Source organism: Heteronotia binoei, chromosome 1, assembly GCF_032191835.1.
Source record: "Heteronotia binoei isolate CCM8104 ecotype False Entrance Well chromosome 1, APGP_CSIRO_Hbin_v1, whole genome shotgun sequence".
In the NCBI taxonomy this organism is placed as follows: domain Eukaryota; kingdom Metazoa; phylum Chordata; class Lepidosauria; order Squamata; family Gekkonidae; genus Heteronotia; species Heteronotia binoei.
In genome coordinates, this window is record NC_083223.1 from 269,876,779 (window position 1) to 270,162,929 (window position 286,151).

The 286,151-nt window shown below is 47.0% G+C and overlaps 5 protein-coding genes, 1 long non-coding RNA gene and 1 pseudogene across 10 annotated transcripts in view; 5 read left to right on the top strand and 2 right to left on the bottom strand.

Moving 5' to 3' along the window:
- The first annotated feature begins 4,511 nt into the window (after positions 1–4,511).
- LOC132588437 (protein S100-A5-like) lies at positions 4,512–19,471 on the top strand. Of its 3 annotated transcripts, none has more exons than XM_060260830.1 (3): positions 4,512–4,829; positions 14,303–14,474; positions 19,200–19,471. In XM_060260830.1, exons 1-3 carry the CDS (start codon positions 4,792–4,794, stop codon positions 19,362–19,364), a joined length of 375 nt encoding a protein of 124 aa, XP_060116813.1. In that variant the 5' UTR covers positions 4,512–4,791; the 3' UTR covers positions 19,365–19,471. The 3 variants fall into 3 exon arrangements, with proteins under 3 accessions (XP_060116813.1, XP_060116820.1, XP_060116828.1); XM_060260837.1 differs by lacking the exon at positions 4,512–4,829 and adding an exon at positions 7,138–7,230; XM_060260845.1 differs by lacking the exon at positions 4,512–4,829 and adding an exon at positions 7,165–7,226.
- Positions 19,472–29,183: 9,712 nt separating this feature from the next.
- On the top strand, positions 29,184–194,646 carry LOC132584084 (uncharacterized). Its single transcript, XM_060255881.1, is given in 15 exon segments — positions 29,184–29,264; positions 29,897–30,023; positions 31,600–31,683; positions 33,184–34,911; positions 41,308–41,314; positions 49,610–50,482; positions 50,558–50,715; positions 57,130–57,480; positions 57,483–57,885; positions 57,887–58,042; positions 133,859–135,117; positions 149,525–150,664; positions 162,015–163,023; positions 177,439–178,649; positions 193,628–194,646. Coding segments are annotated over 15 exon segments (9,588 nt in total). The 5' UTR covers positions 29,184–29,201.
- Positions 63,602–113,141, bottom strand: LOC132584104 (zinc finger protein 93-like). 3 transcript variants are annotated; one of them, XM_060255919.1, is made up of 5 exons: positions 72,759–72,940; positions 70,375–70,460; positions 69,823–69,949; positions 67,857–67,940; positions 63,602–66,118 (listed from the first exon to the last, which is right to left on the bottom strand). In XM_060255919.1, exons 2-5 carry the CDS (start codon positions 70,387–70,389, stop codon positions 64,242–64,244), a joined length of 2,103 nt encoding a protein of 700 aa, XP_060111902.1. In that variant the 5' UTR covers positions 70,390–70,460; positions 72,759–72,940; the 3' UTR covers positions 63,602–64,241. The 3 variants fall into 3 exon arrangements, with proteins under 3 accessions (XP_060111902.1, XP_060111894.1, XP_060111885.1); XM_060255911.1 differs by lacking the exons at positions 69,823–69,949; positions 70,375–70,460; positions 72,759–72,940 and adding exons at positions 112,485–112,611; positions 113,083–113,141; XM_060255902.1 differs by lacking the exon at positions 72,759–72,940 and having other exon boundaries at positions 70,375–70,476.
- LOC132585297 (zinc finger protein 665-like) lies at positions 88,046–90,726 on the bottom strand. The gene is made up of 3 exons (XM_060257110.1): positions 89,445–90,726; positions 89,331–89,367; positions 88,046–88,211 (listed from the first exon to the last, which is right to left on the bottom strand). The coding sequence occupies exons 1-3, from the start codon at positions 90,679–90,681 to the stop codon at positions 88,046–88,048; spliced, it is 1,440 nt and encodes a 479-aa protein (XP_060113093.1). The 5' UTR covers positions 90,682–90,726.
- Positions 189,650–191,567, top strand: LOC132584173 (uncharacterized). The gene is made up of 3 exons (XR_009556239.1): positions 189,650–189,722; positions 190,223–190,349; positions 191,495–191,567. It is a non-coding gene; the product is annotated as an uncharacterized LOC132584173 (long non-coding RNA).
- A 19,020-nt stretch (positions 194,647–213,666) lies between the features above and the next one.
- On the top strand, positions 213,667–245,755 carry LOC132582582 (zinc finger protein 420-like; annotated as a pseudogene).
- Positions 245,756–280,628: 34,873 nt separating this feature from the next.
- The window catches only part of LOC132584094 (zinc finger protein 91-like), a 22,653-nt gene continuing 17,130 nt past the window's right edge, over positions 280,629–286,151 (top strand). The window contains 2 exon segments of the mRNA XM_060255891.1: positions 280,629–281,732; positions 281,734–281,981. Coding sequence (XP_060111874.1) covers positions 280,630–281,732; positions 281,734–281,981 — 1,351 coding nt within the window. The 5' untranslated portion in view covers position 280,629.

Here is a 286,151-nt window from a genome sequence, read left to right on the forward strand (position 1 = left end):
TGGCCCCGGAAGGTAGGACCAGAACCAATGGATTGAAATTAAATCAGAAGAGTTTCCAGCTCCACATTAGGAAGAACTTCCTGACTGTTAGAGTGCTTCCTCAGTGGAACAGGCTTCTTCGGGAGGTGGTGGGCTCTCCTTCCTTGGAGGTTTTGAAACAGAGGCCTAGATGGCCATCTGACAGCCATGAAGAGCCTGTGAATTTAGGGTAGGTATTTGTGGGTTTCCTACACTGTGCAGGGGGTTGGACAAGATGACCCTGGAGGTCCAACTCTATGATTCTAGGCGGGGCCTGGAGATCTCTTGGAATCACAGTTCATTTCCAGACTACAGAGATCAGCTCCCCCGAAGAAAACAGCTGTGAGCCAGTTTGGTGTAGTGGTTAAGTGCGTGGACTCTTACCTGGGAGAACCGGGTTTGATTCCCCACTCCTCCACTTGCAGATACTGGAATGGCCTTGGGTCAGCCATAGCTCTGGCAGAGGTTGTCCTTGAAAGGGCAGCTGCTGTAAGAGCCCTCTCAGCCCCACCCACATCACAGGGTGTTTGTTGTGAGGGAGGAAGGTAAAGGAGATTGTGAGCCGCTCTGAGACTCTGAGATTCGGAGTAGAGGGTGGGATATAAATCCAATATCTTCTTCTTTGGAGGCTGCGCTCTCCAGCATTATTCCCCACTGAGGTCCCTCTCTTCCCCAAATCCTGCCCTCTCTAGGCTCCAGCCTCAAAATCTCCAGTAATTTCCCAGCGCAGACTTGGCACCCATAGCTGTGTCCCTGATCTTCAAAACTTCTACCTCACAGGGTGTGCCTGTTGTGGAGGAAGAGGATACAGGAGATTGTAAGCTGCTCTGAGACTTTGATTCAGAGAGAAGGGCGGGGTATAAATCTGCAGTCTTCTTCTCATTTGCCTACTCCCCCCTCCCCAGTTTCTCTGCTCCTTTTCAAGTCTTCCCAGTTTGTTCTGCCACCCGACATGACTCAATTGAAACGCCTTATGTGCAGGGCTTTTTTTGTCACAGGAATTCCCCTGGTGTAGCCAATCCTCCAAGAGCTTACAGGGCTCTTTGTACAGGGCCTACTGTAAGCTCCAGGAGGATTGGCTACATCAGGGGTGTGTGGCCTAATATGCAAAGGAGCTCCTTCTAGAATTCCACCCCTGTAGCCAATCCTTCAAGAGCTCACAGGGCTCTTAGTACAGGGCCTACTGTAAGCTCCAGGAGGACTGGCTGCATCAGGGGTGTGTGGCTTAATATGCAAAGGAGCTCCTTCTAGAATGCCACCTCTGTAGCCAATCCCCCAGGAGCTTACAGGGCTCTTTGTGCAGGGCCTACTGTAAGCTCCAGGAGGATTGGCTACGTCAGGGGGTGTGGCCTAATATGCAAAGGAGCTCCTTCTAGAATTCCACCCCTGTAGCCAATCCTCCCAGAGCTTACAGGGCTCTTAGTACAGGGCCTACTGTAAACTCCAGGAGGATTGGCTACATCAGGGGTGTGTGACCTAATAGGCAAAGGAATTCCTGCAACAAAAAAAGCCCTGTGATAGGCCCAACTGTTTGTATTTGTTTTGTCTGGACCAAGGGTATAACAGAGGTATAATGGAGAGTTGATCCATGGGTATCTGGGGCTCTGGGGGGAGCTGTTTATTGAGGTAGAGGCACCAAATTTTCAGCATAGCATCTGATGCCTCTCCCCAAAACACTCTCCAAGTTTCAAGGGAGTTCTGGCCATTTCATTTAAAGGGACCGCGCACCTTTTGAATGCCTCCCCTCCACTGGAAATAACGAAGGAAAGGAGCACCTTCTTTGGGGGCTCATAGAATTGGACCCCCTCGTCCAATCTTTTTGAAACTTGGAGGGTCTTTTGGGGAGAGGAGCAGATGCTATGCCGCTGTGCTTAAAACGATGGGTTTCAGGGACGACAAGACCGGATAACAATGAAGCGAAAATATGTCATACCATTGGCAAGGCAATTAAACCGAATTACAAAATGAAAGCACAGCTCAATCAACATAGCATCAGGCGCACAATGAAGATTGCTTTTAATTCCACAGATATTAATTACTGCCTTATTGCCTTTACGCCCTCCTGAATAATTCGGTTTTATTCATTATGCAGAAGGATAAAAGTGTGGGAGTCTTCTTAAACTTGTTAGGCGGGATTTTCCAGCATACGGGAGCCACAACAGAGGATGCTTAGGTAGAGGCAGATGTTGATAAGAACGTAAGAGAAGCCATGTTGGATCAGGCCAATGGCCCATCTAGTCCAACATTCTGTGTCACACATAAGAACATAAGAGAAGCCATGTTGGATCAGGCCAGTGTCCCATCCAGTCCAACATTCTGTGTCACACGGTGGCCAAAAAGAAACCAGGTGCCATAAGGAGGTCCACCAGTGAGGCCAGGACACTAGAAGCCCTCCCACTGCTGCTCCCCCCAAGCACCAAGACTACAGAGCATCACTTGCCCCCAGACAGAGAGTTTCAACAATATGCTGTAGCTAATAGCCACTGATGGACCTCTGCTCCATATTTTTATCCAATCCCCCCTTGAAGCTGGCTATGCTGGCAGCCGCCGCCACCTCCTGTGGCAGTGAATTCCACATGTGAATCACCCTTTGGGTGAAGAAGGGCTTCCTTTTATCCGTTCTAACCCGACTGCTCAGCAATTTCTTTGAATGTCCACAAGTTCTTGTATTGTTAGAAAGGGAGAAAAGTACTTCTTTCTCTACCTTCTCTATCCCCTCAGTCGCCCCTCAGTCCACGTTTCTCCAAGCTAAAGAGCCCCAAGCGTTTTAACCTTTCTTCATAGGGAAAGCGTTCCAACTCTTTAATCATTCTAGTGGCCCTTTTCTGCACTTCACCCCCAACCCAGCAAAATCCAGCCATTTGTAGTGTTGCCAACCTCCAGGTGGGCTCTGGAGGTCTCCTGGAATTACAACTGGTCTCCGGACTACAGACATCAGGACCCCCTTGTAATGGCAGCTTCAGAGGGTGGTCTCTCATCATATCCTGTCGAGGTCCTTCCCCAAACTCCACCCTCCCCAGACTCCATCCCCAAATCTCCAGGATCTTCCCAATCCTACCCAGTTGCAGAGTGGTGCCTTTAGAAGACTTTGCTCCAATGAGTGGACTTGCTGAATCAGGGCCTATTGGGAGAAACAGTCTGATATCCAAACTGGGCTTCTGGGGGTGATGAATTGGACACTCTCCATGGGACTCAGTGATGTTATCAGTACTGGGGGGCACCAGACGTTAGCCCTGCGTATACATCTCAGGTCCATAACATGCAAAAGGGCTTACTCTGTTTACCTGCCACAACTTTTGTTAGTCTTTAAGTTGCTACTGGATTTTTCCTTGTTTAACACAACTCCCCGTACTGATCTGTCCGCCAGTAGTAACTGAGCTGCAGCTTTCTCTACTATCTGGAGTTTCAGAATTGTTTCCAAGGGCAGACCTATGTAGAGTGTGCTACACTAGTCTAGCAACATGGTTACCAGCAGGAGACTCACTATGAGGGTGGGAACTTCTCCAGTGAGGTAAAGATGTTAATGGAAGGAGGAGGAGGAGGAGAAGAAGAAGAAGTTGGATTTATACCCCGCCCTTAACTCCGAATTTCAGAGTCTCAGAGTGGCTAACAATCTCCTTTACCTTCCTCCCCCAGGTAGGTGGGGCTGAGAGAACTCTCCCAGAAGCTGCCCTTTTGAGGGCAACTCCTGCAAGAGCTATGGATGACCCAAGGCCATTCCAGCAGCTGCAAGTGGAGGAGTGGGGAATCAAACCCAGTTCTCCCAGAGAAAGGTCCGTGCACTTAACCACTACACCAAACTGGTGACATGCTGATGTCACTTCCAGTTGCACTAGAAGTGATGTCAACAGTGTAGGATTGCCAAGTCCAATTCAAGAAATATCTGGGGACTTTGGGGGTGGAGCCAGGAGACATTAGGGGTGGAGCCAAGATCAAAGCTGTGACAAGCATAATTGGCCATCACATTTAAAGGGACGGCACACCTTTTCAATTCCTTCCTTCTTTTGGGGCCCATAGAATTGGACCCCCTTGTCTAATCTTTTTGAAACTTGGGGGGTATTTTGGGGAGAGTTCAATTCTCCTCACGCTTTCCCTTCTCTGCATGGTTCCTATAAAATTCACTGGCTAGCTCTGTTGCATTGGCAGCAACATTTGTGTTGGAAAGAAACTGCCTTGAACAAAAACCAGTTTCTTCCCTTAAAATCTTCTTCCATCCTAATTCTAAGGGCTGCAAAACACCCACAGAGAAGTCACTGTGCTGCTTTCCGTAACCCCCCCCCCCCTTCAAATTTTCCATATCTGCCTCCATTGGTTTCCTCCGCATCCTGTTTTTTGCCTCTGATTCAGTCAACAAGGCAGTCAGTTTTCTCAGTTCCACCTGCAAGGGGCCCAATCTGTTTTCCCAGGCATTTAAAACCAATTAAGAGCAGGTTTTACTTCTTTCTCCTGTAAGTTCTAATATACTTGTTAGGGAGTCAATGCCAGTAAACTACAATGGGATTTACTTCTGAGTTCATGCGTTCAGGAGAAGGCGATACAAGGAAGGAGCTGGAGGGAAGGGAGAAGGATATAATTTTCTCTGTCAAATAAAACCTTCTCCCCTCTCCTTCTTCCTGGCACCCCCCATAGCCTCACCTTTCCCTACTTTCTTCTCTAGTTCCCTCCCACCAGCCAACCTATATTTATCTGCCCCCCTCCCATCTTCTGCTATATTTATTATTTTCCTCATTTATACCCTACTATTTTCCCCAAGGGAAACAGAAAACACCTTGGATGGTTCTTTTCTGCTACATTTTATCTTCACCTGTTAGGTAAGTGAAGCTGAGATTGCATGACAGACCCAAAGCCACCCAGTTAGCTCCCATGGCAGAGTTAGGATTTGAACACGGCTCTCACAGGTCCTAATCTGAAACTCCAAGTACCACAACACATTGGCTATTAAGGGGTGGCTGCTTTTGAATAGCAATTAGCAGGGGTGGAATTCTAGCAGGAGCTCCTTTGTGTATTAGGCCACACCCCCTGATGTAGCCAATCCTCCGAGAGCTTACAAAAAAGAGCCTTGTAAGCTCTTGGAGGATTGGCTACATCAGGGGTGTGTGGCCTAATATGCAAAGGAGCTCCTGCTAGAATTCCACTCTTGGTAATTAGAGGTAGGGGATCCCCTAGTTTTTCAGGCTCCTGCCAGCTGCTGACCAGTTGGCCGGTGGGGGGAAATCCCATCCCCAAACGTGATGTGCTGAAGTCACACAGAAGTGACATCATAACGTCGCCGATGTCACATGATGACTTTTTTTTTTAGACAAAACTCTATGGTTTGAGAGTGATTTTACCACAGAATTTTGCCCCCAAAGCAGAGCGTTGCCATGCAACGTTGCTGACACGATGACATCACTTCCGCACGATGTCAGCACGTTGTGGTGCCCCACACCCGCTCCTGGAAAGTCTCGCCACCTCCCTCACTGGTACAGTCATCAGACCTGGCAAGGCTAATAGTAACAAGCAGCCAGGCCTGGGTGAGTCATTCAAACTTGTTGGTAACCAGTTACCTAGTAGTTGCTCTCAGACCTGGCTCTTATGAGTCCTCCCTCAAAAGCTAAAACAGTGTTGGGAGAAAAACCCCTATCGCTTTCACTGCCTTTTACTGGAGAAAACCCCCCAAATCTACAACAGGTAGTACTGTTGTAATTGGCCCTATGATGGCCACAGAAGGTGTTTGTTTCTTAAAATACAGGTGCTTGCTTCTATTATTTGGGTTTTTTAAAACCCCAGTGGCTTTAAAAAAAAAACACAGCGATTTTTCTGCAAAACTGAGGCTTTTCTCAGACTTGTAGACAGATCTGTGTTATCTCTTTATGACTCAGGGTTGCCAACCTCCAGGTGGGGCCTGGAGATCTCCCTCTTTTACCACTGATCTCCAGCTGGCAGAGATCAGCTCCTCTGGAGAAAATGGCTGTTTGGAAGGGTGGGCTTTATCGTATTGAAGAAGAAGAAGAAGAAGAAGAAGAAGAAGAAGAAGAAGAAGAAGAAGAAGAAGAAGAAGAAGAAGAAGAAGAATTGCAGATTTATATCCCGCCCTTCTCCCTGAATCAGAGACTCAGAGCGGCTTACAATCTCCTATGTCTTCTCCCCTCACAACAGACACCCTGTGAGGTGGGTGGGGCTGAGAGGGCTCTCACAGCAGCTGCCCTTTCAAGGACAAACTCTGCCAGAGCTATGGCTGACCCAAGGCCATTCCAGCAGGTGCAAGTGGAGGAGTGGGGTATCAAACCTGGTTCTCCCAGATAAGAGTCCGCACACTTAACCACTACACCAAACTGGCTCTCATGCTGAGGCCCCTCCCCAAACCCCGCCCTCTCCTCCATCCCCAGAATCTCCAGGTATTTTCTGACCCAGACTTGGCAACCCTAGTTTAATGTTCCTTCCATGCTGCAGAGTCTTGTGAGCAAAAATTCTGCTTTGTGAGCTACTGGTATCAAAGTTGTGAGCTGCTGGCATTAAAGTTGTGAGCTACTGCATAAATGATTGTGCTCCGGGGCCATTTTTCCTGAGCTAAGACAAAAATGTGTGAGCTGGAGGCTAAAAATCTGTGAACTAGCTCACGCTAACTCAGCTTAGAGGGAACATTGGTTTGAACCTGTGCCACAGTCCAGTTCTAGGGTTTCCAGCCTCTATGTCGGGCCTGGAGTCCTTCCGCTTTCACAACTGTTCTCCAGCTGGCAGAGATCAGCTTGGAGAAAATGGGTGCTTGGAAGGGTGGATTCTACGCGCAGGAATACCATGGGCTCCTTTGCTGAATGCCTGAGTCTTAAATTTTGCTCTGGATCATCCAGATTATTTTTTATAAACAACAGACTTGCATTTCAGAACGCACCTCATGCGCAGACCATTTGCTGTCAAATGGGACACCAGACGGGGAAAAGACGAAACACCAGCTGTGAGGTTTTGCGGGTGGCGATGTCCTGCTCTTGAAGCACCTGAGGGTGTGTATTGGCATCAGATGTGATGCAACCGATGGGTGGATAGTTCCCAAGGCCTGTCTGCCTTATGAATTAACGTGCGGGCTTGTCCTAGTTAGAATGTTCCGGCAGCAGCTGTAGAAGGAAATCTAGTACAGGTCGGTAGGCGTTGGGGAAGCTGGAAAAATACAATCTTCCTCCTTCCCAACCTGTTTGCTTGGCTCCTACAGAACATTATCGCTGGATGTTTTGGTTGGTATATTTATATTTTTCCTTTGGGGAGGGGGGTCACAACAGTACTTTTCCAGGTGCTTAGGCTGGGAGCTTGTTGTTACTTTGGAATTGTGTCAAATAATGTCTTGGCTGGAGGGAGTGGTGGCTGGATTGAATGGGATGAGCGTATAAAGTTCCATTTCTTGGCACATCAGGACTGCTTCCGGAATACTGTGTGCTGTGTGGAATACTATGGGGGAGGGATGGTGGCTCAGTGGTAGAGCATCTGCTTGGTCAGCAGAAGGTCCCAGGTTCAATCCCCGGCATCTCCAACTAAAAAGGGTCCAGGCAAACAGGCGTGAAAAACCTCAGCTTGGGACCCTGGAGAGCTGCTGCCAGTCTAAGCATACAATACTGACTTTGAGGACTCAGGGTCTGATTCAGTATAAGGCAGTTTCATATGTTCATGAGGGACGGTGGGTCAGTGGTAGAGCATCTGCTTGGTAAGCAGAAGGTCCCAGGTTCAGTCTCCAGCTTCTCCAACTAAAAAGGGGTCCAGGCAAGCAGGCATGAAAAACCTCAGCTTGAGACCCTGGAGAGCCGCTGCCAGTCTGAGTACACGATACTGACTTTGATGGACCCAGGGTCCGATTCAGTAGAAGGCAGCTGCATATGTTCTGGAGGCCCCGCTTCAAAAAAAAATGTGGACAAAATCAAGCGGGTGCAGAAGAGAACAACGAGGATGATCCAGGGCCTGGAGGAAGAACTCTCGGAGGAAAGACTGAGGGCCTCGGGAATGTTCAGTCTGGAGAAGAGGAGACTGAGGGGGGAGGGCATGAGTGCTCTCTTTAAATCTTTGAAAGGCCGTCATTTAGAGGAGGTCAAGGAGCTGTTTCACTTGGCAGCCAAGGATAGGACCCGAAGCAATGGGCTCAAATTACAAGCAGAAAGGTACCAGTTGGATATTAGCAGGCCTTGAATTCAGCAGCAGCTCACAGGAGCAGAGCTCCTGAACCTTTCTAATGGTTCCCCCTCCTCCTCCTCCCCCCTACCTTGTCCATTGAATAGTAGATGCAGCTGCATAACAATCCCTGGATTGGGAGAGCAACCAGCCAGCCAACCACCAGGTCCACACCCCCAGCAGCCCTCATTAACCCCTGGAGAAGCCCATGCCACACTTTCTCCACTTCTTATGTGATTTTGGGTGGCGGGTGGCTTGCTGGCCTTTTGAATGGGGGGGGGGAGCCCAGGAGAGCCCCAGGCGAGCGAGGCCTCATTTGCTCGGGGCTCTCCTTTCTTGCGTCGGTTTGCTTTTGGCTGATGGAGGGGGTGGCATATGTTAATGTTACGCTAATGAGCTTAGGCTTCCCAGTCTCCAGGTTTTACAGGCTTTTCCCTGCCCCCAGCCAGCTGGCCAGCAGGGGGAGCCCCGCCCCCACAGTCACCATGTACTTCTAGAGCTCCGGCAGGTTTAGAAACCTGCAAACAGGTCCGTTTTTAAAATGTGTGCTTTTATAAAGTTGAGCAGGAAACCGGAAGCGGTTCATGGGGAAGGGTCAACAGCAGTTTCGTCAGAGCACAGATCCTCCGGTTTTTTTGCTTTCGTTTTCAGAGCAAGTAAAGTTGTGGAGGAACCAGACCCAGTAAGTGTGTGTGTGTGTGTGAGAGAGAGAGAGAGGGCAGGGAATTCCCCAGTTTGGAGGCTCTCCCTCACTTTAGAAAGCAGAGGGGGGAAGGGAAATGTCTACTGGGCACTCTATTATTCCCTATGGAGAATGATTCCCATAGGGAATAATGGGGAATTGATCCGCGAGTATCTGGGGCTCTGGGGGGGATGTTCGTTGAGGTAGAGGCACCAAATTTGCAGCATAGCATCTGTTGCCTTTTTTCAAAACACCCCCCAAGTTCCGAAAGGATTGGACCAGATGGGCCAATTCTATGAGCGCCCAAAGAAGGTGCCCCTATCCTTCTTTACTTCTAATGGGGGGAAGGCATTAAAAAGGTGTGCAGTCCCTTTCAATGTGATGGCCAGAACTCCCTTTGGAGTTCAATTGTACTTGTTCCAACCTTGCTCATGACTCCACCCCCAATGTCTCCTGGCCCCACCCCCAAAGTCTCCGGGCCCCACCCTCAAAGTCCCCAGATATTTCTTGAATTGGACTTGGCAACCCTAAATTAGCTCCACCACCTATTGAACATATGAACATATGAAGCTGCCTTATACTGAATCAGACCTTTGGTCCATCAAAGTCAGTATTGTCTTCTCAGACTGGCAGCGGCTCTTCAGGGTCTCAAGCTGAGGTTTTTCACACCAATTTGCCTGGACCCTTTCTTGGAGATGCCGGGGATTGAACCTGGGACCTTCTGCTTCCCAAGCAGATGCTCTACCACTGAGCCACCGTCCCTCCCCTATTATTCTTCAAAATGACCCCTTCACTGGCAGTCTTCAAAACACAACTGGATGATTATTTGTCGGAGATGCTTTAGGCTGATCCTGCCTGGAGCGGGGAGTTGGACTAGATGGTCTGTCTGGCCCCTTCCAACTGTAGGATTCTATGATTCTAAGAAAGTGCATTTGCAAGAGCTTGGGTTCCCAAGTCCAATTCAAGAAATCTTTGGGGGTAGAGCCAGGAGACTTTAGGAGTGCAGCCAGGAGATGTTGGAGGGTGAAGCCAGAAGCGAGGTTGTGACAAGCATAACTCCAAAGGGAGTTCTGGCCACCACATTGAAAGCGACCATTGCACACCTTTAAAATGCCTTCCCTCCATTGGAAATAATGAAAAATAGGGGCACCTTTTTGGGGGCTCATAGAATTGGACCCCCTGGTCCAAACTTTTTGAAGCTTGGAGGGTATTTTGGGGAGAGGCACTGGATGCAATGCTGAAAATTTGGTGCTTCTATCTCAAAACATATCCCCTCCAGAGCCCCAAATACCCGCAGATCAATTCTTCATTATACCCTATGGGAATTGGTCTGCATAGGGAACAATGGAGTGCCCGGCAGATATTTCCCTCCCCCCCTGTCCCCCCCCCCCCCCGCTTTCTGATGATCCTGAAGTGGGGGGGCAGCCTCCAAACCTGGGGATCTCCTGCCCCCTCCTGGGGATTTAGCAACACAACAGAGAAATGCAGATATGTGGAGCAGGGCAAAGGTACAAAAACCTCCGCGAAAACCAGCTTCAACAGTAAAGAAGTTTAAGTGTCATTTACAAAATACTTATAACACAACTAAACATATCAAAAGTGAAGTCAATCACAATTTAAAGTGACAGAACACTGACCACACCCGTATCCATAGTACTTAAGTCTTTAAGCATGGAATTTCTATTCGGGTTGTGGTGAAAAAAGGTCAATATTCAAACGGAGTGCAACGCTCCAATCTTTTTGGTGAACCGATGAGTAGAATGATGTAATGCAGCGAGGCATCAGAATGCGACAGAGTTCCGCTAATCTCTCTGTTTCACGTAGTGCTTCAACGAGAAACCTTCAAGAGTACATTACTAAAATTCTTTCCTAGGAGAGCAACGCTTCAATATCCTTAGAGATGTAATTGACCAATGTAATCGAAGAATATTGAAGCGTTGCTCTCCTAGGAAAGAATTTTAGTAACGTACCCTTGAAGGGTTCTCGTTGAAGCACTACGTGAAACAGAGAGAACAGCGCAACTCTGTCGTGTTCTGATGCCTTGCGGCGTTACATCATTCTGCTCATCTGTTCACCAAAAAGACTGGAGAGTTGCACTCCGTTTGAATATTGACCTTTTTTTCATCACAGCCTGGATTTTCAGTTCAAGAAATTTCAGGCTTAAAGACTTAAGTACTATGGATACGGGTGTGGTCAGTGTTCTGTCACTTTAAATTGTGATTGACTTCACTTTTGATATGTTTAGTTGTGTTATAAGTATTTTGTAAATTACACTTAAACTTCTTTACTGTTGAAGCTGGTTTTCGCGGAGGTTTTTGTACCTTTGCCCTGCTCCACATATCCGCGTTTCTCTGTTGTGTTGCTAAATCCCCAGGAGGGGGCAGGAGATCCCCTGGTTTGAAGGCTGTCCCCCCACTTCAGGATAATCAGAAAGCGGGGGGGGGGGGGGGGGAGTTGTGTTATAAGTATTTTGTAAATGACACTTAAACTTCTTTAGTGTTGAAGCTGGTTTTCGCGGAGGTTTTTGAACTAGGGTTGCCAAGTCCAACTCAAGAAATATCTGGGGACTTTGGGGGTGGAGCCAGGAGACTTTGGGGGTGGAGCCAGAAGCAAGGGCATGACAAGCATGACTGAGCTCCAAAAGGAGTTCTGGCCATCATATTTAAAGGGATCGTGCTCTTTTAAATGCCTTCCTTCGATAGGAAATAATGGATGGCAGGGGCACCTTCTTTGGAGGCTCATAGAATGGGACCCCCTGGTCCAATCTTTTTGAAACTTGGGAACTGTTTTGAGGAGAGCCACTGGATGCTATGCTGAAAATTTGGTGCCCCTACCTCAAAAAACAGCTCCCCTGGAGCCCCAGATACCCACAGATCAATTCTCAATTATACCCGAATCGATCTCCATAGGGAATCATGGCCTGCCCAGCAGACATTTCCCTCCCCCCTCCCGCTTTCTGATGACCCTGAAGCGGGGGGGGGAGGGCCTCCAAACCGGGGGATCCCCTGCCCCCACCTGGGGATTGGCAACCCTAGGAAGAGCTCTGCTGCATCAGTTCATGGGTGTGCGTTCCAATGCTGAGTCAGCCAGATGCCTCTGGGAAACACATCGGTTGGAACATGCCCTAATGCTTATCTCAGGCATCTGGAGATCAGTATGCCTTTCGAGGTTAGAAAGGCCTTGGTGAAACATGCCGTTTGTGGCTGACGTCGGATGGCATCTCTGTTGTCTAGAAAAATGAGGTGAGAGTGGATATGGAGTGAAAACTGGAGGGGGGGGGAGCTCCAGGAGGTGCACCAATCCTTTCTGCGCACCCAAAAACCAAGCTGGCACAGCCTTGAAGAGAAAGGGTGTGAATCTTCAGTTCAGACTAGGGTTGCCAAGTCCAATTCAAGAAATATCTGGGGACTTTGGGGGGTGGAGCCAGGAGACATTGGGGGTGGAGCCAGGAGCAAGGTGGTGACAAGCAGAATTGAACTCCAAAGGGAGTTCCGGCCATCACATTTAAAGGGACAGCACACCTTTTGAATGCCTTCCCTCCACTGGAAATAATGAAGGATAGGGGCACCTTCTTTTGGCGCTCATAGAATTGGACCTCTGGTCCAACCCTTTTGAAACTTGGAGGGTGTTTTGAGGAGGGGCACCAAATGCTGTGCTGAAAATTTGGTGCTTCTACCTAAAAAAAAAAAACAGCACCCCACCAGAGCCCCAGATACCCATAGTTCAATTCTCCATTATAACCTATGGCTGGGGTGGCCAACGGTAGCTCTCCAGATGTTTTTTGCCTACAACTCCCATCAGCCCCAGCCATTGGCCATGCTGGCTGGGGCTGATGGGAGTTGTAGGCAAAAAAACATCTGGAGAGCTACCATTGGCCACCTCAGCCCTATGGAAATCAGTCTCCATGGGGAATAATGGAGTGACCAGCAGACATTCCCCCCCTAGCTTTCTCATGACCCTGAATTGAGGAGAGGGCCTTCAAACCAGGGGATCCCCTGCCCCCACCTGGGGATTAATACAACACAACCGAAGTTATAGTAACTGAATAACTAGGAATATATAAAAAAGATATCATCATACAAAAAATACATCATCATGCACACAAATCAATAGGAGTAAAACGACATTTCCCAATAGTACACAGTAACGTCAGTGGAGTCCCAATGAACAGGAAGTTGACCCGGTTACTTCTGCTTCGAATCCTTCTTCGTCGTCCCCCGCTTCAAATCCTGCTCCAGAATAAATCTCAATCGAAGGCAAAAAGCTCAGAAAAAATATTTACAATGCGTTTCCCAATGGCAAGCTACTACAAAACGCCACAAAAATATCTTTTCAGCTCGTCAAGAGACTGCACACAGCATTTCCAGCGATCCAATGGGACTCAAAGTCTCCAACAGTTTCAGATTGGCACTACACTCCAAAACGGCACAATGCCACAGAATCCAGCAGCCATTTTCTCCAGGGGACAGATCAAAGCTACCAAGTAATACACCATCTTACAGTTTGCAAAAATATATTACAAGGATTGTGTACAACACATAACGAACAATACAATATTGATAGAGGCCAGCGGTGCTAAGGCCTTTTAAAGTAACAGAAACCCCAAGGGGACCAAACCACCACCACCACCACCCCCGTTCGCAAATAAATAAATATAAGTCCAAACTTGGAAATAGTCCAACTGAAAATCACAAGGTGGGTGCTCCTAAAGAACGTAGCTTCAATGCAGCCGCTTTCTTAAAAAGACGTCCCTCTAGATTTTGATGACGTTTCAATTCCTTCTTCAGTTTTAACAGCTCAGTTGTTTAGGAACCCTGTTCTACATTCTCTAATCACAGCATTAAGCTTCTCATTTTCAGTGTGAACATTGGGCTCTTTGGAAAGAGACAAAAGCTCAGGGTGTCTGTTGTGGGGGAGGAAGGTAAAGGAGATTGTGAGCCGCTCTGAGACTCTTCGGAGTGGAGGGCGGGATATAAATCCAATATCTTCATTACCTCACAGGGTGTCTGTTGTGGGGGAGGAAGGTAAAGGAGATTGTGAGCCGCTCTGAGACTCTTCGGAGTGGAGGGAGGGATATAAATCCAATATCTTCATTACCTCACAGGGTGTCTGTTGTGGGGGAGGAAGGGGAAGGAGATTGTGAGCTGCTCTGAGACTCTTCAGAGTGGGGGGTGGGATATAAATCCAATTTCTTCTTCTTTGGTGGTCTCCCATTCTAGTACTGACCAACCCTGGTTGTCTTCTGTGTTCCGACAAGCTTGGATTAGTCCGGGCTAGGGTGCCCAGGTCCCTCCTGACAACCTGTGGGAAATGGGGCGGTGGGGGGGAGAGACTTATTGGGAGCAGCGGTTAAAAAAAGCGAAGTAGTTCCCCAATTGCAGGTCCATTCAACGGGTATGTGCATTCCGTTCTGTCTCCAAGCTGGATCTCAGCTTTACTAATCCAACTTTCTCTTTCCTCCTTGCCTTGCAGAGCGGGTGGCATATGCTCTACGATGGAGGGGATGTATAATAACCTAGAGCAAGCCCTTGGCGTGGTGGTTTGCATCTTCCAGCGCTACTGCCGGAAGGAAGGCAACAGACAGAAGCTCAGCAGAAGGGAGCTGCTGGATCTACTGAAAACAGAACTCCCCAGTCTCAAAACAGTAAGTATTGCATACCTAGGGTTGCCAATCCCCAGGTGGGGGAGGGGGATCCCCCGGTTTGGAGGCCCTCCCCCCGCTTCAGGGTCAGCAGAAAGCAGGGAGGGGGAGGGAAATGTCTGCTGGGAACTCCAGTATTCCCTATGGAGACTTATTCCCATAGGAAATAATGAATTGATCCGCAGATATCTGGGGCTCGGGGGGGGGGGCGTTTTTTGAGGTAGAGGTAGGGTTGCCAATCCCCAGGTGGGGGCAGGGGATCCCCCGGTTTGGAGCCCCCCCCCCCGCTTCAGGTTCATCAGAAAGTGGGGGAGGGGAGGGAAATGTCTGCTGGGTACTCATAATTCCCTATGGAGATTTATTCCCATAGAAAATAATGGAGAATTGATCCACGGGTATCTGGGGCTCTGGGGGCCCTGTTTTTTGAGGTAGAGGCACCAAATTTTCAGTATAGTATCCAGTGGCTCGACCCAAAATACTCCCTAAGTTTCAAAAAGATTGGACTAGGGGGTCCAATTCTATGAGCCCCCAAAAAGGTGCCCCTATCCTTCATTATTTCCTGTGGAAAGAAGGCACTTAAAAGATGTGCAGTCCCTTGAAATGTGATAGCCAAAACTCCCTTTGGAGTTCAATTCTGCTTGTCACACCCTTGCTCCTGGCTCCACCCCAATGTCTCCCGGCTCCACCCCCAAAGTCCCCAGATATTTCTTGAATTGGACTTGGCAACCCTAGGTAGAGGCACCAAATTTACAGCATAGCATCCAGTGCCTCTCCCCAAAATACCACCCCCCCAAGTTTCAAAATGATTGGACTAGGGGGTCCAATTCTATGGGCCCCAAAAGAAGGTGCCCCTATCCTTTATTATTTCCCATGTAAGGAAGGCATTTAAAAGGTGTGCAGTCCCTTTTATATGTGATGGCCAGAACTCCCTTTGGAGTTCAATTATGCTTGTCACACTCTGACTTCTGACTCCACCCCCAAAGTCCCCAGATATTTCTTGAATTGGACTTGGCAACCCTATGCACACCCTTTCCCAGTGTCCCAGGGCTGGGCTGAGGTTAGAGAAGATGGAATTGCTGGAAAGTGAGGCTTTTTGGGTAGCAGGAACTCCTTTGCATATTAGGCCACACTTCCCCGATGTAGCCAATCCTCCAAGAGCTTACAGGGCTCTTAGTAGAGAGCCTACTGTAAGCTCTTGGAGGATTGGCTTCATCAGGGGGTGTGGCCTAATATGCAAAGGAGCTCCTGCTACAAAAAAAGCCCGGCTGGAAAGAATTGTACATTAAACTAAAATTGCAGGAATTGACAGATTGGATGGAGGCATCAGACACAGAGGTAGGAAAAGATCACAGCTAGGCTGCTAGGCTGGCAGGAGGGTCAGGCATACATGGTGGGGCATGACATTGTATGCATCACTATGGTATTTCTAGAGGGAAACCTGAAAAAGACTTAGGGTAGCTCTAGGAAACACTGGAAACTCTATGGTTTTATCATAGATTGCTGGTGATTCCTAGAGCTATCCCATGTTACTTTGAGGTTTTACTATAGATTTTTCTGGTAATTCCCAGAGCTCCCATAAGCTACTTCTGGGGAAACTGCAGATAGCAACAGAGATGGTGTTGCTGGTTTTAATTTTTTTGTGTGTGCCCGGCACCTCTTGGAGGAATAGCAAGCAACTAGGCCGGCCGGTAGGAGGCCTCACAGCCCTAGACTAGAGTAACACAAAGACATGGCTGAAAGCCAACTTAGACATGGCTGAAAGCCAACTTACAGGGCAGGAACGCGACTCCCTCCACATCTCTGTGGTTTAGTGTCTGATTGCCACTTCACTCCCCTCTACGTCAACAGCACTGAACTAGGAAATATAACAGGACGAGGGTTGCCAAGTCCAATTCAAGAAATATCTGGGGACTTTAGGGGTGGAGCCAGGAGACTTTGGGGGTGGAGCCAGGAACAAGGGTGTGACAAGCATAATTGAACTCCAAGGGAGTTCTGGCCATCACATTTAAAGGGACAGCATACTTTTTAAAATGTCTTCCTTCCATAGGAAATAATGAAGGATAGGGGCACCTTCTTTTGGGGCTCATAGAATTGGACCCTCTGGTCCAACCGTTTTGGAACTTGGGGGGTACTTTGGGGAGAGGCACTAGATACTTTACTGAAAATTTGGTGCCTCTACCTCAAAGAACAGCTCCCCCAGAGCCCCCGAAATCTCCTGATCAATTCCCCATTGTACCATATGAGAATCGATCTCCACATAGGGAATAATGAAGTGCACAGCAGATGTTTCCTTCCTGCCCCCCTCCCCCACCCCCGTTTCTAGCAACTCTGAAGTAAGGGAGTGGTCTCTCTACTCATGAGTTGCAGCCAACTTCTTCCAAGTAACACAGACACCCCATCCCAAGAGGAAGCCTTTCCAATCAGAGCCTGGGGCCTCTGGAGGGGGAAAGTCACATGGTGACTTTGGGGGCGGGGCTTCCCCCCACCGTCCAGTTGACTGGGGGCGGGAAGGAGCCTGGGAAAATGGAAGAACCCCCGCTGGGACCTGGGATTGGCAAGCCTAAACAGGACTGAAATTAAATCCAACTAATACAGAGGTCCTGTACCTGAATCGAGGAGGAGTGGGTTCGTGCATCCAGCTCCCAGCCCCGGGCGATGGTACTGGCCCAGCAAGTGAAGAGTCTGGCAGTGATTCTGGATGCCTCCTTCTCCATGGAGGTCCAGGTCACAACAGCTGCACGGTCTGCCTTCTTCCATCTATGGCAGATCAGGCAGCTAGCACCATGCCTATCCTCCCAAGATCTGGCTACAGTGATCCATCCAATGGTCACTTCTAGGCTGGACTACTGTAACTCGCTCTACGCTAGCTTGCCCCTGAAACTGATCCGGAAACTTCAGCGGGTGCAGAATGCGGCAGCTCGCCTGCTGTCTGCATCACCTATACGGGTGAGCATACGGCTGGCACTCCGCGACCTGCACTGGCTTCCTATAGAGTACCGGATCCGTTTCAAGATGTTAGTTTTGATTTTTAAAGCCTTACGCGGCCTGGGACCAACATACCTACGGTACCGTCTCCTTCCATATACGCCCCAGAGGTCGCTTCGTTCGGCCTCCCAAGATCTTCTGATATTTCCCGGCCCAAGGGATGCCCGTCTTGCCTCTACCAGGGCCGGGGCTTTTTCGGTCCTGGCCCCGACCTGGTGAAATCAGCTCCCTACGGAGATCCGGGCCCTACCTGGCTTGCTGGCCTTTCGTAGGGCCTGTAAAACAGAGCTGTTCCGCCAAGTTTGGATGAGGCAGCGGTCATCTATCCACCTATTAGATCGGTAGGCCTCCCCCTATGCCCAAATGGCCCACTGCAACACTGTGTTGCGGCGCTATACTATCTTGCTTCATATCATCATGCTGAACTAATCTATTGCACTTTACTAATTGCTGAAGTTGATTTTATTATGATCTTAATTTAAACTGTTGTACTTCGCTTTGAGCCCCCCAAAAAGGGGAAGGGGCGGAATTGAAATAAACTAATAATAATAATCAATAATAACAGAATACTGTTTCTAATTTTCTTTCCTTTATGTCAAATAACCCCATGACCCCAACAGTACTTGGGCAATGATTCTTACTTCATGGGATTCTGTATGAGTCTTCTCATCTGTTGGACTGGCTCCTTGGATGAGTGGATTGAGGGTAAGGTTACCTGGTCCCCTCGCCCAATTGGCAGGGGGATTTGGGGGCATTCTGGGGGTGGTGCAATGCCCCTGATGTGATGATGTCACACAGAATTGATGTCATCGCATTCGGGACGTCGTGAGGGGATGCTCTGGTATTGGGGCAAAACTGTACGTGGGGTTTTTTGCCCTCAAAACCATAGAGTTTGCCCAACTACCAGAGCATCCCCCATGTGATGTCCCCATTTGGGGGATCGAAGACCCCAAAAGCAGGGAACCCCCTGCTGGGACCTGGCAGCCAGCAACTGAGCCGCTCTTTGCCTGGCTTGCCTGGTGCCGTTGCTGCCGGCGTTGTCGCCAAGTTTGCCTCTCTCTGTCTCCCACAGCTTAATAAAAAGGGGCTTTTAAGAAGGTGCCCGCAGGCTGCAGTGGTGGCCGTGGACAGTGGAGTGGGTGCTCATACTGTAAGATAATTTGTGGGGGGCCCCCCAAGATTTTGACTTCCTAGGGTCCTCCACAGGGTTTAATCCAGCACTGTGTATTGCTACATTGGGAGGCAACGTCAGGGACTGTAGTTGGGTTGCCAAGTCCCCACCATTCTGCGGCGAAGGACTTTCCAATGCGCTTCACACGCGCAATGCAATTACGTCACCTGGAAATGATGTCATCGCGTCAGCGACACTCATGACCGCTCTAGGCATTTCTGGGAAAACTCTATGGTTTTCCCAGAAGCTTTAGCAGCCATTTGGGAGGGAAAAACTCTATGGTGCCTATTGTACCATAGAGTTTTCCCTCCCAAATGGCTAGAGCAGCCAGGAAAACCATAGAGTTTTTCCTGGAAATGCCTAGAGAGGCCGCTGCGTGTGGGCTGGTGGGTTGGGAACCTCTGGGGGATTGGCAGCCATAGACTGTAGGCCCTGTCGCAGAGCTCAAGCTTCCAAAGGTCTTGTGAAAGGGAAATCATGACAGTTCATCCAAGATAAGCCTGATAATTCCAGAAGGGCAACAATAATTCCTTCATCCTTCTTCCCACTCCACATTCCCCCCCCCTTTCCAGTTAAAATTAAAAGAGGGAGCCTTTGAGGAGTTCATGTCACTGCTTGATACGAACAGCGACGATGAAGTGGACTTCGAGGAGTACATCCGATTCGTGTCGGTGGCTTGCACCTACTTCCACGACTTCTTCGAGGATTCTCCCGTGGCCCATCCGCGAGTTCAATAAAAATGTCCAAACAAGACTTTTGAATTTAGGGGGAAAGGACTCCTTATAGTGATGTCGAGCTGTTGTTCAAATGACCAGATGAAGTCAATGGCTTATTCAGGGTTAAATGGCTCTTCACTGTCAGGTATACCATATGAGTATTCCCAGAGTTCTCTTTTCCCACAATTCCTTGCAGTGGTTTAAAGGTAGTCCCCTGTGCAAGCACCAGTCGTTTTCGACTCTGGGGTGATGTTGCTTTCACAACATTTTCACGGCAGACTTTTTACGGGGTGGTTTGCCATTGCCTTCCCCAGTCATCTACACTTTCCCCCCAGCAAGCTGGAGACTCATTTTACCGACCTCGGAAGGATGGAAGGCTGAGTCAACCTCGAGCCGACTACCTGAACCAGTTTCGCTGGGATCAAACTCAGGTTGTGAGCAGAGGGCTCCGACTGCAGTACTGTAGCTTTACCACTCTGCGCTACGGGGCTCTTTGCAGTGGTTTACCCTGTCCCAATCACTGTGAAGTAAACTACCACTGCCAGATCCGCCTTTTTTCATTTTAGGCGGGTGAGACAGTTTGGTTCCCTTCTTCGAGTGCGGCGACTTGGCAACGGTGATCCATGCTACGGTCACCTCGAGGCTGGACTACTGTAATGCCCTCTACATGGGGCTGCCCTTGTCACGAATCTGGAGGCTACAGCTGGTGCAGAACGCGGCAGCCAGGCTGTTATTGGGGCTCTCCATGAGGGAGCACATACAGCCGGAGCTGCGGGAACTGCGCTGGCTGCCAATAGTGTACCGGATTCGCTACAAAGCGCTGGTTATTACCTATAACGCCCTATATGGCCGAGGACCTGCCTACCTTAGGGACTGTCTCTCCCCACATGTTCCCCAGAGAGTACTTCTATCTGGGACGCAGAACTTATTGTTGATCCCTGGACCGAGGGAGCCAAGACTAAAAATCAGGGAGAGAGCCTTCTTAGTCGCTGCCCCCTATTGGTGGAACCAACTACCAGAGGAGGTTAGAGCCTTACGGGACCTCACCCAGTTCTGCAAGCCGTGCAAGACAGTATTATTCCGGCTAGCCTTCAACTGAATTTCTGTCACTGTAATACAAAGGACACCTAAGAGCACTGAACGCCATCGGAAATGAATAATCATAGCACCAAACTGTTTTTAACTGCTATATTATTGGATAGTGTATTATTTTTAAATGCATAATTAATGTTTGTTGTGATTTTACTCTTTGTGAGCCACCCTTAGCCTGGAAGCAGCTTAAGAAAGAGAATGGATTTGGTGGGAATATATAGGAACTTGGAATATTCCACACTTTTTTCAAGGCTTATAATAAACCAGAATTGCAACATAGGAGTGTTGAAGTTGACATTATTGAAGGATATATCGATTATAGAATATATCAATTATGGAGAGCCAGTTTATGGAGATAGGATATATCGATTATGGAGAGCCAGTTTGGTGTAGTGGTTAAGTGTGCGGGCTCTTATCTGGGAGATCCAGGTTTGATTCCCCACTCCTCCACTTGCAGCTGCTGGAATGGCCTTGGGTCAGCCAGAGCTCTGGCAGAGGTTGTCCTTGAAAGGGCAGCTGCTGTGAGAGCCCTCTCCAGCCCCACCCACCTCACTGAGTTTCTGTGGTGGGGGAGGAAGGTAAAGGAGAATGTGAGCTGCTCTGAGACTCTTCGGAGTGGAGAGCGGGATATAAATCCAATATCTTCATCTACCTCACAGGGTGTCTGTTGTGGGGGAGGAAGGTAAAGGAGATTGTGAGGCGCTATGAGACTCTTCAGAGTGGAGGGTGGGATATAAATCCAATATCATCTTCTTCTTGAAAGTGTGTAAGCTGATTATACACGGAGGCTGTTCGGCTTTTTTTCTCCATTGCACCTGGGGATTGGCAACCCTACCTACGATTTCCACAACAGCTGTCGTCAAGAGGTTCTCTTAAAAAAAACAACCCTTACCCTTTTGCAGGTGTTCATATGTATAATGATGAACGATCCCTCAGGGTTCCTTTGACTGGATTATCAAAGCAGAGTGCTCATCCAGTGGCTGGATGCGTTTTGTCACTGCCTCAGTCTCCCTCATTTCATCCCAGACATCTGCTCCTCTGGCTGGTTTCATCATTTCCCCACACAGCTTACCTCGGAGTGATGTCCCTCTTCACCGCGCAGCGTCTGCTCGGATTTCCCACCATCTGCTCCGGAGAAGCAGGAAGAGTCGCGGCTTTTGCGTAAATAACGTAAACTGGATTTTAGCGATTTACATTTGCGACGCAGAAGCCCCGGCACTTCCTGCTCCTCCGGAGCAGATGGTGGGAAATCCGAGCAGACGCTGCACGGTGAAGAGGGACGTCACTCCGAGGTAAGCTGTGTGGGAAAACGGTTGTCATCTACATTTGAAATCTTGCCATTGTTCCTGATGTGAGGGGTGACATCCAGTCAGCTAGGGTGGTTAGGCAGAGGAAGCTGCTAACCTCTACAAGGGGATTGGAGGTCTCCTGAGGCTGCCCCTCTGGTGGACCTCCTGATGGCCCTTGGTTTTGGCCACTGTGTGACAGAGTATTGGACTTCAAGAGGGGATTGGATAAACGTATGGAGCAGAGATCCATCAGCGGCTATCAGGCACAAGGTATTGATGGAAGTTTCTATCCGGGGCAGTGATGCTCTGTATTCTTGGTGCCTGGAGGGGCAACAGTGGGAGGGCTTCTAGTGTCCTGGCCCCACTGGTGGACCTCCTGATGGCACTTGAGTGTTGGACTGGATCCAACATGGCTTCTCTGATGTTCTTATGACTGGATGGACCATAGGCCTGATCCAACATGGCCCTTCAGATGTTCTTAACTGGTCTCCGAGTAACAGAGATCAGTTCACCTGGAGAAAATAAGAACAAGAGAGAAGCCACGTTGGATCAGTCCAATGGCCCATCCAGTCCAACACTCTGTGTCACACAGTGGCCAAAAAAGACCATGTGCCATCAAAAGGTCCACCAGTGGGGCTAGAAGCCCTTCCACTGTGCCCCCCCCCAAGCACAAGAATACAGAGCATCACTGCCCCAGACAGAGAGTTCCAACAATAAGCTGTGGCTAATAGCCACTGATGGAGCTCTGCTCCATATTTTTATCCAATCCCCTCTTGAAGCTGGCTGTGCTTGTAGCTGCGGCCACCTCCTGTGGCAGTGAATTCCACATGTGAATCACCCTTTGAGTGAAGTACTTCCTTTTATCAGTTCTAACCCAAAAATGGCTGCTTTGGAAGGTGGACTCTATGACATTATATCCCATTGAATTCCCTTCCCTTTCATCCCTGAACTCTGCCTTCCTCAGGTTTGTTTGTTTGGTTATTTATTTATTTGATTTGATTTGATTTTTAGCCCGCCCTTCCTGTAGAACAGCCTCAGGGCCGGCTACATCATAAAAAGAGTGAAAAAACCCCTATTTAAAATATATAAAATCTAAAATTACAGAGAACAATAGGTACTAAAATTCTGCCTCACAAACATGGGCTATTGTCCAGGTTCAACACATCTTATAGCACTGGGATGGAATGAAGGGGGGAGGCTGATAACAAGGTTTCACTCTTCCCATCTCCAAATATTTCCCAACTCAGAGCTGGCTAACCTGCAGAGGACAGGTGGACTACTTTGGCCAACCGCATTAATGAGGAAAAGAAATATTTTGCCCGCATCTGAAATCTTCCCTTTCGTGCCTCACCATGGCTGTTAACAGACGGGCAGTTTAAGGCGACCCAGAGAGGCCTTAGAAACCAACTAGAAAAACCCGTCCAAACAAGGATATCTGCCTCCCATCACTGTTCTGTACTCACCCTGTCCTCTGGCATCCTAGACGGCTCAAAAAACTACCCTTTTTGAAGTGGTAGCAAATATCTAAGCCGCATGCCAGTCGCCTCTTCGACGTCTGAACGCAAAAGCACTGTGAACTTGCCAATCCACTCTAGGTGCTCACCGGTATTCTTTTTTTAAAAAAAACCTGCTTGGAGCGCATGAGCATGACCACTAAAAATTTATGGGGGGAAAAAACCCCAAACTGCATCAATGGGAATGGGTATGCTACAGCCGTCTGATGGTGCCAAGGCGCCTCACAGACAGAATAGGGGCATCTTGTGCTGGAATGTGTGGACGGTCTGAGACACTTCTTTTTGAGCCTGCCCGATTTGGGATGCCTCCCATGCGCCCCAAACCGCCTCTCTATTAGCAGCCAACGAGTCAGGATGTTAGTTCAACCAGTTTGGTGTTGTCCCTTCTGACCAACTGGCATGGTAGGGACCCAGGTAGAGAAATCCCCTCCCCCTTCCCGATACCTGATATCTTTTGAAGTGATTCTTCCGCTTGCATTATAACTCACTGATCTCTGTAATCTAGAGATGAAGTCATTTCAGGAGTTCCCCGAGCCCACCTGGAGGCTGGCATTTTTACAGCAACTCCCCCCCCCCCAATTATTAGAGGGTGGTGTTTTTAAAAAAAAAAACAAAATATTCATCCCTTTGAAATAGGGCTGCGGCCCTTTACTGAAGGAGATCAGAATTTATTTCACTGATTTGCCCTTTCCTCTGACTCCCTGCTTGCATTTGCCCTCCAGGCTCCCTTGAAGGGCTGAAATGCTCTCCAAGCAGGGATTGTTGGGGGGGCTTTTTTTGGAAGGGGGGGTGGAGTAGGGTTGCCAATCTCCAGCTGGGTGGCAGAGATACAAAGCAACACTTCCGTGTATAAATTAGTCTCAACTGTGCTTCTGAAAGCTAACACAAATAATGTTACTCTAACACAAAAATATAACTGGCCTTATCAAAATACATTTATAGCAAACGAAACATCAGCAGCAGAAGAGCCAAACACCTAATGATGTCTACATATATATTTTTAAAAGTCCACAGAGGCAATTTCCGTTTTCTTAAGTTAATATCATAGAAGGTGCTGGTTACGGTTGCCAAGTCCAATTTAATAAATATCTGGGGACTTTGGGGGTGGAGCCAGGAGACTTTGGGGATGGAGCCAGGAGACATTGGGGCAGAGCCAAGAGCAAGGGTGTGTCAAGCATAATTGAACTTTAAGGGAGTTCTGGCCATCACATTTAAAGGGACTGCACATCTTTTTTAAATGCCTTCCTTCCATAGGAAATAATGAAGGATAGGGGCACCTTCTTTTGGGACTCATAGAATTGGACCCCCTGGTCCAATCTTTTTGAAACTTTGGAGGTATTTTGGGAGAGGCACTAGATGCTATACTGAAAATTTGGTGCCTCTATCTCAAAAAACAGCCCCCTCAGCGCCCCCGATATCCGCGGCTCAATTCCCCATCATTCCCTATGGGAATCGTTCATGGAGGTGCATGATGGCTGTGGGGGTGGGGCTTCTTCTGCCAGCCAGCTGGCTGGGGGAGGGGGAAAGCCTGTAAAACCGGGGGATCCCCCTCTGGGACCTGGGGATTGGGAAGCCTAGTGCCGGTTCAGTCTCCCCTGAAGCAAAGACAACGGAATGGGCAAACGTCGGCTGTGCATAACATTTATATTTTTATCAAAGATTTCAGGTTTTCACGGGTTTGTAGAATCTTTTGGGATCTCAATGCACAGCAGCCAAGAAGGTCTGAGCGCCTGCTCCGGCTGCAACGCCACTGAGGATGTTCTCCGCAGCTGAGAACGAAACGTCTGGAAGGAAAACTTTCTCCAGTAGAACACGGCACTTGATCCCGAAAGATTCTACAAACCCTAATTTATATTTTTACTGCATAAGAGCTATCACTTTGGTTGCTTAATCCTGAAGTGGTGAAGAACATATGCAGCTGCCTTATACTGAATCAGACACTTGGTCCATCAAAGTCAGTATTGTCTTCTCAGACTGGCAGCGGCTCTCCAGGGTCTCAAGCTGAGGTTTTTCACACCTATTTGCCTGGACCCTTTTTTTGGAGATGCCGGGGATTGAACCTGGGACCTTCTGCTTCCCAAGCAGATGCTCTACCACTGAGCCATCGTCCCTCCCCATCGTCCCTGGTGGCAGGGGATCCCCCAGATAGGAGGCCCTCCCCCACTTCAGGGTCATCAGAAAGCAGGGCAAGGGGAGGGAAATGTCTGCTGGGCACTCCATTATTCCCTATGAAGACCGATTCCCATAGGGTAGTATGAAGAATTGATCTGCGGGTATTTGGGGCTGGGGGAGGGCCTGGTTTTTTTTAGGTAGAGGCACCAAATTTGCAGCATAGCATCCGGTGCCTCTTCTCAAAACACCCTCCAAGTTTCAGAAACATTGAACCAGGGGGTCCAATTCTATGAGCCTCCAAAGAAGGTGCCCCTATCCTTCATTATTTCCAATGTTATTTCTAGGGTGTTGCGGGGGGGGGGGGGGAGGGAAGGTAAAGGAGATTGTGAGCCGCTCTGAGACTCTTCGGAGTGGAGGGAGGGATATAAATCCAATATCTTCTTCTTCAATGGAGGGAAGGCTTTTAAAAGGTGTGCAGTCTCTTCAAATGTGATGGCCAGAACTCCCTTTGGAGTTCAGTTATGCTTGTCACAGCCTTGTTCCTGGCTCCGCCCCCAATGTCTCCTGGCTCCACCCCCCAAAGTCCCCAGAGAAATTTCTTGAATTGGACTTGGCAGGATTCACCAGTGTGGGGTGCCAGCTTCTTTTTTTTGGGGGGGGGGGGAGGGAGGCGGGGCAATCAGTGCCACTTTTTACATGAACAAAGCAGGAGTCAAGTCCACCTTTAAGACCAACCGATTTTTATTTAGAACGTAAGCTTTCGTGGGCTCTTAAGCGCACTTCACCAGACGAGGAATCCAGCACAGTGAGCAAAGCCATACAGAGCTGAGCAGAGCCATACACAGCTGGTAGGCGACTTGACTCCTGCTTTGTTCAACTGCTTCAGACCAACACGGCTGCCCACTTGGAACTTTTCACACGAGTACCTTGCCTTTCCTTTTTTCCTTTCCCAAAATGAGCCCCGCCTCCAAGGGTTAAAGGAAGAGATCCGCCGTCCTAGAGAGGCACACTGTAGAGGCTGCACCAGAGGGGGGCGAGGGGGGGGAACGAGCCATTTCTTCTTCCGCCTCTTGCAAAAAGCGCCTTTGAATCTCAGGTGGGCTCCTGCTGGAACAGCTGGAGGGTGGCACAATTCACCAATGTGGGGTGTCAGCTTCTTTTTGGGGGTGGGGGGGTGGGGGTGGGAATCCCAATTCCTGTCTCAGTGGGAGGGGGACTGGGGGAAATCAGTGCCACTTGATATGTTTTTAAGTAATTCAAAATATTAATTAACCATACGTGTAAAATATATATTCTCCAAATATTGAGTCATGCAATACAATCCTAAAATCAATGCCAACAGATTTTGAAGCTCAAATTACAACTGAGGTTATTAATATTAACCATGCGCCGCTTTATACATGGGTCCCTTACCTTGCCTTTCCTTTTTTTTACTTTTCCAAAAGGAGCCCCGCCTCCAAGGGTTAAAGAAAGAGAGCTCCGCTTTCCTAGAGAGGCACACGGTGGAGGCTGCATTTCTTCTTCCGCCTCTTGCCAAAAGCGTCTAGAATCACAGGTGGGCTTCTGCTGGAAGAACTGGACGGGAACCAAGTGAGCTCCGCGAGGCTTTGGAGGGGGACATTGTGGGTTGGGGGCTGCAATGCAAGACCCAGAGCAGAGAGAAAGGAGGGGAGGGGATGGAGCAGGGGGAGGGAAAGAGAGCAGCCGCCCCCCAAGTTCTCCCTTGCCCCCCTGGGGAGAGCCCCCCCTACTCCTGCCCCAGGGAGAGCAGCTGCTCTCCTCTCTGCAGAGCCAGGTGGCTCCTAATAAAAGTGCACAGGAGAGCAGGATGATCCAAGGTTGCCAGCCTCCAGGGAGTGCCTGGAGATCTGCTTCCCCTCTAAGCTGTGGAGTCTTGTGTTTGTTGTGAGCGACTGCATAAATCAGTCTGCTCTGCGTCCCTTTTTCCCCAGCGGAGACAAAAACTTGTGTGCTGGAAGCTAAAAATGAGCTGGAGGCTCACGCGAACTCAGCTTAGAGGGAACATTGTTCCCAACTGATCTGCAGCTGGCAGAGATCAGATCTCCGGGAGAAAATGGCCCCTGCCCTCCCCAAGCCCTGCTCTCTCCTGGCTTTAAGTCTCCAGGTGTTTTCCAGCACAGACCTGTCAATGAAGGGGGACCCCTGAATAATTACCCCTATAATAATGAATAAAAGCATGCTTATGCCTTCCAAAAGAGAATGTCTGATGCAATGTTCGTTAGAAGCAGACAGCCTTCAGTGGGTGTGGATTCAAGTGTGTAAAGTATTTAACAAAGACGCCTCCGTGAAGCTTCTGGCTGGAGCTGATAAGGCGTGGAGACAGGAGGGTGCGGGATGGTGAGTGAGATAAGCCTGTGTGCCTGCGCCTGTATGAATAAAAACGGTCTGTATGAAAATAACTTTAGCTTAGGCATTTTAGAGGCTTAGGGAGATAAAGCAGATTGTGAGCCGCTCTGAGACTCTTGAATGGAGGGCGGAATATAAATCCAATGTTGTCTTCTTCTTCTTCTTCTGTTTTCCCTACCAGTGTCTTGTCTAAACGTTTGGTGCCATGGGGAACTTAAAAGCCAGAATTCTGGGAAATGTCAGAGAATGGTGGTTCCACATGGGCAGGCAAGGCTCCTTTGTCCCTAAACCTCCCCTTCAAGAAAAATCTAACTTTTAGATTTGAATGTCTCTTGGCTTTGTAATGTAACAAACCTGGCTTTGTAATGTAACAAAGACCTCTCTCCCCTTAATAAAATAAGAGACCGAAAAGCAATGATTTGTATTAAATTTAGATGAGGCCAGTTCTCAAGGACTGGAGATCTCCTGGAATCGCAGCACAGAGTTCCAAGCTGCAGACTTAGTTTTCTCTGCAGGGTAATGGAAGTTTGGTGTGAGTGAGAGCTCACACAGCCTGGTTCCCTTGGGATCTCATCTTTCTTTAGACTTCCGTTTTAGATCTTTAGCAATCTGTCCTGTCTGGATATGGCAACCACATTCAGGAAATAAAACTAACTGCAGAGAATGTGGCTTTGCCCAAAAGATCAGGTCTCTGTAAGTGTGAAGTCTGCCACCTTTCTGGCCGAGGTGCTATATCAGCCAGTATCATAATGCCCCTGTATAAATCGATGGTGCGGTCTCATTTGGAGTACTGTGTGCAATTCTGGTCACTGTACCTCAGAAAGGATATTATTGCATTGGAAAAAGTGCAAAAAAGGGCAACTATAATGATTCAAGGGTTGGAACACTTTCCCTATGAAGAAAGGTTAAAACGCTTGGGGCTCTTTAGCTTGGAGAAATGTCGACTGCGGGGTGACATGATAGAGGTTTACAAGATAATGCATGGGAAGGAGAAAGTAGAGAAATAAGTCCTTTTCTCCCTTTCTCACAATAGAAGAACACGTGGGCATTCGATGAAATTGCTGAGCAGTCAGGTTAAAACGGATAAAAGGAAGTACTTCTTCACCCAAAGGGTGATTAACATGTGGAATTCACTGCCACAGGAGGTGGTGGCTGCAAGCATAGCCAGCTTCAAGAGGGGGTTAGATAAAAATATGGAGCAGAGGTCCATCAGTGACTGTTAGCCACAGTGTGTGTATATATATAACTTTTTTGGCCACTGTGACAGAGTGTTGGACTGGATGGGCCGTTGGCCTGATCCAACATGGCTTCTCTTATGTTCTTATAAGGCTCCAGAGTGATCCTAGTATCATGCATTGTGCCCCGAATTCACTGCGGAGAGAGAGAAATTCACTCCAGGGACTGGCACTGACAATGTACGTGGAGCAAAAAAATGATTCCCAACTTTTCTCTCCCTCCCAGGCAACAGTGGGAAGACACCTTGGATGCCTTCTCGGCCATCTCCTCTGTGTGCTGAAGGGAAAAGAGCCGCCATGCAGCCAGCTCAGGTATTGGGTGGAATCACTGGGGAGATATGGGGCTGGCAATAAGGAAGCTTTCTTCTCTGTTGGACTGCTCAGAGGATCGGGCTCCGTCCCATGGATTCTAGTCAGGGGTAGAATTCCAGCAGGAGCTCCTTTGCATATTAGGCCACCCCCCCGCGATGTAGCCAATCCTCCAAGAGCTTACAAAAAAGAGCCTTGTAAGGTCTTAGAGGATTGGCTACATCAGGGGTGTATGGCCTAATATGCAAAGGAGCTCCTGTTAGAATTCCACCCCTGATTCTAGCGTTTTTCACTGGGAAGGCAGAAAAACGGTCACTGCCTGACTAGGATTGTTTCTACAGAGAAGCAGGAGAACTGGAACATGAGTTTGATTTGGCCCAACTCCAAAAGTCTCCATAACTACACTGAGATTCTCCTGAAAATCTGTTTGGTCCTTTATCACATGTCCATCTTTGGCCTCTTCCCCTCAAGGCTGCTAGCCCGCTGTGAGTTCTTCCCAGGAGGGCTGAGGGTGGGGAGAGATGTCTTCTTGTCACCTCCTTCTGCCGCTCTTCCACTATGAATTGTTTTTGGCTTCCCCGCTCCGGACCAGCTTTCCAGTGATGCAAACCAATGCTTCCTTCTCCTTCTTGCAGGCGGGGGTGTCCTTCGAAGAGGTGGCCGTGATCTTCACCCCGGGGGAGTGGAGCCTGCTGCGCCCGGCCCAGAGAGCTCTGTACAAGGAAGTCATGCTGGAGAATTTTGGGAACGTGGCCTCTCTGAGTGAGGATCTTTTTCTCTTTATTGCTGTGAGGAGTGACTGTGAGGTGTTCCTTAGGGAGGAAGGACGTGGTCAGGCTGTCTGCCGTGGTCCCTACTGCTGGTCTCTGATGATGATATTTGATGATGATACTGGATTTATATTCCGCCCTCAACTCTGAGTCTCAGAGTGGTCACAATCTCCTTTACCACACCTCCCCCCTCCCAAACAGACACCCTGTGAGGTAGGTGGGGCTGAGAGAGCGCTCACAGCAGCTGCCCTTTCAAGGACAACTCCTACGAGAGCTATGGCTGACCCAAGGCCATTCCAGCAGCTGCTAGTGGAGGAGTGGGGACTCAAACCGGGTTCTCCCAGATAAGATTCTGCACACTTAACCACTACACCAAACTGGCTCTGTGCCACCCTCCACAATCCTCCCTCTGATGCGCGGAGGGTTCTGTGCTCTCCTGTTAGAGAGGAAGCCCCTGCCTGGCAGTTGTGAGCTGGAACCATCTGAGAGGGCATCAGAAGAGGTGCCATGGGAGGCCTGGTGTGGAGATGGTGGGGCTGTCTAAACAGGGGCTTCTCTCCAGTCCGGTCCTGGCCTTACCTGGTCTGGGAGGTGGCTATGAAAGGAACTGTTTTCTCTGCTGTCGTTTTAGTTCTCAGGTGGCATTTCCATCTCAACATGGTGTAGTGCTACAGTTTGGTGTGGTGGTTAAGTGTGTGGACTCTTCTCTGGAAGAACCGGGTTTGATTCCCCACTCCTCCACTTGCACCTGCTGGCATGGCCTTGGGCCAACCACAGCTCTCGCAGGAGTTGTCCTTGAAGAGGCAGCTGCTATAAGAGCTCTCTCAGCCCCACCCACCTCACAGGGTGTCTGTTGTGGGGGGTGAGGGAAGGCAAAGGAGATTGTGAGCCACTCTGAGTTTCAGAGTATAGGGTGGGGTATAAATCCAATATCATCATCTTCTACTTTTGCTTGCATGTTGTGTGTTTCTGGAGGCACGGACAGTCTGGCTTGGAATTAGATCAAAAAGGGTAGCAGTGTAGCAGAAGAAAATAGCAAGAGCCTAGTTGCACTTCAGAGACTAACAACATTTGTGGCAGGGTATGACCATCAAGCCAGGAGCCCGGTGGCGCAGAGTGGTAAAGCTTCAGTACTGCAGTCCGAGCTCTCTGCTCACGACCTGAGTTCGATCCTGGTGGAAGCTGGGTTAAGGTAGCCAGCTGAAGGTTGACTCAGCCTTCCATCCTTCTGAGGTTGGGAAAGAGAGTCCCCAACTTGCTGAGGGGGAAAGTGTAGATGACTGGGGAAGGCAATGGCAAACCACCCCGTAAAAAGTCTGCGAAGAAAGCGTCCTGATGTGACGTCATCTCAGGGGTGGGTAACAACGCGGTGCTTGCACAGGAGACCACCTTTACCTTTTTACCTATGACCTGTGAGCAGAAGACGTGAGCGGCGGGTCACAAAGGCTCATCCCCTGCCATGGTTTTTGTTATTCATCAACGTGCTCTATTTCTAGTGGTTTGGAATGGTTGTGTTGATGGGCAGGCAGAAGAGGTCTAATTTTGTGGGGCTTTTCCCTGATAACCAGGTCCTCTGATCTGCAAACCTGACCTCATATCCTGGCTGGAAGAAGACAAAGAGCTGTTTCTCCTGGGCTGTGATGGATTGACAGGTAGGGGGGCTTCAGAAGTCTGTCTTGGGACTGGGTGTGACCTGCGCTTCCTTCCAAGGGCTGGAGAATTTCTTTGGCTTTGTTTAGTCTCACATTTTGCCCTGCAAAGGGCTTGAGGGAATTGTGGATGCTGAAACAGTGGTTATAGATCTTCAGCCCAGGACAAGAGGCGGTTTCCTTCTGCCTCCTTTTATGGCCCTTATGCCATTTGCTTTCTGAACATCTACTTGACACTTATAATATTTGTTTTAAGTGAGAGCAGAGACTTAATGACACCCATTCCAGCAATTTGAACTTTTTATTATATAACGTATAACATAGAGTAAATCTCAAACTAAACAACCACGACTGAACATTATGAGACTAAAATTTCTGAGCATAGGATAAGGAAGTGTGCAAAAACACATCTAATCTCCACACATTTAACTTACCTCTGTGGCATTGAATGAGAGAGGTTAATTTGACTTACTGGATCCAAGCTTGTTATTCAGATTAAAGACCACTCCTGTCACTTTCTTCATGTGGCCGGTTATATCTCATCTGGTCAAGTGCTACTATATTTGTGTTTCCATTGATGGTTGCCAGTTTGGTGTAGTGGTTAAGTGTTGGGGACTTTTATCTGGGAAAACCGGGTTTGATTCCCCACTCCTCCACTTACAGCTGCTGGAATGGCCTTGGGTTAGCCATAACTCTTGCAGGAGTTGTCCTTGAAAGGGCAGCTTCTGTGGGAGCCCTCTCAGCCCCACCCACCTCACAGGGTGTCTGTTGTGGGGGGAGAAAATATATCGGAGATTGCAAGCCACTGAGATTGTAGGCTGCTCTGAGTTTCTGATTCAAAGAGAAGGGTGAGGGATAAATCTGCAGTCGTCTTCTTGCTTCCCACTTCCTTCTCAAAACATGAGAACCCTGGAAGTCCCCTCAGCTAGCCCAAAGACAGGCTGCCCTGCCTTTTTAATATCAAGGTGTCTCCTTCCTATAAATCCCAGGGGAGGAAACTCCTAAGATTTCACCGTTTCTGAAGCAATTAGATCAGACTGTCATTTCTCCTTTGCCTCTCAGGCAATCACTGTCCCAGTGGAATCCTGTTCTCCATCTCATTGTCATGAGCTACAGGTTGGTTAATGCCACCTAGTCTGTAAGGTAGCCAGGAGATCCTATGACTGGTTGCCTGCAAGCAGTTCTAGCTAAGACCTAACCACACCATCCGCACCATCTCCGGTACATTCACTCGTGATCGCCCAAGGCTGTATATGGCAGCAAGGGCCTTCCACCCTGTTTGTCAGACAAACAGGCCAGTCCCCACACAAAAGAACAAATGGATCTAAGCCTTTGTTCTAATCGAGCGACTGACAATGTGCATGGTACTTCTGCATCCTGATGGTGATATAAAGACAGAGATCTCCATTTGGAAATAAATATGAGGAAGGGATCCTTGAGTCTTACAACTGGACTGAAAATTAGTGTCATATATTCACACCGGGTATCCTTTTCTTTCTTCAGAAGACGTGTGGCAGTCAGCGAATGAAGCAGAAGAACACCCATGGATGGAAAAGGAGGATACACCTTCAGATATGAAAGAGAAGTTTGGATATTTGGATGCACCAAGGAAGGAGAAGAGGAACAAATCCAGTCTTTTACAGGGAGATGACTCTTTACAGCGAAATATATGTCAAGGAGACAATAGGAATGAATGCCGTGCAAGCAGGGAAAATTCCACTAAAATATCAGTAAGTAATTTTCAACAAAGGATGTGGAACAGGAAGAAAATACATACATGCTTGGAGTGTGGAAAAAGCTTCGGTAAGCATTCCAGACTTACTTATCATCAAAGAATTCACACAGGAGAGAAACCATATAAGTGCCTGGAGTGTGGGAAAAGCTTCACTGACAGTTCCAATCTTGCTCGTCACCAAACAATTCACACAGGGGAGAAACCCTATAAATGCCTGGAGTGTGGGAAAAGCTTTGGTCAAGCTTCCCATCTTACTTCCCATCGAAGAATTCACACAGAGGAAAAACCATACAGATGCCTGGAGTGTGGGAAAAGTTTTTGTCAAGTTTCCCAACTTACTTCCCATCAAAGAATTCACACAGAGAAAAAACCATATAGATGCCTGGAGTGTGGGAAAAGCTTTGGTCAAGCTTCCCAGCTTACTTCCCATCAAAGAATGCACACAGAGGAAAAACCATATAAATGTTCCAAGCGTGGAAAAAGCTTCACTGACAGTTCCAGTCTTACATCCCATAGAAGAATTCATATACGGGAGGAACCATATAAATGCCCGGAGTGTGGGAAAAGCTTCACTTGCAGTTCCAGTCTTGCTCGCCACCAAACAATTCACACAGGCGAGAAACCCTATAAATGCCTGGAGTGTGGGAAAAGCTTTAGTCAGAGTGGCCATCTTAGTTCCCATGAAAGAATTCACACAGGAGAGAAACCATATAAATGCCTGGAGTGTGGGAAGAGCTTTGGTCGAGCTTCCCTTCTTACTTTCCATCAAAGAATTCACACAGGGGAAAAACCATATACATGCCTGGAGTGTGGGAAAAGCTTCACTGTCAGTTCCAGTCTTACTTCCCATAGAAGAATTCATACAGGAGAGAAACCATATAAATGCCCGGTTTGTGGGAAAAGCTTCAATAAGCGTTCCAAGCTCACTGACCATCAACGAATTCACACAGGAGAGAAACCATATAATTGCCTAGAGTGTGGGAAAAGTTTCAGTTGGAGTGAAAGTCTTACTTATCATCAAAGAATTCACACAGGGGAGAAACCCTATAAATGCCCGGAGTGTGGGAAAAGCTTCTCTAACAGTTCCAGTCTTGCTTGCCATCGAAGAATTCACACAGGGGAGAAACCCTGTAAATGCCTGGAGTGTGGGAAAAGCTTCACTGACAGTCCCACTCTTGCTTGCCACCGAAGAATTCATACAGGGGAGAAACCCTATAAATGTCTGGAGTGTGGTAAAAGCTTCACTGACAGTTCCGCTCTTGCTTCCCATCAAAGAATTCACACAGGGGAGAAACCATATAAATGCTTTGAGTGTGGGAAAAGCTTCACTCAGAGTTGCAGTCTTCGTTCCCATGAAAGAATTCACACAGGGGAGAAACCATACAAGTGTATGGAATGTGGGAAAAGCTTCAGTCATAGTTCTACTCTTCGTTCCCATGAAAGAATTCACACAGGGGAGAAACCATACAAGTGTATGGAATGTGGGAAAAGCTTCAGTGATAGTTCTAGTCTTCGTTCCCATGAAAAAATTCACAGGCGGAGAAATCAAACAGATGTCTAGAGTGTGAGAAAACCTTCATTCTAAGTTCCCATGTTAATTACCATGGGGAGAAACTACAAATGTATGGAGTGTGGGAAAAGCTTCACTGACAGTTCCAGTCTTTTTTCCCATTAAAAATTCACATGGGGGAGAAACCATATTTATGCCTGTAATGTGGGAAAAACTTCAGGCAGAACTCAAGCCTGACTTCCCACCAACATATACATATGAGAGATACCATATAAATGCCTGGCATGTGGAAAAAGCTTCATTTAAAATTCTACTGTTAATGTTAATCAAAAAATTCACAGATGTCATAAGTAATCTGTCTTCTAAGCTGTGGAGTATTTTGAGCAGAAATTCTGCCTCATGAGGTGAAAGATCTGGCCTTAAGGCTGTGAGTGAGCTTTTATTTCCATTTCCATACCTACAAAGCATATATGCAAATTACTATCATATGTAGGGTACAGCTTCCCTCTGAAGACCAGGTCTACCCACCCCAGTCAGCTATTGGATTGACCTGGTCTATGGAGAACAGGTCTATCCGTCACCAGCTTCCATGGTGGTAGACCTGCTCTCCAGAGATTCCATGCCCTGAGGGCAGCAATCTGTACACTGAGGGCAAAGAAGTTGAGTCTGATTCAGTATGGCAGCTTTATGTGTTCAGAAATGTTCATAAGTACTGGAATTGCAATCAAGACAACAATCGATTTAAGAGGAGGGATGGTGGCTCAGGGGTAGAGCATCTGCTTGGTAAGCAGAAGGTCCCAAGTTCAATCTCCAGCATCTCCAACTAAAAAGGGTCCAGGCAAGTAGGCGTGAAAAACCTCAGCTGGAGACCCTGGAGAGCCGCTGCCAGTCTGAGTAGACAAGACTGACCGTGGGTCTGATTCATATAAGGCAGCTTCATATGTTCCTAACTGCTGCTTAACCGTGACAGTTCATTAAGATAACTGAAGAAATAGAAGATTACTGCTTGTGAATTCCAAAACAACTGCTCTCTTTAATCTTTTAACCTTGTTTTCAGAATTTAATGGCAGTTATGAAGACGTATTCAAGTCTACCTAGTATAGTCACTCATTTGCACAATCCCTTTCAGATCAAACTGTTTTATTTGGAGGACAATCACATGTTCAATTTCAAAAGTTGTCTCTCTCTTTCTCTGTCACCTCTATCAAAAGTGTCATATTAAGGGTCTCATCGGGGTTTCTACTGTTGGCTTCCAATCAGAATAGATCTTATACTGGGTGAGCATCTCCCATGGGTCGGGCTTCACATTGTGTAGCAGACCCCCAGAATGAAAGCATGAATAATCTATAATCAATATATGAGCAGAAATGCAAGTTTGACAAGGCAGACACAAAAGGCTTTTATTAGCAATAACATGCAGAGCTTTGAGAAAAGAGGAACTACCCCTCTATGTACCAGCTACAGTGAGTACACTTGCATAAACTAACCGCAAGCTTAAGCAAGTAACATCTAGAGTATAGTTGTTTACCATAAGGGAAGTAAGATTCATGCTTACCACTGTGGAAGGTCCCTGCTGGGAAATGAGAAACTAGAATGTAACTTTGAACTATTGATATAACTATTGATGTAATTGTAAGCTGATGTGATCATAATAGTGCTCATGATAGAGGTTGTAAAGCAAAGAAAGGTGATTAATACAAAAGAATCATCGACAGATAGATGCACGTCCTAGAATGGAAAACCCCATTAAGGACTGATCAGCATAAATATGGGTTGCAATATGAGGGGTAAAAGAGGAAGTTAAAGCGCCTACACTAGAGCATGAAATGTTTACTGAAATGTTTGTAAGATGGGCATAAGGAAGTGAGCCTGTATACCACCCCCACGAAGCAAGTATAAAAGGCATCGAGGGTGAAGAAATGTATAAAAGCTGAGAGCTCCCTATGAGTGGTGCTCAGTCTCTCTTAGGAGTCTGAGACCCTACACGTGTTTGTAATAAACCAGAAGCTGTTTTCCTGACGACACCTCGTCGCCTCTCTTATTGGTCCGCCGAAATTGGTAACGAATAGCTCTCCCGCTACAATTGTACATCGCTTTCTGACTATCAGCTTAAAACTGACTTGCCTAAATCTTAGACAATTGTAATGCTTATGTATTTTGCTGAGTTTGAGAAATGTTAGCAGACGTAGACCTGGTTTTTATTGTGTGCTTTTTTCTGTACGTTTATAATTAACCGTCACCGTTCAGCAAGTTCTTGCCTAATACAGAGAGGATGCTTTCTTTTAAATAAAATCATTTAAATGTGAGGAAGGATCTACTCTACTTGAGCTTCTCCAGGCGGAAAAACATTATAGCCAATGGGATTATTTAATTGAAAAGAAAATGAAATGCCTTGGAATAACAAATTATATGATTAAGAATACAGAAACGAAAGGCATTATAAGACAAATTAAAGAGTGTGTAAGGCTGGGGTGTCAAACATGCAGCCCAGGGGCCGAATCAGTCCCCCAGAGGGCTCCTATCAGGCCCCCAAGGAACTGGCTGTCTTCTGCTTCCTTCTCCTCCCTTGCTCCCTTTTGCATATCAGCTTGCTTTGCAAGGCTTGCTCAATCGCACAGGAACTACAGAGGAAAGCCTCTATCTTCTCCATTGGCTGGGGAGGAAGGAGGGGAGGCAGAGCTTGCTTTGTCAGGCTCTCTCAATCGCACAGCAGAGCTACTGAGCCAGGCCTCTCCCTTCTATTGGCTGAGGTTCCTGGTCCTCTGGGGAGGGAGGAAAAGAGCCAGAGCTTTCTTTGCCCAGTTCCCTGGATCCCACGGAAATACAAAGAAAGAATCTTTAAGAACAATGCTAGTGTTTTAAGCATGTTTTATTTTAATGTTTTTTTTAAAGTTGTGTTTGTGTCCTTTATAAAGTTTATATTTCTGCTACCTAATCTTAAATAGGTACACACTTGGGTTGCCAATCCCCAGGTGGGGGCAGGGGATCCCCTGGTTTGGAGACCCTCCCCCAGCTTCAGGGTCATCAGAAAGCAGGGGGAGGGGAGGGAAATGTCTGCTGGGAACTCTGTGATTCTCTATAGAAATTTATTCCCATAGAAAATCACGGAGAATTGATCTGCGGGTATCTGGGGCTCGGGGGGGGGCTGTTTTTTGGGGTAGAGGCACCAAATTTTCAGTATAGCATCTAGTGCCTCTCCCCAAAATACCCCCCAAGTTTCAAAAAGATTGGACCAGAGGGTCCAATTCTGTGAGCCCCAAAAGAAGGTGCCCTTATCCTTCATTATTTCCTATGGAAGGAAGGAATTGCAGAGGTGTGCGGTCCCTTTAAATGTGATGGCCAGAACTCCCTTTGGAGTTCAATTATGCTTGTCACAGCCTTGATCTTGGCTCCACCCCTAATGTCTCCTGGCTATACCCCCAAAGTCTCCCGGCTCCACCCCCAAAGTCCCCAGATATTTCTTGAATTGGACTTGGCAACCCTAGTACACACATAGCCCAGCCAGATCTCATTTATGGCAGATCTGGCCCTTGTAACAAATGAGTTTGACACCCCTGGTGCAAGGAAGTAAGATGCTACAAGTAAGTTTATTAGGGTGCGCAGGGTACGTTCAACACTCCATTGGAGGATTGCCCTCCTGATGCAACTGCCAAAACATTTTTGTTGATTGACAGCCCCAACGCTAAGAAGAGATTTTACTTTGGCAAGAAGGAATGCTTATATCTGGAAGGCAGATATAATAAAGTATCATACCCTAATAGAACATGCACCTGTTTGTATGATAAAATAGAAACAATCAAAAATATGATTATGGAGTTTCCTGTATTTAACAAATTGAGGGATATTCCTATGGAGGCCGATACCCATAGGATGTCATGGATAATTGATCTGTGGGTATCTGGGGCTCGGGGGGGGGGGTCTATTCTTTGAGGTAGAAGCACCAAAATTGCAGCATAGCATCCGGTGCCTCTCCTCAAAACGCCCTCGGAGTTTCCAAAGGTTTAGACACCTTGGTCCAATCCTATGAGCCTCAAAAGACGGTGCCCCTATCTTTCATTATTTCCAATGGAGGGGAGGTATTTAAATGGTGTGCGGTCCCTTTAAATGTGATGGCCAGAACTCTCTTTAGAGCTCAATTCTGCTTGTCACAACCTTGCTCTTGGCTCCACCCCCAAAGTCCATAGATATTTCTTGAATGGGACTTGGCAACCCAAGGGGAGAGGGGTGGCACAATTCACCAATGTGGGGTGTCAGCTTCTTTTGGGGGGGTTGGGAATCCCAATTCCTGACTCGGTGGGAGGGGGACTGGGGGAAATCACTGCCACTTGATAAGTTTTTTAAGTAATTCAAAATATTAATTAACCATACATGTAAAATATATATATTCTCCAAATATTGAGTCATTCAAAACAATCCTAAAATCAATGCCAACAGATTTTGAAGCTCAAATTACAACCGAGGTTATTAATATTAACCATGCGCCGCTTTATTCATGGGTCCCTTTCCTTTCCTTTTTGTTACTTTTCCAAAAGGAGCCCCGCCTCCAAGGGTTAAAGAAAGAGAGATCCGCTTTTCTAGAGAGGCACACGGTGGAGGCTGCATTTCTTCTTCCGCCTCTTGCCAAAAGCGTCTAGAATCTCAGGTGCGCTTCTGCTGGAAGAACTGGACGGGAACCAGGTGAGCTCCGCGAGGCGTTGGAGCGGGACATTGTGGGTTGGGGGCTGCAATGCAAGACCCAGAGCAGAGAGAAAGGGGGGGGGGGATGGAGCAGGGGGAGGGAAAGAGAGCACCCGCCCCCCAAGTTCTCCCTTGCCCCCCTGGGGAGAGCCCCCCCTACTCCTGCCCCAGGGAGAGCAGCTGCTCTCCTCTCTGCAGAGCCAGGTGGTTCCTAATAAAAGTGCACAGGAGAGCAGGATGATCCAAGGTTGCCAGCCTCCAGGGAGTGCCTGGAGATCTCCTGCTTCCCCTCTAAGCTGTGGAGTCTTGTGTTTGTTGTGAGCGACTGCATAAATCAGTCTGCTCTGCGTCCCTTTTTCCCCAGCGGAGACAAAAACTTGTGTGCTGGAGGCTAAAAATGTGAGAGCTGGACTCAGCTTAGAGGGAACATTGTTCCCAACTGATCTGCAGCTGGCAGAGATCAGATCCCCGGGAGAAAATGGCCCCTGCCGTCCCCAAACCCTGCTCTCTCCTGGCTTCAAGTCTCCAGGTGTTTTCCAACACAGACCTGTCAATGAAGGGGGACCCCTGAATAATTACCCCTATCATAATGAATAAAAGCATGCTTATGCCTTCCAAAAGAGAATGTCTGATGCAATGTTCGTTAGAAGCAGACAGCCTTCAGTGGGTGTGGATTCAAGTGTGTAAAGTATTTAACAAAGACGCCTCCGCGAAGCTTCTGGCTGGAGCTGATAAGGCATGGAGACAGGAGGGTGCGGGATGGTGCGTGAGATAAGCCTGTGTGCTTGAGCCTGTATGAATAAAAACGGTCTGTATGAAAATAACTTTAACTTAGGCATTTTAGAGGCTTAGGGAGATTTTTTTTAATTAAAATTTTATTGTTATATATTCCAACACCACTCCACCTCTGTGAGAGTCCCAGGCCATAGATACATTATAATATTCCATATATTTATAACTATTAACATTTCATCCAAATACAGCTCCATCACTCTATTTAAACATCTTATCCATTCATTTTCTTATTAACCAACCAATCGTCTTAAATTGTTTAAACTTTTCCAAATACCTCACCATCTTTCTAAACCAACCCTCCTCCTGATCCCTAACCTTTAATCCGTTCATTCTTCGTATCTTCATTGTTAAATACTCCAATATTATTATATTATTCATTTTATCCCTCCAATGATTAATTGTCAGTTCCTCAGCTTCTTTCCAATTCCTTGCTATCACTTGTCTTGCTGCTACTAACATCAAATTAATCCATTTACTATCCTCTTTTGGTCTTAATCCCACACCATCCAAATTAATAATTGCCATTGCTTTAGATAGAGGTTTAGGGAGATAAAGGAGATTGTGAGCCGCTCTGAGACTCTTGAGTGGAGGGCGGAATATAAATCCAATGTTGTCTTTTTCTTCTTCTGTTTTCCCTAGAAGTGCCTTGTCTAAACGTTTGGTGCCATGGGGAACTTAAAAGCCAGAATTCTGGGAAATGTCAGAGAGTGGTGGTTCTGTGGCAGCAGGCTTAAGATAAATAATAGGGGGTCGCTCAGAAGGCTATATCTATACCAATATTCTATATCAATAAGGCATAAGTGCTTCTACATGAATCATCAGTAGTTGTAAAAGAGGAACTAAGAATGGCTTGCAACATTATTGTAACCAAGATAGAAACAGCCTCCTGACCAAAGTGTTTACTGCATAGGAAATAGGTTAGCAACCTCCCCCCCCCCCTGAAATCATCAGTGTAGTTAACCGCAGGGGAAACTGTATTGCATCCATATCCTGTGTCATGTAGGAAAGTCCCAAACTGTCCAGTACTGCTATTTGGAAACTGATCAGTGCTGCCATTTAGAGCTGTTTTATTCTGTAATTTAGTATTAAGATCACGAATCAGTTGCTCAAGTGATCCATGTATTGTAACCATGTGATGTTTGCTGAGATGCGACTTCTGGATGATATAAAAGTTTGTGGTTTTTCTGTATCTGGCGCTCAGACTCTCACCTCGTGGCAGGAGCCATGGGAGTCTAGCCCGCAGGTGCGTATGCTAATAAACGAAAGCTGTTTTCCTGATTACGCCTCAGGCCTCCTCTGTCATTGAACCAGCTTTAATTGTTTATGCGGGGGTCTTCCTGCTACAGTTCCACATGGGCAGACAAGGCTCCTTTGTCCCTAAACCTCCCTTTCAAGAAAAATCCAACTTTTAGATTTGAATGTCTCTTAGAATAGAGAAACCTGGCTTTGTAATGTAACAAAGACCCTCTCTCCCCTTAATAAAATAAGAGACAGAAAAGCGATGATTTGGATTAAATTTAGATGAGGCCAGTTCTCCAGGGTGAGGACTGGAGATCTTTTGGAATCGCAGCACAGAGTTCCAAGCTGCAGACTTAGTTTTCTCTGCAGGGTAATGGAAGTTTGGAGTGAGTGAGAGCTCAGAGCCTGGTTCCCTTGGGATCTCATCTTTCTTTAGACTTCCGTTTTAGATCTCTAGCAATCCGTCCTGTCTGGATATGGCAACCCCATTCAGGAAATAAAACTAACTGCAGAGAATGTGGCCTTGCCCAAAAGATCAGGTCTCTTTTAGTGTGATGAAGTCTGCCACCTTTCTGACCGAGTTGGGTCAGCAGACTTGCCAACTGATAGTCCAACACAGGTCCAAAGTCTGGTATTTCCCCCAGAAACACCAGGAAGGTAGGTTGCCACCAGACTGGAGAAATCTTTTAGCACAGAGGCCCTAGTCAAGCCTCTGCCTGTTGGGAAAACTCTAGAGAAAACCAAGCCACACCACTGCAGCGAGGGGTTCCCCAAGTCAGTTTTCACAAATTGATAGTAGGTACTTCCAACGGCTAGTGGGTAAGTTTGGCTCAGATTGTGGTAGCCCTGAAAGCAAATAACCATACAAATAAACTTAAAGAAAGTTTATTTTACAAAATAGGCATGAAAGCATTGGTTTTAGTGAGTTGTTCAATATAACTAGCTAACTGGGTATAAATTCAGAGAGCTAGATGTTCTCACACAGAGTTCATATGTCCAGATGGAATCCAAGGGTTTCCCCGAATGGAATTACGTCAGGAGGCTGTTCAGCATAATAGACTCTAGTCTAGGTTAGGCTAGGCAAAGAAATGTACTCATGTTATTTTTATGCCTCCCAGACCCTCGTGGTGTAGCCAATTAAGGCTATTCAGCTATCTCACCACTAAAATTTAGTTGGTGCATGGCTACTGCATTACAGTTAGCCCCAAAGAACTTAGGTTTAGCTCTTTTAAAATGCAGCCAGGATGCAAATTAAACAAATGCAATTTATTGCCGTGATTGAGAGAGAGATTCAGAGAGTTGTACCTTTATTTTCACTTTTAAAATGCCAGAACCAAATGCCTCTGAGAAAGAGAGATTAAACTAGTTTTGTTAAATATTTACTGCTTCAGTTCTATAAATCTCAGGCTCAAGGAAAGGCCTCTGAGCATGTACAGAGAGTGCCTAAATTAGTCTCAAATTGGAGCCTGGCCCAGGGAAGTTAAAGATTGCAAATTTGCAGTACTCCTGCCCTTCCCCCCCCCCCCACAAGAACAAGTTCGATCCCCAGGTAGTCAGCTCCAGGTTGACTCAGCCTTCCATCCTTCTGAGGTCGGTAAAATGAGTACCCAGCTTGCTGGGAGGAAAGTGTAGATGACTGGGGAAGGCAATGGCAAACCACCCCGTAAAAAAAGTCTGCTGTGAAAACGTGAAGTTGTGAAAGCAACGTCACCCCAGAGTCGAAAACGACTGGTGCTTGCACAGAGGACCATTCCATTCCTGTCCTTCCCCCATTGGGGAAGGAATGTTAATCCTCTTCTCTTTACTCCATCTGGAATCTTTAACAAAACCAGAAAAGGGCAAAAGGAATAATAACTTTTAGAATGCAGTGCCCTGAGACATTAAGAAGGAAATTTTCACCTCAAGTCTCTCCTCTTGAAGCACAAGCAACCAGGTGCCTTTAGAGAAAGAGGCCCGTCTTCTTTTATAAATCAGACCCATAACTAAGACATGGAAGAAGAAATTTAGTCTTAATTGTAGAAATAAGTGTAAAATCTGAAAACCCCCCCCGCCACCAGGCAGATATCTCATCACCTTCCCCATCTTGTGTTAATATATATAAAGCTCGAGAGTCATGGAGTAAAAGGACAGGTCCTCTTGTGGATCAAAAACTAGCTAATTAATAGGAAGCAGAGAGTGAGTATAAATGGGCAGTCTTCGCAGTGGAGGACGGTAAGAAGTGGGGTGCCGCAGGGCTCAGTACTGGGTCCCATGCTCTTTAACTTGTTCATAAATGATTTGGAGTTGGGAGTGAGCAGTGAAGTGGCCAAGTCTGTAGATGACACTAAATTGTTCAGGGTGGTGAGAACCAGAAAGGATTGTGAGGCACTCCAAAGGGATCTGTTGAGGCTGGGTGAGTGGACGTCAACGTGGCAGATGAGGTTCAATGTGGCCAAGTGCAAAGTAAGGCACATTGGGGCCAAGAATCCCTGCTACAAATACAAGTTGATGGGGTGTGAACTGGCAGAGACTGACCAAGAGAGAGATCTTGGGGTCGTGGTAGATAACTCACTGAAAATGTCAAGACAGTGTGCGATTGCAATAAAAAAGGCCAATGCCATGCTGGGAAATATTAGGAAGGGAATTGAAAACAAATCAGCCAGTATCATAATGCCCCTGTAAAAATCGATGGTGCAGTCTCATTTGAAATACTGTGTGCAATTCTGGTCACTGTACCTCAGAAAGGATGTTATAGTATTGGAAAAAGTCGAAAAGGTCAACTATAATGATTAAAGGGTTGGAACACTTTCCCTATGAAGAAAGGTTAAAACGCTTGGGGCTCTTTAGCTTGGAGAAACGTCGACTGCGGGGTGACATGATAGAGGTTTACAAGATAATGCACGGGATGGAGAAAGTAGAGAAAGAAGTCCTTTTCTCCCTTTCTCACAATAGAAGAACTCATGGGCATTCGATGAAATTGCTGAGCAGTCAGGTTAAAACGGATAAAAGGAAGTCCTTCTTCACCCAAAGGGTGATTAAGATGTGGAATTCACTGCCACAGGAGGTGGTGGCGGCTACAAGCATAGCCAGCTTCAAGAGGGGGTTAGATAAAAATATGGAGCAGAGGTCCATCAGTGACGGTTAGCCACAGTGTGTATATATATGTGTGTGTTATATATATAATTTTTTTGGCCACTGTGACAGAGTGTTGGACTGGATGGGCCGTTGGCCTGATCCAACATGGCTTCTCTTACGTTCTTATAAGGCTCCAGAGTGATCCAAGTATCATGCATTGTGCCCTGAATTCGCTGCGGAGAGAGAGAAATTCACTCCAGGGACTGGCACATAAAATGTGCGTGGAGCAAAAAAATGATTCCCAACTTTTCTCTCCCTCTCAGGCAACAGCGGAAAGACACCCTGGATGCCTTCTCGGCCATCTCCTCTGTGTGCTGAAGGGAAAAGAGCTGCCATGCAGCCAGCTCAGGTATTGGGTGGAATCACTGGGGAGATATGGGGCTGGCAATAAGGAAGCTTTCTTCTCTGTTGGACTGCTCAGAGGATCGGGCTCCGTCCCATTGATTCTAGTCAAGGGTGGAATTCCAGCAGGAGCTCCTTTGCATATTAGGCCACCCGCCCTCCCGATGTAGCCAATCCTCCAAGAGCTTACAACAAAGAGCCTTGTAAGGTCTTAGAGGATTGGCTACATCAGGGGTGTGTGGTCTAATATGCAAAGGAGCTCCTGCTATAATTCCACCCGTGATTCTTGTGTTTTTCACTGGGAAGGCAGAAAAACGGTCACCGCCTGACTAGGATTGTTTCTACAGAGAAGCAGGAGAATTGGACCATGAGTTTTGATTTGGCCCAACTCCAAAAGTCTCCATAACTACACTGAGTTTCTCCTGGAAATCTATTTGGTCCTTTATCACATGTCCATCTTTGGCCTCTTCCCCTCAAGGCTGCTGGCCCGCTGTGAGTTCTTCCCAGGGGGGCTGAGGGTGGGGAGAGATGTCCCCATGGGGCTCTTCTTGTCACCTCCTTGTACCGCTCTTCCACTATGAATTGTTTTTGTCTTCCCCCCTCCGGACCAGCTTTCCAGTGATGCAAACCAATGCTTCCTTCTCCTTCTTGCAGGCGGGGGTGTCCTTTGAAGAGGTGGCCGTGATCTTCACCCCGGGGGAGTGGAGCCTGCTGCGCCCGGCCCAGAGAGCTCTGTACAAGGAAGTCATGCTGGAGAATTTTGGGAACGTGGCCTCTCTGGGTGAGGATCCTTTTCTCTTTATTGCTGTGAGGAGTGACTGTGAGGTATTCCTTAGGGAGGAAGGACGTGGTCAGGTTTTCTGCCCTGGTCCCTACAGCTGGTCTCTGATGATGATATTTGATGATGATACTGGATTTTATTATTATTATTATTAAATTTTATTTGTATCCCGCCCTCCCCGCCTAGGCAGGCTCAGGGTGGCTAACAACATTCAATAAGACATTATACAGAATACAATGGTTAAAACAGCATTAAAATTATAAAACAACATTAAATTATACATAGTTAATACATATCTTGAGACTAATCCGACATATATAATCTATAACTTAACAGCAGCAGAGATGTTCTGGGCGCTGTTTATCCATTTATATTCCGCCCTCTACTCTGAGTCTCAGAGTGGTCACAATCTCTTTTACCACACCCCCCCCCCCCAAACAGACACCCTGTGAGGTAGGTGGAGCTGAGAGAGCACTCACAGCAGCTGCCCTTTCAAGGACAACCTCTGCCAGAGCTATGGCTGACTCAAGGCCATTCCAGCAGCTGCAAGTGGAGGAGTGGGGAATCAAACCCGGTTCTCCCAGATAAGATTCCGCACACTTAACCACTATGCCAAATTGGCTCTCTCCCCGCCTCCGCTCTCCTCCCTCTGATGTGCGGAGGGTTCTGTGCTCTCCTGTTAGAGAGGAAGCAACCTGCCTGGCAGTTGTGAGCTGGAACCATCTGAGAGGGCATCAGAAGAGGTGCCATGGGAGGCCTGGTGTGGAGATGGTGGGGCTCTCTAAACAGGGGCTTCTCTCCATTCCAGGGCTGGCCTTACCTGGGCTGGGAGGTGGCTATGAAAGGAACTGTTTTCTCTGCTGTCATTTTAGTTCTCAGGTGGCATTTCCATCTCAATATGGTGTAGTGCTGCAGTTTGGTGTGGTGGTTAAGTGTGTGGACTCTTCTCTGGGAGAACCGGGTTTGATTCCCCACTCCTCCACTTGCACCTGCTGGCATGGCCTTGGGTCAACCACAGCTCTCGCAGGAGTTGTCCTTGAAGGGGCAGCTGCTGTAAGAGCTCTCTCAGCCCCACCCACCTCACAGGGTGTCTGTTGTGGGGGGTGGGGGAAGGCAAAGGAGATTGTGAGCCACTCTGAGATTCAGAGTATAGGGTGGGGTATAAATCCAATATTATCTTCTTCTACTTTTGCTTGCCTGTTGCATGTTTCTGGAGGGACGGTCAGTCTGGCTTGGAATTAGATCAAAAAGGGTAGCAGTGTAGCAGAAGAAAATAGCAAGAGCCTAGTTGCACTTCAGAGACTAACAACATTTGTGGCAGGGTATGACCATCAAGCCAGGAGCCCGGTGGCGCAGAGTGGTAAAGCTTCAGTACTGCAGTCCGAGCTCTCTGCTCACGACCTCAGTTCGATCCCGGCAGAAGCTGGGTTAAGGTAGCCGGCTCAAGGTTGACTCAGCCTTCCATCCTTCCGAGGTCGGGAAAATGAGTCCTCCGCTTGCTGGGGGGAAAGTGTAGATGACTGGGGAAGGCAATGGCAAACCACCCCGTAAAAAGTCTGCCAAGAAAACGTCCTGATGTGACATCATCTCAGGGGTCAGTAACAACGCGGTGCTTGCACAGGAGACCACCTTTACCTTTTTACCTATGACCTGTGAGCAGAAGACGTGAGCGGCGGGTCACAAAGGCTCATCCCCTGCCATGGTTTTTGTTATTCATCAAGGTGCTCTATTTCTAGTGGTTTGGAATGGTTGTGTTGATGGGCACGCAGAAGAGGTCTAATTTTGTGGGGCTTTTCCCTGATAACCAGGTCCTCTGATCTGCAAACCTGACCTCATATCCTGGCTGGAAGAAGACAAAGAACCATTTCTCCTGGGCTGTGATGGATTGACAGGTAGGGGGGCTTCAGAAGTCTGTCTTGGGACTGGGTGTGGCCTGCGCTTCCTTCCAAGGGCTGGAGAATTTCTTTGGCCTTGTTTAGTCTCACATTTTGCCCTGCAAAGGGCTTGGGGGAATTGTGGATGCTGAAACAGTGGCTATAGATCTTCAACGCAGGACAAGAGGCGGTTTCCTTCTGCCTCCTTTTACGGCCCTTATGCCATTTGCTTTCTGAACGTCTACTTGACCCTTTGTTTTAAGTGAGAGCAGAGACTTAATGACACCCATTCCAGCAATTTGAACTGTTTATTATATAACGTATAACATAGAGTAAATCACAAACTGAACAACCACGACTGAACATTATGAGACTAAAATTTCTGAGCATAGTATAAGGAAGTGTGCAAAAACACATCTAATCTCCGCACATTTAACTTACCCCTGTGGCATTGAATGAGAGAGGTTAATTTGACTTACTGGATCCAAGTTTATTATTCAGATTAAAAATCACTCCTGTCACTTTCTTCATGTAGCCGGTTATATCTCATCTGGTCAAGTGCTACTATATTTGTGTTTCCATTGATGATTGCCAGTTTGGTGCAGTGGTTAAGTGTTGCGGACTTTTATCTGGGAAAACCGGGTTTGATTCCCCACTCCTCCACTTACAGCTGCTGGAATGGCCTTGGGTTAGCCATAGCTCTTGCAGCCCTCTCAGCCCCACCCACCTCACAGGGTGTCTGTTGTGGGGGGAGAAAATATATAGGAGATTGCAAGCCACTGAGATTGTAGGCTGCTCTGAGTTTCTGATTCAAAGAGAAGGGTGAGGGATAAATCTGCAGTCATCTTCTTCTTGCTTCCCACTTCCTTCTCAAAACATGAGAACCCTGGAAGTCCCCTCAGCTAGCCCAAAGACAGGCTGCCCTGCCTTTTTAATATCAAGGTGTCTCTTTCCTATAAATCCCAGGGGAGGAAACGCCTAAGATTTCACGGTTTCTGAAGCAATTAGTTCAGACTGTCATTTCTCCTTTGACTCTCAGGCAATCACTGTCCCAGTGGAATCCTGTTCTCCATCTCATTGTCATGAGCTACAGGTCGGTTAATGCCATCTAGTCTGTAAGGTAGCCAGGAGATCCTATGACTGGTTGCCTGCAAGCAGTTCTAGCTAAGACCTAACCACACCAGCCGTACCATCTCCGGTACATTCACTCGTGATCTCCCAAGGCTGTATATGGCAGCAAGGGCCTTCCACCTTGTTTGTCAGACAAACAGGCCAATCCCCACACAAAAGAACAAAGGGATCTAAGCCTTTGTTCTAATTGAGCTAATTACAATGGGCATGGTACTTCTGCATCCTGATGGTGATATAAAGATCTCCATTCTGAAATAAATATGAGGAAGAGATTCTTGAGTCTTGCAACTGGACTGAAAATTAGTGTCATATCACACCGGGTATCCCTTTCTTTCTTCAGGAGACGTGTGGCAGTCAGCGAATGAAGCAGAAGAACACTCATGGATGGAAAAGGAGGATACACCTTCAGATATGAAAGAGAAGTTTGGATATTTGGATGCACCAAGGAAGGAGAAGAGGAACAAATCCAGTCTTTTACAGGGAGATTACTCTTTACGGCGAAATATATGTCAAGGAGACAATTGGAATGAGTGCCGTGCAAGCAGGGAAAATTCCACTGAAATATCAGTAGGTAGTTTTCAACAAAGGATGTGGAACAGGAAGAAAATACATACATGCTTGGAGTGTGGAAAAAGCTTCGGTCAGCATTCCGGACTTACTTATCATCAAAGAATTCACACAGGAGAGAAACCATATAAGTGCCTAGAGTGTGGGAAAAGCTTCACTGACAGTTCCACTCTTTCTCACCACCAAAGAATTCACACAGGGGAGAAACCCTATAAATGCCTGCAGTGTGGGAAAAGCTTTGGTCAAGCTTCCCATCTTACTTCCCATCAAAGAATTCACACAGGGGAAAAACCATATACATGCCCGGAGTGTGGGAAAAGCTTCAATAAGCGTTCCAAGCTCACTGACCATCAACGAATTCACACAGGAGAGAAACCATATAATTGCCTAAAGTGTGGGAAAAGTTTCAGTTGGAGTGAAAGTCTTACTTACCATCAAAGAATTCACACAGGGGAGAAACCCTATAACTGCCCGCAGTGTGGGAAAAGCTTCACTAACAGTTCCAGTCTTGCTTGCCATCGAAGAATTCACACAGGGGAGAAACCCTGTAAATGCCTGGAGTGTGGGAAAAGCTTCACTGACAGTGCCACTCTTGCTTGCCACCGAAGAATTCATACAGGGGAGAAACCCTATAAATGTCTGGAGTGTGGGAAAAGCTTCACTGACAGTTCCGCTCTTGCTTCCCATCAAAGAATTCACACAGGGGAGAAACCATATAAATGCTTTGAGTGTGGGAAAAGCTTCACTGTCAGTTCCGCTCTTGCTTCCCATCAAAGAATTCACACAGGGGAGAAACCATATAAATGCTTTGAGTGTGGGAAAAGCTTCACTCAGAGTTGCAGTCTTCGTTCCCATGAAAGAATTCACACAGGGGAGAAACCATACAAGTGTATGGAATGTGGGGAAAGCTTCCGTTATAGGTCTACTCTTCGTTCCCATGAAAGAATTCACACAGGGGAGAAACCATGCAAGTGTATGGAATGTGGGAAAAGCTTCAGTGATAGTTCTAGTCTTCATTCCCATGAAAAAATTCACAGGTGGAGAAATCAAACAGATGTCTAGAGTATGGGAAAACCTTCATTCTAAGTTCCCATGTTAATTACCATGGGGAGAAACTACAAATGTATGGAGTGTGGGAAAAGCTTCACTGACAGTTCCAGTCTTTTTTCCCATTAAAAAATTCACATGGGGGAGAAACCATATTTATGCCTGTAGTGTGGGAAAAACTTCAGGCAGAACTCAAGCCTGACCTCCCACCAACATATACATATGAGAGATACCATATAAATGCCTGGCATGTGGAAAAAGCTTCACTTAAAATCCCACGGTAAATGTTCATCAAAAAACTCACAGATGTGATAAGCAATCTGTCTTCTAAGCTGTGGAGTATTTTGAGCAGAAATTCTGCCTCATGAGGTGAAAGATCTGGCCTTAAGGCTGTGAGTGAGCTTTTATTTCCATTTCCTTACCTACAAAACATATATACAAATTACTATCGTATGTAGGGTAGAGCTTCCCTCTGAAGACCAGGTCTACCCACCCCAGTCAGCTATTGGATTGACCTGGTCTATGGAGAACAGGTCTATCCGTCACCAGCTTCCATGGTGGTAAACCTGCTCTCCAGAGATTCCATGCCCTGAGGGCAGCAATCAGTACACTGAGGGCAAAGAAGTTGAGTGCTGGTGTCCCCTTGTCCAAACGAGCAGGAATGCTGGTGAGAAGCTGGGGTGTGGAAGAAACTTCCATGAGAAAAAAAGGACTTCCCATCAAAGAATTCACGCAGGGGAGAAACCATACAAATGCTTGTAGTGTGTAAACATGCCATCAGAGTGCACATCTTACTTCCCACCAAAGGACTCACACAAGGGAGAGGAAATATATGACACTGTTATATTTATGAATGTTTATGCATTATGCATACATTATTTCATAACCTCTGTAAGGTTAAATTCCTGCACAGAAAAAAAATATTAACAATTGAGAAGGAGGAACGGTGGCTCAGTGGTAGAGCATCTGCTTGGTAAGCAGAAGGTCCAAGATTCAATCGCCGGCATCTCCAACTAAAAAGAGACCAGGCAAATAGGCGTGAAAAACCTCAGCTGGAGAGCCTGGAGAGCTGCTGCCAGTCTGAGTAGACAAGACTGACTTTGATGGACCCAGGGTCTGATTCAGTATAAGGCAGCTTTCTATGTTGAGAAATGTTCATAAGTACTGGAATTGCAATCAAGACAGCAATCAATTTAAGAGGAGGGATGGTGGCTCAGGGGTAGAGCATCTGCTTGGTAAGCAGAAGGTCCTAAGTTCAATCTCCAGCATCTCCAACTAAAAAGGGTCCAGGCAAGTAGGCGTGAAAAACCTCAGCTGGAGACCCTGGAGAGCCACTGCCAGTCTGAGTAGACAAGACTGACCGTGGGTCTGATTCATATAAGGCAGCTTCATATGTTCCTAACTGCTGCTTAACCTTGACAGTTCATTAAGATAACTGAAGAAATAGAAGATTACTGCCTGTGAATTCCAAAACAACTGCTCTCTTTAATCTTGTAACCTTGTTTTCAGAATTTAATGGCAGTTATGAAGACGTATTCAAGTCTACCTAGTATAGTTACTCATTTGCACAATCCCTTTCAGATCAAACTGTTTTATTTGGAGGACAATCACATGTTCAATTTCAAAAGTTGTATTTCTCTTTCTCTGTCACCTCTATCAAAAATGTCATATTAAGGGTCATATTAAGGAGAGCCAGTTTGGTGTAGTGGTTAAGTGTGCGGACTCTTATCTGGGAGAACCAGGTTTTATTCCCCACTCCTCCACTTGCACTTGCTGAGATGGCCTTGGGTCAGCCATAGCTCTGGCAGAGGTTGTCCTTGAAAGGGCAGCTGCTGTGAGAGCCCTCTCCAGCCCCACCCACCTCACAGGGTGTCTGTTGTGGGGGAGGAAGGTAAAGGAGATTGTGAGCCGCTCTGAGACTCTTCGGAGTGGAGGGCGGGATATAAATCCAATATCTTCATCTACCTCACAGGGTGTCTGTTGTGGGGGAGGAAGGGAAAGGAGATTGTGAGCCGCTCTGAGACTCTTTGGAGTGGAGGGAGGGATATAAATCCAATATCTTCATCTACCTCACAGGGTGTCTGTTGTGGGGGAGGAAGGTAAAGGAGATTGTGAGCCGCTCTGAGACTCTTTGGAGTGGAGGGCAGGATATAAATCCAATATCATCATTATCATCAGGGTTTCTACTGTTGGCTTCCAATCAGAATAGATCTTATACTCGGTGAGCATCTCCCAAGGGTCGGGCTTCACATTGTACATCGCTTTCTGACTATCAGCTTAAAACTGACTTGCCTAAATCTTAGACAATTGTAATGCTTATGTATTTTGCTGAGTTTGAGAAATGTTAGCAGACGTAGACCTGGTTTTTATTGTGTGCTTTTTTCTGTACGTGTATAATTAACCATCACCGTTCAGCAAATTCTTGCCTAATACAAAGAGGATGCTTTCATTTAAATAAAATCATTTAAATGTGAGGAAGGATCTACTCTACTTGAGCTTATCCAGGCGGAAAAACATTATAGCCAATGGGATTATTTAATGGAAAAGAAAATGAAATACCTTGGAATAACAAATGATATGATTAAGAATACAGAAACGAAAGGCATTATAAGACAAATTAAAAAGTGTGTAAGGCTGGGGTGTCAAACATGCAGCCCAGGGGCCGAATCAGTCCCCTAGAGGGCTCCTATCAGGCTCCCAAGGAACTGGCTGTCTTCTGCTTCCTTCTCCTTCTCCGTTGCTCCCTTTTGCATAACAGCTTGCTTTGCAAGGCTTGCTCAATTGCCTCGATCTTCTCCATTGGCTGGGGAGGAAGGCGGGGAGGCAGAGCTTGCTTTGTCGGGCTCTCTCAATCGCACAGCAGAGCTACTGAGCCAAACTTCTCTTCCTTCTATTGGTTGAGGTTCCTGGTCCTCTGGGGAGGGAGGAAAAGAGCTGAGAAAGCGTAACAAGCCCCAAGTCACCCAGCAACTTTACAGCAATGTGACGATTTGAATCTGGGTCTCTTCGATTCTAGCCTGACGCTTAGGGTTGTCAGCTTCCGGTGAGGCTCAGAGATCTTCTGGGACGACAGCTGATCTCCAGACCATAGAAATCCATTTCCATGGAGAAATCCATTTCCATGGAGAAAATGGGCTCCAGTCATTCAGTACAAGAAGAAGTGGCTCTCTGCAGATGCTCAGGTTCCTAATGGTTAAAGAGAAGGGCCTTTTTCTGTGCCTGGCAAACCTCTGTGCCTTTTGCTAGGATGAGCAGACTCAACGTTCCCTCTAAGCTAGGGGTGTCAAACTCATTTGTTATGAGGATCTGACCTAAATGAGACCTTTTCCGTCTAGGCCGGGCCATGTGTGTACCTCTTTAAGATTAGGTAGCAGAGACAAACACGACTAAAGATTTTTTTTTTTAAAAAAAAAACTTAAAACATTAGCACTTGTTGGTCTTAAAGGTGTTTTCTTTGTATTTTTCCCTTGGGATCCAGGGAACTGGGCAAAGGAAGCTCTGGCTCTTTCCCTCCCTTCCCAGGGGACCGGGGGGGGTGACAGGGGAGGAGCCTCAGCCAATGGAGAAAATCAAGGTTTTGCTCTGTAGCTCCTGCACGATTGAGCAATCCTGGCAAAGCAAGCCGAGATGCAGAAGGAAGCAGACAAGAGCCAGTTTCTTGGGGCCCTGATAGGAGCTCTTTGGGCGGCTGATTTGGCCCCCCTGTTTGACGCCCTGTTCTAAGCTATGGAGTCTTGTGAACAAAAATTCTACTTCATGAGCTGTTGGCATTAATGTCGCGATTAAAGGTGGGAGCTACTGCATAAATTCGTTTGCTCTGGAGCCATTTTTCCTGAGCTAAGACTATGTGAGCTGGAGGCTGAAAAACGGGTCAGCTGGCTCACACTAAATCAGCTTAGAGGGAACACCGAGCAGAATGAGTGAAAACTTTTCATCTCCAGGTTTGCCCGGAGAAAAAAGCCACTATACTCTCCCTTGCCCTGATCTGGGAATTAGAGGAATGGCTATCAAGTCAGAGAGCACAGTAGGATCCCACCAACTCTCGTTCCCAACCAATGAAGCTCCTTTTCTTCCAGAAAGGTGCCTGAATTTGTCTGCTCCAGCAAAACCAAAAGCCACCAGAAACCCCACCTTCTCCCGGCTCCACCCCCAAAGTCTCCAGGTCTTTTCCAACACAGACCTGGTGGGAACCCTCCTACTCCCTCCCTCTTTGTGGGGACTGTCCGCTGCCTCAGGGCAGCTGACCAACGTGGGTGTTGGCTTCCAACTGCCAAAATCAGCCTGGGAGCTCTCGAAAGACGAAAGAAGAAGAAAACCACTGCAGATTTATACCCTGCGCTTCTCTCTGAATCAGAGACTCAGTGGCTTGCAATCTCCTATATATTTTCTCCCCCCCCCCTCACAACAGACACCCAGTGAGGTGGGTGGGGCTAAGAGAGCTCTCCCAAAAGCTGCCCTTTCAAGGACAACCTCTGCCAGAGCGATGGCTGACCTAAGGCCATTCCAGCAGCTGCAAGTGGAGGAGTGGGGAATCAAACCCCGTCCTCCCAGATAAGAGTCTGCACACTTAACCACGACACCAAACTCTCACCAAAAGCTCAAATGCTGGGCCTTATCCCTGCCTCTGGTTGCCAACTCCAGGTTGGGATCTCCAGCTGGGTTGCCAGATACAATTCAAGAAATATCTGGGGACTTTGGGGGCGGAGCCAGGAGACATTGGTGGTGGAGCCAGAAGCAAGGTTGTGACAAGCATAATTGAACGCCAAAGAGAGTTCTGGCCATCACATTTAAAGGGACCACCGCACACCTTTTAAGTGCCTTCCCTCCATTGGAAATAATGAAGGATAGGGGCACCTTTTGGGGGCTCATAGAATTGGACCCCCTAGTCCAATCTTTTTGAAACTTAGAGGATCTTTTGGAGAGGCATCAGATGCCATGCTGAAAATTTGGTGCCTCTATCTCAAAAAACAGTTCCCCAGAGCCCCAGATACCCATGGATCGGTTCTCCATTATACCCTATGGGAATCAGTCTCCATAGGGAATAATGGAGTGCTCAGCAGACATTTCTCTCCCAGTGTTCCCTCTAAGCTGAGTTACTGTAAGCTAGCTCACGGGGTTTTAGCCTCTGGCTCACACATTTTTGTTTTGGCTCAGGAAAGATGATTCCAGAGAAAGCTTATTTTTTGCAGTAGCTCACAGCTTTAATGCCAGTAGCTCACAAAGTAGAATTTTTGCTCACGAGACTCCACAGCTTAGAGGGAACATTGTCCCCCCCCCCCCCCCCGCCACTTCCTGATGACCCTGAAGCTAGGGTTGCCAAGTCCAATTCAACAAATTGCTGGGGACTTTGGGGGTGGAGCCAGGAGACATTGGGGGTGGAGCCAGGAGCAAGGTTGTGACAAGCAGCATTGAAATCCAAAGAGAGTTCTGTCCATCACATTTAAAGGGACAGCACACCTTTTGAATGCCTTCCCTCCATTAAAAATAATGAAGGATAGGGGCACATTCTTTTGGGAATCATAGAATTGGACTCCCTGGTCCTTGAAACTTGGGGGGTGTTTTGAGGAGAGGCATCAGATGCTATGCTGAAAATTTGGTGCCTCTACCTGAAAAAAACCCAGCCCCCTTCCCAACCTCAGATACCTATGGATCAATTTTCCATTATTCCTTATGGGAATCGGTCTCCATAGGGAATAATGGAGTGCCCAGCAGACATTTCCCTTCCACCCTCCGCTTTCTGATGACCCTGAAGTGGGGGGAGGGCTTCCAAACCAAGGGATCTCCTGTCCCCACCTGGGGATTGGCAACTCTACCTGAAGCAGGGGGATGGCCTCCAAACCGGGGGATCCCCTGCCCCCACGTGGGAATTCAAGAAACAACTACAGTGATGTGTTGGCTAACAATGTTTAATAAAATCATTTAAAAACCTTTGTAAATATCTTTTTATACTTCATATTATCACAGAGATCCATTCTCGCATTTCGATATTACAAGAAAAGTCCAAGGAGCGCCTGGATGTAAGCTCATTTCGTCAATGGACTTCCTCAGGCGTAATCCTTCCTAGAATTCTTCCAGGGTCACCAGCCTTTTGTCGCAATCCAATGCAAATGCTCTTCCGCAGCATCTCCTGTGTGAAGTTCTTTCATCCTGGAATAAACCAAAATACTAACAAGAAGGCGTAGCACAAAGCCGAATGGAGACAGATAATTAAGATTTTATATTGTTGTAGAAAACTTGCCATTCAACGACACTTAAGCGCATATACTTGTCTTTGGCAACCCTAATCTCCAGCTTTCCCTCCCGAGAAGTTGGCTACCTGATCCCTCTTCTCTTTCGTTCTGTCATGATCTGAGGCCTAGGCCAGGGGCGGCCAACGGTCGCTCTCCAGATATTTTTTTTTTGCCTACAACTCCCATCAGCCCCAGCCATCGGCCATGCTGGCTGGGGCTGATGGGAGTTGTAGGCAAAAAACATCTGGAGAGCTACCGTTGGCCACCCCTGGCCTAGTGCATCCTTGAAGGCAGGGAGATTCTGCCTAGGAGTTGCTAGGGGGCCTATATCCCCCTGGATCACTTCTGCCTCTCTGATTGGGTGAAAGCAGTTTTGGAGGGAAAACTGGTCCAGAGGTGGGTGGGACCTAGGGAGAAACCGTATAAGTGCCTGGAGTGTGGGAAAAGCTTCAGTCGACGTTCCAGTCTTGCTTCCCATCAAAGAATTCACACAGGAGAGAAACCATATAAATGCCTGGAGTGTGAAAAAAGTTTCAGGCAAAACTCGAGCTTGACTTACCACCAAAGGATGCACACAGGTGAGAAACCATATACATGTCTGGAGTGTGGGAAAATGTTCCATCAAAGTTCACACCTTAGTAGCCATCAGAAAATTCACACAGGGGAGAAAAAATACAAATGTAAGGAGTGTGGGAAAAGCTTCAGTCGGAATAACAGGTTTACTTCTCATCAAAGAATTCACACAGGGGAGAGACCATATAATGCCTGGAGTGAGGGAGAAGCTTCACTGACAGTTCCACTCTTGCTTTCCATGAAAGAATTCACACAGGGGAGAAACCATATAAATGCCTGGAGTGTGGAAAGAGCTTCAGGCAAAACTCAAGCTTGACTTACCACCAAAGGATGCACACAGGTGAGAAACCATATACATGCCTGGAGTGTGGGAAAAGCTTTAGTCGCAGTTCCACTCTTTCTTCCCATCAAAGAATTCATACAGGGAAGAAAAGCTTCATTGGCAGTTCACATCTTACTTTTCATCAAAGAGTCCACACAGGGGAAAAACACTACAAATGTATGAAGTTTGGGAGAAGCTTCACTGACAGTTCCACTCTTGCTTCCCATCAAAGAATTCACAAGGGGGAGAAACCATATAAATGCCTGGAGTGGGAAAAGCTTCAGGCAGAACTCAAGCCTGACTTCCCACCAAAGGATACACACAGGGGAGAAACCATATAAATGCCTGGAGTGTAGGGAAAGTTTTCGTCACAGTTCCACTCTTTCTTCCCATCAAAGAGTCCACACGGGAGAAACACTACAAATGTGTGGAGTGTGGGAAAAGCTTCACTCAAAGTTCCACTCTTAGCTCTCATCAAAGAATTCACACAGGGGAGAGACCATATAAATGCCTGGAGTGAGGGAGAAGCTTCACTGACAGTCCCACTGTTTAAACAGAGGCTAGATGGCCATGTGACAGCAATGAAGATCCTGTGAATTTAGGGGGAAGTGTTTGTGAGTTTCCTGCATTGTGCAGGGAGTTGGACTAGAGGTCCCTTCCAACTCTATGATTCTATGAGTCTAAGATATGCTTCACGGATAACACCCAGTGTGCAAGACGACACACTTAAGATCATAGCACCTGAAATGTCAATTTCTATAAGAACATAAGAGAAGCCATGTTGGATCATGCCAATGGCCCATTCAGTCCAACACTCTGCGTCACACAGTGGCAAAAAAAAAGGATGTTCACAAGTGGGGCTAGAAGCCCTTCCACTTTGCCTTCCCCCAAGAACCAAGAACACAGAGCATCACTGCCCCAGACAGTTCCAATAATATGCTGAGGCTAATAGCCACTGATGGACCCCTGCTCCATATATTTATCCAAACCCCTCTTGAAGCTGGCTATGCTTGTAGCCGCCACCACCTCCTGTGGCAGTGAATTCCACATGTTAATCACCCTTTGGGTGAAGAAGCACTTCCTGTTCTCCGTTCTAACCCGACTGCTCAGCGATTCCATCGAATGCCCATGAGTTCTCGGGTTGCGAGAAAGGGAAAAAAGGACTTCTTTCTCTGCTTTCTCCATCCCGTGCATCATCTTGTAAGCCTCTATCCTGTCACCCCGCAGTCGACATTTCTCCAAGTTTAAAGTTGTTTTTACTGTTTTATTGTATGTTTATAGTCATGCATATGCATGAACATGTGGGCCGCCCTGAGCCTGCCTCGCCGAGGAGAGCGGGATAGAAATTGAATAAAATAAAGAAATGTGCATCCTATGTTGTGCGCAAGCCTGGGAAACAGCCTGCCCTAGAAGGTCAGGAAAGGTTGCCGTTTACCTGGATTTCTGCAAATTATGCAATGAAATGCTTTCAGGAAGAGGTTTTGGTAAAGAGAGGGAGACTGGTCTGTACATAAGAACATAAGAGAAGCCATGTTGGATCAGGCCAACGGCCCATCAAGTCCAACACTCTGTGTCACACAGTGGCAAAAAAAATTATATACACACATACACTGTGGCTAATAGCCACTGATGGACCTGTGCTCCATATTTTTATCTAAACCCCTCTTGAAGGTGGCTATACTTGTGGCCGCCACCACCTCCTGTGGCAGTGAATTCCACATGTTGATCACCCTTTGGGTGAAGAAGTACTTCCTTTTATCCGTTTTAACCTTTCTGCTCAGCAATTTCATCGAATGCCCACGAGTTCTTGTATTGTGAGAAAGGGAGAAAAGTACTTCTTTCTCTACTTTCTCCATCCCATGCATTATCTTGTAAACCTCTATCATGTCACCCCGCAGTCGACGTTTCTCCAAGTACTATGGCAGCCAGCATGTACTTCCACAAGCATAATCCTTCGTTAACGCCTAATATGATCAAACATGGCACGTAGAAGCTGATGCTTGGTTTAGAGCAGGGGTGGCCAACGGTAGCTCTCCAGATGTTTTTTTTGCCTACAACTCCCATCAGCCCCAGCCAGCATGGCCAATGGCTGGGCTGATGGGGATTGTAGGCAAAAAACATCTGGAGAGCTACAGTTGGCCACCCCTGGTTTAGAGCATCCTCAATAGGTGTTTGTCCAGCTGCTGCTTCAAGGCCGCTGGTGAGGGGGAACTCCCCACCTCCCTCGGGAGCTGACTCCACTGTTGAATAACTCTCACTGTAAAAGTTTTGCCTAATATCCAGCTGGTACCTTCCCGCCCTTAAACTAGACCCATTATTAGGAGTCCCGCCCTCTGCTGCCAACAGGAAAAGCCTCTGTATGTTTAAGGGGAGCAATCCTGTCCCTCCCACCTCAGCTTGACCAATGCAGTGTACACTGGGTCTAGGACATCTTGCGATTTGGATGTCATGCCTCTCTTGATACCCTGCAAGATTGTATTAGCCTTTTTTGTCGCTGCATCACACTGGCTGCTCATAGTGAACTTATGGTCCACCCATACCCCAAGAACTCGCTTACATCTGCTGCTACCCGGAAATGTTTCCCCATCTGATATGCACGTTCCTTTTTATTTTTCAATTTATATTTCAAGAGCCCCGTGGCACAGAGTGTTAAAGCTGTAGTACTGCAGTCCTAAGCTCTGCTCACGACCTGAGTTCGATCCCCGGTGGAAGCTGGGCTTTCAGGTAGCCAGCTCGAGGTTGATTCAGCCTTCCGTTCCATCCTTCCGAGGTTGGCAAAATGAGTACCCATATTAAAAATGCAAATTTCTCATATACCGGAATGATATTTATTAAATGTAGGCAGAATGTCGATGTCGATGTCCAAAGCTGTGAAAAAGTTACTGCTTCACAGTAGCGAGAATAATGTGTGCTAAATACTGGAAGTCGTCTCAAATACCAGATAGGGAGGAATTTATGTTGAAACTGATGGAAGCAGCAGAAATGGATTTGTTAACCAATAGATTGAGAGGAGGGAATGTAGAGGAATGTAAGGAAACCTGGAATCCGTTGTATGAATGGGCAAAGAAATTGGGTTTTGAATTGATGATAATATATATATTTTAGGATTAGTCCTTTTGCTCCATTTGATGTTATGTTTAGAATAAGAAATTTGTATGTTTATTTTCTTTTTGTTTGTTTTGTTTGTTGTGTGCTATGTATGCTTTTTCTTTTTTATCAATTAAAAAAAATGAGTACCCAGTTTGCTGGGGGGAAAGCGTAGATGACTGGGGAAGGCAATGGCAAACCACCCCGTAAAAAATCTGCCGTGACAACATTGTGAAAGCAGTGTCACCCCAGAGTCGGAAACGACTGGTGCTTGCCCAGGGGACCTTTCCTTTCCTTTTATTTTTTCTCAGATGTAGAACTTGGCACTTCTCCTTGTTAAACGGCATCTTGTTCACAATACTGACCTTGATGGACCTATGGTCTGATCGAAGAGAACGCAGCAATGTTCCCTCTAAGCTGTGGAGTCTTGTGAGCAAAAATTCTACTTCGTGAGCTACTGGCATTAGTGTGGAGAGCTACTGCATAAATTAGTTTGCTCTGGGGCCATTTTTTCCTGAGCTGAGATGAAAATGTGTGAGATGGAGGCTAAAAAATTGTGAGCTAGCTCACACTAACTCAGCTTAGAGGGAACACTGGAAGGCAGTGAGTTTCGGTTTGAAAATGTGGGATGTCCCTCGTCTAGCTGTTTTTAATTACAGATCCTTCAGTTGTCCCTCCCCCACCCTCCTCCCGAGTCCCCACACACACACCAGGATGATCTCCAGATCTTCTTCAAAAGGTTGCACTGTAGACCTTGTCTTTAATAACGTGGGAGGGCTTCTAGTGCAGATGGAGGCTCAGATAGCAGCCACTGCCAAGTCCGCATTTTTTCATCTTAGGCGGGCAAGGCAGTTGGCCCCCTTCCTGGAGCGCGACGATCTAGCAACAGTGATCCATGCCACGGTCACCTCGAGTTTGGACTACTGCAATGCTCTCTACATGAGGCTGACTTTGTGTCGAACTCGGAAGTTGCAGCTAGTGCAGAATGCTGCGGCCCAGCTGCTGCTAGGGCTCCCAAGAAGGGAGCACATCCGGCCGGGGCTCCAGGATCTGCACTGGCTGCCAATAACTTACCAAGTCCGGTACAAGGTGCTGGTTATTACCTTTAAAGCCCTATATGGCCTAGGACCTGCCTACCTGAAGGACCGTCTCTCCCCACATGTTCCCCAGAGAGTACTGAGATCGGGAACTCAAAACCTCCTTGTTATCCCCGGGCCAAAAGAAGCCCGTTTAAAATCTACCAGGGACCGGGCCTTTTCTGTTATGGCCCCTTCCTGGTGGAACCAGCTGCTGGAGGAGGTGAGGGCCCTGCGGGACCTTGCTCAGTTCCGCAGGGCCTGTAAGACAACCTTCTTCCGGCTGGCCTATAACTAACCGGCACAAGAAACTAAGTGTGGTTCTATTAGACTTCTGCTGCTCTAAATGTTTTAAATGTTTTAATTATTTTAACTGTTTAAATGTTTAAACCTTATTTATGTGGGATTCTATGTTGTAAGCCGCCCTGAGCCACTTGGTGGGAAGGGCGGGATATAAATCATAAAATAAATAAAAAAATAAAAAAATAAATAGTGTCCTGGCCCAGCTGGTGGACCTCCTGATGGTATCTGGGTCTTTTGGCCACTGTGTGACACAGAGTGTTGGACTGGATGGGCCATTAGCCTGATCCAACATGGCTTCTCTTGTGTTCTTATGTCTGGGGCAGTGATGCTGTGTATTCTTGGTGCTTGGGAGGGGCAACAGTTTGAGGACTTCTAATGACCTGGCCCCATTGATGGAACTCCTGATGCCATCTGGGCTTTTTTGGCCACTGTATGACACAGAGTGTTGGACTGGATGGGCCATTGGCCGGATCCAAAATGGCTTCTCTTATGTTCTTATGTCTGGGGCAGTGATGCTCTGTATTCTTGGTGCTTGGGAGGGGCAACAGTGTGAGGACTTCTAGTGTCCTGGCCCCACTGGTGGACCTCCTGATGGCACTTAGTTTTTTTGGCCACTGTATGACACAGTGTTGGACTGGATGGGCCATTGGCCTGATCCAACATGGCTTCTCTGATGTTCTTGTTAATCTCCAGGGGCCTTTCAATAGAAAGACAGGGCCAATGTTCAAAAAGGACAGAAGAAACAAAACCAGGAAAAAAACTGAGTCCTGTCCTTTTGTTAGAGTGACTGGCAAGACCGCTCACAGGCCCCAGAAATAGAGCTGCCCTCCTAGAGAGGGATGGGGGTTAGTAATGCCAGATCCAGTTTGGGAAACTCCTGGAGATTTGGGGATGGAGCCTGGGAAGGACTGTGACCCCCAAGGGGTGCAATGCCATAAAACCCACCCTCCAAAGCAGCCACTCCCCTCCCAGAGGAACTGATCTCTTTAGTCTAGAGAGGAACTGTAATTCCAGGAGATCCCCAGGGCTCACCTGGAGGCTGGCATCCCTGTCAGACCATCCTCTCCCCCATTATCAGAGATTTTTTTTAATATTCATCCCTTTGAAATAGGCCTGACCCAATTTCATTTCACTTATTTGCCCTTTTCTCAGAGGCTGTTCTTGAATTTTCCCTGTGGGTTCCCTTGAAGAGCTGAAATCCTCTCTAAGCAGGGATTCTTTGGGGGGCGTTTTTGTGTGGCATTATTCATCACTGTAGTACACTAGTTCCTTTTTTGGGGGGGGGGGTCCAATTCCTGACTCAGTGAAGGGGGGAACTGGGGGGAAACAGTGCCACATAGGGTTGCCAAGTCCAATTCAAGAAACATCTGGGGACTTTGAGGGTGGAGCCAGGAGACATTGGGGGTGGAGCCATTCAGATTTTATGGAGCAAACTTTCTAAGAGTCTTATCTCTTCCAGTGCAATGAAATATTCAAGGTCAGACTTCACGCTTTATGTCAGTAGAACAAACAGGGAACTTCTTAGAGATCATGGTTTTATTTAAAATAAAACATCCTCTTTACTGGCACCATTTCGATGAACAGGTGAAAGCTAAATCACACAAGGACAGAAAAAGGGCACACAATAAAAATTGGATCAACTAACATTTCTCAAACTTAGCGAAATAGATAAGCATTACAATTCCTTAAGATTTTGGCAAGTCAGTTTTGAAGTTGATAGGCAGAAAGTGAGGTACAGTGGGAAGCCCGGCCCATGGGATATGCTCACCCAATAGAAGGTCTTTTCCAACTGGAAGCCACCAGTAGAAAGCCTGATTAGACCCTTAATGTGACACTTTTGATAGAGAAGACAGAGGAAAAAAATAAAACTTTTGAACTTGAACATGCAATTGTCCTCCAAACAGAAACACTTGGTCGTGAAAGTGATTGTGCAAATGAATAACGGAATACAATGCGTCTTGGTAACTGCCATTAAATTTTTAAAACAACTTTAAAAGAAATCAGTCAGCTGTTGATTGTAATTCACAAGAAATAAACCTCCTGTTCCTTCAGCACTAATCAACTGTCAAGGCAGCTTTGATCTTTTAGTACTTTTCCTGATCAAGAATTGAACTTTATAGAAATTATGAAAATACACAATGCATAATTATTCATAAAATTATGAATATGCTATATTTCCTCTCACGTGCACTTGCATTTGGTGGGAAGTACGCTGTCCACTCTGCCTGAAGCTTTTCCCACACTCCAGGCATTTATATGGTTTCTCCCCTGTGTGAATTCTTTGATGGGAAGAAAGAGTGGCACGATGACTAAAGCTTTTCCCACATTCCGGGCATTTATATGGTTTCTTCCCTGTGTGCATCCTTTGGTGGGAAATCAGGCCTGAGTTCTGCCTGAAACTTTTCCCACACTCCAGGCATTTATATGGTTTCTCCCCTGTATGCATACTTTGGTGTGAAGTCAGTTTTGCGTTCTGCCTGAAGCTTTTCCCACACTCCATACATTTATATGGTTTCTCCCCTGTATGAATTCTTTGATGGGAAGAAAGAGTGGCACTGTGACTAAAGCTTTTCCCACACTCCAGGCATTTATATGGTTTCTCCCCTGTGTGCATCCTTTGGTGGGAAGTCAGGCCTGAGTTCTGTCTAAAACTTTTCCCACACTCCAAGCATTTATATGGTTTCTCCCCTGTATGCATGCTTTGGTGTGCAGTCAGTTTTGTGTTCTGCCTGAAGCTTTTCCCACACTCCAGGCATTTATATGGTTTCTCTCCTGTGTGAATTAGTCTATGGGAAGTAAGAGTGGAACTGTCAGTGAAGCTTTTCCCACACTCCTTACATTTGTATGGTTTCTCTCCTGTGTGAATTCTTTGATGGGAAGCAAGACCAGAACTGTAACTGAAGCTTTTCCCACACTCCAGGCATGTATACGGTTTCTCACCTGTGTGAATTCTTTGGTGGGAAGCAAGTTTGGAACTCTCAATGAAGCTTTTCCCACACACCAGGCATTTATATGGTTTCTCCCCTGTGTGAATTCTAGAATGGACACTGAGGTGTGAATTCTGACTGAAGCTTTTCCCACACATCAGGCATTTATATGGTTTCTCCCCTGTGTGAATTCTTTGGTGGGAACTAAGACTGCCGCTTCGACGGAAGCTTTTCCCACACTCCTTACATTTGTATTGTTTATCTCCTGTGTGAATTTTCCGATGGATACTAAGGTGTGAACTCTGACTGAAGCTTTTCCCACACACCAGGCATGTATATGGTTTCTCCCCTGTGTGAATTCTTTGGTGGGAACGAAGACTGAAACTCAGACTAAAGCTTTTCCCACACGCCTCACATTTGTATTGTTTCTCTCCTGTGTGAATTTTCTGATGGGTAGTAAGGTTTGAACTGGAAATGAAGCTTTTCCCACACTCCAGGCATTTATATGGTTTCTCCCCGGTGTGAATTCTTTTGTGGGTAGCAAGAGCGGATCTGTCATTGAAGCTTTTCCCACACTCCAGGCATTTATATGGTTTCTCCCCGGTGTGAATTCTTTGATGGACACTAAGGTTTGAACTGTGACGGAAGCTTTTCCCGCACACTAGGCATTTATATGGTTTCTCCCCTGTGTGAATTCTTTGGTGAGAAATAAGACTGCAATTCTGACTGAAGCTTTCCCCACATATGAGGCATTTATATGATTTTTCTCCTCTCTGAATTCTTTGATGGGAAGTAAGGGCTGCACTCTGGCTAAAGGTTTTCTTTCTGTTGCACATCCTTTCTTGAACAGGAATGACTGATATTTCAGTGAAATTTTCTCCTCTTGCAGTGCACTCATTCCTGCTTTCTAGTTGACATCTCTTTTGCTGTAGAGACTCATCCCTCTCTAAAAGACTGGAATTATTCCTCCCTTTGGGTGGGTGTTTTCTCTCCTCCTTCCTTGGTGCATCCAGATAGTCAAACTTCTCTTTCACATCTGAATACGTATCCTCTTTTGCCATCAGTAGGTGTTCTTCTGCTTCATTTGCTGTCTGCCATACGTCTCCTGCTGAAAGAAAGAAATACCTGGTGTGATGATATGACACTTACCACAAATACCTCACTTTGTGTCCAGAAGCACCTAAAGACTAACAAGGTTTTCCAGGTATAATCTTTTGGAGTCAAGACTCCCTTCCCCATACTTATATCAGAATGGAGATCTCTCCGTCTTTATATCTCCATCAGTGAGTGGGAGAAGTATTATATAAAAGGAACTCTGGATGCAAAAGTACCCTGGCACGTGATTAGCTAGATTAGAACAAAGTAGAAATAATTAGGGGCCGAGAATTTGGATCTGTGAGATAAGAATCCTATGTCCCTGTTCAGTCCTGGGGGGGTCCACCATTCTGAATTTGTGAATGAATTTAACTTCAGCAATTGTGCATTTTAATTTCTCTTTGAAGCTTCTCTGTTTAAAAGGGCTACCACTCTTAGGTCCATTTGTTCTCTTCTGTAGGGAATGACCTATTTGTCTGATGAACAGAGCGGAAGGCTATTGCTGCCATTTGCTGGCATATACTGCCTTGGAAGATCACAAGTGAATGTACCAGAGATGGTACAGCTGGTGTGGTTAGGTCTTGGGATGGTGGTGTCCGAGTGAACTTGGGGACAGAGTTGGTAGCAGGCTCTGGACTCAGGTTCTGTGTCCAGGTGAGGAAAGGCTTTGTTCTGGGTTAGTGGTTGTTTACAGAAAAGAGGGAAGAACTGGTTTGCCTTCCAACGCCTGTGAGAGACTCAGCATGGTTTGTTAATGATCCACTGGCTTCCAGGGTTCTCATGTTTTGAGAAGGCAGTCGGAAGCAACCATCCAGGGTAACGAAGATAAACCAGCCCTTGACCAGATGAGACATGGCCCCACTTGTGAAGAAGGTAACTAGGAGCATTTTTAATCTGAATAACAAACTTGGATCCAATCAGTACAATTCACCTCTCTCTTTACACATCACAGAGGGAAGTCAAATTTGGGGAGAGGAGAGGTGTGCAAATGCAGATCCAGAGGTGAGTGGGCAGCATCCAGATCGGCACTGAGCCAGCCTGCCTGCTCCTCCAATAAGACCTGTCATTGCTAGGTCCCTCGTCCCTTCCCCCATCCCTGGGAGGGTGGGATCTGTTGTGTAGAAACTCCCTGCACATTTATTGGGAAACAGAAACAGCTCCCTGGTGGGCAGATCCAGACGACATGCAGTTGGCTATTATTCGGAAGAGACAAATTCCGACTAGGGTTTAAATATCCTCTGGAATAGTGAGGATTTCCTCTGGAACAGGCTGGATTTTATACAGGCATACTGGATGCACCAGGACTTTCACAATCACATGCAACACTGCTCCATGCCAGGCATGTGTGTGTGTGTGTGTGTGGTACATAATATAGGGTCCCATGACAGCAGTCTGGGTTTGCTCTACCGTAAAGCACCTATTTTCTGCTTTGTAGGCATCAGGACCTGGAATCTCTAGATCAAGGGATTGCAGGCAAAAGAGGGCTGGCCAACACCCTGCTCTGGAAAACTCTCCCTCCAGAGTGGACAACACTGAGCTGGATTTGGCAAAAGGGCCATCAGAGGAGGCAGAAGGAAACCGCCTCTTGTCCTGGGTTGAAGATCTACAGGCACCATTTCAGCATCCGCTATTCCCCCAAGCCCTTTGCAGGGCAAACTGCAAGAACAAGCAAAGCCACAGAAATTCTCCAGCCCTTGGAAGGAAGCGCAGGCCACACCCAGTCCCAAGACAGACTTCTGAAGCCCCCCTACCTGCCAATCCATCACAGCCCAGGAGAAACGGCTCTTTGTCTTCTTCCAGCCAGGATATGAGGTCAGGTTTGGCGATCGGCGGACCTGTTTATCAAGGGGGGGGAAACCCACAAAATTAGACCCCTTCTGTGTGCCTATCAATCCAACCATTCCAAACCAGGAGAAAAGAGTCCTGCAGCACTTAACGACTAATCAGATTCATCAACTCCCCCCCCCCCCAGTAAAACCAGGTTCACAGCAGCGTACAATACAATCGTATAAAATATCAAAACAGATTAAAACCAGCTAAAACAATTAAAACCCACAACAAAAAGAAAGAACTCTCCGTGTAAAATGCAATTTTGACTTGTTGTGAATAATAAGTATCAAAATACAAGTATCGGTACATATCACCAAGTTAACCTCATAAGTTACTCAGTGCTCCTACTGTCCTTATGTGGCTGAAAGCCACTAAATTCCATTCAGTCCAGTATTAAAAATAGGTGGTCCAACAGAGAACCGGTCCGCTTTGCAAGCCGTTTCGGATCTCAAATCCTTCTTCTAGGGATAGTATTTACCACGGCGTTCCCGCTATTATGAGCACTAATTAGAGAAAGCTAGGAATTCATTTGGCCCTACTGGACTTGGAAAACTGTACAATATTCATAAGAATGGTCCCTAGAAGAAGGATCTGAGATTCTAAACAGCTTGCAAAGTGGACCGGTTCTCCATTGGAGAGCAGCAGGAGCATTGAGTAACTTATGAGGTTTTAACTTGGTGATATGTACTGGTAATATCCGTTTTGTATTTTGATGCTTATTATTCACAACAAGTTAAAATCGCATTTTAAGAGAGTTCTAAAAGGCAGAAGCCAGGGCAGAAAAAGCAAGGCTGGAGGGGCTTCAAGCGAACCCCTTTTCTATCTTAAGAACATAAGAGAAGCCATGTTGGATCAGGCCAGTGGCCCATCCAGTCCAACACTTTGTGTCACACAGTGGCCCAAAAAACCCCAAATGCCATCAGTAGGTCCACCAGTGGGGCTAGAAGTCCTCCCACTGTGCCCCCCCTTCCAAGCACCAAGAATACAGAGCATCACTGCCCCAGACAAAAAGTTCCAACAATACGCTATGGCTAATAGCCAATGATGGACCTCTGCTCCATATGCTTATCCAATCCCCTCTTGAAGCTGTCTATGCTTGTAGCCACCGCCACCTCCTGTGAGGTGGCAATGAATTCCACATGTTAATCACCCTTTGGGTGAAGAAGTACTTTCTTTTATCAGTTCTCACCTGACTGCTCAGCAATTTCATTGAATGCCCACGAGTTCTCGTATTGGGAGAAAGGGAGAAAAGGACTTCTTTCTCTACCTCCTCTATCCCATGCATAATCTTGTAAACCTCTATCATGTCACCCTGCAGTCGACATTTCTCCAAGCTAAAGAGCCCCAAGCGTTTTAACCTTTCTTCATAGGGAAAGTGTTCCAACCCTTTAATACTTCTAATTGCCCTTTTCTGCACTTTTTCCAATGCTATATCTTTTTAGTGACCAGAATTGTACACAGTACAATTACCTTCTGGGGCAGACTGAGGCCCTAGACAACGAAAGGGGTGCTGGCGTAACACTGGCAGTTCTGGGTCTCTTTTATGCCAAGCTGAGATGGAAAGGCCAGCTGAGAACTGAAATGACAGCAGAGACAGCCAAGTTCCTTCCACAGCCACATCTCAGCCCAGACTGGAGGGAAGCCCCTGCTTAAATCGCCCCACCATCTCCAGACCAGGCCTCCCTTGGCACCTCTTCCGATGCCCTCTCAGGGGGTTCATGCCCAGAACTGCCAGGCAGGGGCTCCCTCTCTGCAAGGAGAGCACAGAGCCCTCCCCACACCAGAGGGAGGAGAGCGGAGGGGGGCAGACACCAGCCACTGGGACCAGGGCAAACAAGAATACCTTACAGTAACCCCTCACAGCCAGAAGAAGAAAAGTCTCCTCACCCAGAGAGGCCACGTTCCCATAATTCTCCAGCATGACTTCCTTGTACAGAGCTCTCTGGGCTGGGCGCAGCAGGCTCCACTCCTCCAGGGTGAAGATCACGGCCACCTCTTCAAAGGACACCCCCGCCTGCAAGGAGGAGAAGGAAACATTGCTTGACATCCCTTGAAAGCTGGTCTGGAGGGGGAAAGTCAAAAACAGAGAGAGTCGATTCACAGTTGAAGGGCAGCACAAAGAGGTGGCGAGAAGAGCCCCTTGGTAGCATTAGGGAACCAGAGTGGCCGTCCTCAACCACAGTAGCCTGGTGGGGAAGAGACCGCAGGTGGCCGTATGATAAAGGGCCAGATCGATTTCCATGGGAAATTCAGTATAGTTATGGAGACATTGGGCCAAATCAAAAGTGAGCAGTCAGGGGGTGGGGGATGGTTTTCCTGCCTTCCCAGTGGAGAACACCAGAATCAGTGGGAAGGAGCCCGATCCTCTGAGCGTTACAGCACAGAAGGAAGAATCTCTACTCTCTGCAGTATATGTCCCCCAGCTGTCCCCCACAATACCTGAGCTGGCTGCATGGCGGCTCTTTTCCCTTCAGCACACAGAGGAGATGGTGGAGGAGGCCTCAAGGGTGTCTTTCCACTCCTGCCTGGGAGGGGGAGAAAGAAAGAGGGTGGGGAACCTTTTTTACGAAACACACGTTATCTGTGCCAGTCCCTACAGCAGGGGTGTCAAACATGCAGTTTAGGGGCCAAATCAGGCCCCTGGAAGGCTGCTATCTGGCCCCCGAGCAACTGGCTGTCATCTGCTTCCTTCTCCCTATATTTTGCTTCTTTCTGCAGAACAGCTTGCTTTGCAAGGCTTGCTCAATTGCACAGGAGCTACAGAGCAAAACCTCTGTTTTCTCCATTGACTGAGGCTCCTCCCTTGGGGAGGAAGGGGGGAGGAATAGCTTGCTTGGCCAGGCTCTCTCCACTGCATAGCAGAGCTTGTGAGCCAAGCCTCCCTTCCTTCTATTGGCTGAGGCTCCTTCCCTCCCAGTCCCCTGGGGAAGGAAGGCAAGAGCCTGAGCTTTTTTGCCCAGTTCCCTGGATCCCATGGGAGAAATACAAATAAAGCTTCTTTAAGACCAATGAGTGCTAACATTTTACACATGTTTTAAGTTTTAAAAGTATATTTGTGTTTGTCTGTGTCCTTTATACAATTTATATCTCTGCTACCTAATCTTTAATAGGTACATACATGGCCTGGCCCAACATGACTTGGCCCAACAAGGTCTTATTTATGTCAGATCCAGCCCTCATAACAAGAGTTCGACACCCCTAGGGTGAGAGTGAGAGCCTAGAGTGAGCCTCTCTCCAGAATGGATTCGGGCCACGATTCAAGACACCAGATTGGATAGGAACCTTTGGCCCCCGCATCTCTCAGCCGTCCATTCTATGGGGGGGTGGTCCTGCCTTCCTTGTTGATCCATCCCCCTCCCCGCTTGGAAAGACTTCTTCAAAAATTCTGCTCTTTCCGGGCAGGGCCAACCCTAGACTGCCTGGCACCCTAGACAAGGCTAACTTCTGGCACTCCCCCCCCCCCCCAACCGCACTGATAACATCACTGAGTCACATGGGGGGCTCTCAAAGCACGCACAAAAGGCCAGCGCCCTAGCCAATCACCTAGTTTCCTAGTGGCAGGTCTGAAGCCACACCCCTCCCTCAGTCCCTCTGAGGGAGACCAATACCCTCCTGCCTGACACCCACCCCCCATATTTTAGGGGAATGTGGGGGGAATGAGGTGGGAGAGCTCTAACAGGATGGGACGGAGTGCCTGACTTGAGGCAGGCAAGTGAGAGGCTCCAGCTCAGAAACGAATTCCACCCCCTCCCCCCCGCACACAGAAAACTAGCTCTGCAGGGGGGAAAGTTTTCGCACTCTCTGCCTGGGCTCCCATGATGCTTTTCTGCAGCGGGGAGGTTTTTAACAGCGGGGAACCTCCCATAAAAATATTCCTCCACCTGCAGTCCTAAGGGAAGCTGCCTTGAATCCTTGCCTGGAAAAAGCAGGAGACAAGGACGCAAATGAGACCTGCAAATTAATCCTGTTTGCTCCATCGGCTTATGTCTCCACCCTGTGGGGACAGGTTTCCCTGCATTCGCCCTGCCCCAAGCTCCCTGCCCCTCCAAACAATTACCGCATGGGCTGTTCCTGTTAGGGTTGCCAATCCCCAGGTGGGGGCAGGGGATCCCCCCGTTTGGAGGCCCTCCTCCTGCTTCAGGGTCATCAGAAAGCGGGGGGAGGGGAGGGAAATGTCTGCTGGAAACTCTATTATTCCCTATGGAGATTTATTCCCATAGAAAATCATGGAGAATTGATCCGCGGGTATCTGGGGCTCTGGGGGGGGGGCTGTTTTTTGAGGTAGAGGCACCAAATTTTCAGTATAGCATCTAGAACCTCTTCCCAAAATACCCCCCCAAGTTTCAAAAAGATTGGACCAGGGGGTCCAATTCTATGAGCCCCAAAAGAAGGTGCCCCTATCCTTCATTATTTCCTGCGGAAAGAAGGCATTGAGAAGGTGTGCGGTCCCTTGACATGCGATGGCCAGAACTCCCTTTGGAGTTCAATGATCCTTGCCACAGCCTTGATTTTGGCTCCACCCCTAATGTCTCCTGGCTCCACCCCCAAAGTCCCCAGATATTTCTTAAATTGGACTTGGCAACCCTAGTTCCCCTGTCCAAGGAAGCAATGAAAAAAATGGCGGCGGGGGGAGGGGGAGCTCGCTTTCACTTTACACTGCATGCCCTCCCCTCCTTCCTCTTTGCATTAGGTCTTGCATTGCAGCCCCCAGCCCACATTTCCCCCCCTCCACCCAAAGCCTCTTGGAGCTCACCGGAGTCCCTCCCAGCCATTCAGACCTTAGAAGCCCTGGAGATTCAGAGCTGCTTTCTTGGCAAGCTTACGTTCCGAATAAAACTTTGTTGGTCTGAAAGATGCACTTGACTCCTGCTTTGTTCTACTGCTTCAACCCGACGCGGCTCCCCACCTGGATCTTTCTCGGCAAGGGGCAGACAAAGAAATGGCTCTTCCGCCTTCCCCAACGCCGCCCGCACAGTGTGCCTCTCTAGGACTGCGGAGGTCTCTCTCTCTCTCTCTTTAACCCTTGGATAGATCCCCGTAGGCAGCCCTGTTCGTCTGAAGCAGTAGAACAAAGCGGTAGACAAGCGCACCTTTAAGACCAACTAAGTTTTATCCAGAATGTAAGCTTTCTTAAAGCAGACTTCATCAGACAAAATGAGAATGGAAGCAGCAATTCTTAATATAAGTGGGCAGTGTAGAATCATGGGGATGTTTTTTGGCAGATTAAAAGGATCACAAACAGTGTTTGCTAGTGTTAGGACAAAGCAGGGCTGAAACGACACTGGAGGGTGATAAAAAAAAGCAGACTGCGGTTGTAGGTGCGAAGTGCCGTAAATCCATTCCCGTTTTGCCTGATGAAGTCTGCTTAAGAGCATACGAAAGCTTACATTCTGAATAAAACTTAGTTGGTCTTAAAGGTGCGCTTGTCTACCGCTTTGTTCTTTAACCCTTGGAGACAGGGAACGTTTTGGGAAAGAAAAAAGGAATGGGGGTGGCAGGGAGGTAGGGCTGCCAATCTCCAGGTGGGGACAGGGGATCCCCTGGTTTGAGGCCCTCCCCCTGCTTCAGGGTCATCAGAAAGCGGGGGGGGGGGGAATGTCTGCAGGGCACTCTCATTATTCCCTATGCAGACCAATTCCCACAGGGAATAATGAAGAATTGATCCTCACGTATCTGGGGCTCTGGGGGAGCTGCTTTTTGAGGTAGAGGGACCAAATTTGCAGCACAGCATCCAATGCCTCTCCTCAAAACACCCTCCAAGTTTCCAAAAGATTGGACTAGGGGGTCCAATTCAATGAGCCCCTAAAGAGGGGGCCCCTATCCTTCATTATTTCGAATGGAGGGAAGGCATTTTAAAAGTGTGCAGTCCCTTTAAATGTGATGTGCCAGAACTCCCTTTGGAGTTCAGTTGTGCTTGTCACAACCTTGCTCCTGGCTCCACCCCAAATAGGGTTGCCAATCCCCAGGTGGGGGCAGGGGATCCCCTGGTTTGGAGGCCCTCCCCCCGCTTCAGGGTTGTCAGAAAGTGGAGGGAGGGGAGGGAAATGTCTGCTGAGAACTCTGTTATTCCCTATGGAGATTTATTCCCATAGAAAATCATGGAAAATCGATCTGTGGGTATCTGGGGCTCTGGGGGGGCTGTTTTTTGGGGTAGAGGCACCAAATTTTCAGTATAGCATCTAGTGCCTCTCCCCAAAATACCCCCCAAGTTTCAAAAAGATTGGACCTGGGGGTCCATTTCTATGAGCCCCAAAAGAAGGTGCCCCTATCCTTCATTATTTCGTATGGAAGGAAGGAATTGAAAAGTTATGCCGTCCCTTTAAATGTGGCCAGAACTCCCTTTGGAGTTCAATTATGCTTATCCACCCCTAATGTCTCCTGGCTCCACCCCCAAAGTCTCCAGATATTTCTCGAATTGGACTTGGCAACCCTACCTGAGGGAGGGAATCAGGGATAAAGTGGCACTGGTTTCTTCCCAATCTCTCCCCGCCCCCACTGTGTCAGGAAATGGGACACACAGACATACAAAGCTGATACACCACACTGGTGCCAGAAAAAAGACCCCTTTAACCTCTGCTTAAAGAGGATTTCGGCCCTTCAAGGGATGAATATTTAAAAAAAACCCTCTGATAGCCTGCTCTCCTCATATCTCGGGAGCTAAGCGGGGTCGACTCCGGCAAGTTCTTGGGTGGGAGACCTCCTTGGAATACCAGAAGTCAGGAGGGCAGGAGCAGGCTTTATTCAGTCACCTCTCTGAATATCCTCCAACCCCTTGTAGGGGTTAGTCACCAGAGGTCACCCTGACTTCCAGGTGTAGACAGACACAATTTTTAAAAAACACAACAACAAAAAAAACCTGTGATACTCATGGGGGGGCGGAGTTTCTCAGTAGGGATGCCAGCGATGCTCTTCCTCCCAGGGATGCTCTCTGGGAGGAAGATAAAGGAGATTGTGAGCCGCTCTGAGACTCTGAGATTCAGAGTATAGGGCAGGATATCCAATATCTTCTTCTACTGAATCAGACAGAGATTATTAGTATCTAACAGCATATACAATGTTGAAAATGAACAGGTGAGCAAACATATCTTGGTATGTCCAGTGACTGATTTATCTTGGTTTTGGGGATCTGAGGTTTCAACTGCCAAAGCTTGTCTGTTCAGTCAGAATTTGAATGGGAATCTTTGTTATATCCATATAAAAGGATACAAGGACTGTTTGAAAGAAAGAAGTCAGAATGCAAAGTTGCCATGTGCTTTCAGTTGTGCTTGTGAATGACTTCAAATTCAGGAAACTCAGCTTGGCATAAGGAACGGAAGCATTTCTGAAGTGTGTTAATCCTCATTTAGCAATGAAATGTACTATTTGAGGAAATCTGTTTCAATGTTTGCGAAGAAATGTGTACATGCTGATAGACTGAGATGGGCCTGAGATGACTTTCGTTCGACTTGGGGGTTCTGCAGGAATGACCCTGGTTTCATTCTCACATCCCTGTTACCTGTTGCATTTATGTGCTAATTTGCTGCCATTCATTGATCTTACAGGCCTATTTCAGCTCAATGCATCTTAGCATGATGCTTCAAAGAGCCGCAGTAGATCTAGATGAGGACGATGGTGTCTACATCCGCTATCGCACCGATGGCAGCCTGTTCAACCTGAGGCGACTAAAGGCACACTCCAAGACAATGGAAAAACTCATCCGAGAGCTACTGTTTGCTGATGATGCTGCACTTGTCTCCCACTCGGTATCAGCTCTGCAGCATATGACGTCCTGCTTTGCAGAGGCTGCCAAGCTATTCGGCCTAGAAGTTAGTCTGAAGAAGACAGAAGTTCTCCACCAGCCTGCACCCCAGGAAGATTATCACCCTCCATGCATCACTGTGGGTGAATCAGTTCTGAAGACAGTCCAGCAGTTCAGCTACCTGGGGTGCATCATCTCCTCAGATGCCAAGATCGACAAGGAGATTGACAACAGGCTGGCAAAGGCAAACCGTGCATTTGGCCGACTGCACAAAAGAGTGTGGAGCAACAAGCATCTGAAAAAAGGCACAAAGATCAATGTTTACAAAGCGGTTGTGATGACAACCCTCATCTATGGCTCCGAATCGTGGGTTTTATACCGTCATCACCTGCGACTCCTTGAGCGCTTTCATCAGCGCTGCCTTCGCACCATCCTCAACATCCACTGGAGTGACTTTGTGACCAACACTGAAGTCCTCAAGCAGGCAGAGGTTGCCAGCATCGAGGCACTGCTGTTGAAGACGCAGCTGCGTTGGGCAGGGCATATTTCTAGGATGGAAAACCACCGCCTTCCCAAGATTGCCCTGTATGGCGAACTCTCCACCGGCCATCGAAATAGAGGGGCACCAAAGAAGAGGTACAAGGACTCCTTGAAGAAATCCCTTAGCACCTGTCACATCAACCATCACCAGTGGTCTGACCTAGCCTCAGATCGCAAAGCATGGAGGCACACCATCCACCAGGCTGTCTCTACCTTTGAGAACACACGCATAGCTGGTCTTGAGGACAAAAGGAGATTGAGGAAGAATCGCACTGCTACAGGACCAACCCTAAATCAGACTTTTCCCTGCAGCCGCTGTGGCCGGACCTGCCTGTCCCACATTGGTCTTGTCAGCCACCAGCGAGCCTGCAGCAAACGTGGACTATTGCACCCTTCTTAAATCTTCGTTCGCGAAGCCAAGCCGAGAGAGAGATCTTAGCTCTGCATGGCCGTTCAGTAACAGCTGCCCCAGCCTCTCTTTTCTTTATAAGCAGGACTTGAAGATATTATATTTGATTGTTTGTATCTGAGGAAGTCTGTTTGCACACAAAAGTTTCTACTTTGAATAATACTTTGTTGTTCTTAAACGTATCAGGGCATAGTGATGTTCTGTGTCTGCCTGTGTGATTGTCCTGGGGGCACTTGGTTTTTGAGCAACAGGCATCGAGAACTGTTCTTTGAGCAAGGATCCAGCACATGCTCCCTAGAAGGAGAGAATCCCTTGAATGTGGGGGCATACGATACATCAGGGATGGCCAACATAAGAGACTAATTAATTTACAGATATTGAAGATGAAGAAGATGATATTGGATTTATATCCCGCCCTCCACTCTGAAGAGTCTCAGAGCGGCTCACAATCTCCTTTACCTTCCTCCCCCACAACAGACACCCTGTGAGGTGGGTGGGGCTGGAGAGGGCTCCCACAGCAGCTGCCCTTTCAAGGACAACCTCTGCCAGAGCTATGGCTGACCCAAGGCCATTCCAGCAGGTGCAAGTGAAGGAGTGGGGAATCAAACCCGGTTCTCCCAGGTAAGAGTCTGCACACTTAACCACTACACCACACTGGCTCTCCACACCACACTGGCTCTCCACAGTCTCTGCTCACATCTTCAGAGACAAAAGCTCCCGCCCTGCCGCAAATTTTGCCAGTCTTTAAGAGGCAACTGGACTCTTGCTCTTTTCTACTGCTACAGGGAGACAAACAATGCCTCCATCTTTATCTATCTCCATGCAATTTTGTGGTTTGTCTTTTTCACTGAGACTAAGGGGATTACACAGCATTGGGCAATTTGCATCAATAGGAATGGGACATCCGGGAAACAATAGAACAGAAGTTGGGATTACAAAGAAAAAATAAGAAAATGAGCATAACATTTCAGGGGGGGGGGGAGAGCTGAAACCAAGCATAGGCTTCTACATGTCACGTTGGATGGTACAGGAGTTACATAGAGGGATTGTGCTTATGGCCGTACATACCGGACGTCATAGTACAGATCAGTCTCCGGCCCTTTACCGAAATATCTTCCTGAAAACATTTCATTGCATCACTTGCAGAAATCCAAGTGAACGGCAGCTTTTGTGAGCTCCTCTAGCAGGCCGTTCCCCCAGGCTTTGGGCACAACATAGACGGCACAAGAACAGGCAGTTGCCGAGTTTGCCCAGTTGCAGGAATGCAACTGCAGGAGTCCCTGCTCAGAGGAGCCCACCTGTCTTGGAGGAGCAGTGGGGAAAAGGCAGTCCTGCAGGTAACAGGCTTCCTCCTCGGAAGGTGGTGGGCTCTCCTTCCTTGAAGGTTTTCAAACAGAGGCTAGATGGCCATTTGACAGTAATGAAGATCCTCTGAATTTAGGGGGAGGTATTTGTGTGTATCCTGCATTGTGAAGGGGTTGGACTAGATGACCCTGGAGGTCCCTTTTAACTCTATGATTCTAAGAGGGACCCAGGCTGTGACGGGCTTTGCATGCGATGGCCAATCCCTTCAATCCAGCCTGCTAGGAACACCAATTCAAGCAGAATCACCTCAGGAGGGTTTAACTGAGTACATTTTCTCAGAGACTGATCTCTGCCTGTGCAATGAAACAGTCAAGCTCAGACTTCACACTTTGTGTCAGTAGAACAAACAGAGAACTTCTTAGAAACCATGGTTTTATTTAAAATAAAGCATCCTCTTTATTAGGCAACAATTTGAACAGTTGTAAGTTAAATCACACAAGTACAGAAAAAGGCACACAATAAAAATCAGTGTACTAAAATTCTCAAACTTAGCAAGATAAGCATTTCAGTTCCCTACGATTTCGGCAAGTCAGTTTTAAAGTTGAGTCAGAAAGCGAGGTACGATGGGAAGCATGTGATATGCTTTCCCAATATAAGACCTTTTCCAATTGGAAGCCAACAGCAGAAAGCCTGATTAGACCCTTCACGTGACACTTTTGATAGAGGGGACAGAGGAAGAGAAAGAAAGCTTTTGAACTTTAACATGCAATTGTCATCCAAATAAAAACACTTGGACCCAAAACTGATTCTGCAAACAAGTAAGTATACTAGGTGCGATACAACACGTCTTGATAACTGCCGTAACATTTTTAAAACAAGTGTTTAAGACACAAGAAATAAACCACCTATTCCCTCGACACTAATGAACTGGCAAGGCTGAGAGGCAGCTCTAATATATTGGTGCTTTTCCTGATCAGGAATCGAACTTTACAGAGATGATGAAAACACACAACGCATAAACATTCATAGAATTAAAATTATGAATATGCTACATTTCCTCTCCCATGCATGTGCATTTGGTGGGAAGTCAGCTGTGCACTCTGATGGCACCTTTTCCCACACTGCAAGCATTTGTACAGTTTCTCCAGTTTGAATTCTTTGATCTGAAGTAAGGTTTCTCCTGTACCTGAGGCTTTTCTTACATGTTAGGCTGTTATATGGTTTCTGTGTGCATCCTTCGGTGGGAAATCAGGTGTGAACTCTGACGGAACATTTTTCCACATTGCAGGCATTTATATGGCTTCTCCCCTGTGTGAATTCGCCGGTGGGAAGCAAGATTGTAATTCTGACTGAAGCTTTTCCCACACTCATTACATTTGTATTATTTCTCCCCTGTGTGAATTTTCTGATGGACACTAAGGTGTGAACTGCGACTGAAGCTTTTCCCACAATCCTGGCATGTATACGGTTTCTCCCCTGTGTGAATTCTTCGGTGGGAAGTAAAATTGGAACTGCCAGTGAAGCTTTTCCCACACTCCAGGCATGTATACGGTTTCTCCCCTGTGTGAATTCTTCGGTGGGAAGTAAAATTGGAACTGCCAGTGAAGCTTCTTCCACACTCCATGCATTTATATGGTTTCACCCCTGTGTGAATTCTTTGGTGGGAAGTAAGAGTGGAACTCTTAGTGAAGCTTTTCCCACACTCCAGGCATTTATACGGTTTCTCCCCTGTGTGAGTTTTCTGATGGGCACTAAGGGTTGAACTGTGACTGAAACTTCTTCCACACTCCAGGCATGTATATGGTTTTTCCCCTGTGTGAATTCTTCGGTGGGAAGTAAGATTGCCACTCTGACTGAAGCATTTCCCACACTCCTTACATTTGTATGGCTTCTCTCCTGTGTGAATTTTGTGATGGACTTTAAGGTCTGAATTGCAACTGAAGCTTCTTCCACACTCCAGGCATGTATATGGTTTCTCCCTTGTGTGAATTCTTTGGTGGGAAGTAAGATTGCCGCTCTGACTGAAACTTTTCCCACATTCCAGGCATTTATACAGTTTCTCCCCTGTGTGAGTTCTTTGATTGACATGAAGCTGTGAACGCTTACTGAAGCATTTCCCACACTCCAGGCATTTATACGGTTTCTCCCCTGTGTGAATTCTTTGCTGGGAAGTAAGATTGCCACTCTGACTGAAACTTTCCCCACACTCCAGGCATTTATACGGTTTCTGCCCTGTGTGAGTTCTTTGATGGACATGAAGCTGTGAACGCGTACTGAAGCATTTCCCACACTCCAGGCATTTATACGGTTTCTGCCCTGTGTGAGTTCTTTGATGGACATGAAGCTGTGAACGCGTACTGAAGCTTTTCCCACAATCCTGGCATGTATACGGTTTCTCCCCTGTGTGAATTCTTCGGTGGGAAGTAAAATTGGAACTGTCAGTGAAGCTTTCCATGGGAAATTCAATACTGTTGTGGCACCATTTGGAGAAGGCCCAAATCAAAAAGGAAGGCCCCAATTGTCCTGCTTCTCTGCATCCTAGACAGGGGGTGACCATTTTTCTGCCTTCCCAGCAGAGAACACGAGAATCAAGGGGAAGAAGCCCGATTCTCTGAACAGAGAAGCATCCCTACTGCCTGCCCCACGTCTCCCCAGAGATCCTGCCTCCCTCCATACCTGAGCTGGCTGCATGGTGGCCCTTTTCCCTTCAGCACACAGAGGAAATGGCGGAGGAGTCCTCCAGAGCCTCTTTCTACTGACCTAGGAGGGAGAGAAAGAAAGACAATAGAGGTCCATTTTTGCTCCACACATTTCCTGTGCCAGTCCCTGGAGTGAACCTCTCTTTAGGCTGGATTCAGGGCACAATTGAAGATACTGGATTTGATCTTTCAAGGCTCAGGAGCATCTGGTCCCACATCTCCCCCCTCAACTGGCCATTCTATCTGGGGGCCCTTATTCATCCATCCCCCTCCTCCCTGGAAATGCTTCTTCTCAAACTCTGCCGACCCCTTCCTTGGACAGGAGTCCCTTTCCCTGCCTGAAGCCCCACCCCTCCCTCCTCCCCTCTGAGGGCAGCAACACCCTCCCCCAACACACTTTTTAGGGGAATGTTCTGGGAATGAAGAGCCCTAATTGTGTTACAAGAAATGCTGGTGGGGGGGGAAATCTCCTCTTTTATTGGGGGAATTAACATAGGCAGACTCGGGTAGAGGTATTTAGAAGCGAGATTGTGCCATGCGTATGTCAGTAATAATTTCAGAGAGACATATATCTTCTAAACTAACCAAATGAAATTGCAATAGAGAGAGAATTGTCTACAAAAATAAAATAATAACCAGGACTTTGAACTGACTTTGGAAGAAGATCAGTGGAAATGACTCTGGTCTTCAGCTGTATAGAAAACATATTCTTTAAACATTAACCTTCAAAACTTTAAAATAAACGCCAGATGTTATTTAACTCCCCAGAAACTATACTGATCTAAATCCAAACGCAGCCCAAATTGTTGGGAAGGATGTCAACTCCCAGGTACTTTCAGGCACGGCTGGTGGAAATGTCCCAGGGTGAAGTTATTTTGACCACCAGTGGCTGGCATTAGAAATAAAATTTTGAATTGTGCAATTCCTCTTACACCAGAATCAATCCTACTGAATTTCTGGCCAGTTTTAAAAAATTCACAGCTTAAAAGGGAATTGGCATCATTATTACTCATAGCTGTAAAGATTCTTGTAGCTAAACACTGGAAGGAAAAGACTGGGCCAACATTCAACAATTGTGAACAGAGATGTGGGAAGTTGCAGCTATGGAGAAATTAGCTCCACACATTTATATAGCAAAGGTTCCTACAAAAAAGAACAACTTTCTAGAGAAATAGTTCTCTTTTTCTGACTATGTAAATAATAATGAAGTGAAAAATACAATTCCAAAGAAATATCTGAATTTTTCCATTTACAGACATGGAGCAATGTATGAAACTGTAATAGTATTGGCTTATATTTACTAACTATACTCCATTTCAAATTTTGGATCAGTGGTACCATGTTTAAATGTTTGTTAATTTCTATTGATGTATTATCCATACATGTATGCATTACTATTATTTGCAATTGTTGTGTAAAAATAATTTAGAATTCCAGTTTCAAACTATAAAATAATAAGAATACACACATACACTGAATTAAATTATCACAAAGAGAGAAGAACACCAGAAAAGCAGATCTTTAGCAGAGCGGATAGGGGGTAATATCTGTGGGGGTGAAAAGGCTTTCATAGCTACCTGTCCAGTGAGCAGAAGTCCAAAGAGGAGGCAGCAGAACGACCAGTGTTCTTCTGAGGAAGGTTCCCAAGCAGAGTTCAGGGGTGTGAGTCTGAAGGCTCCAAGACTGAACACCCTGAGCAGGCCCAGAGACCCTCCTTAAGTAGACTGAAACATGTCCTGAGGCACAAGCAGTCAGGATGTCCCTTAGAACAATGTATGATTGGATTAGGACGTTAGGAGACAATGTATGCAAAGAGGAGCAGATGGGTGGTTCTGAGACAGACAAAGGGCTCAGGAAGCCAGGGGGACTGGTGTGGGTGTAACCTCTAGGTGCTGATAGCCCATTTCTAGAAAGGGGATGCAGAAGAATTCAGACTAGGCAGGGTGATTAGAGTATTCAAAGGGGAGCAGGAGAGCAATTAACATTTGAAGTGGAGCCCAGACAGTTGGGACTCAGATAGAGTTTTGGCAGGAAATATTGATACAGAGACACCCAGAGGTGTTATTGAGAGAAGACAAAATGGTCTGAGAAGGCAGAAATTCAGGGGAAAAAGACTTTCCCACTTTTCTTGGTCTTTGTATTTGTGGAGGCTGAGAGGACGTTTAGTGTATCTGGGTGCTTGGCTTTCTCCCCAGCCTGGGGGCCACACCTTAGCCAGAGACAAGGGAGAGGCCTCCTGATCTGCATTACTACAGGCATTTATGTGCTGAACCTTGAGGGCACAGTGTTTCTGAAGGATGGGCCAGCTGGACCAAAGTGAGCTCAGACTCCATTTTGTGTGCCAAGCCTGCCACAGGGTGTCCAGAGTGATCCGATCCCATGCCCATTGTTATTGAGGGTTCCAAAGAGTGATTAACACAGGGAATTCACTGCCACAGCTGCTGCAAGCATAGACAGCTTCAAGAGGGGATTGGATAAACATTTGGAGCAGGGGTCCTTCAGTGGCCATTACCCACAGGGCGTAGATGGAACTCTCTGTTTGGGGCAGTGATGCTCTGTCTTCTTGGCGCTTGGGCAGGGGTGGGGGGACAGTGGGAGGGCTTCTATTGTCCTGGCCCCACAGCTGCCTCGGGACCTCCTGATGGCACCCGGTTTTTTGGTCAATGTGTGACAAGAGTGTTGGACTGGATGAGCCACTGGCCTGATCCAACATGGCTTCTCTGATGTTTTCATTTCGCTTGCGCTGCAATGCAGCCTGGTTATCACCATGAAGCATGTATATGAAGAAGGTATATAGGGGCGGTTACAATGGGATGGGATGGAGTGTCCGACTCAAGGTGGCAGGTGAGAGATTCCAGCTCAGAACTACATTCTCTCTGCACCCAAAAAACTAGCTCTGCAGGGGAAAAGTTTTTGCACTCTCTGCCTGGGCTGCCCATGATGTTTTCCTGTAGCGGGGAGATTTTAGCATAGGGAAGCCCCTCCCCACAAAAATGTTCCTCTGCCTCCAGTCCCAAGGGAAGCTGGAATCCTTACCTGGAAAAAAAATCAGAAGAAAAGAACGCAAATGAGTCTTGTCCGCTCCATCGGCTTTAGTCTCTTTCCCAGAGGGGAAGGTTTCCCTCCATTTTCCTTGCTCCAAGATCCCCACAATGCCCTCCAAAAAACAGTTACCTGTGCCAGTGTTCCCTCTGAGTTAGTGTGAGCCAGCTCTCAGTTTTCAGCCTGCAGTTCACACATTTTTGCCTTAGCTCAGGAAAAATGGCTCCAGAGCAAAGTAATTTATGCAGTAGCTCACAATTGTAATGCCAGTACTTCGCCAAGCAGAATTTTTGCTCTCGAGATTCCACAGGTTAGAGTGAGTCTTGGTTACCACATGGGCTGTTTTACAAATTCTATATTAATATTCTGGAGACGTGTGGTTATACCAATACCCGAGTCAACTGCTAAAAAACCTGGACACTCCCACTCCTTCCCTGGGGAAGGTAAAAGAGCTGCTTTTGGGGCAGGGCTGGCAGTTATCAAGATTTACAAGCCTTGCTTGTAAAATTAAAAATCACTCGAAATTAGGGTTGCCATGTCCAATTCAAAAAATATCTGTGGATTTGGGTGGTGGAGCCAGGAGCCATTGGGGGTGGAGCCGGGAGCAAAATTGTGACAAGAATAATTGAACTCCAAAGGGAGTTCTGGCCATCACATTTAAAGGGACCACTCTCCTTTTAAATGCCTTCCCTCCATTTGGAAATAATTAAGGATAGGCACCTTTCTGGGGGCTCATAGAATTGGACCCCCTGGTCCAACCTTTTTCAAACTTGGAGGGTATTTTGGGAAGGGACACTGGATGCTATGCTGAAAATCTGGTGCCTCTATCTCAAAAAACAGCCCCCACAAAGCCCCAGATATCCTCAGATCAAGTCTCCATTATACTCTTAGGCAATCGGTCTCCATAGGGAATAATGGAGTGCCCAGCAGATATTTCCCTCCCCCCACCCTCAGTTTCTGATGACCTTAAAGTGAGGGGAAGGCCTCCAAACCGGGGGATCCCCTGTCCCCACCTGGGGATTGGCAACCCTACTTGTAGAATTCAGCTTCACCCCAAAGCTGGTTTGGGCAAGATGCAGAAAAGCCAGGAGAAACGCCATCAGGGCCCAAGTGCTGCATAGGGCCAGGCCCGGTGCGTGGGAGTAGGCCATGTAGACAGCTGCCTCGGCTGCCGCATGGCCTACAGGGCACCTCAAGGCGCCACCTCCTAGGTTGCCAATCCCCAGGTGGGAGCAGGGGATCCCCCGGTTTGGAGGCCCTCCCCCCACTTCAGGGTCATCAGAAAGTGTGGGGGGGAAACGTCTGTTGGGCATGCCATTATTCCCTATGGTGACTTATTCCCATAGGAAATAATGGAAAATGGATCCATGGGTATCTGAGGCTCTGGCGGGGGGGGGCTGTTTTTTGAGGTAGAGGCACCAAATTTTCAATATAGCATCCAGTGCCTCTTCCCCAAATACCCCCCAAGTTTCAAAAAAGGTGGACCAGCAGGTCCAATTCTATGAGCTCCCCAAAAAGGTGCCCCTGTCTTTCATTATTTCCTATGGATGGAAGGCATTTAAAAAGGTGTGTGGTCTCTTTCAATGTGATGGCCAGAACTCCCTTTGGAGTTCAATGATGCTTGTCACACCCTTGCTTCTGGCTCCACCCTCAACGTCTCCTGTCTTCACCCCCAAAGTCTCCTGGCATGGCTTGTGTAGAAGCAAGAAAAATAAATGCCGCAAAGCATTCAACCCCAAGCAAATTACCGGTGGGGAAGAGAGGGGACCCTCCTGCCTCCATTTTCCCAAAACAGAAGGGCACAGCCTGGATACTGAGTAGGAAGATTTCCTCCCACCCCACCCCCCCTTTCCACTCTTTGGATTCTGTTTTGTGTTGTGTGGGACTTCTGAGGGTCCAGTAACACAGTCCCCGTGCCCCCATCAGCACCCCCTTCCCAACTCCCTCAGCCTTTCCTGCAGCCTCCCCCAATCTCCCCCCTCAGACTCCCATTTCTTCCCCTCCTCCTTGATCTACTCTCTCTTTCTCTCCCCCCCCCACCACACCCCACATCTCACTCTCACCAGGGCTCCCTCTACCCTGTGGAGTCTTGTGAGGAAAAATCCTTCTTTGTGATCTGCTGGCATTAAAGTTGTGAGCTGCTGCACCAATTAGCTTGCTCCGGGGTGATTTATCGCATGCTCAGAGAAAAAAGTGTGAGCTGGAGGCTAAAGGACTGAGCTAGCTCACACTAACTCAGCTTAGAGGGAACAGTGCTCTCAGCCCAGCACCGTAGCTCTCAAGGGGCCAGAAAGGCTGGGGCCTCCTTGCATTTTTTACAGGCCCCCTCACACAGCCTTTTCAGTAATTTTGTTTTAGGGGTGTGTTTTCAATGCAGACTAATGTCAGGCAGTGTTTTAACTCTGATGTTAAATCTGGATTAGTGAAATTTCCAATTCCAGCTGCAGATCATGTCTCCCTGAAATTAGCATTTGTTGACACGTTCAGAGCCATAAAAGTAACCATTTGACAGATCAATTGCTTCTTTTGTTCTCAGGTCTGTGGGGGAGGAGGAGGAGAAGAAGAATTGCAGATTTATACCCTGCCCTTCTCTCTGAATCAGAGACTCAGAGTTTCCTTATAAGCAGGACTTGAAGATATTATATAAATAATAATGAGTTTAATTCAGTATATGTGTGTATTTTTATTGTTTTATTTTTTCTAACTGGATTTTTAGAATTATTTTTACACAACTAATACTGATAATAATAATCCAGACATCTATGGATAATACATAATTAGAAATTAACAAACACTTAAACATGGTACCACTGAGCCAATATTTGAAATGGAGCATAGTTAGTAAATATAAGCCAATACTATTACAGTTTTATGCATTACTCTATGTCTAGTAAAAGGAAAATTTCAGATATTTCTTTGGAATTGTATTTTTCACTTCATTATTATTTACATCCCCAAGATATTATATTTGATTGTTTGTATCTGAGGAAGTCTGTTTGCACACAAAAGTTTCTACTTTGAATAATACTTTGTTGGTCTTAAAGGTGTCAGAGCATAGGGATGTTCTGTGTCTGCCTGTGTGATTGTCCTGGGTGCACTTGGTATTTGAGCAACAGGCACGAGAACTGCTCTTTGAACAAGGACCCAGCACATGGTCCCTAGAAGGAGAGAATCCCTTGAATGTGGGGGCATACGATACATCAGGGATGGCCAACATAAGAGACTAATTAATTTACAGATGAGTCTCTGCTCACATCTTCAGAGACAAAAGCTCCCGCCCTGCCGCAAATTTTGCCAGTCTTTAAGAGGCAACTGGACTCTTGCTCTTTTCTACTGCTACAGAGAGACAAACAATGCCTGCATCTTTATCTATCTCCGTGCAATTTTGTGGTTTGTCTTTTTCACTGAGACTAAGGGGATTACACAGCATTGGGCAATTTGCATCAATAGGAATGGGACATCCGGGAAACAATAGAACAGAAGTTGGGATTACAAAGAAAAAATAAGAAAATGAGCATAACATTTCAGGGGGGGAAAGAGCTGAAACCAAGCATAGGCTTTGTCGTGCCTGCCCCAGACCCAGCCCTTGCTAACGCAGAACAGGAGCCACCTGAAACTGATCAGGCCACACCGGGCCCTAGCTCAGCCCCCGCCCTTGCTAACTCAGAGCAGGAGCCACCTGAAACTGATCAGGACACACCAGGCCCTAGCGCATCCCCTCCTGAATCACCACCTCCTGTAAGCCGGCTACGTGAGAGGAGGCGGCAGGAGCTCAGAAACAGACGGAGAGATGCACGCATGCGTGGGAGGAGAGATCTCAGCCCGGAGTACTAACAAGTTAACAAGCCAGCACAGTATATCTGTAACCCTGCCCTCAAGGCAAACTGTGCTGGCAACGAACGACCCTCCTGGGACGTGACTACGTTCTGCACCCTCTTGCTTGCTGCGAGAACCCGTGTAACTCCTGACCCGGCCTGAACCTTGGACTTGAACTTCTGGACTCTGACCTTGCTTTGTGGACTGACCTAGGTAATTGGCGTTGTTTTCTCTGGCTTCCGACCCCCGGCATTCCTGCGACTAAGCTTTCTGTCTCCTCTTTCGGCCGGACTGATTTACGGTGTTGAACTAATTGGACTGTTTAACGACCACCCCTGCGCTCCTCCCCAGTCGGCGGCTAGAGTTCTGGCCAGCTGCCGGACGTTGGCAGCCGTCGTTCCTTATCTGCAACCCGGGCTTTGACAGGCTTCTACATGTCACGTTGGATGGTACAGGAGTTACATAGAGGGATTGTGCTTATGGCCGTACATACTGGACGTCATAGTACAGCTCAGTCTCCGGCCCTTTACCGAAATATCTTCCTGAAAACATTTCATCGCGTCACTTGCAGAAATCCAAGTGAACGGCAGCTTTTGTGAGCTCCTCTAGCAGGCCGTTCCCCCAGGCTTTGGGCTCAAAATATACGGCACAAGAACAGGCAGTTGCCGAGTTTGCCCAGTTGCAGGAAGGCACCTGCAGGAGGCCCTGCTCAGAGGAGCCCACCTGTCTTGGAGGAGCAGAGGGGGAAAAGGCAGTCCTGCAGGTAACAGGCTTCCTCCTCAGGAGGTGGTGGGCTTTCCTTCCTTGGAGATTTTTCAAACAGAGGCTAGATGGCCATTTGACAGTAATGAAGATCCTCCGAATTTAGGGAGAGGTATTTGTGTGTATCCTGCATTGTGAAGGGGTTGGACTAGATGACTCTGGAGGTCTCTTTTAACTCTATGATTCTAAGAGGGACCCAGGCTGTGACGGGCTTTGCATGCGATGGCCAATCCCTTCAATCCAGCCTGCTAGGAACACCAATTCAAGCAGAATCACCTCAGGAGGGTTTAACGGAGTACATTTTCTCAGAGACTTATCTCTGCCTGTGCAATGAAACAGTCAAGCTCAGACTTCACACTTTGTGTCAGTAGAACAAACAGAGAACTTCTTAGAAATCATGGTTTTATTTAAAATAAAGCATCCTCTTTATTAGGAACAATTTGAACAGTTGTAAGTTAAATCGCACAAGTACAGAAAAAGGCACACAATAAAAATCAGTCTACTAAAATTCTCAAGCTTAGCAAGATAGATAAGCATTTCAGTTCCCTACGATTTCGGCAAGTCAGTTTTAAAGTTGAGAGTCAGAAAGCGAGGTACGATGGGAAGCATGTGATATGTTTTTCCAATGTAAGACCTTTTCCAATTGGAAGCCAACAGCAGAAAGCCTGCTTAGACCCTTCACGTGACACTTTTGATAGAGGGGACAGAGGAAGAGAAATAAAGCTTTTGAACTTTAACATGCAATTGTCATCCAAATAAAAACACTTGGACCCAAAACTGATTCTGCAAACAAGTAAGTATACTAGGTGCAATACAACACGTCTTGATAACTGCCGTAACATTTTTAAAACAAGTGTTTAAGACACAAGAAATAAACCACCTATTCCCTCGACACTAATGAACTGGCAGGCTGAGAGGCAGCTCTAATATATTGGTGCTTTTCCTGATCAGGAATCGAACTTTACAGAGATGATGAAAATACACAATGCATAAACATTCATAGAATTAAAATTATGAATATGCTACATTTCCTCTCCCATGCATGTGCATTTGGTGGGAAGTAAGCTGTGCACTCTGATGGCACCTTTTCCCACACTGCAAGCATTTGTACAGTTTCTCCCGTTTGAATTCTTTGATCTGAAGTAAGGTTTCTCCTGTACCTGAGGCTTTTCCCACACGTTAGGCTGTTATATGGTTTCTGTGTGCATCCTTCGGTGGGAAATCAGGTGTGAACTCTGATGAAACATTTTCCCACATTGCAGGCATTTATATGGTTTCTCCCCTGTGTGAATTCGCCGGTGGGAAGCAAGATTGTAATTCTGACTGAAGCTTTTCCCACACTCATTACATTTGTATGGTTTCTCCCCTGTGTGAGTTTTCTGATGGGCACTAAGGGTTGAACTGTGACTGAAGCTTCTTCCACACTCCAGGCATGTATACGGCTTTTCCCCTGTGTGAATTCTTTGGTGGGAAGTAAAATTGGAACTCTCAGTGAAGCTTCTTCCACACTCCATGCATTTATATGGTTTCACCCCTGTGTGAATTCTTTGATGGGAAATAAGAGTGGAACTCTCAGTGAAGCTTTTCCCACACTCCAAGCATTTATATGGTTTCTCCCCTGTGTGGATTCTTTGGTGGGAAGTAAGAGTGGAACTTTTAGTGAAGCTTTTCCCACACTCCTTACATTTGAATGGCTTCTCTCCTGTGTGAATTTTCTGATGGACTTTAAGGTGTGAACTGCAACTGAAGCTTTTCCCACAATCCTGGCATGTATACGGTTTCTCCCCTGTGTGAATTTTTTGGTGGGAAGTAAGAGCGGAACAGACAGTGAAGCTTTTCCCACACTCCAGGCATTTATATGGTTTCTCACCTGTGTGAGTTTTCTGATGGGCACTAAGGGTTGAACTGTGACTGAAGCTTCTTCCACACTCCAGGCATGTATATGGCTTTTCCCCTGTGTGAATTCTTCGGTGGGAAGTAAAATTGGAACTGTCAGTGAAGCTTCTTCCACACTCCATGCATTTATATGGTTTCACCCCTGTGTGAATTCTTTGATGGGAAATAAGAGTAGAACTATGACTGAAGCTTTTCCCACACTCCAAGCATTTATATGGTTTCTCCCCTGTGTGGATTCTTTGGTGGGAAGTAAGAGTGGAACTCTTAGTGAAGCTTTTCCCACACTCCTTACATTTGAATGGCTTCTCTCCTGTGTGAATTTTCTGATGGACTTTAAGGTCTGAACTGCAAGTGAAGCTTTTTCCACACTCCAGGCATGTATATGGTTTCTCCCCTGTGTGAATTCTTTGGTGGGAAGTAAGATTGCCGCTCTGACTGAAACTTTCCCCACACTCCAGGCATTTATACGGTTTCTCCCCTGTGTGAATTCTTTGATGGACACTAAGGTATGAACTGCGACTGAAACTTTTCCCACACATGAGGCATTTATTTGGTTTTTTTCTCTTGTGAATTCTTTGATGGGAAGTAAGCGGTGTACTCTCGTTGAAGGTTTTCCCACACTCCAGGAATTTATATATTCTCTTTCTGCTGCACATCCTTTGTTGAAAATTACTTACTGATATTTCAGTGAAATGTTCTTCTCTTGCAGTGCTCTCATTCCTACTCTCTACTTGACATCTCTTTTGCTGTAGAGATTCATCCCTCTGTAAAAGACTGGGATTATTCCTCCCTTTGGGTGGGTGTTTTCCATCTTCCTTCCTTGGTGCATCCAAAGATCCAAGCTTCTCTTTCGTATCTGAATGTGTATCCTTGTTCACCACTGGTGAGTGTTCTTCTTCTTCATTCGCTGACTGCCACAAGTCTCCTGCTAAAAGAAAGGGATACCTGGTTTGATGATTTGGCACTTTCCACAAATACCTAATTCTGAGTCCAGCAGCATCTAAAGACAAAAAAGATTTGTTGGGGTACAGAAACAGCTTCCTGGGGAGGAGATCCAGACAACATGCAGTTGGTGATTAATTGGAAGAGATGAATCCTGACGAGGGTTTAAACAGACCCTGGGAAAGTGAGGATTTCCTCTGGAAGAGGCTGGATTTTATACAGGCATACTGGATGCACCAGGACTTTCACAGTCTCATGCAATACTGCTCCATGCTGGGGTGGGGGGTGGGGTATATAATAGAGGGTCCCATGAGAGCAGTCTGGGTTTGCTATACCATAAAGCACCTATTTTCAGCTTTGCAGGGACAGCCAGTCAGCATCAAGTCCTGGAATTATTAGTTCAAAAGATTGCAGGAAAACTGAGGCTGGCAAAAACCCTGGCCCAAAAGACTCTACAGAGTGGACAGTTACTGAGCTACACTTGGCATTAAGGCCCTAAGAGGAGACAGTAAAGAAACCGCCTCTTATCCTAACTTAAAGATCTAAAGGCAGCATTTCAGCATCCGCTATTCCCCTAAGCCCATTGCAGGGCAAACTTCAGGAATCAACAAGGCCACAGAAATTCATCAGCCCTTGGAAGGAAGCGCAAGCCACACCCAGTCCCAAGACAGACTTCTGAAGCCCCCCTACCTGCCAATCCATCACAGTCCAGGAGAAACGGTTCTTTATCTTCTTCCAGCCAGGATATGAGATCAGGTTTGGCGATCAGAGGACCTGTTTATAAGGGGGGAAACCCACAAAATTTAAGCTCTTCTGTGCGCCCATCATTGCAACCACAGGTGGCCCTGGACTCTCTGGGACCCTAGGCAAGACTAACTTCTAGCGACCCCTCTGCACTGATAACGTCACTGAGTCACACGGGGCCACCCAATTCAGCACCACCAGAAGACCGGCGCCCTAGGCAATTGCCTAGTTTGCTTAGTGGCAGAGCCGGCCCTGAATGCAACAATTCCAAACCAGTAGAAAGAGAGAACCTTAATGAATAACAGAATTTGTGGCAGGGGGTGAACTTTTGTGACTCACCGCTCACTTCTTCTGCTCACTGTGACTCTTGAAGGTCGTGCCCTGCCACAAATTTTGTTAGTTTTTAAGGCCCTACTAGGCTCTGACTGTTTTCTGCTTCTACAGACAGACTAACACGGCTACCCATCTGGATCTAACTGGGAGCCAGACTGTCCCTCCAGAAACACACACACGGAGGCAAGCAATAGGGGTGGTATGGAATACTGTATGGCATCAAGACTCAGCCCTCTTTCCTCATACTGATACTCTGCAGGAGCCTGGATATGGGCCCATGCACTCATGTACCCCCGACTGTGGACCTCTTGGGACCTCAGCCTCTGTACGCACAGACTGCAGGTGGATGCAGCATTCCCCCACAAAACAGGGAGACTTTAAAAGGGCCAGTTTTTATTCAACATAAAGGAAGACGGCAGCTGGCAGTCAAAAAAGAGTCCCCAGATACACCCAAATCAATTCTCCATTATACCCATTATGGGAATCGGTCTCCATAGAGTATAATGGAGTGCCCAGCAGACATTTCCCTCCCCCCCAGCTTTCTGATGACCCTGAGGACAGGGGAGGGCCTCCAAACCGGAGGATCCCCTGCCCCCACCTGGGGATTGGCAACCCTAAGCAGGGCAGGCAGCCTGACCACGTCCTTCCTCCTTAAAGAACACCTCACAGTCGCTCCTCTCAGCAAGAAAGAAAAAAGAATACTTACTGAGAGAGGCCACGTTCCCAAAATTCTCCAGCATGACTTCTTTGTACAGAGCTCTCTGGGCTGGGCGCAGCAGGCTCCACTCCCCCGGGGTGAAAATCATGGCCACCTCTTCGAAGGACACCCCCGCCTGCAAGAAAGAGAAGGAAACATTTTTTACTTCACCGGAAAGCTGGTCCAGGAGGGGAGGGGGGAGCCAAAAACAGAGAGAGCCAATTCATAGTGGAAGAGCAGCAGAAAGGGGTGGTGAGAAAAGCCCCCCATGGGGACATCTCTCCCCACCTCCAGCCCTCCAGGAAGCATTTTGGGAGCCAAAGGGGGCTGCAGCCTTGAGGGGAAGAGGCCAGAGATGGCCGTATGCTAAAGGTCCAAATAGTTTTCCATGGGAAATTCAGTACCGCTGTGGCACCATTTGGAGTAGGCCCAAATCAAAAGGAATGTTTCAATTGTCCTGCTTCTCTTCTGAAACCATCCTAGGCAGGGGGTGACCGTTTTTCTGCCTTCCCAGATGAGAACACGTGAATCAAGGGGAAGCAGCCCAATCCTCTGAACAGAGAAGCATCCCTACTGCCTGCCGCACGTCTCCCCAGAGATCCTGCATCCCTCCATACCTGAGCTGGCTGCATGGTGCCTCTTCTCCCTTCAGCACACAGAGGAGATGGCGGAGGAGGCCTCAAGGGTGTCTTTCCACTGACCTGGGAGGGAGAGAAAGAAAGATGTTGGGGATCTGTTTTTGCTCTGCACACATTTCCTGTGCCAATCCGTGGAGCGAACCTTTCAACAGGAGCGTTTGGCCTCACATCTCTCCCCTCCACCAGCCCTTCTATCTGGGGGCCCTTATTCATCCATCCCCCTCCTCCGTGGAAATGCTTCTTCTCAAACTCTGCCGACCCCTTCCTGGGGCAGAAGTCCCTTTCCCTGCCTGAAGCCCCACCCCTCCCTCCTCCCCTCTGAGGGCACCAACACCCTTCTGCCTGCCCTCCCCCCAACACACTTTTTAGGAGAATGTTCTGGGAATGTTGGGAGAGCCCTAATTGTGTTACAAGAAATGCTGGTGTAGGGGGAAGAGTCTCCTCTTTTACTGGGGGAATTAACATAGGCAGACTCGGGTAGAGGTATTTAGGAGCGAGATTGTGCCATGTGTATGTCAGTAAGAATTTCAGAGAGACACATATCTTTTAAAGTAACCAAATGAAATTGTAATAGAGAGGGAATTGTCTTAAAAAATAAAATAATAACCAGGACTTTGGACTGACTTTGGAAGAAGATCAGTGGAAATGACTCTAGTCTTCGGCTTCATATAAAACTTATTCTTTAAACATTAAACTTCAAAACTTTAAAATATATGCCAGATGGTATTTAACTCCCCAGAAACTATACTGATCTAAATCCAAACTGAGCCCCAATTGCTGAGAAGGATGTCAACTCCCAGGTACTTTCAGGCATGGCTGGTGGTGGTGGGAATGTCCCAGGGTGAAGTTATTCTGGCCATCAGTGGCAAGATTTAGAAATAAAATTTTGAATTGTAAAATTCCTCTTACATCAGAATCAGTCCTATTGAATTTCTGGCCAGCTTTAGAAAATTCACAGCTTAAAAAGGAATTGGCACCATTATTACTCATCGCTGTGAAGATTCTTGTAGCTAAACACTGGAAGGAAAAGACTGGGCCAACAATTCAGCAATGGTGGACTGAGGGGCGGGAAGTTCCAGCTATGGAGAAATTAGCTCCAAAAATTTATATAGCAGAGGTTCCTACAAAAAAGAATAACTTTCTAGCAAAATAGTTCTCTTTTTTTGACTATGTAAACAATAACGAAGTGGAAGATACAATTTCAAATAAATATCTTATTTTTTTACTTTTACTAGGCATGGAGCAATGTATAAAACTGGAATAGAATCATAGAATCATAGAGTTAGTTGGAAGGGACCTCTAGTATTGGCTTATATTTACTAACTATACTCCATTTCAAATTTTGGATCAGTGGTACCATGTTTAAATGTTTGTTAATTTCTATTGAGGTATTATGCATAATTATTATTTTTATTTGCAATTGTGTAAAAATAATTTAAAAATCCAGTTTTAAACAATTTAAACAATTCAAACAGTTTTAACTCCCCAGAAACTATACTGATCTAAATCCAAACTGAGCCCAAATTGTTGGAAAGGATGTCGACTCCCAGGTACTTTCAGGCACGGCTGGTGGGAATGTCGGTCACCACCAGCTCAGAACTACATTCTCCCTGCACCCAAAAAACTAGCTCTGCAGGGGAAAAGTCTTTGCACTCTCTGCCTGGGCTGCCCATGATCTTTTCCTGTAGCGGGGAGATTTTAGCATAGGGAAGCCCCTCCCCACAAAAATGTTCCTCTGCCTCCAGTCCCAAGGGAAGCTGGAATCCTTACCTGGAAAAAAAATCAGAAGAAAAGAACGCAGATGAGTCTTGTCCGCTCCATCGGCTTTAGTCTCTGTCCCAGAGGGAAAGGTTTCCCTCCATTTTCCTTGCTCCAAAAAACAGTTACCTGTGCCAGTGTTCCCTCTGAGTTAGTGTGAGCCAGCTCTCAGTTTTCAGCCTGCAGTTCACACATTTTTGCCTTCGCTCAGGAAAAATGGCCCCAGAGCAAAGTAATTTATGCAGTAGCTCACAATTTTAATGGCAGTTGTCCGCCAAGCAGAATTTTTGCTCTCGAGATTCTACAGGTTAGAGTGAGTCTTGGTTACCACATGGGCGTGTTAACCGGTTTTAGGAGCTATGCTCCTATCCAATAACAATGACCAGGCTGGAGACCTTCTTGTTCAGAGGTGGGAAAACAACAAGAGGTTGAAGGGGAACATCCCCAGAAGTACAAGGGAACAGGGCGGCAGACGAATTAGCCAAGAAAGCGGCCATGGGTCCAAATATAGTTCCCCCTCAGAGACTAGCTGCGTTGATTCCTATGGGAATTGAGCCAAAACCTCCTTTTAAATACCAAGATAAAGAAAAGGAGCTTGCTGAAAAGCAAGGGGCAAAATTAGAAGGTGGTGTCTATCTCTTACCAGATGGCCGACGGTGGCTACCTGAGGGTGTGGTGAGAGAAGTGCTTAAGGCTCTACATGAAGGAGGGCATTGGGGAACTCGAACTCTAGTCCATACCTTTTTGCAGAAGTTTGTGGGGCGCCAGGTGTGGTCTTCTGCAAATTCTTTGGTGGCCCGATGCATTCCTTGTCAGAAGGCAAACAAGAACAATCCCCGCAGAACTGAAATGGGTGGACGACCAATAGCAGTCCATCCCTTTGAGTGCCTCCAATGCGATTTTATTGATCTCCCTAGGGTGGGGAGAGTAAAACATTGTTTAGTCCTAACTGACCAACTGACAGGATGGGTGGAGGCTTTCCCCACAACCCATGCAACTGCAGGGGTAGTAACTAAGCTACTGCTGGAACAGATTGTCCCGCGTTTATTTGATGCCTGTAAAGCAATTAATGCCAAAGGAAATGGATGTGGAGGGTCTAGTTGGGAGAAAACATATAGTAAAAGCAACAAATATATGGGAATGAAATACTGGAATGTATATATGGCTAACTGGGATAATATGGTTTGGAATACTGGTAGTCCTTGGAATAATAATTGGGAAAAATTCCAGAGCTCCGCTATACTTCAAATGGTTCCGCTAAAAAAAGGATTGTACCACAATAAATACCTGTACCCCCATAAATTTTACAGTTCTACAGCCAGAAATATGGACAAATCAAAAGCTATGGGAATATGTCTTGGTTTTATTTGTTGAAAGTAAAGGTATTGACCCTAATGTAAAATTGATTTTTAAGAAAAAGGAGGAAAGAGTAATAGGCCCAGATTTGATGAGGTATCACACCTTTTGGAAGGAAATTAAAAAGGACTCATGGGACCAAACCCTAACCACAAAGACTAAAAACCTGTTTATAGATCTGGCTGGAAAAATTGCAAAGACAATGAATGTAAAAAATTGTTATATTTTTGGGGGAACCTTAAAAGGTGATCCATGGCCATGGGAGGTTATAGAATTTGATTATAACTTACCTTGTAATTTGACAGCCCTTCCTCCTGCTAGGATGGCAGTGATGCAGGCCGATTATTACCCTAAATATAAAATAATACCACCTCAAGAAACATATATTGAGTTGCAGTGAACGAATGAAAACAGTATAAAAATCAAAGGGGGGATCGTTAGAACAAATGGATAACGTTCCTTCATTCAACGTAAGGAGAACGGGTATAAAAGCCAGGAGGCCCCCCACCTTTCCCCAACTTTCTCTGCCTATTTGGCCACGCCCCTTGCCTTTTATAAGATTCCCAAACGCGATTTTTCCCTCTCTTGCTCTGTGGCAGTCTGCCATTGGTCAGAACTCACAATCTAAGCTAAGCCGGCCATTGGTCAAGGGCCTTAGCCATATAAGGCAAGTCTTAAAAGTTACAACATGTTCTTCCCAGCAACAACTTCCCTTCTTTACCCAGCAATAGGAATTTATGCGCATGTTCCTTTAACTTAGTACAGATTCTAGAACTTTTACCTCAGCCATTTTCTTCATGCCAAATGCAGTTTGCTGAGAAGAATTTTACCAAATCCAAAGATATTACCTCACGTTGACTAAAGAAACAATGTTGTGCAAAAGGGAGGGGGGATTAACTCCAAGCCTTAAACTAGAGGGTTGCTGAGAGACTGCAGTAAGAAATGGTACAACCATGTCAGAAAGCTAGCACACATAAGTTTTAACTGCTAAAAGTTGGGGAAAGGTGGGGGCCTCCTGGCTTTTATACCCCTTCTCCTTACGTTGAATGAATGAACGTTATCCATTTGTTCTAACAGGCGGTTTTACAAATTCTATATTAATATTCTGGAATAGCCTGAGACGTGTGGTTATACCAATACACGAGTCAACTGCTAAAAACCCTGGACACTCCCACTCCTTCCCTGGGGAAGGTAAAAGAGCTGCTTTTGGGGCAGGGCTGGCAGTTATCAAGATTTACAAGCCTTGCTTGTAAAAGTAAAATTTTTACAAGATTTACAAGCCTTGCTTGTAAAAGATTTACAAGTAAAAAAATGGTTGCCATGTCCAATTCAAAAAATATCTGTGGATTTGGGTAGTGGAGCCAGGAGCAAAATTGTGACAAGAATAATTGAACTCCAAAGGGAGTTCTGGCGGGACCACTCTCCTTTTGAATGCCTTCCCTCCAAACTGGAGAGCCAGTTTGGTGTAGTGGTGAAGTGTGCGGACTCTTATCTGGGAGAACTGGGTTTGATTCCCCACTCCTCCACTTGCACCTACTGGCATGGCCTTGGGTCAGCCATAGCTCTGGCAGAGGTTGTCCTTGAAAGGGCAGCTGCTGTGAGAGCCCTCTCCAGCCCCACCCACCTCACAGGGTGCCTGTTGTGGGGGAGGAAGGTAAAGGAGATTGTGAGCCGCTCTGAGACTCTTTGGAGTGGAGGGCGGGATATAAATCCAATATCTTCTTCATCTTCTTCTTCCATTTGGAAATAATTAAGTATAGGCACCTTTTTGGGGGCTCATAGAATTGGACCCCCTGGTCCAACCTTTTTCAAACTTGGAGGGTATTTTGGGAAGGGACACTGGATGCTATGCTGAAAATCTGGTGCCTCTATCTCAAAAAACAGCCCCCACAAAGCCCCAGATATCCTCAGATCAAGTCTCCATTATACCCTTAGGCAATCGGTCTCCATAGGGAATAATGGAGTGCCCAGCAGATATTTCCCTCCCCCCACCCCCACTTTCTGATGACCTTAAAGTGAGGGGAAGGCCTCCAAACCGGGGGATCCCCTGTCCCCACCTGGGAACTGGCAACCCTACCAAAGCTGGTTTGGGCAGGATGGCAGAAAAGCCAGGAGAAACGCCATCAGGGGCCCAAGCGCTGCATAGGGCCAGGCCCGGTGCGTGGGAGTAGGCCATGTAGACAGCTGCCTCGGCTGCCGCATGGCCTACAGGGCACCTCAAGGCGCCACCTCCTAGGTTGCCAATCCCCAGGTGGGATCAGGGGATCCCCCGGTTTGGAGGCCCTCCCCCCACTTCAGGGTCATCAGAAAGTGTGGGGGGGAAACATCTGTTGGGCATGCCATTATTCACTATGGTGACTTATCCCCATAGGAAATAATGGAGAATGGATCCATGGGTATCTGAGGCTCTGGCGGGGGGGGGGGGCTGTTTTTTGAGGTAGAGGCACCAAATTTTCAATATAGCATCCAGTGCCTCTTCCCCAAATACCCCCCAAGTTTAAAAAAACATGGACCAGCAGGTCCAATTCTATGAGCCCCCCAAAAAGGTGCCCCTATCTTTCATTATTTCCTATGGATGGAAGGCATTTAAAAAGGTGTGCGGTCTCTTTCAATGTGATGGCCAGAACTCCCTTTGGAGTTCAATGATGCTTGTCACACCCTTGCTTCTGGCTCCACCCTCAACATCTCCTGTCTTCACCCGCAAAGTCTCCTGGCTCCACTGCATGGGTTGTGTGGAAGCAAGAAAAATAAATCCCGCAAAGCATTCAACCCCAAGCAAATTACCAGTGGGGAAGAGAGAAGAAGAAGAAGAAGAAGAAGAAGAAGAAGAAGAAGAAGAAGAAGAAGAAGAAGAAGAAGAAGAAGAAGAAGAAGAAGAAGAAGAAGAAGAAGAAGAAGAAGAAGAAGAAGAAGAAGAAGAAGAAGATGATGATGATATTGGATTTATATCCCGCCCTCCACTCCGAAGAGTCTCAGAGTGGCTCACAATCTCCTTTACCTTCCTCCCCCCCAACAGACACCCTGTGAGGTAGATGAAGATATTGGATTTATATCCCGCCCTTCACTCGGAAGAGTCTCAGAGTGGCTCACAATCTCCTTTCCCTTCCTCCCCCACAACAGACACCCTGTGAGATCAATTGCTGCCTTTTCAAGGACAACTTCTGCCAGAGCTATGGCTGACCCAAGGCCATGCTAGCAGGTGCAAGTGGAGGAGTGGGGAATCAAACCCGGTTCTCCCAGATAAGAGTCCGTACACTTAACCACTACACCAAACTGGCTCTCCCAGGCAGGGGACCTTCCTGCCTCCATTTTCCCAAAACAGAAGGGCACAGCCTGGATACTGAGTAGAAAGAGTTCCTCCCATCCCACCCCCCCTTTCCACTCTTTGGATTCTGTTTTGTGTTGTGTGGGACTTCTGAGGGTCCAGTAACACAGTCCCCGTGCCCCCATCAGCACCCCCTTCCCAACTCCCTCAGCCTTTCCTGCAGCCTCCCCCAATCTCCCCCCTCAGACTCCCATTTCTTCCCCCCTCCTTGATCTGCTCTCTCTTTCTCTCCCCCCCCACCACACCCCACATCTCACTCTCACCAGGGTTCCTCTACCCTGTGGAGTCTTGTGAGGAAAAATCCTTCTTTGTGATCTGCTGGCATTAAAGTTGTGAGGTACTGCATCAATTAGCTTGCTCTGGGGTGGTTTATCGCATGCTCAGAGAAAAAAGTGTGAGCTGGAGGCTAAAGGACTGAGCTAGCTCACACTAACTCAGCTTAGAGGGAACAGCGCTCTCAGCCCAGTGCCGTAGCTCTCAAGGGGCCAGAGGGGCTGGGGCCTCCTTGCATTTTTTACAGGCCCCCTCACACAGCCTTTTCAGTAATTTTCTTTTAGAGGTGTGTTTTCAATGCAGACTAATGTCAGGCATTGTTTTAACTCTGATGTTAAATCTGGATTAGTGAAATTTCCAATTCCAGCTGCAGATCATGTCTCCCTGAAATTAGCATTTGTTGACACGTTCAGAGCCATAAAAATAACCATTTGCCAGATCAATTGCTTCTTTTGTTCTCAGGCCTCTGCTGTGGGGGAGGAGGAGGAGGAGAAGAAGAAGAATTGCAGATTTATACCCTGCCCTTCTCTCTGAATCAGAGACTCAGAGTAGCTTACAATCTCCCATATCTTCTCCCCCCACAACAGACACCCTGTGAGGTGGGTGGGGCTGAGAGGGCTCTTACAGCAGCTGGCCTTTCAAGGACAACCTCTGCTCAGAGCTATGGCTAACCCAAGGCTATTCCAGCAGGTGCAAGTGGAGGAGTGGGGAATCAAACTCGGTTCTCCCAGATAAGAGTTCATGCACTTAACCACTACACCAAACTGGCTCTCTGGGAGGAAGATAAAGGAGATTGTGAGCCGCTCTGAGACTCTGAGATTCAGAGTATAGGGCAGGATATCCAATATCTTCTTCTACTGAATCAGACAGAAATTATTAGCATCTAACAGCATATACAATGTTGAAAATGAACAGGTGAGCAAACATATCTTGGTATGTCCAGTGATTGATTTATCTTGGTTTTGGGGATCTGAGGTTTCAACTGCCAAAGCTTGTCTGTTCAGTCAGAATTTGAATGGGAATCTTTATTATATCCATATAAAAGGATACAAGAACTGTTTAAAAGAAAGAAGTCAGAATGCAAAGTTGCCATGTGCTTTCAGTTGTGCTTGTGAATGACTTCAAATTCAGGAAACTCAGTTTGGCATAAGGAACGGAAGCATTTCTGAAGTGTGTTAATCCTCATTTAGCAATGAAATGTACATCTGGATCGGGGTGGCTCGGCGGTGCTGATGTTGTTAGACCCGTCGGCTGCGTTCGACACGGTCGACCATCGGCTACTGACGTGCCGCCTCGCCGACGCGGGGATTCAGGGGTTGGCCTTACAGTGGCTTTCCTCTTTCCTGGAAGGTCGGGGACAAAGGGTCGCAATTGGGGGGGAGCTATCCCGGAGGTGCACACTCGACTGTGGGGTGCCCCAAGGGGCGGTTGTCTCCCCGATGTTATTCAACATCTATATGCGGCCTCTTGCCCGGATTGCCCGAAGGTATGGGCTTGGGTGTCACCAGTACGCTGATGACACCCAGCTCTATTTACTGATGGACGGCCAGCCGGTCTGCGCCCTGGAAAATCTTGAGCGGGCACTACAGGCCGTGGCTGAGTGGCTCAGACTGAGTGGACTGAGACAAAATCCTGCGAAGACAGAGGTCCTTTGCTTGGGTCGCCGGGAGGGGGGAATCCCCCTACCAGCTGATGGCGGCGGGCAGGGTCAAGAGCTTGGGGGTACTATTGGAGCCTTCTCTAAAGATGGAGGCTCAGATAGCAGCCGCTGCCAAGTCCGTGTTCTTTCACCTTAGGCGGGCAAGGCAGTTGGCCCCCTTCCTGGAGCGCGATGACCTAGCAACAGTGATCCATGCTACGGTCACCTCGAGGTTGGACTACTGCAATGCCCTCTACATGGGGCTGCCCTTGTCCCGAAGTCGGAAATTGCAGCTGGTGTAGAATGCCGCGGCCCGGCTATTATTGGGTCTCCCAAAATGGGGTCACATTTGGCCGGGTCTTCGGACCCTGCACTGGCTTCCAGTGATATACCGAGTTCGGTACAAGGTGCTGGTTATTACCTTTAAAGCCCTATATGGCCTGGGACCTGCCTACCTGAAAAACCGTCTCTCCCCACATGTTCCCCAGAGAGTACTGAGGTCAGGAACTCAAAATCTTCTCACTATCCCTGGGCCAAAAGAAGCCCGCTTAAAATCCACCAGAGATAGGGCTTTCTCTGTTATGGCCCCTACATGGTGGAATCAGCTGCCGGAGGAGGTGAGGGCCCTGCAGGACCTTGTTCAGTTCCGCAGGGCCTGTAAGACGACCCTCTTCCGGCTAGCTTACACCTAGCTGAGAAACTCAATGTAGCTTGCCAGACTCCTGTTTTATATATAATTTTGAAATGTTTACTGGTTTTTAAGGTTTTAACTGTTTTAAATGTTTAACTGTTTATATATGTAAATATTGTCTAATCTTATGTTTGACTAATTGTTGGAAGCCGCCCTGAGCCACTCGTGGGAAGGGCGGGATACAAATCATAAATAAATAAATACTATTTGAGGAAATCTGTTTCAATGTTTGCGAAGAAATGTGTACATGCTGATAGTCTGAGATGGGCCTGAGATGACTTTCGTTCGACTTGGGGGTTTTGCAGGAATGACCCTGGTTTCATTCTCACCTCCCTGTTACCTGTTGCATTTATGTGCTAATTTGCTGCCATTCATTGATCTTACAGGCCTATTTCAGCTCAATGCATCTTGGCTCTGCATGGCCATTCAGTAACAGCTGCCCCAGCCTCTCTTTTCCTTATAAGCAGGACTTGAAGATATTATATTTGATTGTTTGTATCTGAGGAAGTCTGTTTGCACACAAAAGTTTCTACTTTGAATAATACTTTGTTGGTCTTAAAGGTGTCAGAGCATAGCGATGTTCTGTGTCTGCCTGTGTGATTGTCCTGGGGGCACTTAGTTTTTGAGCAACAGGCCCGAGAACTGCTCTTTGAACAAGGACCCAGCACATGCTCCCTAGAAGGAGAGAATCCCTTGAATGTGGGGGCATAGGATACATCAGGGATGGCCAACATAAGAGACTAATTAATTTACAGATGAGTCTCTGCTCACATCTTCAGAGACAAAAGCTCCCGCCCTGCCGCAAATTTTGCCAGTCTTTAAGAGGCAACTGGACTCTTGCTCTTTTCTACTGCTACAGAGAGACAAACAATGCCTCCATCTTTATCTATCTCCATGCAATGTTGTGGTGTGTCTTTTTCACTGAGACTAAGGGGATTACACAGCATTGGGCAATTTGCATCAATAGGAATGGGACATCCGGGAAACAATATAACAGAAGTTGGGATTACAAAGAAAAAATAAGAAAATGAGCATAACATTTCAGGGGGGGAAAGAGCTAAAACCAAGCATAGGCGTTGGATGGTACAGGAGTTACATAGAGGGATTGTGCTTATGGCCGTACATACTGGACGTCATAGTACAGATCAGTCTCCGGCCCTTTACCGAAATATCTTCCTGAAAACATTTCATTGCATCACTTGCAGAAATCCAAGTGAACGGCAGCTTTTGTGAGCTCCCCTAGCAGGCCCTTCCCCCAGGCTTTCGGCACAACATAGACGGCACAAGAACAGGCAGTTGCCGAGTTTGCCCAGTTGCAGGAAGGCACCTGCAGGAGTCCCTGCTCAGAGGAGCCCACCTGTCTTGGAGGAGCAGAGGGGGAAGAGGCAGGCTTGCAGGTAACAGGCTTCCTCCTCGGGAGCTGGTGGGCTCTCCTTCCTTGGAGGTTTTCAAACAGAGGCTAGATGGCCATTTGACAGTAATGAAGATCCTCTGAATATAGGGGGAGGTATTTGTGTGTATCCTGCATTGTGAAGGGGTTGGACTAGATGACCCTGGAGGTCCCTTTTAACTCTATGATTCTAAGAGGGACCCAGGCGGTGACGGGCTTTGCATGCGATGGCCAATCCCTTCAATCCAGCCTGCTAGGAACACCAATTCAAGCAGAATCACCTCAGGAGGGTTTAACTGAGTACATTTTCTCAGAGACTTATCTCTGCCTGTGCAATGAAACAGTCAAGCTCAGACTTCACACTTTGTGTCAGTAGAACAAACAGAGAACTTTTTAGAAATCATGGTTTTATTTAAAATAAAGCATCCTCTTTATTAGGAACAATTTGAACAGTTGTAAGTTAAATCGCACAAGTACAGAAAAAGGCACACAATAAAAATCCGTCTACTAAACTTCTTTTTCTGATGGACTTTAAGGACTGAACTGCAACTGAAGCTTCTTCCACACTCCAGGCATGTATATGGTTTCTCCCTTGTGTGAATTCTTTGGTGGGAAGTAAGATTGCCGCTCTGACTGAAACTTTCCCCACATTCCAGGCATTTATACGGTTTCTCCCCTGTGTGAGTTCTTTGATGGACATGAAGCTGTGAATGCTTACTGAAGCATTTCCCACACTCCAGGCATTTATACGGTTTCTCCCCTGTGTGAATTCTTTGGTGGGAAGTAAGATTGCTGCTCTGACTGAAGCATTTCCCACATTCCAGACATTTATACGGTTTCTCCCCTGTGTGAATTTTTTGGTGGGAAGTAAGAGTGGAACAGACAGTGAAGCTTTTCCCACACTCCAGGCATGTATATGGTTTTTCCCCTGTGTGAATTCTTCGGTGGGAAGTAAAATTGGAACGGTCAGTGAAGCTTCTTCCACACTCCATGCATTTATATGGTTTCACCCCTGTGTGAATTCTTTGGTGGGAAGTAAGAGTGGAATTCTTAGTGAAGCTTTTCCCACACTCCTTACATTTGTATGGCTTCTCTCCTGTGTGAATTTTCTGATGGACTTTAAGGTCTGAACTGTAACTGAAGCTTCTTCCACACTCCAGGCATGTATATGGTTTTTCCCCTGTGTGAATTCTTCGGTGGGAAGTTAAATTGAAACTGTCAGTGAAGCTTCTTCCACACTCCATGCATTTATATGGTTTCACCCCTGTGTGAATTCTTTGGTGGGAAGTAAGATTGCCACTCTGACTGAAACTTTCCCCACACTCCAGGCATTTATACGGTTTCTGCCCTGTGTGAGTTCTTTGATGGACATGAAGCTGTGAACGCGTACTGAAGCATTTCCCACACTCCAGGCATTTATATGGTTTCTCCCATGTGTGAATTCTTTGGTGGAAAGTAAGATTGCCACTCTGACTGAAGCATTTCCCACACTCCAGGCATTTATACGGTTTCTCCCCTGTGTGACTTCTTTGATGGACACTATGGCATGAACTGTGACTGAAACTTTTCCCACATATGTGGCATTTATTTGGTTTTTCTCTGTTGTGAATTCTTTGATGGGAAGTAAGGGGTGTATTCTGGTTGAAGGTTTTCCCACACTCCAGGAATTTATATATTTTCATTCTGTTGCAAATCCTTTGTTTAAAACTACTTACTGATATTTCAGTGAAAAGTTCTCCTCTTGCAGTGCTCTCATTCCTATTCTCTACTTGACATCTCTTTTGCTGTAGAGACTCATCCCTCTGTAAAAGACTGGGATTATTCCTTCTGTTGGGTGGGTGTTTTCCATCTTCCTTCCTTGGTGCATCCAAAGATTCAAACTTCTCTTTCGCATCTGAATGTGTATCCTTGTTCACCTTTGGTGAGTGTTCTTCTTCTTCATTCGCCGACTGCCACACGTCTCCTGCTAAAAGAAAGGGATAGCTGGTTTGATGATTTGGCACTTTCCACAAATACCTATGTGGAGAAACGCCATCTGAGAGTGTTGGTGCTTCATCCAAAAAGGCAGGGATCAGTAAATCCATTCAGCAGGCTTTGTAGCCTTCCCCTCACTCCCCCCCCTCCCTTGCAGAGCCAAACCAACAACGCTAGGGGGAAAATCTCCTAGAGAGGCAGGAAGGGCTGTTGTTCTTGCCATGTGCTAGGCAGGAAGAGTTTCTCAGTTTGCAGCAGGCGCTCGGGAAGGGAGGCTGCTTGCCTGTGGGCTCCTGCCTGGGAGGCTCCAGGCAGTAAGACAAAGTAAGTCATCCTCTTAGGCAGATCAAGTATAGACCAGGGACAATACGATGCGTTTAAAAACCACCTTTATTTTGTTATGCTGTTTGCTGGGCTTTGCTGTGCGGTGCTGTGCTGTGCTAACTTTTTAAATGCAACTGTTTTTGTTTTGTGTTTTTCTTTTCCTATATTTTCCTCTTTTAAATAAATGTTTTTTCTGTTTTAAATGCTGGCAGTTCATCTCTGTACCACATAGATCCCCGACCGCTTAGACCACGCTGTTTTATAAAGGGGGCCCCGGGGAAGGGGGAAGGCATGCTGGTGGATAAGGTGCCAATCCTCCAGGGGTGCCCCAAAGAAGCGCTGAGGTCTCTGTGAAACCCAAGTGCAGGGTGGCAGAGGACCTGGAGGCCTAGCCTCACAGCTGGAGAGGGGGATTGGGAGTCCTGTTCCTCTCAATCTGAACCCCGGGACTGAGCAGGTGGTGGCAGCGCGCCCAAGGGGCAGGAGGAGGAATAGCTCCCTCCAGGAGTTGGCGACTCCATAGGGAGCTGACGGGACCGGGTCTGAAGGCAGAATCGGGCCGGTTCCGCCACACTTGGCGGCAGCGGTGGGATGAGAACAAACAGAGAACTTGATTGGCCAGGCATTTTTGCTTTTTGATACGTGCAAGCACCCAGAGGAAGCAACAGCGGTTTTGTTTTCTTTTCGGGTCAACTGGAGTAGGGAAAGTTTAGCTAGTTAGGATGGAGCGTGCTAAGAAACTGGAAATCCTGAAGATGACAAAGCCACAGCTCCAGGAAGAGTGCGCAAAGCAAGAGCTGGAGTGTGACAACCTGACTGTAGTAGATATGCAAGTCCTCCTGTTGGAGCATCTTGAGCATGCAGGGGCACCTGCAAAAGTGGTCCCCACCCAGTCAGAAGCAACCTTGCGGCTACAGATGGAACTGGAGAGAATGCGTATCGAGGCGGAACGAGAGAGAGAGGAACGACAAGCAGAGAGGGATGCAGTCCGCAGACGGGAGGAACGAGAGAGAGAGGAAAGACAAGCAGAGAGGGATGCGATCCGCAGACAGGAAGAAGCAGAGATCCGCCGGCAGGAAGAAAGAGAGAGAGCTGAGGTCCGCAGACGGGAGCGGGAAGAGCAACGTCGCCATGAGCTTGAGGTGCTACGTCTGGAAGCTGAACTAAGCAAAGAGATCCAAGTCATCCCCAAAGACTTTGCAGTGTACAAAGAGGGAGAAGACCCCTCCATGTACCTCTCCAACTTTGAGAGGGCAGCCAAACAGTGGGGGATTGCAGAGGAGGACTATATGTCTTACCTCTGTAGCAACCTGACTGGAGAGCTTTCAGCCATCTATTACAGCATGCCTATGGAAGATGGGGGGATAACTTTTGCGGCCTATAAAGCCACTGTATTTAAAAGGTTTAAACTGGGGCCAGACCACTCCCGAAAGCAGTTCAGGGGTTTGGCTCCACAAGAAGGTGAATCCTATTCTGAATGTGGGGTAATGAAGGTACAAACAGTTCCCGTGTTATTGGGCCGGGATTTGTTGGTTGGCCAGTACTCTATCAATGCTGTAACCCACAGCCAAACCCTCAGGGGAAGGTGGGGGGAGGAAGGCAACTTTAAGGAAGCCACCTCACCACCAACCAGGGAGGGGGAAATAACCCAGGTTACTGAGGACGAAGAGAGGGCAGTCACCCAGGAGGGGGAGGACCAGCCTGTCTCAAGTCCTGGAGTAGGGTGTTCCCAAGGGGAAGAGGGGTGTAGCTTTCCCCAAGTGCAGCAAGAAGCTGTGGATGTTCCTAGCGAGGAAGGGAACCTGTCTAGCGTAAAGGATGTGCAAGCTGAAGAGACCAAGGTGGAGAGTGGAGATTTCACAGGAGGTTCTGAGAGCAGCAAGGCTAATGTGGGCTCAGAGGAGCACATAGCTGAAGGCTTGGGGGGACGGGAGCGGTTCCAGAAGGGGGTCCGGAGCGGCCTTAGGTTGGAACCGGTTCACCAAGTAGCTGTGGATCAGGAAGTGGGATCGTCCGAGACGCTCTCAAAACAGGTCGTCTTGAAGCAGGGCAGACAGGAATCCTGGGAAGCTGTGGGACCTTCCAGGCAGGAAGGGGGTCAGTTTGGTAGTGCTGAAAAACCAACCGAGGGGACGGAGAACCCAAGCCAAACCCTCAGGGGAAGGTGGGGGGAGGAGGGCAACTTTAGGGAAGCCACCTCACCACCAACCAGGGAGGGGGAGGACCAGCCTGTCTCAAGCCCTGCAGGAGGGTGTGCCCAATGGGAAGAGGGGTGCCAATTTCCACAAGGGCAGCAGAATGCTGTGGAGCCTTCAAGGCAGGGAGGAGCTCAGTTGGCTGACACTGAAAAACCAACTGAGGGGGCGGAGAACCCAGATCAAACTTTGGCTGAGTGTCCTGGAAACAGTGGGACTAGGGGTGGCTTGAAGGAACAGATGATAGGAAGTCTGGGGGAGCCAGAAATGTTCCCGTCTGAGGTTCAAAGTGACCCGAGGCTGGAACCACTGTGTGAGGTGGCAAGGGACCAGAAAGTGGAGTTCTCAGAAGCTGAGACAGGGGATAGGGTGATGGATTTCCTGCCCCTTCATACTGGTGAACGGAAAGTGGAATGGGAGGGACCCCATATGATTGTGGATGACCTGGGCGATGCTACTTATGTGGGGGCTATGGAGAAAATGGGAAAGGCAGTTAAAGTGGTGCAGGTGAATGTACCACAGCCAATCTCTGCGAGGTCCATGGTGTTGCATAGAGGTAGGAAGGAAGGAGACAAAAAGAAGCTGGGACAGCAATTGTTTGCAGCACCAGAGGTAGTTTTCTGGGAGGACAGAGTGGACAGAGGGAACATTCCACCAATGAGGGATAAAGAAGGAGCAACTGTGTGGGAACTGGGCAGTTTCCAACCCCATATGTGGGGCCAGGAATTTCCTCCTTTGATGGACCACTCACCCCAGCAACAGCAGCAACGGAGGGAGAGCACCAAACTCCAGAGGTGGTCCTGGGAGATGGAGGAGTACATCTTAAAGACTGGACATTCCTGCTGCATGCAGCCATGCAACGTTTTGTCCAGAAAGGACATGGGCACCTAGGGTGCTGGACTTTGTGTCTTATTGGAGAAATACCTGAATGTTTGTGAAATATTTTGGTTAACGGGTTTCTCCTTGTTTGTTTGGATTCTGCTACGGGGTCACCTCTGTAGGAGGCAACCCCTCCGGCTCAGAATTTAAGGAGGGGGACGTGTGGAGAAACGCCATCTGAGAGTGTTGGTGCTTCATCCAAAAAGGCAGGGATCAGTAAATCCATTCAGCAGGCTTTGTAGCCTTCCCCTCCCTCCCCCCCCTCCCTTGCAGAGCCAAACCAACAACGCTAGGGGGAAAATCTCCTAGAGAGGCAGGAAGGGCTGTTGTTCTTGCCATGTGCTAGGCAGGAAGAGTTTCTCAGTTTGCAGCAGGCGCTCGGGAAGGGAGGCTGCTTGCCTGTGGGCTCCTGCCTGGGAGGCTCCAGGCAGTAAGACAAAGTAAGTCATCCTCTTAGGCAGATCAAGTATAGACCAGGGACAATACGATGCGTTTAAAAACCACCTTTATTTTGTTATGCTGTTTGCTGGGCTTTGCTGTGCGGTGCTGTGCTGTGCTAACTTTTTAAATGCAACTGTTTTTGTTTTGTGTTTTTCTTTTCCTATATTTTCCTCTTTTAAATAAATGTTTTTTCTGTTTTAAATGCTGGCAGTTCATCTCTGTACCACATAGATCCCCGACCGCTTAGACCACGTTGTTTTATAAAGGGGGCCCCGGGGAAGGGGGAAGGCATGCAGGTGGATAAGGTGCCAATCCTCCAGGGGTGCCCCAAAGAAGCGCTGAGGTCTCTGTGAAACCCAAGTGCAGGGTGGCAGAGGACCTGGAGGCCTAGCCTCACAGCTGGAGAGGGGGATTGGGAGTCCTGTTCCTCTCAATCTGAACCCCGGGACTGAGCAGGTGGTGGCAGCGCGCCCAAGGGGCAGGAGGAGGAATAGCTCCCTCAAGGAGTTGCCGACTCCATAGGGAGCTGACGGGACCGGGTCTGAAGGCAGAATCGGGCCGGTTCCGCCACAACCTAATTCTGAGTCCAGCAGCATCTAAAGACAAAAAAGATTTGTTGGGGTACAGAAACAGCTTCCTGGGGAGGAGATCCAGACAACGTGCAGTTGGTGATTAATTGGAAGAGATGAATCCTGACGAGGGTTTAAACAGACCCTGGGAAAGTGAGGATTTCCTCTGGAAGAGGCTGGATTTTATACAGGCATACTGGATGCACCAGGACTTTCACAGTCTCATGCAATACTGCTCCATGCCGGGGCGGGGGGAGGCGTGGTATATAATATAGGGTCCCATGAGAGCAGTCTGAGTTTGCTATACCATAAAGCAACTATTTTCAGCTTTGCAGGGACAGCCATCCAGCATCAAGTCCTGGAATTACGGGTTCAAAGGATTGCAGGAAAACTGAGGCTGGCAAAAACCCTGGCCCAAAAGACTCTACAGAGTGGACAATTACTGAGCTACACTTGGCATTAAGGCCATAAGAGGAGACAGAAGGAAACCGCCTCTTGTCCTAAGTTAAAGATCTACAGGCACCATTTCAGCATCCGCTATTCCCCCAAGCCCACTGCAGGGCAAACTTCAGGAATCAACAAGGCCACAGAAATTCATCAGCCCTTGGAAGAAAGCACAAGCCACACACAGTCCCAAGGCAGACTTCTGAAGCCCCTACCTGCCAATCCATCACAGTCCAGGAGAAACGGTTCTTTGTCTTCTTCCAGCCGGGATATGAGATCAGGTTTGGCGATCAGAGGACCTGTTTATCGGGGGGGGGGGGGGGGAACCCACAAAATTAAAGCTCTTCTGTGTGCCCATCATTGCAACCACAGGTGGCCCTGGACTCTCTGGGACCCTAGGCAAGGCTAACTTCTAGCGTCCCCCTCTGCACTGATAACGTCACTGAGTCACACGGGGCCACCCAATTCAGCACCCCCAGAAGACCGGCGCCCTAGGCAATTGACTAGTTTGCTTAGTGGCAGAGCCGGCCCTGAATGCAACAATTCCAAACCAGTAGAAAGAGAGAACCTTAATGAATAACAGAATTTGTGCCAGGGGATGAACTTTCGTCACTCACCACTCACTTCTGCTCACTGTGACTCTTGAAGGTCGTGCCCTGCCACAAATTTTGTTAGCTTTAAGGCCCTACTAGGCTCTGACTCTTTTCTGCTTCCACAGACAGACTAACATGGCTACCCATCTGGATCTAATGGGGAGCCAGACTGTCCCTCCAGAAACACACACACAGAGGCAAGCAATAGGGGCGGTGTGGAATACCGTATGGCATCAAGACTCAGCCCTCTTTCCTCATACTGATACTCTGTAGGAGCCTGGATATGGGCCCATGCACTTATGTACCCCCGACTGTGGATCTCTTGGGACCTCAGCCTCTGTACGCACAGACTGCAGGTGGGTGCAGCATTTCCCCACAAAACAGTGAGACGATTCTTTTAAAAGGGCTGGTTTCTATTCAACATATTCAACATAAAGGAAGACTGAAAGGAAGTTGGCAGCTGGCAGTGAAAACAGAGCCCCCAGATACACCCAAATCAATTCTCCATTATACCCATTATGGGAATCGGTCTCCATAGAGTATAATGGAGTACCCAGCAGACATTTCCCTCGCCTAGGGTTGCCAAGTCCAATTTAAGAAATATCTGGGGACTTTGGGGGTGGAGCCAGGAGATTTTCAGGGTGGAGCCAGGAGACATTAGAGGTGGAGCCAAGATCAAGGCTGTGACAAGCATAATTGAACTCCATCACATTTAAAGGGACCGCACACCTTTTCAATGCCTTCCTTCCATAGGAAATAATGAAGGATAGGGGCACCTTCTTTTGGGGCTCATAGAATTGGACCCCCTGGTCCAATCGTTTTGAAACTTGGGGAATATTTTGGGGAGAGGCACTAGATGCTGTGCTGAAAATGTGGTGCCTCTAAATTAAAAAACAGCCCCCCCCAGACCCCAGATACCCGCGGATCAATTCTCCATTATTTTCTATTGGAATAAATCTCCATAGGGAATAATAGAGTGACCCTGATGACCCTGAGGTGGGGGGGGCCTCCAAACCAGGGGAACCCCTGCCCCCACCTGGGGATTGGCAACAGAGCAGACAGCCTGACCACGTCCTTCCTCCCGAAGAAACACCTCACAGTCACTCCTCACAGCAAGAAAGAGAAAAGGCTCCTCACCCAGAGAGGCCACGTTCCCAAAATTCTCCAGCATGACTTCCTTGTACAGAGCTCTCTGGGCTGGGCGCAGCAGGCTCCACTCCCCCGGGGTGAAGATCACGGCCACCTCTTCGAAAGACACCCCCGCCTGCAAGAAAGAGAAGGAAGAATTTTTTCACCGGAAAGCTGGTCCGGGAGGGGAGGTGGGAGCCAAAAACAGAGAGCGCCAATTCATAGTGGAAGAGCAGCAGAGAGGGGTGGTGAGAAGAGCCCCCCATGGGGACATCTCTCCCCACCTCTAGCCCTCCAAGGAGTATTTTGGGAGCCACATGGGGCTACCAGCCTCAAGGGGAAAAGGCCAGAGATGGCCGTATGCTAAAGGTCCAAATAGTTTTCCATGGGAAATTCAATACTGTTGTGGCACCATTTGGAGAAGGCCCAAATCAAAACGAATGTCCCAATTGTCCTGCTTCTCTGCATCCTAGACAGGGGGTGACCATTTTTCTGCCTTCCCAGCGGAGAACACGAGAATCAAGGGGAAGAAGCCCGATCCTCTGAACAGAGAAGCATCCCTACTGCCTGCCCCACGTCTCCCCAGAGATCCTGCCTCCCTCCATACCTGAGCTGGCTGCATGGCGCCTCTTTTCCCTTCAGTACACAGAGGAGATGGCGGAGGAGTCCTCCAGAGCGTCTTTCCACTGACCTGGGAGGGAGAGAAAGAAAGACAATAGAGGTCCATTTTTGCTCCACACATTTCCTGTGCCAGCCCCTGGAGTGAACCTCTCTTTAGGCTGGATTCAGGGCACAATTGAAGATACTGGATTTGATCTTTCAAGGCTCAGGAGCATCTGGTCCCACATCTTCCCCCTCAACCGGCCATTCTATCTGGGGGCCCTTATTCATCCATCCTCCTCCTCCCTGGAAATGCTTCTTCTCAAACTCTGCCGACCCCTTCCTGGGACAGGAGTCCTTTTTCCTGCCTGAAGCCACACCCCTCCCTCCTCCCCTCTGAGGGCACCAACACCCTCCCGCCTGCCCTCCCCCCAACACACTTTTTAGGAGAATGTTCTGGGAATGAAGAGCCCTAATTGTGTTACAAGAAATGCTGGTGGAGGGAAATCTGCCCTTCCAGTCCAACACTCTGTGTCACAGAGTGGCCATAAGAACATAAGAGAAGCCATGTTGGATCAGCCCAATGGCCCATCCAGTCCAACGCTCTGTCTCACACAGTGGCCATAAGAACATAAGTGAAGCCATGTTGGATCAGGCCAATGCCCATCCAGTCCAACACTCTGTGTCACACAGTGGCAAAAAAAATTATATATACACACACACTGTGGCTAATAGCCACTGATGGACCTCTGCTTAGGGTTGCCAAGTCCAATTCAAGAAATATCTGGGGACTTTGGGGGTGGAGCCAGGAGACATTGGGGGTGGAGCCAGGAGACATTGGGGGCGAGCCAGGAGCAAGGGTGTGATGAGCAGAATTGAACTCCAAGGGTGTTCTGGCCATCACATTTAAAGGGACAGGCTCTTTCTGATGCCCCAAGCGCGGGGGATCCCGTCCCCACCTGGGGATTGGCAACCCTAGGCCGGCACCGGCGACCTCGCAGGGCTGTGGAGAGGATGTGAAAACGCCGTGCATCCCTTTGCCTTGTGCGAGGCTGCGAAAGACAGGGTCGCTTCCCCCCGCCACCACTACGAGAAAGGGGGCTCCCCTCACCCTCGCTCGCTCCCGCCGGCCGTCCAGCTTCGTTGCCGCGGGGAGATGGAGGCAAAAGAACCTCGCGCGCCCCTTTACTGGCTTCCCACCGGCCGCAAGAGTTCGAAGGAAGAAGAGCCTCGCGGCGGCGGCAGGGAGAGCAAACAATCCGCGTCTCCTTGGCAACGGAATGCTCTCCTCTCTCTCCCCCCCCTTTCCTTCCTCGCGCTCCAGTAGCTGAGAGGAGGCGGCGCCGGTGGAGGGAGGCGGAAAAGAGAGTGGCGATTTAGTAGGCGGGGCCGGGGAGCGCCTCGCGCCGCAGAGGCGAGGCTTGGTGAGGCGAGCGCCTTTTCCCGCGTGGTTTCTCCCCGCCCCCCTTTTGCCATACCCCCATCCAATCAGGGACGGGCTGCCGCTGCCCCTGTAATGGTCAATGGCCTTTCCCTCGCCAAGTTGAAGTCTTAGGAGAGGGGGAAATGAGGTCTTAGGAGAGGGAAAAGGAGGGCACCCCGGCGCCGTTTCCCCCCCTCCCCCCGCTTCGGTTTTTTGGGGGAGCGGGAGAAGAGGGTGGAAATTCTGGTTTCCCCCGCCAGGGCGGGAGGGTTGGGAAGCCTACCTCTGCTCCATATTTTTATCTAAACCCCTCTTGAAGGTGGCCATGCTTGTGGGTGCCACCACCTCCTGTGGCAGTGAATTCCACATGTTAATCACCCTTTGGGTGAAGAAGTACTTCCTTTTATCCGTTTTAACCTGTCCGCTCAGCAATTTCATCGAATGCCCACGAGTTCTTGTATTGTGAGAAAGGAGAAAAGTACTTCTTTCTCTACTTTCTCCATACCATGCATTATTTCAAATTGGCTTTTTAAATGTTGACTGCTTTTATGATGTAGCCCGCCCTGAGCCTGTTCTATGGGAAAGGTGAGCTAAAAATCAAATTAAATAAATAAAAAAAATGTAGATGGACATTGTAAATGTGCACTGAGAGAGGATCTTCTGTCAAGTGTAGAAACAGCCCTCCTCTCCAGATTACAGAGATCAGAGAACTGAGGTTGTTGATGTCCTTTACCTAGATTTCAGGGAAGCTTTCGACAGGGTTCCCCGTGGTGTTCTGATGGGTAAACTAGAGGACTGGGGTCTAAACTCTAGGACAGTTAGGTGGGTACGGAACTGGTTGGAGAACTGTACAATATTTTTAACAATGATCTGGATGAGGGCGTGAAGAGACTAAATAATTTGCAGATGAGTCTCTGCTCACATCTTCAGAGACAAAAGTTCCGCCCTGCCACAAATTTTGCCAGTCTTTAAGGGCAACTGGACTCTTGCTCTTTTCTACTGCTACAGAGAGACAAACAAGGCCCCATCTTCATCTGTCTCCATGAATTTTGTGGTTTGTCTTTTTCCCTGAGACTAAGGGGGATTACACAGCATTGGAAGAAGAAGAAGAACTGCAGATTTATACCCCGCCTTCGCTCTGAATCAGAGACTCAAAGCAGCTTACAATCTCCTATACCTTCTCCCTCCACAACAGACACCCTGTGAGGTGGTGAGACTGAGAGGGCTCTCACAGCAGCTGCCCTTTCAAGGACAACTCCTACAAGAGCTATGGCTAACCCAAGGCCATTCCAGCAGCTGCAAATGGAGGAGTGGAGAATCAAACCCAGTTCTCCCAGAGTGGGGGATCAAACCCGGTTCTCCCAGATGGGGCAATTTGCATCAATAGGAATGGACGTCCAGGAAACAATATAACAGAAGTTGGGATTACAAAGAAAAAACAAGAAAATGAGCATAAAATTTCAGGGCGGGGGAAGAGCTGACGCCAAGCAGAGGCTTCTACACGTCACGTTGGATGGTACAGGAGTTACACAGAGGGATTGTGCTTATGGTTGTACATGCTGGACATCATAGTACAGCTCAGTCTCCTGCCCTTTACCGAAATATCTTCCTGAAAACATTTCATCCTATCACTTGCAGAAATCCAAGTGAACGGCAGCTTTTGCGAGCTCCCTAGCAGGCCCTTCCCCAGGCTTTGGGCACAACATAGACGGCACAAGAACAGGCAGTTGCCGAGTTTGCCCAGTTGCAGGGAGTACCTGCTCGGAGAAGCCCACCTGTCTTGGAGGAGCAGAGGGGGTAGAGGCGGTCCTGCTGGTACAAGGGGTCCAGGCTGTGATGGGCTGTGCATGCGATGGCCAATCCCTTCAATCCAGCCTGCTAAGAACTCCAATTCAAGCAGAATCACCCATGAGGGTTTTTAACAGAGCAAACTTTCTCAGAGACTTATGTCTGCCAGTGCAATGAAATAGTCAAGCTCAGAACCTCTTAGAGATCATGGTTTTATTTGAAAAAAAGCATCCTCTTTATTAGCAACAGTTTGATGAACAGGTGAAAGTTAAATCATACAAGTAGAGAAAAGGCACACAATAAAAATTGAGTCTACTAACTTTCTCAAACTTAGCAAAATAGATAAGCATTACAGTTCCCTAAGATTTTGGCAAGTCAGTTTTGAAGTTGATAGGCAGAAAGTGAGGTACAGTGGGAAGCTCGGCCCATGTGACATGCTCACTCAATAGAAGGCCTTTTCCAACTGGAAGCCACCAGTAGAAAGCCTGATTAGACCCTTAATGTGACACTTTTGATAGAGGGGACAGAGGAAGAGAAATAAAACTTTTGAACTTTCACATGCGATTGTCCTCCAGATAGAAACACTTGGATCTGAAAGCGATTGTGCAAACGAGTAACTATACTAGGTTGGAATACAACACGTTTTGATAACTGCCATTAAATTTTTAAAACAAGTTTTTAAGACATCAGTCAGCAGCTGCTCATAATTCGCAAGAAATAAACCTCCTGTTCCTCGGTACTAAACGGAGAGGCAGCTCTGATCTTTTGGTACTTTTCCTAATCAAGAATTGAACTTTACAGAGATTATGAAACTACACAATACATTAACATTCATAAAAGTAATACAAATTATGAATATGCTACATTTCCTCTCCTGCGCATGTGCATTTGGTGGGAAGTACGGGGCACACTCTGATGGAACATTTCCCCACTTTTCAGGCATTTGCACGGTTTCTCTCCTGTCTGAATTCTTTGATCTGAAGTAAGGTTTCTGCTGTACCTGAAGTTTTCCCACACGTTAAGCTACTATATGGCTTCTGCATGCATCCTTTGGTGGGAAGTCAGTTGTGATTTCTGCCTGAAGCTTTTCCCACACTCCATGCATTTATATGGTTTCTCCCCTGTGTGAATTCTGCAATGGTAAGTGAGACCGGAATTGTGATGGAAGCTTTTCCCACACACCAGGCATTTATATGGTTTCTCACCTGTGTGAATTCTTTGATGGGAAGTAAGACCGTAAAGCTGACTGAAGCCTTTTCCACACTCCAAGCATTTATATGATCTCTCCCCTGGGTGAATTCTTTGGTGGGATGTATGATTGGAACTCTGACTGAAGTTTTTCCCACACTCTTTATGTTTGTATTGTTTCTCTCCTGTGTGACTTCTTTGATGGTAAGTTAGACCGGAATTGTGATGGAAGCTTTTCCCACACACCAGGCATTTATACGGTTTCTCACCTGTGTGAATTCTTCGGTGGAAGTAAGACCGGAATTGTGATGGAAGCTTTTCCCACACTCCAAGCATTTATATGGTTTCTCCCCTGTGTGAATTCTGCAATGGTAAGTCAGACCAGAATTGTGATGGAAGCTTTTCCCACACACCAGGCATTTATATGGTTTCTCACCTGTGTGAATTCTTCTATGGGAAGTAAGACCGTAAAGCTGGCTGAAGCCTTTTCCACACTCCAAGCATTTATATGATTTCTCCCCTGGGTGAATTCTTTGGTGGGATGTATGATTGGAACTCTGACTGAAGTTTTCCCCACACTCTTTACGTTTGTATTGTTTCTCTCCTGTGTGACTTCTTTGATGGTAAGTTAGACCGGAATTGTGATGGAAGCTTTTCCCACACACCAGGCATTTATACGGTTTCTCACCTGTGTGAATTCTTCGGTGGGAAGTAAGACCGGAATTGTGATGGAAGCTTTTCCCACACTCCAAGCATTTATATGGTTTCTCCCCTGTGTGAATTCTGCAATGGTAAGTAAGACCGGAATTGTGATGGAAGCTTTTCCCACACACCAGGCATTTATATGGTTTCTCACCTGTGTGAATTCTTCGATGGGAAGTAAGACCGTAAAGCTGACCAAAGGCTTTTCCACACTCCAAGCATTTATATGGTTTCTCTCCTGTGTGCATTTTCAGATGGACATTAAGGTATGAACTGTGAATAAAGCCTTTTCCACACTCCAGGCATGTATTTGGTTTCTCCCCTGTGTGAATGTTTTGATGGGAGGTAAAGCTAGAACCCTGACTGCGACTGAAGCTTCTTCCACACTCCAGGCATTTATATATTTTCTTTCTGTTCCACATCCTTTGTTGAATAGGAATAGCTGATATTTCAGTGAAACTTTCTCCTCTTGCAGTGCACTCATTCCTGCTGTCTGCTTGATATCTATTTTGCTGTACAGACTGATCCCTCTGTAAAAGACTGGGATTATTCGTCCCTTTGGGTGGGTGTTTTCCATCTTCCTTCCTTGATGCATCCAAAGATTCAAACTTCTCTTTCACATCCGAATACGTATCCTCTTTTTCCATCAATAGGTAGCGTTCCGCTTCATTCACTGACTGCCGCACGTCTCCTGCTGAAAGAAAGGGATTGACGATATGACACATTCCACAGATATCTAATTTTCAATCCAGTAGCTCCTAAAGACTAACAAGGTTTTCCAGGTATAAGCTTTTGGAGTCAAGACTGCCTTCTCCTCACTTAAACCAGAATGGAGATATGTCAGTCTTTGTATCCCTGTCAGTGAGTGAGAGGGGGATTATAAAAACGGAATTTAGGATGCAGATGTACCAGGCACACTGCAACTAGCTGCATTATAACAAAGAAGAAATACTTAGGGGTAGAAAATTAGCACCTGTGAGATAAGAATCCTATATCCCTGTTCAGTCCTGGCGGGGGGGAATCCATAGTTCTGAATTTCTGAATGAATTGAATTTCAGCAATTGTGCATTTTAATTTCTCCTTTACACTTCTCCATTTAAGGACTGCTACTCTCAGGTCCATTTGTTCTTTTGGGTAGGGATTGACCTGTTTGTTCGACAGAATGGAAGGCCGTCGCTGCCATTTGCTGGCATCTACAGACTTGGGAGATCACAAGTGAATGTACCAGAGATGGTACGGCTGGTGTGGTTGGGGCTCGTGATGGTGGTGTCCGAGTGAACTTGGAGACAGAGTTTGTGGCAGGCTCTGGACTCAGATTCTGTGTCCAGGTTAGGAAGGGCTTTGTTCTGGGTTAGATGTTGTTTAAAGTTGAAGAGGCAAGAAAATGTTCGCCTCCCAATGCCTATGAGAAATGTATCATTGTCCAGCATAGCTTGTTAATGATTCACTGGATGGGTTTGAGCTGAGAAGCGTATGTGATCACCAGTAGCGAACACAAGAATATAGGAAGAGACTTGCTGGATCAGCTCAGCATCCTGTCTCACACACTGGCCGACCAGTTCCTCTGGAGGGTCAACCACAGGGCAGAGAGGCTGAGACCTTCCCCTCAGAGAACATCAGAAGAGCCCTGTTGGATCAGACCAGTGAGGCTCCATCTAGTCCAGCACTTAGTCTCACACAGAGGCCTCAACCAGTTCCTCTGGAGGGCCAACAACAGGGCAGGGAGGCTGAGGCCTTCCCCTCATAAGAACATCAGAAGAGCCCTGCTGGATCAGACCAGTGAGGGTCCATCTAGTCCAGCATCCTGTCTCACACAGTGGCCTCAACCAGTTCCTCTGGAGGGCCAGCAACAGGGCAAAGAGGCTGAGGCCTTCCCCTCATAAGAGCATCAGAAGAGCCCTGCTGGATCAGACCACTGAGGGTCCATCTAGTCCAGCATCCTGCCTCACACAGTGGCCAACCAATTCCTCTGGAGGGCCAGCAACAGGGCAGAGAGCCTGAGGCCTTCCCCTCATAAGAGCATCAGAAGAGCCCTGCTGGATCAGACCAGTGAGGGTCCATCTAGTCCAGCATCCTGTCTCACAAAGTGGAGAGCAGGCACAGAGAGGAGGCAGTAGGAAACCACCTCTTGTCCTGGGTTGAAGATCTACAGCTACTGTTTCAGCATCCACTATTCCCCCAAGCCCTTTGCAGGGCAAACTGTGAGAACAAACAAGGCCACAGAAATTCACAGCCCTTGGAAGGAAGCGCAGGCCGCACACAGTCCCAAGACAGACTTCTGAAGCCCCCCTACCTGCCAATCCATCATAGCCCAGGAGAAACAGCTGTTTGTCTTCTTCCAGCCAGGATATGAGGTCAGGTTTGGCGATTGGAGGACCTGTTTATCGGGGGCGGGGCGGGGGGGGGGGGAAACCACAAAATTAGACCTCTTCTGTGTGCCCATAAATGCAACCATTCCAAATGAGTAGAAAGACAGCACCTTAAGGAATAACAAAATGTGTGGCAGGGGATGAGCTTTTGTGACTCACTGCTCACTTCTTCTGCTCACAGTGACTTGTGAAGGTCATCCAGTGGCAGTTTTTTTAGTCTTGAAGGTGCTACTGGACTCTTGCTACTTTTTGCTGCTACAGCCAGACTAACACAGCTACTCATCTTCATCCAATTCCGAGCCGGACTGACCGTCCCTCCAGAAACACACACACAGGCAAGCAATGGGAGCAGCGTGGGGTACCGTATGGGGTCAAGACTCATCCCTCTTTTCTCATACTGAGACTCTGTAAGAGCACAGATATGGGGCTAGGCACTCACGTACCCCAACTCTGGGCCTCTTGGAACTTCAAACTCTGTACCCACAGATTTGCAGGTGGGTGCAGGATTTCCCCTCAAAACAGTGTGACGATTTAAAAGGGCCGATTTTTATTCAACATCAAGAGAAAGGAAGACAGAAAGGAAGTTGGCAGCTGGCAGTCAAAATATCTATTTGGGCTAGGGTTGCCAATCCCCAGGTGGGGGCAGGGGATCCCCCGGTTTGGAGACCCTCCCCCCGCTTCAGGGTCGTCAGAAAGCGGGGGGAGGGGAGGGAAATGTCTGCTGGGAACTCTGTTATTCCCTATGGAGATTTATTCCCATAGAAAATCATGGATAATTGATCTGTGGGTATCTGGGGTTCTGGAGGGGCTGTTTTTTGAGGTAGAGGCACCAAATTTTCAGTACAGTATCTAGTGCCTCTCCCCAAAATATCCCCCACGTTTCAAAACGATTGGACCAGGGGGTCCAATTCTATGGGCCCCAAAAGAAGGTGCCCCTATCCTTCATTATTTCCTATGGAAGGAAAGCATTGAAAAGGTGTGCCGTCCCTTTAAATGTGATGTCCAGAACTCCCTTTGGACTTCAATTATGCTTGTCACAGCCTTGATCTTGGCTCCACCCCAATGTCTCCTGGCTCCACCCCCAAAGTCTCCTGGCTCCACCCCCAAAGTCCCCAGATATTTCTTAAATTGGACTTGGCAACCCTAATTTGGGCACCTTTAAGAGCAACCAAGTTTTATTCTGGGTATAAGCTTTTGTGTGCAAGCACGCTTGTTCAGAGACTAGCAACCCGGAGTGTGTGTGTGTGTGGGGGGGATCTCCTCTGGTCCTCCTTACAGGAAAAGAGAGGATGGGAGCAATGCTTGCTCTAAGCTTTAGAGACTTGTGAGCAAAAATTCTATAGGGGCACCTTCTTTGGGAGCTTATAGAACAGGACCCCCAGTCCAATCTTTTTGAAACTTGGAGGGTACTTTGGGGACAGGCACAGGATGCTATGCTGCTAATATGGTGTCTCTAGCTCAAAAAACAGCCCTCGCAGAACCCTAGATACACACAGACCAATTCACCATTATACCCTAGGCGAATTGGTCTCCATAGGGAATAATGGAATGCCCAGCAGACATTTCCCTTCCCCCCTGTCTGATGACCCTGAAGCGAGGGGAGGGCCTCCAAACAGGGGAAACCCCTGCCACCACCTGGGGATTGGCAACCCTAGGCAGACTCAGGCCCTAGACATTTAGAGGGGTGCTGGCATAACATTGGCAGTCATGCGCCTGTTCCGTGCCAAGCTGAGAGGGAAAGGCCAGCTGAGAACTGAAATGACAGCAGAGGCAGCAGCCACGTCTCAGCCCAGACTGGAGGGAAGCCCCTGCTTAAATCGCCCCACCATCTCCAGACCAGGCCTCCCTTGGCACCTCTTCCGATGCCCTCTCAGGGGCTTCAGGCCCAGAAGTGCCAGGCAGGGGCTCCCTCTCTGCAAGGAGAGCACAGAGCCCTCCCCACACCAGAGGGAGGAGAGCGGAGGGGAGCAGAGACCACCAATGGGACCAGGGCAGGCAGCCTGACCACCTCCTTCCTCCCTAAGGAACACCTCACAGTCACTCCTCACAGCAAGAAGGAGAAAAGGCTCCTCACCCAGAGAGGCCACGTTCCCATAATTCTCCAGCATGACTTCCTTGTACAGAGCTCTCTGGGCTGGGCGCAGCAGGCTCCACTCCCCCGGGGTGAAGGTCACGGCCACCTCTTCGAAGGACACCCCCGCCTGCAAGAAGGAGAAGGAGGCATTTTTTACCGGAAAGCTGGTCCGAAGGGGGGAAGCCAAAACCAGAGGGAGTCGATTCGTAGTGAAAGAGCAGCACAAAGAGGAGATGGGAATAGCCCCAAGGGGAGATCTCCACCCTACAAGGCTTCCAGAGGAGCATCTCGGAACCAGAGGGTGTCCTCAGCCAGAAGGGGCTATAGTCTTGAGGGGAAAAGGCCAAAGATGACCATATTCTAAAGGTCCAAATATTTTTCCATGGGAAATTCAGTACTGTTGTGGTGCCATTTGGAGCTGGGTCAAATTAAACAGAATGTTCCAATTGTCCTGCTTCTCTGCAGAAACAATCCTAGACAGTGGGTGACCGTTTTTCTGCCTTTCCAGCAGAGAACACGAGAATCAAGGGGAAGGAGCCCGATCCTCTGAACAGAGAAGCATCCCTATTGCCTGCCCCACGTCTACCCAGAGATCCTCCCACCCTCCGTACCTGAGCTGGCTTCATGGTGCCTCTTTTCCCTTCAGAACGCAGAGGAGATTCCAGGGTGACTTTCCACCAACCTGGGAGGGAGAGAAAGACAGACGTTGGGAATCCGGTTTTGCTCCACACACATTTTATGTGTCAGTCCCTGGAGAGAACCTGTCTCCAGATTGGATTAGAATCATAGGGTTTGGAAGAGACCTCCAGGGTCATCTAGTCCAACCCCCTGCACAATGCACAGACTTCACAAATACCTCCCCCTAAATTCACAGGATCTCTATTTCTGTCAAATGGGCAACTGTTTAGAAACCTCCAAGAAAGGAGATTCAGAGCACAATTCAAGATACTGGAATTGATCTTTCAAGACTCAGGAGCATTTGGCCCCACATCTCTCCCCTCAAATGGACATTCTATCTGGGGGCCCTTAATCATCCATCCCCCTCCTCCCCTGGAAATGCTTCTTCTCAAACTCTGCCGACCCCTTCCTGGGACAGGAGTCCCTTTCCCTGCCTGAAGCCCCACCCCTCCCTCTCCCCTCTGAGGGCACCAACACCCTCCCGCCTGCCCTCCCCCCAAGACACTTTTTAGGAAAATGTTCTGGGAATGAGATGGGAGAGCCTCAATTGTGTTACAAAAAATGCTGGGGGGGGTCTCCTCTTTTTATCGGGGGGAGGAAAATTAGACTAGGTGGACCCAGGTAGAGCTATTTAGGAGCCAGATTCCACCATGTGCATATCAGTAATAATTTCGGAGAGATATCTCAAAATAGCCAAATGAAATTGTAATAAAGGGAGAATTGTCTTAAAACAATAAAATAATAACCAGGACGTTGAAATGACTTTGGAAGATCAGTGGAAATTACTCTGGTCTTTGCCTTTATAGAAAACTTATTCTTTAAACATTAAACTTCAAAACTTTAAAATATATGCCAGATGGTATTTAACTCCCCAGAAACAATACTGATCTAAATCCAAACTAAGCCGAAATTGTTGGGAAGGGTATCAACTCCCAGGTACTTTCAGCCATGGCTGGTGGGAATGTCCCAGGGTGAAGTTATTCTGACCATCAGTGGCTAGCATTATAGAAAAAAATTTGAATTGTGCAATTCCTCTTACACCAGAATCAATCCTACTAAATTTCTGGCCAGATTTAAAAATTTCACAACTTAAAAGAGAATTGGCATCATTATTACTTACCACTGCAAAGATTCTTGCAGCTAAACACTAGAAGGAAAATTCAACAATGGTGGAATGATCTGTTGGCAGTTGCAGTTTTGGTGAGATTAGCTCTACAAATTTATATAGCAGAGGTTCCTACAAAAAAGAATACCTTACTAGAAAGATGGTTCTATTTTTCTGACTATGTAAACTATAATGAAGAAGTGAAAATACACAATTCCAAAGAGATATCTGACTTTTTTTTTTTTTACCAGACATGCAGCAATGTATAAAACTGGAATAGTATTGGTTTATATTTACTAACTTTACTCCATTTTGGATTGTGGATCATCTGTGGTACCATGTTTAAATGTTTGTTAATTTCTATTTATGTAGTATCCATACATGTATGGAGTATTATTACTTGCAATTGTTGCGTAAAAATAATTACAAATTCCAGTTTTAAGCAATAAAATAATAAAAATACACACATATACTGAATTAAACTAGCACAGGGAGAGAACACCAGAAAAACAGGTCTTTAGCAGAACGGATAGGGGGGGTACGTAATATTGGTGGGGGTGAAAAGAGTTTTATAACTACCTGTCCAGTGAGCAGAAGTCCACGGAGAAGGAAGGCAGAATGACCAGAGCTCTTCTGCGGAAGGTTCCCAAGCAGAGTTCAGGGGTGTGAGTCTGAAGGCTCCAAGACTGAACACCCTGAGCAGGCCCAGAGACCCTCCTTAAGTAGACTGAAACGTGTCCTGAGGCACAAGCAGTCAGGATGCTCCTCGGAACAATGTATGGATTGGATTAGGACGTTAGGAGACAATGTATGCAAAGAGGAACAGATGGGTGCTTCTGAGACAGACAAAGGGGCTCAGAAAGCCAAGGGGATTGGTGTGGATGTGTAACCACTAGGTGTTGATAGCCCATTTCTAGAAAGGGGATGGAGAAGATTTCAAACGAGATTAGATAATTCGAAGGGCAGCAGGAGAGCAATTAACATTTGAGGTGGAGCCAGGAGAGTTAGAGACGGGGGTGTTGGCAGGAAATATTGATACAGAAACACCTGGAAGTGTTATTGACAGAAGACAAAGAGGTTTGAGTAGAAGACAGAAATTCAAAGGAAAAATACTTTCCCACTTTTCTTGGTCTTTGAATTTGCTGGAGGCTGAGAGGATTAGTTTAGCTGGGTGCTTGGCTTTCTCCTGAGCCTCGGACAAGTGAGAGGCCTCCTTATCTTCATTGCTAAAGGCATTTATGTTCTGAACCTTGAGGCCACAGTGTTTCTGAGAGATGGGCCAGCTGGACCAAAGTGAGGCCAGACAACTTTTTGTGTGCTGAGCCTGGCACAGGTTTTCCAGAATGTCCCAGTGTCACCCATGTCCATTATTATTGAGGGTTCCAAAGAGTTATTAACAGATGGAATTCACTGCCACAGGAGGTGGCGATGGCTGCAAGCACAGACACCTTCAAGAGGGGATTGGATAAACATTTGGAGCAGGGGTCCTTCAGTGGCAATTAGCCACAGGGCATAGATGGAACTCTCTGTCTGTGGCATTGATGCTCTGTATTCTTGGTACTTGGTGGGGGGGTATAGTGGGAGGGCTTTTAGTTTCCAGGCCCCACTGATGGACCTCCTGGTTTTTTGGCCACCATGTGACAGCGTGTTGGACTCAATGGGCCATTGGCCTGATCCAAAATGGCTTCTCTGATGTTTTTATATTGCTTGTGCTGCAGTGTAGCCTGGTTATACCCTCCACAAAGCAGGCATATGAACAAAGCATATAGGGGCAGTAACAATGGGATGAGATGGAGTGCCTGGCTCAAGGCACCTGCAGCAAGTGAAAGACTCCAGTTCAGAACTAAATTCTCCCTGCACACAGAAAACTAGCTCTGCAGGGGAAAATTTTTTTCACTCTATGTCTGGGCTGGCAGTGCTGTGTTCCTGTAGCGAGGAAATTTTAGCAGAGGGAAGCCTCCCCAACCCCCAAATTTCGCTCTGCTTCCAATCCCATGGGAAACTTGAATCCTTGTCTGGAAAAAATCAGAAGAAAAGAGCGCAGATGAGTCCAGTCCGCTCCATCGGCTTAAGTTTCTTAAGAGGGAAAGTTTTCCCTCCATTTCTCCTGCTCCAAGCTCACCACAATGGCCTCCGAAAAACATTTACCTGTGCCAGTGTTCCCTCTGAGTTTTTAGTCTACAGTCCACACATTTTTGCCTTAGCTCAGGAAAAATGGCCCCAGAGCAAAGTAATTTATGCAGCAGCTCACAACTTTTATTTCAGTAGCTCACCAAGTAGAATTTTTGCTCGCAAGACACCACAGGATAGAGGGAGTCTTGGTTACCACATGGGCTGTCCCAGTGTTTTACAAATTCTGTATTAATATACTGAAATAGCCTGATAGACATGTGGTTATACTAGCACCCTAGTCAACTGCCCAAATTTAAAAAAACTGGAAGGAAGTAAAAACAGCTGCTGTAGGGGCAGGGGTGGGGGAGATTGAAATGGCAGCCCTCCTGCCTTGCTTGTAGATAGGGTTGCCAAGTCCAATTCAAGAAATATCTGGGGACTTTGGGGGAGGAGCCAGGAGACATTGGGGGTGGAGCCAGGAACAAGGTTGCGACAAGCATAATTGAACTCCCAAAGGGAGTTCTGGCCATTTAAAGGGACCACACACCTTTTAAATGTCTTCTCTCCGTTAGAAATAATGAAGGATAGGGACACCATTTTGGGTATTCACAGAACTGGACCCCCTGATCCAATCTTTTTGAAACCTGGAGGGCATTTTGGGGAGAGCCACTGGATGCTATGCTGAATATTTGGTGCCTCTATCTAAAAAACAAACAAACAGCCCCCCCCCCCAAGCCTCAGATAGCCTCAGTTCCATTTTCCATTATACCCCATGGGAATCGGTCTCCATAGGGAACAATGGAGTGCCCAGCAGACATTTCCTGCTCCCCCTCATGCTTTCTGATGACCTTAAAGTGGGGGAGGGGCTGCCCCCACCTGGGGATTCTGGTTCACCCTTCCTTGAAGAGTCATTCCCCATTCATCAATTCAAAAACGGATCGTTCCTATAACGCTACACACGGAGAAAGTGGTCCTGGTGGAAGCTGAACAAAAGGCTATTATTAATGACAAGACTTTCAAATTTCATTATAAAGAAGCACCCAGGACCCCAGTACTATACACCCTTCCAAAAATATACGAAGGGATTCTCCCCCGCCCCTGGGAGGCCCAGCATCTCCAGATCTCCGGCAGGGCTGGATTAACAATTAGGCCAAATAGGCACTGGCCTATGGGCCCCCATGCCTTTAGGTGCCCCGGGCTGGCTCCCCCCTCAGTTTCCCCCCTGCTTGCAGCCCTCCCACCCTGCAGGCACAGCCAGCCACTGAGCTGCTCTTTGACCCACTTGCCTGGTGCAGCTGCTGCTGGCATTGTTGCCAAGTTTGCTTCTCTCTGTCTGCCTCTCCCCCACAGTTTTGTCAAAGAGGCTTTTGAGAAGGTGCCCGAGCGGGGGGCCACAGTTGGTGGGGTGGTGCTCCAACTCTGAGATAGTTTGCCCTGAGCCCTCAACATTTTGACTGCCTAGGGGCCTCCACAGGGTTTAATCTGGCCCTGATCTCCGGATCTGATTCTGTATTAGAACCTTTGCCTACGTAAATTGATCATTTTTTGTGGTACAGAACCCTTCCTGTATTAAAGACAGCAGGGATTTTTGAATGAAGATTGAAGGAAGGGTTATTCCAGACCATGCTTGTTTGTTAACCCTGGATGTTACATCTCTTTATACATGCATTCCCTCCTTAGATGAAGCTCGAATAGTAGTAGAGGACGTTCTAACAACTAGACAAGATTTAAACCCGCCTGCATTTTTTATTATGGAACTAGTGGATATTGTCTTTGAAAAAAAAATTCAGATTTGAAAATGATTTTTTTCTACAGAAACAAGGAGTAACAATGGATAGCAACCTGGCACCATCAGTTGCCAGCTTATTTATGGCATGTCTGGAGAAGGAACGTATCTGTAGTGATCAGAATTCTTTTTATAAGGAGATATTAGTCTATTTAAGATTTAGAATCATAGAGTTGCAAGGGACCTCCAGGGTCATCTAGTTCAACCCCCTGCACAATGGAGGAAATAGACAAACACCTCCTCCTAAATTCACAGGATCCGCATTGCTGTCAGATGGCCATCTAGCCTCTGTTTAAAAACCTCCAAGGAAGGAGAGCCCACCACCTCCCAAGGAAGCCTGTTCCACTAAGGAACCACTCTAACCGTCAGGAAGTTCTTCCTAATGTTCAGCCAGAAACTCTTTTGATTTAATTTCAACCCATTGGTTCTGGTTCTACCTTCTGGGGCCACAGAAAACAATTCCACACCATCCTCTATAAGACACCCCTTCAAGTACTTGAAGATGGTGATCATATCACCTCTCAGCCTCCTCCTCTCCAGGCCAAACACCCCCAGCTCCTTCAACCTTTTCTCATAGGACTTGGTCTTCAGACCCCTCACCATCTTCGTCGCCCTTTTCTGGACTCGTTCCAGCTTGTCTATATCCTTCTTAAAATGTGGTGCCCAAAACTGAACACAATACTCCAGATGAGGTCTTACCAGAGCAGAGTAAAGGGATACCATCACATCACGTGATCTGGATGTGCTTCCTGGACTTTACATAGTTATGTGGTGTCTATCACTATACCCTAGTCAATTGCCAAAATCTAAAAAAAACAGACACTCCCACTCCTTCCTTGGGGAAGGAAAAACAGCTACAGTTGGGGTGGGGCTGGGGGAGATTAAAATGGCAGTCACCTTGCCTTGCTTGTAGAATTCATCTTCACCTCAAACCTGGTTTGGGCAAGATGGCAAAAAGCCAGGGGAAACTGCCGCAGGGGCCCAAGAACTGCACAGGGGCTGTGTGGAAGCAAGAAAAATACATCCCCCGGAGCATCAAACCCCAAGCAAATCGCTTGTGGGGAGGAGAGGGGACCCTCCTGCCTTCATTTCCCTAAAACAGAAGGGCACGGCCTGGATACTGAGGAGGAAGATTTCCTCCCCCCCGCCTTGTACTTTTCAGATTCTGTTCCACAGTGTGGAACTTCTGGGGGTACAACAACACGGTCCCTGTGCACCCATCAGCACCCCCTCCCCAGCTCCCTCAGCCTTTCCTGCAGCCTCCTCCAATCTCCCCCCTGTGAGCTGCTGCACCATTTAGCTTGCTCCGGGGTGGTTTATCGCATGGTCAGAGAGAAAAGTGTGAGCTAGAGGCTAAAGAACTGAGCTAGCTCACACTAACTGAGCTTAGACGGAACAGTGCTCACAGCCCAGCGCCGTAGCTCTCAAGGGGCCAGAGGGGCTGGGGCCTCCTTGCATTTTTTACAGGCACCCTCACACAGCCTTTTCAATAATTTTCTTTAAATTTCTTTAAGGTGTGTGTTTTCAATATAGACTAATGTCAGAAATTGTTTTAAACTCTGGTGTTAACATTAGCGACATTCAAAATTCCCAATTCCAGCTGCAGATTGTGTCCCCCTGAAATTAGCATTTGTTGACACGTTCAGAGCCATAAAAGTAACCATTTGCCAGATCAATTGCTTCTTTTGTTCTCAGGCCTCTGCTGTGGGGGAGTAAGATAAAGGAGATTGTGAGCCACTCTGAGAGTATAGGGCAGGATATCCAATTTCTTCTTCTTCATCATCAGAAAGGAATTATTGGCATTTAACAACATATGCAATGTTGAAAATGAACAGGTGAGCAAACATATCTTGGTATGTCCAGTGACTGATTTGTCTTGGTTTTGGGGATCTGCGGTTTCAACTGTCAAAGCTTGTCTGTTCAGACAGAATTTTTGAGCAACAAAGCCGAGAAGTGCTCTTTCTCTAAGCTGCTAGCTTGGAAGGCTTGGGGAGGTGTTTTAAAGAGAGAAATGCCTTCTCCAAGTTGTCCAATGGGGGAAGTGTCAGCTTTGAGAGCCACACAATATGTGTGAAAGAGCCATTTGGCCACCCCTGTGATATATGGTGGTCCAGACCTTACTTTGCAGTTGACTACTACTGTAATAAATTATAACAAATCTGAAATATTATTATGCAATAAACCACTTTTATTTGTAATAGCCCTGAAACATTTTATGCAATACACCACTTGTATTTATTATTTATTTTTTGGTTATTTATAAGCATGGTGTGACAGCTCCACACAGTGATATTATAGCAGACCCCCTTAGGCCCCCTGAGCAAAAGGTTGCTAGCTGTGGGGCTGTCAACTCCCCACTCCTTCCTAAATGGGCCTCTGGAAGCTGCTTGAACTTCCTTTGACTTCCCAAGGTGCAGATTCGGATCCTGCACTCCAGTCCGCTGCAGGAATCACCTGGCTCTGCACTATGGGGACAAGCGGTTTTCGCTGGAGGAGGGAGGGGTGTCCCCAGGGAGCCAAGGAATACACTGGGGGTGCTCTCTTTCAACCCCTGCTACGTCCCTCCTCCTTTCTCCCACTTCGGGGCTTGCATTGCAGACCCCAACCCACAATTCCCCCCTCCAAAGCCTCTTGGAGCTCACCAGGTTCCCTCCCGCCCATTGAAGTAGAAGCCTGCATTTGACTGAGAGGTGGGGGTTTTTTTGCAATCGACGGAAGTCCAAATGGCTGCCCCCCTTCCAGTGTAACCCACACCACGTGCCTCTCTAGGACTCCATCTCTCTCTCACCCTCCAAGTCAAGGCTCATTTTGTCAAAGGAAAACGGAAAGGTGGTGGTAGGGAGGTAATCAGGTATAAAATGGCTCTGATTTCCCCCCAGTTCCCCCCCTCACTGTGTCAGGAATTGCACCTCCCTCAAAAAAAGGAACCATCACACCACAATGGTGAATAATGCCACACAAAAAAGCCCCCAAAGTGGCTTCTGCATGTCTCATTTGACAGTACAGGAGTTACATAGAAGGATTGAGCTTATGGCCGTACTGGACATCGTAGTACAGATTACAGGCTCCGTCCCTTTACCAAAATGTGTTCCTGAAAAGATTTCATCCTATCACTTGCAAAAATCCAAGTGAACGGCAGCTTTTGCGAGCTCCCCTAGCAGGCCGTTCCCCCAGGCTTTGGGCACAACATAGACGGCACAAGAACAGGCAGTTGCGGAATCTGCCCAGTTGCAGGGGAGCACCTGCTCAAAGGAGCCCACCTGTCTTGGAGGAGGAGAGGGGGAAGAGGCGGTCCTGCAGGTACGAGGGGTCCAGGCTGTGATGGGCTGTGCATGCGATGGCCAATCCCTTCAATCCAGCCTGCTAAGAACTCCAATTCAAGCAGAATCACCCCATGAGGGTTTAACAGAGTAAACATTCTCAGAGACTGATCTCTGCCAGTGCGATGAAACAGTCAAGCTCAGACTTCACACCTTGTGTCAGCAGAACAAACAGAGAACCTCTTAGAGATCATGGTTTTATTTAAAATAAAGCATCCTCTTTATTAGGCAACACTTTGATGAATAGGTTACAGTTAAATCATACAAGTACAAAAAAAGCACACAGTAAAAATTGGGTCTAATAACATTCTCAAACTAAGCGAAACAGATAAGCATTACAGTTCCCTAAGATTTTGGCAAGTCAGTTTTAAACTTCATAGGCAAAAAGCAAGGTACAATGGGAAGCCCGGCAGAGATTATGAAAATACACAATGCAGAAACATTCATAAATTGAATGGAAATTATGAATATCCTCTCTCGTGCATGTGCATTGGTAGGAAGTAGGGGCTGCACTCTGACTGAGCTCACAGGAGCACAACTCCTGAACTTTTCTGAGTGTTCCACCTCCTCCTTCCGAGAGTTCCACCTCCTTGTCCATTTAAAAGTATTGCAGCTGCATAACAATCCCTGGATGAGCTCCACCACCTATTTTTCTACAAAACAACTCCTGGATGGAACATTTTCCCACATTACAGGCATTTCTATGGTTTCTCCCCTGTGTGAATTCTTTGACGTGAAGTAAGGTTTCTGTTGTACCTGAAGGTTTTCCACACATTAGGCCAGGGGTGGCCAACGGTAGCTCTCCAGACGTTTTTTGCCTACAACTCCCATTAGCCCCAGCAATTGGCCATGCTGTCTGGGGCTGATGGGAGTTGTAGGCAAAAAATATCTGGAGAGCTACCGATATCATCATCATCCTCTTCTCTTCTCTTCTCTTCCCTTCTTTCTTTCTTTCTTTCCTTCTTTCTTTCCTTCTTTCTTTCTTTCTTTCTTTCTTTCTTTCTTTCTTCTTTCTTTCTTTCTTTCTTTCTTTCTTTCTTTCTTTCTTTCTTTCTTTCTTTCTTTCTTTCTTTCTTTCTTTCTTTCTTTCTTTCTTTCAGATTTGTCTCTTCTGATTAATACACGATTGCATGTTTACTGGAAAGGTCTCTTCATATCTCCTTATTTTCATTAGTGGTGGTCACATGCACCTCTCAGCTAAAAGCCATCCAGTGAATCATTAACAAACCATGCTGGATGATGACAGACTTCTCTCACAGGGATTGGGATGCAGACCTTTTCTTCCCTCTTGCCTGTAAACAGCTTCAATCCCAGAACAAAGCCCATCCTAACCTGGACACAGAATCTGAGTCCAGAGCCTGCCAAAACTCTGTCTCCAAGTTCACTCAGACACCCCCATCACAAGACCCAACCACACCAGCCGTACCATCTCTGGTACATTCACATGTGATCTCCCAAGGTTGTATATGCCAGCAAATGGCAGCGATGGCCTTCCACTCTGTTTGTCAGACAAGCAATCCAATCGCTACATAAAAGAACAAATGGTACGAAGAGCGGCAGCCCTTAAACAGAGAAGTGTAAAGGAGAAATTCAAAAGAACAATTGGTGCAATCAAATTTATCCACAATTCAGAACAATGGACACCCCCAGGACTGAACAGGGATACAGGACTCTTATCTCACAAATGCTAATTTTCTGCCCCTAATTAATTTCCCCTAATTTCTCTTTTGTTCTAATTTTCTGCCCCTAATTTCTCTTTTGTTCTAATCAGCTAATTACGTTGTGCGTGGTAATTCTGCATTCTGCATTTCCTTTTTGTAATACCTCTCCCACTTCTGACAGGGATACAAAGGCTGAGAGATCTCCATTCTGATTTAAGTATGGGGGAGTGAGTCTTGACACTTTGTATTTGTGGAAAGTGCGAAATCATCCAACCAGGTATCCTTTTCTTTCAATAGGAGACGTGTGGCAGTCAGCGAAAGATGAAGAAGAACACTCACCAATGGTGAACAAGGATACACATTCAGATGCGAAAAAGAAGTTTGAATCTTTGGATGTACCAAGGAAGGAGGATGGAAAACACCCACCCAAAGGGAGGAATAATTCCAGTCTTTTAGAGGGGGATGAGTCTCTACAGCAAAAGAGATGTCAAGTAGAGAGCAGGAATGAGAGCACTGCAAGAGGAGAACATTTCACTGAAGTATCAGTTATTCCTGTTCAACAAAAGATGTGCAACAGAATGAAAATATATAAATGCCTGGAGTGTGGGGAAAGCTTCAGTCGCAGTTCCACTCTTACCTCCCACCAAAGAATTCACACAGGGGAAAAACCGTATACATGCCTGGAGTGTGGAAAAAACTTCAGTCAGAGTTCACACCTTAGTGTCCATCAGAAAATTCACACAGGGGAAAAACCGTATACATGCCTGGAGTGTGGGAAAAGCTTCACTCAGAGTACACACCTTAGTGTCCATCAGAAAATTCACACTGGAGAGAAACCCTATAAATGCCTGGAGTGTGGGAAAAGCTTCAGTCGCAGTTTCACTCTTACTTCCCATCGAAGAATTCACACAGGGGAAAAACCCTATACATGCCTGGAGTGCGGAAAAAGCTTCACTAACAGTTTCAGTCTTACCTCCCACCGAAGAATTCACACAGGGGAAAAACCGTATACATGTCTGGAGTGTGGAAAAAGCTTCAGTAAGAGTTCACACCTTAGTGTCCATCAGAAAACTCACACTGGAGAGAAACCCTATAAATGCCTGGAGTGTGGGAAAGGCTTCAGTTGCAGTTCCACTCTTACTTTCCACCAAAGAATTCACACAGGGGAAAAACCATATACATGCCTGGAGTGTGAGAAAAGCTTCACTCAGAGTTCATACCTTAGTATCCATCAGAAAATTCACACTGGAGAGAAACCTTATAAATGCCTGGAGTGTGGGAAAAGCTTCAGTCGCAGTTCCACTCTTACTTCCCACCGAAGAATTCATACAGGGGAAAAACCGTATACATGCCTGGAGTGCGGAAAAAGCTTCAGTCACAGTTCACACCTTAGTGTTCATCAGAAAATACACACAGGAGAGAAACCCTATAAATGTCTGGAGTGTGGGAAAAGCTTCAGTGGCAGTTCCAGTTTTACTTCACACCGAAGAATTCACACAGGGGAAAAACCGTATACATGCCTGGAGTGTGGAAAAAGCTTCACTAATAGTTTCAGTCTTACTTTCCACCGAAGAATTCACACAGGGGAAAAACCATATACATGCCTGGACTGTGGAAAAAGCTTCATTGAAAGTTCCACTCTTACTTCTCACCAAAGAATTCACACAGGGGAGAAACCATATAAATGCTTCGAGTGTGGGAAAAGCTTCACTCACAACTCTGCTCTTGCTTCCCACCGAAGAATTCACACCGGGGAGAAACCATATACATGCCTGGAGTGTGGTAAAAGCTTCAGGCAGAAGTCAAACCTGACTTCCCACCAAAGGATACACACAGAAACCATATAACAGCCTAATGCAGGGGTGGCCAACGGTAGCTCTCCAGATGTTTTTTGCCTACAACTCCCATCAGCCCCAGCCAGCATGGATGATGGAAGTTGTAGGCAAAAAACATCTGGAGAGCTACCGTTGGCCACCCCTGGCCTAATGTGTGGAAAACCTTCAGGTACAGTAGAAACCTTACTTCAGGTCAAAGAATTCACACAGGGGAGAAACCATACAAATGCCAGTAATGTGGGAAAAGGTTCTGTCCAGGGGTCGTTTTGTAGAAAAATAGGTGGTGGAGCTCATCCAGGGATTGTTATGCAGCTGCAATACTATTCAATGGACAAGGAGGTGGAACTCTCGGAAGGAGGAGGTGGAATGCTCAGAATGGTTCAGGAGCTCAGAGATCAGTCAGAGTGCACCCCTTACTTCCCACCAATGCACATGCACGAGAGAGGATATTCATAATGTCCTTTCAATTTATGAATGTTTCTGCATTGTGTATTTTCATAATCTCTGTAAAGTTCAGTTCTTCATCAGGAAAAGTACCAAAAGATCAGAGCTGCCTCTCAGCCTCGACAGTTCATAAGTGCTGAAGGAACAGGAGGTTTATTTCTTGTGAATTATGATCAACTGCTGTCTGACCTCTGAAAAACTTGTTTTAAAAATGTATTGCAGTTATGAAGACATGTTGTTTTCCATCTAGTATAGTTACTCTTTTGCAGAATGCGTTTTGGGTCCAAATGTTTGTACGTGGTGGACAATTGCATGTTTAAGTTCAAAAGTTTTGTTTCTCTTTCTCTGTCTCCTCTATCAAAAATGTCACATGAAGGGTCTGATCAGGCTTTCTACTGGTGGCTTCCAGTTGGAAGATGCCTTCTATTGGGTGAGCATGTCACATGTGCTGGGCTTCCCATTGTACCTCGCTTTTTGCCCGTGAAGTTTAAAACTGACTTGCCAAAATCTTAGGGAACTGTAATGCTTATCTGTTTCGCTCAGTTTGAGAATGTTAGTAGACCCAATTTTTACTGTGTGCTTTTTTTTGTACTTGTATGATTAACTTTCACCTGTTCATCAAATTGTTGCCTAATAAAGAGGATGCTTTATTTAAAATAAAACCATGATCCCTAAGAGGTTCTCTGTTTGTTCTGCTGATGTAGCAGGAAGAGCCCGCTCTATCAATCAAGGCAGGTGACCGTAACAGAGGAGGCTTGAGGCAGGATCAGGAAAAAACAGCCAAGCTTTATTTGATACACACGTGTGGTCTCAGACCAAAGATGGGCGTCTGAGCAAAGATCATATGCCCAAGCTGCCCCTATATAGCAATACACATTTGCATTAAAAGCAGCTTACAACAGAACTATGCTGACATACAAAATTACCACATCTCACACCAAGAGGTTCTGATTCTGCTTGCCGTCCTTTAGCTCCTCTTGGCGTGTAGCCCTAACCACAATCCATCTTTTGCCTAACACAAGTCATTTACATCAACACTGTTTTTGCACATTCAGGACTATTCCGCATTTAGCCTCTTCCAACTCAACCTGACCCCCCAAGCCGCAGCGTTTTTAGCATAACATTTCATGGTAAGGTCACATGAGAGGCCTGCAATGCCCTCCATCAGCTAAGCAAGTCTAGGCATGTCTTATTAGGCTCAGTTCTATTGATTCTTATATCCTAATACATTCTTTTCCCATAAAATCTATATTCTTTCTACCTATGCCTTCTTCATTCCCCTCTTTCAGGCTTTTGGCCTGACTCTTCAGGCCTAAACCTGATTAACATTTTAATCCACATTCACAAACTCTCATACACATATCAAACCCATCACAACAAACCCACTTCCTTTACACCCCGCTCCTCAACGTTAAAATACAAGTAGCAAAATGTAAAGAAAATGGGCCCGCCACTACACATTCTCTTCCTTTTCTTCTGGTGATGTTTCCATGAGCTGCCTGTGAACCCCGCCGTTTCCGGTGGGCAAGGGTCCAGAGGCGTTGTCTGTGAGTTCCCACCGTTTCTGGTAGGTGGGACCCAGAGGTTGGTTGTTAAGCAACTAGATCCGGGAGCAAACTGCACCTGCAAAGCCTATCTAGGAAAACCTTGATTAACTGCCTAGTCAAAACAACACAAAGCTCAAAACAAACCTACAATTCAACATAACATATAATATTTCTTCCTGGGGACTGGATTTTCTTATTTCCAGGAGGCACAACCTTTAACAATCACTCTGGACAACTATGGCAGTCTGGGCAAACCAATGGGCAATGTATAATTAATTAAAACTAAAGTATTCTCTATGGGCTGGGGCAAAAACGATTATAATCACCCCTCTTCGTTATTCTACACAAAAAGGATGGTATACCTGTGAAAAGAGAACTCCCAACACGGATCCAGACGCAACACACATAGCGTCTGAATTGGTGCTGGAACACCTCCAACACAGATTCAGCTGTAGCATACATAATTCTTTTCTCAGTATGAACAAAGCAAGATATTACTTAATTCTTTCTAGGGACCATCATGCGTTCTCTCCTTCCTCTGGAACTAATATCTTAGAGGCTTCCTAATGGGGAAAAACCCTTTTCTCACTTTCAATACGCACACCGAGGCTAATGAGTGCTCAGTGATCTGAATATTACAAACTTAAATGGGGGTAGTTTCTGCATGCTGCATCCCTGGGGCTCTATCTTGGGTTTCTTCCTGACAGGACACGCATCTGGTTACAGCTGTCTACCACAGCTGACTCAATGCTTATTCCAGCAAGCTTCTAGTTGCTCCTCTCAGATTAACTTCCTCTTTTCACTGCCTTACGCTTCTCCTACTTTCGCAATCTTGAAGGATTATTTCAGAAACATCTAGCAGGCACTTTTAAAATCTTTTTTGCTCTCTTTTTTGTGCTTCTGCCATGTAAATCATTCTTCTTATTAAACAGGGCCTTTTAGGCATAGGGGGTTAAAACAGAAATGTTGAATCGGTGCAGATGCTTGCTCTGGCTTCAGACAAAATTCAACAGCCTTCAACTTCTCTAAGGTCTGACATTACTCAGTGCCTTGCTTCAAAGGGCCCTTGCTCACCCCTCTTTGTAACTTCACAGAAAGGTTTGGCAATTGGGGCTTTCTTCCTTGGGGAGGCTTCTGCAGGCACACACCATGTTCTGGCATTGGGCCAACTGCTTCTTCCGTGTTTCTACTGTTTCCTGGCCACCTCTCTTTGGCGCAATCTCGGCTACAGCCTTCAGGCGCGAGACTTCCTTGATGCCAGTCAGTTCTCCTTTTCGGATCTGGTCGATCTGCTCTCTGCTGGGCAGCATTCCTTTTGGCTTGGCCCTCTTGTGGGCACCCAGGAGCTCAGACACTTCATACATCGGGACCTTCAGATGGTTCTCCATTTCTCCATCTGGACTTGACTGTTTCTGACTGCTCCGCTTCCGGGTCTTCAAGGTTCCTTTCCCAGCTGTGAGGCTCTCTTGTGTGTCTTTGAACTCCAGGGCCTCGTTCAGCTTTTTAAACATGATGAATCGGTCCCATCCTTTGATCTCGAGGTTGTAGGTGCCTTCGGTGTTGCTGGAGGTTTCCACAGTGGGCTTCTCCATCTGGACCTGCATCTTCGCTAGGGTATTTTCTTTCTTATCTTTTGCTGCAACGGCACAGGAAAATGCTTATTTAGGAAGCACTCCAGCCCACCGCTTCCTCCGCAGGCCTTTTACTTTTTGGGCCAGCTATTTGGCTGGATGCCCTTAGTCTTCCATCTTCTGGCTGAACGGCAACTCTCCAATCTCCAGGCTCGACCCAGCTTCCTGCCACTCGGAGCCGACTGGGCCGTAAAGGCTGAGCACCTGTGACTTTGTGGTTGGTGGGCAAATATATTCGGTGGGCTTTACACAAGCGCTCCGGAAAGGCATCTGGCTTCTGGAGGATTTTCTACTACCTCATGCGTCTTAATGGGTTTTGTGCCTGCCGGTGGAGCCTGCCGGTATTTGCTTAATAGGCAGATGGGAGCCTGGATCTGCCGGAGGGGCATCACATGGCTGACGGGGATTTCTTCTGAGAAGGTAAGATGGCCAGAGGCAGGGAACTTGCTTCTGGAGAACTTCTCTCTGGGAGAGCCCATAGATCTGGAATTCTTTGGTCTTAACCGATGAAGGGGGGGGGGCGAGGGTGAAATCTAAGTGGCAAAAGAGGAAGACGCTGGGAGCTTTGCGTTGGGCTTAAAGGATCAGCTCCCTGCACGGGGCAACTGAGACACTGCTCTATGTCCTAACATCTGGTTCCTGGGAGTGCCTTGACTAAGAGTGCCTTGTCCTGAAACTGAGATGCCTGTCCAGGAACAGTATATCTGGCACATCAACATAATCAATCAAAAACACAAATGGGACACAGCTAGTTCTTCTAGAGGCTGTTCATACATGGCCCTATATGGCAATCATAAAATAAACTACAGCACAGTTTTCCTGGTTAATAAACAACATCTTTGGGGTTATCTCCCGGAATTTCCGGGGGTAAAATGCATTGTTTCGTTACACTATATGGCACAACACCAATCCGTTAGCTAGCTTAACCATACTCACACTTCTCGTTTCTCTAAGTGAAGCCGAGCTTTACGCAGTACTGAAGGCATATTTCACATCACTTAAAACAATTTTTACACTGCCTTGCAGACAAAGTTATGTGCCTCTCGCGGCCTAGGCCGCTCCGATTCCAATCTTTGACCAACTAATAGTCAATTTTTATCTTTGACCCTTAATTACCCCCTAATTAATGTCCACGGTGCTTTTGTCATTGTGATGACATCAGTTACTATGCACCATATACAATCAGTGCATTTTGAAAATTTTTACGATTGATGTGATCTTTCTTTTTGCCTTCAACTTTTTTTTTTTTTTTTTTTGTGGGTCAGAGCATACCTGGTCGTCACACACCAAGTATGTGACATCTTGAAATTTATAAACGGTTCTCTCTCCCGCACAGTGATATATGGACTTGTAAATTAAAGCTTGAGCCACAAGCAGAGGGGCAGAAGCTGCTGTGGCCCATACTAGGCCCACCATTGATCATACCAGGAGATAGATGGCATTCTGGACCTGGGTCACCTCCGGCTCCCTGAAATTTAGGAGTTCCAGGAACCAATCCCGTGGCAGTGGCCAATTCACTATCAAACCACGAGGTGGGACCCTGGGAGCCCCAATCAGTAGCCTCCCAGATCTTCCAAGACTTTGACTTAATTCTTTTATCCGTAGCACAAAACTTGGCTTTTAATCTATACTGATTCCATGAAGGGCCAAAGATCCACACTGACCCTGCAATTAAATCATAAAAGTGTCTGGGGTATTTTGGTTCTAGTGGTGTTTCACCAAATATATAAACCCGTATGTGCACACCACTTCCCTTTCCAAATAGATATTTCTCTAGTTTGCTCCGGGGTGGGCTCTGACTCCGAGACCGCTTCTAGGCGCTCACACCCAGGACCTGAAAAATAAACTCTTCCCCACATGTATATTTAGCAACTACCAAACATTAAACCCTTCCAGGGGGTCCCAAAGGACCCAATCGTCTTTCTGGAAACCCGGAGGGCTGAGTCAAATTCCACTTTCTAATCCACCGAGGTCCCCAGACAAACGGACAACTAAAACACAAGAACAGGGAGGGGTAACATATAGGGGACCCTATGCACTCGCTTCTCTGCTTTCGCCGCCTACTGGACTCTCGTCAGCAGGAACCGGGCTACTAACAGATCCCGTTTGCTTCGATACCAAGTACCGTCTCAGTCATGCCTCATGCACACCACATACATTCCAGACAAATAGGTTACATTAAATGTTGCATTCTGTGATACTTCCTTACTTTTTTTTGTTTGTTTTTTTGTATAACACCGAAGTCACTGCAGCAGTGTTAATTGTTTTCCCAACTCACAGCTTGACATCGCTGCGGGAGCACGATAGAGCTCCAATGAGGGCACCCCCCCGGGTCCCTCCCAAGCAGACACAGTTAGAAGGCTGCAGCTGGAAGCGGCACTCCCTCAGGGCCCCTTTCCTCCGTGCTGGAGGCGGCACTCCCTTCCTTCCCTGTTTATTAGGGTTCTATGAGGGCCCCTCTCTTCCCAATCTGCAGGGTTCTGCGGGTGCTGCTGCGCGGTGATCAGTCGCGCCTTCCCTCAGAGACGGGGCCAGGGCCTACACCCCACCGTCTCATGCAGAGGGGCTTCCACCAAACTGCCCACCCTAGGGCTTCTAAAGCTTTGCGCACAAGGTTCTATACTTACAATCCGGAGTCTTCCAAATAAAGCTGGTTCCTGCAGCCTGTTCAGGTCCGGTTAGTCCACGGCAGGGCCGACTGGAGACGGGACGGGCAGGAAAACGGTCAGCCAAAAAGAAGGCCGGGAGCTCCAACCGTGGTCTGAGCCTCCCGCCAGCAGCCGGGCCCCACCGGGCTAAGCAGCCGGGGCCCCAAAGCCCCAGCACATCCGAGTCACGGCACCAAGTTTTATGTAGCAGGAAGAGCCCGCTCTATCAATCAAGGCAGGTGACCGTAACAGAGGAGGCTTGAGGCAGGATCAGGAAAAAACAGCCAAGCTTTATTTGATACACACGTGTGGTCTCAGACCAAAGATGGGCGTCTGAGCAAAGATCATATGCCCAAGCTGCCCCTATATAGCAATACACATTTGCATTAAAAGCAGCTTACAACAGAACTATGCTGACATACAAAATTACCACATCTCACACCAAGAGGTTCTGATTCTGCTTGCCGTCCTTTAGCTCCTCTTGGCGTGTAGCCCTAACCACAATCCATCTTTTGCCTAACAAAAGTCATTTACATCAACACAAGTCATTTACATCAACACTGTTTTTGCACATTCAGGACTATTCCGCATTTAGCCTCTTCCAACTCAACCTGACCCCCCAAGCCGCAGCGTTTTTAGCATAACATTTCATGGTAAGGTCACATGAGAGGCCTGCAATGCCCTCCATCAGCTAAGCAAGTCTAGGCATGTCTTATTAGGCTCAGTTCTATTGATTCTTATATCCTAATACATTCTTTTCCCATAAAATCTATATTCTTTCTACCTATGCCTTCTTCACTGACACAAGGTGTGAAGTCTGAGCTTGACTATTTCATTGCACTGGCAGAGATAAGTCTCTAAGAAAGTTTGCTCTGTTAAACCCTCATGGGGTGATTCTGCTTGAATTGGAGTTCTTAGCAGGCAGCCCATCACAGCCTGAACCCCTTGTACCTGCAGGACCGCCTCTTCCACCTCTGCTCCTCCAAGACAGGTGCGTTCCCCTGAGCAGGTGCTCCCCTGCAACTGGGCAAACTCAGCAACTGCCTGTTCTTGTGCCGTCTATGTTGTTCCCAAAGCATGGGGGAAGGGCCTGCTAGGGGAGCTCGCAAAAGCTGCCGTTCACTCGGATTTCTGCAAGTGATGCAATGAAATGTTTTCAGGAACACATTTTGGTAAGGGGCCAGAGCCTGTGATCTGTACTACGATGTCCAGTACGTACGGCCATAAGCTCAATCCTTCTATGTAACTCCTGTACCGTCAAATGAGACACTCAGAAGCCTATGCTTGGCTTCAGCTCTTTTCTCTCAAATTTTCTGCTCATTTTCTCCTTTTTTAAATGTTGTAATCCCAACTTTTGTTATATTGTTTCCTGGATGTCCCATTCCCGTTGTTGTAAATTGTCTAACACTGTGTAATCCTCCATAGTGTCTGTGAAAAAGACAAACCACAAAATTCCACGGAGATAGATCAGATGGGTAGCCTTGTTTGTCTCTCTGTAGCAGTAGAAAAGAGTCCAACACTGGCGAAATTTGTGGCAGGCGAGGAGTTTTTGTCTCTGAAGAAGTGAGCAGAGACTCATCTGCAGATTTAATCAGTATTCATACCCTCATCCCGATCATAGATAAAAAGATAGAAAAGTACGGTCCTGCAACCAGTTCCCTTCCCACCTAACTGTCCCAGAGTTTAGTCCACATTCCTCTAGTTTACCCATCAGAACACCACGGGGAACCCTGTCAAAAGCTTTCCTGAAATCTGGGTCTGTAGATGAGCTGTCATTCCAGGAGACCTCCAGGGCTCACCTGGAGGCTGGCATCCCTGTCAGGCAACCCCCCCCCTCAATTACCAGAGCTTTATTATATTCATCCCTTTGGTTCCCTTGAAGGGCCGAAATCCTCTCTAAGCGGGGATTCTTTGGGGAGCTTTTTTCTGTGGCATTATTCACCACTATGGCGTGATGGTTCCTTTTTTTGAGGGGGGGCAATTCCTGACACAGTGAGTGGGGGAACTGGGAGGAAATCAGTGCCCTTTTATACCTGATTACCTCCCTACCACCACCGTTCCTTTTCCCTTTTACAAAATGAGCCTTGACTTGGAGGGTGAGAGAGAGATGGAGTCCTAGAGAGGCACATGGTGTGGGTTACACTGGAAGGGGGCAGCCATTTCGACTTCCGTCGATTGCAAAAAAAAAACCCCTCTCAGTGAAATGCAGGCTTCTACTTCAGTGGGTGGGAGGGAACCTGGTGAGCTCCAAGAGGCTTTGGAGGGGGGGATTGTGGGTTGGGGGCTGCACTGCAAGCCCCAAAGTGGGAGAAAGGGGGGGGATGCAACAACGGTTGAAAGAGAGCACCCCCAGTGTTTTCCTTGCCTCCCTGGGGACACCCTTTCTACTCCAGTGAGGACCGCTTGTCCCCATAGTGCAGAGCCAGGTGGTTCCTGCAGCGGACTGGAGTGCAGGATCCGAATCTGCACCTTGGGAAGTCGAAGGAAGTTCCAGTGACTTCCAGAGGCCCATTTCGGAAGGAGTGGGGAGTTGACAGCCCCACAGCTAGCAACCTTTTGCTCAGGGGGCCCAAGGGGTTCTGCTCTTATATCACTGGGTGGAGCTGTCACACCCTGCTTACAAATAACAAAAAAAGAATAATAAATACAAGTGGTGTATTGCATAAGATGTTTCAGGGTTATTACAAATAAAAGTGGCTTATTGCATAATAATATTTCAGATTTTTTATAATTTATTACAGTAGTAGTCAACTGCAAAGTACATCAGAGAAGCCATGTTGGATCAGGCCAATGGCCCATTCAATTCAATACACTGTCACACCAAAAAAACAGATGCCATCGAGAGGTCCACTAGTGGGGCCAGGACAATAGAAGCCCTCCTACTGTTGCCCCCCTGCCTTGCACTAAGAAAACAGAGCATCACTGCCCCAGCCAGAGACTTCCATCCTATGCCCCGTGGCTAATAGCCACTGAAGGACCCCTGCTCCAAATGTTTATTCCATTCCCTCTTGAAGCTGTCTATGCTTCAGCCGCCACCACCTAATGCAGCAGTGAATTCCATGAGTTAATCACTCTTTGGAACCCTCAATAACGATGGGCATGGGATCGGATCACTCTGGACACCCTGAGCCAGGCTTGGCACACAAAATGGAGTCTGGCCTCACTTTGGTCCAGCTGGCCCATCCTTGAGAAACACTGTGCCCTCCAGGTTCAGCACATAAATGCCTGTAGCAATGCAGATCAGGAGGCCTCTCCCTTGTCTCTGGCTAAGGTGTGGTCCCCAGGCTGGGGAGAAAGCCAAGCACCCAGCTAAACTAATCATCCTCTCAGCCTGCAGCATATACAAAGACCAAGAAAAGTGGGAAAGTCTTTTTCACTTGAATTTCTGTCTTCTCAAATCTTTTTTTCTTCTGTCAATATCACCTCCAGGTGTATCTGTATCAATATTTCCTGCCAACACTCTACCTGAGTCCAAACTTTCTGGGCTCCACCTCAAATGTTAATGGCTCTCCTGCTCCCCTTTGAATATTCTAATCACCCTGCCTAGTTTGAATTCTTCTCCATCCCCTTTCTAGAAATGGGCTATCAGCACCTACTGGTTACACCCACCTCAATCCTCCTGGCTTCCTGAGCCCCTTTGTCTCTCTCAGAAGCACCCGTCTGCTCCTCTTTGCATACTTTATCTCCTAAGGTCCTAATCCAATCATACATTGTTTTGAGGAACATCCTGACTGCTTGTGCCTCAGGACACGTTTCAGTCTACTTAAGGAGGGTCTCTGGGCCTGCTCAGGGTGTTCAGTCTTGGAGCCTTCAGACTCACACCCCTGAACTCTGCTTGGGAACCTTCCTCAGAAGAACACTGGTCGTTCTGCTGCCTCCTCTTTGGACTTCTGCTCGCTGCACAGGTAGCTATGAAAGCCTTTTCACCCCCACAAATATTACCCCCTATCCGCTCTGCTAAAGGTGTTTTTCTGGTGTTCTTCTCTCTGTGCTAGTTTAATTCAGTGTATGTGTGTATTTTTATTATTTTATTGTTTAAAACTGGAATTTGTAATTATTTATACACAACAATTGCAGATAATAATACTCCATATATGTATGAATAATACATAAATAGAAATTAACAAACATTTAAACATGGTACCACTGATGATGCAGAATCCGAAATGGAGTAAATTTAGTAAATATAAGCCAATACTTTGCATTGCTGCATGTCTGGTAAAAGAGAGAAAAGTCAAATATCTCTTTGGAATTGTATTTTTCACTTCTTCATTATGGTTTACATAGTCAAAAAAGGAGAACCATTTTTCTAGAAAGTTATTCTTTTTTGTAGGAACCTCTGCTATATAAATTTGTGGAGCTAATTTATCCACAGCTGTAACTGCCCATCCCTCAGTCCACCGCTGTTGAATTTTTGGCCCAGTCTTTTCCTTCCAACGTTTAGCTACAAGAATCTTCACAGCGATTAGTAATAATGATGCCAATTCCCTTTTAAGATGAGAATTTTTAAAGCTGGCCAGAAATTCAGTGGGATTGATTCTGGCATAGGAGGAATTGTGCAATTCAAAATTTCATTTATAATGCTAGCCACTGATGGTCAGAATAACTTCACGCTGGGACCTTTCCACCAGCCATGCCTGAAAGTACCTGGGAGGTGACAATCATGGAGGTATAAATTTTGCCTAATAATGTAGCCCAGGGGTGGCCAACGGCAGCTCTCCAGATATTTTTTTGTCTATAACTCCCATCAGCCCCAGCCAGCATGGCCAATGGCTGGGGCTGATGGGAGTTATAGGCAAAAAACCTCTGGGGAGCTACCGTTGGCCACCCCTGATGTAGCCATTTCTTTTGTCATCTCCTTTGCCTCTTTTTACCAATTAACTGCTGGCTGGGTATTAACCCTTTCCATTCACTTGTCTCACTTCAGCTCAAATTTCTAATCCAGGTGTGGCCAAACTTGCTTAACGTCAGAGCTACAAAGAATAAACGTCAGATGTCTGTGAGCCCACAAGACACGAACATTAGATGTTTGAGAGCCGCAAGATAGGAAGGAAGGAAGTGAAATAGATTGGAGGGAGGGGAGTTGAAAAGAAAGCAACTTTAACTTTAAATGCATTTTCCAAGCCACCATCATTTCAGTTCTCAGCTGGCCTCTCCATCTCAGCTTGGCATGGAACAGGCACATGACTGCCAGTGTTATGCCAGCACCCCTCTCGTTGCCTAGCGCCTCAGACTGCCCCAGAAAATAGCAAAAGATTATCGCTTAAAGCCTTCCCCCCACAAAAGCTTATACCCAGACTAAAACTTTGTTGGTCTTAAAGGTGCCCAAATAGATACCTGTTTTGACTGCCAGCTGCCAACTTCCTTTCTTGTCTTCCTTTCTCTTAATGTTGAATAAAAATCGGCCCTTTTTAAAGAATCAACTCACTGTTTTGTGGGGGAATGCTGCACACACCTGCAGTCTTTGTGTACAGAGGCTGAGGTCCCAAGAGGCCCAGAGTTGGGGACACATGAGTGCCTGGCCCCATATCCAGGCTCCTACAGAGTCGCAGTATGAGGAAAGAGGGATGAGTCTTGACCCCATACGATACCCCTCTTTGCCGCTCCCATTGCTTGCCTGCGTGTGTGTTTCTGGAGGGACAGTCAGTCCACCTCAGAGTGAGATCCAGATGGGCAGCCGTGTTAGTCTGTCTGCAGCAGCAGAAAAGGGCGAGAGTCCAGGAGCACCTTCAGGACTAAGAGGATTTGTGGCAGGGCATGACCGTCAGGAGTCACGGTGAGCAGAAGAAGTAGTGAGTGGTGAGTCACGAAAGCTCAGCCCCTGCCACAAATTTTATTATTTATTATTCATTAAATTTTATTATTCATGAGGGTGCTCTTTTCAGCTGGTTTGGAATGGTTGAATTGATGAAAACACAAGAGGTCTAATTTTGTGGGTTTCCCCCCTGATAAACAGGTCCTCCGATTGCCAAACCTGATCTCATATCCCGACTGGAAGAAGAGAAAGAGCCGTTTCTCCTGGGCTGTGATGGATTGGCAGGTAGGGGGGCTTCAGAAGTCTGTCTTGGGACTGGGTGTGGCCTGCGCTTCCTTCCAAGGGCTGGAGAATTTCAGTGGCTTTGTTGTTCTTGCAGTTTGCCCTGCAAAGGGCTTGGGGGAATAGCGGATGCTGAAATGGTGCCTGTAGATCTTCAACCCAGGACAAGAGGCGATTTCCTTCTGCCTCCTCTGATGGCCCTTTTGCCAAGTCCAGCTCAGTGTTGTCCACTCTGGAGGGAGAGTTTTCCAGAGCAGGGTGTTGGCCAGCCCTCTTTTGCCTGCCATCCCTTGATCTAGAGATTCCAGGCCTTGATGCTGCCTCTCTGGGCCTGCAAAGCAGAAAATATGTGCTTTATGGGAGAGTTATGACTCAAAGCAACCCCAGACTGCTGTTCTGGCCCTGGGCATGGAGCAGGGTTGCACGTGATTGTCAAAGTTCTGGCGCCTACAAGACGCCGATATGATATCCAGCCTCTTGCAGGGGAAGTCTTGGTTTGGTGTAGTGGTTAAGTGTGCGGACTCTTATCTGGGAGAACCGGGTTTGATTCCCCACTCCTCCACTTGCAGCTGCTGGAATGGCCTTGGGTCAGCCATAGCTCTGGCAGAGCTATCCTTGAAAGGGTAGCTGCTGTGAGAGCTCTCTCAGCCCCACCCACCTCTGTCTGTTGTCAGGGGAGGAAGGTAAAGGAGATTGTAGGCTTCTCAGAGACTCTGAGATTCAGAGTGAAAGGAGGGGTATAAATCCAATATCATCATCATCTTTCTTTCTTTCTTTCTTTCTTTCTTTCTTTCTTTCTTTCTTTCTTTCTTTCTTTCTTTCTTTCTTTCTTTCTTTCTTTCTTTCTTTCTTTCTTTCATTTGCATTTATACCCTGCCCTCTCCAGTCAGTCAGCCTGCCTTCCTTCCTTCCTTCCTTCCTTCCTTCCTTCCTTCCTTCCTTCCTTCCTTCCTTCCTTCCTTCCTTCCTTCCTTCCTTCCTTTCTTCCCCTTCCAGATTTGTCTCTTCTGATTAATACACGATTGCATGTTGACTGGAACTACCCACCAGGTCTCTTCACATGTCCTTATGTTCATTACTGGTGGTCACATGCACCTCTCAGCTAAAAGCCATCCAGTGAATCATTAACACACCATGCTGGATGATGACACGCTTCTCTCACAGGCATTGGGATGCAGACCTTTTCTTCCCTCTTGCCTGTAAGCAGCTTCAGACCCAGAACAAAGCCCTTCCTAACCTGGACACAGAATCTGAGTCCAGAGCCTGCCGCAAACTCTGTCTCCAAGTTCACTCGGACACCCCCATCACAAGACCCAACCACACCAGCCGTACCATCTCTGGTACATTCACATGTGATCTCCCGAGGTAGTATATGCCAGCAAATGGCAGCGATGGCCTTCCACTCTGTTTGTCAGACAAGCAATCCAATCCCTACAGAAAAGAACGAATGGGCCGAAGAGTGGCAGCCCTTAAACAGAGAAGTGTAAAGCAGAAATTAAAAAGCACAATTGCTTAAATCAAATTTATCCACAAATTCAGAACAATGGACCCCCCAGGACTGAACAGGGATACAGGACTCTTATCTCACAAATGCTAATCTTGTGCCCCTAATGATTTCGCTTTTGTTGTGATCTAGCTAATTAGGTGTGCATGGTACTTCTGCATCCTGAATTTCTTTTTTGTAATACCTCTCCCACTTCTGACAGGGATACAAAGGCTGAGAGATCTCCATTCTGATTTAAGTATGGGGGAGCGAGTCTGGACACTTTGTATTTGTGGAAAGTGCCAAATCATCCAACCAGGTATCCTTTTCTTTCAGCAGGAGACGTGTGGCAGTCAGCGAATGAAGAAGAAGAACACTCACCAATGGTGAACAAGGATACACATTCAGATGCGAAAGAGAAGTTTGAATCTTTGGATGCACCAAGGAAGAAGGAGAGAAAACACCCACCAAAAGGGAAGAATAATTCCAGTCTTTTAGAGGGGGATGAGTCTCTACAGCAAAAGAGATGTCAAGTAGAGAGCAGGAATGAGAGCACTGCAAGAGGAGAACATTTCACTGAAGTATCAGTTATTCCTGTTCAACAAAACATGTGCAACAGAATGAAAATATATAAATGCCTGGAGTGTGGAAAAAGCTTCACTAACAGTTCCACTCTTACTTCCCACCGAAGAATTCACACAGGGGAAAAACCATATACATGCCTGGAGTGTGGAAAAAGCTTCAATCGCAGTTCCACTCTTACCTCTCACCGAAGAATTCACACAGGAGAAAAACCGTATACATGCCTGGAGTGTGGAAAAAGCTTCACTGACAGTTCCAATCTTACTTCCCACTGAAGAATTCACACAGGGGAAAAACTGTATACATGCCTGGAGTGTGGAAAAAGCTTCACTGACAGTTCCAATCTTACTTCCCACCAAAGAATTCACACAGGGGAAAAACCCTATCAATGCCTGGATTGTGGGAAAAGCTTCAGTCAGAGTTCACACCTAAGTGTCCATCAGAAAGTTCACACTGGAGAGAAACCCTATCAATGCCTGGATTGTGGAAAAAGCTTCAGTCAGAGTTCAAAGCTTAGTGTCCATCAAAACATTCACACTGGAGAGAAACCCTATAAATGCCTGGATTGTGGGAAAAGCTTCAGTCAGAGTTCGCACCTGAGTGTCCATCAGAAAATTCACACTGGAGAGAAACCGTATAAATGCCTGGAGTGTGGGAAAAGCTTCAGTTGCAGTTCCACTCTTACTTCCCACAGAAGAATTCACAGTGGAGAGAAACCCTATCAATGCCTGGAGTGTGGGAAAAGCTTCAGTCAGATTTCTCACCTTAGTGTCCATCAGAAAATTCACACTGGAGAGAAACCCTATAAATGCCTGGAGTGTGGGAAAAGCTTCAGTTGCAGTTCCACTCTTACTTCCCACAGAAGAATTCACACTGGAGAGAAACCCTATCAATGCCTGGAGTGTGGGAAAAGCTTCACTGTCAGTTCCAGTCTTACTTCCCACCGAAGAATTCACACGGGGGAAAAACCGTATACATGCCTGGAGTGTGGAAAAAGCTTCAATCGCAGTTCATACCTTAGTATCCATCAGAAAATTCACACTGGAGAGAAACCCTATAAATGCCTGGAGTGTGGGCAAAGCTTCAGTCAGAGTTCTGCTCTTACTACCCACCGAAGAATTCACACAGGGGAGAAACCGTATCCATGCCTGGAGTGTGGGAAAAGCTTCACTAACAGTTTCAGTCTTACTTTCCACCGAAGAAAGTAATGCATGTGCCGGGCTTCCCATTGTACCTCTCTTTTAGCCCATGAAGTTTAAAACTGACTTGCCAAAATCTTAGGGAACTGTAATGCTTATCTGTTTTGCTAAGTTTGAGAATGTTAGTAGACCTAATTTTTACTGTGTGCTTTTTTTTGTACTTGTATGATTGAACTTTCGCCTGCTCATCAAACTGTTGCCTAATAAAGAGGATGCTTTATTTAAAATAAAACCATGATCTCTAAGAGGTTCTCTGTTTGTTCTGCTGACACAAGGTGTGAAGTCTGAGCTTGACTGTTTCATTGCACTGGCAGAGATAAGTCTCTGAGAAGGTTTGCTGTGTTAAACCCTCATGGGGTGATTCTGCTTGAATTCGAGTTCTTAGCAGGCTGGATTGAAGGGATTGGCCATTGCATGCAAAGCGTGTCACAGCCTGGATTACTCCTATCTGCAGGACCACCTCTTCCCCCTCTGCTCCTCCAGGACAGGTGGGCTCCTCTGAGCAGGTGCTCCCCTGCAACTGGTCAAACTTGGCAACTACCTGTTCTTGTGCCGTCTATGTTGCTCCCAAAGCCTGGGGGAAGGGCCTGCTAGGGGAGCTCGCAAAAGCTGCCGTTCACTTGGATTTCTGCAAGTGATAGGATGATATGTTTTCAGGAGCACATTTTGGTAAAGGGCCAGAGCCTGTGATCTGTACTCCGATGTCCAGTACGTAGGGCCGTAAGCTCAATCCTTCTATGTGACTCCTGTACTGTCAAATGAGACATGTAGAAGCCTAAGCTTGGCTTCAGCTCTTTTCCCTCAAATTTTCTGCTCATTTTCTCCATCTCTGTTTCCCTCTCTCTTTCCTCCCGTTTGCAGTCTCGGTCCGCCTCGATACGCATTCTCTCCAGTTCCAATTGTAGTCGTAAGGTTGCTTCCGACTGGGTGGGCTGCACTTCTGCAGGTGCCCCTGCATGCTGATTATGCTCCAACAGGAGGTCTTGCATATCTGCTACAGTCATGTTGTCACACTCCAGCTTTTGCTTTGCACGCTTTTCCTGGAGCTGTGGCTTTGTCATCTTCAGGATGTCCCGTCTCTTGGCACGCTCCATCCTAACTAAACTAAACTTTCCCTACTGCAGATGACCCAAAAATAAAACAAAATCTCTGTTGCTTCCTCTGGGTGCTTGCGCGTATCAAATTCAAAATGCCAACTAAAAAAAAAAATGCCTGGCCAATCAAGTTCTCTGTTTGTTCTTATCCACTTCTGCCACCAGATGTGATGGAACCGGCCCGATTCTGCCTTCAGACCCGGTCCCGTCAACTCCCTATTGAGTCGCCAACTCCTGGAGGGAGCTATTTCTCCTCCGGCCACTTGGCTCGCTGCCACCACCTGCTCAGTTTAGGGGTTCAGATTGAGAGGAACAGGACTCCCAATCCCCCTCTCCAGCTCTGAGGCCAGGCCTCAAGGTCCTCTGCCACCCTGTACTTGGGTATCACAGAGACCACAGCACTTCTTCGGGGAACCCCTGGAGGATTGGCACCTTATCCAACTGCATGCCTTCCCCCTTCCCCGGGGCCCCCTTCATAAAGCAGCGTGGTCTAAGCGGTTGGGGATCTATGTGGTACAGAGTTTGACTGCCAGCATTTAAAACAGTAAAAATGTTTAATAAGAGAAAGAAGGGAAGGGGGAAGGCATGCAGTTGGATAAGGTGCCAATCCTCCAGGGGTTCCCGAAGAAGTGCTCTGGTCTCTGTGATACCCAAGTACAGGGTGGCAGAGGACCTTGAGGCCTGGCCTCAGAGCTGGAGAGGGGGATTGGGAGTCCTCTTCCTCTCAATCTGAACCCCTAGACTGAGCAGGTGGTGGCAGCGAGCCCAAGTGGCTGGAGGAGAAATAGCTCCCTCCAGGAGTTGGCGACTCAATAGGGAGTTGACGGGACCGGGTCTGAAGGCAGAATCGGGCCGGTTCAGTCACAAGGCCAATGGCCCATCAAGTCCAACACTCTGTCACACAGTGGCCAAAAAACCAGGTGCCATCGGGAGGTCCACTAGCGGGGCCAGGACAATAGAAGCCCTCCTACTGTTGCCCCCCTGCCCAGGCACCAAGAAAACAGAGCATCACTGCCTCAGCCAGAGATTTCCATTCTATGCCCCGTGGCTAATAGCCACTGAAGGGCCCCTGCTCCAAATGTTTATTCCATTCCCTCTTGAAGCTGTCTATGCTTCAGCCGCCACCACCTCCTGCGGCAGTGAATTCCATGCGTTAATCACTCTGGAACCCTCAATAACAATGGGCATGGGATCGGATCACTCTGGAAACCCTGTGCCAGGCTTGCCACACAAAATGGAGTCTGAGCTCACTTTGGTCCAGCTGGCCCATCCCTCAGACACACTGTGGCCTCAAGGTTCAGCACATAAATGCCTTTAGCAATGCAGATAAGGATGCCTCTCCCTTGTATCCGACTAAGGCCTGGTCCCCAGGCTGGGGAGAAAGCCAAGACCCAGCTACACTAAGACTCCTCTCAGCCTCCAGCAAATGCAAAGAACCAAGAAAAGTGGATAAGTCTTTTTCACTTGAATTTCTGCCTTCTCCTCAAATCTTTTTATCTTCTCTTAATAACACCTCCGGGTGTATCTGTATCAATATTTCCTGCCAACACCCTCTCTCTGAGTCCCAACTCTCCTGGCTCCACCTCAAATGTTAATGGCTCTCCTGCTTCCCTTTGAATACTCTAATCACCCTGCCGAGTTTGAATTCTTCTCCATCCCCTTTCTAGAAATGGGCTATCAGCACCTAGTGGTTACACCCACACCAATCCCCTTGGGTTCCTTGGCCCCTTTGTCTCAGCAACACCCATCTGCTCCTCTTTGCATACATTGTCTCCTAACGTCCTAATCCAATCATACATTGTTCTGAGGAACATACTGACTGCTTGTGCCTCAGGACATGTTTCAGTCTACTTAAGGAGGGTCTCTGGGCCTGCTCAGGGTGTTCAGTCTTGGAGCCTTCAGACTCACACCCCTGAACTCTGCTTGGGAACCTTCCTCAGAAGAACACTGGTCGTTCTGCTGCCTCCTCTTTGGACTTCTGCTCACTGCACAGGTAGCTATGAAACCCTTTACACCCCCACAAATATTACCCCCTATCCGCTCTGCTAAAGATCTGTTTTTCTGGTGTTCTTCTCTCTGTGGTAGTTTAATTCAGTGGATGTGTGTATTTTTATTATTTTATCTTTTAAAACTAGAATTTGAAATTATTTTTACACAACAATTGCAAATAATAATAATAGTAATACTCCATACATGTATGAATAATACGTAAATAGAAATTAACAAACATTTATACATGGTACCACAGATGATGCAGAATCCGAAATGGAGTAAATTTAGTAAATATATGCCAATACTATTACAGTTTTATGCATTGCTACATGTCTGGTAAAAGGAAAAAAGTCAGCTATCTCTTTGGAATTGTATTTTTCACTTCTTTATTATGGTTTACATAGTCAGAAAAAGAGAACCATTTTTCTAGAAAGTTATTCTTTTTTGTGGGAACCTCTGCTATATAAATTTTGTGGAGCTAATTTATCCACAGCTGCAACTTCCCGCATCTAAGTTCACAATTGTTGAATGTTGGCCTAGTCTTTTCCTTCCAGTGTTTAGCTACAAGAATCTTCAGAGCGATTAGTAATAATGATACCAATTCCCTTTTAAGCTGTGAATTTTTAAAGCTGGCCAGAAATTCAGTGGGATTGATTCTGGCGTAGGAGGAATTGTACAATTCAAAATTTTATTTATAATGCTAGCCACTGATGGTCAGAATAAGTTCACCCTGGGACATTCCCCCCAGCCGTGCCTGAAAGTACCTGGTTTGACATCCTTCCCAACAATGTGGGCTCTGTTTGGATTTAGATCAGTATCTTTTCTGGGGATTTAAATATCATCTGGGGTTTCTTTTAAAGTTTTGAAGTTTAATGTTTTAAACATTAAATAAGTTTTTTATAAAGCCAAAGACCAGAGTAATTTCCACTGATCTAAGATATTTCAAAAGTCCTGGTTATTATTCTATGTTTAAGACAATTCTCTCTCTATTACCAAATCATGTGGTTTTTTTAAAGTTCTCTCTCTCTCTGAAATTATTACTGATATCCTCATAGTGGAATCTCGGACATAAATAGCTCTACCTGGGTCTGCCTTAGGTAGGCTTCCCAAATCCCCCGCTTTGCCTGGTGACCCCCGATTTGAAGCCTTCTTCTCCCGCTAGCCAAAACTCTGGAAAGCGGGGGGGAATGGCGGCCCTTCCCACCCAGCCCCGATGTCAGCAGCTTGACTTGAAAGGCTTCCATTTAGGATGGTGTGTCTGTGTGTGTTTCTGTGAAGAAGCTGGCAGCAAATGGTGAGTTGAGAGGCTGATCCGCTGCTTCAGACTGGCCAGAAAGGGGGGGGGGGGAGAGAGAGAGGGAAACATCTTCATTATTTCCTATGTGATCGATTCTCATAGGGTATAATGGGGAATTGTTCGGAGGTTTTGGGGGCTCTGGGGGAGCTGTTTTTTGAGGTAGAGGCACCAAATTTTCAATATAGTATCTAGTGCCTCTTCCCAAAGTACCCCCCAAGTTTCAAAACGATTGGACCAGGGGGTCCAATTCTATGAGCCCCAAAAGAAGGTGCCCCTATCCTTCATTATTTCCTATGGAAGGAAGACATTTAAAAAGGTGTGCTGTCCCTTTAAATGTGATGGCCAGAACTCCCTTTGGAGTTCAATTCTGCTTGTCACACCCTTGTTCCTGGCTCCACCCCCAATGTCTCTTGGCTTCACCCCCAAAATCTCCTGGCTCCGCCCCCAAAGTCCCCAGATATTTCTTGAATTGGACTTGGCAACCCTAGCCTTAGGCTTCCCAACCCACCCGCTTTGGCGGGAGACTTCTGGGTTCTCAGCTTCATCCCCTGGTCTCCAGAAATCAGGAAGTAGGGGGGGGGTGGAGGGGGGTGGAGAACATACCTGTAGGGTTCATGTTGGTGTAGCAGTTTGTAAAATGTCTGTCCTGAGCAGTTTGTAAAATGTCTGCCTCTTTAAGGCTGGGCAGGAAGGAGGAAACAGGAAGGGCTTCAGAACGGCCCCTCCCTTTCTTTGCTTTCGTTTTCACAGCAGGCAGAGGGAAGAAGACCAAGTAAGTTTTTGTGTGTGTGAGAGAGGGAGGGGGGATTCCCTGGTATGGAGGCCCTCCCCCCCTTTAGAAAGCGTGGGGGGGGAGGGAAACGTCTACTAGGCACTCTATTATTCCCTATGGAGAACAATTCCCATAGGGAATAATAGGGAATTGATCCGTGGGTATTGGGGGCTCTGGGGGGGCTATTTTTTGAGGTAGAGGCACCAAATTTTTAGAATAGCATCTAGTGCCTCTCCCCAAAATACCCCCCAAGTTTCAAAACGATTGGACCAGAGGGTCCAATTCTATGAGCCCCAAAAGATGGTGCCCCTATCCTTAATTATTTCCTATGGAAGAAAGGCATTTAAAAAGGTGAGCTGTCCCTTTAAATGTGATGGCCAGAACTCCCTTGGAGTTCAATTATGCTTGTCACATCCTTGTTCCTGGCTCCACCCCCAATGTCTCCTGGCTCCACCCCCAAAGTCTCCTGGCTCCGCCCCCAAAGTCCCCAGATTTTTCTTTAATTGGACTTGGCAACCCTAGTCTGCCTATACAAATTTCCCCCCGAAGAAAAAGAGGAGCCCCCCTCCAGCATTTCTTGTTACACTATTAGGGCTCTCCCACCTCATTCCCAGAATATTCTCCTAAGAAATCTGTTGGGGGGGGGGGAGGGCAGGCAGGAGGGTGTTGCTGCCCCCAGAGAAGAGGAGGGAGGAGGGGTTGGCAGAGTTTGAGGGAAAAATGTTTCCAGGGGAGGAGAGGGTTGGATGAATAAGGGCCCTCGTGTGATTTCTTTCTTTCTTATTTGCATTTATACCCCGCCCTCCCCAGTCAGCCAGTCAGGTAGATCTGTTCCAAAGTTTTTTGATATCAGTAGGAGCTGTACTCCCCAGGCAAGCCCGAAGTCCAGACTAAAGAAAAATACATTTTATGCCTATCACCGGCTGCAAGTCCCTCCCCTGTCCTCTCATTGGATGAGAGAGCAAGGTTTCCAACAGGGGTGGCCAAACCGTGGCTCAGGAGCCACACGTGGCTCTTTCACGCATATTGTGTGGCTCTTGAAGGCCCCCCCCATTGGCTGGCTTGGAGAAGGCATCTCTCTCTTTGAATCACTTCTCCGAGCAAGCCAGACAGTGGCTTGGAGACTGCATTTGAAGTTGCTTTCTTTCCACTTCCCAGCCTCCCCCCATTTATTTGCTGCCTTCCTTCCTGAATGTCGTGTAGCTCTCACACATCTGACATTCACATCTTGCGGCTCTCAGACATCTGACATTTATTCTATGTGGCTCTTACGTTAAGCAAGTTTGGCCACCCCGGTTTACAATTTCCAGGCCGCCCACTACACATTAGCTCCTTAATATGATCCCCACCCTCACCATAACATTGTATGACCATGTAAATGAAGCAATTGCTTATGCTGGGCATGCAAATGCATATTCATAAATCCATTAAGCATGCTCAGTAGGTGTCCACTGCCTTTAAGTCTTCATCTGTACTCTACATTTCTGTCTGCCAAGACCCCTGGTCCCTTATCTGCAACCTTGGAGGCATAAATTTTGCTAATAATGTCGCCATAACTTTGGAATCTCCTTTGTTAAAACACCTCTTTTTACCAATTAACTGCTGGCTGGGTGTTAACCTTTTCCATTCACTTGTCTCACTTCAGCTCAGATTTCTAATCCAGGTGTAGCCAAACGTGCTTAATGTAAGAGCCACAAAGAATAAACATCAGGTATCTGAGAACCCACAAGACATGAACATTAGATGCTTGAGTGCCGCAAAACAGGAAGGAAGGAAGGGAAATAGATTGGGGGAGGGAGAGGTGAAAAGAAAGCAACTTTAACTTTAAATGCATTCTCCAAGCCACCGGCTGGCTTGTCTTGGAGAAGTGCTGTAAAGAGACAGATGCCTTCTCCAAGCCAGCTGATGGTGCAGTGGGGGCTTTGAGAGCCACACAATATGTGTGAAAGAGCCACAGTTCGGCCACCCCTGTTCTAATCCATTTCCCTCACTCAGATAGAATGGCCGGTTGAGGGGAGAGATGTGGGCTAAAGGCTCCTGAGTCTTGAAAGCTGAAATCCAGGATCTTGAACTGTGCTCTGAATCCAGCCTGGAGAGAGGTTGACTCCAGGGACTGGCACAGGAAATGTGTGTGGAGCAAAAATGGATTCCCGATGTTTGTCTTTCTCTCCCTCCCAGGTCAGTGGAAAGACACCCTTGAGGCCTCTTCCGCCATCTTCTCTGTGTGCTGAAGGGAAAAGGGCCGCCATGCAGCCAGCTCAGGTACAGGGGGAGGCAGGATCTCTGGGGAAACGTGGGGCAGGCAGTAGGGATGCTTCTCTGTTCAGATGATCGGGCTCCTTCCCCTTGATTCTCGTGTTCTCTGTTGGGAAGGCAAAAAAAAGGTCACCCCCCTGTCTAGGGTGGTTTCTGTAGACAAGCAGGACAATTGGAACATTCCTTTTGATTGGGTCCAAATCCAGATGGCTTCATAGCAATACTGAATTTTCCCATCGAAAAGTATTTGGTCCGTTATCATATGGCCATCATTGGCCTCTTCTCCTCAATGCTGGTTGCCCCCTGTGGCTGAGGAGACCCCTCTGGTTCCAAAATGCTCCCTGGAGGGCTGGAGGTGGGGGGAGATGTCCCTTTGGGGCTCCTCTTACCACCTCTTTCTGCTGCTCTTCTACTATGAATTGGCTCTCTGTGTTTTTGGCTCCCCTCCCCGCCATGGACCAGCTTTCCAGTGTGGTAAAGCAATGCTTCCTTCTCCTTCTTGCAGGCGGGGGTGTCCTTCGAAGAGGTGGCCGTGACCTTCACCCTGGGGGAGTGGAGCCTGCTGCGCCCAGCCCAGAGAGCTCTGTACAAGGAAGTCATGCTGGAGAATTATGGGAACGTGGCCTCTCTGGGTGAGGAGCCTTTTCTCTTTCTTGCATGAGGAGTGACTGTGAGGTGTTCCTTAGGGAGGAAGGACGTGGCCAGGCTGCCTGCCCTGGTCCCATTGGTGGTCTCTGCCCCCCTCCGATCTCCTCCCTCTGGTGTGGGGAGGGCTCTGTGCTCTCCTTGCAGAGAGGTTCCCGCCTCCTGGCACTTCTAGACCTGAACCCCCTAGAGGGCATCGGAAGAGGTGCCAAGGGAGGCCTGGTCTGGAGATGGTGGGAAGCTCTAAGTAGGGGCTTCCCTCCAGTCTGGGCTGAGATGTGGCTGCTGCCTCTGCTGTCATTTCAGTTCTCAGCTGGCCTCTCCATCTCAGCTTGGCATGGAACAGGCACATGACTGCCAATGTCATGCCAGCACCCCTCTCGTTGCCTAGCGCCTCAGACTGCCCCAGAAAATAGCAAAAATTTTCGCTTAAATCCTTCCCCCCACAAAAGCTTATACCCGGAATAAAACTTTGTTGGTCTTAAAGGTGCCCAAATAGATACCTGTTTTGACTGCCAGCTGCCAACTTCCTTTCTTGTCTTCCTTTCTCTTAATGTTGAATAAAAATCAGCTCTTTTTAAAGAATTACCTCACTTTTTTGGGGGGAAATGCTGCATCCACCTTCAATCTGTGCACACAGAGGCTGAGCTTTCAAGAGGCCCAGAGTTGGGGACACATGAGTGCCTGGCCCCATGTCCATGCTCCTACAGAGTCTCAGTATGAGGAAAGAGGGATGAGTCTTGACCCCATACGATACCCCTCTTTGCCGCTCCCATTGCTTGCCTGTGTGTGTTTCTGGAGGGACAGTCAGTCCGGCTCAGAGTTAGATCCAGATGTTAGTCTGTCTGCAGCAGCAGAAAAGGGCGAGAGTGCAGGAGCACCTTCAAGACTAAGAGGATTTGTGGCAGGGCATGACCGTCAAGAGTCACGGTGAGCAGAAGAAGTGGTGAGTGGTGAGTCACGAAAGCTCAGCCCCTGCCACAAATTTTATGATTTTATTATTTATTATTCATTAAATTTTATTATTCATTAGGGTGCTCTTTTGAACTGGTTTGGAATGGTTGAATTGATGAGCACACAAAAGAGGTCTAATTTTGTGGGTTTCCCCCCTGATAAACAGGTCCTCTGATCGCCAAACCTGATCTCATATCCCGGATGGAAGAAGAGAAAGAGCCGTTTCTCCTGGACTGTGATGGATTGGCAGGTAGGGGGGCTTCAGAAGTCTGTCTTGGGACTGGGTGTGGCCTGCGCTTCCTTTCAAGGGCTGGTGAATTTCTGTGGCTTTGCTTGTTCTTGCAGTTTGCCCTGCAAAGGGTTTGGGGGAATAGCGGATGCTGAAATGGTGCCTGTAGATCTTCAACCCAGGACAAGAGGCGATTTCCTTCTGCCTCCTCTGATGGCCCTTTTGCCAAGTCCAGCTCAGTGTTGTCCGCTCTGGAGGGAGAGTTTTTCAGAGCAGGGTGTTGGCCAGCCCTCTTTTGCCTCCAATCCCTTGATCTAGGGATTCCAGGCCTTGATGCTGCCTCTCTGGGCCTGCAAAGCAGAAAATATGTGCTTTATGGTAGAGTTGTGACTCAAAGCAACCCCAGACTGCTGTCCTGGCCCTGGGCATGGAGCAGGGTTGCACGTGATTGTGAAAGTTCTGGTCCATACAAGACGCCGATATAAAATCCAGCCTCTTGCAGGGGAAGTCTTGGTGTAGTGGTGAAGTGTGCGGACTCTTATCTAGGAGAACCGGGTTAAATTCCCCGCTCCTCCACTTGCAGCTGCTGGAATGGCCTTGGGTCAGCCATAGCTCTGGCAGAGCTGTCCTTGAAAGACTAGCTGCTGTGAAAGCTCTCTCAGCCCCAACTACCTCTGTCTGTTGTCAGGGGAGGAAGATAAAGGAGATTGTAGGCTTCTCAGAGACTATGAGATTCAGAGTGAAGGGAGGGGTATAAATCCAATATCATCATCATCATCTTCTTCTCTTTCTTTCTTTCTTTCTTTCTTTCTTTCTTTCTTTCTTTCTTTCTTTCTTTCTTTCTTTCTTTCTTTCTTTCTTTCTTTCTTTCTTTCCTTCCTCCCTTCCTCCCTCCCTTCCTCCCTCCCTCCCTGCCTTCCTCCCTTCCTTCCTTCCTTCCTCCCTTCCTCCCTTCCTTCCTTCCTTCCTTCCTTCCTTCCTTCCTTCCTTCCTTCCTTCCTTCCTTCCTTCCTTCCAGATTTGTCTCTTCTGATTAATACACGATTGCGTGTTGACTGGAACTACCCACCAGGTCTCTTCATATGTCCTTATGTTCATTACTGGTGGTCACATGCACCTCTCAGCTAAAAGCCATCCAGTGGATCATTAACACACCATGCTGGATGATGACACGCTTCTCTCACAGGCATTGGGATGCAGACCTTCTCTTCCCTCTGGCCTGTAAGCAGCTTCAGACCCAGAACAAAGCCCTTCCTAACCTGGACACAGAATCTGAGTCCAGAGCCTGCCGTAAACTCTGTCTCCAAGTTCACTCGGACACCCCCATCACAAGACCCAACCACACCAGCCCTACCATCTCTGGTACATTCACATGTGATCTCCCGAGGTTGTATATGCCAGCAAATTGCAGCGATGGCCTTCCACTCTGTTTGTCAGACAAGCAATCCAATCCCTACACAAAAGAAAGAATGGGCCGAAGAGTGGCAGCCCTTAAACAGAGAAGTGTAAAGGAGAAATTAAAAAGCACAATTGCGGCAATCAAATTTATCCACAAATTGAGAACAATGGAACCCCCAGGACTGAACAGGGATACAGGACTCTTATCTCACAAATGCTAACCTTCTGCCCCTAATTATTTCTCTTTTGTTCTAATCTAGCTAATTACGGTGTGCGTGGTACTTCTGCATTCTGAATTTCTTTTTTGTAATACCTCTCCCACTTCTGACAGGGATACAAAGGCTGAGAGATCTCCATTCTGATTTAAGTATGGGGGAGCGAGTCTGGACACTTTGCATTTGTGGAAAGAGCCAAATCATCCAACCAGGTATCCTTTTCTTTCAGCAGGAGACGTGTGGCAGTCAGCGAATGATGAAGAAGAACACTCACCAATGGTGAACAAGGATACACATTCAGATGCGAAAGAGAAGTTTGAATCTTTGCATGCACCACGGAAGAAGGAGAGAAAACACCCACCCAAAGGGAGGAATAATTCCAGTCTTTTAGAGAGGGATGAGTCTATACAGCAAAAGAGATGTCAAGTAGAGATCAGGAATGAGAGCACTGCAAGAGGAGAACATTTCACTGAAGTATCAATTATTCCTGTTCAACAAAAGATGTGCAACAGAGTGAAAATATGTAAATGCTTGGATTGTGGGAAAAGCTTCAGTCGCAGTTCCACTCTTGCTTCCCATGAAAGAATTCACACAGGGAAAAAACCGTATACATGCCTGGAGTGTGGAAAAAGCTTCAGTCGGAGTTCACACCTTAGTGCCCATCAGAAAATTCACACTGGAGAGAAACCCTATAAATGCCTGGAGTGTGGGAAAAGCTTCAGTCGGAGTTCACACCTTAGTTCCCATCAGAAAATTCACACTGGAGAGAAACCCTATAAATGCCTGGAGTGTGGGAAAAGCTTCAGTCATTGTTCTGCTCTTACTACCCACCGAAGAATTCACACAGGGGAAAAACCGTATACCTGCCTGGAGTGTGGAAAAAGCTTCAATTGCCGTTCTAACCTTAGTGTCCATCAGAAAATTCACACTGGAGAGAAACCCTATAAATGCCTGGAGTGTGGGAAAAGCTTCAATAAGAGTTTTGCTCTTACTACCCACCGAAGAATTCACACAGGGGAGAAACCGTATACATGCCTGGAGTGTGGGAAAAGCTTCAGTCAGAGTTCTTCTCTTACTTCCCACCGAAGAATTCACACAGGGGAGAAACCGTATACATGCCTGGAGTGTGGGAAAAGCTTCACTGACAGTTCCAGTTTCACTTCCCACCGAAGAATTCACACAGGGGAGAAGCCATACAAATGCCTGGAGTGTGGAAGAAGCTTCAGTTACAATTCATTCTTTAGTTTCCATCTGAAAATTCACACAGGGGAGAAACCATATAAATGCCTAGATTGTGGGAAAAGCTTCACTCTAAGTTCCACTCTTACTTCTCACCAAAGAATTCACACAGGGGAGAAACCATATAAATGCTTGGAGTGTGGGAAAAGCTTCACTCAACATTCTGCTCTTGCTTCCCACCGAAGAATTCACACAGGGGAGAAACCATATACATGCCTGGAGTGTGCTAAAAGCTTCAGGCAGAAGTCAAAACTGACTTCCCACCAAAGGATACACACAGAAACCATATAACAGCCTAATGCAGGGGTGGCCAACGGTAGCTCTCCAGATGTTTTTTTGCCTACAACTCCCATCAGCCCCAGCCAGCATGGCCAATGGCTTGGACTGATGGAAGTTGTAGGCAAAAAACATCTGGAGAGCTACTGTTGGCCACACCTGGCCTAATGTGTGGAAAAACTTCAGGTACAGCAGAAACCTTACTTCAGGTCAAAGAATTCACACAGGGGAGAAACCATACAAATGCCTGTAATGTGGGGAAAGGTTCTGTCCAGGGGTAGTTTTGTAGAAAAATAGGAGCTCACCCAGGGATTGCTATGCAACTGCAATACTATTTAATGGACAAGGAGGTGGAACTCTCGGAAGGAGGAGGAGGAACGCTCAGAATGGTTCAGGAGCTGCGCTCCTGTGAGCTCAGAGTTCCGTCAGAGTGCACCCCTTACTTCCCACCAGTGCATATGCACGAGAGAGGATATTCATAATTTCCATTCAATTTATGAATGTTTCTGCATTGTGTATTTTCATAATCTCTGTAAAGTTCAGTTCTTCATCAGGAAAAGTATCAAAAGATCAGAGCTGCCTCTCAGCCTCGACAGTTCATTAGTGCTGAAGGAACAGGAGGTTTATTTCTTGTGAATTATGATCAACTGCTGTCTGAAGTCTGAAAAACTTGTTTTAAAAATGTATTGCAGTTATCAAGACATGTTGTTTTCCATCTAGTATAGTTACTCTTTTGCAGAATGCGTTTTGGGTCCAAGTGTTTGTACGTGGTGGACGATTGCATGTTCAAGTTCAAAAGTTTTGTTTCTTTTTCTCTGTTTTCTCTATCAAAAATGTAACATGAAGGGTCTGATCAGGCTTTCTACTTGTGGCTTCCAGTTGGAAAAGGCCTTATATTGGGTGAGCATGTCACATGTGCCGGGCTTCCCATTGTACCTCGCTTTTTGCCTATGAAGTTTAAAAGTGACTTGCCAAAATCTTAGGGAACTGTAATGCTTATCTGTTTTGCTAAGTTTGAGAATGTTATTAGACCCAATTTTTTACTGTGTGCTTTTTTCTGTACTTGTATGATTTAACTTTCACCTGTTCATCAAAGTGTTGCCTAATAAAGAGGATGCTTTATTTTAAATAAAACCATGATCCCTAAGAGGTTCTCTGTTTGTTCTGCTGACACAAGGTGTGAAGTCTCAGCTTGACTATTTCATTGCACTGGCAGAGATAAGTCTCTGAGAACGTTTGCTCTGTTAAACCCTCAAGGGGTGATTCTGCTTGAATTAGAGACCTTAGCAGGCTGGATTGAAGGGATTGGCCATCGCATGCACAGCCCATCACAGCCTGGACCCCTTGTACCTTCAGGACCACCTCTTCCCCCTCTGCTCTTCCAAGACAGGTGGGCTCCTCTGAGCAGGTGCAACTGGGCAACTGGGCAGACTCCGCAACTGCCTGTTCTTGTGCCGTCTATGTTGTGCCCAAAGCCTGGGGGAAGGGCCTGCTAGGGGAGCTCACAAAAGCTGCCGCTCACTTTCATTTCTGCAAGTGATAGGATGAAATGTTTTCAGGAACACATTTTGGTAAGGGGCCAGAGCCTGTGATCTGTACTCTCTCGGCTTGGCTTCGCGAACGAAGATTTAAGAAGGGTGCAATAGTCCACGTTTGCTGCAGGCTCGCTGGTGGCTGACAAGACCAATGTGGGACAGGCAGGTCCGGCCACAGCGGCTGCAGGGAAAAGTCTGATTTGGGGTTGGTGCTGTAGCAGTGCGATTCTTCCTCAATCTCCTTTTGTCCTCAAGACCAGCTATGCGTGTGTTCTCAAAGGAAGAGACAGCCTGGTGGATGGTGTGCCTCCATGCTTTGCGATCTGAGGCTAGGTCAGACCACTGGTGATGGTTGATGTGACAGGTGCTAAGGGGTGCAGGCTGGTGGAGAACTTCTGTCTTCTTCAGACTAACTTCTAGGCCGAATAGCTTGGCAGCCTCTGCAAAGCAGAAGTACTACGATGTCCAGTATGTACGGCCGTAAGCTTAATCCTTCTGTGTGACTCCTGTACCGTCAAATGAGACATGCAGAAGCCTCTGCTTGGCTTCAGCTCTTTTCCCTCAAATTTTCTGCTCATTTTTTCCTTTTTTAAAATGTTGTAATCCCAACTTCTGTTATATTGTTTCCTGGATGTCCCATTCCCGTTGATCTAAATTGTCTAGCGCTGTGTAATCCTCCGTAGTCTCAGTGAAAAAGACAAACCACAAAATTCCACGGAGATAGATCAAGATGGGTAGCCTTGTTTGTCTCTCTGTAGCAGTAGAAAAGAGTCCAACACTGGCCAAATTTGTGGCAGGCGAGGAGTTTTTGTCTCTGAAGAAGTGAGCAGAGACTCATCTGCAGATTTAGTCAGTATTCACACCCTCATCCCGATCATAGAGAAAAAGACCGAAATGTATGGTTCTCCAACCAGTTCCCTACCCACCTAACTGTCCTAGAGTTTAGTCCACAGTCCTCTAGTTTACCCATCAGAACACCACGGGGAACCCTGTCAAAAGCTTCCCTGAAATCTGGGTCTGTAGATGAGGTGTCATTCCAGGAGACCTCCAGGGCTCACCTGGAGGCTGGCATCCCTGTTAGGCAACCCCCCCTCAATCACCAGAGATTTATTATATTCATCCCCTTGAAATAGGCCTGACCCTTTGCTGAGAGATATCATCATTTATTTCTCTTATTCGCCCTTTTCTCAGAGGCTGTTCTTGCATTTTCCCTGCTGGTTCCCTTGAAGGGCCGAAATCGTCTCTAAGCGGGGATTCTTTGGGGGGCTTTTTTGTGTGGCATTATTCACCACTGTGGTGTGATGGTTCCTTTTTTTGAGGGGGGGCAATTCCTGACACAATGGGGGGGGAACTGGGGGGAAATCGGTGCCATTTTATACCTGATTACCTCCCTACCACCACCTTTCCTTTTTCCTTTGACAAAATGAGCCTTGACTTGGAGGCTGAGAGAGAGATGGAGTCCTAGAGAGGCACATGGTCTGGGTTCCACAGGAAGGGGGCAGCCATTTCGACTTCCGTCGGTTGCAAAAAAACTGCACATCTCTCAGTTAAATGCAGGCTTCTTCTTAAGTGGCAGGGAGGTAACCTGGTGAGCTCCAAGAGGCTTTGGAGGGGGGAATTATGGGTTGGGGGCTGCACTGCAAGCCCCAAAGTGAGAGAAGGGAGGGGGGCACCCCCTCTACTCCAGTGAGGACCGCTTGTCCCCATAGTGCAGAGCCAGGTGGTTCCTGCAGCAGACTGGAGTGCAGGATCCGAATCCGCACCTTGGGAAGTCGAAGGAAGTTCAAGTGGCTTCCAGAGGCCCATTTCGGAAGGAGTGGGGAGTTGACAGCCCCACAACTAGCAACCTTTTGCTCAGGGGTCCAAGGGGGTCTGCTCTTATATCACTGGTTGGAGCTGCCACACCCTGCTTATACTTAGAAATAACCAAACATAAATAATAAATACAAGTGGTGTATTGCATAAACTGTTTCAGGGTCATTATTATTGTTACAAATAAAACTGGCTTATTGCATAATAATATTTCAGATTTGTTATAATTCATAACAGTAGTAGTCAACTCCAAAGTAAGGTCTGGACCACCATATATCACAGGGGTGGCCAAATGTGGCTCAGGAGCCTCTTATGGCTCTTTCACATATATTGTGTGGCACTCAAAGCTGACACTTCCGCATTGGACAACTTGGAGAAGGCATTTCTTTCTTTAAAACACCTCCGCAAGCCAACCAAGCTAGCAGCTTAGAGAATGCATTTAAAGTTGCTTTCTTTCCACCTCTCCCTTCCCCCCAATCTATTTGCCTTCCTTCCTCCCTTCTCTCCCTCCCTTCTCTCCCTCCCTCCCTCCCTGTGGCTCTCAAATATCTGACATTCATGTCTTGTGGCTCTCAAACACAGGATGTTTATTGCATGTGGCTCTTATGTTGGCCATCCCTGATATATCATATGCCCCCACATTCAAGGGATTCTCTCCTTCTAGGGAGCATGTGCTGGGTCCTTGTTCAAAGAGCAGTTCTCGGGCCTGTTGCTCAAAAACCAAGTGCCCCCAGGACAATCACCCAGGCAGACACAGAACACTATGCTGTAAGACTACCTAAACTACCTATAAGACTACCTAAACTGGCAGAACCAGCGCCATAACAGCTCCACCGCTGCCAGTTATACTCATATATATTTAGTTTAATGAAAATCATGTATTTTAACTTAACTGACTGGTTTTTATGTTTAATTTTAATTGTTATATTTAAAGTTTATTATTTATGTTAATGTGTAAGTTGTTGTTAGCCGCCCTGAGCCGCCTAGGCGGGGAGGGCGGGATAGAAATAAAAGTTATTATTATTATTATTATTATTATTATGCTCTGGCACCTTTAAGACCAACAAAGTATTATTCAAAGTAGAAACTTTTGTGTGCAAACAGACTTCCTCAGATACAAACAATCAAATATAATATCTTCAAGTCCTGCTTATAAGGAAAAGAGAGGCTGGGGCAGCTGTTACTGAATGGCCATGAAGAGCCAAGATGCATTGAGCTGAAATAGGCCTGTAAGATCAATGAATGGCTGCAAATTAGCACATAAATGCAACAGGTAACAGGGATGTGAGAATGAAACCACAATCCTGCAGAATCCCAGGCCCAGGGTACATGTGATAACAGACTCTTAGCATGTACACACTTCTTCACATACGTTGAAACAAAGTTCCTCAAATATTACATTTCATTGCTAAATGAGGATTAACACACTTCAGAAATGCTTCCGTTCCTTATACCAAACTGAGATGCCTGAATTTGAATTCATTCATAAGCACATTGACAGCACATGGCAACTTTGCATCGTTTCTTTTAAATAGGCCTTGTAGACTTTTATATGGATGTAACAAAGATTCCCGTTCTAATTCAGTCTGAACAGACAAGCTTTGACAGTTGAAACCTCAGATCCCCAAAACCAAGACAAATCTATGATTGGACATACCAATATATGTTTGCTCACGTGTTCATTTTCCACTTTGTATATGCTGTTAAATGCCAACAATTCCTGTCTGATGAAGATGAAATTGGATATCCTGCTCTATACTCTGAATTTCAGAGTGGCTCACAATCTCCTTTATCTTACTCCCCCACAACAGAGACCTGAGAACAAAATAAACAATTGATCTGGCAAATGGTTATTTTTATGGCTCTGAACGTGTCAACAAATGCTAATTTCTGGGAGACACGATCTGCAGCTGGAATTGGGAATCTCAAATGTCACTAATCCAGAGTTAACACCAGAGTTAAAACAATGTCTGACATTAGTCTGCAGTGAAAACACACACCTAAAGGCAATCTGCTGAAAAGGCTGTGTGAGGGGGCCTTTAAAAAATGCAAGGAGGCCCCAGGCCCTCTGGCCCCTTGAGAGCTACGGTGCTGGGCTGATAGCACTGTTCCCTCTAAGCTGAGTTAGTGTGAGCTAGCTCGGTTCTTTAGCATCTAGCTCACACTTTTTTCTCTGAGCTTGAGATAAAGCACCCCAGAGCAAGCTAATTGGTGCAGCAGCTCACAACTTTAATTCTAGTAGCTCACAAAGAAGGATTTTTCCTCACAAGACTTGGCAGCTTAGAGAGTGGGATGTGGGGTGGGGGGAAGAGAAAGAGGGAGCAGATCAAGGAAATGGGAGTCTGAAGGGGGGAGATTGGGGGAGGCTGCAGGAAGGCTGAGGGAGCTGGGGAGGGGATGCTGACGGGGGCATAGGGACCGTGTTATTGGACCCCCAGAAGACCCACACCGTGTAACAGAATATGAAGAGTAGAAGGGGGTGTGGAGGAAATCTTCCTCCTCAGTATCCAGGCCATGACCTTCTGTTTTAGGGAAATGGAGGCAAGAGGGTCCCCTCTCCTCCCCACAAGCGATAGTGATAGACACCACACAACTATCAGGCTATTCCAGTATATTAATATAGAATTTGTAGAACACTGGGACAGCCCATGTGGTAACCCAGACTCCCGCTAACCTGTGGAGTCTTGAGAGCAAAAATTCTACTTGGTGAACTACTGAAACTATAGTTGTGAACTACTGCATAAATTACTTTGCTCTCAGGGCATTTTTCCGGAGCTAAGGCAAAAATGTGTGAACTGTAGGCTAAAAATTGTGAACTGGCTCAGCCTAACTCAGAGGGAACACTGCCACAGGTAACTGTTTTTGGAGGGCATTGTGGGGAGCCTGGAGCAGGGGAAATGGAGGGAAACCTCCCCCTCTGGGACCGAAACTAAAGCTGATGGAACGGACAGGACTCATTTGCGCTCTTTCCTTCTGACCTTTTCCAGGCAAGGATTGAAGCTTCCCTTGGGAATGATGAAGGAGGAATATTTTTTGGGGGAGGCCTCCCTCTGCTAAAATCTCCCTACCCAGGCAGAGAGTGCAACAAGTTTTCCCCTGCAGAGCTAGTTTTCTATGTGCAGGGAGAATTCAGATCTGTGCCGGAGTTTCTCATCTGCTGCCTTGAAATCCGACACTTCTTCCCACCCCATTGTTACTGACTCTATATGCCTTGTTCATCTGCACGCTTTGTGGAGGGCATAACCAGGCTGCACTGCAGTGCCAGCAAAATAAAAATGTTTATTCCAAATGTTTATTCCATTCCCTCTTGAAGCTGTCTATGCTTGGAACCCTCAATAACAATAGGCAAGGGATTGGATCACTCTGGACACCCTGTGGCAGGCTTAGCGCACAAAATGGAGTCTGAGCTCACTTTTGTCCAGCTGGCCCATCCCTCAGACACACTGTGGCCTCAAGGTTCAGCATATAAATGCCTTTAGAAATGCAAATAAGGAGGCCTCTCCCTTGTCTCTGGCTAAAGCGTGGTCCCTGGGCTCAGTAGAAAGCCAAGCACCCAGCTACACTAATCATCCTCTCAGCCTCCAGCAAATACAAAGACCAAGAAAAGTGGGAAAGTATTTTTCAGTTGAATTTCTGTCTTCTCAAATATTTTTGTCTTCTGTCAATAGCACCTCCAGGTGTATCTGTATCAATATTTCCTGCCAACACCCTATTTGAGTTCCAACTGTCTGGGCTCCACCTCAAATGTTAATTGCTCTCCTGCTCCCCTTTGAATACTCTAATCACCCTGCCTAGTTTGAATTCTTCTCCATCCCCTTTCTAGAAATGGGCTATCAGCACTTAGTGGTTACACCCACACCACCACCCCTAGCTTCCTGAGCCCCTTTGTCTCTCTCAGCATCACCCATCTGCTCCTATTTGCATACATTGTCTCCTAATGTCCTAATCCAATCATACATTGTTCTAAGGGACATCCTGACTGCTTGTGCCTCAGGGCATGTTTCAGTCTACTTAAGGAGGGTCTTTGGGCCAGCTCAGGGTGTTCAGTCTTGGAGCCTTCAGACTCACACCCCTGAACTCTGCTTGGAAACCTTCCTCAGAAGAACACTGGTCGTTCTGCTGCCTCCTCTTTGGACTTCTGCTCACTGCACAGGTAGCTATGAAAGCCTTTTCACCCCCACAAATATTACCTCCTAACTACTCTGCTAAAGATTTGTTTTTTGGTGTTTTTCTCTCTGTGTGATAATTTAATTAAGTGTATGTGTGTATTTTTATTTTATTGTTTAAGACTGGAATTTGTAATTATTTTTACATAACAATTGCAAATAATAATAATAACCTTACACGTATGGGTAATAAATAAATAAATAGAAATTAACAAACATTTAAACATGGTACCACTGATGATGCAGAATCCGAAATGGAGTAAAGTTAGTAAATATAAGTCAATACTGTTCCAGTTTCATACATTGCTCCATGTCTAGTAAAAGGAAGAAGTCAGATGTCTCTTTGGAATTGTATTTTTCACTTCTTCATTATGGTTTACATAGTCAGAAAAAGAGAACCATTCTTCTAGGAAGTTATTCTTTTTTGTGGGAACCTCTGCTATATAAATTTTGTGGAGCTAATTTATCCACAGCTGCAACCTCCCACAGCTCAGTCCACCATTGTTGAATGCTGGCCTAGTCTTTTCCTTCCAGTGTTTAGCTACAAGAATCTTCAGAGCGATAAGTAATAATGATACCAATTCCCTTTTAAGCTGTGAATTTTTAAAGCTGGCCAGAAATTTAGTGGGATTGATTCTGATGTAGGAGGAATTGTACAATTCAAAATTTTATTTCTAATGTTAGCCACTGATGCTCAGTATAACTTCACCATGGGACATTCCCACCAGCCGTGCTTGAAAGTACCTGGTTTGAAATCCTTCCCAACAATTTGGGCTGTGTTTGGATTTAGATCAGTATCATTTCTGGGGATTTAAATACCATCTGGGGTTTATTTTAAAGTTTAATGTTTTAAACATTAAATAAGTTTTCTATAAAGCCCAAGACCACAGTAATTTCCACTGATCTTCCTAAGATATTTCAAAAGTCCTGGTTATTATTTTATGTTTAAGACAATTCTCTATCTATTACCAAATCATGTGGTTTTTTTTAAAGTTCTCTCTCTCTCTGAAATTATTACTGATATGCTCATAGTGGAATCTCGGACATAAATAGCTCTACCTGGGTCTGCCTATACAAATTTCCCCCCAAGAAAAAGAGAAGACCAGTTTGGTGTAGTGGTTAAGTGTGAAATTATTATTGATATGCTTATAGTGGAATCTCAGACATAAATAGTTCTACCTGGGTCTGCCTATACAAATTTCCCCCCCAAGAAAAAGAGAGCCAGTGTGGTGTAGTGGTTAAGTGTGCGGACTCTTATCTGGGAGAACCGGGTTTGATTCCCCACTCCTCCACTTGCACCTGCTGAGATGGCCTTGGGTCAGCCATAGCCCTGGCAGAGGTTGTCCTTGAAAGGGCAGCTGCTGTGAGAGCCCTCTCCAGCCCCACCCACCTCACAGGGTGTCTGTTGTGGGGGAGGAAGGCAAAGGAGATTGTGAGCCGCTCTGAGACTCTTCGGAGTGGAGGGCGGGATATAAAACCAATATCTTCTTCTTCTTCCCCAGCATTTCTTGTTACACTATTAGGGCTCTCCCACCTCATTCCCAGAATATTCTCCTAAGAAATCTGGTGCGGGGGGAGGGCAGGCAGGAGAGTGTTGCTGCCCTGAGAGAGGAGGTGGGAGGAGTGCGGATTCAGGCAGGGAAGGGGTTGGCAGAGTTTGAGGGAAAAATGTTTTCAGGGGAGGAGAGGGTTGGATGAATAAGGGCCCTCGTGAGATTTCTTTCTTTCTTATTTGCATTTATACCCCGCCCTCCCCAGTCAGTCAGTCAGGTAGATCTGTTCCAAAGTTTTTTGATATCAGTAGGAGCTGTACTCCCCAGGCAAGCCCAAAGTCCAGACTAAAGAAAAATACATTTTATGCCTATCACCGGCTGCAAGTCCCTCCCCTGTCCTCTCATTGGATGAGAGAGCAAGGTTTCCAACAGGGGTGGCCAAACCATGGCTCTTTCACGCATATTGTGTGGCTCTTGAAGCCCCCCCACCCCACCCCATTGGCTGGCTTGGAGAAGGCATCTCTCTTTTTGAATCCCTTCTCCGAGCCAAGCCATACAGTGGCTTGGAGACTGCATTTGAAGTTGCTTTCTTTCCACCTCCCATTTATTTGCTGCCTTCCTTCCTGAATGTCGTGTAGATCTCAAACATCTGACATTCACATCTTGCGGCTCTCAGACATCTGACATTTATTTTATGTGGCTCTTACGTTAAGCAAGTTTGTCCACCCTGGTTTACAATTTCCAGGCTGCCCACTATACATTAGCTCCTTAATATGATCCCCACCCTCAACATAACATTGTATGACCATGTAAATGAAGCAACTGCTTATGCTGGACGTGCAAATGCATATTTATAAATTCATTAAGAATGCTCAGTAGGTGTCCACTGCCTGTAAGTCTTCATCTGTACTCTACTTTTCTGTCTGCCAAGACCCCTGGTCCCTTATCTGAAACCTTGGAGGCATAAATTTTGCTAATAATGTCGCCATATCTTTGCAATCTCCTTTGTTAAAATACCTCTTTTTACCAATTAACTGCTGGCTGGGTATTAACCTTTTTCATTCACTTGTCTCACTTCAGCTCAGATTTCTAATCCAGGTGTGGCCAAACGTACTTAATGTAAGAGCCACAAAGAATAAACATCAGATATCTGAGAGCCCACAAGACATGAACATTAGATGTTTGAGAGCTGCAAGACAGGAAGGAAGGAAGGGAAATAGATTTTGAGAGAGGGAGAGGTGAAAAGAAATCCATTTTCCTTACTCAGATAGAATGGTCAGTTGAGGGGAGCGATGTGGGGCTAAAGGCTCCTGAGTCTTGAAAGCTGAAATCTAGGATCATGAACTTCGCTCTGAATCCAGCCTGGAGAGAGGTTGACTCCAGGGACTGGCACAGGAAATGTGTGTGGAGCAAAAATTCCCAACGTTTGTCTTTCTCTCCCGCCCAGGTCGGTGGAAAGACACCCTTGAGGCCTCTTCCGCCATCTTCTCTGTGTGCTGAAGGGAAAAGAGGCACCATGCAGCAAGCTCAGGTACGGGGAGAGGCAGGATCTCGGGGGAGACGTGGGGCAGGCAGTGGGGATGCTTCTGTGTTCAGATGATCGGGCTCCTTCCCCTTGATTCTCGTGTTCTCTGTTGGGAAGGCAGAAAAACGGTCAACCCCCCCCCCCCCCTGTCTAGGGTGGTTTCTGCAGGACAATTGGAACATTCCTTTTGATCGGGTCCAAATCCAAATGCCTCCATAACAATATTGAATTTTCCCATGGAAAAGTGTTTGGTTCTTTATCATACGGCCATCATTGGCCTCTTCCCCTCAAGGCTGGTAGCCCTCTGTGGCTGAGGAGACCCCTCTGGTTCCAAAATGCTCCCTGGAGGGCTGGAGGTGGGGAGAGATGTCCCTTTGGGGCTCTTCTTACCACCTCTTTTTGCTGCTCTTCCACTATGAATTGGCTCTCTCTGTTTTTGGCTCCCCCCATCCCCCATAGACCAGCTTTCCAGTGAGGTAACAAAATTCTTCCTTCTCTTTCTTGCAGGCGGGGGTGTCCTTCGAAGAGGTGGCCGTGATTTTCACCCTGGGGGAGTGGAGCCTGCTGTGGCCAGCCCAGAGAGCTCTGTACAAGGAAGTCATGCTGGAGAATTATGGGAACGTGGCCTCTCTCAGTAAGTATCCTTTTCTCCTTCTTGCTGTGAGGAGTGACTGTGAGGTGTTCTTAGGGAGGAAGGAGGTGGTCAGGTTGTCTACCCTGGTCCCATTGGTGGTCTCTGCCCCCCTCCACTCTCCTCCCTCTGGTGTGGGGAGGGCTCTGTGCTCTCCTTGCAGAGAGGGAGCCCCTGCCTGGCACTTCTGGGCCTGAACCCCCTAGAGGGCATCGGAAGAGGTGCCAAGAGAGGCCTGGTCTGGAGATGGTGGGAGGCTCTAAGTAGGGGCTTCCCTCCAGTCTGGGCTGAGACGTAGCTACTGCCTCTGCTGTCATTTCAGTTCTCAGCTGCCCTCTCCATCTCAGCTTGGCATGGAACAGGCACATGACTGCCAGTGTTATGCCAGCACCCCTCTCGTTGCCTAGCGCCTCAGACTGCCCCAGAAAATAGCAAAAAAATTTCACTTAAAGCCTTCCCCCCCACAAAAGCTTATACCCAGAATACAACTTTGTTGGTCTTAAAAGGTGCCCAAATAGATACCTGTTTTGACTGCCAGCTGCCAACTTCCTTTGTTTTCTTCCTTTATCTTAATGTTGAATAAAAATCAGCTCTTTTTAAAGAATCACCTCACTGTTTTTTGTGGAAATGCTGCATCCACCTGCAGTCTGGGTGTACAGAGGCTGAGGTCCCAAGAGGCCCAGAGTTTGGGACACATGAGTGCCTGGCCACATATCCAGGCTCCTACAGAGTCGCAGTATGAGGAAAGAGGGATGAGTATTGACCCCATACAATACCCCACGCCACTCCCGTTGCTTGCCTGTGTGTGTGTTTCTGGAGGGACAGTCAGTCTGGCTCAGAGTTAGATCCAGATGGGCAGCCGTGTTAGTCTGTCTGCAGCAGCAGAAAAGGGCGAGAGTGCAGGAGCACCTTCAAGACTAAGAGGATTTGTGGCAGGGCATGACTGTCAGGAGTCACGGTGAGCAGAAGAAGTAGTGAGTGGTGAGTCACGAAAGCTCAGCCCCTGCCACAAATTTTATTATTTTATTATTTATTATTCATTAAATTTTATTATACATGAGGGTGCTCTTTTCAGCTGGTTTGGAATGGTTGAATTGAGGAGCACATAAAAGAGGTCTAATCTTGTGGGTTTCCCCCCTGATAAACAGGTCCTCGGATCGCCAAACCTGATCTCATATCCCGGCTGGAAGAAGAGAAAGAGCCGTTTCTCCTGGACTGTGATGGATTGGCAGGTAGGGGGGCTTCAGAAGTCTGTCTTGGGACTGGGCGTGGCCTGCGCTTCCTTCCAAGGCCTGGAGAATTTCAGTGGCTTTGCTTGTTCTTGGGGGAATAGCGGGTGCTGAAATGGTGCCTGTAGATCTTCAACCCAGGACAAGAGGCGATTTCCTTCTGCCTCTTCTGATGGCCCTTTTGCCACGTCCAGCTCAGTGTTGTCCACTCTGGAGGGAGAGTTTTTCAGAGCAGGGTGTTGGCCAGCCCTCTTTTGCCTGCAATCCCTTGATCTAGAGATTCCAGGCCTTGATGCTGCCTCTCTGGGCCTGCAAAGCAGAAAATATGTGCTTTATGGTAGAGTTATGACTCAAAGCAACCCCAGACTGCTTTCCTGGCCCTGGGCACGGAGCAGGGTTGCATGGGATTGTGAAAGTTCTGGTCCATACAAGACGCCGATATAAAATCCGCCTCTTGCAGGAGAAGTCTTGGTTTGGTGTAGTGGTTAAGTGTGCAGACTCTTATCTGGGAGAAACGGGTTTGATTCCCCACTCCTCCACTTGCAGCTGCTGGAATGGCCTTGGGTCAGCCATAGCTATTGCAGGAGTTGGAGAGGTCTCTGAACCCCACCCACCTCACAGGGTGTTTGTTTTGGGGGACGAAGGTAAAGGTGTTTGTAGGCGTCTCTGAGACTCTGAGATTCAGAGTGAAAGGAGGGGTGTAAATCCAATATCATCATCTTCTCCTTCTTTTCTTCCTCCTCTTTCTTTCTTTCTTTCTTTCTTTCTTTCTTTCTTTCTTTCTTTCTTTCTTTCTTTCTTTCTTTCTCTCTTTCTTCCTTCCTTCCTTCCTTCCTTCCTTCCATTTGTCTCTTCTGATTAACACACGATTGCGTGTTGACTGGAACTACCCACCAGGTCTCTTCATATGTCCTTATGTTCATTACTGGTGGTCACATGCACCTCTCAGCTAGAAGCCATCCAGTGAGTCATTAACACACCATGCTGGATGATGACACGCTTCTCTCACAGGCATTGGGATGCAGACCTTTTCTTCCCTCTTGCCTGTAAGCAGCTTCAAACCCAGAACAAAGCCCTTCCTAACCTGGACACAGAATCTGAGTCCAGAGCCTGCCGCAAACTCTGTCTCCAGGTTCACTCGGACGCCACCATCACAAGACCCAACCACACCAGCCGTACCATCTCTGGTACATTGACATGTGATCTTCGAGGTTGTATATGCCAGCAAATGGCAGCGATGGCCTTCCACTCTGTTTGTCAGACAAGCAATGCAATCCCTACACAAAAGAAAGAATGGGCCGAAGAGTGGCAGCCCTTAAACAGAGAAGTGTAAAGGAGAAATTAAAAAGCACAATTGCTGAAATCAAATTTACCCACAAATTCAGAACAATGGACCCCCCAGGACTGAACAGGGATACAGGACTCTTATCTCACAAATGCTAATCTTCTACCCCTAATTATTTTTCTTTTGTTCTAATCTAGCTAATTACGGTGTGCATAGTACTTCTGCATCCTGAATTTCTTTTTTGTAATACCTCTCCAACTTCTGACAGGGATACAAAGGCTGAGAGATCTCCATTCTGATTTAAGTATGGGGGAGCGAGTCTGGACACTTTGCATTTGTGGAAATTCCAAATAATCCAACCAGGTATCCTTTTCTTTCAGCTGGAGACGTGTGGCAGTCAGCGAATGAAGAAGAACACTCACCAATGGTGAACAAAGATACACATTCAGATGCGAAAGAGAAGTTTAAATCTTTGGATGCACCAAGGAAGGAGGATGGAAAACACCCACCCAAAGGGAGGAATAATTCCAGTCTTTTAGAGAGGGATGAGTCTCTACAGCAAAAGAGATGTCAAGTAGAGAGCAGGAATGAGAGCACTGCAAAAGGAGAACATTTCACTGAAGTATCAGTTATTCCTATTCAACAAAAGATGCGCAACAGAATGAAAATATATACATGCCTGGAGTGTGGGAAAAGCTTTACTGAAAGTTCCTCTCTTACTTCTCACCAAAGAATTCACACAGGGAAAAACCCACATACATGCCTGGAATGTGGGAAAAGCTTCACTCAGAGTTCACACCTTAGTGTCCATCAGAAAATTCACACTGGAGAGAAACCCTATAAATGCCTGGATTGTGGGAAAAGCTTCAATTGCAGTTCCAATCTTACTTCCCACCGAAGAATTCACACAGGGGAAAAACCATATAAATGCCTGGAGTGTGGAAAAAGCTTCACTGACAATTCCAGTCTTACTTCCCACCGAAGAATTCACACAGGGGAAAAACCATATACATGCCTGGAGTGTGGAAAAAGCTTCACTGCAAGTTCCACTCTTACTTCTCACCAAAGAATTCACACAGGGGAGAAACCCTATAAATGCCTGGAGTGTGGGAAGAGTTTTATTTGCAGTTATACTCTTAGTTCTCACCAAAGAATTCACACAGGGGAGAAACCATATAAATGCCTGGAGTGTGGGAAAAGCTTCAGAAACAGTTTTGCTCTTACTACCCACCGAAGAATTCACACAGGAGAAAAACCGTATACATGCCTGGTTTGTGGTAAAAGCTTCAGTCAGAGTTCACAGCTTAGTGTCCATCAGAAAATTCACACTGGAGAGAAACCCTATAAATGCCTGGAGTGTGGGAAAAGCTTCAATTGCAGTTCCAATCTTACTTCCCACCGAAGAATTCACACAGGGGAAAAACCATATAAATGCCTGGAGTGTGGAAAAAGCTTCACTGACAATTCCAGTCTTACTTCCCACCGAAGAATTCACACAGGGGAAAAACCGTATATATGCCTGGAGTGTGGGAAAAGCTTCAATTGCAGTTCCAATCTTACTTCCCACCGAAGAATTCACACAGGGGAAAAACCGTATACATGCCTGGAGTGTGGAAAAAGCTTCACTGAAAGTTCCACTCTTACTTCTCACCAAAGAATTCACACAGGGGAGAAACCCTATAAATGCCTGGAGTGTGGGAAGAGTTTTAGTTGCAGTTACACTCTTAGTTCTCACCAAAGAATTCACACAGGGGAGAAACCATATAAATGCTTGGAGTGTGGGAGAAGCTTCACTCACAACTCTGCTCTTGCTTCCCACCGAAGAATTCACACAGGGGAGAAACCATATACTTGCCTGGAGTGTGGTAAAAGCTTCAGGCAGAAGTCAAACCTGACTTCCCACCAAAGGATACACACAGAAACCATATAACAGCCTAATGCAGGGGTGGCCAACGTTAGGTCTCCAGATGTTTTTTGCCTACAACTCTCATCAGCCCCAGCCAGCATGGCTGATGGCTTGGACTGATGTAGGCAAAAACATCTGGAGAGCTACCGTTGGCCACTCCTGGCCTAATGTGTGGAAAACCTTCAGGTACAGCAGAAACCTTACTTCAGGTCAAAGAATTCACACAGGGGAGAAACCATACAAATGCCAGTAATGTGGGAAAAGGTTCTGTCCAGGGGTCGTTTTGTAGAAAAATAGGTGGTGGAGCTCATCCAGGGATTGTTATGCAGCTGCAATACTGTTCAATGGACAAGGGAGTGGAACTCTTGGAAGAAGGAGGTAGAATGCTCAGAAAAGTTCAGGAGTTGTGCTTCTGTGAGCTCAGGGTTCCTTCAGAGTGCACCCCTTACTTCCCACCAATGAACATGCATGAGAGAGGATATTCATAATTTTCATTCAATTTATGAATGTTTCTGCATTGTGTTTTTTTCATAATCTCTGTAAAGTTCAGTTCTTCATCAGGAAAAGTACCAAAAGAACAGAGCTGCCTCTCAGCCTCGACAGTTCATTAGTGCTGAAGGAACAGGAGGTTTATTTCTTGTGAATTATGATCAACTGCTGTCTGAAATCTGAAAAACTTGTTTTAAAAATGTATTGCAGTTATCAAGACATGTTGTTTTCCATCTAGTATAGTTACTCTTTTGCAGAATCCGTTTTTGTGGACAATTGCATGTTTAAGTTCAAAAGTTTTATTTTTTTTTTCTCTGTCTCCTCTATCAAAAATGTTAAATGAAGGGTCTGATCAGGCTCTCTACTGGTGGCTTCCAGTTGGAAAAGGCCTTCTATTGGGTGAGCATGTCACATGTGCCGGGCTTCCCATTGTACCTCGCTTTTTGCCTACGAAGTTTAAAAGTGACTTGCCAAAATCTTAGGGAACTGTAATGCTTATCTGTTTCGCTTAGTTTGAGAATGTTATTAGACCCAATTTTTACTGTGTGCTTTTTTTTGTACTTGTATGATTTAACTTTCACCTGTTCATCAAAGTGTTGCCTAATAAAGAGGATGCTTTATTTAAAATAAAACCATGATCTCTAAGAGGTTCTCTGTTTGTTCTGCTGACACAAGGTGTGAAGTCTGAGCTTGACTATTTCATTGCACTGGCAGAGATAAGTCTCTGAGAAAGTTTGCTCTGTTAAACCCTCATGGGGTGATTCTGCTTGAATTGGAGTTCTTAGCAGGCTGGATTGAAGGGATTGGCCATTGCATGCACAGCCCATCACAGCCTGGACCCCTTGTACCTTCAGGACCGCCTCTTCCACCTCTGCTCCTCCAAGACAGGTGGGCTTCTCTGAGCAGGTCCTCCCCTGCAACTGGGCAGATTCCGCAACTGCCTGTCCTTGTGCCGTCTATGTTGTGCCCAAAGCCTGGGGGAACGGCCTGCTAGGGGAGCTCGCAAAAGCTGCCATTCACTTGGATTTCTGCAAGTGATAGGATGAAATGTTTTCAGGAACACATTTTGGTAAAGCTCTTTTCCCTCAAATTATCTGCTCATTTTTTTCTCCTTTTTTAATGTTGTAATCCCAACTTCTGTTCTATTGTTTCCTGGATGTCCCATTCCCGTTGATGTAAATTGCCTAACGCTGGGTAGTCCTCCATAGTCTCAGATAAAAAGACAAACCACAAAATTCCACGGAGATAGATCAAGATGGGTAGCCTTGTTTGTCTCTCTGCAGCAGTAGAAAAGAGTCCAACACTGGCAAAATTTGTGGCAGGTGAGGAGTTTTTGTCTCTGAAGAAGTGAGCAGAGACTCATCTGCACATTTAATCAGTATTCACACCCTCATCCCGATTATAGGTAAAAAGATCGGAAAGTACGGTTCTCCAACCAGTTACCTACCCACCAAACTGTCCTAGAGTTTAGTCCACAGTCCTCTAGTTTACCCATCAGAACACCACGGGGAATCCTGTGAAAAGCTTTCCTGAAATCTGGTTCTGTAGAAGAGCTGTCATTCCAGGAGACCTCCAGGGCTCACCTGGAGGCTGGCATCCCTGTCAGGCAACCCGCCCCCCTCAATTACCAGAGCTTTATTATATTCATCCCTTTGAAATAGGCCGGAGCCATTGCTGAGAGATATCGTAATTTATTTCACCTATTCTCCCTTTTCTCAGAGGCTGTTCTTGCATTTTCCCTGCTCGTTCCCTTGAAGGGCCGAAATCGTCTCTAAGCGGGGATTCGTTGGGAGGCTTTTTTGTGTGGCATTATTCACCACTGTGGTGTGATGTTTCCTGTTCTTGAGGGGGGGGGGGAATTCCTGACACAGTGAGGGGAGGAACTGGGGGGGAATCAGTGCCATTTTATACCTGATTACCTCCCTACCACCACCTTTCCTTTTTCCTTTTACAAAATGAGCCTTGACTTAGAGGGTGAGAGAGAGATGGAGTCCTAGAGAGGCACATGGTGTGGGTTACACTGGAAGCGGGCAGCCATTTTGACTTCTATGTATTGCAAAAAAACCCCACACCTCTCAATCACATGCAGGCTTCTACTTCAGTAGGTGGGAAGGAACCTGGTGAGCTCCAAGAGGCTTTGGAGGGGAGAATTGTGGGTTGGGGGCTGCACTGCATGCCCCAAAGTGAGAGAAAGGAGGGGGGACACCCCCTCTACTCCAGCGAGGACCACTTGTCCCCATTGTGCAGAGTCAGGTGGTTCCTGTAGTGGACTGGAGTGCAGGATCCAAATCCGCACCTTGGGAAGTCGAAGGAAGTTCAAGTGGCTTCCAGAGGCCCATTTTGGAAGGAGTGTGGAGTTGACAGCCCCACAGCTAGCAACCTTTTGCTCAGGGTGCCCAAGGGGGTCTGCTCTTACATCACTGTGTGGAGCTGTCACACCATGCTTATACTTAGAAATAACCAAACATAAATAATAAATACAAGTGGTGTATTGCATAAAATGTTTCAGGGTTATTACAAATAAAAGTGGTTTATTGCATAATAATATTTCAGATTTGTTATAGTTTATTACAGTAGTAGTCAACTCCAAAGTAAGGTCTGGACCACCATATATCACAGGGCTGGCCAAATTTGGCTCAGGAGCCACTTATGGCTCTTTCACACATATTGTGTGGCTCTCAAAGCCGGCACTTCCCCATTGGACTACTTGGAGAAGGCATTTCTCTCTTTAAAACACCTCCCCAAGCCAACCAAGCTAGCAGCGTAGAGAATGCATTTAAAGTTGCTTTCTTTGCATTTCTCCCTTCCCCCAAATCTATTTGCCTTCCGTCCGCCCTTCTCTCCCTCCCTCCCTGTGGCTCTCAAATATCTGACATTCATGTCTTGTGGCTCTCAAGCATAGGATGTTTATTGCATGTGGCTCTTATGTTAGACATCCCTGATATATCATATGCCCCCACATTCAAGGGATTCTCTCCTTCTAGGGAGCATGTGCTGGGTCCTTGTTCAAAGAGCAGTTCTCGGGCCTGTTGCTCAAAAACCAAGTGCCCCCAGGACAATCACACAGGCAGAAACAGAACATTACTATGCTCTGACACCTTTAAGACCAACAAAGTATTATTCAAAGTAGAAACTTTTGTGTGCAAAGAGACTTCCTCAGAAACAAACAATCAAATAAAATATCCTCAAGTCCTGCTTATAAGGAAAAGAGAGGCAGGGGGCAGCTGTTACTGAATGGACATGCAGAGCCAAGATGCATTGAGCTGAAACAGGCCTGTAAGATCAATGAATGGCAGCAAATTAGCACATAAATGCAACAAGTAACAGGATGTGAGAATGAAGCCAGGATCCTGCAGAATCCCCAACCCGAATGAAAGTCATCCCAGGCCCAGGGTACATGTGATAACAGACTCTCAGCATGTACACTCTTCTTCACATGCATTGAAATAGATTTCCTCAAATATTACATTTCATTGCTAAATGAGGATTAACACACTTCAGAAATGCTTCCTTCTTTATACCAAACTGAGTTGCTTGAATTTGAATTTATTCACAAGCACATTGACAACACATGGCTACTTTGCATCCTGACTTCTTTCTTTGAAATAGCAAAGATTCCTGTTAAAATTCTGTCTGAAAAGACAGGCTTTGACAGTTGAAACCTCAGACCCCCAAAACCAAGACAAATCAATCACTGGACATACCAAGATATGTTTGCTCACCTGTTCATTTTCAACATTGTATATGCTGTTAAATGCCAACAATTCCTATCTGATGATGAAAAGAAGAAAAAGAAGTAGAGAAAATTGGACATCCTGCCCTATACTCTGAATTTCAGAGCTGCTCACAATCTCCTTTATCTTACTCCCCCACAACAGAGGCCTGAGAACAAAATAAGCAATTGATCTGGCAAATGGTTAGTTTTATGGCTCTGAACGTGTCAACAAATGCTAATTTCAGGGAGACATGATCTGCAGCTGGAATTGGGAATCTCAAATGTCAGTAAACTAGAGTTAACACCAGAGTTTAAACACTGCCTGACTTTAGTCTGCATTGAAAACACACACCTAAAGGAAAACTGCTGAAAAGACTGTGTGAGGGGGCCTGTAAAAAATGCAAGTAGGCCCCAGCCCCTCTAGCCCCTGGAGAGCTATGGTGCTGGGCTCAGAGCACTGTTCCCTCTAAGCTGAGTTAGTGTGAGCTAGCTCAGTTCTTTAGCCTCCAGCTCACACTTTTCTCTCTGAGCATGCGATAAACCACCCCTGAGCAAGCTAATTGGAGCAGCAGTTCACAACTTTAATGCCAGTAGCTCACGAACAAGGATTTTCCCTCTCAAGACTCCACAGCGTAGAGGGAACCCTGGTTGAGAGTGAGATGTGGAGGGAAGAGAAAGAGGGAGCAGATCAAGGGGGGGAAGAAATGGGAGTCTGAGGGGGGTAACAGGGGGAGGCTGCAGGAAAGGCTGAGAGAGCTGGGGAGGGGGTGGTGATGGGTGCAAAGGGACCATGTTGTTGGACTCCCAGAAGTCCCACACTGTGGAACACAAACTGAAGAGTACAAGGGTTGAGGGAGGAAATCTTCCTCCTCAGTATCCAGGCCGTGCCCTTCTGTTTTAGGGAAATGGAGGCAGGAGGGTCCCCTCTCCTCCCCACAAGCGATTTGCTTGGGGTCCGATGCTCTGGGGGATGTATTTTTCTTGCTTCCACACAGCCCCTGTGCAGCTCTTGGTCCCCTGCCGGGGTTTCTGCTGGCTTTTCTGCCATCTTGCCCAAACCAGGTTTGAGGTGAAGATGAATTCTACAAGCAAGGCAAGATGGCTGCCATTTCAATCTCCCCCAGCCCCACCCAAACAGTAGCTGTTTTCCTTCCCCAAGGAAGGAGTGGGAGTGTCTGTTTTTTTTTAGATTTTGGCAGATGACTAGGGTATAGTGATAGACACCACACGACTATCAGGCTATTCCAGTATATTAATATAGAATTTGTAGAACACTGGGACAGCCCATGTGGTAACCCAGACTCCCTCTAACCTGTGGAGTCTTGAGAGCAAAAATTCTACTTGGTGAGCCACTGAAAATAAAGTTGTGAGCTACTGCATAAATTACTTTCCTCTGAGGGCATTTTTCCGGAGCTAAGGCAAAAATGTGTGAACTGTAGGCTAAAAACTGTGAGCTGGGTCACCCTAACTCAGAGAGAACACTGGCACAGGTAACTGTTTTATGGAGGGCATTGTGGGGAGCTTGGAGCAGGGGAAATGGAGGGAAACCTTCCCCTCTGGGCCCGAGACTAAAGATGATGGAACAGACAGGACACATTCGCGCTTTTTCCTTCTGACTTTTTCGAGGCAAGGGTTCAAGCTTCCCTTGGGACTGGAGGAGGAACATTTTTTGGGGGAGGCCTCCCTCTGCTCAAATCTCCCCACCCAGGCAGAGAGTGCAAAAACTTTCCCCCTGCAGAGCTAGTTTTCTGAGTGCAGGGAGAATTCAGATCTGAGCTGGAGTCTCTCGTCTGCCGCCTTGAATCAGACACTCCATCCCATCTCCTTGTTACTGCCCCTATATGCCTTGTTCATATGCACGCTTTGTGGAGGGCATAACCAGGCTGCACTGCAGCGCAAGCAAAATAAAAACATCAGAGAAGCCATGTTGGATCAGGCCAATGGCCCATCAAGTCCAACACTCTGTCACACCAGAAAACCAGGTGCCATTGGGAGGTCCTCTAGTGGGGCCAGGACAATAGAAGCCCTCCTACTCTTGCCCCCCTGCCCAGGCACCAAGAAAACAGAGCATCACTGCCCCAGCCAGAGACTTCCATCCTATGCCCCGTGGCTAATAGCCACTGAAGGACCCCTGCTCCAAATGTTTATTCCATTCCCTCTTGAAGCTGTCTATGCTTGCAGCCACCACCACCTCCTGCAGCAGTGAATTCCATGCGTTAATCACTCTTTGGAACCCTCAATAACAATGGGCATGGGATCGGATCACTCTGGACACCCTGTGGCAGGCTTAGCACACAAAATGGAGTCTGGCCTCACTTTGGTCCAGCTGGCCTATCCTTCAGACACACTGTGCCCTCCAGGTTCAGCACATAAATGCCTTTAGCAATGCAGATAAGGATGCCTCTCCCTTGTATCCGACTAAGGCATGGTCCCCAGGCTGGGGAGAAAGCCAAGCACCCAGCTACATTAGGTCTCCTCTCAGCCTCCAGCAAATGCAAAGAATCTCCAGCCTCCAGCAAATGCAAGAAAAGTAGGAAAGTCTTTTTCACTTGGATTTGTCTTCTCAAATCTTTTTGTCTTCTGTTAATAACACCTCCGGGTGCATCTGTATCAATGTTTCCTGACAACACCCTGTTTCTGAGTCCCAACTCTCCTGGCTCCACCTCAAATGTTAATTGCTCTCTTGCTTTCCTTTGAATAGTCTAATCACCCTGCCTAGTTTGAATTCTTCTCCATCCCCTTTCTAGAAATGGGCTATCAGCACCTAGTGGTTACACCCACCCCAATCCCCCTGGCTTCCTGAGCCCCTTTGTCTCTCTCAGAAGCACCCATCTGCTCCTCTTTGCATACTTTATCTCCTAACTTCCTCATCCAATCATACATTGTTCTAAGGGACATCCTGACTGCTTGTGCCTCGGGATACGTTTCAGTCTACTTAAGGAGGGTCTCTGGGCCTGCTCAGGGTGTTCAGTCTTGGAGCCTTCAGACTCACACCCCTGAACTCTGCTTGGGAACCTTCCTCAGAAGAACTCTGGTCGTTCTGCTGCCTCCTCTTTGGACTTCTGCTCACTGCACAGGTAGCTATGAAAGCCTTTTCACCCCCACGAATATTACCCCTTTCCGCTCTGCTAGAGATCTGTTTTTCTGGTGTTCTTCTCTGTGCGCTAGACTAATTCAGTGGATGTATGTATTTTTATTATTTTATGGTTTAAAACTGGAATTTGTAATTATTTTTATACAACAATTGCAAATAATAATAATATTACTCCATACATGTATGGATAATACATAAATAGAAATTAACAAACATTTAAACATGGTACCACAGATTATCTAAAATTTGAAATGGAGTAAAGTTAGTAAATATAAGCCAATACTGTTCCAGTTTTATGCATTGCTCCATGTCTAGTAGAAGGAAGAAGTCAGATATTTCTTTGGAATTGTATATTTTTCTTATTGTTTACATAGAAAGAAAAGGAGAACCATTTTTCTAGAAAGCTTTTTTTTTCTTTGTAGGAACCTCTGCTATATAAATTTGTGGAGCTAATTAATCCACAGCTGCAACTGCCCACCCCTCAGTCCACCACTGTTGAATTGTTGGCCCAGTCTTTTCCTTCCAATGTTTAGCTACAAGAATCTTTGCAACGATAAGTAATAATGACGCCAATTCGCTGTTAGGCTGTGAATTTTTAAAGCTGGCCAGATATTCAGTGGGATTGATTCTGGTGTAGGAGGAATTGTACCATTCAAAATTTTGTTTATAATGCTAGCCACTGATGGCCAGAATAACGTCACCCTGGGACATCTCCACCAGCCGTGCCTGAAAGTACCTGGGAGTTGACATCCTTCCCAACAATTGGGGCTCTGTTTGGATTTAGATCAGCATAGTTTCTGGGGAGTTGAATACCATCTGGCGTTTATTTTAAAGTTTTGAAGTTTAATTTTTAAAGAATAAGTTTTCTATAAAGCCAGAGTAATTTCCACTGATCTTCTTCCAAATTCATTTCAAAAGTCCTGGTTATTATTGTATTTTGAAGACAATTCTCTCTCTATTACCATTTCATGTGGCTTTTTTGAAAGATCTCTCTCTCTCTCTGAAATTATTACTGATGTGCTCATAGTGGAATCTCAGTCCTAAATAGCTCTACTAGTAGACCTAAATAGCTGGGTCTACTGATACTAATTCTCCCCCCCTCCAGGAAAAAAGAGGAGTCCCCCCCCCAGCATTTCTTGTTACCCTATTAGGGCTCTCCCGCCTCATTCCCAGAATATTCTCCTAAGAAATCTGGTGGGGGGAGGGTAGGCAGGAGGGTGTTGCTGCCCCCAGAGAGGAGGAGGGAGGGGTGCGGCTTCAGGCAGGAAAGGGGTTGGCAGAGTTTGAAGGAAAAATGTTTGCAGGGGAGGAGAGGGTTGGATGAATAAGGCCCCCTGTGTGATTTCTTTCTTTCTTTCTTTCTTTCTTTCTTTCTTTCTTTCTTTCTTTCTTTCTTTCTTTCTTTCTTTCTTTCTTTCTTTCTTTCTTTCTTTCTTTCTTTCTTTCTTTCATTTATACCCCGCCCTCCCCAGTCAGTCAGTCAGGTAGATCTGTTCCAAAGTTTTTACTGATGTCTGTAGGAGCTGTACTCCCCAGGCAAGCCCAAAGTACAGAATAAAGAGAAATACATTTTGTACCTATCACCGGCCGCAAGTCCGTCCCCTGTCATCTCATTGGATGAGAGAGCAAGGTTTCAAACAGGGGTGGCCAAACCGTGGCTCGGGAGCCACACGTGGCTCTTTCACGAATATTGTGTTGCTCTTGAAGCCCCCACACCCTAACCCATTGGCTGGCTTGGAGAAGGCATCTCTCTCTTTGAATCACTTCTCCGAGCCAAGCCAGACAGCGGCTTGGAGACTGCATTTGAAGTTGCTTTCTTTCCACCTCCCAGCCTCCCCCCATCTGTTTGCTGCCTTCCTTCCTTCCTGTCTCAAACACCTGACATTCACATCTTGTGGCTCTCAGACATCTGACATTTATTCTATGTGGCTCTTACATTAAGCAAGTTTGGCCGCCCCGGTTTACAATTTCCAGGCCGCCCACTACGCATTAGCTCCTTAACATAACCCCACCCTCAACATAACATTGTATGACCATGTAAATGAAGCAATTACTTATGCTGGACGTGCAAACGCAGATTCATAAATCCATTAAGCATGCTCAGTAGGTGTCCACTGCCTGTAAGTCTTCATGTGTACTCTACTTTTCTGTCTGCCAACTCCCCTGGTCCCTTTTCTGTAATCTTGGAGGCATAAATTTTGCCTAATAATGTCGCCATTTCTTTGGACATCTTCTCCTTTGTTAAAATACCTCTTTTTACCAATTCACTGCTGGCTGGGTATTAACCCTTTCCATTCACTAGTCTCACTTCAGCTCAGATTTCTAATCCAGGTGTGGCCAAACTTGCTTAACGTCAGAGCCACAAAGAATAAACGTCAGATATCTGAGAGCCCACAAGACATGAACATTAGATGTTTGAGAGCCGCAAGACAGGAAGGAAGGGAAATAGATTGGGGGGAGGTAGAGGTGAAAATAAAGCAACTTTAACTTTAAATGCATTCTCCAGGCCACCGGCTGGCTTGTCTTGGAGAAGTGATGTAAAGAGACAGATGCCTTCTTGTGGAGAAACGCCATCTGAGAGTGTTGGTGCTTCATCCAAAAAGGCAGGGATCAGTAAATCCATTCAGCAGGCTTTGTAGCCTTCCCCTCACTCCCCCCCTCCCTTCCAGAACCAAACCAACAACGCTAGGGGGAAAGTCTCCTAGAGAGGCAGGAAGGGCTGTTGTTCTTGCCATGTGCTAGGCAGGAAGAGAGTTTCTCAGTTTGCAGCCAGCGCTCGAGCAAGCATGTGGTGAGCAATGGAGGTTCCTGCCTGGGGGGCCCCCAGGCAGGCAGACAAAGTAAGTCATTCTCTTAGGCAGATCAAGTATAGACCAGGGACAATACGATGCGTTTAAAAACCACCTTTATTTTGCTATGCTGTTTGCTGTGCTTTGCTGTGCGGTGCTAACTTTTTAAATGCAACTGTTTTTGTTTTGTGTTTTTCTTTTCCTATATTTTTCTCTTTTAAATAAATGTTTTTTCTGTTTTAAATGCTGGCAGTTCATCTCTGTACCACATAGATCCCCAGACCGCTTTAGACCACGCTGTTTTATAAAGGGGGCCCCGGGGAAGGGGGAAGGCATGCAGTTGGATAAGGTGCCAATCCTCCAGGGGTGCCCCAAAGAAGCGCTGAGGTCTCTGTGAAACCCAAGTGCAGGGTGGCAGAGGACCTGGAGGCCTGGCCTCACAGCTGGAGAGGGGGATTGGGAGTCCTGTTCCTCTCAATCTGAACCCCGGGACTGAGCAGGTGGTGGCAGCGCGCCCAAGGGGCAGGAGGAGACATAGCTCCCTCCAGGAGTTGGCGACTCCATAGGGAGCTGACGGGACCGGGTCTGAAGGCAGAATCGGGCCGGTTCCCGTCACACTTCTCCAAGCCAGCTGGGGGCTTTGAGAGCCATACAATATGTGCGAAAGAACCACATGTGGCTCCCGAGCTACAGTTCGGCCACCCCTGTTCTAATCCATTTCCCTCACCCAGATAGAATGGCTGGTTGAGGGGAGAGATGTGGGGCTAAAAGCTCCTGAGTCTTGATAGATCAAATCAAGGATCTTGAACTGTGCTCTGAATCCAGCCTGGAGAGAGGTTGACTCCAGGGACTGGCACAGGAAATGTGTGTGGAGCAAAAATGGATTCCCAGTGTTTGTCTTTCTCGCCCTCCCAGGTCAGTGGAAAGACACCCTTGAGGCCTCTTCCACCATCTCCTCTGTGTGCTGAAGGGAAAAGGGCCGCCATGCAGCCAGCTCAGGTATGGGGGGGGGAGGCAGGATCTCTGGGGAGACGTGGGGCAGGCAGTAGGGATGCTTCTGTGTTCAGAGGATCGGGGTCCTTCCCGTTGATTCTCGTGTTCTCTACTGGAAAGGCAGAAAAACGGTCACCCCCCTGTCTAGGGTGGTTTCTGTAGACAAGCAGGACAATTGGAACATTCCTTTCGATTGGGTCCAAATCCAAATGCCTTCATAGCAATATTGAATTTTCCCATCGAAAAGTATTTGGTCCGTTATCATACGGCCATCTTTGGCCTCTTCTCCTCAATACTGGTAGCCCCCTGTGGCTGAGGACACCCCTCTGGTTCCAAAATTCTCCCTGGAGGGCTGGAGGTGGGGAGAGATGTCCCTTTGGGGCTCTTCTTACTACCCTCTTTCTGCTGCTCTTCGACTATGAATTGGTCTCTGTGTTTTTGGATCCCCGCCCCCCCAGACCAACTTTCCAGTGAGGTAACAAAATACTTTCTTCTTTTTCTTGCAGGCAGGGGTGTCCTTCGAAGAGGTGGCCGTGATTTTCACCCCGGGGGAGTGGAGCCTGCTGCGCCCAGCCCAGAGAGCTCTGTACAAGGAAGTCATGCTGGAGAATTTTGGGAACGTGGCCTCTCTCAGTAAGTATCCTTTTCTCCTTGCTGTGAGGAGTGACTGTGAGGTGTTCCTTAGGGAGGAAGGAGGTGGTCAGGCTGCCTGCCCTGGTCCCATTGGTGGTCTCTGCTCCCCTCCGCTCTCCTCCCTCTGGTGTGGGGAGGGCTCTGTGCTCTCCTTGCAGAGAGGGAGCCCCTGCCTGGCACTTCTGGGCCTGAGCCCCCTGAGAGGGCATCGGAAGAGGTGCCAAGGGAGGCCTGGTCTGGAGATGGTGGGAGGCTCTAAGTAGGGGCTTCCCTCCAGTCTGGGCTGAGACGTGGCTGCTGTCTCTGCTGTCATTTCAGTTCTCAGCTGGCCTCTCCATCTCAGCTTGGCATGGAACAGCTTGGCATGACTGCCAGTGTTATGCCAGCACCCCTCTCATCACCTAGCGCCTCAGACTGCCCCAGAAAATAGCAAAAAATTTTCGCTTAAAGCCTTCCCTCCACAAAAGCTTATACCCAGAATAAAACTTTGTTGGTCTTAAAAGTGTCCAAATAGATACCTGTTTTGACTGCCAGCTGCCAACTTTCTTTCTTGTCTTCCTTTCTCTTAATGTTGAATAAAAATCAGCCCTTTTTAAAGAATCAACTCACTGTTTTGTGGGGAAATGCTGCACCCACCTGCAGTCTGTGTGTACAGAGGCTGAGTTCCCAAGAGACCCAGAGTTGGGAATACATGAGTGCCTGGCCCCATATCCATGCTCCTACAGAGTCTCAGTATGAGGAAAGAGGGATGAGTCTTGACCCCATACGATACCCCTCTTTGCCGCTCCCATTGCTTGCCTGTGTGTGTTTCTGGAGGGACAGTCAGTCCGGCTCAGAGTGAGATCCAGATGGGCAGCCGTGTTAGTCTGTCTGCAGCAGCAGAAAAGGGCGAGAGTGCAGGAGCACCTTCAAGACTAAGAGGATTTGTGGCAGGGCATGACCGTCAAGAGTCACGGTGAGCAGAAGAAGTAGTGAGTGGTGAGTCACGAAAGCTCAGCCCCTGCCACAAATTTTATTATTTTAATATTTATTATTCATTAAATTTTATTATTCATTAGGGTGCTCTTTTCAGCTGGTTTGGAATGGTTGAATTGATGAGCACACAAAAGAGGTCTAATTTTGTGGGTTTCCCCCCTGATAAACAGGTCCTCCGATTGCCAAACCTGAGCTCATATCCTGGCTAGAAGAAGACAAAGAGCTGTTTCTCTTGTACTGTGATGGATTGGAAGGTAGGGGGTCTTCAGAAGTCTGTCTTGGGACTGGGTGTGGCCTGCGCTTCCTTCCAAGGGCTGGAGAATTTCTGTGGTTTGCTTGTTCTTGCAGTTTGCCCTGCAAAGGGCTTGGGGGAATAGCTGATGCTGAAATGGTGCCTATAGATCTTCAATGCAGGACAAGAGGTGGTTTCCTTCTGCCTCCTCTGATGGCCCTTTTGCCACGTCCAGCTCAGTGTTGTCCACTCTGGAGGGAGAGTTTTTCAGAGCAGGGTGCTGGCCAGCCCTCTTTTGCCTGCAATCCCTTGATCTAGAGATTCCAGGCCTTGATGCTGGCTCTCTGGGCTTGCAAAGCAGAAAATATGTGCTTTATGGTAGAGTTATGACTCAAAGCAACCCCAGATTGCTGTCCTGGCCGTGGGCATGGAGCAGGGTTGCACGTGATTGTGAAAGTTCTGGTGCCTACAAGACGCCGATATAAAATCCAGCCTCTTGCAGGGGAAGTCTTGGTTTGGTGTAGTGGTTAAGTGTGCGGACTTTTATCTGGGAGAACCGGGTTTGATTCCCCACTCCTACACTTGCAGCTGCTGGAATGGCCTTGGGTTAGCCATAGCTGTGGCAGAGCTGTCCTTGAAAGGGTAGCTGCTGTGAGAGCTCTCTCATCCCCAGCCACCTCTGTCTGTTGTCAGGGGAGGAAGATAAAGGAGATTGTAGGCTTCTCAGAGACTCTGAGATTCAGAGTGAAGGGAGGGGTATAAATCCAATATCTTCTTTCTTTCTTTCTTTCTTTCTTTCTTTCTTTCTTTCTTTCTTTCTTTCTTTCTTTCTTTCTTTCTTTCTTTCTTTCTTTCTTTCTTTCTTTCTTTCTTTCTTTCTTTCGATTTGTCTCTTCTGATTAATACACGATTGCATGTTGACTGGAACTACCCACCAGGTCTCTTCATATGTCCTTATATTCATTACTGGTGGTCACATGCACCTCTCAGCTAAAAGCCATCCAGTGAGTCATTAACACACCATGCTGGATGATGACACGCTTCTCTCACAGGCATTGGGATGCAGACCTTTTCTTCCCTCTTGCCTGTAAACAGCTTCAAACCCAGAACAAAGCCCTTCCTAACCTGGACACAGAATCTGAGTCCAGAGCCTGCCGCAAACTCTGTCTCCAAGTTCACTCGGACACCCCCATCACAAGACCCAACCACACCAGCCCTACCATCTCTGGTACATTCACATGTGATCTCCGGAGGTTGTATATGCCAGCAAATGGCAGCGATGGCCTTCCACTCTGTTTGTCAGACAAGCAATCCAATCCCTACAGAAAAGAACGAATGGGCCGAAGAGTGGCAGCCCTTAAACAGAGAAGTGTAAAGGAGAAATTCAAAAGCACAATTGCTGAAATCAAATTTATCCACAAATTCAGAACAATGGACTCCCCCAGGACTGAACAGGGATACAGGACTCTTATCTCACAAATGCTAATTTTCTGCCCCTAATTATTTCTCTTTTGTTGTGATCTAGCTAATTAGGTGTGCATGGTACTTCTGCATCCTGAATTTCTTTTTTGTAATACCTCTCCCACTTCTGACAGGGATACAAAGGCTGAGAGATCTCCATTCTGATTTAAGTATGGGGGAGCGAGTCTGGACACTTTGTATTTGTGGCAAGTGCCAAATCATCCAACCAGGTATCCTTTTCTTTCAGCAGGAGACGTGTGGCAGTCAGCGAATGAAGAAGAACACTCACCAGTGGTGAACAAGGATACACATTCAGATGCGAAAGAGAAGTTTGAATCTTTGGATGCACCAAGGAAGTACGATGGAAAACACCCACCCAAAGGGAGGAACAATTCCAGTCTTTTAGGGAGGGATGAGTCTCTACAGCAAAAGAGATGTCAAGTAGAGAGCAGGAATGAGAGCACTGTAAGAGGAGAACATTTCACTGAAGTATCAGTTATTCCTGTTCAACAAAACATGTGCAACAGAATGAAAATATATAAATGCCTGGAGTGTGGAAAAAGCTTCAGTGACATTTCCCCTCTTACTTCCCACCGAAGAATTCACACATGGGAAAAACCATATACATGCCTGGAGTGTGGGAAAAGCTTCAGTCGCAGTTCCACTCTTGCTTCCCATGAAAGAATTCACACAGGGGAAAAACCGTATAAATGCCTGGAGTGTGGGAAAAGCTTCAATCGCAGTTCTAACCTTAGTGTCCATCAAAAAATTCACACAGGGGAAAAACCTTATACATGCCTGGATTGTGGTAAAAGCTTCAGTCAGAGTTCACAGCTTAGTGTCCATCAGAAAATTCACACTGGAGAGAAACCCTATAAATGTCTGGAGTGTGGGAAAAGCTTTAGTAATAGTTTTGCTCTTACTACCCATGGAAGAATTCACACAGGGGAGAAACCGTATACATGCCTGGAGTGTGGGAAAAGCTTTACTGAAAGTTCCTCTCTTACTTCTCACCAAAGAATTCACACAGGGGAAAAACCATATACATGCCTGGAGTGTCGGAAAAGCTTCACTCAGAGTTCACACCTTAGTGTCCATCAGAAAATTCACACTGGAGAGAAACCCTATAAATGCCTGGAGTGTGGGAAAAGCTTCAGTCGCAGTTCCGCTCTTACTTCCCACCGAAGAATTCACACAGGGGAGAAACCGTATACTTGCCTGGAATGTGGGAAAAGCTTCAAGGACAGTTCCAGTCTTACTTCCCACCGAAGAATTCACACGGGGGAAAAACCGTATACATGCTTGGAGTGTGGAAAAAGCTTCAATCGCAGTTCACACCTTAGTGTCCATCAGAAAATTCACACTGGAGAGAAACCCTATAAATGCCTGGAGTGTGGGAAAAGCTTCAGTCAGAGTTCTGCTCTTACTACACACCAAAGAATTCACACAGGGGAGAAACCGTATCCATGCCTGGAGTGTGGGAAAAGCTTCACTGACAGTTCCAGCCTTACTTCTCACCGAAGAATTCACACAGGGGAGAAACCATATATGTGCCTGGAGTGTGGTAAAAGCTTCAGGCAGAAGTCAAAACTGACTTCCCACCAAAGGATACACACAGAAACCATATAACAGCCTAATGCAGGGGTGGCCAACGGTTGCTCTCCAGATGTTTTTTGCCTACAACTCCTATCAGCCCCAGCCAGCATGGCTGATGGCTTGGATTGATGGAAGTTGTAGGCAAAAAACATCTGGAGAGCTACCGTTGGCCACTCCTGCCCTAATGTGGGGAAAACCTTCAGGTACAGCAGAAACCTTACTTCAGATCAAAGAATTCACACAGGGGAGAAACCATACAAATGCCTGTAATGTAGGAAAAGGTTCCGTCCAGGGGTTGCTTTGTAGAAAAACAGATGGTGGAGGTCATCCAGGGATTGTTATGTAGCTGCAATACTATTCAATGGACAAGGAGGTGGAACTCTTGGAAGGAGGAGGTGGAATGCTCAGAAAAGTTCAGGAGTTGTGCTCCTGTGAGCTCAGAGTTCCATCAGAGTGCACCCCTTACTTCCCACCAATGCACATGCACCAAGAGGATATTCATAATTTTCATTCAATTTATGAATGTTTCTGCATTGTATTTTTTTCATAATCTCTGTAAAGTTCAGTTCTTCATCAGGAAAAGTACCATAAGATCAGAGCTGCCTCTCAGCCTCGACAGGTAGTGCTGAAGGAACAGGAGGTTTATTTCTTGTGAATTATGATCAACTGCTGTCTGACGTCTGAAAAACTTGTTTTAAAAATGTAATGCATTTATCAAGATATGCTGCATTCCATCTAGTATAGTTACTCTTTTGCAGAATGCGTTTTGGGTCCAAATGTTTGTATTTGGTGGACAATTGCATGTTCAAGTTCAAAAGTTTTGTTTCTCTTTCTCTGTTTCCTCTATCAAAAATGTCACCTGAAGGCTCTGATCACGCTTTCTACTTGCGGCTTCCAGTTGGAAAAGGCCTTCTATTGGGTGAGCATGTCACATGTGCCGGGGTTTCCCATTGTACCTCTCTTTTAGCCCATGAAGTTTAAAACTGACTTGCCAAAATCTTAGGGAACTGTAATGCTTATCTGTTTTGCTAAGTTTGAGAATGTTAGTAGACCCAATTTTTACTGTGTGCTTTTTTTTGTACTTGTATGATTAACTTTCACCTGTTCATCAAATTGTTGCCTAATAAAGAGGATGCTTTATTTAAAATAAAACCATGATCTCTAAGAGGTTCTCTGTTTGTTCTGCTGACACAAGGTGTGAAGTCTGAGCTTGACTGTTTCATTGCACTGGCAGAGATAAGTCTCTGAGAAAGTTTGCTCTGTTAAACCCTCATGGGGTGATTCTGCTTGAATTCGAGTTCTTAGCAGGCTGGATTGAAGGGATTGGCCATTGCATGCAAAGCGTGTCACATCCTGGATTACTCCTATCTGCAGGACCACCTCTTCCCCCTCTGCTCCTCCAGGACAGGTGGGCTCCTCTGAGCAGGTGCTCCCCTGCAACTGGTCAAACTCGGCAACTGCCTGTTCTTGTGCCGTCTATGTTGTGCCCAAAGCCTGGGGGAAGGGCCTGCTAGGGGAGCTCGCAAAAGCTGCCGTTCACTTGGATTTCTGCAAGTGATAGGATGAAATGTTTTCAGGAGCACATTTTGGTAAAGGGCCGGAGCCTGTGATCTGTACTACGATGTCCAGTACGTACGGCCGTAAGCTCAATCCTTCTATGTGACTCCTGTACCGTCAAATGAGACATGTAGAAGCCTATGCTTGGCTTCAGCTCTTTTCCCTCAAATTTTCTGCTCATTTTCTCCTTTTTTTAATGTTGTAATCCCAACTTCTGTTATATTATCTCCTGGATGTCCCGTTCCCGTTGATGTAAATTGTCTAACGCTGGGTAGTCCTCCATAGTCTCAGTGAAAATGACAAACCACAAAATTCCACGGAGATAGATCAAGATGGGTAGCCTTGTTTCTCTCTCTGTAGCAGTAGAAAAGAGTCCAACACTCGAAAAATTTGTGGCAGGCGAGGAGTTTTTGTCTCTGAAGAAGTGAGCAGAGACTCATCTGCAGATTTAATCAGTATTCACACCCTCAAAAAGGGGCAATTCCTGACACAGTGAGGGGGGGAACTGGGGGGAAATCAGTGCCATTTTATACCTGATTACCTCCCTACCACCACCTTTCCTTTTTGCTTTTACAAAATGAGCCTTGTCTTGGAGGGTTAGAGAGAGAGAGAGAGAGAGAGTCCTAGAGAGGCACATGGCGTGGGTTACACTGGAAGGGGGCAGCCATTTCGACTTACGTCGATTGCAAAAAAACCCCACCTCTCAGTCATGTGCAGGCTTCTACTTCAGTGGGTGGGAGAGAATCTGGTGAGCTCCAAGAGGCTTTGGAGGGGGGAATTGTGGGTTGGGGGCTGCACTGCAAGCCCCAAAGTGGGAGAAAGGGGGGGGATGTAGCAGGGGTTAAAACAGAGCACCTCCAGTGTTTTCCTTGCCTCCCTGGGGACACCCCTCCTCCAGTGAGGACCACTTGTCCCCATAGTGCAGAGCCAGGTGGTTACTGCAGCGGACTGGAGTGCAGGATCTGAATCCGCACCTTGGGAAGTCGAAGGAAGTTCCAGTGACTTCCAGAGGCCCATTTCGGAAGGAGGGGGGGAGTTGACAGCCCCACAGCTAGCAACCTTTTGCTCAGGGGGCCCAAGGGAGTCTGCTCTTATGTCTTATGTCACTGGGTGGAGCTGTTTGGTGTAGTGGTTAAGTGTGCGGACTCTTATCTGGGAGAACCGGGTTTGATTCCCCACTCCTCCACTTGCACCTGCTAGCATGGCCTTGGGTCAGCCATAGCTCTGGCAGAGGTTGTCCTTGAAAGGGCAGCTGCTGTGAGAGCCCTCTCCAGCCCCACCCACCTCACAGGGTGTCTGTTGTGGGGGAGGAAGGTAAAGGAGATTGTGAGCCGCTCTGAGACTCTTCGGAGTGGAGGGCGGGATATAAATCCAATATCTTCTTCTTCTTCTTAGAAATAACCAAACATAAATAATAAATACAAGTGGTGTATTGCATGAAATGTTTCAGGGTCATTATTATTGTTACAAATAAAACTGGCTTATTGCATAATAATATTTCAGATTTGTTATAATTCATTACAGTAGTAGTCAACTCCAAAGTAAGGTCTGGACCACCATATATCACAGGGGTGGCCAAATGTGGCTCAGGAGCCTCTTATGGCTCTTTCACACATATTGTGTGGCTCTCAAAGCTGACACTTCGCCATTGGACAACTTGGAGAAGGCATTTCTCTCTTTAAAACACCTCCCCAAGCTAGCAGCTTAGAGAATGCATTTAAAGTTGCTTTCTTTCCAACCCTCCCTTTCCCCCCAATCTATTTGCCTTCCTTCCTCCCTTCTCTCCCTCCCTCCCTGTGGCTCTCAAATATCTGACATTCATGTCTTGTGGCTCTCAAACATAGGATGTTTATTGCATGTGGCTCTTATGTTGGCCATCCCTGATATATCGTATGCCCCCACATTCAAGGGACTCTCTCCTTCTAGGGAGCATGTGCTGGGTCCTTGTTCAAAGAGCAGTTCTCGGGCCTGTTGCTCAAAAACGAACTGTCTCCAGGACAATCATACAGGCAGAAACAGAACATCACTATGCTCTGACACCTTTAAGACCAACAAAGTATTATTCAAAGAAGAAACGTTTGTGTGTGTGATGGAACCGGACCGATTCTGCTTTCAGACCCGGTCCCGTCAACTCCCCATTGAGTCGCCAACTCCTGGAGGGAGCTATTTCTCCTCCGGCCACTTGGGCTCGCTGCCACCACCTGCTCAGACTAGGGGTTCAGATTGAGAGCAACAGGACTCCCAATCCCCCTCTCCAGCTCTGTGGCCAGGCCTCAAGGTCCTGTGCCACCCTGTACTTGGGTATCACAAAGACCACAGCACTTCTTCGGGAAACCCCTGGAGGATTGGCACCTTATCCAACTGCATGCCTTCCCCTTTCCCCAGGGCCCCCTTCATAAAGCAGCGTGGTCTAAGCGGTTGGGGATCTATGTGGCACAGAGTTTGACTGCCAGCATTCGAAACAGTAAAAATGTTTAATAAGAAGAGAAAGAAAAATAAAAACAAAAACAGTTACATGTAAAAGCTTAGCACAGCACCTGAACAGCAACAAGCAGGACAAATAAAAGGTGGATTTAAAGGCCTCCTCTCATTCCTGGTGTACTCTTGCCCTACCTTGTGAATGACTGCCTGGGGTCCCACAGGCAGGAGCCCACAGCCTGGCAACCTCTCTCCCAGAGCACCAGCCAAGAACTGGCCTTTTCCCACCTAATTCAAATAAAAAAAAACCCCAAAGAACTTCCTGCCCCTCTAGGAGGCTTTCCCCCTAGAGTTGCTGGTTTAACTCCAGAAGGGAGGAGGGAATGAGGGGAAGGCTAAAGAACTTCCTGCCCCTCTAGGAGGCTTTCCCCCTAGAGTTGATGGTTTAACTCCGGAAGGGAGGAGGGAATGAGGGGAAGGCTAAAGAACTTCCTGCCCCTCTAGGAGGCTTTCCCCCTAGAGTTGCTGGTTTAACTCCAGAAGGGAGGAGGGAATGAGGGGAAGGCTAAAGAACTTCCTGCCCCTCTAGAAGGCTTTCCCCCTAGAGTTGATGGTTTAACTCCAGAAGGGAGGAGGGAATGAGGGGAAGGCTAAAGAACTTCCTGCCCCTCTAGGAGGCTTTCCCCCTAGAGTTGATGGTTTAACTCCGGAAGGGAGGAGGGAATGAGGGGAAGGCTAAAGAACTTCCTGCCCCTCTAGAAGGCTTTCCCCCTAGAGTTGATGGTTTAACTCCGGAAGGGAGGGTGGGAGTGAAGGGAAGGCTAGGCTACACAGCCTGTCTAGTAGTTTAATGTTCCTCTCCAACCAAGCACCAACATTAACCAAGATGGCGTTTCTCCACACGTCCCCCTCCTTAAATTCTGAGCCGGAGGGGTTGCCTCCTACAGAGGTGACCCCGTAGCAGAATCCAACCAAACAAGGAGAAACCCATTAACCAAAATATTACACAAACATTCAGGTATTTCTCCAATACATGAAGGCTGACACCTTAAGCGTCACCATCCTTTCTGGACAGAAAGTCTGCGATCACATTGTGGCATCCAGCAATGTGCTCGATCTTCATATGGTACTCCTGAATCCTCCAGGACCATCTCTGCAATTTAGAATTGGTGTTCTTCATAGTCTGTAACCATTGCAGAGAGGAGTGGTCAGTCAGGAGGGTGAACTCTTGTCCCCACAAATAAGGGTGAAGTTTGTGTAGAGCCCACACAACTGCTAGACACTCTTTTTGTACTGAGGACAGGTTCTTTTCTCGAGGAATGAGCTTCCTGCTCAGGTAAGCTACAGGATGTTTGGTCTCATCCCAGTCCTGCATCAAAACAGCCCCAATCCCATGGTCTGAGGCTTCGGTGGCAACAAAGAACCGTTTATCAAAGTCCGGAGCTTTGAGTAGGTTCTCCCTCACCAGATCCATCATCTCTTTCAGTCGTTCCCTGAAAGACAACACATAGTCCACTACTGACATCTTAGCTTTTGGGATTTTCTCCTCCCATCTCTCCTTGACCAGGTCTAGAGGTCCCCTGACCCTTCTGCCAAACATAAGTTCAAAAGGAGAGAACCCGGGGGATTCCTGGGGTACCTCCCTATAAGCAAATAATAATTGTGGCAGTTTTTCATCCCAGTCTTGGGGATGAGTATCAACACAGGCTCTTAGCATCCCATTTCAACGTCCCATTAAACCTCTCAGTTAACCCATTTGACTGAGGATGATCAAGGGGGGGAAGAAATGGGAGTCTGAGGGGGGAGACTGGGAGAGGCTGCAGGAAAGGCTGAGGGAGCTGGGGAGGGGCTGCTGATGAGGGCATGGAGACTGTATTGCTGGACCCCCAGAAAACCCACACCGTGGAACAGAATCTGAAGAGTAGAACGGGGCGGGAGGGGGGGAGGAGGACATCTTCCTCCTCATTATCCAGGCCATGCCCTACTGTTTTAGGGAAATGAAGGCAGGAGGGTCCCCTCTCCTCCCCACAAGCGATTTGCTTGGGGTTCGATGCTCTGGGGGATGTATTTTTCTTGCTTCCACACAGCCCCTGTGCAGTTCTTGGGCCCCTGCGGCAGTTTCCCCTGGCTTTTCTGCCATCTTGCCCAAACCAGGTTTGAGGTGAAGATGAATTCTACAAGCAAGGCAAGATGGCTGCCGTTTCAATCTCCCCCAGCCCCACCCCAACAGTAGCTTCCCCAAGGAAGAAGTGGGAGTGTCCGGTTTTTTTAGATTTTGGCAGTTGACTAGGGTATAGTGATAGACACCACACGACTATCAGGCTATTCCAGTATATTAATACAGAATTTGTAGAACGCTGGAACAGCCCACGTGGTAACCCAGACTCCCTCTAACCTGTGCTGTCTTGAGAGCAAAAATTCTACTTGGTGAGCCACTGAAATGAAAGTTGTGAGCTGCTACATAAATTACTTTGCTCTGGGGGCATTTTTCCGGAGCTAAGGCAAAAATGTGTGAACTGTAGGCTAAAAACTGTGAGCTGGGTCACCCTAACTCAGAGAGAACACTGGCACAGGTAACTGTTTTTGGAGGGCATTGTGGGGAGCCTGGAGCAAGGGAAATGGAGGGAGACCTTCCCCTCTGGGACCGAGACTAAAGCTGATGGAACGGACAGGACTCATTTGCGCTCTTCATTCTGATTTTTTTCCAGGCAAGGATTCCAGCTTCCCTTGGGACTGGGGAAGGAGGAACATTTTTGGAGGGAGGCCTCCCTCTGCTCAAATATCCCCACCCAGCAGAGAGTGCAACAACTTTCCCCCTGCAGAGCTAGATTTCTGTGTGCAGGGAGAATTCAGATCTGAGCTGGAGTCTCTCGTCTGCCGCCTTGAATCAGGCACTCCATCCCATCCCCTTGTTACTGTCCCATATGCCTTGTTCATATCCACGCTTTGTGGAGGGCATAACCAGGCTGCACTGCAGCGCAAGGAAAATAAAAAACATCAGAGAAGCCATGTTGGATCGGGCCAATGGCCCATCCAGTCCAACACTCTGTCGCACCAACACTCTGTCACACCAAAAAACCTGGTGCCATCGGGAGGTCCACTAGTGGGGCCAGGACAATAGAAGCCCTCCTACTGTTGCCCCCCTGCCTTGCACTAAGAAAACAGAGCATCACTGCTCCAGCCAGAGACTTCCATCCTATGCCCCGTGGCTAATAGCCACTGAAGGGCCCCTGCTCCAAATGTTTATTCCATTCCCTCTTGAAGCTGTCTATGCTTCAGCCGCCACCACCTAATGCAGCAGTGAATTCCATGAGTTAATCACTCTTTGGAACTCTTAATAACGATGGGTATGGGATCGGATCACTCTGGACACCCTGAGCCAGGCTTGGCACACAAAATGGAGTCTGGCCTCACTTTGGTCCAGCTGGCCCATCCTTGAGAAACACTGTGCCCTCAAGGTTCAGCACATAAATGCCTTTAGTAATGCAGATAAGGATGCCTCTCCCTTGTCTCTGGCTAAGGCGTGGTCCCCAGGCTGGGGAGAAAGCCAAGCACCCAGCTAAACTAATCATCCTCTCAGCCTGCAGCATATACAAAGACCAAGAAAAGTGGGAAAGTCTTTTTCACTTAAATTTCTGTCTTCTCAAATCTTTTTGTCTTCTGTCAATAACACCTCCAGGTGTCTCTGTATCAATATTTCCTGCCAACACTCTACCTGAGTCCAAACTTTCTGGGCTCCACCTCAAATGTTAATGGCTCTCCTGCTCCCCTTTGAATATTCTAATCACCCTGCCTAGTTTGAATTCTTCTCCATCCCCTTTCTAGAAATGGGCTATCAGCACCTAGTGGTTACACCCACACCACTCCCCCTGGCTTCCTGAGCCCCTTTGTCTCTCTCAGCAACACCCATCTGCTCCTCTTTGCATACTTTATCTCCTAAGGTCCTAATCCAATCATACATTGTTTTGAGGAACATCCTGACTGCTTGTGCCTCAGGACACGTTTCAGTCTACTTAAGGAGGGTCTCTGGGCCTGCTCAGGGTGTTCAGTCTTGGAGCCTTCAGACTCACACCCCTGAACTCTGCTTGGGAACCTTCCTCAGAAGAACACTGGTCATTCTGCTGCCTCCTCTTTGGACTTCTGCTCACTGGACAGGTAGCTATGAAAGCCTTTTCACCCCCACAAATGTTACCCCCTATCTGCTCTGCTAAAGGTGTTTTTCTGGTGTTCTTCTCTCTTTGTGATAATTTAATTCAGTGTATGTGTGTATGTATTCTTATTATTTTATTGTTTAAAACTGGAATTCTAAATTATTTTTACACAACAATTGCATATAATAGTAATGCATACATGTATGGATAATACATCAATAGAAATTAACAAACATTTAAACATGGTACCACTGATCCAAAATTTGAAATGGAGTATAGTTAGTAAATATAAGCCAATACTATTACAGTTTCATACATTGCTCCATGTCTGTAAATGGAAAAATTCAGATATTTCTTTGGAATTGTATTTTTCACTTCATTATTATTTACATCGTCAGAAAAAGAGAACTATTTCTCTAGAAAATTATTATTTTTTGTAGGAACCTTTGCTATATAAATGTGTGGAGCTAATTTCTCCATAGCTGCAACTTCCCACATCTCTGTTCACAATTGTTGAATGTTGGCCTAGTCTTTTCCTTCCATTGTTTAGCTACAAGAATCTTTACAGCTATGAGTAATAATGATGCCAATTCCCTTTTAAGCTGTGAATTTTTAAAAACTGGCCAGAAATTCAGTAGGATTGATTCTGGTGTAAGAGGAATTGCACAATTCAAAATTTTATTTCTAATGCCAGCCACTGATGGTCAGAATAACTTCACCCTGGGACATTTCCACCAGCCGTGCCTGAAAGTACCTGGGAGTTGACATCTTTCCCAATAATTTGGGCTGTGTTTGGATTTAGATCAGTATAGTTTCTGGGGAGTTAAATAACATCTGGAATTTATTTTAAAGTTTTGAAGGTTAAAGTTTAAAGAATATGTTTTCTATACAGCTGAAGACCAGAGTCATTTCCACTGATCTTCTTCCAAAGTCAGTTCAAAGTCCTGGTTATTATTTTATTTTTGTAGACAATTCTCTCTCTATTGCAATTTCATTTGGTTAGTTTAGAAGATATATGTCTCTCTGAAATTATTACTGACATACACATGGCACAATCTCGCTTCTAAATACCTCTACCCGAGTCTGCCTATGTTAATTCCGCCAATAAAAGAGGAGATTTCCCCCCCACCAGCATTTCTTGTAACATAATTAGGGCTCTCCCAACATTCCCAGAACATTCCCCTAAAAAGTGTGTTGGGGGGAGGGTGTTGTTGCCCTCAGAGGGGAGGAGGGAGGGGTGGGGCTTCAGGCAGGAAAAGGGACTCCTGTCCCAGGAAGGGGTTGGCAGAGTTTGAGAAGAAGTATTTCCAGGGAGGAGGGGGATGGATGAATAAGGGCCCCCAGATAGAATGGCCAGTTGAGGGGGGAGATGTGGGACCAGATGCTCCTGAGCCTTGAAAGATCAAATCCAGTATCTTCAATTGTGCCCTGAATCCAGCCTAAAGAGAGGTTCACTCCAGGGACTGGCACAGGAAATGTGTGGAGCAAAAATGGACCTCTATTGTCTTTCTTTCTCTCCCTCCCAGGTCAGTGGAAAGACGCTCTGGAGGACTCCTCCGCCATCTCCTCTGTGTGCTGAAGGGAAAAGGGCCGCCATGCAGCCAGCTCAGGTATGGAGGGAGGCAGGATCTCTGGGGAGACGTGGGGCAGGCAGTAGGGATGCTTCTCTGTTCAGAGAATCAGGCTTCTTCCCCTTGATTCTCGTGTTCTCAGCTGGGAAGGCAGAAAAATGGTCACCCCCTGTCTAGGATGCAGAGAAGCAGGACAATTGGGACATTCGTTTTGATTTGGGCCTTCTCCAAATGGTGCCACAACAGTACTGAATTTCCCATGGAAAACTATTTGGACCTTTAGCATACGGCCATCTCTGGCCTTTTCCCCTTGAGGCTGGTAGCCCCATGTGGCTCCCAAATTACTCCTTGGAGGGCTGGAGGTGGGGAGAGATGTCCCCATGGGGGGCTCTTCTCACCACCCCCCTCTGCTGCTCTTCCATTATGAATTGGCGCTCTCTGTTTTTGGCTCCCACCTCCCCTCCCGGACCAGCTTTCCGGTGAAAAAATTCTTCCTTCTCTTTCTTGCAGGCGGGGGTGTCCTTCGAAGAGGTGGCCGTGATCTTCACCCCGGGGGAGTGGAGCCTGCTGCGCCCAGCCCAGAGAGCTCTGTACAAGGAAGTCATGCTGGAGAATTTTGGGAACGTGGCCTCTCTGGGTGAGGAGCCTTTTCTCCTTCTTGCTGTGAGGAGTGACTGTGAGGTGTTCCTTAGGGAGGAAGGACGTGGTCAGGCTGTCTGTTCTGTTGCCAATCCCCAGGTGGGGGCAGGGGTTCCCCCGGTTTGGAGGCCCCGCCCACCTCAGGGTCATCAGGGTCACTCTATTATTCCCTATGGAGATTTATTCCAATAGAAAATAATGGAGAATTGATCCGCGGGTATCTGGGGTCTGGGGGGGCTGTTTTTTAATTTAGAGGCACCACATTTTCAGCACAGCATCTAGTGCCTCGCCCCAAAATATTCCCCAAGTTTCAAAACGATTGGACCAGGGGGTCCAATTCTATGAGCCCCAAAAGAAGGTGCCCCTATCCTTCATTATTTCCTATGGAAGGAAGGCATTGAAAAGGTGTGCGGTCCCTTTAAATGTGATGGAGTTCAATTATGCTTGTCACAGCCTTGATCTTGGCTCCACCCCTAATGTCTCCTGGCTCCACCCTGAATATCTCCTGGCTCCACCCCCAAAGTCCCCAGATATTTCTTAAATTGGACTTGGCAACCCTAGGCGAGGGAAATGTCTGCTGGGTACTCCATTATACTCTATGGAGACCGATTCCCATAATGGGTATAATGGAGAATTGATTTGGGTGTATCTGGGGGCTCTGTTTTCACTGCCAGCTGCCAACTTCCTTTCAGTCTTCCTTTATGTTGAATATGTTGAATAGAAACCAGCCCTTTTAAAAGAATCGTCTCCCTGTTTTGTGGGGAAATGCTGCACCCACCTGCAGTCTGTGCGTACAGAGGCTGAGGTCCCAAGAGGTCCACAGTCGGGGGTACATAAGTGCATGGGCCCATATCCAGGCTCCTACAGAGTCTCAGTATGAGGAAAGAGGGCTGAGTCTTGATGCCATACGGTATTCCATACCGCCCCTATTGCTTGCCTCTGTGTGTGTGTTTCTGGAGGGACAGTCTGGCCCCCAATTAGATTCAGAAGGGTAGCCGTGTTAGTCTGTCTGTGGAAGCAGAAAAGAGTCAGATCCTAGTAGGGCCTTAAAAGCTAACAAAATTTGTGGCAGGGCACGACCTTCAAGAGTCACAGTGAGCAGAAGAAGTGAGTGGTGAGTGACGAAAGTTCACCCCCTGCCGCAAATTCTGTTATTCATTAAGGTTCTCTCTTTCTACTGGTTTGGAATTGTTGCATTCAGGGCCGGCTCTGCCACTAAGCAAACTAGTCAATTGCCTAGGGCGCCGGTCTTCTGGGGGTGCTGAATTGGGTAGCCCCGTGTGACTCAGTGACGTTATCAGTGCAGAGGGGGCGCTAGAAGTTAGCCTTGCCTAGGGTCCCAGAGAGTCCAGGGCCACCTGTGGTTGCAATGATGGGCACACAGACGAGCTTTAATTTTGTGGGTTCCCCCCCCCCCCCGATAAACAGGTCCTCTGATCGCCAAACCTGATCTCATATCCCGGCTGGAAGAAGACAAAGAACCGTTTCTCCTGGACTGTGATGGATTGGCAGGTAGGGGCTTCAGAAGTCTGCCTTGGGACTGTGTGTGGCTTGCGCTTCCTTCCAAGGGCTGGTGAATTTCTGTGGCCTTGTTGATTCCTGAAGTTTGCCCTGCAGTGGGCTTGGGGGAATAGCGGATGCTGAAATGGTGCCTGTAGATCTTTAACTTAGGACAAGAGGTGGTTTCCTTCTGTCTCCTCTTATGGCCTTAATGCCAAGTGTAGCTCAGTAATTGTCCACTCTTTAGAGTCTTTTGGGCCAGGGTTTTTGCCAGCCTCAGTTTTCCTGCAATCCTTTGAACCCGTAATTCCAGGACTTGATGCTGGCTGGCTGTCCCTGCAAAGCTGAAAATAGGTGCTTTATGGTATAGCAAACTCAGACTGCTCTCATGGGACCCTATATTATATACCACGCCCCCCGGCATGGAGCAGTATTGCATGAGACTGTGAAAGTCCTGGTGCATCCAGTATGCCTGTATAAAATCCAGCCTCTTCCAGAGGAAATCCTCACTTTCCCAGGGTCTGTTTAAACCCTCGTCAGGATTCATCTCTTCCAATTAATCACCAACTGCATGTTGTCTGGATCTCCTCCCCAGGAAGCTGTTTCTGTACCCCAACAAATCTTTTTTGTCTTTAGATGCTGCTGGACTCAGAATTAGGTATTTGTGGAAAGTGCCAAATCATCAAACCAGCTATCCCTTTCTTTTAGCAGGAGACGTGTGGCAGTCAGCGAATGAAGAAGAAGAACACTCACCAAAAGTGAACAAGGATACACATTCAGAGAAGTTTGAATCTTTGGATGCACCAAGGAAGGAAGATGGAAAACACACACCCAAAGGGAGGAATAATCCCAGTCTTTTACAGAGGGATGAGTCTCTACAGCAAAAGAGATGTCTAGTAGAGAGTAGGAATGAGAGCACTGAAAGAGGAGAACATTTCACTGAAATATCAGTAAGTAGTTTTAAACAAAGGATTTGCAACAGAAAGAAAATATATAAATTCCTGGAGTGTGGGAACACCTTCAACCAGAATACACCCCTTACTTCCCATCAAAGAATTCACAACAGAGAAAAACCAAATAAATGCCACATATGTGGGAAAAGTTTCAGTCACAGTTCATGCCTTAGTGTCCATCAAAGAAGTCATACAGGGGAGAAACCGTATAAATGCCTGGAGTGTGGGAAATGCTTCAGTCAGAGTGGCAATCTTACTTTACACCAAAGAATTCACACAGGGGAGAAAGCGTATAAATGCCTGGAGTGTGGGAAATGCTTCAGTACGCGTTCACAGCTTCATATCCATCAAAGAACTCACACAGGGCAGAAACCATATAAATGCCTGGAGTGTGGGGAAAGTTTCAGTCAGAGCGGCAATCTTACTTCCCACCAAAGAATTCACACAGGGGAGAAACCGTATAAATGCCTGGAGTGTGGGAAATGCTTCAGTAAGCGTTCACAGCTTCATGTCCATCAAAGAACTCACACAGGGGAGAAACCGTATAAATGCCTGGAATGTGGGAAATGCTTCAGTACGCGTTCACAGCTTCATATCCATCAAAGAACTCACACAGGGCAGAAACCATATAAATGCCTGGAGTGTGGGGAAAGTTTCAGTCAGAGCGGCAATCTTACTTCCCACCAAAGAATTCACACAGGGGAGAAACCATATAAATGCCTGGAGTGTGGGGAAAGTTTCAGTCAGAGCGGCAATCTTACTTCCCACCAAAGAATTCACACAGGGGAGAAGCGTATAAATGCCTGGAGTGTGGGAAATGCTTCAGTACGCGTTCACAGCTTCATATCCATCAAAGAACTCACACAGGGCAGAAACCATATAAATGCCTGGAGTGTGGGGAAAGTTTCAGTCAGAGCGGCAATCTTACTTCCCACCAAAGAATTCACACAAAGGAGAAACTATATACATTCCTGGAGTGTGGAAAAAGCTTCAATTGCAGTTCAGACCTTAAAGTCCATTAGAAAATTCACAAAGGAGAGAAGTCATACAAATGTAAGGAGTGTGGGAAAAGCTTCAGTCAGAGTTCCACTCTTACTTCCCACCAAAGAATCCACACAGGGGAGAAACCATATAAATGCTTGGAGTGTGGGAAAAGCTTCAGTCATAGTTCTACTCTTATTTCCCATCAAAGAATTCACACAGGGGTGAAACCATATAAATGCCTGGAGTGTGGGGAAAGTTTCAGTCAGAGTGGCAATCTTACTTCCCACCAAAGAATTCACACAGGGGAGAAACCGTATAAATGCCTGGAGTGTGGAAGAAGCTTCAGTAAGCGTTCACAGCTTCATGTCCATCAAAGAACTCACACAGGGGAGAAACCATATAAATGCATGGAGTGTGGAAGAAGCTTCACTGACAGTTCCAATTTTACTTCCCACCGAAGAATTCACACAGGGGAAAAACCATATACATGCCTGGAGTGTGGAAGAAGCTTCAGTCACAGTTCAACCCTTAGTGCCCATCAGAAAACTCACACAGGTGAGAAACCATATAAATGCCTGGAGTGTGGGAAAAGCTTCACTGTCTGTTCCGCTCTTACTTCCCACCAAAAAATTCACACAGGGGAGAAACCGTATACATGCCAGGATTGTGGGAAAAGCTTCAGTCGCAGTTCACACCTTAGTGTCCATCAGAAAATTCACACAGGGGAGAAACAATACAAATGTAATGAGTGTGGGAAAAGCTTCAGTCAGAATTACAATCTTGCTTCCCACCGGCGAAGTCACACAGGGGAGAAACCATATAAATGCCTGCAATGTGGAAAAATGTTCCGTCAGAGTTCACACCTGATTTCCCACCGAAGGATGCACACAGAAACCATATAACAGCCTAACGTGTGGGAAAAGCTTCAGGAACAGAAGAAACCTTACTTCAGATCAAAGAATTCAAACGGGAGAAACTGTACAAATGCTTGCAGTGTGGGAAAAGGTGCTATCAGAGTGCACAGCTTACTTCCCACCAAATGCACATGCATGGGAGAGGAAATGTAGCATATTCATAATTTTAATTCTATGAATGTTTATGCATTGTGTATTTTCATCATCTCTGTAAAGTTCGATTCCTGATCAGGAAAAGCACCAATATATTAGAGCTGCCTCTCAGCCTGCCAGTTCATTAGTGTCGAGGGAATAGGTGGTTTATTTCTTGTGTCTTAAACACTTGTTTTAAAAATGTTACGGCAGTTATCAAGACGTGTTGTATTGCACCTAGTATACTTACTTGTTTGCAGAATCAGTTTTGGGTCCAAGCGTTTTTATCTGGATGACAATTGCATGTTAAAGTTCAAAAGCTTTCTTTCTCTTCCTCTGTCCCCTCTATCAAAAGTGTCACGTGAAGGGTCTAATCAGGCTTTCTGCTGTTGGCTTCCAATTGGAAAAGGTCTTATATTGGGAAAGCATATCACATGCTTCCCATCGTACCTCGCTTTCCGACTCTCAACTTTAAAACTGACTTGCCGAAATCGTAGGGAACTGAAATGCTTATCTATCTTGCTAAGTTTGAGAATTTTAGTAGACTGATTTTTATTGTGTGCCTTTTTCTGTACTTGTGCGATTTAACTTACAACTGTTCAAATTGTTCCTAATAAAGAGGATGCTTTATTTTAAATAAAACCATGGTTTCTAAGAAGTTCTCTGTTTGTCCTACTGACACAAAGTGTGAAGTCTGAGCTTGACTGTCTCATTGCACAGGCAGAGATAAGTCTCTGAGAAAATGTACTCAGTTAAACCCTCCTGAGGTGATTCTGCTTGAATTGGTGTTCCTAGCAGGCTGGATTGAAGGGATTGGCCATCGCATGCAAAGCCCGTCACAGCCTGGGTCCCTCTTAGAATCATAGAGTTAAAAGGGACCTCCAGGGTCATCTAGTCCAACCCCTTCACAATGCAGGATGCACACAAATACCTCCCCCTAAATTCAGAGGATCTTCATTACTGTCAAATGGCCATCTAGCCTCTGTTTGAAAACCTCCAAGGAAGGAGAGCCCACCACCTCCCGAGGAGGAAGCCTGTTACCTGCAGGCCTGCCTCTTCCCCCTCTGCTCCTCCAAGACAGGTGGGCTCCTCTGAGCAGGGACTCCTGCAGGTGCCTTCCTGCAACTGGGCAAACTCGGCAACTGCCTGTTCTTGTGCCGTCTATGTTGTGCCCAAAGCCTGGGGGAACGGCCTGCTAGAGGAGCTCACAAAAGCTGCAGTTCACTTCGATTTCTGCAAGTGACGCGATGAAATGTTTTCAGGAAGATATTTCGGTAAAGGGCCGGAGACTGATCTGTACTATGATGTCCAGTATGTACGGCCATAAGCACAATCCCTCTATGTAACTCCTGTACCATCCAACGTGACATGTAGAAGCCTATGCTTGGTTTTAGCTCTTTCCCCCCCTGAAATGTTATGCTCATTTTCTTATTTTTTCTTTGTAATCCCAACTTCTGTTATATTGTTTCCCGGATGTCCCATTCCTATTGATGCAAATTGCCCAATGCTGTGTAATCCCCTTAGTCTCAGTGAAAAAGACAAACCACAAAATTGCACGGAGATAGATAAAGATGGAGGCATTGTTTGTCTCCCTGTAGCAGTAGAAAAGAGCAAGAGTCCAGTTGCCTCTTAAAGACTGGCAAAATTTGCGGCAGGGCGGGAGCTTTTGTCTCTGAAGATGTGAGCAGAGACTCATCTGTAAATTAATTAGTCTCTTATGTTGGCCATCCCTGATGTATCGTATGCCCCCACATTCAAGGGACTCTCTCCTTCAAGGGAGCATGTGCTGGGTCCTTGTTCAAAGAGCAGTTCTCGGGCCTGTTGCTCAAAAACCAAGTATCCACACAGACAGACACAGAACATCGCTATGCTCTGACACCTTTAAGACCAACAAAGTATTATTCAAAGTAGAAACTTTTGTGTGCAAACAGACTTCCTCAGATACAAACAATCAAATATAATATCTTCAAGTCCTGCTTATAAGGAAAAGAGAGGCTGGGGCAGCTGTTACTGAATGCAGAGCTAAGATGCATTGAGCTGAAATAGGCCTGTAAGATCAATGAATGGCAGCAAATTAGAAGTGAGCAGAGACTCATCTGCAGATTTAATCAGTATTCACACCCTCATCCCAATCATAGATAAAAAGATCGAAAAGTATGGTTCTCCAACCAGTTCCCTACCCACCTAACTGTCCTAGAGTTTAGTCCACAGGCCTCTAGTTTACCCATCAGAACACCATGGGGAACCCTGTCAAAAGCTTTCCTGAAATCTGGGTCTGTAGATGAGCTGTCATTCCAGGAGACCTCCAGGGCTCACCTGGAGGCTGGCATCCCTGTCAGGCAACCCCCCCTCAATCACCAGAGATTTATTATATTCATCCCTTTGAAATAGGCCTGACCCTTTGCTGAGAGATATCATAATTTATTTCACTTATTCGCCCTTTTCTCAGAGGCTGTTCTTGCATTTTCCCTGCTGGTTCCCTTGAAGGGCCGAAATCCTCTCTAAGCGGGGATTCTTTGTGGGGGTTTTTTTGTGTGGCATTATTCACCACTGTGGTGTGATGGTTCCTCTCTTTTAAGGGGGGGGCAATTCCTGACACAGTGAAGGGGGAAACTGGGGGGAAATCAGTGCCATTTTATACCTGATTACCTCCCTACCATGACCTTTCCTTTTTCCTTTTATAAAATGAGCCTTGTCTTGGAGGGTGAGAGAGAGATGGAGTCCTAGAGAGGCACATGGTGTGGGTTACACTGGAAGGGGGCAGCCGTTTTGACTTCCGTCAATTGCAAAAAAAAGAAAAAGAAAAAAAGCCACAACTCTGAATCACATGCAGGCTTCTACTTCAATGGGTGGGAGGGAATCTGGTGAGCTCCAAGAGGGGGAATTGTGGTTTGGGGGCTGCAATGGAAGCCCCAAAGTGGGAGAAAGGAGGGGGGATGTAGCAGGGGTTGAAAGAGAGAACCCCCAGTGTATTCCTTGTCCAATAAGTGGTTTATTGCATAATAATATTTCAGATTTGTTATAATTTATTATAGTAGTAGTCAACTCCAAAGTAAGGTCTGGACCACCATATATCACAGGGGTGGCCAAATGTGGCTCAGGAGCCACTTATGGCTCTTTCACACATATTGTGTGGTTCTCAAAGCCGACACTTCCCCATTGGACACCTTGGAGAAGGCATTTCTCTCTTTAAAACACATCCCCAAGCCAATCAAGCTGGCAGCTTAGAGAATCCATTTAAAGTTGCTTTCTTTCCACCTCTCCCTTCCCCCCAATCTATTTGTCTTCCTTCCTCCTTTCTCTCCCTCCCTCCCTGTGGCTCTCAAATATCTGACATTCATGTCTTGTGGCTCTCAAACATAGGATGTTTATGGCATGTGGCTCTTATGTTGGCCATCCCTGATATATCGTATGCCCCCGCATTCAAGGGATTCTCTCCTTCTAGGGAGCATGTGCTGGGTCCTTGTTCAAAGAGCAGTTCTCGGGCCTGTTGCTCAAAAACCAAGTGCCCCCAGGACAATCACACAGGCAGACACAGAACATCACTATGCTCTGGCACCTTTAAGACCAACAAAGTATTATTCAAAGTAGAAACTTTTGTGTGCAAAGAGGCTTCCTCAGATACAAACAATCAAATAAAATATCCTCAAGTCCTGCTTATAAGGAAAAGAGAGGCTGGGGGCAGCTGTTACTGAATGGCCATGTAAAGCCAAGATGCACTGAGCTGAAATAGGCCTGTAAGATCAATGAATGGCAGCAAATTAGCACATAAATGCAACAGGTAACAGGGATGTGAGAATGAAACCAGGATCCTGCAGAATCCCCAACCTGAATGAAAGTCATCCCAGGCCCAGGGTACATGTGATAACAGACTCTCAGCATGTACAGACTTGAGGACTTCTTCACATGCATTGAAACTGATTTCCTCAATATTTCATTGCTAAATGAGGATTAACACACTTCAGAAATGCTTCCGTTCCTTATACCAAACTGAGTTTCCTGAATTTGAATTCATTCACAAGCACATTGAAACCACATGGCAACTTTGCATCTTGACTTCTTTCTTTTAAATACTCCTTGCATATTTTTATATGGATAACAAAGAATCCCGGTCAAATTCTGTCTGAACAGACAAGGTTTGACAGTTGAAACCGCAGATCCCCAAAACCAAGACAAATCAATCACTGGACATACCAAGATATGTTTGCTCATGTGTTCATTTTCAACATTGTATATGTTGTTAAATGCCAACAATTCCTGTCTGGACCTCTCGTACCTGCAGGACCGCCTCTTCCCCCTCTGCTCCTCCAAGACAGGTGGGCTCCTGAGCAGGTGCTTCCCTGCAACTGGGCAGACTCGGCAACTGCCTGTTCTTGTGCCGTCTATGTTGTGCCCAAAGCCTGGGGGAAGGGCCTGCTAGGGGAGCTCGCAAAAGCTGCCGTTCACTTGGATTTCTGCAAGTGATAGGATGAAATGTTTTCAGGAACACATTTTGGTAAAGGGCCGGAGCCTGTGATCTGTACTACCATGTCCAGTACGTACGGCCGTAAGCTCAATCCTTCTGTGTGACTCCTGTACCGTCCAATGAGAAATGTAGAAGCCTATGCTTGGCTTCAGCTCTTTCCCCCCAAATTTTCTGCTCATTTTCTCCTTTTTTTAATGTTGTAATCCCAATTTCTGTTACATTGTTTCCTGGATGTCCCGTTCCTGTTGATGAAAATTGTCTAACGCTGTGTAATCCCCCATAGTCTCAGTGAAAAAGACAAACGACAAAATTCCACGGAGATAGATCAAGATGGGTAGCCTTGGTTGTCTCTCTGTAGCAGTAGAAAAGAGTCCAACACTGGCGAAATTTGTGGCAGGCGAGGAGTTTTTGTCTCTGAAGAAGTGAGCAGAGACTCATCTGCAGATTTAATCAGTATTCACACCCTCATCCCAATCATAGATAAAAAGATCGAAAAGTACGGTTCTCCAACCAGTTCCCTACCCACCTAACTGTCCTAGAGTTTAGTCCACAGTCCTCTAGTTTACCCATCAGAACTCCACGGGGAACCCTGTGAAAAGCTTTCCTGAAATCTGGGTCTGTAGATGAGCTGTCATTCCAGGAGACCTCCAGGGCTCACCTGGAGGCTGGCATCCCTGTCAGGCAAACCCCCCCGCCCTCAATCACCAGAGATTTATTATATTCATCCCTTTGAAATAGGCCTGACCCATTGCTGAGAGATATCATAATTTATTTCACTTATTCGCCCTTTTCTCAGAGGCTGTTCTTGCATTTTCCCTGCTGGTTCCCTTGAAGGGCCGAAATCGTCTCTAAACGGGGATTCTTTGGGGGCTTTTTTGTGTGGCATTATTCACCACTGTGGTGTGATGGTTCCTCTCTTTTAAGGGGGGGGCAATTCCTGACACAGTGAGGGGGGGAACTGGGGGGAAATCAGTTCCATTTTATACCTGATTACCTCCCTACCACCACCTTTCCTTTTTCCTTTTACAAAATGAGCCTTGTCTTGGAGAGTGAGAGAGAGATGGATTCCTAGAGAGGCACATGGTGTGGCTTACACTGAAAGGGGGCAGCCATTTTGACTTCCGTCGATTGCAAAAAACCCCCTCACCTCTCAATCACATGCAGGCTTCTACTTCAGTGGGTGGGAGGGAATCTGGAGCGCTCCAAGAGGCTTTGGAGGGGGGAATTGTGGGTTGGGGGCTGCACTGCAAGCCCCAAAGTGAGAGAAAGGAGGGGGGACACCCTCCCTCCTCCAGTGAGCACCGCTTGTCCCCGTAGTGCAGAGCCAGGTGGTTCTTGCAGTGGACTGGAGTGCAGGATCCGAATCCGCACCTTGGGAAGTCAAAGGAAGTTCCATGGGCTTCCAGAGGCCCATTTAGGAAGCAGTGGGGAGTTGACAGCCCCACAGCTAGCAACCTTTTGCTCAGGGGGCCCAAGGGGGTCTGCTCTTATGTCACTGGGTGGAGCTGTCACACCCTGCTTATACTTAGAAATAACCAAACATAAATAATAAATACAAGTGGTGTATTGCATAAAATATTTCAGGGTTATTACAAATAAAAGTGGTTTATTGCATAATAATATTTCAGATTTGTTATAATTTATTACAGTAGTAGTCAACTGCAAAGTAAGGTCTGGACCACCATATATCACAGGGGTGGCCAAATGTGGCTCAGGAGCCTCTTATGGCTCTTTCACACATATTGTGTGGCTCTCAAAGCCGACACTTCCCCCATTGGACAACTTGGAGAAGGCATTTCTCTCTTTAAAACACCTCCCCAAGCCAACCAAGCTACCAGCTTAGAGAATGCATTTAAAGTTGCTTTCTTTCCACCTCTCTCTTCCCCCCAATCTATTTGTCTTCCTTCCTCCTTTCTCTCCCTCCCTCCCTGTGGCTCTCAAATATCTGACATTCATGTCTTGTGGCTCTCAAGCATAGGATGTTTATTGCATGTGGCTCTTATGTTGGCCATCCCTGATATATTGTATGCCTCCACATTCAAGGGATTCTCTCCTTCTAGGGAGCATGTGCTGGGTCCTTGTTCAAAGAGCAGTTCTCGGGCCTGTTGCTCAAAAACCAACTGCCCCCGGGACAATCACACAGGCAGAAACAGAACATCACTATGCTCTGGCACGTTTAAGACCAACAAAGTATTATTCAAAGTAGAAACTTTTGTGTGCAAAGAGACTTCCTCAGATACAAACAATCAAATAAAAGTGCCATGTTCTACTGGAGAAAGTTTTTCTTCCAGACGTTTTGTTCTCAGCTGCGGAGAACATCCTCAGTGGCGTTGCAGCCGGAGCAGGCGCTCTGAACTTCTTGGCTGCTGTGCATCACTCAATGCACAGCAGCCAAGAAGGTCAGAGCGCCTGCTCCGGCTGCAACGCCACTGAGGATGTTCTCCACAGCTGAGAACGAAACGTCTGGAATAAAAACTTTCTCCAGTAGAACACGGCATTTGAGTCCGAAAGATTCTACAAACCCTAAGGATGATGCCAGCCGTGAAAACCTGAAATCTTTGATAATCAAATAAAATATCCTCTATAAGGAAAAGAGAGGCTGGGGCAGCTGTTACTGAATGGCCATGCAGAGCCAAGATGCATTGAGCTGAAATAGGCCTGTAAGATCAATGAATGGCAGCAAATTAGCACATAAATGCAACAGGTAACAGGGATGTGAGAATGAAACCAGGATCCTGCAGAATCCCCAACCCGAATGAAAGTCATCCCAGGCCCAGGGTACATGTGATAACAGACTCTCAGCATGTACACACTTCTTACATGCATTGAAATAGATTTCCTCAAATATTACATTTCATTGCTAAATGAGGATTAAAACACTTCAGAAATGCTTCCGTTCCTTATATCAAACTGAGTTTCCTGAATTTGAATTCATTCACAAGCACAACTGAAAGCACATTGCAACTTTGCATCCTGACTTCTTTCTTTTAAATACTCCTTGCATATTTTTATATGGATATAACAAAGACTCCCGTTCAAATTCTGTCTGAACAGACAAGCGTTGACAGTTGAAACCTCAAATCCCCAAAACCAAGACAAATCAATCACTGGACATACCAAGATATGTTTGCTCACATGTTCATTTTCAAGATTGTATGTGTTGTTAAATGCCAACAATTCCTGTCTGATGACGAAGAAGAAGAAATTGGATATCCTGCCCTATACTCTGAATCTCAGAACGGCTCACAATCTCCTTTATTTTACTCCCCCACAGCAGAGGCCTGAGAACAAAAGAAGCAATTGATCTGGCAAATGGTTACTATTATGGCTCTGAATGTGTCAACAAATGCTAATTTCAGGGAGACACGATCTGCAGCTGGAATTGGGAATCTCAAATGTCACTAATCCAGAGATTACACCAGAGTTAAAACAATGCCTGACATTAGTCTGCATTGAAAACACACACCTAAAGGGAAAATGCCGAAAAGCCTGTGTGTGGGGGCCTGTAAAAATGTAAGGAGGCCCCAGCCCTTTTGGCCCCTTGAGAGCTCCGGTCCTGGGCTGAGAGCGCTGTTCCCTCTAAGCTGAGTTAGTGTGAGCTAGCTCAGTTCTTTAGCCTCCAGCTCACACTTTTTTTCTCTGAGCATGCGATAAATCACCCCGGAGCAAGCTAATTGGTGCAGCAGCTCACAACCTTAATGCCAGTGGCTCACAAAGAAGGATTTTTCCTCACAAGACTCCGCAGCGTAGAGAGTGAGATGTGGCGTGGGGTGGGGGAGAGAAAGAGGGAGCAGATCAAGGAAATGGGAGTCTGAAGGGGGGAGATTTGGGGAGGCTGCAGGAAAAGCTGAGGGAGCTGGGGAGGGGGTGCTGATGGGGGCACGGGGACCGTGTTGTTGGACCCCCAGAAGACCCACACCGTGGAACAGAAGATGAAGAGTAGAAGGCGGGGGGAGGAAATCCTTCTCCTCAATATCCAGGCCGTGCCCTTCTGTTTTAGGGAAATGAAGGCAGGAGGGTCCCCTCGCCTTCCAACATTTGATTTGCTTGGGGTTTGATGCTCTGGGGGATGTATTTTTCTTGCTTCCATATAGTCCCAGTGCATCTCTTGGTCCCCTGCCGGGATTTCCCCTGGCTTTTCTGCCATCTTGCCCAAACCAGGTTTGAGGTGAAGATGAATTCTACAAGCAAGGCAAGGTGACTGCCATTTCAATCTCCCCCAGCCCCACCCCAACAGTAGCTGTTTTTCCTTCTCCAAGGAAGGAGTAGGAGTGTCCGTTTTTTTTAGATTTTGGCAGTTGACTAGGGTATAGTGATAGACACCACATGACTATCAGGCTATTCCAATATATTAATACAGAATTTGTAGGACACTGGGACAGCCCATGTGGTAACCCAGACTCCCTCTAACCTGTTGAGTCTTGAGAGCAAAAATTATACGTGGTAAGCTACTGAAATTAAAGTTGTGAGCTACTGCATAAATTACTTTGCTCTGGGGGCATTTTTCCAGAGCTAAGGCAAAAATGTGTGAACTGTAGGCTAAAAACTGTGAGCTGGGTCACCCTAACTCAGAGGGAACACTGCCACAGGTAACTGTTTTATGGAGGGCATTGGGGGGAGCCTGGAGCAGGGGAAATGGAGGGAGACCTTCCCCTCTGGGACCGAGACTAAAGCTGATGGAACGGACAGGACTCATTTGCGCTCTTTCCTTCTGACTTTTTCCAGGCAAGGATTGAAGCTTCCCTTAGGAAAATTTTTGGAGGGAGGCCTCCCTCTGCTCAAATCTTCCCACTCAGGCAGACAGTGCAAAAACTTTTTCCCTGCAGAGCTAGTTTTCTGTGTGCTGGGAGAATTCAGATCTGAGCTGGAGAATCTCATCTGCCGCCTTGAATCTGGCACTCCATCCCATCCCCTTCTTACTGTCCCATATGCCTTGTTCATATGCACGCTTTGTGGAGGGCATAATCAGGCTGCACTGCTGCGCAAACAAAATAATAAACATCAGAGAAGCCATGTTGGATCAGGCCAATGGCCCATCCAGTCCAACACTGTCACACCAAAAAACCAGGTGCCACCGGGAGGTCCATTAGTGGAGCCGGGACAATAGAAGCCCTCCTACTGTTGCCCCCCTGCCCAGGCACCAAGAGAACAGAGCATCACTGCCCCAGACAGAGAGTTCCAACAATATGCTGTGGCTAATTGCCACTGAAGGACCCCTGCTCCAAAAGTTTATTCCATTCCCTCTTGAAGCTGTCTATGCTTGTAGCCACCACCACCTCCTGCGGCAGTGAATTCCATGCGTTAATCACCCTTTGGAACCCTCAATAACAATGGGCATGGGATCGGATCACTCTGGACACCCTGTGGCAGGCTTGGTACACAAAATGGAGTCTGGCCTCACTTTGGCCCAGTTGGCTTAGCTCTGAGACACACTGTGGCCTCAAGGTTCAGCACATAAATGCCTTTAGCAATGCAGGTCAGGAGGCCTCTCCCTTGTCTCTGGCTAAAGCGTGGTCCCCAGGCTGGGGAGAAAGCCAAGCACCCAGCTACACTAATCCTCCTCTCAGCCTCCTGCAAATACAAAGACCAAGAAAAGTGGGAAAGTCTTTTTCACTTGAATTTCTGTCTTCTCCTCAAATCTTTTTGTCTTCTGTCAATAGCACCTCCAGGTATATCTGTATCAATATTTCCTGCCAACACCCTGTCTCTGAGTTCCAACTCTCTGGGCTCCACCTCAAATGTTAATGGCTCTCCTGCTCCCTTTTGAATACTCTAATCACCCTGCCTAGTTTGAATTCTTCTCCATCCCCTTTCTAGAAATGGGCTATCAGCACCTAGTGGTTACACCCACACCAATCCTGGGCCCCTTTGTCTGTCTCAGAAGCAGCCATCTGCTCCTCTTTGCATACATTGTCTCCTAACTTCCTAATCCATTCATACATTGTTCTAAGGGACATCCTGACTGCTTGTGCCTCAGGACATGTTTCAGTCTACTTAAGGAGGGTCTCTGGGCCTGCTCAGGGTGTTCAGTCTAGGAGCCTTCAGACTCACACCCCTGAACTCTGCTTGGGAACCTTCCTCAGAAGAACACTGGTTGTTCTGCTGCCTCGTCTTTGGACTTCTGCTGACTGCACAGGTAGCTATGAAAGCCTTTTCACCCCCACAAATATTACCTCCTAGCCACTCAGCTAAAGATCTGTTTTTCTGGTGTTGTTCTCGCTGTGGGATAATTTAATTAGGTGTATGTGTGTATTTTTATTTTATTGTTTAAAACTGGGATTTGTAATTATTTTTACACAACGATTGCAAATAATAATAACAACAATACTCCATACATGTATGGATAATAAATAAATAGAAATTAACAGACATTTAAACATGGTACCACTGATGATGCAGAATCCGAAATGGAGTAAAGTTAGTAAATATAAGCCAATACTCTTCCAGGTTTATACATTGCTCCATGTCTAGTAAAAGGAAGAAGTCAGATATTTCTTTGTAATTGTATTTTTCACTTCTTCATTATGGTTTACATAGTCAGAAAAAGACGACCATTTTTCTTGAAAGTTATTTTTTTTGTAGGAACCTCTGCTGTATAAAATTGTGTAGCTAATTTATCCACAGCTGCAACCGGCCACAGCTCAGTCCACCATTGTTGAATTGTTGGCCCAGTCTTTTCCTTCCAGTGTTTAGCTACAAGAATCTTCACAGCGATGAATAATAATGATGCCAATTCCCTTTTAAGCTGTGAATTTTTAAAATTGGCCAGAAATTCAGTGGGATTGATTCTGGCGTAGGAGGAATTGTAGAATTCAAAATTTTATTTATGATGCTAGCCACTGATGGTCAGAATAACTTCACCCTGGGACATTCCACCAGCCACGCCTGAAAGTACCTGGGAGTTGACATTCTTTCCAACAATTTGGGCTCTGTTTGGATTTAGAGCAGTATAGTTTCTGGGGATTTAAATACCATCTGGGGTTTATTTTAAAGTTTTGAAGTTTAATGTTTAAAGAATAAGTTTTCTAGCAAGCCAAAGACCAGAGTAATTTCCACTGATCTTCCAAAGTCATTTCAAAAGTCCTGGTTATTATTTTATTTTTAAGATAATTCTCTCTCTATTACCATTTCATGTGGTTTTTTTGAAAGATATCTCTCAATCTGAAATTATTACTGATATGCTCATAGTGGAATCTCAGCCCTAAATAGCTCTACCTGGGTCTGCTTATACTAATTTCCCCCCTAAAAAAAAGAGGATTCCCCCCCAGCATTTCTTGTTACACTATTAGGGCTCTCCCACCTCATTCCCAGAATATTCTCCTAAGAAATCTGGTGTGGGGAGGGGAGGCAGGAGGGTGTTGCTGCCCCCAGAGAGGAGGAGGGGGGGGGTGAGGCTTCAGGCAGGGAAGGGGTTGGCAGAGTTTGAGGGAAAAATGTTTGCAGGGGAGGAGAGGGTTGGATGAATAAGGGCCCCCGTGTGATTTCTTTCTTTCTTTCTTTCTTTCTTTCTTTCTTTCTTTCTTTCTTTCTTTCTTTCTTTCTTTCTTTCTTTCTTTCTTTCTTTCTTTCTTTCTTTCTTTTATACCCCGCCCTCCCCAGTCAGTCAGTCAGTCAGGTAGATCTGTTCCAAAGTTTTTACTGATACCAGTAGGAGCTGTACTCCCCAGGCAAGCCCAGGATAAGGAAAAATACATTATACCTATCACCGGCCGCAAGTCCCTCCCCTTTCCTCTCATTGGATGAGAGAGCAAGGTTTCCAACAGGGGTGGCCAAACCGTGGCTCACATATTGTGTGGCTCTTGACACCCCCCCACCCTACCCCATTGGTTGGCTTGGAGAAGGCATCTCTCTCTTTGAATCACTTCTCCGAGCCAAGCCAGACAGTGGCTTGGAGTCTGCATTTGAAGTTGCCTTCTTTCCACCTCCCAGCCTCCCCCCATCTATTTGCTGCCTTCCTTCCTTCCTTCCTTCCTTCCTTCCTTCCTTCCTTCCTTCCTTCCTTCCTTCCTTCCTTCCTTCCTTCCTTCCTTCCTTCCTTCCTTCCTTCCTTCCTTCCTTCCTTCCTTCCTTCCTTGTCTCAAACATCTGACATTCACATCTTGTGGCTCTCAGACCTCTGACTTTTATTCTATGTGGCTCTTACGTTAAGCAAGTTTGGCTACCCCAGTTTACAATTTCCAGGCCGCCCATTACACATTAGCTCCTTAATATGATCCCCACCCTCAGCATAACATTGTATGACCAATTGCTTATGCTGGGCGTACAAATGCATATTCATAAATCCATTAAGCATGCTCAGTAGGTGTCCACTGCCTGTAAGTCTTCATCTGTACTCTACTGTTCTGCCTGCCAAGACCCCTGGTCCCTCATCTGTAGCCTTGGAGGCATAAATTTTGCCTAATAATGTCGCCATTTCTTTGGACATCTTCTCCAGTTTGGTGTAGTGGTTAAGTGTGTGGACTCTTATCTGGGAGAACCGGGTTTGATTCCCCACTCCTCCACTTGCACCTGCTGGAATGGCCTTGGGTTAGCCATAGCCCTGGCAGAGGTTGTCCTTGAAAGGGCAGCTGCTGTGAGAGTCCTCTCAGCCCCACCCACCTCACAGGGTGTCTGTTGTGGGGGAGGAAGATAAAGGAGATTGTGAGCCGCTCTGAGACTCTTCGGAGTGGAGGGCGGGATATAAATCCAATATCTTCTTCTTCTTCTTCTTCCTTTGTTAAAATACCTCTTTTTACCAATTAATTGCTGGCTGGGTATTAACCCTTTCCATTCACTTCTCTCACTTCAGCTCAGAGTTCTAACCCAGGTGTGGCCAAACTTGCGTAATGTAAGAGCCACAAAGAATAAACGTCAGATATCTGAGGGCCCACAAGGCATGAACATTAGATGTTTGAGAGCCGCAAGACAGGAAGGAAGGAAGGGAAATAGATTGGGGGAGGGAGAGGTGAAAAGAAAGCAACTTTTAACTTTAAATGCATTCTCCAAGACACCAGCTGGCTTGTCTTGGAGAAGTGATGTAAAGAGACAGATGCCTTCTCCAAGCCAGCTGTGGGGGCTTTGAGAGCCACACAATACGTGTGAAAGAGCCACAGTTCGGCCACCCCTGTTCTAATCCATTTCCCTCATCCAGATAGAATGTCTGGTTGAGGGGAGAGATGTGGGGCCAAAGGCTCCTGAGTCTTGAAAGCTCAAATCCAGGAACTGTGCTCTGAATCCAGCCTGGAGAGAGGTTGACTTCAGGGACTGGTACAGGAAATGTGTGTGGAGCAAAACTGGATTCCAATCCAGTCTTTCTTTCTCTCCTTCTCAGATCAGTGGAAAGACTCCCTGGATGCCTCCTCCACCATCTCCTCTGTGTGCCGAAGGGAAAGGAGCCGGCATGCAGCCAGCTCAGGTATGGGGGGAGGCAGGATCTCTGGGGAGACATGGGGCAGGCAGTAGGGATTCTTCTCTGTTCAGAGGATCGGGCTCCTTCCCCTTGATTCTCGTGTTCTTCGCTGGGAAGGCAGAAAAACGCCCCCCCCCCCTGTCTAGGGCGTTTTCTGCAGAGAGACAGGAGAATTGGAACATTCCTTTTGATTGGGTCCAAATCCAAATGCCTCCATAACAATATTGAATTTTCCCATGGAAAAGTATTTGGTCCTTTATCATACGGCCATCTTTGGCCTCTTCCCCTCAAGGCTGGTAGCCCCCTGTGGCTGAGGAGACCCCTCTGGTTCCAAAATGCTCCCTGGAGGGCTGGAGGTGGGGAGAGATGTCCCTTTGGGGCTCTTCTTACCACCTCTTTCTGCTGCTCTTCCACTATGAATTGCCTCTCTCTGTTTTTGGCTCCCCTCCCCCCATGGACCAGCTTTCCAGTGAGGTAACAAAATGCCTCCTTCTCCTTCTTGCAGGCGGGGGTGTCCTTCGAAGAGGTGGCCGTGACCTTCACCCCGGGGGAGTGGAGCCTGCTGCGCCCAGCCCAGAGAGCTCTGTACAAGGAAGTCATGCTGGAGAATTATGGGAACGTGGCCTCTCTCAGTAAGTATCCTTTTCTCCTTCTTGCTGTGAGGAGTGACTGTGAGGTGTTCCTTAGGGAGGAAGGAGGAGGTCAGGCTGCCTACCTTAGTCCCAGTGGCTGGTCTCTGTCCCCCTCCGCTCTCCCCCCTCTGGTGTGGGCAGGGCTCTGTGCTCTCCTTGCAGAGAGGGGGCCTCTGCCTGGCACTTCTGGGCCTGAAACCCCTGAGAGGGCATCAGAAGAGGTGCCAAGAGAGGCCTGGTCTGGAGATGGTGGGAGGGAGGCTCTAAGTAGGGGCTTCCCTCCAGTCTGGGCTGAGACGTTTTTGGTGAGAACAAAGGACCAGTGTTACTGAAGACATGAAGGGATTTCCTTTACTTAAATGTCTTCACACCTTCGAGTGAACCACCTGATCTGCTTCCTGAGTTAGTTATAAGGGGACAAACTCTCCTTCAGGCTCCTAAGAGATCCCTAAGCAAGTACTAAATGGTTGTTTTTGAGTGAATCTCATTATCGCAGTGTGCCTTGTTCCGAGCAGTTATGGACAAAGGACCTAAGCTAGTTGAATCCCGGAAGTAGCAGAAAAGACAGTGTGATTTGATTCCACTGTCCCAGGGCATCCCTCCCACCAAGAGGTACAGGGGATGAAGTGTTTATGGTCTGGGACTCAGCCAAACATTTCAGGCCAGGTTCTTCCATCCAACCTACTACTGCCCCTATGGAAACAGAAAGGCTCTTGAGTTGGCAGCTAAGATCTAACGCCTTTCTTATCTGTATGCCAATTTGCTGTTATCTGCCAGTCCCACCATATTGTTCTTGCAATTGCAGCTGTGTTGATTGCTCAGTTTCTTGTGCAACTTGACTCTGATTAGCTGTTCCTGACAACCTGCATGCCATATTTGAGGAAATCTGTTTCAATGTATGTGGAGAAATATCCCATGTATCTGTTCTCGCCTGTCCCCAGGGCTGAGCTGGGTTTGTCTTATGGGTGCTGCTGGACTCCAGAACCTCTTGGTTCCCTCTTGTATTTACATGCTAATTTGCTGCCATTCATTGATCTTATGGACCATCTGGTGGTATTTCACCTTTACTTAAGCATCTTTGCGCTTGAGTGGTGTCTCCTAATCCTTGCCTCCCACCCAGTGCTCCCTCTAAGCTGATTTAGTGCAAGCTGGCTCACAGAATTTTAGCCTCCGGCTCACACATTTCTGTCTTAGCTCTGGAGAAATGGCCCCAAAGCAAAGTAACCTATGCAGTCGCTCACAACTTCAGTGCCAGGAGCTCACAAAGTAGAATTTCTGCTCATGAGACTTGACAGCTTAGAGGGAGCACTGCTCCCACCCTCTCTTTTCCTGTAAGGAGGACCAGGGGAGATTCCCCTCCCACATCAGCTGTATCTGAAGAAGTGTGCTTGCACGCAGAAGCTTATACCCAGAATACAACTTTGTTGGTCTTAAAGGTGCCCAAACAGATACCTGTTTTGACTGCCAGCTGCCAACTTCTTTTCTTGTCTTCCTTTCTCTTGATGTTGAATAAAAATCAGCCCTTTTTAAAGAATCAACTCACTGTTTTGTGGGGAAATGCTGCACCCACCTTCAATCTGTGCACACTGAGGCCGAGGTCCCAAGAGGCCCAGAGTTGGGATTGCATGAGTGCCTGGCCCCATATCCAGGCTCCTACAGAGTCTCAGTATGAGGAAAGAGGGATGAGTCTTGACCCAATACAATACCCCTCTTTGCCGCTCCCATTGCTTGCCTGTGTGTGTGTTTCTGGAGGGACAGTCAGTCTGGCTCAGAGTGAGATCCAGATGGGCAGCCGTGTTAGTCTGTCTGCAGCAGCAGAAAAGGGTGAGAGTACAGGAGCGCCTTCAAGACTAACAGGATTTGTGGCAGGGCATGACCGTCAAGAGTCACGGTGAGCAGAAGAAGTAGTGAGTGGTGAGTCACGAAAGCTCAGCCCCGCCACAAATTTTATTATTTTATTATTCATTAAATTTTATTATTCATTAGGGTGCTCTTTTCAGCTGGTTTGGAATGGTTGAACTGATGAGCAGACAAAAGAGGTCTAATTTTGTGGGTTTCCCCCCTGATAAACAGGTCCTCCGATCGCCAAACCTGATCTCATATCCCAGCTGGAAGAAGAGAAAGAGCCGTTTCTCCTGGACTGTGATGGATTGGCAGGTAGGGGGGCTTCAGAAGTCTGTCTTGGGACTGGGCGTGGCCTGCGCTTCCTTCCAAGGGCTGGAGAATTTCTGTGGCTTTGCTTGTTCTTGCAGTATGCCCTGCAAAGGGCTTCGGGGAATAGCGGATGCTGAAATGGTGCCTGTAGATCTTCAACCCAGGACAAGAGGCGGTTTCCTTCTGCCTCCTCTGATGGCCCTTTTGCCAAGTCCAGCTCAGTGTTGTCCACTCTGGAGGGAGAGTTTTTCAGAGCAGGGTGTTGGCCAGCCCTCTTTTGCCTGCAATCCCTTGATCTGGAGATTCCAGGCCTTGATGCTGCCTCTCTGGGCCTGCAAAGCAGAAAATATGTGCTTTATGGTAGAGTTGTGACTCAAAGCAGCCCCAGACTGCTGTCCTGGCCCTGGGCATGGAGCAGGGTTGCACGTGATTGTCAAAGTTCTGGTGCCTACAAGACGGCGATATAAAATCCAGCCTCTTGCAGGGGAAGTCTTGGTTTGGTGTAGTGGTTAAGTGTATGGACTCTTATCTGGGAGAACCGAGTTTGAATCCCCACTCCTCCACTTGGGACAGCCATAGCTATTGCAGGAGTTGGAAAGGTCTCTGAGCCCCACCCACCTCACAGGGTATTTTTTGGGGGGGGAGGAAGGTAAAGGTGTTTGTACGCTTCTCTGAGACTCTGAGATTCAGAGTGAAAGGAGGGGAATAAATCCAATATCATCATCTTCTTCTCCTTCTTTCTTTCTTTCTTTCTTTCTTTCTTTCTTTCTTTCTTTCTTTCTTTCTTTCTTTCTTTCTTTCTTTCTTTCTTTCTTTCTTTCTTTCTTTCTTTCTTTCTTTCTTTCTTTCTTTCTTTCTTTCTTTCTTTCTTTCTTCCTTCCTTCCTTCCTTCCTTCCTTCCTTCCTTCCTATTTGTCTCTTCTGATTAATACAAGATTGCGTGTTGACTGGAACTACCCACCAGGTCTCTTCATATGTCCTCATGTTCATTACTGGTGGTCACATACACCCCTCAGCTAAAAGCCATCCAGTGAATCATGCTGGATGATGACACGCTTCTCTCACAGGCATTGGTATGCAGACCTTTTCTTCCCTCTTGCCTGTAAACAGCTTCAAACCCAGAACAAAGCCCTTCCTAACCTGGATACAGAATCTGAGTCCAGAGCCTGCCAAAACTCTGTCTCCAAGTTCACTCGGACACCACCATCACAAGACCCAACCACACCAGCCGTACCATCTCTGGTACATTCACATGTGATTTCCCGAGGTTGTATATGCCAGCAAATGGCAGCGATGGCCTTCCACTCTGTTTGTCAGACAAGCAATCCAATCCCTACACAGAAGAACGAATGGGCCGAAGAGTGGCAGCCCTTAAACAGAGAAGTGTAAAGCAGAAATTAAAAAGCACAATTGCTGAAATCAAATTTATCCACAAATTCAGAACAATGGACGCCCCAGGACTGAACAGGGATAAAGGACTCTTATCTCACAAATGCTAATTTTCTGTCCCTAATTATTTCTTTTTTGTTCTAATCTAGCAAATTACGGTGTGCATGTTACTTCTGCATCCTGATTTTCTTTTTTGTAATACCTCTCCCACTTCTGACAAGGATACAAAGGCTGAGAGATCTCCATTCTGATTTAAGTATGCGGGAACGAGTCTTGACACTTTGCATTTGTGGAAAGTGCCAAATCATCCAACCAGGTATCCTTTTCTTTCAGCAGGAGACGTGTGGCAGTCAGCGAATGACGAAGAAGAACACTCACCAATGGTGAACAAGGATACACATTCAGATGCGAAAGAGAAGTTTGAATCTTTGGATGCACCAAGGAAGAAGGAGAGAAAACATCCATCGAAAGGGAAGAATAATTCCAATCTTTTAGAGAGGGATGAGTCTCTACAGCAAAAGAGATGTCAAGTAGAGAGCAGGAATGAGAGCACTGCAAGAGGAGAACATTTCACTGAAGTATCAGTTTTTCCTGTTCAACAAAAGATGAGCAAAGGAATGAAAATATATAAATGCCTGGAGTGTGGGAAAAGCTTCAGTCGCAGTTCCACTCTTACCTCCCACCGAAGAATTCACACAGGGGAAAAACCGTATACATGCCTGGAGTGTGGGAAAAGCTTCACTCAGAGTTCACACCTTAGTGTCCATCAGAAAATTCACACTGGAGAGAAACCCTATAAATGTCTGGAGTGTGGGAAAAGCTTCAGTTGCAGTTCCATTCTTACTTCCCACCGAAGATTTCACACAGGGGAAAAACCATATATATGCCTGGAGTGCGGAAAAAGCTTCACTAACAGTTTCAGCCTTACCTGCCACAGAAGAATTCACACAGGGGAAAAACCGTATACATGCCTAGAGTGTGGAAAAAGCTTCAGTCGCAGTTCACAGCTTAGTGTCCATCAGAAAATTCACACCGGAGAGAAACACTGTAAATGCCTGGAGTGTGGGAAAAGCTTCAGTCGCAGTTCCACTCTTACTTCTCACCGAAGAATTCACACAGGGGAAAAACCGTATACATGTCTGGAGTGTGGGAAAAGCTTCACTAACAGTTTCAGTCTTACTTCCCACCAAAGAATTCACACAGGGGAAAAACCGTATACATGCCTGGAGTGCAGAAAAAGCTTCAGTCACAGTTCTGCTCTTACTTCCCACCGAAGAACTCACACAGGGGAAAAACCATATACATGCCTGGAGTGTGGAAAAAGCTTCACTGACAGTTCCAGTCTTACTTCCCACCGAAGAATTCACACAGGGGAAAAACCGTATACATGCCTGGAGTGTGGGAAAAGCTTCACTAAGAGTTTCAGTCTTACTTCCCACCGAAGAATTCACACAGGGGAAAAACCGTATACATGCCTGGAGTGTGGGAAAAGCTTCACTAAGAGTTTCAGTCTTACTTCCCACCGAAGAATTCACACAGGGGAAAAACCGTATACATGCCTGGAGTGCAGAAAAAGCTTCAGTCACAGTTCCGCTCTTACTTCCCACCGAAGAATTCACACAGGGGAAAAACCATATACATGCCTGGAGTGTGGAAAAAGCTTCACTGACAGTTCCAGTCTTACTTCCCACCGAAGAATTCACACGGGAAAAACCGTATACATGCCTGGAGTGTGGAAAAAGCTTCACTGAAAGTTCCACTCTTATTTGTCACCAAAGAATTCACACAGGGGAGAAACCATATGAATGTGGGAAAAGCTTCACTCAAAACTCTGCTCTTGCTTCCCACCAAAGAATTCACACAGGGGAGAAACCATATACATGCCTGGAGTGTGGTAAAAGCTACAGGCAGAAGTCAAACCTGACTTCCCACCAAAGGATACACACAGAAACCATATAACAGCCTAATGCAGGGGTGGCCAACGGTAGCTCTCCAGATGTTTTTTGCCTACAACTCCCATCAGCCCTAGCCAGCATGGCTGATGGAAGTTGTAGGCATAAACATCTGGACTGTTTGACGAGGGAAGTTTTAGTTCTAGTTCTATACTTATAGAGGCATGGTCAGAAACAAAAATTGGATGGGTCTTAATCTCTTTAACCGCCATATTATTATTTTTTTCCAAAATTATATAATCTAAGCGGGATGCTGTTTTATGTCTACTAGAAATGTGTGTTGGGCTGGGTCTCGTGTCGGTAAACTCATGAGCGTCCTTCAAGCCCCAATCTCTTAGCTTAATACTATTGTTCTTGGTTATGTCCATATTTAAATCACCCACTACAATTAGTTCGCCCTCTGAAAACTGTTGTATCTTCTTAAAAACCAAGTTTAGGAATTTCCTTTGTCTTTTATTTGGTGCATAAACATTTACTATAGTGATTTTTATGGCTTCCAGCTTAAACTTAACTAACAGATATCTACCTTCCTTATCTACTAATTTTTCAATGTCCTCCACTTTAGTTTCCCTACGAATCAAAGCGGCTACCCCTCTGGCTTTGGAAGACCCTCTTGCTTCTCCTAAAACTTGCTACCTCAAGTCTTTTATCAATGGTTTCCTATCATTTATTTTTTATGAGTTTCCTGTAGGCACAACAAGTCAATTCTTTGTTCTTTAGCCATTTTAATTACTCTGAATCTCTTAAGATTTGATGTTAGGCCATTCACATTCAGTGAAAGGACTCTTAAAGACCTATCCATCTCTTTATTTGTAACAAACTTGGGCCCTACTAGCTGAGGGTATTTAATTCTTACTAAAAACCCACCCCCCATTCCCTTCTCCTGTGGCACAGACAACTTTCTGGATGAGACAATCATCCTGTCTTCCACCTTCCAGGGAGTACGCACCCCGCCCTCCCCTTCTAGCTTCTACCTAAAGTTAGCTCAAATTGTTTTATACTTCCCTTTAGTAATCTGTCCTTGGTCTTTTCTCTTGTCTGCTTGAGCTTCCTTCCCCCAGGTCCACATCAACATCCACTATTTCTTCTTCTTCTTCCTCTCTTGGGTCTCTCAGGTCATCTGTGGCGATGCCCAGGTGAGTAAGGAGATCTGTTGCTTCCTTAGGGTTGCGAGCCACCAGCCTTTTTTCCTCTTTAAAAATAATTATTGAGGAAGAGTATCCCCAAGAGAATTTAATCTTATTGTCATATAATTTTTGCCCATAGGGTCTCATTAGCCTCCTCTTTCTGATGGTTTCCTGGCAAAAATCTTCCCTCACCCAGACTTTCCTTCCTCTAAAAGAAAGGTCTTTCTTTTTTTGCAAAGTCTTGAAAACTGTCTGCTGAGTCTTTTCTCATGAAAATTTGATTATAACTTCCCTTGGGGCACCACCATCTTGTCTCCTTTGCAATCTATGAGCCCTCTCGATGTCCTGAGATTGTAGAGTAACTCCTTGCTCACCCATCCAGTCTATAAGAGTTTCTTCCAGCAGTTTATTATTTATTTCCTCTGAAATTCCACCCAGAATCAAATTTGCTCTTCTATTACGGTCAGAGAGTTCTTTAAGCTGGGTATTCAGCTGGGCTATCTTCTGCTTGTTAGATAAAGCAAGCTCGTTAGCCGAGACGGCAATGCTCCGTGTGTCTTTAAGTTCAGCTGCCAATTCAGATACTGCTTCTCTCACTGACTTAATTTCGGATCTTATCTGGTCCTGGGACGACATTATTAACGCCTGGAAAGCAGACATCTGCTCTGATAATTCCTTGATGGATTTGGCCATAGTTTCTCAGTTTTCTGGAGCTACACGCAACGGCTGAGTAATTAGCCTGGGCGTTGTCTCCTTAATTTGGTAATAAAAGTTGTTATCTTACCCTCTGGGACCCCAGAAAGGAATTCTTACGTTCTTCAGACCTTCGTAAGTAAGCTCCTTCTTCAAATAGTCTTGCCAAAGGGCTATTTACATTCTTTTGAGCTGTTTAAAATTCCAATCCGAGGAGGAGGACGAGCAAACAGCCGGCTTCCTCAGCGCATGCGTACCATCCCCGGCATAAACATCTGGAGAGCTGCCGTTGGCCACCACTGGCCTAATGTATGGAAAACCTTCAGGTACAGCAGAAACCTTACTTCAGGTCAAAGAATACACACAGGGGAGAAACCATACAAATGCCTGTAGTGTGGGGAAAGGTTCTGTCCAGCGGTTGTTTTGTAGAAAAATAGGTGGTGGAGCTCATTCAGGGATTGTTATGCAGTTGCAATAGTATTCAATGGAGAAGGAGGTGGAACTCTCAGAAGGAGGAGGTGGAACGCTCAGAAAGGTTCAGGAGTTGTGCCCCTGTGAGCTCAGGGTTCCGTCAGAGTGCAGCCCTTACTTCCCACCAATGCACATGCACGAGAGAGGATATTCATAATTTCCATTCAATTTATGAATGTTTCTGCATTTTTTTTTTTTCATAATCTCTGTAAAGTTCAGTTCTTCATCAGGGAAAGTACCAAAAGATCAGAGCTGCCTCTCAGCCTCGACAGTTCATGAGTGCTGAAGGAACAGGAGGTTTGTTTCTTGTGAATTATGATCAACTGCTGTCTGACGTCTGAAAAACTTGCTTTAAAAACGTATTGCAGTTATCAAGACATGTTGTTTTCCATCTAGTATAGTTACTCTTTTTCAGAATGCGTTTTGGGTCCAAGTGTTTGTATGCGGTGGACAATTGCACGTTCAAGTTCAAAAGTTTTATTTCTCTTTCTCCTCTATCAAAAATGTCACCTGAAGGGTCTGATCAGGCTCTCCACTGGTGGCTTCCAGTTGGAAAAGGCCTTCTATTGGGTGAGCATGTCACATGTGCCAGGCTTCCCATTGTACCTCGCTTTTTGCCTGCGAAGTTTAAAACTGACTTGCCAAAATCTTAGGGAACTGTAATGCTTATCTGTTTCGCTTAGTTTGAGAATGATATTAGACCCAATTTTTTACTGTGTGCTTTTTTTTGTACTTGTATGATTTGACTTTCACCTGTTCATCAAATTGTTGCCTAATAAAGAGGATGCTTTGTTTAAAATAAAACCATGGTCTCTAAGAGTTTCTCTGTTTGTTCTACTGACACAAGGTGTGAAGTCTGAGACTATTTCATCGCACTGGCAGAGATAAGTCTCTGAGAAAGTTTGCTCTGTTAAACCCTCATGGGGTGATTCTGCTTGGAGTTCTTAGCAGGCTGGATCAAAGGAATTGGCCATCGCATGCACAGCCCATCATAGCTCACTTGTTCATTTTCAACATTGTATATGTTGATAAATGCCAACAATTCCTGTCTGATGATGAAGATGAAGAAATTGGATATCCTGCCCTATACTCTGAATCTCAGAGTCTCAGAGGGGTTCACAATCTCCTTTATCTTACTCCCCCACAGCAGAGGCCTGAGAACAAAAGAAGCAATTGATCTGGCAAATGGTTACTTTTATGGCTCTGAACGTGTCAACAAATGCTAATTTCAGGGAGACACGATCTGCAGCTGGAATTGGGAATCTCAAATGTCACTAATCCAGAGTTAACACAAGAGTTAAAAAAATGCCTGACATTAGTCTGCATTGAAAACAAACACCTAAAGGGAAAATGCTGAAAAGGCTGTGTGAGGGGGCCTGTAAAAATGCAAGGAGGCCCCAGCCCCTATGGCCCCTTGAGAGCTACGGTCCTGGGCTTAGAGCACTGTTCCCTCTAAGCTGAGTTAGTGTGAGCTAGCTCAGTTCTTTAGCCTCCAGCTCCCACTTTTTTCTCTGAGCATGCGATAAATCATCCCGGAGCAAACTAATTGGTGCAGCAGCTCACAACTTTAATGCCAGTAGCTCACAAAGAAGGATTTTTTCTCACAAGACTCCACAGCGTAGAGAGTGAGATGTGGCGTGGGGTGGGGGGGAGAGAAAGAGGGAGCAGATCAAGGAAATGGGAGTCTGAAGGGGGGAGATTTGGGAGGCTGCAGGAAAAGCTGAGGGAGCTGGGGAGGGGGTGCTGATGGGGGCACGGGGACCGTGTTGTTGGACCCCCAGAAGACCCACACCGTGGAACAGAAGATGAAGAGTAGAAGGCAGGGGGAGGAAATCCTTCTCCTCAATATCCAGGCCGTGCCCTTCTGTTTTAGGGAAATGAAGGCAGGAGGGTCCCCTCGCCTTCCCACATTTGATTTGCTTGGGGTTTGATGCTCTGGGGGATGTATTTTTCTTGCTTCCATATAGTCCCAGTGCATCTCTTGGTCCCCTGCCGGGGTTTCCCGTGGCTTTTCTGCCATCTTGCCCAAACCAGGTTTGAGGTGAAGATGAATTCTACAAGCAAGGCAAGGTGACTGCCATTTCAATCTCCCCCAGCCCCACCCCAACAGTAGCTGTTTTTCCTTCCCCAAGGAAGGAGTAGGAGCGTCCGTTTTTTTTAGATTTTGGCAGTTGACTAGGGTATTGTGATAGACACCACATGACTATCAGGCTATTCTAGTATATTAATACAGAATTTGCAGAACACTGGAACAGCCCATGCGGTAACCCAGACTCCCTCTAACCTGTTGAGTCTTGAGAGCAAAAATTATACGTGGTAAGCTACTGAAATCAAAGTTGTGAGCTACTGCATAAATTACTTTGCTCTGGGGGCATTTTTCCAGAGCTAAGGCAAAAATGTGTGAACTGTAGGCTAAAAACTGTGAGCTGGGTCACCCTAACTCAGAGAGAACACTGGCACAGGTAACTGTTTTATGGAGGGCATTGTGGGGAGCTTGGAGCAGGGGAAATGGAGGGAGACCTTCCCCTCTGGGACCGAGACTAAAGCTGATGGAACGGACAGGACTCATTTGCGCTCTGACTTTTTCCAGGCAAGGATTGAAGCTTCTCTTGGGACTGGAGGCAGAGGAACATTTTTTGGGGGAAGCCTCCCTCTGCTCAAATCTCCCCACCCAGGCAGAGAGTGCAAAAACTTTTCCCCTGCAGAGCTAGTTTTCTGTGTGCAGGGAGAATTCAGATCTGAGCTTGAGTCTCTCGTCTGCCGCCTTGAATCAGGCACTCCATCCCACCCCATTGTTACTGCCCCTATATGCCTTATTCATATGCACGCTTTGTGGAAGGCATAAGCAGGCTGCACTGCACTGCAGCGCAAGCAAAATAAAAGATCAGAGAAGCCATGTTGGATCAGGCCAATGGCCCATCCAGTCCAATACTCTGTCACACCAACACTCTGTCACACCAGAAAACCAGGTGCCATCGAGAGGTCCACTAGTGGGGCCAGGGCAATAGAAGCCCTCCTACTGTTGCCCCCCTGCCCATTCCCTCTTGAAGCTCTCTATGCTTTCAGCCACCACCACCTCCTGCGGCAGTGAATTCCATGCGTTAATCACTCTTTGGAACCCTCAATGACAATGGGCATGGGATTGGATCACTCTGTACACCCTGTGGCAGGCTTGGCCCACAAAATGGAGTCTGAGCTCACTTTTGTCCAGCTGGCCCATCCCTCAGACACACTGTGGCCTCAAGGTTCAGCACATAAATGCCTTTAGTAATGCAGATAAGGAGGCCTCTCCCTTGTCTCTGGCTAAGGCGTAGTCCCTGAGCTAAGTAGAAAGCCTAGCACCCAGCTACACTTATCATCCTCTCAGCCTCCAGCAATTACAAAGACCAAGAAAAGTGGGAAAGTCTTTTTCACTTGAATTTCTGTCTTCTCAAATCTTTTTGTCTTTTGTCAATAACACCTCAAGGTGTATCTGTATCAATATTTCCTGCCAATACCCTATCTGAGTCCCAACTCTCTGGGCTCCACCTCAAATGTTAATGGCTCTCCTGCTCCCTTTTGAATACTCTAATCACCCTGCCTAGTTTGAATTCTTCTCCATCCCCTTTCTAGAAATGGGCTATCAGCACCTAGAGGTTACACCCACAGCAGTCCCCCTGGCTTCCTGAGCCCCTTTGTCTGTCTCAGAAGCACCCATCTGTTCCTCTTTGCATACATTGTCTCCTTATCCAATCATACATTGTTCTAAGGGACATCCTGACTGCTTGTGCCTCAGGATATGTTTCAGTCTACTTAAGGAGGGTCTCTGGGCCTGCTCAGGGTGTTCAGTCTTGGAGCCTTCAGACTCACACCCCTGAACTCTGCTTGGAAACCTTCCTCAGAAGAACACTGGTCGTTCTGCTGCCTCCTCTTTGGACTTCTGCTCACTGGACAGGTAGCTATGAAAGCCTTTTCACCCCCACAAATATTACCTCCTAGCCACTCTGCTAAAGATTTGTTTTTCTGGTGTTTTCCTCTCCGTGTGATAATTTAATTAAGTGTATGTGTGTATTTTTATTATTTCACTGCTTAAAACTGGAATTTGTAATTATTCTTACACAACAATTGCAAATAATAATAATAATACTCCATACATGTATGGATAATAAATAAATAGAAATTAACAGACATTTAAACATGGTACCACTCATGATGCAGAATCCGAAATGGAGTAAAGTTAGTAAATATAAGCCAATACTGTTCCAGTTTTATGCATTGCTCCATGTCTAGTAAAAGGAAAAAAGTCAGATATCTCTTTGGAATAGTATTTTTCACTTCTTCATTATGGTTTACATAGTCAGAAAAAGAGAACCATTTTTCTAGAAAGTTATTCTTTTTTGTAGGAACCTCTGCTGTATAAAATTGTGTAGCTAATTTATCCACAGCTGCAACCGCCCACAGCTCAGTCCACCATTGTTGAATTGTTGGCCCAGTCTTTTCCTTCCAGTGTTTAGCTACAAGAATCTTCACAGCGATGAATAATAATGATGCCAATTCCCTTTTAAGCTGTGAATTTTTAAAGCTGGCCAGAAATTCAGTGGGGTTGATTCTGGTGTAGGAGGAATTGTACCATTCAAAATTTTATTTATACTGCTAGCCACTAATGGTCAGAATAATTTCACCCTGGGACATTTCCATCAGCCGTGCCTGAAAGTACCTGGGAGTTGACATCCTTCCCAAGAATTGGGGCTCTGTTTGGATTTAGATCAGTGTAGTTTCTGGGGAGTTGAATACCATCTGGCGTTTATTTTAAAGTTTTGAAATTTAATGTTTAAAGAATAAGTTTTCTATCAAGCCAAAGACCAGAGTAATTTCCACAGATCTTCCAAAGTCATTTCAAAAGTCCTGGTTATTATTTTATTTTTAAGACAATTCTCTCTCTATTACCATTTCATGTGATTTTTTTGAAAGATATCTCTCAATCTGAAATTATTACTGATATGCTCATAATGGAATCTCAGTCCTAAATAGCTCTACTTGGGTCTGCTTATACTAATTTCCCCACCAAGAAAAAGAGGATTCCCCCCCAGCATTTCTTGTTACACTATTAGGGCTCTCCCGCCTCATTCCGAGAATATTCTCCTAAGAAATCTGGTGGGGGGGAGGGCAGGCAGGAGGGTGTTGCTGCCCCCAGAGAGGAGGAGGGGGGGGTGAGGCTTCAGGCAGGGAAGGGGTTGGCAGAGTTTGAGGGGAAAATGTTTCCAGGGAATGAAAGGGTTGGATAAATAAGGGACCCCATGTGATTTCTTTCTTTCTTTCTTTCTTTCTTTCTTTCTTTCTTTCTTTCTTTCTTTCTTTCTTTCTTTCTTTCTTTCTTTCTTTCTTTCTTTCTTTCTTTCTTTCTTTCTTTCTTTCTTTCTTTTATACCCCGCCCTCCCCAGTTTGTCAGTCAGTCAGGTAGATCTGTTCCAAAGTTTTTACTGATACCAGTAGGAGCTGTACTCCCCAGGCAAGCCCAGGATAAAGAAAAATACATTATACCTATCACCGGTCGCAGGTCCCTCCCCTGTCCTCTCATTGGATGAGAGAGCAAGGTTTCCAACAGGGGTGGCCAAACCGTGGCTCGCATATTGTGTGGCTCTTGACGCCCCCCCACCCTACCCCATTGGCTGGCTTGGAGAAGGCATCTCTCTCTTTGAATCAATTCTCCGAGCCAAGCCAGACAGTGGCTTGGAGTCTGCATTTGAAGTTGCTTTCTTTCCACCTCCCAGCCTCTCCCCCATCTATTTGCTGCCTTCCTCCCTTCCTTCCTGTCTCAAACATCTGACATTCACATCTTGCGGCTGTCAGACATCTGACATTTATTCTATGTGGCTCTTACGTTAAGCAAGTTTGGCCACCCTGGTTTACAATTTCCAGGCTGCCCACTACACATTAGCTCCTTAATATAACCCCACCCTCAACATAACATTGTATGACCACGTAAATGAAGCAATTGCTTATGCTCGGCATGCAAATGCATATTCATAAATCCATTAAGCATGCTCAGTAGGTCTCCACTGCCTGTAAGTCTTCATCTATACTCTACTGTTCTGTCTGCCAAGACCCCTGGTCCCTCATCTGTAACCTTGGAGGCATAAATTTTGCCTAATAATGTCGCCATTTCTTTGGACATCTTCTCTTTTGTTAAAATACCTCTTTTTACCAATTAACTGCTGGCTGGGTATTAACCCTTTCCATTCACTAGTCTCACTTCTTTCTTTCTTTCTTTCTTTCTTTCTTTCTTTCTTTCTTTCTTTCTTTCTTTCTTTCTTTCTTTCTTTCTTTCTTTCTTTCTTTCTTTCGCATTTATACCCTGCCCTCTCCAGTCAGTCAGTCACGTAGATCTGTACTGATATCAGTAGGAGCTGTACTCCCCAGGCAAGCCCAAAGTACAGAATAAAGAAAAATACATTTTATACCTATTACCGGCCGCAAGTCCCTCCCCTGTCCTCTCATTGGACGAGATAGCAAGGTTTCCAAAAGGGTTGTCCAAACCATGGCTCGGGAGCCACACGTGGCTCTTTCACGCATATTGTGTGGCTCTTGAAGCCCCCCCACCCCACCCTATTGGCTGGCTTGGAGAAGGCATCTCTCTCTTTGAATCACTTCTCCGAGCCAAGCCAGACAGTGGCTTGGAGACTGCATTTAAAGTTGCTTTCTTTCCACCTCCCAGCCTCCCCCCATCTATTTGCTGCCTTCCTTCCTTCCTGTCTCCAACATCTGACATTTATTCTATGTGGCTCTTACGTTAAGCAAGTTTGGCCACCCCGGTTTACAATTTTAAGGCTGTCCACTATGCATTAGCTCCTTAGTATAACCCCACCCTCAACGTAACATTGTATGACCATGTAAATGAAGCAATTACTTATGCTGGGCGTGCAAATGCATATTCATAAATCCATTAAGCATGCTCAGTAGGTGTCCACTGCCTGTAAGTCTTCATCTGTACTCTACATTTATGTCTGCCAAGACCCCTGGTCCCTTATCTGTAACCTTGGAGGCATAAATTTTGTCCTTTGTTAAAATACCAATTAACTGCTGGCTGGGTATTAACCCTTTCCATTCACTTGTCTCACTTCAGCTCAAATTTCTAATCCAGGTGTGGCCAAATTTGCTTAATGTAAGAGCCACAAAGAATAAACGTCAGATATCTGAGAGCCCACAAGACATGAACATTACATGTCTGAGAGCCGCAAGACAGGAAGGAAGGAAGGGAAATAGATTGGGGGGGAGGGAGAGGTGAAAAGAAAGCAACTTTGAATGCATTCTCCAAACCACCGGCTGGCTTGTCTTGAAGAAGTGATGTAAAGAGTCAGATGCCTTCTCCAAGCCAGCTGACGGTCTTGAAAGCTCAAATCAGGATCTTGAACTGTGCTCTGAATCCAGCCTGGAGAGAGGTTGACTCCAAGGACTGGCACAGGAAATGTGTGTGGAGCAAAACTGGATTCCAATCTCAACGTCTTTCTTTCTCTCCCTCCTAGGTCGGTGGAAAGACACCCTTGAGGCCTCTTCCGCCATCTCCTCTGTGTGCTGAAGGGAAAAGGGCCGCCATGCAGCCAGCTCAGGTACGGGGGGAGGCAGGATCTCTGGGGAAACGTGGGGCAGGCAGTAGGGATGCTTCTCTGTTCAGAGGATTGGGCTCCTTCTTGATTCTCGTGTTCTCTGCTGGGAAGGCAGAAAAACGGTCACACCCCCCCCCCCCCCCCCGTCTAGGGTGGTTTCTGTAGACAAGCAGGAGAACTGGAACATTCCTATTGATTGGGTCCAAATCCAAATGCCTCCATAACAATATTGAATTTTCCCATGGAAAAGTATTTGGTCCTTTATCATACGGCCACCTTTGGCCTCTTCCCCTCAAGGCTGGTAGCCCCCTGTGGCTGAGGACACCCCTCTGGTTCCAAAATGCTCCCTGGAGGGCTGGAGGTGGGGAGAGATGTCCCTTTGGGGCTCTTCTTACCACCTCTTTCTGCTGCTCTTCCACTATGAATTGGCTCTCTCTGTTTTTGGCTCCCCTCCCCGCCATGGACCAGCTTTCCAGTGTGGTAAAGCAATGCTTCCTTCTCCTTCTTGCAGGCGGGGGTGTCCTTCGAAGAGGTGGCCGTGACCTTCACCCCGGGGAAGTGGAGCCTGCCCAGCCCAGAGAGCTCTGTACAAGGAAGTCATGCTGGAGAATTTTGGGAACGTGGCCTCTCTCAGTAAGTATCCTTTTCTCCTTCTTGCTGTGAGGAGTGACTGTGAGGTGTTTCTTAGGGAGGAAGGAGGAGGTCAGGCTGCCTGCCCTGGTCCCATTGGTGGTCTCTGCCCCCCTCCGCTCTCCTCCCTCTGGTGTGGGGAGGGCTCTGTGCTCTCCTTGCAGAGAGGGAGCCCCTGCCTGGCACTTCTGGGCCTGAAGCCCCTGAGAGGGCATCGGAAGAGGTGCCAAGAGAGGCCTGGTCTGGAGATGGTGGGAGGCTCTAAGTAGGGGCTTCCCTCCAGTCTGGGCTGAGACGCGGCTGCTGCCTCTGCTGTCATTTCAGTTCCCAGCTGGCCTCTCCGTCTCAGCTTGGGATGGCACAGCTTGGCATGACTGCCAGTGTTATGCCAGCACCCCTCTCGATGCCTAGGGCCACAAAATAGCAGAAAGGTTTCGCTTAAAGCCTTCCCCCCACACCTTGCTTTCATTCCCAGAGGAGAGGTCCCCAAAGACCCAGGGGGAGGAATAGCCTTGATTGGACATGGAAGAAATTATTTCCCAAATATTTTGCAATGCAAAATGAGCTTTCCGGATCCCCCTTTCAAGAAAGCACTTTCCAAAAGCAAACCAACCAAACTTGTTAAGGTCGTTTCAGACTCCAGCCCCTAGGTTTTTGGTGAGAACAAAGGACGGGTGTTACTGAAGACACGAAGGGATTTCCTTTACTTAAATGTCTTCACACCTTCAAGTGAACAACTTGATCTGCTTCCTAAGTTTGTTATAAAGGGACAAACTCTCCTTCAGGCTCCTAAGAGATCCCTAAGCAAGTACTAAATGGTTGTTTTTGAGTGAATCTCATTATCGCAGTGTGCCTTGTTCCGAGCAGTTATGGGCAAAGGACCTAAGCTACTTGAATCCCGGAAGTAGCAGAGAAGACAGTGTGATTTGATTCCACTGTCCCAGGGCATCCCTCCCACCAAGAGATACAGGGGATGAAGTGTTTATGGTCTGGGACTCAGCCAAACATTTCAGCCCGGGTTCTTCCATCTAACCTACTACTGCCCCTAAGGAAACAGACCGGCTCTTGAGTTGGCAGCTAAGATCTAACGCCTTTCTTATCTGTCTGCCAATTTGCTGTTATCTGCCAGTCCCACCATAGTGTTCTTGCAATCCCAGCTGTGTTGATTGCTCAGTTTCTTGTGCAACTTGGCTCTGATTAGCTCTTCCTGACAACCTGCATGCCATATTTGAGGAAATCCGTTTCAATGTATTTGGAGAAATGTGCACATGCAAGGATAAGCTTATAAGCTTCTACTCGGAATAAAACTTTGTTGGTCTTAAAGGTGCCCAAATAGATACCTGTTTGGACTTCCAGCTGCCAACTTCCTTTCTTGTCTTCCTTTATCTTAATGTTGAATAAAAATCAGCCCTTCTTAAAGAATCACCTCACTGTTTTGTGGGGAAATGCTGCACCCACCTTCAGTCTGTGCACACAGAGGCCGAGGTCCCAAGAGGCCCAGAGTTGGGAACACACGAGTGCCTGGCCCCATATTAGGGTTGCCAATCCCCAGGTGGGGTCAGGGGATCCCCCGGTTTGGAGACCCTTCCCCCGCTTAAGGGTCGTCAGAAAGCGGGGGAAGGGGAGGGAAATGTCTGCTGGGAACTCTATTATTCCCTATGGGGATTTATTCCCATAGAAAATCATGGAGAATTGATCTGCGGGTATCTGGGGCTCTGGGAGGGCTGATTTTTGGGGTAGAGGCACCAAATTTTCAGTATAGCATCTAGTGCCTCTCCCCAAAATACCTCCCAAGTTTCAAAAAGATTGGACCAGAAGGGGGCCCAATTCTATCAGCCCCCAAAGAAGGTACCCCTATCCTTCATTATGTCCTATGGAAGGAAGGCATTGAAAGGTGTGCCGTCCCTTTAAATGTGAGGGCCAGAACTCCCTTTGGAGTTCAATTATGCTTGTCACAGCCTTGATCTTGGCTCCACCCCTAATGTCTCCTGGCTCCACCCCCAAGGTCTCCTGGCTCCACCCCCAAAGTCCCCAGATATTTCTTGAATTGGACTTGGCAACCCTACCCCATATCCAGGCTCCTACAGAGTCTCAGTATGAGGAAAGAGGGATGAGTCTTGACCCCATACGATACCCCTCTTTGCCGCTCCCATTGCTTGCCTGTGTGTGTTTCTGGAGGGACAGTCAGTCTGCCTCAGAGTTAGATCCAGATGGGCAGCCGTGTTAGTCGGTCTGCAGCAGCAGAAAAGGGCGAGAGTCCAGGAACACCTTCAAGACTAACAGGATTTGTGGCAGGGCATGACCGTCAGGAGTCACGGTGAGCAGAAGAAGTAGTGAGTGGTGAGTCACGAAAGCTCAGCCCCTGCCACAAATTTTATTATTTTATTATTCCTTAAATTTTATTATTCATTAGGGCACTCTTTTCAGCTGGTTTGGAATGGTTGAATTGATGAGCACACAAAAGAGGTCTAATTTTGTGGGTTTCCCCCCTGATAAACAGGTCCTCCGATCGCCAAACCTGATCTCATATCCCGGCTGGAAGGAGACAAAGAGCCGTTTCTCCTGGACTGTGATGGATTGGCAGGTAGGGGGGCTTCAGAAGTCTGTCTTGGGACTGGGTGTGGCCTGCGCTTCCTTCAAAGGGCTGGAGAATTTCATTGGCTTTGCTTGTTCTTGCAGTTTGCCCTGCAAAGGGCTTGGGGGAATAGCAGATGCTGAAATGGTGCCTGTAGATCTTCAACCCAGGACAAGAGGCGGTTTCCTTCTGCCTCCTCTGATGGCCCTTTTGCCAAGTCCAGCTCAGTGTTGTCCACTCTGGAGGGAGAGTTTTCCAGAGCAGGGTGTTGGCCAGCCCTCTTTTGCCTGCAATCCCTTGATCTAGCGATTCCAGGCCTTGAGGCTGGCTCTCTGGGCCTGCAAAGCAGAAAATATGTGCTTTATGGCAGAGTTTTGACTCAAAGCAACCCCAGACTGCTGTCCTGGCCCTGGGCATGGAGCAGGGTTGCACGTGTTTGTGAAAGTTCTGGCGCCTACAAGACGCCGATATAAAATCCAGCCTCTTGCAGGGGAAGTCTTGGTTTGGTGTAGTGGTTAAGTGTGCGGACTCTTATCTGGGAGAACCGGGTTTGATTCCCCACTCCTCCACTTGCAGCTGCTGGAATGGCCTTGGGTCAGCCATAGCTCTGGCAGAGCTATCCTTGAAAGGGTAGCTGCTGTGAGAACTCTCTCAGCCACACCCACCTCTGTCTGTTGTCAGGGGAGGAAGATAAAGGAGATTTTAGGCTTCTCAGAGACTCTGAGATTCAGAGTGAAGGGAGGGGTATAAATCCAATATCATCATCATCTTCTCTTTCCTTCCTTCCTTCCTTCCTTCCTTCCTTCCTTCCTTCCTTCCTTCCTTCCTTCCTTCCTTCCTTCCTTCCTTCCTTCCTCTTCCAGATTTGTCTCTTCTGATTAATACACGATTGCATGTTGACTGGAACTACCCTCCAGGTCTCTTCATATGTCCTTATGCTCATTACTGGTGGTCACATGCACCTCTCAGCTAAAAGCCATCCAGTGAGTCATTAACACACCATGCTGGATGATGACACGCTTCTCTCACAGGCATTGGGATGCAGACCTTTTCTTCCCTCTTGCCTGTAAACAGCTTCAATCCCAGAACAAAGCCCTTCCTAACCTGGACACAGAATCTGAGTCCAGAGTCTGCCGCAAACTCTGTCTCCAGGTTCACTCGGACACCACCATCACAAGACCCAACCACACAAGCCGTACCATCTCTGGTACATTCACATGTGATCTCCCGAGGTTGTATATGCCAGCAAAAGGCAGCGATGGCCTTCCCCTCTGTTTGTCAGACCAACAATCCAATCCCTACACTAAAGAACGAATGGGCCGAAGAGCGGCAGCCCTTAAACAGAGAAGTGTAAAGGAGAAATTAAAAAGCACAATTGCTGAAATCAAATTTATCCACAAATTCAGAACAATGGACCCCCCAGGACTGAACAGGGATACAGGACTCTTATATCACAAATGCTAATTTTCTGTCCCTAATTTTTTTTTTTTTGTTCTAGTCTAGCTAAATTACGGTGTGCGTGGTACTTATGTATTCTGAATTTCCTTTTTCTAATACCTCTCCCACTCCTGACAGGGATACAAAGGCTGAGAGATCTCCATTCTGATTTAAGTATGGGGGAGCGAGTCTGGACACTTTGCATTTGTGGAAAGTGCCAAATCATCCAACCAGGTATCCTTTTCTTTCAGCAGGAGACGTGTGGCAGTCAGCGAATGATGAAGAAGAACACTCACCAATGGTGAACAAGGATACACATTCAGATGCGAAAGAGAAGTTTGAATCTTTGGATGCACCAAGGAAGAAGGAGAGAAAACACCCACCGAAAGGGAAGAATAATTCCAGTCTTTTAGAGGGGGATGAGTCTCTACAGCAAAAGAGATGTCAAGTAGGGAGCAGGAATGAGAGCACTGCAAGAGGAGAACATTTAACTGAAGTATCAGTTATTCCTATTCAACAAAAGATGTGCAACAGAATGAAAATATATAAATGCCTGGAGTGTGGGAAAAGCTTCAGTCGCAGTTCCACTCTTGCTTCCCATGAAAGAATTCACACAGGGGAAAAACCGTATAAATGCCTGCAGTGTGGGAAAAGCTTCAATCGCAGTTCTAACCTTAGTGTCCATCAAAAAATTCACACAGGGGAAAAACCTTATACATGCCTGGATTGTGGTAAAAGCTTCAGTCAGAGTTCACAGCTTAGTGTCCATCAGAAAATTCACACTGGAGAGAAACCCTATAAATGTCTGGAGTGTGGGAAAAGCTTTAGTAATAGTTTTGCTCTTACTACCCACGGAAGAATTCACACAGGGGAGAAACCATATAAATGCCTGGAGTGTGGGAAAAGCTTCAGTCGCAGTTCCACTCTTGCTTCCCATGAAAGAATTCACACAGGGGAAAAACCGTATAAATGCCTGCAGTGTGGGAAAAGCTTCAATCGCAGTTCTAACCTTAGTGTCCATCAAAAAATTCACACAGGGGAAAAACCTTATACATGCCTGGATTGTGGTAAAAGCTTCAGTCAGAGTTCACAGCTTAGTGTCCATCAGAAAATTCACACTGGAGAGAAACCCTATAAATGTCTGGAGTGTGGGAAAAGCTTTAGTAATAGTTTTGCTCTTACTACCCACGGAAGAATTCACACAGGGGAGAAACTGTATACATGCCTGGAGTGTGGGAAAAGCTTCACTCACAGGTCCAGTCTTACTTCCCACCGAAGAATTCACACAGGGGAAAAACCATATACATGCCTGGAGTGCGGAAAAAGCTTCAATCGCAGTTCTAACCTTAATATCCATCAGAAAATTCACACTGGAGAGAAACCCTATAAATGCCTGGAGTGTGGGAAAAGCTTCAGTCAGAGTTCTGCTCTTACTACCCACCGAAGAATTCACACAGGGGAGAAACCGTATACATGCCTGGAGTGTGGGAAAAGCTTCACTGACAGTTCCAGTCTTACTTTCCACCGAAGAATTCACACGGGGGAAAAACCGTATACATGCCTGGAGTGTGGAAAAAGCTTCAATCGCAGTTCTAACCTTAGTGTCCATCAGAAAATTCACACTGGAGAGAAACCCTATAAATGCCTGGAGTGTGGGAAAAGCTTCAGTCAGAGTTCTGTTCTTACTACCCACCGAAGAATTCACACAGGGGAGAAACCATATAAATGCTTGGAGTGTGGGAAAAACTTCACTCAAAACTCTGCTGTTGCTTCCCACCAAAGAATTCACACAGGGGAGAAACCATATACGTGCCTGGAGTGTGGTAAAAGCTTCAGGACGAAGTCAAAACTGACTTCCCACCAAAGGATACACACAGAAACCATATAACAGCATAATGCAGGGGTGGCCAACAGTTGCTCTCCAGATGTTTTTTGCCTACAACTCCTATCAGCCCCAACCAGCAATGTTTCTGCATTGTGTTTTTTTCATAATCTCTGTAAAGTTCAGTTCTTCATCAGGAAAAGTACCATAAGATCAGAGCTGCCTCTCAGCCTCGACAGTTCATTAGTGCTGAAGGAACAGGAGGTTTATTTCTTGTGAATTATGATCAACTGCTGTCTGACGTTTGAAAAACTTATTTTAAAAATGTAATGCATTTATCAAGATATGCTGTATTCCATCTAATATAGTTACTCTTTTGCAGAATGCATTTGGGGTCCAAATGTTTGTATTTGGTGGACAATTGCATGTTCAAGTTCAAAAGTTTTGTTTCTCTCTCTCTGTTTCCTCTATCAAAAATGTCACATGAAGGGTCTGATCAGGCTCTCTACTGGGGGCTTCCAGTTGGAAAAGGCCTTCTATTGGGTGAGCATGTCACATGTGCCGGGGTTTCCCATTGTACCTCTCTTTTAGCCCATGAAGTTTAAAACTGACTTGCCAAAATCTTAGGGAACTGTAATGCTTATCTGTTTTGCTAAGTTTGAGAATGTTATTAGACCCAATTTTTACTGTGTGCTTTTTTTTGTACTTGTATGATTTAACTTTCGCCTGCTCATCAAACTGTTGCCTAATAAAGAGGATGCTTTATTTAAAATAAAACCATGATCTCTAAGAGGTTCTCTGTTTGTTCTGCTGACACAAGGTGTGAAGTCTGAGCTTGACTGGGGGGAGGGCCTGTAGGGGAGCTTGCAAAAGGTGCCGTTCACTTGGATTTCTGCAAGTGATAGGATGATATATTTTCAGGAACACCTTTTGGTGAAGGGCCGGAGCCTGTGATCTGTACTACGATGTCCAGTATGTAAGCTCAGTCCTTCTGTGTAACTCCTGTACTGTCAAATGAGACATGTAGAAGCCTATGCTTGGTTTCAGCTCTTTTCCCTCAAATTTTCTGCTCATTTTCTCCTTTTTTAAATGTTGTAATCCCAACTTCTGTTATATTGTTTCCTGGATGTCCCATTCCCGTTGATGTAAATTGTCTAACGCTGTCTAATCCTCCATAGTCTCAGTGAAAATGACAAACCACAAAATTCCACGGAGACAGATCAAGATTGGTAGCCTTGTTTGTCTCTCTGTAGCAGTAGAAAAGAGTCCAACTCTGGCAAAATTTGTGGCACGTGAGGAGTTTTTGTCTCTGAAGAAGTGAGCAGAGACTCATCTGCAGATTTAATCAGTATTCACACCCTCAAAAAGGGGCAATTCCTGACACAGTGAGGGGGGGGAACTGGGGGGAAATCAGTGCCATTTTATACCTGATTACCTCCCTACCACCACCTTTCCTCTTTCCTTTTACAAAATGAGCCTTGACTTGGAGGCTGAGAGAGAGAGAGAGATGGAGTCCTAGAGAGGCACATGTTGTGGGTTACACTGGAAGGGGGGCAGCCATTTGGACTTCCGTCGATTGCAAAAAAACCTCACCTCTCACTCAAATGCAGGCTTCTACTTCAGTGGGTGGGAGGGAATCTGGAGCGCTCCAAGAGGCTTTGGAGGGGGGAATTGTGGGTTGGGGTCTGCAATGCAAGCCCCAAAGTGGGAGAAAGGGGGGTGGGTGTAGCAGGGGTTAAAAGAGAGCACTCCCAGTGTTTTCCTTGCCTCCCTGGGGACACCCCTCCCTCCTCCAGCGAAAACCGCTTGTCCCCGTAGTGCAGAGCCAGGTGGTTCCTGCAGCGGACTGGAGTGCAGGATCCGAATCCGCACCTTGGGAAGTCGAAGGAAGTTCCAGTGACTTCCAGAGGCCCATTTAGGCAGGAGTGGGGAGTTGACAGCCCCACAGCCAGCAACCTTTTGCTCAGGGGGCCCAAGGGGGTCTGTCCTTATATCACTGGGTGGAGCTGTCACACCCTGCTTATACTTAGAAATAACCAAACATAAATAATAAATGCAAGTGGTGTATTGCATAAAATGTTTCAGGGTTATTATTATTGTTACAAATAAAAGTGGTTTATTGCATAATAATATTTCAGATTGGTTATAATTCATTACAGTAGTAATCAACTCCAAAGTAAGGTCTGGACCACCATATATCACAGGGGTGGCCAAATGTGGCTCAGGAGCCTCTTATGGCTCTTTCACACATATTGTGTGGCTCTCAAAGCCGACACTTCCCCATTGGACAACTTGGAGAAGGCATCTCTCTCTCTTTAAAACACCTCCCCAAGCCAACCAAGCTAGCAGCTTAGAGAATGCATTTAAAGTTGCTTTCTTTCCAACCCTCTCTTCCCCCACAATCTATTTGCCTTCCTTCCTCCCTTCTCTCCCTCCCTTCCTCTGGCTCTCAAATATCTGACATTCATGTCTTGTGGCTCTCAAACATAGGATGTTCATTGCATGTGGCTCTTATGTTGGCCATCCCTGATATATCGTATGCCCCCACATTCAAGGGATTCTCTCCTTCTAGGGAGCATGTGCTGGGTCCTTGTTCAAAGAGCAGTTCTCGGGCCTGTTGCTCAAAACCGAAGTGCCCCCAGGACAATCACACAGGCAGACACAGAACATCACTATGCTCTGGCACCTTTAAGTCCAGCAAAGTATTATTCAAAGGAGAAACTTTTGTGACTTCCTCAGACATAAACAATCAAATAAAATATCCTCAAGTTCTCCATATAAGAAAAAGAGAGGCTGGGGCAGCTGTTACTGAATGGCCATGCAGAGCCAAGATGCATTGAGGTGAAATAGTCCTGTAAGATCAGTGAATGGCAGCAAATTTGCACACAAATGCAACAGGTAACAGGGATGCGAGAATGAAACCAGGATCCTGAAGAATCCCCAATCCGAATGAAAGTCATCCCAGTCCAAGGGTACATGTGATAACAGACACTCAGCATGTACACCCTTCTTCACATACATTGAAACAGATTTCCTCAAATATTACATTTCATTGCTAAATGAGGATTAACACACTTCAGAAATGCTTCAGTTCCTTATACCAAACTGAGCTGCCTGAATTTGAATTCATTCACAAGCACATTGAAAGCACATTGCAACTTTGCATCCTGACTTCTTTCTTTTAAATAGTCCTTGTATCCTTTTATATGGATATAACAAAGATTCCCCTTCAAATTCTGTTTGAACAGAAAAGCTTTGACAGTTGAAACCTCAGATCCCCAAAACCAAGACAAATCAATCACTGGACATACCAAGATATGTTTGCTCACCTGTTCATTTTCAACATTGTATATGCTGTTAAATGCCAACAATTCCTATCTGATGTTGATGAAGGAGAAGAAGAAGTAGAGAAGATTGGATATCCTGCCCTATAGTCTGAATCTCAGAGCGGCTCACAATCTCCTTTATCTTACCCCCCCACAACAGAGGCCTGAGAACAAAAGAAGCAATTGATCTGGCAAAGGGTTATTTTTATAGCTCTGAACGTGTCAACAAATGCTAATTTCAGGGAGACACGATCTGCAGCTGGATTTGGGAATCTCAAATGTCACTAATCCAGAGTTAGCACCAGAGTTAAAACAATGTCTGACATTAGTCTGCATTGAAAACACACACCTAAAGGAAAACTACTAAAAAGGCTGTGTGAGAGATATCATAATTTATTTCACTTATTCGCCCTTTTCTCAGAGGCTGTTCTTGCATTTTCCCTGCTGGTTCCCTTGAAGGGCCGAAATCCTCTCTAAGCGGGGATTCTTTGGGGGGGTTTTGTGTGGCATTATTCACCACTGTGGTGTGATGGTTCCTTTTGGGGGGGGGGCAATTCCTGACCCAGTGAGGGGGGGAACTGGAGGGAAATCGGTGCCCTTTTATGCCTGATTACTTCCCTACCACCACCTTTCCTTTTTCCTTTGACAAAATGAGCCTTGTCTTGGAGAGTGAGCGAGAGAGTCCTAGAGAGGCACATGGCGTGGGTTACACTGGAAGGGGGCAGCCATTTCGACTTACGTCGATTGCAAAAAAAACCCACCTCTCAGTCAAGTGCAGGCTTCTACTTCAGTGGGTGGGAGGGAACCTGGAGAGCTCTAAGAGGCTTTGGAGGGGGGAATTGTGGGTTGGGGGCTGCACTGCAAGCCCCAAAGTGGGAGAAGGGGGGGGCGGGATGTAGCAGGGGTTGAAAGAGAGCACCCCCAGTGTTTTCCTTGCCTCCCTGGGGACACCCCTCCTCCAGTGAGGACCGCTTGTCCTCATAGTGCAGAGCCAGGTGGTTACTACAGCGGACTGGAGTGCAGGATCTGAATCTGCACCTTGGGAAGTCGAAGAAAGTTCCAGTGACTTCCAGAGGCCCATTTAGGCAGGAGTGGGGAGTTGACAGCCGCACAGCTAGCAACCTTTTGCTCAGGGGGCCCAAGGGGGTCTGCTCTTATATCACTGGGTGGAGCTGTCACACCCTGCTTATAAATAACCAAACATAAATGATAAATACAAGTGGTGTATTGCATAAAATGTTTCAGGGTCATTATTATTGTTACAAATAAAACTGGCTTATTGCATAATAATATTTCAGATTTGTTATAATTCATTACAGTAGTAGTCAACTCCAAAGTAAGGTCTGGACCACCATATATCACAGGGGTGGCCAAATGTGGCTCAGGAGCCTCTTATGGCTCTTTCACACATATTTTGTGACTCTCAAAGCCGACACTTCGCCATTGGACAACTTGGAGAAGGCATTTCTCTCTTTAAAACACCTCCCCAAGCCAACCAAGCTAGCAGCTTAGAGAATGCATTTAAAGTTGCTTTCTTTCCAACCCTCTCTTTCCCCCCAATCTATTTGCCTTCCTTCCTCCCTTCTCTCCCTCCCTCCCTGTGGCTCTCAAATATCTGACATTCATGTCTTCTGGCTCTCAAACATAGGATGTTTATTGCATGTGGCTCTTATGTTGGCCATCCCTGATATATCGTATGCCCCCACATTCAAGGGACTCTCTCCTTCTAGGGAGCATGTGCTGGGTCCTTGTTCAAAGAGCAGTTCTCGAGCCTGTTGCTCAAAAACGAACTGTCTCCAGGACAATCATACAGGCAGAAACAGAACATCACTATGCTCTGACACCTTTAAGACCAACAAAGTATTATTCAAAGAAGAAACTTTTGTGTGTGTGATGGAACCGGACCGATTCTGCTTTCAGACCCGGTCCCGTCAACTCCCCATTGAGTCGCCAACTCCTGGAGGGAGCTATTTCTCCTCCGGCCACTTGGGCTCGCTGCCACCACCTGCTCAGTCTAGGGGTTCAGATTGAGAGCAACAGGACTCCCAATCCCCCTCTCCAGCTCTGTGGCCAGGCCTCAAGGTCCTGTGCCACCCTGTACTTGGGTATCACAAAGACCACAGCACTTCTTCGTGAAACCCCTGGAGGATTGGCACCTTATCCAACTGCATGCCTTCCCCCTTCCCCGGGGCCCCCTTCATAAAGCAGCGTGGTCTAAGCGGTTGGGGATCTATGTGGCACAGAGTTTGACTGCCAGCATTCGAAACAGTAAAAATGTTTAATAAGAAGAGAAAGAAAAATAAAAACAAAAACAGTTACATGTAAAAGCTTAGCACAGCACCTGAACAGCAACAAGCAGGACAAATAAAAGGTGGGTTTAAAGGCCTCCTCTCATTCCTGGTGTACTCTTGCCCTACCTTGTGAATGACTGCCTGGGGTCCCACAGGCAGGAGCCCACAGCCTGGCAACCTCTCTCCCAGAGCACCAGCCAAGAACTGGCCTTTTTCCACCTAATTCAAATAAAAAAAAAACCCAAAGAACTTCCTGCCCCTCTAGGAGGCTTTCCCCCTAGAGTTGATGGTTTAACTCCGGAAGGGAGGGTGGGAGTGAAGGGAAGGCTAGGCTACACAGCCTGTCTAGTAGTTTAATGTTCCTCTCCAACCAAGCACCAACATTAACCAAGATGGCGTTTCTCCACACGTCCCCCTCCTTAAATTCTGAGCCGGAGGGGTTGCCTCCTACAGAGGTGACCCCGTAGCAGAATCCAACCAAACAAGGAGAAACCCATTAACCAAAATATTACACAAACATTCAGGTATTTCTCCAATACATGAAGGCTGACACCTTAAGCGTCACCATCCTTTCTGGACAGAAAGTCTGCGATCACATTGCGGCATCCAGCAATGTGCTCGATCTTCATATGGTACTCCTGAATCCTCCAGGACCATCTCTGCAATTTAGAATTGGTGTTCTTCATAGTCTGTAACCATTGCAGAGAGGAGTGGTCAGTCAGGAGGGTGAACTCTTGTCCCCACAAATAAGGGTGAAGTTTGTGTAGAGCCCACACAACTGCTAGACACTCTTTTTGTACTGAGGACAGGTTCTTTTCTCGAGGAATGAGCTTCCTGCTCAGGTAAGCTACAGGATGTTTGGTCTCATCCCAGTCCTGCATCAAAACAGCCCCAATCCCATGGTCTGAGGCTTCGGTGGCAACAAAGAACCGTTTATCAAAGTCCGGAGCTTTGAGTAGGTTCTCCCTCACCAGATCCATCATCTCTTTCAGTCGTTCCCTGAAAGACAACACATAGTCCACTACTGACATCTTAGCTTTTGGGATTTTCTCCTCCCATCTCTCCTTGACCAGGTCTAGAGGTCCCCTGACCCTTCTGCCAAACATAAGTTCAAAAGGAGAGAACCCGGGGGATTCCTGGGGTACCTCCCTATAAGCAAATAATAATTGTGGCAGTTTTTCATCCCAGTCTTGGGGATGAGTATCAACATAGGCTCTTAGCATCCCATTTCAACGTCCCATTAAACCTCTCAGTTAACCCATTTGACTGAGGATGATCAAGGGGGGGAAGAAATGGGAGTCTGAGAAGGGAGACTGGGAGAGGCTGCAGGAAAGGCTGAGGGAGCTTGGGAGGGGGTGCTGATGAGGGCATGGGGACTGTGTTGTTGGACCCCCAGAAAACCCACACCGTGGAACAGAATCTGAAGAGTAGAACGGGGCGGGAGGGGGGGAGGAGGACATCTTCCTCCTCATTATCCAGGCCATGCCCTACTGTTTTAGGGAAATGAAGGCAGGAGGGTCCCCTCTCCTCCCCACAAGCGATTTGCTTGGGGTTCGATGCTCTGGGGGATGTATTTTTCTTGCTTCCACACAGTCCCTGTGCAGCTCTTGGGCCCCTGCCAGGGTCTCCCTTGGCTTTTCTGCCATCCTGCCCAAACCAGGTTTGAGGTGAAGATGAATTCTACAAGCAAGGCAAGATGGCTGCCGTTTCAATCTCCCCCAGCCCCACCCCAACAGTAGCTGTTTTTCCTTCCCCAAGGAAGGAGTGAGAGTGTCCTTTTTTTTTAGATTTTGGCAGTTGACTAGGGTATAGTGATAGACACCACACGACTATCAGGCTATTCCAGTATATTAATACAGAATTTGTAGAACGCTGGAACAGCCCATGTGGTAACCCAGACTCCCTCTAACCTGTGGAGTCTTGAGAGCAAAAATTCTACTTGGTGAGCCACTGAAATGAAAGTTGTGAGCTGCTGCATAAATTACTTTGCTCTGGGGGCATTTTTCCGGAGCTAAGGCAAAAATGTGTGAACTGTAGGCTAAAAACTGTGAGCTGGGTCACCCTAACTCAGAGAGAACACTGGCACAGGTAACTGTTTTATGGAGGGCATTGTGGGGAGCTTGGAGCAGGGGATATGGAGGGAAACCTTCCCCTCTGGGACCGAGACTAAAGCTGATGGAACGGACAGGACTCGTTTGCGCTCTTCATTCTGATTTTTTTCCAGGCAAGGATTCCAGCTTCCCTTGGGACTGGGGAAGGAGGAACATTTTTGGAGGGAGGCCTCCCTCTGCTCAAATATCCCCGCCCAGCAGAGAGTGCAACGACTTTCCCCCTGCAGAGCTAGTGTTCTGTGTGCAGGGAGAATTCAGATCTGAGCTGGAGTCTCTCGTCTGCCGCCTTGAATCAGGCACTCCATCCCACCCCATTGTTACTGCCCCTATATGCCTTGTTCATATGCACGCTTTGTGGAGGGCATAACCTGGCTGCACTGCAGCGCAAGGAAAATAAAAAACATCAGAGAAGCCATGTTGGATCGGGCCAATGGCCCATCCAGTCCAACACTCTGTCGCACCAACACTCTGTCACACCAAAAAACCTGGTGCCATTGGGAGGGCCACTAGTGGGGCCAGGACAATAGAAGCCCTCCTACTGTTGCCCCCCTGCCCAGGCACCAAAAAAACAGAGCACCACTGCCCCAGCCAGAGACTTCCATCCTATGCCCCGTGGCTAATAGCCACTGAAGGACCCCTGCTCCAAAAGTTTATTCCATTCTGTGTCTGTGTGTGTTTCTGTGAAGAAGCTGGCAGCAAATGGTGAGTTGAGAGGCTGATCCGCTGCTTCAGACTGGCCAGAAAGAGGGGGGGGGGGGGGAGAGAGGGAAACGTCTTCATTATTTCCTATGTGATCGATTCTCATAGGGCATAATGGGGAATTGATCTGGAGGTTTTGGGGGCTCTGGGGGAGCTGTTTTTTGAGGTAGAGGCATCAAATTTTCAATATAGTATCTAGTGCCTCTTCCCAAAGTACCCCCCAAGTTTCAAAACGATTGGACCAGGGGGTCCAATTCTATGAGCCCCAAAAGAAGGTGCCCCTATCCTTCATTATTTCCTATGGAAGGAAGACATTTAAAAAGGTGTGCTGTCCCTTTAAATGTGATGGCCAGAACTCTCTTGGAGTTCAGTTATGCTTGTCACACCCTTGTTCCTGGCTCCACCCCCAATGTCTCTTGGCTTCACCCCCAAAGTTTCCTGGCTCCGCCCCCAAAGTCCCCAGATATTTCTTGAATTGGACTTGGCAACCCTAGCCTTAGGCTTCCCAACCCACCCGCTTTGGCGGGAGACTTCTGGGTTCTCAGCTTCATCCCCTGGTCTCCAGAAATCAGGAAGTGTGGGGGGGGGTGGAGGGGGGGAGAACATACCTGTAGGGTTCATGTTGGTGTAGCAGTTTGTAAAATGTCTGTCCTGAGCAGTTTCTAAATGTCTGCCTCTTTAAGGCTGGGCAGGAAGGAGGAAACAGGAAGGGCTTCAGAACGGCCCCTCCCTTTCTTTGCTTTCGTTTTCACAGCAGGCAGAGGGAAGAAGACCAAGTAAGTATTTGTGTGTGTGAGAGAGGGAGGGGGGATTCCCTGGTATGGAGGCCCTCCCCCCCTTTAGAAAGCGTGGGGGGGGGAGGGAAATGTCTACTAGGCACTCTGTTATTCCCTATGGAGAACAATTCCCATAGGGAATAATAGGGAATTGATCCGTGGGTACTGGGGGCTCTGGGGGGGCTATTTTTTGAGGTAGAGGCACCAAATTTTTAGTATAGCATCTAGTGCCTCTCCCCAAAATACCCCCAAGTTTCAAAACGATTGGACCAGAGGGTCCAATTCTATGAGCCCCAAAAGATGGTGCCCCTATCCTTAATTATTTCCTATGGAAGAAAGGCATTTAAAAAGGTGAGCTGTCCCTTTAAATGTGATGGCCAGAACTCCCTTGGAGTTCAATTATGCTTGTCACATCCTTGTTCCTGGCTCCACCCCCAATGTCTCCTGGCTCCACCCCCAAAGTCTCCTGGCTCCGCCCCCAAAGTCCCCAGATTTTTCTTTAATTGGACTTGGCAACCCTAGTCTGCCTATACAAATTTGCCCCCCAAGAAAAAGAGAAGACCCTTCCCCAGCATTTCTTGTAACACTATTAGGGCTCTCCCACCTCATTCCCAGAATATTCTCCTAAGAAATCTGTTGGGGGGGGAGGGCAGGCAGGAGGGTGTTGCTGCCCCCAGAGAAGAGGAGGGAGGAGGGGTTGGCAGAGTTTGAGGGAAAAATGTTTCCAGGGGAGGAGAGGGTTGGATGAATACGGGCCCTCGTGTGATTTCTTTCTTTCTTATTTGCATTTATACCCTGCCCTCCCCAGTCAGTCAGTCAGGTAGATCTGTTCCAAAGTTTTTTGATATCAGTAGGAGCTGTACTCCCCAGGCAAGCCCGAAGTCCAGACTAAAGAAAAATACATTTTATGCCTATCACCGGCTGCAAGTCCCTCCCCTGTCCTCTCATTGGATCAGAGAGCAAGGTTTCCAACAGGGGTGGCCAAACCGTGGCTCAGGAGCCACACATGGCTCTTTCACGCATATTGTGCGGCTCTTGAAGCCCCCCCCCTATTGGCTGGCTTGGAGAAGGCATCTCTCTCTTTGAATCACTTCTCCGAGCCAAGCCAGACATTGGCTTGGAGACTGCATTTGAAGTTGCTTTCTTTCCACTTCCCAGCCTCCCCCCATTTATTTGCTGCCTTCCTTCCTGAATGTCGTGTAGCTCTCACACATCTGACATTCACATCTTGCGGCTCTCAGACATCTGACATTTATTCTATGTGGCTCTTACGTTAAGCAAGTTTGTCCACCCTGGTTTACAATTTCCAGGCCGCCCACTACACATTAGTTCCTTAATATGATCCCCACCCTCACCATAACATTGTAGGACCACATAAATGAAGCAACGGCTTATGCTGGACGTGCAAACGCAGATTCATAAATCCATTAAGCATGCTCAGTAGGTGTCCACTGCCTTTAAGTCTTCATCTGTACTCTACATTTCTGTCTGCCAAGACCCCTGGTCCCTTATCTGCAACCTTGGAGGCATAAATTTTGCTAATAATGTCGCCATAACTTTGGAATCTCCTTTGTTAAAATACCTCTTTTTACCAATTAACTGCTGGCTGGGTGTTAACCTTTTCCATTCACTTGTCTCACTTCAGCTCAGATTTCTAATCCAGGTGTAGCCAAACGTGCTGTAAAGAGACAGATGCCTTCTCCAAGCCAGCTGACGGTGCAGTGGGGGCTTTGAGAGCCACACAATATGTGTGAAAGAGCCACCGTTCGGCCACCCCTGTTCTAATCCATTTCCCTCACTCAGATAGAATGGCCGGTTGAGGGGAGAGATGTGGGCTAAAGGCTCCTGAGTCTTGAAAGCTGAAATCCAGGATCTTGAACTGTGCTCTGAATCCAGCCTGGAGAGAGTTTGACTCCAGGGACTGGCACAGGAAATGTGTGTGGAGCAAAAATGGATTCCCGATGTTTGTCTTTCTCTCCCTCCCAGGTCAGTGGAAAGACACCCTTGAGGCCTCTTCCGCCATCTTCTCTGTGTGCTGAAGGGAAAAGGGCCGCCATGCAGCCAGCTCAGGTACGGGGGGAGGCAGGATCTCTGGGGAAACGTGGGGCAGGCAGTAGGGATGCTTCTCTGTTCAGATGATCGGGCTCCTTCCCCTTGATTCTCGTGTTCTCTGTTGGGAAGGCAGAAAAAAGGTCACCCCCCTGTCTAGGGTGGTTTCTGTAGACAAGCAGGACAATTGGAACATTCCTTTTGATTGGGTCCAAATCCAGATGGCTTCATAGCAATACTAAATTTTCCCATCGAAAAGTATTTGGTCCGTTATCATATGGCCATCATTGGCCTCTTCTCCTCAATGCTGGTTGCCCCCTGTGGCTGAGGAGACCCCTCTGGTTCCAAAATGCTCCCTGGAGGGCTGGAGGTGGGGGGAGATGTCCCTTTGGGGCTCCTCTTACCACCTCTTTCTGCTGCTCTTCTACTATAAATTGGCTCTCTGTGTTTGTTGCTCCCCCCCCACCCCCTTGGCCAGCTTTCCAGTGATGTAACAAAATGCTTCCTTCTCCTTCTTGCAGGCGGGGGTGTCCTTCGAAGAGGTGGCCGTGATCTTCACCCCGGGGGAGTGGAGCCTGCTGCGCCCAGCCCAGAGAGCTCTGTACAAGGAAGTCATGCTGGAGAATTATGGGAACGTGGCCTCTCTCAGTAAGTATCCTTTTCTCCTTCTTGCTGTGAGGAGTGACTGTGAGGTGTTCCTTAGGGAGGAAGGAGGAGGTCAGGCTGCCTGCCCTGGACCCATTGGTGGTCTCTGCCCCCCTCCGCTCTCCTCCCTCTGGTGTGGGGAGGGCTCTGTGCTCTCCTTGCAGAGAGGGGGCCCCTGCCTGGCACTTCTGGGCCTGAACCCCCTGAGAGGGCATCGGAAGAGGTGCCAAGAGAGGCCTGGTCTGGAGCTGGTGGGAGGCTCTAAGTAGGGGCTTCCCTCCAGTCTGGGCTGAGATGTGGCTGCTGCCTCTGCTGTCATTTCAGTTCCCAGCTGGCCTCTCCATCTCAGCTTGGCATGGAACAGGCACATGACTGCCAGTGTCATGCCAGCACCCCTCTCATTGCCTAGCACCTCAGACTGCCCCAGAAAATAGCAAAAATTTTCGCTTAAATCCTTCCCCCCACAAAAGCTTATACCCGGAATAAAACTTTGTTGGTCTTAAAGGTGCCCAAATAGATACCTGTTTTGACTGCCAGCTGCCAACTTCCTTTCTTGTCTTCCTTTCTCTTAATGTTGAATAAAAATCAGCTCTTTTTAAAGAATTACCTCACTTTTTTGGGGGGGAAATGCTGCATCCACCTTCAATCTGTGCACACAGAGGCTTAGGTCCCAAGAGGCCCAGAGTTGGGGACACATGAGTGCCTGGCCCCATATCCAGGCTCCTACAGAGTCTCAGTATGAGGAAAGAGGGATGAGTCTTGACCCCATACGATACCCCTCTTTGCCGCTCCCATTGCTTGCCTGTGTGTGTGTTTCTGGAGGGACAGTCAGTCCACCTCAGAGTTAGATCCAGATGGGCAGCCGTGTTAGTCTGTCTGCAGCAGCAGAAAAGGGCGAGAGTCCAGGAGCACCTTCAGGACTAAGAGGATTTGTGGCAGGGCATGACCGTCAGGAGTCACGGTGAGCAGAAGAAGTAGTGAGTGGTGAGTCACGAAAGCTCAGCCCCTGCCACAAATTTCATTATTTTATTGTTTATTATTCATTAAATTGTATTATTCATTAGGGTGCTCTTTTGAACTGGTTTGGAATGGTTGAATTGATGAGCACACAAAAGAGGTCTAATTTTGTGGGTTTCCCCCCTGATAAACAGGTCCTCCGATCGCCAAACCTGAGCTCATATCCCGGCTGGAAGAAGACAAAGAGCCGTTTCTCCTGGACTGTGATGGATTGGCAGGTAGGGGGGCTTCAGAAGTCAGTCTTGGGACTGGGTGTGGCTTGCGCTTCCTACCAAGGGCTGGAGAATTTCATTGGCTTTGCTTGTTCTTGCAGATCGCCCTGCAAAGGGCTTGGGGGAATAGCGGATGCTGAAATGGTGCCTGTAGATCTTCAACCCAGGAGAAGAGGTGGTTTCCTTCCGCCTCCTCTGATGGCCCTTTTGCCAAGTCCAGCTCAGTGTTGTCCGCTCTGGAGGGAGAGTTTTTCAGAGCAGGGTGTTGGCCAGCCCTCTTTTGCCTGCAATCCCTTGATCTAGAGATTCCAGGCTTTGAGGCTGGCTCTCTGGGCCTGCAAAGCAGAAAATATGTGCTTTATGGTAGAGTTGTGACTCAAGGCAACCCCAGACTTCTGTCCTGGCCCTGGGCATGGAGCAGGGTTGCACGTGATTGTGAAAGTTCTGGCGCCTACAAGACTTGGTTTGGTGTGGTGGTTAAGTGTGCGGACTCTTATCTGGGAGAAACGGGTTTGATTTCCTACTCCTCCACTTGCAGCTGCTGGAATGGCCTTGGGTCAGCCATAGCTCTGGCAGAGCTGTCCTTGAAAGGGTAGCTGCTGTGAGAGCTCTCTCAGCCCCAACCACCTCTGTCTGTTGTCAGGGGTGGAAGATAAAGAAGATTGTAGGCTTCTCAAAGCCTCTGAGATTCAGAGCGAAGGGAGGGATATAAATCCAATATCATCATTTTCTTTCTTTCTTTCTTTCTTTCTTTCTTTCTTTCTTTCTTTCTTTCTTTCTTTCTTTCTTTCTTTCTTTCTTTCTTTCTTTCTTTCTTTCTTTCTTTCTTTCTTTCTTAAAAAGCACAATTGCTGAAATCAAATTTATCCACAATTCAGAACAATGGACTTCCCCTCCAGGACTGAAAAGGGATACAAGACTCTTATCTCATAAATGCTATTCTTCTGCCCCTAATTATTTCTCTTTTGTTCTAATCTAGCTAATCACGGTGTGCATGGTACTTCTGCATCCTAAATTTCTTTTTTGTAATACCTCTCCCACTTCTGACAGGGATACAAAGGCTGAGAGATCTCCATTCTGATTTAAGTATGGGGGAGCGAGTCTTGACACATTGTATTTGTGTAAAGTGCCAAATCATCCAACCAGGTATCCTTTTCTTTCAGCTGGAGACTTGTGGCAGTCAGCTAATGATGAAGAAGAACCCTATAAATGCCTGGAGTGTGGGAAAAACATCAGTCGCAGCTCCACTCTTACTTCCCACCGAAGAATTCACACAGGGGAAAAACCGTATACATGCCTGGAGTGCGGAAAAAGCTTCACTAACAGTTTCAGTGTTACCTCCCACCGAAGAATTCACACAGGGGAAAAACCATATACATGCCTGGAGTGTGGAAAAAGCTTCAGTCACAGTTCACACCTTAGTGTCCATCAGAAAATTCACTCTGGAGAGAAACACTATAAATGCCTGGAGTGTGGGAAAGGCTTCAGTTGCAATTCCACTCTTACATGCCACCAAAGAATTCACACAGGGGAAAAACTGTATACATGCCTGGAGTGTGGGAAAAGCTTCACTCAGAGTTCACACCTTAGTGTCCATCAGAAAATTCACGCTGGAGAGAAACCCTATAAATGCCTGGAGTGCGGGAAAAACTTCAGTCGCAGTTTCACTCTTACTTCCCACCGAAGAATTCACACAGGAGAAAAACCGTATACATGCCTGGAGTGTGGAAAAAGCTTCACTAACAGTTCACACCTTAGTGTCCATCAGAAAATTCACACTGGAGAGAAACCCTATCAATGCCTGGAGTGTGGGAAAAGCTTCAGTCAGAGTTCACACCTTAGTGACCATCAGAAAATTCACACTGGGGAGAAACCCTATAAATGCCTGGAGTGTGGGAAAAGCTTCAGTCGCAGTTCCACTCTTACTTCCCACCGAAGAATTCACACCGGGGAAAAACCGTATACATGCCTGGAGTGCGGAAAAAGCTTCACTCACAGTTCACACCTTAGTGTTCATCAGAAAATTCACACTGGAGAGCAACCCTATCAATGTCTGGAGTGTGGGAAAAGCTTCAGTCAGAGTTCACACCTTAGTGTGCATCAGAAAATTCACACTGGAGAGAAACCCTATAAATGCCTGGAGTGTGGGAAAAGCTTCACTGGCAGTTCCAGTCTTACTTCCCACCGAAGAACTCACACAGGGAAAAAACCGTACACATGCCTGGAGTGTGGGAAAAGCTTCACTGGCAGTTCCAGTCTTACATCCCATCGAAGAATTCACAGAGAGGAAAAACCATATACATGCCTGGAGTGTGGAAAAAGCTTCACTGAAAATTCCACTCTTACTTCTCACCAAAGAATTCACATAGGGGAAAAACTGTATACATGCCTGGAGTGCGGAAAAAGCTTCGGTCACAGTTCACACCTTAGTGTCCATCAGAAAATTCACACTGGAGAGAAACCCTATCAGTGTCTGGAGTGTGGGAAAAGCTTCAGTCGGAGTTCACACCTTAGTGTCCATCAGAATATTCACACTGGAGAGAAACCCTATAAATGCCTGGAGTGTGGGAAAAGCTTCAGTCGCAGTTCCACTTTTACTTCCCACCGAAGAATTCACACAGGGGAAAAACCGTATACATGCCTGGAGTGCGGAAAAAGCTTCACTCACAGTTTCAGTCTTACTTTCCACCGAAGAATTCACACAGGGGAAAAACCGTATACATGCCTGGAGTGCGGAAAAAGCTTCAGTCACAGTTCACACCTTAGTGTCCATCAGAAAATTCACACTGGAGAGAAACCCTATCAGTGTCTGGAGTGTGGGAAAAGCTTCAGTCAGAGTTCACACCTTAGTGTCCATCAGAATATTCACACTGGAGAGAAACCCTATAAATGCCTGGAGTGTGGGAAAAGCTTCACTGGCAGTTCCAGTCTTACTTCCCACCGAAGAATTCACAGAGGGGAAAAACCATATACATGCCTGGAGTGTGGAAAAAGCTTCACTGAAAATTCCACTCTTACTTCTCACCAAAGAATTCACACAGGGGAAAAAACGTATACATGCCTGGAGTGCGGAAAAAGCTTCAGTCACAGTTCACACCTTAGTGTCCATCAGAAAATTCACACTGGAGAGAAACCCTATCAGTGTCTGGAGTGTGGGAAAAGCTTCAGTCGGAGTTCACACCTTAGTGTCCATCAGAATATTCACACTGGAGAGAAACCCTATAAATGTGTGGAGTGTGGGAAAAGCTTCACTGCCAGTTCCAGTCTTACTTCCCACCGAAGAATTCACACAGGGGAAAAACCGTATACATGCCTGGAGTGTGGAAAAAGCTTCACTCACAGTTTCAGTCTTACTTTCCACCGAAGAATTCACACAGGGGAAAAACCGTATACATGCCTGGAGTGTGGAAAAAGCTTCACTGAAAGTTCCACTCTTACTTCTCACCAAAGAATTCACACAGGGAAGAAACCATATAAATGCTTGGAGTGTGGGAAAAGCTTCACTCACAACTCTGCTTTTTCTTCCCACCAAAGAATTCACACAGGGGAGAAACCATATACATGCCTGGAGTGTGGAAAAAGCTTCACTGAAAGTTCCACTCTTACTTCTCACCAAAGAATTCATACAGGGGAGAAACCATATACATGCCTGGAGTGTGGTAAAAGCTTCAGGCAGAAGTCAAACCTGAGTTCCCACCAAAGGATACACACAGAAACCATATAACAGCTTAATGCAAGGGTGGCCAACGGTAGCTCTCCAGATGTTTTTTGCCTACAACTCCCATTGGCCCCAGCCAGCATCGCTGATGGCTTGGACAGATGGAAGTTGTAGGCAAAAAACATCTGGAAAAACATCAATGGACAAGGAGGTGGAATGCTCAGAATGGTTCAGGAGCTGTGCTCCTGTAAGCTCAGAGTTCCGTCAGAGTGCACCCCTTACTTCCCACCAATGCACATGCACAAGAAAGGATATTCATAATTTCCATTCAATTTATGAATGTTTCTGCATTGTGTTTTTTTCATAATCTCTGTAAAGTTCAGTTCTTCATCAGGAAAAGTACCAAAAGATCAGAGCTGCCGCTCAGCCTCAGCAGTTCATTAGTGCTGAAGAAACAGGAGGCTTATTTCTTGTGAATTATGATCAACTGCTGTCTGACGTCTGAAAAACGTGTTTTAAAAATGTATTGCAGTTATCAAGACATGTTGTTTTCCATCTAGTATAGTTACTCTTTTGCAGAATGCGTTTTGGGTCCAAATGTTTGTACGTGGTGGACAATTGCATGTTTAAGTTCAAAAGTTTTGTTTCTCTTTCTCTGTCTCCTCTATCAAAAATGTCACATGAAGGGTCTGATCAGGCTCTCCACTGGTGGCTTCCAGTTGGAAAAGGCCTTCTATTGGGTGAGCATGTCACATGTGCCGGGCTTCCCATTGTACCTCGCTTTTTGCCTATGAAGATTAAAAGTGACTTGCCAAACTCTTAGGGAACTGTAATGCTTATCTGTTTTGCTAAGTTTGAGAATGTTATTAGACCCAATTTTTTACTGTCTGCTTTTTTCTGTACTTGTATGATTTAACTTTCACCTGTTCATCAAAGTGTTGCCTAATAAAGAGGATGCTTTATTTTAAATAAAACCATGATCCCTAAGAGGTTCTCTGTTTGTTCTGCTGACACAAGGTGTGAAGTCTCAGCTTGACTATTTCATTGCACTGGCAGAGAGAAGTCTCTGAGAATGTTTACTCTGTTAAACCCTCATGGGGTGATTCTTCTTGAATTGGAGTTCTTAGCAGGCTGGATTGAAGGGATTGGCCATCGCATGCACAGCCCATCACAGCCTGGACCCCTCGTACCTGCAGGACCGCCTCTTCCCCCTCTGCTCCTCCAAGACAGGTGGGCTCCTTTGAGCAGGTGCTCCCCTGCAACTGGGCAGATTCCGCAACTGCCTGTTCTTGTGCCGTCTATGTTGTGCCCAAAGCCTGGGGGAACGGCCTGCTAGGGGAGCTCGCAAAAGCTGCCGTTCACTTGGATTTTTGCAAGTGATAGGATGAAATCTTTTCAGGAACGCATTTTGGTAAAGGGACGGAGCCTGTAATCTGTACTACGATGTCCAGTACGGCCATAAGCTCAATCCTTCTATGTAACTCCTGTACTGTCAAATGAGACATGCAGAAGCCACTTTGGGGGCTTTTTTGTGTGGCATTATTCACCATTGTGGTGTGATGGTTCCTTTTTTTGAGGGAGGTGCAATTCCTGACACAGTGAGGGGGGGAACTGGGGGGAAATCAGAGCCATTTTATACCTGATTACCTCCCTACCACCACCTTTCCGTTTTCCTTTGACAAAATGAGCCTTGACTTGGAGGGTGAGAGAGAGATGGAGTCCTAGAGAGGCACGTGGTGTGGGTTACACTGGAAGGGGGGCAGCCATTTGGACTTCCGTCGATTGCAAAAAACCCCCACCTCTCAGTCAAATGCAGGCTTCTACTTCAATGGGCGGGAGGGAACCTGGTGAGCTCCAAGAGGCTTTGGAGGGGGGAATTGTGGGTTGGGGTCTGCAATGCAAGCCCCGAAGTGGGAGAAAGGAGGAGGGATGTAGCAGGGGTTGAAAGAGAGCACCCCCAGTGTATTCCTTGGCTCCCTGGGGACACCCCTCCCTCCTCCAGCGAAAACCGCTTGTCCCCATAGTGCAGAGCCAGGTGATTCCTGCAGCGGACTGGAGTGCAGGATCCGAATCTGCACCTTGGGAAGTCAAAGGAAGTTCAAGCAGCTTCCAGAGGCCCATTTAGGAAGGAGTGGGGAGTTGACAGCCCCACAGCTAGCAACCTTTTGCTCAGGGGGCCTAAGGGGGTCTGCTATAATATCACTGTGTGGAGCTGTCACACCATGCTTATAAATAACCAAAAAATAAATAATAAATACAAGTGGTGTATTGCATAAAATGTTTCAGGGCTATTACAAATAAAAGTGGTTTATTGCATAATAATATTTCAGATTTGTTATAATTTATTACTTTCACCTGTTCATCAAAGTGTTGCCTAATAAAGAGGATGCTTTATTTTAAATAAAACCATGATCCCTAAGAGGTTCTCTGTTTGTTCTGCTGACACAAGGTGTGAAGTCTCAGCTTGACTATTTCATTGCACTGGCAGAGAGAAGTCTCTGGCCGTTTTCCCACTTAGCGTTTGCTCCCCTTATTCCCCGGCGCAATTATCTCCGGATCATTTTTTTCGTTTTCCCACTAGTGACTCTTTGCGGAGTCGCCTTCCCTGAAGCCCCGGCTCAAATCGTTTTCCCACTGGCATCGACTTGAGTTCGATGCCCTGTCAATCATTTTTTTTTTTAAGCGCAAGTCTGGTTGCGTAATGACGTACTAACGTACTAACGTAACATCGAGCTGCTCCCTCCCCTTCATTTCGTGGACAAACCGCATCACGTGTGCTGCTGCTGCTCATGGATTGGCTGCAGCTGTAGAATCCTCCACAGTCCTTTATGTATTAACAGAAGCATTCCTAGCGCTATATTCCCCCCCCCCCAAATTCTGAAGTTGCGAAATATCGCAATAACGAAGAGAGAGAAATCGAGGGGTTTGTGTGTGTGTGTGTGTGTGTGGCAGCTTCTTCCCTTCGCTCCCTCCCGGGTGGCGAAGCTGGGATTTCCTCCGCTCTCTTTCCCCTCTCCGGCTGGCTCTTGCAACGGGGGACCTGACTGATTCCTGCTGCCAGAGCTCCCCCCCCCCCCGCCCCATTCTCTCCTTCCCCTTCTGTGGCGGGTATGAAGAGCGAGCTCCGTCTATTTTCTAACCGAGCAGAATGTAGCCAGGGAGAAGAATGCAGGACTCCAACTTCCCATTTTATACATGGCGATTTTGTGCAGGTCCAGAAATCCTGGTGGCACAGCTGAGGGAGGCATTCCGTTTTTAACACACACACATGAACGCTTTGGCCCGCACCGGCACTAGATTCCCCCCCCCAACAATGGAGAAGCGCCGCCGCCGCCAAATGTCTCTGGGCGGCTGGGCTCCCTTTGCCAAGGCGGCGGCGGCGGCAGCGGGAAGCCGGCGGGGTCAAGCGGGGCGCAAATGGAAGTGAAGTGGGGGTGTTTGAGCTGGGGAGAGTCGAAGCTGCCGGGGCCCCTCCTCCGGCCCGATGAAACCTCCTCCTTCCCGCTCGCCCTCCCCAAACTAGACCCGAAACGAACTGGCTGGAAAAGGCCTGCTGGGGGGGCTGCCGCGGTCCCCCCACCGGGGCCCCTAAAGGGAGAAGAGGCGGGGGATAACGCAACAGCGAAATAACGCAACTATTCCAGGAGGGGTTTTTTTTCCCTTTGTTAATTTCGAAATATCGCTATTACGCAAAACTGTGAAGTTTAAAAAAAAAAAATGGCCGCGCCGGCACTTCGGGGAAGCGCCGCGAAAGGCTGATGATTGGCCAAGGGGGTGGATGGGGTGGGAGGACGGAAAGGGAGAGGGTGCCGCCCACAAAGCGTCGATCCGGCGTGGATGGATTTCCCACAGCAAACTCCGCTGAGTGGATCCGGAGTGGATCCGGAGGTTTTCGGAAACTCCGGCAGAATGCTGAAAAACATACTCCGGCGTAAAATCCCTGAAGCGCCAGAGCAAACCGCAGCGCCGGAGCAAGATGTGCGAAATCCAAGAGAAGATCCGGAGGTAAATGGGGCGCTACGCTGGAGCAAACGCTAGTGCGAAAACGGCCTCTGAGAAAGTTTGCTCTGTTAAACCCTCATGGGGTGATTCTGCTTGAAATGGAGTTCTTAGCAGGCTGGATTGAAGGGATTGGCCATCGCATGCACAGCCCATCACAGCCTGAACCCTTCGTACCTGCAGGACCGCCTCTTCCCCCTCTGCTCCTCCAGGACAGGTGGGCTCCTCTGAGCAGGTGCTCCCCTGCAACTGGGCAGACTCCGCAGCTGCCTGTCCTTGTGCCGTCTATGTTGTGCCCAAAGCCTGGGGGAAGGCCCTGCTAGGGGAGCTCACAAAAGCTGCCGTTCACTTGGATTTCTGCAAGTGATAGGATGAAATGTATTCAGGAACACTTTGGTAAAGGGCCGGAGCCTGTGATCTGTACTACGATGTCCAGTATGTACGGCCGTAAGCACAAGCCTTCTATGTAACTCCTGTACTGTCAAATGAGACATGAAGAAGCCTATGCTTGGCTTCAGCTCTTTTCCCTCAAATTTTCTGCTCATTTTCTCCTTTATTTAATGTTGTAATCCCAACTTCTCTTATATTGTTTCCTGGATGTCCCATTCCCGTTGATGTAAATTGTCTAATGCTGGGTAATCCAACAGTCTCAGTGAAAAAGACAAACCCCAAAATTCCACGGAGATAGATCAAGATGGGTAGCCTTGTTTGTCTCTCTGTAGCAGTAGAAAAGAGTCCAACACTGGTGAAATTTGTGGCAGGCGAGGAGTTTTTGTCTCTGAAGAAGTGAGCAGAGACTCATCTGCAGATTTAATCAGTATTCACACTCTCATCCCGATCATAGATAAAAAGATCGAATAGTATGTTTCCCAACCAGTTCCCTACCCACCTAACTATCCTAGAGTTTAGTCCACAGTCCTCTAGTTTACCCATCAGAACACCACGGGGAACCCTGTCAAAAGGTTTCCTGAAATCTGGGTCTGTAGATGAGCTGTCATTCCAGGAGACCTCCAGGGCTCACCTGGAGGCTGGCATCCCTGTAAGGCAAACCCCCCCCCCCCGCAATTACCAGAGATTTATTATATTCATCCCTTTGAAATTGGCCTGACCCATTATTGAGAGCTATCATAATTTATTTCACTTATTCTCCCTTTTCTCAGAGGCTGTTCTTGCATTTTCCCTGTTGGTTCCCTTGAAGGGCCGAAATTGTCTCTAAGTGGGGGCTTTGGGGGCTTCTTTGGGGGCTTTTTTGTGTGGCATTATTCACCACTGTGGTGTGATGGTTCCTTTTTTTGAGGGGGGAGCAATTCCTGACACAGTGCGGGGGGGGGGGAAACTGGGGGGAAATCAGTGCCATATTATTTATTTATTTATTCCGTAATTTATATCCCGCCCTTCCCACAGAGTGGGATTACCTCCCTACAACCACCTTTCTTTTTTCCTTTTTCAAAATGAGCCTTGTCTTGGAGGGTGAGAGAGAGAGAGATGGATTCCTAGAGAGGCACATGGTGTGGCTTACACTGAAAGGGGGCAGCCATTTTGACTTCCGTCGATTGCAAAAAACCCTCACCTCTCAGTCAAATGCAGGCTTCTACTTCAGTGGGTGGGAGGGAATCTGGAGCGCTCCAAGAGGCTTTGGAGGAGGGAATTGTGGGCTGGGGGCTGCACTGCAAGCCCCAAAGTGGGAGAAAGGGGGGGGGGATGCAGCAGGGGTTGAAGGAGAGTACCCCCAATGTATTCCTTGCCTCCCTGGGGACACCCCTCCCTCCTCCAGTGAGGACCGCTTGTCCCCGTAGTGCAGAGCCAGGTGGTTCCTGTAGCGGACTGGAGTGCAGGATCCGAATCTGCACCTTGGGATGCTCATTTCGGAAGGAGTGAAGAGTTGGCAGCCGCACAGCTAGCAACCTTTTGCTCAGGGGGCACAAGGGGGTCTGCTCTTATGTCACTGGGTGGAGCTGTCACACCATGCTGATAAATAACCAAACATAAATAATAAATACAAGTGGTGTATTGCATAAAATGTTTCAGGGTCATTATTATTGTTACAAATAAAACTGGCTTATTGCATAATAATATTTCAGATTTGTTATAATTCATTACAGTAGTAGTCAACTCCAAAGTAAGGTCTGGACCACCATATATCACAGGGGCGGCCAGATGTGGCTCAGGACCAACTTATGGCTCTTTCACACATATTGTGTGGCTCACAAAGCCGACACTTCCCCCATTCGTAAACGTGGAGAAGGCATTTCTGTCTTTAAAACACCTCCCCAAGCCAACCAAGCTAGCAGCTTAGAGAATGCATTTAAAGTTGCTTTCTTTCCACCTCTCCCATCACCCCAATCTATAAAATATCAAACAATCAAATAAAATATCCTCAAGTCCTGCTTATAAGGAAAAGACAGGCTGGGGCAGCTGTTACTGAACGGCCATGCAGAGCCAAGATTCATTGAGCTGAAATAGACCTGTAAGATCAATGAATGGCAGCAGATTAGCACATAAATGCAACAGGTAACAGGGATGTGAGAAGGAAACCAGGATCCTGCAGAATCCCCAACTGGAATGAAAGTCATCCCAGGCCCAGGGTACATGTGATAACAGACTCTCAGCATGTACACACTTCTTCACATACATTGAAACAGATTTCCTCAAATATTACATTTCATTGCTAAATGAGGATTAACACACTTCAGAAATGCTTCCGTTCCTTATACCAAACTGAGTTTCCGGAATTTAAAATCCTTCACAAGCACAATTGACAGCACATGGCAACTTTGCATCCTGACTTCTTTCTTTTAAATAGTCCTTGTATCCTTTTATATGGATATAACAAAGATCCCATTCAAATTCTGTCTGAACAGACAAGCTTTGACAGTTGAAACCTCAGATCCCCATAACCAAGACAAATTAATCACTGGACATACCAAGATATGGTCACTTGTTCATTTTCAACATTGTATATGTAGATAAATGCCAACAATTCCTGTCTGATGATGAAGAAGAACAAATTGGATATCCTGCCCTATACTCTTTACCTCAGAGTCCCAGAGGGGCTCACAATCTCCTTTATCTTACTCCCCCACAGCAGAGGCCTGAGAAGAAAAGAAGCAATTGATCTGGCAAATGGTTACTTTTATGGCTCTGAACGTGTCAACAAATGCTAATTTCAGGGAGACACGATCTGCAGCTGCAATTGGGAATCTCAAATGTCACTAATCCAGAGTTAACACAAGGGTTAAAAAAATACCTAACATTAGTCTGCATTGAAAACAAACACCTAAAGGGAAAATAATAATAATATAATAATAATAATAAATTTTATTTCTATCCCGCCCTCCCCGCCTAGGCGGCTCAGGGCGGCTAACAACATTTCAAACAATTAACATAGATAGATAAAACTTTAAATTTAACAATTAAAATTTTAAACATAAAAACCAGGCAATTACATTAAAATACATAATTCAAATTGCGTTAAATGTATCTGGCAGCAATAAATTGTTTTGGCGCTGGTTCTGCCAGTTTAAATGGTTCCATGATCGTATTATGGATGGCGGCTCTTTATCCAAGCAACTCTTCAGCATTCCAAGCAAAATGCTGAAAAGGCTGTGTGAGGGGGCCTGTAAAAAATGCAAGGAGGCCCCAGCCCCTCTGGCCCCTTGAGAGCTACGGTGCTGGGCTGAGAGCGCTGTTCCCTCTAAGCTGAGTTAGTGTGAGCTAGCTCAGTTCTTTAGCATCCAGCTCACACTTTTTTCTCTGAGTATGCGATAAATCACCCCGGAGCAAGCTAACTGGTGCAGCAGCTCACAACCTTAATGCCAGTAGCTCAGAAAGAAGGATTTTTCCTCACAAGACTCCGCAGCGTAGAGAGTGAGATGTGGGGTGGGGGGGGGGAGAGAAAGAGGGAGCAGATCAAGGAAATGGGACTGTGAAGGGGGGAGATTGGGAGAGGCTGTAGGAAAGGTTGAGGGAGCTGGGGAGGGGGTGCTGATGGCACAGGGACCGTGTTGTGGTACCCGTGTTGTGGTACCCCCAGAAGACCCACACTGTGGAACAGAATCTTCCTCCTCAGTATCCAGGCCGTGCCCTTCTGTTTTAGGGAAATGAAGGCAGGAGGGTCCCCTCTCCTCCCCACAAGCGATTTGCTTGGGGTTCGATGCTCTGGGGGATGTATTTTTCTTGCTTCCACACAGTTCTTGCAGTGCAGAACTGTGCAGTTCTTGGGCCCCTGCCGCAGTTTCCCCTGGCTTTTCTGCCATCTTGCCCAAACCAGGTTTGAGGTGAAGATGAATTCTACAAACAAGGCAAGATGGCTGCCATTTCAATCTCCCCCATCCCAACCCCAACAGTAGCTGTTTTTCCTTCTCCAAGGAAGGAGTGGGAGTGTCCGTCTTTTTTAGATTTTGGCAGTTGACTAGGGTATAGTGATAGACACCACATGACTATCAGGCTATTCCAGTATATTAATATAGAATTTGTAGAACACTGGACACTCCATGTGGTAACCCAGACTCCCTCTAACCTGTGGAGTCTTGAGAGCAAAAATTCTACTTGGTGAGCCACTGAAATTAAAGTTGTGAGCTACTGCATAAATTACTTTCCTCTGAGGGCATTTTTCCGGAGCTAAGGGAAAAATGTGTGAACTGTTGGCTAAAAACTGTGAGCTGGGTCACCCTAACTCAGAGAGAACACTGGCACAGGTAACTGTTTTATGGAGGGCATTGTGGGGAGCCTGGAGCAAGGGAAATGGAGGGAAACCTTCCCCTCTGGGACCGAGACTAAAGCTGATGGAATGGACAGGACTCATTTGTGCTCTTTCCTTCTGATTTTTTCAAGGCAAGGATTCAAGCTTCCCTTAGGACTGGAGGCAGAGGAACATTTTTTTGGCGAAGCCTCCCTCTGCTCAAATCTCCCCACCCAGGCAGAGAGTGCAACAACTTTTCCCCTGCAGAGCTAGTTTTCTGAGTGCAGGGAGAATTCAGATCTGAGCTGGAGTCTCTCGTCTGCCGCCTTGAATCAGGCACTCCATCCCACCCCATTGTTACTGCCCCTATATGCCTTGTTCATATGGAAGGCATAACCAGGCTGCACTGCAGCGCAAGCAAAATAAAAAAAACATCAGAGAGGCCATGTTGGATCAGGCCAATGGCCCATCCAGTCCAACACTCTGTCACACAGTGGCCAAAAAACCAGGTGCCATCCAGAGGTCCACTAGCGGGGTCAGGACAATAGAAGCCCTCCTACTGTTGCCCCCCTGCCCAGGTACTAAGAAAACAGAGCATCACTGCCCCAGACAGAAAGTTCCATTCTACGCCCCGTGGCTAATAGCCACTGAAGGACCCCTACTCCAAATGTTTATTCCATTCCCTCTTGAAGCTGTCTATGCTTGCAGCCACCACCACCTCCTGCAGCAGTGAATTCCATGCGTTAATCACTCTTTGGAACCCTTTGGAGAGCCAGTTTGGTGTAGTGGTTAAGTGTGCGGACTCTTATCTGGGAGAACCGGGTTTGATTCCCCACTCCTCCACTTGCACCTGCTAGCATGGCCTTGGGTTTGCCATAGCTCTGGCAGAGGTTGTCCTTGAAAGGGCAGCTGCTGTGAGAGCCCTCTCCAGCCCCACCCACCTCACAGGGTGTCTGTTGTGGGGGAGGAAGGTTAAGGAGATTGTGAGCCGCTCTGAGACTCTTCGGAGTGGAGGGAGGGATATAAATCCAATATCTTCTTCTTCTTCTCAATAACAATGGGCATGGGATCGGATCACTCTGGACACCCTATGGCAGGCTTGGCACACGAAATGGAGTCTGGCCTCACTTTGGTCCAGCTGGCCCATCCTTCAGACACACTGTGCCCTCCAGGTTCAGCACATAAATGCCTTTAGCAGTGCAGATAAGAATGCCTCTCCCTTGTCTCCGGCTAAGGCCTGGTCCCCAGGCTGGGGAGAAAGCCAAGCACCCAACTACATTAAGTCTCCTCTCAGCCTCCAGCAAATGCAAAGAACCTCCAGCCTCCAGCATATGCAAGAAAAGTGGGAAAGTCTTTTTCACTTGGATTTGTCTTCTCCTCAAATCTTTTTGTCTTCTGTTAATAACACCTCCGGGTGCATCTGTATCAATGTTTCCTGACAACACCCTGTTTCTGAGTCCCAGCTCTCCTGGCTCCACCTCAAATGTTAATTGCTCTCTTGCTTTCATTTGAATAGTCTAATCACCCTGCCTAGTTTGAATTCTTCTTTATCACCTTTCTAGAAATCGGCTATCAGCACCTAGTGGTTACACCCACCCCAATCCCCCTTGGCTTCCTGAGCCCCTTTGTCTCTCTCAGAAGCACCCACCTGCTCCTCTTTGCATACTTTATCTCCTAACTTCCTAATCCATTCATACATTGTTCTGAGGAACATCCTGACTTCTTGTGCCTCAGGACAGGTTTCGGTCTACTTAAGGAGGGTCTCTGGGCCTTCAGACTCACACCCCTGAACTCTGCTTGGGAACCTTCCTCAGAAGAACACTGGTCGTTCTGCTGCCTCCTCTTTGGACTTCTGCTCACTGGACAGGTAGCTATGAAAGCCTTTTCACCCCCACAGATATTACCCCCTATCTGCTCTGCTAGAGATCTGTTTTTCTGGTGTTCTTCTCTCTGCGCTAGTTTAATTCAGTGTATGTGTGTATTTTTATTATTTTATCATTTAAAACTGGAATTTGTAATTATTTTTACACAACAATTGCAAATAATAATAATACTCCATACATGTATGGATAATATATAAATAAAAATTAACAAACATTTAAACATGGTACCACAGATTATCGAAAATTTGAAATGGAGTAAAGTTAGTAAATATAAGCCAATACTCTTCCAATGTTATAAGTTGCTCCATGTCTAGTAAAAGGAAGAAGTCAGATATTTCTTTGTAATTGTATTTTTCACTTCTTCATTAAGGTTTACATAGTCAGAAAAGGAGAACCATTTTTCTAGAAAGTTAGTCTTCTTTGTAGGAACCTCTGCTGTATAAATTTGTGGAGCTAATTAATCCACAGCTGTAACTGCCCATCCCTCAGTCCACCACTGTTGAATTGTTGGCTCAGTCTTTTCCTTCCAATGTTTAGCTACAAGAACCTTCGCAGCGATGAATAATAATGATGCCAATTCCCTTTTAAGCTGTGAATTTTTAAAGCTGGCCACAAATTCAGTGGGATTGATTCTGGTGTAGGAGGAATTGTACCATTCAAAATTTTATTTATACTGCTAGCCACTAATGGTCAGAATAATTTCACCCTGGGACATTTCCATCAGCCGTGCCTGAAAGTACCTGGGAATTGACATCCTTCCCAACAATTGGGGCTCTGTTTGGATTTAGATCAGTATAGTTTCTGGGGATTTAAATACCATCTTGGGTTTATTTTAAAGTTTTGAAGTTTAATTTTTAAATAATAAGTTTTCTATAAAGCCAAAGACCAGAGTAATTTCCACTGATCTTCTTCCAAAGTCATTTCAAAAGTCCTGGTTATTTGTTTTATTTTTAAGACAATTCTCTCTCTATTACCATTTCATATGGTTTTTTTGAAAGATATATCTGTCTCTGAAATTATTACTGATGTGCTCATAGTGGAATCTCGGTCCTAAATAGCTCTACCTGGGTCCGCTTATACTAATTTCCCCCCCATGAAAAAGAGGAGTCCCCCACAGCATTTCTTGTTACACTATTAGGGCTCTCCAGACTCATTCCCAGAATATTCTCCTAAGAAATCTTGTGTGGGGGGGAGGGCAGGCAGGAGCGTGTTGCTGTCCCCAGAGAGGAGGAGGGGTGTGTGTGGATTCAGATGGTGAAGCGGTTGGCAGAGTTTGAGGGAAAAATGTTTACAGGGGAGGATAGGGTTGGATGAATAAGCCCCCCCGTGTGATTTCTTTCTTATTTGTATTTATACCCCGCCCTCCCCAGCCAGTTAGTCAGGTGGATTTCTTCGAAGGTTTTTACTGATATCAGTAGGAGCTGTACTCCCCAGGCAAGCCCAAAGTACAGACTAAAGGGAAATACATTTTATACCTATCACCGGCCGCAACTCCTTCCCTGTCCTCTCATTGGATGAGAGAGTACGGTTTCCAACGGGGGTGGCCAAACCGTGGCTCGGGAGCCACATGCGGCTCTTTCACGCATATTCTGTGGCTCTTGAAGCCCCCCCACCCCACCCCATTGGCTGGCTTGGAGAAGGCATCTCTCTCTTTGAATCACTTCTCCGAGCCAAGCCAGACAGTCCCTTGGAGACTGCATTTGAAGTTGCTTTCTTTCCACCTCCCAGCCTCCCCCCATCTATTTGCTGCCTTCCTTCCTTCCTGTCTCAAATATCTGACATTCACATCTTGTGGCTCTCAGACATCTGACATTTATTCTATGTGGTTCTTACGTTTAGCAAGTTTGGCTACCCCGGTTTACAATTTCCAGGCCGCCCACTACACATTAGCTCCTTAATATGAACCCCACCCTCAACATAACATTGTATGACCATGTAAATCAAGCAATTACTTATGCTGGACGTGCAAATACAGATTCATAAATCCATTAAGCATGCTCAGTAGGTGTCCACTGCCTGTAAGTCTTCATCTGTACACTACTTTTCTGTCTGTCAAGACCCCTGGTCCCTTATCTGTAATCTTGGAGGTATAAATTTTGCCTAATAATGTAGCCCTTGGGTGACCAACGCTAGCTCTCCAGATATTTTTTGTCTACAACTCCCATCAGCCCCAGCCAGCATGGCCAATGGCTGGGGCTGATGGGAGTTGTAGCCAAAAAACATCTGGGGAGCTACCGTTGGCCACTCCTGATGTAGCCATTTCTTTGGACATCTCCTTTGTTAAAAGGCCTCTTTTTACCAATTAACTGCTGGCTGGGTATTAACCCTTTCCATTCACTTGTCTCACTTCAGCTCAGATTTCTAATCCAGGTGTGGCCAAACTTGCTTAACGTAAGAGCCACAAAGAATAAACGTCAGATATCTGAGAGCCCACAAGACATGAACATTAGATGTTTGAGAGCCACAAGACAGGAATAAAGGAAGGAAAATAGATTGGGGGGAGGGAGAGGTGAAAAGAAAGCAACTTTTAACTTCAAATGCATTCTGCAAGTCACTGGACGGCTTGTCTTGGAGAAGTGATGTAAAGAGAGAAATGCCTTCTCCAAGCCACCTGACGGTGCATTGGGGGCCTTGAGAGCCGCACAATATGTGTGAAAGAGCCACAGTTCGGCCACCCCTGTTCTAATCCATTTCCCTCACCCAGATAAAATGGCTGGTGGAGGGGAGAGATGTGGGCTAAAGGCTCCTGAGTCTTGATAGATCAAATCCAGGATCTTGAACTGTGCTCTGAATTCAGCCTGGAGAGAGGTTGACTCCAGGGACTGGCACAGGAAATGTGTGTGGAGCAAAAATGGATTCCCAGCGACTTTCTTTCGCTCCCTCCCAGGTCGGTAGAAAGACACCCTCGAGGCCTCCTCCACCATCTCCACTGTGTGCTGAAGGAAAAAGAGCCGCCATGCAGCCAGCTCAGGTACGGAGGGAGGTAGGATCTCTGGAGAGACGTAGGGCAGGCAGTAGGGATGCTTCTCTGTTCAGAAATCGGGCTCCTTCCCCTTGATTCTCGTGTTCTCCGCTGGGAAGGCAGAAAAACCGCCACCCCCGTCTAGGGTGGTTTCTGCAGAGAGACAGGAGAACTGGAACATTCCTTTTGATTGGGTCCAAATCCAAAAGCCTCCATAACAATATTGAATTTTCCCATGGAAAAGTGTTTGGTCCATTATAATACGGCCATCTTTGGCCTCTTCCCCTCAAGGCTGGTAGCCCTCTGTGGCTGTGGAGACCCCTCTGGTTCCAAAATGCTCCCTGGAGGGCTGGAGGTGGGGAGAGATGGCCCCATGGGGCTCTTCTTACCACCTCTTTCTGCTGCTCTTCCACTATGAATTGGCACTCTGTGTATTTGGCTTCCCCCCCATGGACCAGCTTTCCAGTGAGGTAACACAGTGCTTCCTTCTCCTTCTTGCAGGTGGGGGTGTCCTTCGAAGAGGTGGCCGTGGTCTTCACCCCGGGGGAGTGGAGCCTGCTGCGCCCAGCCCAGAGAGCTCTGTACAAGGAAGTCATGCTGGAGAATTTTGGGAACGTGGCCTCTCTCAGTAAGTATCCGTTTCTCCTTCTTGCTGTGAGGAGTGACTGTGAGGTGTTCCTTAGGGAGGAAGGAGGAGGTCAGGCGACCTGCCCTGGTCCCATTGGTGGTCTCTGCCCCCCTCCGCTCTCCTCCCTCTGGTGTGGGCAGGGCTCTGTGCTCTCCTTGCAGAGAGGGAGCCCCTGCCTGGCACTTCTGGGCCTGAACCCCCTGAGAGGGCATCGGAAGAGGTGCCAAGAGAGGCCCGGTCTGGAGATGGTGGGGGGCTCTAAGGAGGGGCTTCCCTCCAGTCTGGGCTGAGACGTGGCTGCTGCCTCTGCTGTCATTTCAGTTCTCAGCTGGCCTCTCCATCTCAGCTTGGCATGGAATAGGCACATGACTGCCAGTGTCATGCCAGCACCCCTCTCGTTGCCTAGCGCCTCAGACTGCCCCAGAAAATAGCAAAAATTTTCGCTTAAAGCCTTCCCCCCACAAAAGGAGGCACGGTGGCTCAGTGGTAGAGCATCTGCTTGGGAAGCAGAAGGTCCCAGGTTCAATCCCCGGCATCTCCAAAAAAGGGTCCAGGCAAATAGGTGTGAGAAACCTCAGCTTGAGACCCTGGAGAGCCGCTGCCAGTCTGAGTAGACAATACTGACTTGGATGTACCCAGGGTCTGATTCAGTATAAGGAAGCTTCATATGGTTATATGTTCAAAAGCTTATACCCAGAATAAAATTTTGTTGGTCTTAAAAGTGCCCAAAGAGATATTTGTTTTGACTCCCAGCTGCCAACTTCCTTTGTTGTCTTCCTTTATCTTAATGTTGAATAAAAATCAGCCCTTTTAAAAGAATCACCTCACTGTTTTGTGGGGAAATGCTGCACCCACCTGCAGTCTGTGTGTACAGAGGCTGAGCTCCCAAGAGGCCCAGAGTTGGGGACACATGAGTGCCTGGCCCCATATCCAGGCTCCTACAGAGTCTCAGTATGAGGAAAGAGGGATGAGTCTTGACCCCATACGATACCCCTCTTTGCCGCTCCCATTGCTTGCCTGTGTGTGTTTCTGGAGTGACAGTCAGTCTGGCTCAGAATTAGATCCAGATGGGCAGCCGTGTTAGTCTGTCTGCAGCAGCAGAAAAGGGCGAGAGTGCAGGAGCACCTTCAGGACTAACAAGATTTGTGGCAGGGCATGACCGTCAGGAGTCACGGTGAGCAGAAGAAGTAGCGAGTGGTGAGTCACCAAAGCTCAGCCCCTGCCACAAATTTCATTATGTTATTATTTATTATTCACTAAATTTTATTATACATGAGGGTGCTCTTTTTAGCTGGTTTGGAATGGTTGAACTGATGAGCAGACAAAAGAGGTCTAATTTTGTGGGTTTCCCCCCTGATAAACAGGTCCTCTGATCGCCAAGCCTGAGCTCATATCCCGGCTGGAAGGAGACAAAGAGCCGTTTCTCCTGGACTGTGATGGATTGGCAGGTAGGGGGGCTTCAGAAGTCTGTCTTGGGACTGGGCGTGGCCTGCACTTCCTTCCAAGGGCTGGAGAATTTCACTGGCTTTGCTTGTTCTTGCAGTATGCCCTGCAAAGGGCTTGGGGAATAGCGGATGCTGAAATGGTGCCTGTAGATCTTCAACCCAGGACAAGAGGCGGTTTCCTTCTGCCTCCTCTGATGGCCCTTTTGCCAAGTCCAGCTCAGTGTTGTCCACTCTGGAGGGAGAGTTTTCCAGAGCAGGGTGTTGGCCAGCCCTCTTTTGCCTGCAATCCCTCGATCTAGAGACTCCAGGCCTTGATGCTGCCTCTCTGGGCCTGCAAAGCAGAAAATATGTGCTTTATGGTAGAGTTATGACTCAAAGCAACCCCAGACTGCTGTCCTGGCCCTGGGCATGGAGCAGGGTTGCACATGATTGTGAAAGTTCTGGTGCCTACAAGACGCCATATAAAATCCAGCCTCTTGCAGGGAAAGTCTTGGTTTGGTGTAGTGATTAAGTGTGCGGACTCTTAACTGGGAGAACCGGGTTTGATTTCCCACTCCTCCACTTGCAGCTGCTGGAATGGCCTTGGGTCAGCCATAGCTATTGCAGGAGTTGGAAAGGTCTGTGAGCCCCACTCACCTCACAGGGCGTTTTTTTGGGGGGAGGAAGGTAAAGGTGTTTGTAGGCGACTTTGAGACTCTGAGATTCAGAGTGAAGGGAGGGGTATAAATCCAATATCATCTTCTTTCTTTCTTTCTTTCTTTCTTTCTTTCTTTCTTTCTTTCTTTCTTTCTTTCTTTCTTTCTTTCTTTCTTTCTTTCTTTCTTTCTTTCTTTCTTTCTTTCTTTCTTTCTTTCTTTCTTTCTTTCTTTCTTTCTTTCTTTCTCTCTCTCTCTCTCTCTTTCTCTCTCCCTTCCTTCCTACTTAACCGGTTTTGGGCCACGGCCCTGAAACTCAAAACAATTTACCAGGCAGAGACTTCTTGTCAAAGTCCAAAAGGTTTATTTGTAAAGATCACATTGCAATTGTGAGATAGAGAGGCTTCATAGCTAATTGGCAGTCTCTCTGCCGTTTCTGTCCAAGCTCTTGATTTTTTAGCATTCCCTGACGCTCACACTCACTCAGCTTGGAGAAAGTCGGTTTGGTGTAGAGGAGTGCCAGTTTGGTGAAGTGTGCGGAATCTTATCTGGGAGAACCGGGTTTGATTCCCCACTCCTCCACTTGCAGCTGCTGGAATGGCCTTGGGTATAAATCCAATATCATCATCATCATCTTCTTCTCCTCTTTCTTTCTTTCTTTCTTTCTTTCTTTCTTTCTTTCTTTCTTTCTTTCTTTCTTTCTTTCTTTCTTTCTTTCTTTCTTTCTTTCTTTCTTTCTTTCTTTCTTTCTTTCTTTCTTTCTTTCGATTTGTCTCTTCTGATTAATACACGATTGCATGTTGACTGGAACTACCCACCAGGTCTCTTCACATGTCCTTATGTTCATTACTGGTGGTCACATATACCTCTCAGCTAAAAGCCATCCAGTGGATCATTAACAAACCATGCTGGATGATGACACGCTTCTTTCACAGGCATTGGGATGCAGACCTTTTCTTCCCTCTGGCCTGTAAACAGCTTCAAACCCAGAACAAAGCCCTTCCTAACCTGGACACAGAATCTGAGTCCAGAGCCTGCCGCAAACTCTGTCTCCAAGTTCACTCGGACACCACCATCACAAGACCCAACCACACCAGCCGTACCATCTCTGGTACATTCACATGTGATCTCCCGAAGTTGTATATGCCAGCAAATGGCAGCGATGGCCTTCCACTCTGTTTGTCAAATAAGCAATCCAATCCCTACACAAAAGAAAGAATGGGCCGAAGAGTGGCAGCCCTTAAACAGAGAAGTGTAAAGGAGAAATTAAAAAGCACAATTGCTGAAATCAAATTTATCCACAATTCAAAACAATGGACCCCCCAGGACTGAACAAGGATACAAGACTCTTATCTCACAAATGCTAATCTTCTGCCCCTAATTATTTCTCTTTTGTTCTAATCTAGCTAATTACAGTGTGCATGGTACTTCTGCATCCTGAATTTCCTTTTTGTAATACCTCTCCCACTTCTGACAGGGATACAAAGGCTGAGAGATCTCCATTCTGATTTAAGTATGGGGGAGCGAGTCTGGACACTTTGTATTTGTGGAAAGTGCCAAATCATCCAACCAGGTATCCTTTTCTTTCAGCAGGAGACGTGTGGCAGTCAGCGAATGAAGAAGGAGAACACTCACCAATGGTGAACAAGGATACACATTCAGATGCGAAAGAGAAGTTTGAATCTTTGGATGCACAAAGGAAGGAGGATGGAAAACACCCATCCAAAGGGAGGAATAATTCCAGTCTTTTAGAGAGGGATGAGTCTCTACAGCAAAAGAGATGTCAAGTAGAGAGCAGGAATGAGAGCACTGCAAGAGGAGAACATTTCACTGAAGTATCAGTTATTCCTATTCAACAAAAGATGTGCAACAGAATGAAAATATATAAATGCCTGGAGTCTGGGAAAAGCTTCAGTCGCAGTTCCACTCTTACCTCCCACCGAAGAATTCACACAGGGGAAAAACCGTATACATGCCTGGAGTGTGGGAAAAGCTTCAGTCACAGTTCACACCTTAGTGCCCATCAGAAAATTCACACTGGAGAGGAACCCTATAAGTGCCTGGAGTGTGGGAAAAGCTTCAGTCGCAATTCCACTCTTACTTCCCACCGAAGAATTCACACAGGGGAAAAACCATATACATGCCTGGAGTGCGGAAAAAGCTTCACTACCAGTTCACACCTTAGTGTCCATCAGAAAATTCACACTGGAGAGAAACCCTATAAATGTCTGGAATGTGGGAAAAGCTTCAGTCACAGTTCCATTCTTACTTCCCATCGAAGATTTCACACAGGGGAAAAACCATATATATGCCTGGAGTGCGGAAAAAGCTTCACTAAGAGTTTCAGCCTTACCTCCCACCGAAGAATTCACACAGGGGAAAAACCGTATACATGCCTGGAGTGTGGGAAAAGCTTCAGTTGCAGTTCCACTCTTACTTCCCACCGAAGAATTCACACAGGGGAAAAACCGTATACATGCCTGGAGTGTGGGAAAAGCTTCAGTCAGAGTTCACACCTTAGTGTCCATCAGAAAATTCACACTGGAGAGAAACCCTATAAATGCCTGGAGTGTGGGAAAAGCTTCAGTCGCAATTCCACTCTTACTTCTCACCGAAGAATTCACACAGGGGAAAAACCGTATACATGTCTGGAGTGTGGGAAAAGCTTCACTAAGAGTTTCAGTCTTACTTCCCACCAAAGAATTCACACAGGGGAAAAACCGTATACATGCCTGGAGTGTGGAAAAAGCTTCACTGACAGTTCCAGTCTTACTTCCCACCGAAGAATTCACACAGGGGAAAAACCGTATACATGCCTGGAGTGTGGGAAAAGCTTCACTAAGAGTTTCAGTCTTACTTCCCACCGAAGAATTCACACAGGGGAAAAACCGTATACATGCCTGGAGTGCAGAAAAAACTTCAGTCACAGTTCCGCTCTTACTTCCCACCGAAGAATTCACATGGGAAAAACCGTATACATGCCTGGAGTGTGGAAAAAGCTTCACTGAAAGTTCCACTCTTACTTGTCACCAAAGAATTCACACAGGGGAGAAACCATATAAATGCTTGGAGTGTGGGAAAAGCTTCACTCAAAACTCTGCTCTTGCTTCCCACCAAAGAATTCACACAGGGGAGAAACCATATACATGCCTGGAGTGTGGTAAAAGCTACAGGCAGAAGTCAAACCTGACTTCCCACCAAAGGATACACAGAGAAACCATATAACAGCCTAATGCAGGGGTGGCCAATGGTAGCTCTCCAGATGTTTTTTGCCTACAACTCCCATCAGCCCCAGCCAGCATGGCTGATGGAAGTTGTAGGCATAAACATCTGGACTGTTTGACGAGGGAAGTTTTAGTTCTAGTTCTATACTTATAGGGGCATGGTCAGAAACAAAAATTGGATGGGTCTTAATCTCTTTAACCGCCATATTATTATTTTTTCCCAAAATTATATAATCTAAGCGGGATGCTGTTTTATGTCTACTAGAAATGTGTGTTGGGCTGGGTCTCGTGTCGGTAAACTCATGAGCGTCCTTCAAGCCCCAATCTCTTAGCTTAATACTATTGTTCTTGGTTATGTCCATATTTAAATCACCCACTACAATTAGTTCGCCCTCTGAAAACTGTTGTATCTTCTTAAAAACCAAGTTTAGGAATTTCCTTTGTCTTTTATTTGGTGCATAAACATTTACTATAGTGATTTTTATGGCTTCCAGCTTAAACTTAACTAACAGATATCTACCTTCCTTATCTACTAATTTTTCAATGTCCTCCACTTTAGTTTCCCTACGAATCAAAGTGGCTACCCCTCTGGCTTTGGAAGACCCTCTTGCTTCTCCTAAAACCTGCCACCTCAAGTCTTTTCTCAATGGTTTCCTATCATTTATTTTTTATGAGTTTCCTGTAGGCACAACAAGTCAATTCTTTGTTCTTTAGCCATTTTAATTACTCTGAATCTCTTAAGATTTGATGTTAGGCCATTCACATTCAGTGAAAGGACTCTTAAAGACCTATCCATTCTCTTTATTTGTAACAAACTTGGGCCCTACTAGCTGAGGGTATTTAATTCTTACTAAAAACCCAAGACATGTTGTTTTTCATCTAGTATAGTTACTCTTTTGCAGAATGCGTTTTGGGTCCAAGTGTTTGTATGCGGTGGACAATTGCACGTTCAAGTTCAAAAGTTTTATTTCTCTTTCTCCTCTATCAAAAATGTCACCTGAAGGGTCTGATCAGGCTCTCCACTGGTGGCTTTCAGTTGGAAAAGGCCTTCTATTGGGTGAGCATGTCACATGTGCCAGGCTTCCCATTGTACCTCGCTTTTTGCCTGCGAAGTTTAAAACTGACTTGCCAAAATCTTAGGGAACTGTAATGCTTATCTGTTTCGCTTAGTTTGAGAATGATATTAGACACAATTTTTTACTGTGTGCTTTTTTTTGTACTTGTATGATTTGACTTTCACCTGTTCATCAAATTGTTGCCTAATAAAGAGGATGCTTTGTTTAAAATAAAACCATGATCTCTAAGAGGTTCTCTGTTTGTTCTGCTGACACAAGGTGTGAAGTCTGAGATTATTTCATCGCACTGGCAGAGATAAGTCTCTGAGAAAGTTTGCTCTGTTAAACCCTCATGGGGGTGATTCTGCTTGGAGTTCTTAGCAGGCTGGATCAAAGGAATTGGCCATCGCATGCACAGCCCATCATAGCCTGGAGCCCTCACAACTGTAGGACCTCCTCTTCCCCCTCTGTGGGCTCCTCTCAGCAGGTGCTCCCCTGCAACTGGGCAGACTCCTCAACTGCCTGTTCTTATGCCATCTATGTTGTGCCCAAAGCCTGGGGGAAGGGCGTGCTAGGGGAGCTTGCAAAAGCTGCTGTTCTCCTGGATTTCTGCAAGTGATAGGATGAAATGTTTTCAGGAACACATTTTGCTAAAGGGCCGGAGCCTGTGATCTGTACTACGATGTCCGGTATGTACGGCCGTAAGCTCAATCCTTCTATGTGACTCCTGTACCGTCAAATGAGACATGAAGAAGCCTATGCTTGGCTTCAGCTCTTTTCCCTCAAACTTTCTGCTCATTGTCTCATTTTTTTAATGTTGTAATCCCAACTTCTGTTATATTGTTTCCTGGATGTCCCATTCATGTTGATGTAAATTGTCTAACGCTGTGCAATGCTCCGTAGTCTCAGATAAAAAGACAAACCACATAATTCCGTGGAGATAGATCAAGATGAGTAGCCTTGTTTGTCTCTCTGTAGCAGTAGAGTCCAGCAGCCCCTTAAAAACTGGGAAAATTTGTGGCAGGCCCGGAGTTTTTGTCTCTGAAGAAGTGAGGAGAGACTCATCTGCAGATTTAATCAGTATTCACACCCTCATCCCGATCATAGAGAAAAAGATCGAAAAGTATGGTTCTCCAACCAGTTCCCTTCCCACCTAAGTGTCCTAGAGTTTAGTCCACAGTCCTCTAGTTTACCCATGAGAACACCACTGGGAACCCTGTCAAAAGCTTTCCTGAAATCTGGGTCTGTAGATGAGCTGTCATTCCAGGAGACCTCCAGGGCTCACCTGGAGGCTGGCATCCCTGTCAGGCAAACCCCCTCAATTACCAGAGATTTATTATATTCATCCCTTTGAAATAGGCCTGACCCTTTGCTGAGAGATATCATAATTTATTTCACTTATTCGCCCTTTTCTCAGAGGCTGTTCTTGCATTTTCCCTGTTGGTTCCCTTGAAGGGCCGAAATCCTCTCTAAGCGGGGATTCTTTGTGGGGCTTTTTGTGTGGTATTATTCACGACTGTGATGTGATGGTTCCTTTTTTTGAGGGGGGGGAGCAATTCCTGACACAGTGAGGGGGGGAACTGGGGGGAAATCAGTGCCATTTTATACCTGATTACCTCCTTACCACCACCTTTCCTTTTTCCTTTTACAAAATGAGCATTGTCTTGGAGGATGAGTGTAATGTACTCACAGACGAGACGTGTGGAAGGCAACATACTTTATTAGATGGTACATCACAGAGAGAGAACACGTGGGCCGGGCCCCGCTTATATACATTACCCGGAACTGCCCCCCAGTCTGACCAGTCCAATCCTGGCCAGTTAAACTTCCCGCCGCAGATCTTGATGGGCGGAGCGCCTGGCGAGCTTCATCCGTGGGGTTCCCTTGGTCGCCTCTGTAGCGATCGCCCAGCGGTACATTTATCTTATGTTCCAAGACACTCCTCCCCCCCTAATTCAGGATACATAATCTTTTAGGTACGCCGGGGCCTTGCATTCCCTGGCCGACCTTCTCGGCGTTGTTTGTGGACTGGGAGTGGCCCCCAGGGCTGACGGGGCTGTGGGCGCGGCGGCGGCTTCCCCACTTGGGGGCAGCGCCGGCATAGGGCTGTTCGCGCCTGGTTGCTCTTCGGGAGCCCCTACTCCGGGGTGGGGGTCCCCTCCCGGGTACTGTTCTCCCACCCCTGGGTTTGGTGCGGTCGGCATGGCCGGGGAATCCTGGGGTTTGGGTGTGGCTGCCGGCTCATCCCTGCTCCTTACTACTGCTGGCTCCTCCGGCAAGGTGCGGTGGCGCATCTGATTTATGTGCCTCCGCAGGATTTGGCCCCCCTCCGTGGAGACGTCGTAGTGGCGGGACCCGGTTACGCGCAGCACCCGGCCCGCAACCCACTCAGGGCCGATCGCGTAGTTTCTCGCGTATTCTGGATCCCCTGGGAAGAACTCTCTAGTGGCCTCCCTGATTTCGGGGGAGCTGCGGAGGTCGGTGGCCCTATCGGGATGTAATCGGTCTAACCTGGTAATCAGTTTCCTCCCCATTAACAACTCGGCTGGGCTCACCCTGGTGACTGGGTTGGGGGTGATCCTATTATCGAATAGGAAGGTGGCCAGGCGGTGGTCCCAGTCCCTCTGTACTATGTGTCCCAGGGCCTCTTTTGTGGTGCGCACCATCCGCTCCGCTTGGCCGTTGGTGGCCGGATGGAAGGGGGCGGACCAGATGTGCTGTATTAGGTATCTCTGCAGGAACTCCCGGAACTCCCGGGAGGTGAACGCGGTCCCATTATCTGAGACGATGGTGTCAGAACTTGTAACTTTACTGCTGCTTCCTTGCAATGTAACCAATGCTGTAATGTACTCTCACTGTGGTTCAGGGTTGATTTGTAACTGAACCAAACTGACTCCATGTTGTAACCTTCTCTTAACCTTAAGTGCTTGTGTAGTAATTAACCTTGCCCCACTGGTATCCAAAATATTTGGGGCTGTAGACTGAGTTATGGTGTGTCTCTGCACATTCTCACACTGGGACGCTTTGAAGCCAAACCGCATGGCCTTCAGAGCAGGGAGGCAACCTCCTCACTGATAGTGATGGTGAGAAGACAGCTGTGCCTGT

Excerpts from the sequence above, each read along its gene's own strand:
- LOC132585297 (XM_060257110.1), bottom strand. The coding sequence starts at position 90,681 with ATGTGTGGGAAAAGTTTCAGTCGCAGTTCATACCTTAGTGTCCATCAA. Across the intron at positions 89,368-89,444 it reads CCACCGAAGGATGCACACAG|GGGAGAAACTGTACAAATGC; the intron begins AAACCATATAAC and ends AAGAATTCAAAC. Across the intron at positions 88,212-89,330 it reads TGCTTGCAGTGTGGGAAAAG|ACAGGTGGGCTCCTCTGAGC; the intron begins GTGCCATCAGAG and ends TGCTCCTCCAAG.
- LOC132584104 (XM_060255911.1), bottom strand. Across the intron at positions 67,941-112,484 it reads TGGGAACGTGGCCTCTCTGG|GTCCGCCGATCGCCAAACCT; the intron begins GTGAGGAGCCTT and ends CTTGATAAACAG. Across the intron at positions 66,119-67,856 it reads GGGCTGTGATGGATTGGCAG|CAGGAGACGTATGGCAGACA; the intron begins GTAGGGGGGCTT and ends TCTTTCTTTCAG.
- LOC132588437 (XM_060260830.1), top strand. The coding sequence starts at position 4,792 with ATGGTTCTTTTCTGCTACATTTTATCTTCACCTGTTAG. Across the intron at positions 4,830-14,302 it reads ATTTTATCTTCACCTGTTAG|AGCGGGTGGCATATGCTCTA; the intron begins GTAAGTGAAGCT and ends CTTGCCTTGCAG. Across the intron at positions 14,475-19,199 it reads AACTCCCCAGTCTCAAAACA|TTAAAATTAAAAGAGGGAGC; the intron begins GTAAGTATTGCA and ends CCCCCTTTCCAG.